Source organism: Acipenser ruthenus, chromosome 7, assembly GCF_902713425.1.
Source record: "Acipenser ruthenus chromosome 7, fAciRut3.2 maternal haplotype, whole genome shotgun sequence".
NCBI classification, from domain to species: domain Eukaryota; kingdom Metazoa; phylum Chordata; class Actinopteri; order Acipenseriformes; family Acipenseridae; genus Acipenser; species Acipenser ruthenus.
In genome coordinates this window covers 26,089,402-26,300,163 of record NC_081195.1, presented here as the reverse complement: position 1 = coordinate 26,300,163, position 210,762 = coordinate 26,089,402, and the positions used below count along the sequence as shown (strand labels likewise).

Sequence of the window (210,762 nt, the reverse complement as noted above, 5' to 3'; positions counted from 1 at the left end):
GTGTTTGGCCATTAAATGGGCTACTCACTCTTTACGATACTACCTGCTGGGACACTCATTTGATCTTGTCACAGACCACGCCCCACTCAAGTGGTTAAGCACAATGAAGGACAGCAATGCCCGGATAACTCGGTGGTATCTGGCGTTGCAGCCCTTCATGTACCATATGGTACACCGTGCGGGGAAAGACCACCAAAATGCGGATTATTTTTCCCGGGAGGGGGGAGCAATGGGAAAGGTAGATTTAGCCGAGTGTTCCTTCGGCTCCACTCTGAGCGGTGGGATATGTGACAGAAATACAATGAGTTCTGGTGATAAATCTTCCTCCCGACCTGTGAGGGCGCTAAAGAACGGGAGGAGAAGTATCTGGAAGGGCTGGCCTGACAGTTCGTTTCCGGGACCGGGAAGTGGGTCAGCCTGGAAGGAAGCGAGACTCTGTTGTAAGACCGTATTGATTTGACAGGTAAACAAGGGGCAGCTGCAAGTAATAAGGCAGCTGCAACCGTTTACCTAGATATCATGCAGGATTACATATAGGGGCCAGGGTAACGCTGTTCTTTTCCTTCGTTTGGGTTAAACAGGAGGAGAGAAGGACTGAGAGAGGAGCTCTCAGAAATATAAAAAAAGGAATAAGTGTTACGTGTTGTGTGTTATTTCTGTCTGTCTATAATTGTCTGTCTTTTTGTCGCACTAATAGACAGTTAAAGCACACCTCCGGAGCTGTCGCCACAAAAGCACTATCCGGAGCACCACTGCACAGAGCACCTGCACGACTGAGTTCACCCAGGACTGGTGACCGTGCATTTGCTTTTCTGTTCAGGACTGTATGGGATTATTCACGCTCCCCGTGCTTTACACATTGTTGTGTACTGCCGGGGATTTATTATTTGACGGTCGCCAGACCTGGAAACAGCACAATAAACACTTGTTCACCAAATTATCGTTGTCTGTCTGTCACTCCTGCATCACATCACCGCTACACCTGTTCCCCTTACCATCCACTTTGCCACAGAGACCCATCAGGAATGCCACCATTTTGAAGTCTCCTATGACCTTGATGCCATCTCAGAAAAATGCAGATATGCATCCACTTAGGCAGCTGGAACTAAACTGAACTGGTGGGCTTAAGGCCCCTGTATTTATACTACTATTTATATTACTGGAAAGTTCTAGAAAGTTCTAGAAGTTACTCCAAGTTTACTCAGCACTGAATCTATCTGGAATGTTCTGGAAAATAGGTAAATTTCAAAATATCACTGTCCTGGTCACAAAAGCAAAGTTTGTGGGGAATAAAAGCCATTTTCTATACTTTTGAGGCATAAGCAATTAGGAAATAACACTTACTACCCAGGAACAAAAAAAAAAAAAAAAAAAATTGTTACACAGTGTTATTATTATTATTATTATTATTATTATTATTATTATTATTATTGTTTCTCTTAGCATTATTAGTATTAGTATTAATATTAAAAATACACTAACATTACAGTTTGATAATAAATAGCAGGAATGCAGAGCTGTATCATTCCATTAGGAGCCAGGAGGTTGGCTCTTTCAACTTAAATAAAGATATTAAACACTGTACAGGGATGGATAGTTTATTTACTATTAGATATTTTCTATGTTAATATGCTGTTCATAAAAACAGAAATATATTATTTATAAAGGTGGAATTTTATTTAGACATTAAAATTATTATAATATAAAAGTCATTAGTCTTATCTCGTTTGCACAACAGTGAACCCAAACATTACATAACCAATTAACAAAGTTTGTATTAATCTAAGCAATACAATAAAAATAAAAAAAACATCTGTCCGCTATATACTGGAGTTTGTACTTTTCTACGTTTCTGTTTTAATCCTGGTATTCGCTTCCACACACACTGGGTTAAATCCCTGTTTGCAGGGCTGCTTCAGATGCACTTTCATGTTTTAATCCTGGTATCCGCTTCCACACACACTGGGTTAAATCCCTGTTTGCAGGGCTGCTTCAGATGCACTTTCATGTTTTAATCCTGGTATTCGCTTCCACACACACTGGGTTAAATCCCTGTTTGCAGGGCTGCTTCAGATGCACTTTCATGTTTTAATCCTGGTATTCGCTTCCACACACACTGGGTTAAATCCCTGTTTGCAGGGCTGCTTCAGATGCACTTTCATGTTTTAATCCTGGTATTCGCTTCCACACACACTGGGTTAAATCCCTGTTTGCAGGGCTGCTTCAGATGCACTTTCATGTTTTAATCCTGGTATTCGCTTCCACACACACTGGGTTAAATCCCTGTTTGCAGGGCTGCTTCAGATGCACTTTCATGTTTTAATCCTGGTATTCGCTTCCACACACACTGGGTTAAATTCCTGTTTGCAGGGCTGCTTCAGTTGCACTTTCATGTTTTAATCCTGGTATTCGCTTCCACACACACTGGGTTAAATCCCTGTTTGCAGGGCTGCTTCAGATGCACTTTCATGTTTTAATCCTGGTATCCGCTTCCACACACACTGGGTTAAATTCCTGTTTGCAGGGCTGCTTCAGATGCACTTTCATGTTTTAATCCTGGTATTCGTTTCCACACACACTGGGTTAAATTCCTGTTTGCAGGGCTGCTTCAGTTGCACTTTCATGTTCACCTGGAGAGTGAAAGTGTCCCCACCCCTTCAGGGCTGTCTCTCCTTAACCAATCAGCTACTGCCCCTCATGACTGACAGCCTGACCCTGAAGAAAGTGCTCAAGTAAATGACCTAGGAAGTGCAACAGATTTCCTCATTTCCTGGGAGTCCAAGAGAACAAAGTTCAAAAGTAGCTAGTGTTGTAACAGAGGTTTAGCGTGAGAATGCGTGTTCACAATATCACGTCTAAGATGTCTATAGTGAGTGGGAGTGCAGCAACGAGATTTATGAAAGTATTGAGTTATTTACCATCACTTTCCACTCTTCAGTGTTTTTTGACAGGATATCATTGATGTTTCATTTTGTAGGACACTTCTTATCGGTTTGTAAGCACTTGTAGGTATTTATTACATGAAGTCCACGAGTCAATGAAGTCAATACCGTCAGCTCCTCTCACAATAACAATTAAGAATTAACCACCTGTAAATAACAGTCATTATATCTTTTGACCACTAGATGGCGATACTCCTGCTTCCAGTAGCCAGAGAGAGAGTGGTTTATGGCTCCAGTTCACTAAAATCCTCCTGTAAAGTTGCTTATCTGATAATATACTTGAAGCTGAAAGTCTTTTTTCCACGTCTACAGCCATTAGTGCTGAATTTAGAAACACCAAAAGAAGCTTAAAGTCAACGACAAACAGGGACACTTATCAACCCTCAGTGACAAACGTTTATTTATTATCTTGAATGTAATCTACAGCGCACAGAGAAAACGTTTCGCTCGAACAAATGGGAAAAAGGCAACGCAAACTGTAATATAGTTGGAGGGTTACTGGTTAGTCTAGCTCTGTTTATTTCAAGCCCCCTATATCCTGTCTGTGATTGCAGTTTAATTTCACAAGGTTTGAAAAGGACTTGTGGTTCACCACATGAATTAAACCAAAAAAAAAGATGCTCGCCACTCACACAGAAAGACCAGTTTGCTACCTTGTGGTGAGGGTTGAGAATGCAGATTAAACACAAGAAAGGGGGATCATATTTTAAAAGTGTTTCCTCCAGCCTTTAACAACTTTTTTTGAAAGGAGCAAAAATCATGTTAATGTTAGAAAATTAGATACAAAACACCCTGAGGGTGATCGAGAGGGCTTGAAATCGATTACTTAGCTGTTAAAATGAACAGGTGTTTTACCTCTCAAAAAACAGGAGTTCATTAAGGACTGGAGGGAATGGTTTGGCGATCTGGCTCCACGTGCTGTCACAGTGTCTGTAACATTCAGTACTGCTGGCTCACTTTGTTTAAACAGTGTTTGCTTGGTATTTTTGGTCAGCCAAAGATAGGAAGGGTTGGTTCTGCTTTGTGTGAGACCCGCCTGTCTCCCAGCACTCTTGAAATTAAAGCAGAAAGCCAATCAGGGAGCAAGATTGCCACCTGTGATTGTCTGTTCTGACGGAGTACTGATTATATTATCTGTGATTGTCAGCTCTAATGAAGTACTGATTATATTATCTGTACAATAACATCTCAAATGTACTAAAACTAACTGTTAGACTAATAATCACATCCATCTCACCCACTTACCTTTAGTCTCACATAGATGGTGCAAAAAAACCCTTGTGTCCTGCTATTTCCTCCTGGATGCACTCGCATCACCTCAAACTCACCCTCTCTAAATCTGACCTCCTTTTCTTTCCCTCCTCCTCCCCCTCCTCTGATTTCTCTATCTCTGTTCCTCTGGAATCTACCACACTCTCTCCCTCTTCCTCCGCTAAGAACCTCGGAGTCACCCTGGACCCCTGCCTCTCTTATTCCCAGCACATCTCCACTCTGGCATGCACTTGCCGATTCTTCCTGAGCAACATCCGAAGAATCCGACCCTTCCTCACCAACTATGCTACCCAGCTCGTGGTCCAGGCCCTGGTACTCTCCCGCCTAGACTACTGCAACTCCCTCCTGGCTGGCCTCCCTGCGTCCGCCACCCGTCCGCTCCAGCTCATCCAGAACTCTGCTGCCCGCCTGGTGTTCTCTCTGCCTCACTTCGCCCACGCTACTCCACTACTCCGCTCACTCCACTGGCTCCCGATCACCGCTCGCATCCAGTTCAAGACTCTTGTACTAGCCTACAGATGCCTTGACCAGACTGCACCCAGCTACCTCCAGACCCTCATCTCTCCCTACACCCCCACTCGACCTCTCTGCTCCGCCTGCACTAGAAGACTAGCTCTACCTCCGCTACATTCCCCTGCCTCCAGAGCCCGCTCCTCCTCCACCCTTGCTCCACAGTGGTGGAATGACCTTCCTACAGATGTCAGGACTGCCCAGTCCCTGACCACATTCCGGCGCCTCCTTAAGACTCACCTCTTCAAACAGCACCTGTAGAACTCCTCTGTTTGTATCCTGGGACACTATCACCCTTCATGTAAATGTGCTTTATTTTGCTCTTATCTGCCCCCTATTTTACTGCATTTAATCCTGTACTTCAGAATACTGTAGTCTGCCAAGTGTTTAACCTGTAGTACTTTGTATTTAATCACATCCTGATGTAACTATCACTATTATCTGCTGTATTATTGAATTTTGGTTAGTCACACTTGTACTTTGCTTGAACAAAAGTTATTGTATTTCTTGCTCTTATTGTATTACTTGTATTGTAACACTTGAAATGTATTTGAATCCTGAGATAGCAGGGAAATGTATGCAAAACTAAGTTTAGAGAACCCAGCGAGGGGTGTGTATTCTGACAGGGGACAGCAGTGAAATCACCCGAGAAACGGAGCAGCATGTCTGAGACAAGAGGAGATGTTTATATAAAACAGCTGTCGTAACATTGCTACAGCACAGAACCGGCTGCACGCGTGTCACGCATTAGAGGAAGCAGCTGGGAGGCTAATGTGAGGAAATAACGTCACTTTATTTCTGTAATGCTCTTTTATCATTTATGTGCATTTGATTCAGCTGTGTGCTGATTTTCTTTTTTCAGATCACCCCAGTTTATTAAACCCGTTTTAATAGCTAGCAGTGGTATACATAATCTCATTAGCTAGAGCCGCTTTAAGTCCTGCAGTGTGTCCCACGCCTACTGGCGAAACCATATCCGACAACTAGATTTTAGGAAGCTGCAATAAAAAAGGGTAGAACGACAACTCAATAGTTGAGTTAAAAATAGTCAAATAGATCGACTAGTTTAAAAACCCATTAACAACAACAACAACAACAACAACACACGGGGCAGCAGTGTGGAGTAGTACTCTTGACCCGAGGGTCGTGGGTTCAATCTCAGGTGGGGGACACTGCTGCTGTACCCTTGAGCCAGGTACTTTACCTAGATTGCTCCAGTAAAAACCCAACTGTATAAATGGGTAATTGTATGTAAAAATAATGTGATATCTTGTAACAATTGTAAGTCGCCCTGGATAAGGGCGTCTGCTAAAAAATAAATAATAATAATAATGTCTGGTTCTCTCTATGTTAATGTACTGTTTCATAACACTTTGCTGTTTGTTTATTTTGATATTGATATTTTAAAAGTGCTTTGCTTGTTAAAACAACGTATTACTGTTTCAAAATGACGTGAATGGATTTCAAACACAACTGCACTTCTGTCCATCTGAAACCACAAACCTATGACATCACAATGACGTGACGTGCGGTTAGTCGGCGGCCCTTTTCTCGCTGTCACTGTTCCACGCGACTAGTCGGTGTTAGTCTTTCATAGTAAAAGGAAGTTGAGCAGCGGTTGCAGTAGCGGTTTTAGGCACACGCCTTGGGCAGCAAGGGGACCTCTGTTGTCGTGGCTCAGTTGCTATAAGAAAGCGTATATTCACCTCAAGTCTGCACCAGAAAAGGTCAGAGTCATACCTTTGTCTCATTGATAAACCCCCTCCCCACCCCACGTAATATAATTGATAACATTAGTGTCACAGAAAAAACACAATTTAGTTAAAAGTAATTTGAATGCAGAATTTCTATGGATAAAGTAATGCAATATAACAGCTACGTCAAATATTGAAGCAGGTTATATATTTATAATATAGTGGTTATTTCAACTTTAATGTGAACAACAATACTCAATACTACTATGGCTACTAGCAGGACCATTTTTAATAAGGTGAGCTATGAAAATCTCTGAAATATTTCATGGGGGGGGACCAAATGTTGCATAAGGCGGGGAGCTTTTTTCATGGGTGAGGGACTAAATTTCATTATGAAATTGAGTCCCGGGGGACCATTTTTCATAGGCGATCTATGAAAAATAGTCCGGGGGGTCTTCACGGGGGACCCATTTTCACGTGACACCATCAGTACTGTAAACTTGAGGGGAATACATGTATAGATGTCTCACACGCGTAGGGCTGCGTGTTTGAATCAACCTGGAAACAAATTCAAATAAACGCCGATAAATAAATGTCGTCCTCGCCTCTTGCGATGCTCGACTACATCTGCAAAGGACATTTTCTGGACCTGTATCCTAACCTCAGTCTGCTTTTGACTGTGCCTGTCCCAGTAGCGTTAGGGGAGATAAGATTTTCTTGCCTGAGCATCAAATTAATCAAAAATGATTTACTTTCTACAATGTCGCAGGAGCGTTTGACTGGACTGGGGCAGATATCGATCGTGCACCAGATTTGCCAAAAACTGGATTATTCAGCTATAATTGCCGACTTTGTCCCTGCGAAAGCACAAAAGGGTAATTTCAAGCAGTCTCTGTGAGTGTGTGTTTTTGTGATTGCTGTAGTAAAATGCAATACATTTAATAGTGTCGCTGTTGCTCTGTTTGAAAGTCATGGTATTGTAGCGCAGTCGGATATACAGCCTGATGTTATTTTAAAAGCTCATGCAAATCTTTAAACTGGTCACATTTGCCTATTAAGAAAAAAAAAACATATAAGCCTATTATCCAATCAGATCAAACATAGAGCACTGGGTAAAGTCAGTATCAAAGAGCCCAGTGTTTTAAAGAGATTAAATCTGCAAATTTACTGAAAAGAGCTTATTCACTTTACAAGAGAAGCACTTAACCTGGAACTCTCCAGGATAGCACCACAGCAGATTAACTCAAACAGCTCCTGATCAACCATCCTTATCAGAAATAAGGGTTACTATTCAAACAAGCTCTGCACTAAATGCATTGTGTGGCGTTTATATAGCAGAATCTAAAAATGACTGGATCAAAAAAGATGCAAAGGGAACCTATGCATGATTGACGACTGACATAAATAAGACTCCTGTAAAGAAGAGTTTTTCTCTCCTCTCTTTAATAGATTTATTTTATTGCAGAGTGATTTGTTTTTTACTGTTATATGTTTGAATTATACTAGATCATTCAAACTTGTAAAATATTCAAATGTTAAATGATGAAAGAATATTTGAACATAAAAGCACCCTGGCACTAATAAAATAACTACTAAAAAGCTTCGAGTAATAATCAAAATGTTTGTCACTGAATTTACAAAGGTTATTTTATTATATCTAAATTGACCATGATTGAGTGTTTTGTAGTTATGGATGAAGGCATAAAATAAAACTAGTATAACTTTAGTGACAGACTTTTTACCAGTAGTTTTATCAGTGTCTTAGTCTAACTAAGCAACCTGTCTTCTCTCCTCCACATATACATTTAATAGACGTGGGCTTTCTGTTGAGATTTATGCTGATTACAGAACACTGTCATGTCATTTTATTTATTCAACCAGCAGATTTACCCATTGAGACCGAGGCCTCATTTACAAGGGGGTCCTGGAAAACCATAAAATGACAATTGCAAAGTGCAAACAACACATTAAAAACACTTGCAATTCAGACATAACCAGCAGCTCTCTGAGATCAAAGGACAGAATAAATAAGAAACTGCATCGATGTGATAATATGGACTGAAGGAGAAGCTTTGGCAGGAGGTTCGAAGCCATTCACAAAATCGATCTTTAAAACCAGAGAAAGAAAGCTTCTCCAATTCCATCTTCACATGACGGAAATAGATCTACGTCTTCTGCAAATGATATGCAAACGATAATTTCAATGTTGAGAAAATAAACTGGGCTCTTCACAGTTCCCTATAATAACAGCTACCACTGTGACCAAAGCACTGCCCTGCAATAAGACATTTAACTTAACTTACTTTAAAGTACTATTTTTCTTTTATTAAAAGTCTCCTGACTTCCCCACTGTGGGCTATTAGCTGTAGATGTGCCCTGCCAACCTGCACAGGGAGGCAGCAGACTCACCTGTATTGCTGCCCCAATCTGCAAAATCTGCTTGCCATGCCTGGGGAAAGACTGAGGATTAAAATGACTGTATCTGCCAAAATAATCCCATCGATTTTACCCATGTTGCAGTTCCATCAGCTACACAGGTCTCAGAGGTGCAGTTTTGAAAGAAACACATGTTACATTTTAAAACATGATATGAGGTGTGGTGGAGACAATTTCACACTCTGTGTCAAATGATCAAGCAAGTGCCACACTAACTGAAAACAAGGCTTGCAAACAGAGATTTCCTTACCCAAGTGGAGTACCATATATCAAGTTTTAAAATAAATACAAAACTGGACATTGGGACATATATAACAAATGGAAACACTCAACCTGTGAGAGTTACGGGATGATTCTGTCAGCTACTTTAGGACAGCCAGATGGAAGCAGAGGGAGACCCTGCTCCTGCGTGATGTCAGTGCAGAGGGAGACCCTGCTCCTGCGTGATGTCAGTGCAGAGGGAGACCCTGCTCCTGCATGATGTCAGTGCAGAGGGAGACCCTGCTCCTGCGTTATGTCAATTCAGAGGGAGACCCTGCTTCTGCTTGATGTCAGTGCACAGGGCTGGGGGTCATGCAGTTATAGGGTACAAGAGAAATACTTACAATTTACTGTCAGCATGGACTAACCGTGACTGAACCCAATTAGTGAATTATCGAATGGCGAATATTATAAATGACCCCTTACATGAATAGATTTTTGTTTTGATATACAGTTTTTTAAACAGCATGGGTTAGGCTATGACTCATCAAGACCTGTTGGATGAAAGATGATACAGTATTGAATTGTTTTCCTCAGTTTAATACACTAGGATTAAAAATCAGTGGGATTTTCCAAGCCTTTCTATGCAGTAGACAATAATCCCAGACACACAGGAAGCTTCCAGACAGTATATTTTACCAGCAGTCTGGAATGTAGGTCACTTCCAGTGTGGAGGTATCATTGCTTTCATACCTCAATATAAATAATACACTGCAGATTATATTTCTTTATTCCTTTATGGTATCATTGTAGTAACCAAGGCTTTGAAAGTATGTATTTCTTGTCATGATCGGTGTAACCACAGTCTCCCAAGAGCCCTGTTGTCTTTTTTCTCATAGCCTCAAGATTGGTTTACAAGCTTCAGAACAGGGGGAGAATTTAATCAAGTTAAAAATTGAAGTCACTTAAAAACAATGTTAGAAAAAATCAGGTATTTGATTTATGAATGTATTCATATGCCTGTCTGGTTCTCTATTTGTGAACGTACAGTTTTGCAACACTGTGTGCACTACATTTAAAAACTGCTTGTCATTTTTCAAAACTATAATGAATTGCAACTGCTACTGACTTCCGTCCATCTGAAACCACACACTTCACAATTCTAACAGATGAATACTGTTATCAGCATTGCTGGTTCGCTGCCAGTATCCACTGTAAACACACACAGCATTACTGTGTTGCTACTGCTGCTTTCACATTGAAGCATTGAATTAGTCGTCTGTCAGTTTCTGAGGTTGCCTGTTACTTTTCCATTTTAGAAGATATTTTCATTTCCACGTAACCGCCACATCTTTTAAAGAGGAAGTAGCTTCAAATGTCATTTCACTTTTTGTTTTTTTCTGAGTGGTCCTGGGTTCTGTTGCTCCTATATCCACTTATTATCATTTTTCTCGAAACCTGTCTTTGAGCTTGTCTGAAGAATCTGGGACTAAACAGACTTTCTCCTTCCATTCATATCATGTGACAATGTGACCTTTCAACTCTGCCAGACCCACCAGCTCTGCATTTACAAGGAGAGTGGTCTGGCAGAGGTGAAAGGTCACATTGTCACATGATTTGAATGGAATTGGGAAGTCTGTTCAGTCTTTACCTGTAAGCCACACCTAGTTAAACAGCTCCCAGTTTACCTCAGCCGGCTTGTTTGCACTGCCTTCTGCACTGCTGAAATACATACATAGTAATATTAATACATTGTGTGTATAGGGTGTCTGTTATTGCTAAATGTCATCCCATTTAGTTCTGGCTACTGTAACGATGAGAGAAACACGACATATTAACTTATTATAAATCACAGAAATGAAGATTGTGCCCAGGAATAGCTTTAAAACTAAAATATTTGTATTTTTGTAAAACATAACTTTTGTGGCAAATACTTCCCTGTGATTGGTTGACTTCTGACATGTGATTTATAATAATCTGAAGGACTCCTCTGGATTAGTGGACTGCATCCCACTGACGTGTTGTGTGAGCAGCTATAGTTGACAAATAGTGAGTACTGAGGGAATGTTGCTATCTATACCATACAAATTACACTGTGACCCATAGGTTTAAAAGTAGATTCAAATTACATTCTTTTAGGGTTTTTTTGTTTTTACTGTTTCTTTATCTTTTCATGATGTTTGCAATAACTCTGAATTGTTCTTATTGTAAATGCAATATATATATATATATATATATATATATATATATATATATATATATATATATATATATATATACAGACATGCTCAAATTTGTTGGTACCCTTACAGCTCATTGAAATAATGCTTCATTCCTCCTGAAAAGTGATGAAATTAAAAGCTATTTTATCATGTATACTTGCATGCCTTTGGTATGCCATAGAATAAAGCAAAGAAGCTGTGAAAAGAGATGAATTATTGCTTATTCTACAAATATATTCTAAAATGGCCTGGACACATTTGTTGGTACCCCTTAGAAAAGATAATAAATAATTGGATTATAGTGATATTTCAAACTAATTAGTTTCTTTAATTAGTATCACACACATAGTCTCCAATCTTGTAATCAGTCATTCAGCCTATTTAAATGGAGAAAAGTAGTCACTGTGCTGTTTGGTATCATTGTGTGCACCACACTGAACATGTACCAGAGAAAGCAAAGGAGAGAGTTGTCTGAGGAGATCAGAAAGAAAATAATAGACAAGCATGGTAAAGGTAAAGGCTACAAGACCATCTCCAAGCAGCTTGATGTTCCTGTGACAGTTGCAAATATTATTAAAAAGTTTAAGGTCCATGGAACTGTAGCCAACCTCCCTGGGCGCGGCCACAAGAGGAAAACCAGAGTGAACAGAAGGATAGTGCGAATGGCAGAAAAAGAACCAAGGATAACTGCCAAAGAGATACAAGCTGAACTCTAAGGTGAAGGTACGTCAGTTTCTGATCGCACCATCCGTCGCTTTTTGAGCGAAAGTGGGCTCCATGGAAGAAGACCCAGGAGGACTCCACTTTTGAAAGAAAAACATAAAAAAGCCAGACTGGAATTTGCTAAAATGCATATTGACAAGCCACAATCCTTCTGGGAGAATGTCCTTCGGACAGATGAGTCAAAACTGGAGCTTTTTGGCAAGTCACATCAGCTCTATGTTCACAGATGAAAAAATGAAGCTTTCAAAGAAAAGAACACCATACCTACAGTGAAACATGGAGGAGGCTTGGTTATGTTTTGGGGCTGCTTTGCTGCGCCTGGCACAGGGTGCCTTGAATCTGTGCAGGGCACAATGAAATCTCAAGACTATCAAGGCATTCTGGAGTGAAACGAACTGCCCAGTGTCAGAAAGCTCTGTCTCAGTCGCAGGTCATGGGTCCTCCAACAGGATAATGACCCAAAACACACAGCTAAAAGCACCCAAGAATGGATAAGAACAAAACATTGGACTATTCTGAAGTGGCCTTCTATGAGTCCTGATCTGAATCCTATCGAACATCTATGGAAAGAGCTGAAACTTGCAGTCTGGAGAAGGCACCCATCAAACCTGAGACAGCTGGAGCAGTTTGCTCAGGAAGAGTGGGCCAAACTACCTGTTAACAGGTGCAGAAGTCTCATTGAGAGCTACAGAAAACATTTGATTGCAGTGATTGCCTCTAAAGGTTGTGCAACAAAATATTAGGTTAGCGGTCCCATCATTTTTGTCCATGCCATTTTCATTTGTTTTATTATTTACAATATTATGTTGAATAAAAAATCAAAAGCAAAGTCTGATTTCTATTAAATATGGAATAAACAATGGTGGATGACAATTACTTTTGTCAGTTTCAAGTTATTTCAGAGAAAATTGTGCATTCTTCGTTTTTTGTGGAGGGGTACCAACAAATTTGAGCACGTCTGTATATATATATATATATATATATATATATATATATATATATATATATATATATATATATATATATATATTGTTTTCATGAATTGCTTTGACTGTGAGTTCAGGAGCTGCTCTTCAGTTCTAGTTGCTTGCCATAGACATCTGTAATGTAGGCTAGATGAGCCTAAATTAGTAAGCACCAGCTCCACCTGGCACAAAGCAGTATATTGCAAGCAAAACAAAAGGACACTGAATTCAAAGAGGCAGATCAGTAGTCAGCACTGGCACCTACTTCAAGTGTAGATGTCTGATCTAGCCTAAGCTGCATATTTCTATGGCAGACGACTAGAACTGAAGACAGGAGTACAAATTTGGCACTATGGCGCTAGATTGCAGTGCCAGAGTACCTCATATAGCCCCAGCAACATTAAATTCTGGCGGCAGTAGACATGTTTAGTTTATTTTTTTAGCAAACGTCCTTAGCATGATTAATCAAGTAATGTTAAAACTTTACAATGCATTAGTAAGAATATTGTGTTCTAGTCACCTTGCTACAAAATGGATGTTGCTGCTCTATAAAGAGTACAAAGAAGAGTGACCAGAATTATCCCGGGTTTAAAAGGCATGTCGTATGCAGACAGGCTAAAAAAATTGAATCTGTTAAGTCTTGAACAAAGAAGACTACGCACTTTTTTACACAGAGAATTGTGAGGGTCGGGAACCAACTCCCCAGTAATGTTGTTGAAGCTGACACCCTGGGATCCTTCAAGAAGCTGCTTGATGAGATTCTGGGATCAATAAGCTACTAACAACCAAACGAGCAAGATGGGCTGAATGGCCTCCTCTCGTTTGTAAACGTTCTTATGTTATTATGTTCTTATAAAAAGGGTAGTTACAAAAATAAAATAAAATAAAATAAAATCAGAAGCTACTTACACAGCTGAAATGAAATAGTTAATAAGAGCTTATCTTTACATCTGTAGGCAGTAAATAACTTTGCATAAAGACTACTAATTAAACAGTCATCTGCTTAAAAAAAATAATAAATGACATAAAAATACATATCACTATATCAGCTCAGTTCACCGGACTGCTCTTTCGACTAGACCTTTCTTAGCTTTATTGCATAGAACTGTGGCATCGTTACTTTTTATGTCAACATTTTATGTTGAAACAGTTCAAAACAATCATTTCAATATATCCCGGCGTCAGTAGGCAGCTGTGTGAATATAAAAGTGACATCAATAAAAATAAATAAATAAATTAGCCAAATATAGTTCTTTCCATTGGGCGGGCAAACTTTCTGCTTAAATTTTCCTTGTGGAGCTGCTCCGAATTGTATAAGTGGGAGTGAAAGGAAGGATGACGTCATTCGTGTGGTTACCAAACGACTCGGTTTTGAGTATTCAGTGTCTCACTTACTGCGCGTGGATGTCATGCATTTCGAGTCTCTGTTTAAATGCCTTGAAATTCGGGGCTGCTCCGTGCTTCTGAACTTCACAGGGATCCTGGAAAGTCGAATTTAGGTAAGAGGGAGAACTCTGTAAACCACGCTATTTCTCGATAGTGCAAACAGGAAGGCTTCTTTAAGAGGTTATTTAAACTGGGGACTGTGTGTGTGAGTGTGCGGTGGTGGGCAGGAACAGGTGCGTGTGCTTTGAACTGTATGTGTTAAATCGTTAGTTGTTGATAAGAAAGTTGCGCATATTTATTGATACAATACAACTTTAACAGTAGGCTGCACCAAAGTCAGCGGTCTATATTCAATACAAATCTAAAGTAGGAATATACAGAGTGCACGGTTGTAATTTCTTATCAATCACGTTCAATTATGAATTGAATGATCACTTACTTCCTCAACCAACAGTAAGAGTAATATCGACAAGGTTGAGCCTTTCACAGGCGTTATCATCTTTTATTATATTGAGTCCAAAGTATTTATTGCGCATTTAAAATGTATCTTACCATAGTGCTGCGCATACCCGTTCTACTGTATTTCTGTTACTATGCAATATAAGTTACTACCCATTTCCTTTTACCTAAAACGTAAGGCCAATAAAATGTAATGTATTTTTACAGCCCTGAAGTACTAAAACGACTGATGTAGGGTCAGAAAGTCATAGGATGTGGTAAGCCTACCAAAACTTGACCCTTGTGAGGTCAGAAAGTGATGTCTTGTCATATTTTGGTACATATGCATTCAGTTGCTATAGTCATAAGGTTTGTAGGAAAACTTTTAAAGCAAATTCTCAAATTAATTATAAATAATTATTTTGCAAACCTAAACTGGAAACAGACAACCAATTTGTCTTAAAAGAAAAAAACAATTCACAATGAACAAGACAAAATGAGAAGTCACTGCAAAGTTGCACAAGTGAATGAATTTACAAGACCCAGGGTATTGCACTGTTTTTGCACACTGTTTTTTTAATGGTGAGAAAATATGATAAATTAAAAACGATGTAGAAATATATAGTGTGAAATACTGGAGCAAGGGTGCTTTTTGCTCACATTTAAACTAAAGCTTTGGAAAGAGATTTCAACAGTGTTTATAATGCATTATTAGCGACTTCATTTTAAATACAATGGGCTAGGTTTGGATGTTTTTTGATGTTAAACTACTAGCCTGATTTCACACAGTACTGTAATGTATTCCGCGCATATACCATTGACCGTATTTCGCACATGATACAATCAAGCTGGTCTCTGGTCAGTCATTTGGGGAAGCAGTTGTTTTTTTACTTATAGTAAAGATTGCCCCAAAAGTGATGGGGAGGATATCACTCTCCGGGTGAAATGGCAAAGTGCGTGCAGGACAATCTGAAAGCAAGGGTTGCAAACTGAGTTTTGTTTAACCCAGTGTAGTACCAAATACTGGGCCATATTTTCAAAGTGTTTACTCCAGTGTTTAATTAACTCCTGTTTTATCAAATAGGTAAAACACCTGGTAATTTTACAAACCAACTAAGTTGTACTGCATATTTAATGTCCTCTTTCGCACCCTCTGTGTGTTTTGTATATCATTTTGTAACATGTACGTGATTTTTCTTTTAATAATTAAAGACTGGAGGATATGCTTTGAAAATAAGGCCTCTGATGTTTCAAAATGAAAATACTTGTTTTAACGTTTCTGTCCAAACTGCACATTTGACACGTATAGTGAAGTTCAAGGAGGGGAAATGGGCGATTATTTTGTTAATACATTGCCCGTGCATTATTAAAACATTTAAAATAACATTTGAGTCCTCTGAGCTTGACAGGTCTTCTGTAGGGTTGATATCATTGGTTAGCACTGCCCAGTGTCAGGAAATGATTTAGGTTCCAATTCTTCTTTTAGGTGCTGTGAAAGCCGGAGGTTTTTGGTAGTGATTCAGCCATGCCGAGAGAGCTCAGAGAAACTGACAGGCCGTTCTGTCGAGGGCTGGGTTGTTTTGACAGTTTAGCTGCGTGTTCTGGTGAGCGATACTAAAGATGAACCCTTTCATGCTGTGGGTTACTCATTAAATGGCATTTCCTTTGTTCAGTGTCTCATGATTTCATTTGAATGTGATATTTTAAAAAAGGAAATCATGTTTACAGTTGCACAGCTCTTTTGTCATGTCTGTGCTGTGAATAAAGCTTACTTGGGGTCAAAACACTGACACGTACGCCACCCACAAGCAAGTAAGCTGTAACAAACACTATTAACAGTACAGGGATTACAAAATAGCTGTGAAATAGGGAACACAAGTGACTGTTGTGAGAGACAAATAAGACACTCAAGGATAGTGCTAAAAGAAAAGGCTTCAAATCTGTTATTCTTAATGTTGAAACGTTTTTCAAAGATTGTTTGTTTATAGTTTCTTTTAGCATGATGAGAGAAATAAATGTACTGATATTTTGAACAAGTTTTTTTTTTATCTAATCGAGTGTTTTTAAAGTTTTCAATATATGTGTTGATGCAACTGTTCAAATAATGAATGTCATTTTTCTTTTCATTGTTAACATCCTGACAACTTTTCAAAATGGCCGCTCTAGTGCACTGGGGTTTGAGATCTGTCCACTGCGGGAAAAGCGATTTAAAAAAAAAAAAAAAAAAAAAACACAAGTTCTCTGGCTTTTCTGTTCCGTACCACATCGTGGATCGTTATTGCTGTGTTACCTGTTTGACAATGTGGGCAATAATCCTTATGCTATCAGTGCACTAGAGCAGACATTTGGAAAAGAGCTTTGAAACAGACTTTAAAGTTATAAGTGTAAAAAGTTGTCAGGATGTTAACAATGAAAATAAATGACAGGTGCGTTATTTAAACCGTTATAGCAACACGTGGGGACGTGTCACGCAATATTTTTCTGAACTCCACTACTTTCTCTTTTAAAGTAATTTTCTGTCCCTCTGTTTAATTACTTGACCAGACTCCCCAGGCATCTCTCTATTGACAAACCAAATGTCTGCAGAAAAAAAAGATCAGTTTTAGCCTTAGATGACTCTCAGAAACACGTTTTGTTTCTCAATATTATTTTTCAGTCTAATAATCAAGTCTAAACAAAATATCGATAATATGATTTGCCAAATCCCTGTGTAAGACATTGTTTCATGTGCATTTGATGGATGCAGGTCAGTTTCACTACACTGGTGGCCTTGTATATTCAGATGTCGCTGACAGACTCATTCGTAAAAGGAAAGACAAACTGAATTGCAGAGCAAGCAAGTTATGCAGTTATGCTTTGCACTTTACTTTATATTGCATTTGAGTCTAAGCCTGTGTTGCTGTTATAAGGTTTGTTTTAGATAATTTTGTAGGGTTTAAGCTGAAGGCTTAGAAACACCCTCCACTTCATTATTTTTATAATTTTTTTTGTTTTTTATGATTCATAAAAACCAGTCAGTTCTTGCAAATGAAAAAGCAGAGATTTTGAAAAAGACCAAAACATTTCTTTAGTGTGAAATCTCTGCAGTGGTGTTGCAGGTCGTTTTTGCAGTCCTTTGGTATTAGTTGCACAAGTCCAGTTTGTCTGTTTGAAGTTATAGATGAATGATGAGAGAGAGAGAGGAGAAAAAGAGGAGAGACAGAGAGAGACAGAGAGAGAGAGAGGGAGAGAGAGAGAGGGGGGGGGGGCTTCATGCCAGACAGGTGTCCCTCATTAAATTAGTGCCAGGTGATGTGCATGCTGGCGCATTTTATGAATATGAGCGAAGGGGCAGAGAGCCACGGTGTCACAGTGCGAGACCCCAGGGGGTTTAACCTAGCAGGCAGGAGGGCAGCTCAGCTACTGACTATGGAACAGTATTATCCTGATGTTATCGATATTTTGTTTAGTCTTATTTATTTCACTATAAAAGTATTATTGAAGATCCTACTACAGGTGATCATCGTGTTTCTGATTATCGAAGGCTATAAAGGATCTGTGCCACTGTCACAGAGGTGTATTGATGCTCTCTGTTCCTAAAGAGGTGCTGGAGGGGGACTGCTGATTAAACTGGGTATCAGAGAACTCTTAATTCAGCTCCTCCATCCGATGTGGGAGAGAACGGTGGTACAGCCACATCGCAGACTGAAAACAAAGTGCATGACAGAGGTAGAATGTCATCTAGGAGAATGTTGCAGTCAGTGGGAAGAGGTCCTTGTCATTATAGTGATCATTTTTCCCTCCCCAGAAAATGTCACTGCTGGATTACATTTATCCACATTGCAAATAATCACTTTACGAAATCCTGTTTTTGAAGTAGATCTAATATTTTATAGTAGGGATGGGCACCAGTATCGATAATAATTTCCGTATCGCGATATTGTGGAATTAAAGACATATATTTTTTTGCTAAATGATTATTTAAAAGTTAAATCCACCTTCCAGGTAGGATCAAAATGATCCTGATACTTTGGATAAAAGTAATCCTAATCTCTTTTTTAAATTCTGAAAAACCCAAATGCAACATTTAATCACGATTAAAAGTGCGATCGGGTTACCAAAGCGAAGTCCGGATCATAGTAATACCGATCGCATGTTGACGTTTTGAAAAAAAACTATTTCACTATATAATGCAGAAGTCAGATTACCAAAGTTTTGAAAAACAGGACCGTGGTGGATACAACAGACAGACACTCATTAATGATACAATACTAGAATCTCTTACAGCTGTTTCTTTACTAGGAAATCCAGCTGTGTGCCCAAAACGATTTGACATAAGAACATTCAAAAATGGACATATGAGAGGAGCTAGTCCAGCTGATTGATCTAATTTATCAAGTAAAGGACCCCAGTGATTCAGCATCAACAACACAGCTAGGCAACCCATTCCATCCCCTCACCACTCTGTGTGTGAAATGTCTCCTTCTCTGTGTTCCAAGTCTCCAAGCTTCACTGTTGTTGGAATACCCCCATACTGTGATGAATCAGAGAGCTGTCGGTAAGTCACATAGGTACAGAGATTTATCCAGGCTCTTCCTGTTGCTTGCTGAGACACGCACTTATCACCTCGCTCTCTTACTGAGTTTGTGAACAGTACTTTTCTTCAAGATGACAACAACAGGAAGTAAGCAGTCTCCCATGATCTCTCATCAGCAAAACAGCATTCTTGTTTAAGACTTTTCACTGACTGGAGTGAAGGTCGTTTATCAGCAGCAGGTATTAGGAACCCACCTGACCATCCCTTAGAGAGCCTTGTGCCGCAGAGAGTCAGTGATACCGGCTGCACAGGGAGTGAACTTTAGCTAAATAAGAGATCGTTGTCATGCTTGTAAAAGGTATGGGATTATGGCTCTCCTTAGCTATTAGTTATTACTCTTTTCCATTATCAAGATTCTTTTGAACACAATAAGAACATGATAAAAGTTCTGACGGATTGGACCATCAATGCTCCTCCTGTTCCAAGCAGCTGATGATCTCAAAACTTTGCCAAGTTGGTCTTAAAGGATTCCAATGATTCCGCCTCAACAGCATGTCTAGGTAGCCCCTTCCATCCCCTCAGCACTCTCTGTGTGAAGAAGAGCCTCCTACCCCCTGTCCTAAGTCTCCATTTACTGCTTGTGAAAAACTGAGTAGGGTTTATGTTATAAACTCCTTTTAGGATTTTAAAGACCTCAATCTCCCGGTCACTGTTTGCTGGACTATCCAAAACTGCAGTGTCCTTTCTGTAGTGGTGGGGACCAGGACTGGACACAGTATTCTAAGTGTGGTCTCACCATTGCGTTATACAACGTCGTATAACATTATCTTTACTGTATACTGTTACCATACATCCAGGCGTTCTGCTAACTGTTTGAACTGCTTCCCCTCTCTGCTTCCAATTCTACAGCTAGGAAATCTACTGCATCCCCTGAGCAGCACCATTCAAGTAGGATCATTACTGTAGTTTGTATCATTTTTACTAACCGAAGCACACATAAGGGACTTCGTGCAAGGTTATTTTCCATAACCTTCTTACACAAAGATCCCTATTTTAGTTATCTAATCGGTGGCTGTATTTAGACTGATGCTGTCTGGATCATTGGAACAGCCCGCAGCAAACCCTGAGCTGTGTTGGCAATCCCTGTATCCATCCTTAAAAAGAGAGGCTGGTGAAATACTGCTAATGCCGACTGCATGCTGTGCCCAATTCTGGTCACCACAGCACCAAAGGGGCATTGTAGCCCTGGAGAGAGTAAAGAAGAGCAGCAAGACTAATCCCAGGATTAAAGGACTGAGCTGTGAAGATAAGATGAAAAAACTGAATCTTGTAGCCTGGAACAAAGAAGAATCAGGGGGGACATGATTGAAGTCTTTAACATCTTCAAAGGAGCTGACACACAGTATTAACCCTAACCAACATTTTCAGTGCAACACAGAACCCAGGACAAGAGGAGACTGGTGGAAATTAAGTGGTGATAGACTTGGGACACACAGAGAGTGGTGAGGGTATGGAATGGGCTACCCAGTCATGTAGTTGAGGTAGAATCGCTTGGATCTTTTAAGACCGGGCTTGACAAAGTTCTGAGATCAATCCGCTACTAGGAACCGGACGAGCATTGATGGGCTGCATGGCCTTGTCTCATTCATAACTGTTCTTATGAATGAAATAAACGAGTTTCATCACAATTAAAAAAGTGTGTCATACTGATGGACAAGCAGACATGTAGTGAACCTTCATATACCACCAGACTGATACTATCAATAACGCCGCAAATGGTTCTCTGGATTGATATGTTAAAATGTGACATACAAATGGACAGTCAGACAGACAGCTAAAGGGAAGTTTCATGACAATTGGATAAGTGTTTTCTAGATCAATGTACATTGAAGACATTGAGAAATACATATAGTCAAAATGTTTGTCATTGATTTTCGTTCTGTATTTCTAGATAGATGTAAACCTGGAAGGGGGTTAAATGATGGAATTAATATGACATCTTTGGTTCTCACTCTTTTAAACATACCTTAAAGCCTTACAAATGTTAAACACATGTTCTATCGGTAAAACATTATAAAAACATGCTGAAACATGTTCAGGGTTACGACACCATGCTACCCCACTAATTTCCTCCACCCATGTTCTGTTGTGGAGACTATAAAAAGTCCTGATCCATCCTCCCTCACCACCTGCCCACCATGGAAAGGAAAGCAGCACGCTTGACACCCTAATACTGTATTTAAAAAAAAACAAAAACAAAACACTTGGGTCCGGACCCTGTCAAGTGATTCAGCAAAAGCACAGCAAAGTGTAATAAAGCATAGGCAAGCATTGTAAAGTACAGAGAGGTATGGTAAGGTATATTCTAAAAACTATGGTAAATGCACAGTATAACCACGGAAAAAAAAAAACTTTACTGTGGGAATATTTGAATTCAGCAGTGGGGAAATTCACTTTCTACAGTTGCTGTTTGCAAAAGCATGGTGGTTACTCTTTCAGTGTTCTGTTGTAAAATACTCGGGGAAATATTCGCTTTCGTTGCACTGTGTATTATAGATGTCTTTTTTAAATTCTTGGCTGGCTGACTTGGTTGTTGTGGTTTATTTTGTGAAACATGGCTGCCTGACTCTGCAGTGTGATGTCTTCACAGCAATGCTGTGGTTTTACTTGTCGTCTCCTTGTAATCTCTGCTCTGCACACACGCTGCTCTCTCACTACACACAATACGAAGCGCCTGTATCCGGTGCTTATTGTCTTGAAATGAAACCTAGTGAAAGGTACACAGTTTTTCTACTCCTGTAAGGGAAACGGCTGGCTCTATTTTATTGATCTAAACAGTGGTGGATCTTAATACCACCACTGGTAAATCACTCACCATGATTTTCGGAGGGCCTTGTTGTTTTGTTATTTTATATAGTAATGTTAAGAAGTGGGTTAATAAACCAGCCCTAGGGGAAACATGAGCCTGATTAATACAGAGATAAAGAGTCATTGTATGTCATTATGTCCCGTCACCATTGGAACCTATTAGTAACTACACTTAAAATTTTTCTGAGAGTGTAGCACTCTCACTCAGAATGTCAACGACAAAGCATTCTAAATGTTTAAACAGGTTCTATAAAAACAGATTATCAGTTTTCCGTCTGTGTATTTAGATTTAATAACTTCTACTAAGTGTTGGGTCCCTCTAATCAAGTTGAGAGTGTACTTTCTCTTGCACTCTTTGTATGACACTTTCAAATAGATTAGAGGTAGCCACCGAACACTCAGAAACATACATTATTAAAAGTGACCCCTGCATATGTTTCAGAATTTAAAATGACATTTTAGTTGTGTGCCGGAGCCCTTAAACGAATGGTAAACAAGATTTCTAAATTGATTTACCTCCTTTATCCCCTGTGACAGGGACATAGATGATGTGGCTGTACATGCATACACTTTGTGGGATGAAACTTGTTATACACATTCTTTAGCATTGCTCACGCCAGTGACTGTAAAGCCTTGGTTTATGCTCCTTGCAGCTGACAGAAACACGCCATGCATTTTACACCATGGACTCTATGTAGTTTTCAAAATTACAGTTTTGAAAGAAACATTTTAGCAAACACATATTTCCATTTTGAAACATGATAGCTCTCGAGTGGCGCATCCAGTAAAGGTGCTCCACATGGAGTGCAAGATGCACCCTATAGCCTGGAGATCGAAAGTTCAAATCCAGGCTATTCCACTGCCAGCCGTGGATGGGAGTTACAATTGGCCGAGCGCCACCTGGGGTTGGGAGGGCTTAGGTCGGCCAGGGTGTCCTCAGCTCACCGCACACCAGCGACCCCTGCGGGCTTGCCTGCAAGTGGCCCAGAGCTGCGTGGTCTTCTGATGCTGTAGCTCTGAGGTGGCTGCATGGCGGGCCTGCGGAGTGAAAAGACGCGGATGGCTGACGACACACGCTTCGGAGGACAGCGTGTGTTCGTCTTCGCCACTCCTGAGTCAGCGTGGGGGTGGTAGCGGTGAGCCAGGCTTAAAAAATTGGGGAATTTCAAATTGGGAAGAAAATGTGGTAAAAAAAAAACCAAGCAATTGGCAATTCCAAATTAAAATAAATAAATAAACATGATATCTGGTACTACATTAAGTTTAAGAACTCTGTTTGCAGGCCATGCTTTCAGATTGTATCGCACTTCCTTGGTCACTACACCTGAATTACCCCTGCCTCTACAAAGGCTCTTTTTCAAAGTTCTAAGTTGTTATTTTTAAGTTCAGAAACTTTGAACTGTGTGTAAGATTATGACCTTTTAAACGTTTGAGAATCATGTCACCGTACTGCCAGCGTCTCGAAGCTTGTATCGACAAGGAGCAAACTCGGAAAAGATGTCTCATCTCTCTGATAAACCAGACCGCACTGCAAGTTTGCATGGTTTGAGTTTTCTCATTTAAAAAAAAAAAGGCTATATTGATCGCAGAGTGATAGCTGGCTTATCGTAATATCATCCATAACAAGTAAACAGTAATTGTGATACATTTAGAATATAAAAAGAAGCTTCGAGTATTCAACTACAAACATCGAGTTCAACGATAAATGTTTCAACTACAGTGTCTTGTAGTTTTATTAAATACCCTCTATATACTATTGAGTGGCAGTCGTGTTTAGGTACTACAAACGTGTAGTATATAATGAATTACTGCTGGAAGACTATAAGGTGGTCCTAGCTATATCCCAGTCACAGGGCACAGAGGTTAAGAACTGAATACAGAGACTTTGGTAAAGCAATTTATTTTAAAGCAACAAGGACCTGGCTTGTGTAGGGGTTGCAGATATAGTGTACTAGGTTCAGATAAGCAGCACAGTTTTATCAGTAACATCCATTACTGGCCACAGCTGTAAATCAGAGCTACCGGTGCAAAGGCATATGCTATTATGTGTAGAATAAGAATTAGCAATGACAATATACATAATCATAAGTGTGACAGACGGACGTACGAACAGACAAACGCTCGCATCTATCCCCAGATTCTCAATAATATCTGCTAAATAATGCTAATACCAAGTTTCAATTGGATAAGCAGTTCTCCAGAGAGATAGTGTGCTAGTCATACATATGAGCGCCTCCACTGTGTCCCTCTCAAAGGGGGTTTCATCACCAGCAACACTGAATTACCAGGAAGGGAGAAGCAAGCACATAGGTCGATATCTTTCAAGAATGTGTTCGTTATCCCAAGATGAAGCAGTCTTGCAGGTTCCCTGTCCATGGCAGACAGCCCTAACATCGGTGTTTCTTCTAGAAGGGCTCTTCAGAGTAATACACTGGGATTGCATTGGGGTCCATGTGCAGGTTCTTTCTTTCTTAACCTGATGAGTTGTTGTTATTTTAAAAGGGAAGCTTTAAATGTCAATGTGTTTTCATGTTGGTTTTGCAGAACTAACATTCCTTCGAAAGGAAGTCAGTATTTGGTGTTGTTCGTGTGGGTGCGTGGGTGTGTGTGTGTTTGTGTGTGTGTTTGTGGGGGGTGTCTGTGTTTGTTTGTGTGTGTGTGTTTGTTGGGGTGTTTGTGTGTGAGTGTCAGTGTGTGTGTATCAGTGTGTGTGTCTGTTTTGTGGGGGTGTTTGTGTGTGTGTATCAGTGTGTGTGTCTGTGTTTGTGGGTGTGTATGTCAGTGTGTGTTTGTGAGGGTGTTTGTGTGTGTGTGTGTTTGTGTGTGTGTCAGTGTGTGTGTGTGTTTGTGGGGGTGTCCTTGTGTGAAGTGTTTAAAGTGCAAAGCAAACATCAAACCCTTGCTTTCAGACGAGCTCTGTTAATACACTGCACCCTCAAATGAAGATGAAAACCCCTTTCCTCTGGTTGCTGACCACCATAGCAGAACAATGATGCCTTTCACATCCATCACTGCGGTACTGAGTGCAGCATCCCCTCCAGCCATGGTGAAAGCAAACTGCAGGACAGCCACCTGCAGACATGGTGTAGTTACTTAATACAGTAACTACATTTTATTGGAGATTTTGCCTTGATAAACGTTCCAGCTATGTTTAAGTGCTAAAAGGTGTTTTGTATTGAAGTTTTAAAGATGAAGTAGCATCAAGTTATAGTTTCTTCATTTACTATTCCCTTAGCCTTTCATGTTGTTTACAATGTTTAGTGGTTTGTATTGCCGTTTCTCAAATGTAGTGTTTTATTTCACTTTTCGGTATAATTTGTTCAAGGTGACAATGAGTCCAGGAGCTGCTCTTCAGTTCTAACAAAATGCAGAATTTAGAAATTCTAAAACAAGCGACAAAAGTTTAAACTAGAAGTCGTTTCCATGTCTTCAATTCATTGAATTTACATTGAATAATAATAATATAATATCTTTATTTTTATATAGTGCCTTTCATAGTGGACCACCATCACAAAGTGCTTTACAGAGGTAGGTTGTGAACTGTGCATTATATGCAGAGTCACTTACAATAGGACATTTGATTTAACATCTCATCCGCAGGATGGAGCACAAGGAGGTTAAGTGACTTTCTCAGGGTCACACACAGTGAGTCAGTCAGTGGCAGAGGTGGGATTTGAATCCGTGACCTTCTGGTTACAAGCCCTGGACTTTGACGACTGGACCACACTGCCTCCTTAATGACATTGAGAAAGACATTGAATTTGTGACATTTCTGATAACTTTGAAGATCACAGGATATCCTTACATGTGATTCAACTCCAAACTTTCCTTTATTTTGATACCAAGAACATCTTGATAAACTGGAGTAATCCTTCAAAATGTACGTGGTATTTTTTGAGGTGCATTTGGCATGGTGGCTAAAGTCTGGTGGGGACCTGGTAACATATGAGGGCTTCTTTATTTTATTAAATAATTTTACTCAGTCACAATTTTAGACATGCTGCAAACCGTCTTTTAATGCACCTTCATATTGAGGCATGCATTACTCACAAGTCTTCATTATTCACACGTTATTAGTTTCATTAGTTATTGTTTATTTGCTAAGTTATCATGTGCAATAAATATATATTTTTGTATTTTTTTTTTGCGTACAATAGCGAGCAAATAAAAATATGTGGAATCAAAAGATGCAGAATAAAGGGTTTTATTAACAACATTTTTTTTTAAATCACTATAGAAGCTCGAAATGGTGTTTGGTCAATAGAAAAACTGTTCATTTATAAACCTGTTTTTTGTTCATTATTTTCTTTCATTTGTAAGTTAATCGCGTTTGTGTGAGCGGTGAGCTCAATTTTTGCCGCTGACGAGGCGTTAAACAAAGAGGACAGTAAAAAATGAAGGAAACATAATTTGATGAGTGAACTGTAATACTGAAAACATGATATCTTTTATGAGAGTTAATCTTAAAACTGTAACACAAACGAAAACACCTTATCTGAGTAATTTGGCAGCAAACAACTTGAAAGGGTAAGGAAACTGTGAACAAACAGATCAGTCAATGTAATTGTACACACTCTTTAAATGTGTACTGTATTAAACAGCTCAAACACATTATTATTATTATTATTTGTTTATTTAGCAGATGCCTTTATCCAAGGCGACTTACAGAGACTAGGGTGTGTGAACTATGCATCAGCTGCAGAGTCATTTACAACTACGTCTCACCCGAAAGACGGCGCACAAGGAGGTTAAGTGACTTGCTCAGGGTCACACAGGGAGTCAGTGGCTGAGGTGGGATTTGAACCAGGGACCTCCTGGTTACAAGCCCTTTTCACACAACAATTCAGCAGCTTAGTTTACAAAGTCTAGACCCACAAAGTAAACAGAAGAGAGGCTGGATTTGCATCATGGATATGACTGTCATCACAAAAATAAATATGCTCTAAACCCACTGATTGCATGTGTTATTGTTACCATTAGGTAATGCCTGTAGAAAAGACCAATCAGAATGGGCCTTGATGTCTGAAAAATGTAGATGTGTCGGGTGTGGTCAGTGCTGTTAGATCACATGCAGACAGAGCAGCAGCAGGTGTGGTCAGTGCTGTTAGATCACATGCAGACAGAGCAGCAGCAGGTGTGGTCAGTGCTGTTAGATCACATGCAGACAGAGCAGCAGCAGGTGTGGTCAGTGCTGTTAGATCACATGCAGACAGAGCAGCAGCAGGTGTGGTCAGTGCTGTTAGATCACACGCAGACAGAGCAGCAGCAGGTGTGGTCAGTGCTGTTAGATCACACGCAGACAGAGCAGCAGCAGGTGTGGTCAGTGCTGTTAGATCACACGCAGACAGAGCAGCAGCAGGTGTGGTCAGTGCTGTTAGATCACACGCAGACAGAGCAGCAGCAGGTGTGGTCAGTGCTGTTAGATCACACAGACAGAGGCTACTTGGATTTATTTCTTAGCAGAAATAAATCCTAGAAGGGCATCTGCTAATAAATAAATAAGTAAATAATAATAATAGAGGCATGGGTTCAAATCTGTCTCAGGTCAGAGATGAAGTCAGATTTGTTGGGCTAAACTTTGCCCCCTTGTGGATAAACCACTGAATGGCAGGCAATAGGTGTGCAGTCAGGAATGAGGTGCACTCTTAAGGTAACATTCTTCCATGGGGTTTGATGAACTCTATGTACTGCATTGCGGTGCAGACCTTGTTTGCGGTTCAGTTTGTCTAAATCCTCCAAAGGTAGCTTCACCTACTTAGCACTGGCCACGCCATCTCTCTTCTGAGAACTAAACTGCCGTCACCTTGCTGTTACCTGTATGATGTCATTACACAGATACATTTGGATTAATATACAAATACATGAAAACATAAACATGTATTATATGCATATTTTACAATTATTATGCAGTGCGTTGACCTTATATAAATTAAACGTGCTTTATTTTTGTTTTGGCAGGATCAGCAATTGTTACATTCTGACAAGCCACGAGGGATTTACACCAAAGATGTAATCTTAGCCCCGCTTCATGGCAACTGTGACCGAGCAATGAACGGCGGCGCTGTATGGGAACTGAAGAGCCACAAGGGGGCGCAGTTTTACAAAGAGGCGGTGCTTCTCTGGGAAAGGCGGGGACGAAAGGTCAGGGAACCAATCGGACGGCGAACCTGGCTTCTCAGCATCAGAGGAATCCCCGCTGATATAGCAGTGACGTCACTTTATTGATTGGTTGCCAGGGGAACCTCAACCTGTCCCCCTGAGGAGGAGGAGTCGCTGCTGCTGCTGCTGCTGCTGCTGCTACGGCTTGCAGGATGGGTCAATCCTCATCGTCCTACTCGACAGTGGCGGCGGCAAAGAAGGCAAAAGCAAAATCCTCCGAGAAGGCTACGTCCAAGGAGGCTACGGCAGGCGGGCGGATGAAATTCCGCAGAATCACCAGCGAGGACCGGAGGGATGACCGGTTCGACCGGGATATAACTAAAAATAAGGGGCTGGCAGAGACGACCTCGGATAAAATAAATACCTCCACACCTGACGAGATCGGGATAAAGTTGAGCAAGACTGATTTGTCTGGCGATGTGGACTCGTGGCGAGAGGACAGCAGCGGGATTGCCGGGGAGAATACTGCGGGTTCCCAGAATGCGAGCGGCGGGATTAACAGCAACGGGCAACCGGGGGTCTTAAACTGCGAGGATTCATTGAAGAGCTCTGGGGGGGACTCGGATTCAGTTATTACAACTCCTAAAAACAGTAATAACACGACAACTACTGCCAATTCAACAGGAGAGACCTCTGCAGATTCAGAGAGGGACTGTAGTTCTGTGTCGGAATGCGGGGACCATGAACGCAAAGGTTTGGAGCAAAACATGGAAAATAAAGTGAACTTTTTACAACCCGGGGCTGGCGTGAAAGCACTCCGGGGAGCCGCGGACACGAATTCGGAAGAGCCGAAAGTAAACAATCAACTCCAGCGGAGTTTGAGACTGGGTGGCGATTATGGAGAGAGCTGCAGTAATATGATTTCGCCCGTGCTCGAACCTTTTAACTCTGGCCAGGATCAAAACAACAGTACGCGTCCAAACGTGTCTGAAAATGCGGCGGACGCCAGTATACAAAGCAAGGGGTGCCCAGTGAACTCCAACAATGATGCGGACGACGCTTTAAGATCCCCTGATTCTCCAAACGCAGACCCCGATTTCCAGTGTGGGGTTACAGATCAAATCTGTAAAGTCCCTGAACGTCTGAGCTTCCCCGGCACGATCCCGCGGCTCATTGTGACCCGGGAGCCGAGCCCTTGCAGGGAAGAAGGGTTCGGGGGTGGCGGGGACGTGTCGGACTCGCACCCGGACGTGGAGTCGCCTTGCTCGGACAGTGGGTGCGGGGGGTCCCCGTCCCCCTCCTTGCTTCTCCGCAAGTTTTCTAGCTCGTCGTCTGCCGGCCTGTCCTCGGCTTCGTCTTTTGAAGAGTCGGAGGACGACTTCACCGGGAGCGACATTGAACCGAACAGCCTGAGCCTGCAGAATAGACTGGGGAGCCCCGACGACACGACGGGAGTAAGTCTTCATATCTACACGCAGCTGTGTTATAGAATCTGATCGTTCATTCGGGGTCCTGCAAATTTCTACATAGTACATGTATTTATTTATACAGGGGAAAAAAAGGTATACAGTCAGTATTTAGTACACCAGCGGTCACAGCCAGAAGCCTAGTGGTTTGCAGTGGGTTCCTGGCCTGCAGGGAGATACACAGGCGAGAAGAAATCCGTGGAAGAAGGCTAATTTCACAATGATTATTTCATTACCTGTGCTGCACAATTACACTTGACCATTTCCGGTGTAACAACGTCACTGCTGTTTTTACGAAATAAGCACACATATTGTCAAATAGTCAGTCAGAAACAAAACTGCAGTTAATATGGGAAAAAAAACACGAACGCGGCACACTTATACATGAGTGGTGTTTATGCATGTGAGCAAGACTTTCAAACATACCTGGGAGAAACCTGCTAACGTTTCACTAATATAATGCAGTACGTTTTTAAGGTGAAACATTTCCTCATGAAGTAAAATCGTGATGCGATATTGGTAAATGTCAGGGTGGAGTTGGCAATAACAAAGCAGATAAACCTGTGTTTTTAAATTCCGGGAAAGTATTATACAGAACTGGAATCCTGTGATTACGGGAGACTACTGAAGGAAACCGTGTGAAAGAGAGCTGGCCTTCCTGGGAGAGAGGTCTGTTTATCACTGGGTTTGTGTGTCCAGGATGGGAGTGTTCCTGTGCTATGTGCTGCAGCATTGCGTTCTCATTCAGAACTCAAGCAGACTGGCCTGGCAACACCACTCCCTCACAGCACAGTACAGCAAGCCCAGGTATAATAAGACACATCTGACTTGCCAGGTGAGGCTGCAGTGCAGAGAGGTAACTATATTAGTAAACTCACAGTGAAACTGAGTCCTGAGGAGAGTTAGGTACGCAAGGGAGGGAGTGCTCAGGCCTGGAGATGATGGAGGCATACTGGTTTGTATGTCGTTTTAATACAGCTTTGATGAAACTTGGTCATGACATTCCTCCTAGAGTTTTTCATTTCACAGTGTGGGGATCCACTTGCATTTTGGCGTTTTGGCCTGTGTGCTGCGCATGTGGGTTCTTGTGATGTTACTTTGTCGTGTTACTGAGAGTAGTAATGCTGTATTAACAAGCTTGTAGTTGCAACAGAAATACTGCTCGACACCCTGGTTGAAACTATCATGAAAGTCCTGGAATACACTAAAGCAGTAACTTTACTTGCAGTGAATGGACCGCGTATATCCTGTCTGATTCTGTACTCGGTACACTATCTCTGCCCAGTGCGATACTGTAGAGAGGTTACTGTGATATCATGCATTGATGTGCTCTGTGTGGCTGTCTTTGCCTGGTACAGCTAAATAGACAAGTCAAATGGTTAATTGATTTCTGGCTGAACACTTAAACTGAAAAGTAAATTTTTTAACCCCTGTGATTTCTTTTTTCTTTCTTTCCATGATAGCTTTTTGGAGACGCAGCCCTTGTTTTATAGATAGTTTTAGGGATGAATTTCAAGCAATGTTTTGATAATTCGCTGATAGAATGTCTTTAAAAGGACATAAACATAATATTCTACAATTTAGCACATACTGTTTGTTGTACTGGTAAGCATTTCAATATTTAGGAACATTTGGTGTATAATAACTAGAGAATTATCAATTTTGAATATGCTATTTTTTCTGCTTTAATATTATGTTTAATCTTGAAGTACTTAATGCTGTGCTAAACATTTAGACGAGTAATGCACAGCAAATACATAAATAAAAATCAGCTACTTGGTTAACTAGCACTGGGAATATGCACTAGCTAAATTGGTGCAGTTATTAGTGTCATAATGTAGTTTGTGGGAGCCAGTGGGAGTCTCTACCCCTGAATGTAAAGTGAAGATGGCTGTGTGGTTTAGTCAGAGGAAGCTGCATCACACAGGACTTTGTTGTCCCCATCCTGCTTGCCCCTGGGGCTGACGTGCTTCACAGACTGCTGTGCAGCCAAGGAAGTACAGTTCTCCTCTTTGCTCAGTCATATGGCATCATGTTTGTAAAATAGATTATGAAATGTGTGTGTTCTGTGTGATATTCAGTGCTGAGAACATTGCTTGTCATGCTCTTCCTTTGTTCATACTAAAATTCTTCAGAAAGTTAGTACACCAGGGTTGAGGAAAAACTACAAACATGCATTACACTGCCGAGAGGGTGTGCATGGAGAGCCGGAATACTGTCTTAAAGAATGCTAGGGCAAAAAAAAGAAGTGAGACTTAAACGGTGACTAAAGTTTCCCTTGCCTGTGCTGATCACAGAGCAAGGGTGTGGACAAAGGGAGAGGATTGTATCACAGGAGCATGGACTAGGAGAGGATTGTATCACAGGAGCATGGACTAGGAGAGGATTGTATTGCAGCAGCATGACACCCCAGCTGATACCCCCAATACATCACAGCAGGGGATACGATGGGAACGGATCCCTGAGCCTTGGCTTGTGTCAGGGAGTGCAAACATGTTAATGCAGGTCCTCTCTGGCTTGCTAACTACCTGTCTGACCTGAGGCTGAAGAGCTTTGCATTCCCAACACAGCTTCACACTTTCCTCCCCCTCCCTCCCTGACGTGCCTCAGCCTTCTTCTCAGGCCCTGAGTGCCTTTGGAACCTGCACCCCTCCCCTGAAAAATTCCACTTACTGATGTGTAAAAATGAAACGCCTTCAAAGGATCTTGACTGCGATTTGCCCTGCAATAGCTTTAACAAGTACATGCTTGTATTCCTACTGTTTCACAGACCCCACTTAGCACTAATCTTAGACTAGCTAAGTGTTAGGTTGGTGTTAATTGTGGTGGAGCTACCCCATTCTTTTCTAATGAACTCTAGGTGTAGGGTAGCCCTGAACTAGAGCTACAGAATGCTCTAATAATTCAGATGGCTTCACAGACCTGATCAGCACGAATCCTGGAGTACCGAGCGCTCCCTCTTGCTCTCCTTTCTGTGAAAGACCTCTTGTGTAGTCACCTGATCAATCTGTTTTCTTGGATGCCTTTGCAGAGACTCAGTGTTGTGCTTCACCAGGAATGAACGGAATGTGGCGTGGTAAATGCTGTAGCTGTTAGAAATGTCGCGCTCGCTACACACAGGGAGCACATCGGCCTTGCAGTGTGGACTCAGCAGTGTCTGCAATAGTTGGAAAGGAAGCTTGCAGGATAAACAAACAAGAAGGTACAAGATGCTGACGATCCTGTTCAGCAATTTTTGCCGTGGGAGGGTTTTATTAGAAGATAAGCCCTTTTAAAAAAAAATAAAAGTTTCTCTAAATTGTAAATTCTAGGAAATGAAATGGGATTTGATCAAGACTTCTTTCTGTATTGTCCTGAAACAATGCCAGTTGTGAGCAGCACAGCACGCACTCCCTGTGAATCAGTCTGCAATGAGCAATGTCATTGCTGTACTGGGAGGCCTGACTCACTCATTATCCTCTGTGTGTGTGTGTGTGTGTGTGTGTGTGGATATGAGTGTCTGCATTCCTCAGGAAGCACCAGTGAATTAAATCAATCGTTTCCTAATGTCCTTCCTGCTGCTTTTTCATTTTCCTGAATTCTGGATTTGGTGGGCCAATGAAGGCTGTGTCTTGGGAATTGGGTCTTCAAACTTGGGCATTTGTTACAAGAAGGGCCATACTGTGAGTGTAGTTCTGTGTGTCTGTCATAGTTAGCTATTTTACGAGGACCACTCATCAAACTGTGAAGCAGTATAACTCTTGTGTTCTTTGATAAGTCAAACACTACAATTGTGCTTAATAAAAATGTGCAAAACTAATCTGAGAAACTCAGCCCATGCTACAGCATAAGCAAACTTTAAAAAAAAAAAAAAATACAACCATATGTCCTGCTTATAAAATTGCATTTCTATGAAAAATGTATAATATTAAACCTATTGTTTGTGCTTTGGCTTGCTCTAGTCCACGTAGTTTGAGCTTTTAACTCCCCCGTTGTGTTATTCTGGAAATGATGATGAAACTTTTGCTATATTTCAAATTTTCGACAAAGGTGTTGCAATATTCAAATGATTAAATAGTTTTATGCCGGTAAAATAGGCTAATAGATTAGATTTCTATGCAGTCTGTTGTGACAGAGCAACATAAACCATGCTTCTCCAAAAGCTTCATAATTCTCCACAATATTCCCAATGTGTTTTAGAAGTTTAGCCTAGTTACTTAAATACATAGCAAAGTGTACTCATGTACAGCAAAAACATGATGAAGCATAGGTAAGCATTGCAAAGCACAGAGAGGTACAGTAAAGCATATTAAAAACATGTCAAACTATGGGTTAACCATGGTGTGTTAATGTTTCATTATGTGGTTTACTGCAGTCACAGAGGCTCCCATGTGGAAGGGATAGTGTGTGATCAAATCTGCCATAGATGCAACCTGATTTTTATTTTGTCATAAACATTAATACCAAAAAAATCTACTTCCAGGTTAGACCCAATAAAGTGGTCAAGCAACATTGTTTTCATCAGTCCCCAGAGTTTGCATCCTTTGGTGAAGTGGGCTTAAGCAAAGTGTGGAAGCAGTAGAGTGGTCTCATTGAGCTCAAGGACTTGCAGACAGACAGACAGACAGAGTCCCGTGCCACAGATTCCAGTGTGGAGGAAAGACTGCTGAAACCCTACTCCGTGTTTCTGGATCACAGCCTGCCGGGCAGTAGAGGATTGGAATTGAACAAAAGAAACTGGACAAAACGCTTTCTGACCCCTTGCAGCTCAGTGGGAGTTGGTTCCTGAATCAGTGTTTCATTGTGTAATAGTTACTAGGACATGTTGTTTGTGGTTAATGGTTTTGATGGTGTGTGGAGGTTTCCTCATCATCAAGTTTTCATCATTATCAAGTGGGAGTAATAATAATCTATTTTAAGTCTGAGGTCTTTTGTTAAATATCTCTCCTCAGGGTATAAGAAGGATAATGTTTCCTATGTCCTAATCCTCACCCCATTGACTGGTACAGAAACTAGGGTGGGCAGCAGGACTGTAGTCACAACAAAACAGTAATTATAACCTTGGGTCTAGTAGTGAATGGATTCAGATTTCCAAAGGTCAACATTGGTAAAAAGGCTTGAATTCCTGGAATTCCAAGAAACGCTCACCAAGTTTGAACTTGATCTGCAGGTTCTTACCACCAATAAATAGAACACAAAACATCAGAATGTTTAAGAATGACAGAAGGCCATGTGGACCATCATCCTGTTCCTAGTAGCTGATCCCAAAACTTTGTAAATCGGATTGTTAAAGGATCCCAGTGATTCAGCATCAACAACATGGCTAGGTAGCCCATTCCATACCCTTACCACACTATGTAAAAAAAGTGTCTTTGACCCTGTCTCCACTTAATATAACTTTTCATCCTACAGCACCTGGGATAGGTTGGGCTAATGGGGGCTGCATCTTAGCAACCAGTGGTCTTTTTCATTTACAAGAACTTAATCAACATGATAATTAAAAGTATTTTCTGCAGCGCTCTTAAAAAAATGATTAAAATAAAAGCCAACCATGGAACTTCCGTTCTGTCAGCTGACTCACACTGACACGAGACTGACTCGCACTGACTGACACATGGATGGAACTTCACATGTTTCACTCTTACAGAATAGATTTTGAAAACTGCGACGAAGCTCATCAGGAGATTTTCCATTCATGTTTCTGTGAAGGCCGGGAAATACAAGGCAGCTTTCAGACACCTTTTTCTGATAAGTGTTTACACTGGTATCCACAACACAACAGACGCCGAAAGACAAAACTAGCCCCATGATTGTGATGGACGATACTGGTGAGTGCTTTTTGGCTTGCTAATGCGCTGTTGCTGGGATTGCATTGAGATTGTCCAGTCCATAAATAGTAAAGATTTTGATTACCATGTAGAGATGTAACAATTAATCTTTTTTTTTTTTTTTTTTTTATTCTTCTCATCATTGATTGCCATGACTTTTAGTTAGCAAATCTCTAATAAACATTTAGAAATACACCCAACCCCTCGTTATATTGCCCCTCGCTATACTGTGGATTCGGATCGCGATCCTGGAGTTGGCTCCCCATTTTTGCTGTCTAAATACGCATGCCTTAGCTGCAATACACATAGGCACTTGGAATTACTGTTTGTTTTATTTCATACTGCACATCACAAACAACAATATACAAAACAATTAAAAACAAAGCATTAATATCTTACTGTTATCATATACACACGCACTGCACAATAACACAAAGCAAATTAAATATCTACTTGCTGAAGCGGTTTTTATTTTAGCCAGCGAGGTGTTCACATGTGGCAGCCATGCACTAGCAAAAGTTACAAGGCAGTGACGTCAGCTCCCTAGCAACAAGCCTCCTGTGTTGGGAATGGATTCTTTCAATGCAGGGGGTTTGTGCATTAGAGAAAGCAGAGGAAGATGAAATTAATTGGAGACAAGTTGATGAGAAGCAATTACCCTCCGCTGTGTGAGAAGACGGCGTGCTGCTTTTTATATGAAAAATGAGAGAAAACGGCTATATCGCGGCCTTCGATACATAGCGGATTTGTATCGGACCCAGACATCAGTGATATCGAGTGGGTGGTGTACTAAGAGAAACTTAAATCCAGTGACAAACGTTTAGACAAAGCCTTTTTCAATTCTAGTTGAAACGTTTGTGATTTAATTTAAGTTTCTTTTAGTATTTCTAAATTATGCACTTGGGTTTAATAGTTATGGATGCTGATTGATAGATTTAATCAGGTGCCCTATTTGGAGACTCAAGTAAATATTATATTAATACTACATGCATGTCTTCAGTTATATTTGAAGATTTTCTGCAGTCCACACACTATTTTTGTTCTTGATTTTGAATATCGTTCAGTGCATCAGTTATTACCTGTCCAATGTTTAGGAAATTGGTTTCATTATAATGAATGATTGAATCCTGGAATCATGATTTTTTTAAAAACTTGCCACAGACATTTATACAAGGTAATCCCACCCTCTGTATACAGTAGTGCGCAATCACATACAGCACATGATCTTTGTAACAGCAGTGAATTGAACTATTAAAAGCTATATCTTGGGGACCATGTGTCTGCTTTTGCTGAAACGGTACTGACTCCTGTAATGTGGTGTTTATGTTCTAGTTCAGGGAATATTTACAGTACTGATGCACCGAATAATGTTCAGTGGTGAGTTACAGTATTAAAGGCTACAGCTAAAAACAGTTTAGGAAAATAGAAACGTGTAAAGCACAGCACTTGTGTCAATGTATTTGTAATGTGTTGCTAAAGGTCCTGACAGGGGAGATGTACAGTGCATCTTCTAGTTAATATGCTCATTGTGTGTGTGTGTGTGTGTGTGTGTGTGAACCCTCGGAGTCTGGGATTCTAATTTGAGAAGCTTTCTCTAGCAATGCAAATTAGATCAGAGGAGATAAGTACCATATTTATTTTAAAGAAATCGTGCAGCTGTCACCAGTGTGTGTTCAGTCATTAACTGGAAGCAAACTTAACCGGCTGCCAGGTTCCTAAATGCAGTGTAACAGGCAGTGCGTCACTAAGGCAGACATTTGCTGTATTTCTTTGTAAGTTTCGACTACTCTTTCAGAAATGGGAATTTTCACGGCAACTACGTATTACACGGCAATGGGTACATTTTACGGAAATAGTGAAATCCTTGAGTACCATGAAAAAAATACAGCCTTACATACAAGGTGTTGGCAGTACTTGTCTTTCACCCCTGGAGGTCTAAATTGGAAACTGATAGTGTAACTCGCATCACAAAACACACAGATTCTTGGGATATACAGTGTTGAGGGTTCTGTCTGTCTGTACATCCGTCCATCTGTATGTCACACTTATGTTTTTACACATATGTGGACAGTCAGTCACCAATTTGTGATGAAGCAGTTCACTGCCATGTCTTAGTCTGTTGTTGATCTACAGTATGTCCCAGTTATCAACCTGTTCAACAGAGGGATATCTGGATGTGTGTGTTTACTGACTTGTGTTCTCTGTAGCGTGGTTTTGCACCAGTGGCTGTGGGGTCGGTGTGCTTTCAGTGTTTATGTGAACACGCATGACAGATTTCCGAGAGGGAGGCTGGGTGATCTACACATTGCTGATATTCTTTGCCTGGCTGCACTCACTTGGTTTGTTTGCTGGTAAGACATAAACAAGGGAAACTGCACAGCACGTTGGCAGACAGGAGGGTCAGAATGTAGGGGTATACTCTCTCTCTTTACCACTTCTCTTTCTCTTTTGACTCGTTCAGATCTCCATCAGCATCCCTGAATTGGTATCCTCACGTTTTCAGTTTGTGTAAACAACAGTTAATCTTGCACATGGTGTAGTGTACTTAAGATGGGTGTAGGAACAATTGCAGCTACATGTGGGTGATAAAAAGTAATCCCTTTAAGTAATGTGCTGTAATAGTAATGAATACTGTGTGTAATATATAACCACCTACTGCTGCAAATTAGCAGCAGGAGCATGCATGTTTTGAATTGGTGGCAGGCATGTTTTAAGGAACTTTGTCGCACAGAAAGATACTGTTTTGAGGGGGGATGTAAACAAACTGGAGTATCAACAAGGTTTTCTTTTGTAGTAGATTTACACAAAGTTAAACGGAAGCAATCCTCTTTTTAAATTTGATGTTTTTACCAGCAGGTTTGTTGTCCATAAAGCTAAAACTACCATTTGGGATTATAAATAACAAATTAACTACAACGGCTTATCTAATATCTGTTTTGCTTTGAAAGCAGTAAAAACATTAGAAAGTTCAAACTGAACAGGAAGAAAAAAACTTTAAAGTTTTACAAATGCAAAAATATATATATATATTTTATTTTGTTTTAAGTATTTCTCTAAAGTAAGTCTGGCTCTAGAAGGTGAGAAACAGGATTCACTGTCATTATCACTTTTTCTTTTATGTTTTTTGTTTTACTATGTTTGGTTTCTCCTGCATAGTTAAACTGACAGACAGAAACCACAAGAGCGACGGTCCCAAGCGCGTGTAATGGAAAATTCAGAAGAAGGTGGCTCTGTTGCTAGGCAACCGGGTGACGTTGCCTTAGTCTTGAGTTTGTCTCGCTCTTTTTTTTTTTTGCTTTTTTTTCAGCGAGCTGCTGCATTAGAGTAGGGAAGCCTTTTTTGCTGTATCATTTTGGGCTTCAGAACCTTTTCTTTTGAGATCCTTCAGTTGCAAAAAAAAAAAGTCTTGGGCTATATGTACTTGAGTTGAATGGGGTTGCTAGTTGGCACCAAGTGGAGATGCTTCCGATGCTAGAGGGCGAGGATGATGAGCTAGCAAGCCTGTCTTTCACAGCTGATTCCACCTCGGTGAGCCTTTTACTTTCTATCCTGAAACTTTTCAATCAATTTGTGTGTATTTATCGAGCAATACTACCCAACACATTACAGGGAAGAAGACTCCCATTGCATAGAAGTTTGATCCATTCCTGGTTTTATTCGGAGGCTAATACACACCTAAGCTTGTTACCTATACACTGGGGCTAATCAAGCTCATAGTTAAACCTGGAGTGGGTGAAACTGCTTTGTAATGGGAGTCTTATTTCCACCCCTGCATTAGAGTGCACACTCTGTACATGATAAATGCCATCAATACCGTTTGTTAATCAACAACCATTTGATACATGACAATTTACTGTAGTGTTTAAAATGTATTCAGTGCTGAAAGGATCCTGTTTGAATTCCTGCACATACAGCAATTTATAACTGACTGTATCCTGCAAAGCAAGCCGATGCATCAGTGATGTCTGGAGTACTGCAAGTACTGTATTCCTCTGCACAGAACAGTGTTTCCTTTATTTCATGGGGAACCGGGGTTATTTTGCTACTGATGGGTTTTTTGTGTGTGTGGGTGTGTGGTTTTTTTTTTTTTTGTTTGTTTTTTACTGTAATATGGTACCAATTTTACTTGTTCCAAAATGATGCAATAAGTATATGCATTAGTAGACCAGTTGAGACATGCCACCGTATCAATAAAAACATGCTGGATTTGCTTTTAGAAACATGACATTTTGAACGTTCCCTATGCTGAGCTCTCTCATTGTTTTAGTTGAAACCCCTGGGGACATAGGCTTGCCCTTATGATACTATAAGTATTGTGACAATCGATGAGACACCAGGTCAAGCAAACACATGTTTTAGTGAGTGTCTTAATCAGTGTACTTCTGATTTACTGTTTTAAAGTTATGGAATCCTATAGGTTGATAATTCAGTATACAGTGAAGGTAAATGGTTTAGTACTAGGCTGTAAATCTACATGTAATAGAGTAATGTTTGGTTTCACAGAGGCTAGTTAGCATTAATCTTGGACTAACTTCAGTACTTAAAGTAATATTTGGTAGCTCAGGACTGGTGGTATTATGGGTCTGTGAAACCAGTCACTTAAACGTTTCAACCTCCTGACTTACTGTTTAAACTGTCAGGCGTTTTCAATGATTGTCAAGCGATTTTAGTATTTATAATGTGTGTGTGTGTGTGTCTAATATATATATATATATATATAATATACACTACATTTTTTAAATTGTTCATATAACACCATTTAAAAATGACTAAATCAAAAGGGTATCTCTTACACAGTGGTTTACAATGCACCAGGCTACTAAAACTAAATGCACTTTTTAGATGTGAAAAATCAATGCAAGAACCTCATAAAAACCTTTTAGTTAAATACCATTTAGGATATATGGAGATATATCATTTGTTTTCTGTTTGAACCTCATTTACTGGTGTGAAAGCAGTTTAACCCTGATCAGTGATACAATGATATTTGGATTACTAAATGTGCCGGCAGCATCACAGACTGTAACATGGTTATTACTAGGAGGCCTGGATTCTCGCTAATAAAGCAAATGCACCAAACTAAGTATACAGTTGCAAACAAAGGTTTGTTCCTAATGCATGAGCACAGTATCAGAACAGTCCTGTAGAAAAAAAAAAGTTCTTATTTGTGTACGAGAAAGACTGGATTAAAAAAACTGCTAGAAAACAAACTGCCTTCTTGAAATGGCCTTCACATTGGTGCAATACAAGCTTGAATGATTAGCTGTTTTGGAAGTGTGACAAAGTTGCAAAAATGTGCCCTGGAATTCCGGCCCACGCACGGGTCTGAAGCACGATGGGGAATGCTGGCAGTTCAACCCTGCGTGGCGTCAGCACTGCATCTTATCATTTAGCCAAGTTTTCAACTCCAGCAAACCAGCTTGCATGTGCTGAATTTGTTCACAGTAACGGCAAGGGGAAATCCTTCTGTACTGTACATCGAGAGAAAGGAAAAGCATTCCATTCTTTCAGTAACTGTACTTCCTTATACTGGATTCCCCGTGCCAAAGCTGTTCTCAGCAGCCACTGTGATGTGGGATTGACCCCGTGGATAACGACCAGGCCAAGCAGGCTTTCCAGTCACTTCCCTTTGAGCCAACAAAGTGATTCCAGAACAAATGAGCAGTTTTGAAAGAACCAGTTGTTTATTATAATAGTGGTAAACATGTCTTAATTTGTCAAGAAGTCAAGGCAAGCCTTCAGATTGTATTGCACTTCCTTGGTCTTCAGAGTGAAAATATAACTTGAAGCTACTTTCTCTTTAAAACATTGAAGGGGTGGATCGTTTACACAGACAAAATCCTGTATATTTGCAACATACTTCAGCGCCAGCTTTCATCATTGTGTTGGACCCCGTGCCCCTGCGGGGTTTCTAACTTTAAATCTGCGCTCTGCGAGAGTCGGCGCACCGTCCTCGTCTTTGTCTGTGTGTTCCTCAGCCCTGCGTAGCTGGTGAAGGAGGTTGGGAGGACCTCAGCTGTTGTGCAGTAGGAGCCTGGCAGCTTTTGTTGCATCTCCCCCTCCCTGCTCGGAGTGCGTTAGAGGGGCAGCAAGGAGAGAACGCTGTCATTGTGCCTCCACGCCTGCCAGCTACTTGTCTGTGCATCGCCCTGGCTGTGGAGTCTGTACTGGCAAGTGGAGAAGCACACTGCATTGCTGCTGGCTGGGAGACATACTGCACGTTTATGATACTAGAAGCGTAGCCTGCTGGTATGGTTAGTGAATACAACATTATATTCCTGTGTTTATTACTATGATTTGGGTATCGTGAAGCTTACATAAGCGCTTAAAGGATTTACAGTTGACGGTATAGCTTGCTACAAATAGAATGATGTATCTTGTGAAGCTGTACAGCTATGGCCAGATGTTTTGAATCCCCCTATTATTATTAGTTTATTTAGAAGATGCCTTTATCCAAGGCGACTTACAGAGACTAGGGTGTGTGAACTATGCATCAGCAGAGTCACTTACAATTACATCTCACCCAAAAGACAGAGCACAAGGAGGTTAAGTGACTTGCTCAGGGTCACACAATGAGTCAGTGGCTGAGGCGGGATTTGAACCGGGGACCTCCTGGTTACAAGCCCTTTTCTTTAACCACTGGACTACACAGCCTGCTATACAATAAACTAATTTTGCTTCATAAAGTCGAATGAAACCTGCTGAATAATGTTACGTTAACATATTGAATTACACACCGCTTTGTAGTTTTCCATATACTTCACTGTCATTTTAATATATGATATTTCGAAATCCAACATGAAATACTGTACTAGTATTATGGCTTCCGGTAAACTTTTGCGATGTCATTGGTTTTTAATTTTTTTTAATTTTATTTATTACATGTTGTTAAATAAAAGATCAAGATTATGTTCATATTGATCTATCTATCTATCTATCTATCTATCTAAATTATATAATTTATTTTTTTTATGTCTCAATCCTGAAATTCTAGGTGTTGCAAGACATTTGGCCATTGCTGTAGATTAGGTAGAGAAGTTATTAGGCCCCCTTTGATTTTGTGAGAATTTGAAGTTCTGTAAAGTTTATTACTATAGTCATGTATTACTTTATTTCTATGACTAAGACATGCTAAAGTTTCTACAGTACATCTAAATACATGTTTAAACAGAGTAGAAGCCCTGTTTTATCATACTTTTGACAAACAGGAAGCTTTACATTTTAATATACTTGCAATGACTTTTGGAAGTTCTAGTTCTTGTAAAAGAATAACAAGTTATTTTTTTATTATTATTTAAGATAATGACTGTTCCTTTATAAAAGTTTCCCAAAGTAAAAACAGAGCGTAGTAAAGCACAGGTCAGCAAAAATGCATGTTTACCATAATGTCTTTTGTGTAAGAAAATATGCTGGTAATACATATTAAGCAAAAATTACTGTCCTTTAAGCCCAATGGCTGCTTATTGCCTCTGTCATTCACTTCTATTGAAAAAGAAAACATGCAGTGGAATATGGAGAAGCACAGCAGTCCGGTCTCGGGTGTCCTGCCAGTGTAACGGATGAAGTCAACTCTCCAGCCTAGCTGATTCGCTGAGCTGTACAGTATCAGGTGCTGCTATAACCAGCAGTTTATTTATTCTCCTCACCGTGGATGAATATCCCTGACGACAGGGAATACACTGCAGTGGAGGTGCTGGACAGATTCAATCGACACGGGTCTCGCGTGAGACTGCTCTCGGGATGGACAGTCCTTTATTTCTTTGTCCAGATCAGACTAACATGATGAGTTCTGGGCTGATGACTAAGGCAGTATCTTCTGTGTGCAGATGTTTTGGGAATGCAGTTCATGGAAACATACTTAGTGACGCAGGGCTTAAAGCTTGCATTTGGTATATTATTGCAATGACCAGGTATCTCTGTGTTCATTTGTACCCCAGCTGTATTCAACAAGCTGGTGTGCTGATAATCTGTGAATATTTCAACAGTCAGGGATTACAGAGAGCAGAGTGTGGGGGTTAGCTAATGAGAGGACAAACTTTAACATATTGAGAATGTTTGTAACTGAAAATACACCATAAGAAGCCCTCCATGGCTGTTTTATAAGTAACTTCAACATGTATTTCATTGTAAAGGAAAGGAAGTATTGATTATGTAATAAATTGGCCCACTCTGTACACTTACTGCTGTGCAAAACACAAAGGCTGGTTTCACAGACCCAGATCAGCACCTTGAACTTCCTTATCCAAAGTACATTAGGTAGTCCAAGATTAGTGCTAATCAAGGTCTGTGAAACCAGCCCGTAGTCTAACACCTATGATTTATTGTTAAACCCAGTTAAGGTCATTTTCTAAACATTTAAAACTTGGATGCTGTTTAAACTCTAAACTATTAACACTCCTGGAGCAGGTAGAGATGCCGAGCGAAACACTCCCTCCTATAGTTTACTTAAAAGTAGTGATGAAGGTCTCAGCCAAAAAGATTTTGTGTTTATCTTATAGTGCTTCTATCTAAAAACATGCTTTCATGCCCCTTGCAGTTGCATTTGTCTAGTCTTGAAACAAACCCATGATATCGTAAACACGTATTTTCATTTTAAACATCTGGTACTACAGTAAGGAAAAGAAACTTCTCAGTTTGTTTGCCTTGCTTTCCAAAAAGCAATGCTTACAGTGCTGCACTTCCTAGGTTGCTTCAGCAGTGTCACAAAGCAAGGCCTGCAAAGAGGTATTTATTTACCTAGTACCTGGTGTCATGTTTTAAAACAAAGTGCTCGCTAGAACAGATTTCTTTCAAAACGACACCTTTTGAAAATTGTATGGAATTAATTTGTTGGCTACAATTGCTGTTTTATTGTAAGAGGAAGGCATTTGACAAACCTTGCCTGTGCTTGACTCGTACACATGCACAGATGGCCATATACATCCACCCCTGGCCTTGCCATGCTCTGGCTGTGGGAATGTATTCCTGAGAGCAGAGAGCAGGGTTGCATGGTCCTGATTTACTGGTGTGCAGCGGCCCTGTCATCTTGGGCTTTAGGTGTTGTTTTTTCTGCTTTGAAAGAATCACTTGAGCTCATCTTGCAGCCTGTGACTGAGGAGTGCTGTGTGATGTTAGCCTGTGGGTATACAGTGCTGTGCCTCACTGAGGAGTGCTGTGTGATGTTAGCCTGTGGGTATACAGTGCTGTGCCTCACTGAGGAGTGCTGTGTGATGTTAGCCTGTGGGTATACAGTGCTGTGCCTCACTGAGGAGTGCTGTGTGGTGTTAGCCTGTGGGTATACAGTGCTGTGCCTCACTGAGGAGTGCTGTGTGATGTTAGCCTGTGGGTATACAATGCTGTGCCTCACTGAGGAGTGCTGTGTGATGTTACATTGACACAGTGCTCTGAAAAATGTAGCTGTCTAAATAGCTACCAAACCTTATCAATGCTGATTAGATGCTAAAATGCATTTTTGAGTGTTTCCTGTAGATGATGTTTATAGTTTTGTGATGGTTACTGTCGCAAGGGGGGCTAATCTGTCGTTCTGTTAGTGGCGTTAAGATCTCTCAAGATTGCTGACAGGAATGCATTGTTTTTCCCATATAAGGTATGGCTCCTTGAGATGTACAGTACTGTAAATCTATATATTTAGAAAATTGCTCATTAGAGATGTAACCCTACACTAATGTCACGATTCCAAGTGTCCCAATACTCCTGATGGCCTTGATTGGCTACTAGAATGATGCATAATAAGAGGATCATTTAGTGATGGACCATTTTGTTAATATAATGAGTTAGGGGAGTACGTACTCATACAAACTATAAAGCACAATTAATTCAAAAACCAGTTGGTGAACTAGAACAAGCTACGCCATGTGATTTTGATCTTGTATCACAATACAAATGATATATTCCTCTATTACAATACATGATGTCAAGAACGTATCACTTTGCATTGATACACAATGAATTGTCACACCCCTGTTGCTTGTCCTGTGTTCTTCATCTGGACATCTCTGTGAATGTCAAACCTGGATGTAGCTCGTGGTGAAGTACTTTTTCATGATCAAATTCAAGCCCTTGACCTTTAAATATGGAACACACAGTACTGCTCTGTTGTGTAAATACCAGATCTAGAAATGCATATCAATGGGATTTTTGGATATGGTGTCCTAATTGCTCGGATTTTAGTGTTTAGCATTGTCCAACAATAATATTTACTCAGCCTGCCGCAAGTTGTTCTCTGTGTAATATACAGAGCTTTCACTACAAAAGCACTCCATGTTTGCACTGTGTAGTTGTACTATGTGAGAGACAGACATAGGTTTTTTTGAAATAGGTTTTACACCGCACGGATGGAGCTGTTGTGTGTGTCAGCAGGTATTGTGGGGCTGCTTCTCTGCTTAACCTACATCAGCCTGTAGCATTGACACAGAGTGAACACCGTGTTTATCAAGGAGTGCTGAACACAGACATCTTGCAGCAGCTCGCCATGTCTAGCAGGCAGCGCAGGCTGAAGCATGGCGTTTTTCAGACTCTGTGCAGGAAGGCTGGAGTGACCACTGCACGTTCATACATTTTACATTGTTTCAGTAAGTTTTATTGGTTCCTGTTAAACTTTATATTAAACACGTTTAAGACATTGGGAATGTTTTAAATAATCAGAAAAGCCGTCATTAGAAACTCACTTTATAAATTACTGCAGCTTGCGTGACTGAGCAGGAAAGAATGACCTGCTATATAAATGACACAGGACATAAACATGTAAATCATGGATCTGTTTAAACAGAAATAGCACAGCCGACAGATACTGTGCAGAAAAACCCTGTCTAAAACCAGATTGGCAGAACATTTTGAAAGAGAATTTGGTTGACATATTGTGTTCACAACAGTGAGATGGATGGCTTGAAATTACAAGTCCTGAAATTCCCCTGTGCAGAACCTGTTCAGCAGTTATCTGAAGTGTGGTTTTCTCATTTAAACAGGACTCTCCCAGGTCTACAGCTTGCTGCAGACCTCCAGATGAGAACCACAAACTGCGCTCTGCAGAGATTGACAAGGGCATTCTGGAATTTCTCTTTGTATAAAACATATTTAATGCACACATTTTTTTTTTCTTTATAGAAAACCTTTCTTAGGAAGACCATGAATTTGTAGGTTTCTTTTAGTATTTCTGTATTCCGCACTATGGAGTGTTTTTATTTGCTATCGGTGATGCACTGACTGGTCGAGAATGTTAGTAAAATTAAAAGACTCCTTAGTCTCCAATGCATGCGATCCAACAGACCTGTATACTGTGTGTGTGAGAGTTGTGTGCAACTACTCTGCAACAACCATGCAAAAGCACTAAGATCTAGAACTTCAGTGAGCAGTGGGTGTGTGCTAGTTATCCATGAAGGTACGAGTGGCCATTTAGTCACGTCGGCAAGCCGGGGAAAGAGACGAAAATAATTGTGATGCACAACAGACTAAAGTGTTCGAAATCACAGAGACCTTCAACACTAGACACCTGTTTCCACTCCAACACGACAGCATTGTGGGAGTCTAATCACAGCAAGTGCCCTTACTCGGACAATTCAATCAGATCTAGTAATATTGCAGCATGCAGAAGCGCTTCTGACGAGAACAAAGCAGAGCTGCGGGCCGGGCAGGATGTCTGTTTGTTTCAGACGCACTCAGAGGGCTGCTTGTTATTCCAGGCCTGGGCTGGTGTTTAATGTTCAGTAAGCCCATTGTTCCTGCCAGGGCTCTGGTGTCACAGAGAGCTGCTGACAGTGATGACTGTGTGGAGCCCACTGACTGATGGGCTGGCTTGTAGCACTAGCTACATGAATGCAGCATAAGTGATTTGCTGCCTGCTGCTCTTAATTGAGTATCAGAATACCTGGCCAGGTTAAGTTAATTCTCTTCAATTGCTAAATAAGTGATTTTGTCCTCATTTCGAAAATGGGCCTTTCAGATTTATAAGGTAAAACTTAGGTGAAGCTATATCAATTTACTGTCAGTTTTTGGTAAGGGGTTTATCTCTGCACTGGTCTCTCTTGTTTTAACTGAATGATCTTTTCCTTAATTTCCACATGGAAGTTCTAATTAGAGGCAGGTGTTGCTAATTGCCTTGGCAAAGGGCTTATTGAGCTTGATTTATCATTGTCTAAGTATCTTAATTGGGAGCTCTTTAAATATGGCTATTACTTCCTGGGAAGGATGTGTTCCTTTTCTGGGGTGATTCTTTTTCGGGTGTGGTTTTTGTGGATGGTTTTTGGAGGAAAAAGCAAGGTTTTTTGAAGAAGGTTGCTGTCTATAAAAGAGAGATCAGGAAGCAATGATCTGTTGGTTGTTAGAAACAGTGTATTTTTTCTAATCTGCCATTTTCCAGTTTGAAAGTAACCAGTTATCTACTCTCCTGCCCAATTGAAACTATCCACATCATTCAAATGGTTTATTTTTTATCCTAAAAGCAACAACGGTGACTAATCCATTTATTATCCAAATCATCACTTTTTGTCTCCTTACCTGGTTGAAACTCCAAGCTCTACAGGACCAAGGAAGAACTGGGTGAGATCCCCTGACGGGGATGAATCTTATCTTTCACTGCTGGATTATCTGTTTTGTTTTGTTCTGACTGTTTGGGATTATTATCATTTTGGTTTATTTATCGGGGTTTAACGAGCACCTCGCATAGAAGTCTCATTTTTGTTTTTTGTTGTTTTTTTGTTTTGTGTTTCAAATGTTCTGGCTCAACCTGCATTCTCAATACGGACCGATATAACAGCTTGGGACTTTTAAAGTATTGGTTGTGGTTGTTTTATGGACATTTTTTTCTATAAGGACTGCCTGATGGACTCTGTGGTAAACACTTTAATCAACATGGGCATGTTAGGCTGCACATTTACTAAAAGCTTGATCTGTCCTATATGATTAGTATTAATGTAGTTTCTGGTAAACATTTTTAACTGGTCCAAATGCTGTCTGATTAAAACCCATGTATACCAAATGTTTGATACCTCTGTCTACAAGTATAATATTCCCACATATTCAATAACATCTGCTATGTGAATTCTGGTGCTGTCTTCTGGTTTAATTGTCTTCCTATTTTCTGTGTGTTGTAAACAATCCTGCCTTACCCAGCAATTTTTCTTGGTTCTGTCGCACAATCCTACTGCTTTGGAGAGTTTATATTGTTCAGGGTAGTTTACTTGTAATTCCGTCACAAAATACTAGTTATTGGACGTTGCTTAAGGATTGGGTTTGTTACAGGCTGACAAACCACAGGGGTCCCCCCCCGCTACAGGGACTTTGTGGAAGCTCTCTTACCTACTGGACATTCGTGTGTCACACTTGACATTGTTCCTTAAATATGGAGCCCTGCTTATTCAAGTGATGAAACCTGGCATTAACATTTAGTTATTAGGAGGATCAGGTTGAGGGCATATCTGGCCTTCTGTATGTTCTTGAGAGCACTATACAATCACATTTCAAGCCTACGTGCAGAAAATAGCATAACTGTTACACCCAAAACTATTTTCTCTTTCTCAGCTCCTTAAAAAGAAACGCATTTAAATTGCTTTTACTCTGCTCCCCTCCTCCACTGTCTCCTCTCTCCTTCTCCTCGCTATCCACTTCACAAGCTGAATGTCACATAACTCAACTGCTGATCAGAACTAGCTGTATGCAAGCCTTGTCTGAGAGTTTGAACTTTTAATTCAGAGCTTACAATACTGCTGATAAATGTCATGGTTACCATTTCAGAGACATGCAGCGTGGTGGGCGATGTACAGTTTGGGAGGTGGGTTGCATAGGAAGGAAGGGAATGTGGGATCAATTTAGCCAAGGGGGGCATTCCAGAAAACTTTAGCAAAACTACTAGAGGATTTGCCTATCACTGTAAGTTATAGCAAATCATGCAAATGCTAATGAATGTATAAATAGCCAGTGGGTGGGTTTTGGGGGAGCTGTTTGTTATGAAACTCTCTCCTTGTGCCTGGTTCATTCCCCCCGTAACAAAATGTCACATTCATCCAGCAAGGTGTTCAGAAGTTAAGAATCACAAGCTGTCCTGGAAACAAGCCCAGAAACCTGTTGCAATGTGAGCAAAGAAAATGGGGTTAGAACCATTCTTCTTACACCTTTCAATGTACAGGTGCTCTTAAATAACAATCTTAAGGCTTTATTTATTCAAAATCACCATTAGCAATTTTATTTTTTATAAAAACAAGTAAACAACACTTCACGTTCATTTGTGATTTAGTAACATTATCGGGTGTGCTTTTCCTTTTTGAAAATAAGAGCTGGTATTAATTGGAGGTAAACGGCCCTTCTTGTTTTTTTAAAGCATTTTCTTTAAATTGCTACTGATTTGTTGTTGTAAAGCACATTGAAGGATTGTCGAAAAGCCGCTGTGTTAATGATGCATTGTAGTCTGTTGGTATGACACAGAGAGAGACCCCTGCTGTGGGTGTGTTTCAGGGATTTTATTAGTTTGAGACGTTAAACATTATCCAAGTTTTAAATGCTTGGGCCATTGACAAGAAATGTGCCTGTCAAATATAGATGTCAGCTGCAGTGTGCGGTTATTTATTCCAAGCCTTTCTTTTCCATTCACATACAAGTTGTACACATCCAGTCTCCCCCACATTACTGCAGTGCATCTGATGTGTTACAAAGTTAAAGTTTTAAATACTCTTTAAAGTTTGGACACATGCATTTTAAACAGAACCCTAGTGTTTGTGTCTCTCTGTTTCTGTCTAATGTGTGTGTGTGTGTGTGTGTGTGTGAGTCTCTTTCCCTTTGTGTGTGTGCTGTGGTTTGCTGTCATTACTTCAGTGCTCTCAGTAGAGCAGAACAAACCACAGGCAATGGAAAAACTGTGTCAGCGTATGGGGCGGGGAGGGGAGCGGCATGGCTCAGAGCAACACTGCCTCATCATTACAGAAGCATGTCTATATTTCTAGAACGGATGCACTAACTAGGGCGGTTTAAAAAGACATTTGCATACCTGTCTGTAGCACAACGCTATTCAAAATCCCAGTACGCCTTGTTTAGTGTATGTATGCCTGTCCTCCTGTGCAGAGAACATGCGGCACAGCTCTAAGTTCAGAAATATTTTTATGTTTAATAGTAGTTCCTGTGTACAGTTTTCCTCTCTTGTGATTTTATAATCTGGTAATATGCTGTGTGTGTGTGTGTAGGGTGTCTGCTTACAACAGAAAGCATTTTTCACAGAACCTGCAGGAGATGGCATCTTATTTAACAATGAGAGACACCCTGTATGTATTGCAGTCCTCTGTTGCTAGTTTACTGTAACATGAAAATGTATTCAAACAGGGCTCACAATGGGAAGCCTGTGTATTAGTGGTGCACTCTGCAACCTGCATGAAGATCGTACAGTGAGCATTGAGAACACTTTAGTATTCAAAAGCAAGCAGCAAAAATAAATATTGGACAATTATTGAATTGCATTAGATTCTGCCACTTCTCATCACAAAAAAAATGGAAATGGCAAATTGAAGAGCTTTATTGAATTGAATAGCAGTGTGCAGGGCATTCTGGGTAGCTAGCTATGTGAGGCTCCAAATAACAAACGGTGATTCTTCATTGTTCAGTGAATGTTTAATTGAGGTTAGCAAAACTATCAATAATAGATTATGTTAATGAATTGTTGCATCTTTACTATGTATTTATAACCCAGGACTGGGTGCAGGATGAATTAGTGCAGCACTGCTGGGGAGTATGTAACCATACTGTAGCCACACTTCATCTTTCCAGTGTCATGTTTTATTATTATTATTTTTTTTATAGTGTTATTTCAATTTGACGGGGGGGGGGGGGGTATAATAACTTCACTTTTTTATGGTTTAGCACTTGCTGGCAGTTGATTCAAACCATCCATGATCCTTCCTGGCCTGCCCCTGACCCCCTGCCCACCCTTTTTGGGAGAGCTATAAAAAGCAGGGCCAGGCTTTTCCAATTTTAAAGAGTTCCTTCCCTTGACTTCAGACAGCCAAATATAGCCCTGTCCAATCCCTGGGGAGCATGGTACCCGAGTGTGTATCCTGTGTGGAAACTGAGAGCAGAGCTCCTTTTAGAGGCCTGCGAGGAACAGCCCTTCCTGTCTGCATCACAGGGCCCAAATAAACCCCACTCCTCTGCAGATGGGGGAGGTAAGGTGGTGTAGACCTCCTTAAACTGTGAGCAAACACCCTCTGACCTCCGACTTGCCAGATGTGGCTGTGTACTATACATTGATGCGATTTGCTGTGATGTTTATATTGTCCCAGGGTATTGATTCAACTGGAGGGCTACTCGTGAAGTAATGTGCCTCATATCACATTGAGTGTGGTTCACTACCGTAACAGATTTATTATTGTTATTGTCTTTTTAATATTTCATTTTTATGAATGTAATGGTGATGTCATGTTACAATGTGTATCATAATGCAGACCATGGTACAATGGGTCATTGATGGCATACTATTGGTATTTGTACTGTATAGTACTGTGACCTCCAGTTAGTATGAATTATTCTTATGTTTTTCAGTAATTAACATTTTAATATATGTGAACAAATATTTAAAATATAGAAGCGGCCCACTGTATAGCATCTGGGGTATTGCCGCTGCTATTCCAAGTACTGATCTGCCATTCGGATTCTCAGCAGGTCTAGGCGTAACACCTTAATATCTCTGAAATACAGTATATCAAATATAAAAACAACCAAGTTAACCAAGACACACTTGAGACAAACAATTGGAGCAGAAATTAATGGAACCATTGCTATTTTTACTGTATGCCTTCCAGCGACAGAGTATCCATGGTTGTGCTCCCAGAGGGTTTCGTGAAATGAGGTTTTGAACAAAAGGTTCTTTTTTCCGTTCTGTGTTGATCCCCTCAGGGCAGTGACACTCGAGGGCCTCGTTCTGTGTTGATCCCCTCGGGGTAGTGGCACTCGAGGGCCTCGTTCTGTGTTGATCCCCTCGGGGTAGTGGCACTCGACGTCCTCGTTCTGTGTTCCTCGGGGCAGTGACGCTCGAGGGCCTCGTTCTGTGTTCCTCGGGGCAGTGACACTCTCTGTCCTCGTTCTGTGTTGATCCCCTCAGGGCAGTGACACTCGAGGTCCTCGTTCTGTGTTCTTCAGGGCATTGACACTCGAGGGCATTGCATGATTGTTCAGGATCTTTGTGTTTCAAACTTTAGGGAGCTGATTTCGAGGGTGTCGATTTTTAAATTCGGGTTCAATTCGGTTTAATTTCCTAAACGTTTAAGCTTAGGTTTAGCATGCTAAACGAATGGCCATGTTTGTGACCAACCAAAAAAGCCATCATGAGAAGCCCTCCATTAGAGCCCTGTACGTTTTTCATGATGTACTACATTTATATAAATTAAACTGCTTGTGTACAACATTGAATACATGTTGAATAAATAACCTTACACTGTACACATCCCACTGTGTAAATGCTGTGTGTGCGTGCACCTCAATAATATACTGGAAACTAGTGAGTGAGGTTTCCTCAGGGAAGCTCTGCTATCTCCTCCTGCTCTAATTAGATCATCCTCGCACAGTCAGAGGCGGTGACTGGATTAGAAGCTGCCAGCCTCCTAGACAGCCAGTCAGCAGCTCCTTTGTGTTCTCACTCGGCAGATCTAATCACAGCTTGGCAGCGACTGGGCGCACTTTGTCCTGATTGCTTTCTTGTGCTTCAGAGAGGCACATTGACGTCTGAGATTGCAGCGAATGTGTGTGCGTACACCACCTTATTATAAGCAACACTCTTAATTTGCGTGTGTGAAACACTCCAGTTTGCAGCCTAGAGATCGGAGAGGCTCGTTTTGGATTGGACAGCTGCACTAGAGGAGTCTTCAGGGCTGCAGCTGTCCAAGTGTGGCATAGTCATTGTATTGCTGCTTCCAGTTTTGCGTAAGTGGTTTCTTTTGCTGTAATGGCCTGACTGCACAGACAGTAGATTTGATCGTGTGCACTTTGTATTGGACAGCAATGATTCAAGTCATGTGGTTAACTGAACATTGTAATGAGTATGTTGCTTGTCTGCAAAAACCACTTTGCTTTGTTGTTTTTATTGAAATTGAGTTTGGAAACAGCGGAGCGGCCGAATCCTATTTTTACTAAATTAGGGGTTTCCGTTTTCATTTGCTAAATGTTTTAAACATCTTTTTAAATAGTTTAACAAGCAGGAGATCCTTCATAAGAAACCCTGCATCCCTTTTTAGAAGTCACAGCAAGATGTGAAAGACTGCATGTGTACACGTTGAACCGTACACAGAAAAGACTAAATAAATTCAAACTATGAAATGAACTGGGCTATACTGCTGTTATATAAACACTAAGCATATCTATATTGGGCCTGCATTGTTTCTGACATCAGTCGAACACTTGGCTAATGTTTTAAACATTCAAATTCTAAACTAGATGACTTTTAATACATATTGTTCCTATTTTATGTATTTATTTCTTAATTTTGAAGTTCTGAAGTTTATTAAAGGTTTTTTTTTATAGCTACAGATAACACTGAACCAAGCAAGTGTGAGTGGCTTGGTAGTGTACATAGATGAACTGTGGAGACTCCAGTTAAATTAGAATATAAAGCGTGTGTGTGTGTACTGTCGGGGAGAAACACTATTGAGACTTTATAGTGGACCAAACTATGGCAAATATGGAGTACTGCCACTGCTATTCCAAAGTTATTATGAGTAACTGTAAATCCATCAAGCCCTTGGGTAAATCTGCTGTGAACTAACTGCTGACACATCCCATCACAGCATCAACGAGTCACGGTCCAATTGCTGTTCTTGCAGCTTTAAGGGAGGAACAAGGTACTTCATATCAAACTCCAGCTCCTGATCATTGCAATAATAGAATGAAAGGTAGTTCTGAAAACACGCAGTGGATGCAGCTAGGCTAGTGTGAGTTTCAAGCCCCGGACCAGTCCGCTAAACCTGTATAAAGACCATGAACTGGGACCTGCAGCGTTTTTACCAGAAACGCAGCTTACCAGTCATTCTTCCTGGATAGATTTTGACTTGCCCTTTCAAGCCATCAGGGATGATGCAATGTTCAACAAAGATCACCTGTGTCTTGTTTAAATATGTTGTGTTTTTGGTTGATGTCTTAACCACTGTGTCACGTCCCTGTACTAGTGTGTAGCAATACTTACATGGAAAGCATTCTAAACAATACAGTACTGGTATGGTATTTATTATTTTGATCATCAAATGTGGTCTTAAATTACAGAAGTGTTGTACTTCTGCACCGGCCTTAAAAACTTGCGATCACCCTATATCCCTGACGTGGTTCTGACTTTGAGGCTCTATTGTACCAGGATAATTAATGACTTTGCACATTCAGTTTAGCAACAGCAATAAAGTTGCATGGATTTTTAGCGTGCGTGTGTCTGTGTCTGTGATCAAAATCCTTTTGCACAGAACAGCCTGTCCTTGGAGATTGCTCAACCATAAAAAAATCGAAATGCTTTCTGAGATAACATTCCTCCTACTCTGATCAGCCTCCCTGCTGCTCCCTCTTTCTGTGCAGCTACTGTTAACCCTCACCTTGCCTGCAGCAACGGGAGCTGCTACCTCAGCAGTGCTGCCATGGTCTGAGCTTGGGGACAGATCAAAGCAGGGGTGCGCAGTTCTTGAGCTCCCTAAACTACTTAACTGAACCAGGTCTTCATCAGTTTATTTATAATGATAAAACCTGGAGGACTCTGGATCTATGCACTCCTGGGTGAGAATAATAACGGGTCAGATTTACTGTTTTTCTTTTTCTATGAAACATGTGCCCAGAAAACAAACTGACTTTGTCGTTCGTGTTGTTTAATAATCAAAGGGCCGTTTTCAGGGTTTGAAAATATATATAATGGGATCTCTCTCTCTCTCTGCTTACCATATCTCGTCCTGTGCTGTAGGTAGTCTCATGATCTGATCAGAGCTAGACCATTAGAGTGCCATTCTTGGTAAAGCTGCAGTGACTGCTGTGCTTTTGAAGTATTTAGTTTTAGTCAAGTCTCACTGGTATCAGCCAGTTTGACTGGACTGAGCTGCAGTTGTGTGCATTACTTGAAGCTGTGTTTAATGAGCTGCGGCCCCAAGTTGAACAAGCAGAAAGATGACATTCCTGCTGCCGGCACCCAGAAGGAAGGTCTGTTTTGACTTGAAAGAGCCAGGAGGGATGTGTGTGTTTTGTAACGAGTGTCGGGCGGTGTGCTGGAGGCAGGGCAGTCCAGTGCTGCAGTGTTCCTGATGGGTGGTGTGTGCTTCTTGTCTCTGCAGAACAAGTCGTGGAGGAAGCTGAAAACCATGGTGCACTGGTCCCCCTTCGTCGTGTCCTTCAAGAAGAGATACCCCTGGGTGCAGCTGGCCGGACATGCAGGTAAACCAAGGACCAATCGCGGGCAGGGGCCGGCAAAACTCAGCCAATCACAGGCAGGCGCCTCATAACAGCAGCCAATTGCATCGTACTGTAGACCAAAAGGCTATCAGCTTGCATAAGAAACATACGTTTGGGAATGAGAAGATGCCGTTCAGCCCATCAAGACTTGTTCCTTCTTGGCACACCATTTGCCCCAAATACCTTCCATATTAAAGAGTTACTTTTACTCAGATTCCATGTATTAGTATTTCTTTATTTAGCAGATGCCTTTATCCAAGGAGACTTACAGAGACTAGGGTGTGTGAACTATGCATCAGCTGCAGAGTCACTTACAACAATGTCTCACCCGAAAGACGGAGCACAAGGAGGTTAAGTGACTTGCTCAGTGTCACACAGTGAGTCAGTGAGTTAGCCAGGATTTGAACCGGGGACCTCCTGGTTACAAGCCCTTTTCTTAAACCACTAGACCTCTCTCTGCTGAATTGGAAGTAGTAACTTGGGTTAACTAGAACATTTAGGATTTTAACCCCCTCTTCCCTGTCCTTTTAGTATTCATCTCTCCTTGTGTTTAAATGTACCTGTCCTGAATTTGTTGTTAGAGGGGGTAAAATTACTTGAATTCAGTCACCTCTCTGTTGTGAGAGAGGAGAGGAGAGGGGAGGGGAGTGGGACAGTGGTGTGGCTTTATTGAAAAAGCAGAATGCCATCAGACAGGGGAAAAAGGTGTGTGAACTATAACTGAAAATGTCATGTGTTTACGTGCACAAGGACTAGATCCTTTGGGAATGGTTTTGAATCCAAACTCAAGTGTGCAGAGCTCGGGGTCGTGAGGAATGGGTGTATCTGAACCAGAGTGCTCCCGAGTCCCATTGAAAGCCTGAACAGGTAGAGGTGTTGGTGTCGATTTCTCCAGCAGGCAGTGAGTGCATGGTTAATGGTTTGTACTGGGCTCTGTGCAGGGAACTTCAAGGCGGGTGAATTTGGGAAGATCCTGAAGAAGTACTGTGAGTGTGAGCATCGTTCTCTGGAGGGGCTGATGCTGGACAGCCTGCGTCCCTACGTGCCGGGGTACTACGGGCTGGTGGAGAAGGAGGGAGAGACCTACAACCAGATGGAGGACCTGCTGGCTGACTTCGACTCCCCCAATATCATGGACTGTAAGATGGGCACAAGGTGAGAGCCTGGCCATGGGCCTTGACAAGCGTCGCAACACAAAGTCATTCTCTTTAGATCTTAACCTGTTGCATCCTAGTTCATGTTGTATTTCAGTAGTATTATTTTCAACTATACTGTATTTAAATATTAAGCTTGCATTGTAACCCTTTACTGCCCTGTAACACCTGTGAGTAGCCTTGGATAAATTATTTTCTTTAGATAACCTAGCCTTGCTTAATATTATCAACCAAGTAGAGAGAGATATTTCTGGGTTTTATAGTATTGCAATGCAAGTGAGAAATCTATATATTTAAATGCGGGCTGCTTCTGCCACCTAGTGGGGGAGAACTGAAGTAGATTCAAAGCAGTTGGGCTATGAAGTCAACCCTGCTGTGGCTCGAATGTGAGCTTACTAGATTCCATCCGTAACTCTCAAACACTCAATAGAGCTACATTTAGAAACAAAAGAAAAAGCAGTAAGATGGTGGGTCTGACGGCAGTGTCTGCAGTGTCAAGGGGTCCGAGCGCCGTGCTGAGCACTGTGCCGTGTGTTACAGGACTTATCTGGAGGAGGAACTGGTGAAAGCTCGGCAGAAGCCCAAGCTGCGGCCCGACATGTATGAGAAGATGATCGCTGTGGACCCGGAGGCCCCAACGCCCCAGGAGCGCAGCCAGCAAGCCGTGCTCAAACCCCGCTACATGCAGTGGAGAGAGACCCTGAGCTCCACCGCCACACTGGGCTTCCGCATCGAGGGCATCAAGGTGAGACACGCAGGCTGGCAGAGAGACTGGCAGGGACATATACGCAGAGAGACTGGCAGGGACATATATGCGGAGAGACTGGCAGGGACGTGCGCGGAGAGACTGGCAGGGACGTGCGCGGAGAGACTGGCAGGGACGTGCGCGGAGAGAGACACAGAGAGACAGGACATTGCTGCACTCTTACTGCTCAAACTATGTTCTAAACTGTTTTTGAACTAATTATCCATACAGGCCCCACAGCAGTTCATTATTTCATTTGACCTTTTACTGGACTGGAATTGGTCACCTAAAGGGTATAGGAATAAGACACAGACACACACACACACAGTGGCCATTATACTGTACTTTACTAACAGTATGATGAGGCAACAAGCTCTGGCCAAGAGGGCAGAGAAAGCACCTTCTGAGCCCTAGGGATGTAAAATTCAATTCTGTACAAATCATCCCCAAAAGCAAATGAGATGAAAACATTATTTACTGACAATCATGAAATAAACGCACAGGTTCACTTCTAAACAAAGTGGGTCAAAATGAATTTAGGAAAATTCTGTGTTGTAAAATACAGATACGTCATTTGTAGATTACTCTGCAGTGTGGTGCTTTTATATATAGTTCAATGAATATTTAGATCAGGATATAATTTGATTATATTGCAGTTTTGCAGCCCCTCACGAAGCCTCAGCTCTCATTCAGTAACCTGCTGATATTCCCTGGGGGTCAGCTATCTGTCTACTAAGAGCTGTGCTGATCAGAGCCCAGCTGGTTTGTATGCAGGCCCAAAGGACCCCGCCTACTGAAACGGTTCCTGTTTCTTGCAGAAAGCAGACGGCACGTGCAACACGAACTTCAAGAAAACCAAACACAGAGAGCAGGTGCAGCAAGCGTTTGAGGACTTTGTGGAGGGGAACATCAGCGTCCTGGTGAGTGTGAGCGAGGAGGAGGGCAGACTGTCAGGAAACAAGCGAGACTGCCCCATAAGCCTGACCTGTTGTGCATTGCCTTTCGTTATATAGGTCTCACATGTGCAGTTTTGAAAGATGCACATGGTACGGCACCATTTAAAAAAAATGATGCAAGCCATGCTTTCAGATAGTGTTGCACTTCCTTGGTGAATTTTAGTACAAATTGTCCATACACCTTGAACGGCTTCTTTATTAACCAATCAGCTGCTTCCCCCTATTAGCTGACATGCTTTCAGCCCGTAACATGACACAGAAGACACTGCTGGGGTGTCCTAGGACTGACAGCTTTACTAACTGTACTACCAGATATTATGCTTTACAACAAAACTACTTTGTTCAAATGTGTGCTTTCAAAACTGCATATGGAAGTGCAAAACCGATAAGATTCATTGATTTATTTTGCTATCTACAAATACTGTAAGTACCACCAGATTTAAAGAATCCTATTGTACAGTTTAACTCCAGTTTCTTACTAAAAAATAAACACATCAGAATATCTCCTGTCACTGCTTGTGTGTTTCTCCCTCTATCAGATTCGTAATTTGACTGGCAATGTTTTTTTCATTTCAGAAAACATATTTAGTGACATTGAAAGAGCTCCGAACAGCATTAGAAAAATCGGACTTCTTTAAATCACACGAGGTGAGTTTTAAAATAGGAAACTTTAATGGGGGGGGGGGGGGGGGTGGCTGTCTTCTTGGCCAGAGATTTGTTAATCTCAAGTGACTGCCTGGTTAAATATAACGTAGAAACAGTGAAGTTAGAGTAACAGTAAATGTGTGTGCGTTGGCTCTGATTCACTGTGTGTGTGTGTGTGTGTGCAGGTGGTGGGCAGCTCGCTGCTCTTCGTCCATGACTGCACAGGGCTGGCCCGTGTGTGGATGATTGACTTTGGGAAGACGGTGAAGCTGCCGGACTCGGAGACGCTAGACCACCGGATCCCGTGGGTGGAGGGGAACCGAGAGGACGGCTACCTCTGGGGGCTGGACAACCTCGTCGACATCATGGGAGCCATGGTGCCAGAGTGAACCGCTCCTCCATTTAATAACTGGTTCAATTCCAAAGAACTCGCAGCCTCAGAGACAGACCGGCTCGACACAGCTGTCTCTGAGCAGCGGCGACACCAACCTTGAGACAATGTGCCTGGAATCTCAAATCATTCTGAAAGAAGAAGAAATAGGAGGTTTATTTTGTGTCTGGAGTATCGTGACCAAGCTGGTTTTTAGTTTTTTTTAAGAGAAATGAAACACTCAAGTGGCCTTAACAGATTTTTTTTTTTTAACAAAAAAGGATAAGGCAAAATATGTACTGTTCCTTTTTTAATTTAATGTAAGGATACTACACTATAACACTGGAAAGCCGCAAGGTTTTTATAATTTATTTAAAGATCGCTCTGCCTGTGTATTGCAAAGTCGCATTTTTATTTGGTAGCTGACATGCAAATTACTTCAGTGGGTATTTTATGGGTACTTTGTTTTCCTGTGTGCCAGGTTTATCCAGTTCTTTACTCTTTGCAATTTTGCATGCTTGTTTCTGAAAATCAAACTGACAATGCTGCACAAATTGAAGCTACATTTGTAACAGCGCTGGTGTGTTTTCCTTTAAGGTTAAATAATTGTGCAAATTGCAGCTTGGAAAGAGCTGCTGTGATTTATCGGGTCTGTTGTGGGTGGCAGTGTCAGTGTACAAACTACAAATCTGACGGAGAGAGGTTTATACAGACGGTACTTGGACTAAAGCGAAATTCTCATTTTTGAGTCTGATGATCTTTGGCTGTTTTCATGAGACTTTAACCCAGACTGTATTCGTAGTGTCTGGGGGCCCTGTTCCCAAAGTTTTCACTCCAGGGCTACTGGTTTGGATGAATTGCATTATGTTTGATATTCTGAAACGGTTCTATAAGGTGGCTTATTGAAGATGGAACGTTTACGCATGTCATGATCACAGGATAATCTTGTTATCCTAACACAAAGTTTTCAAATGTCAAGACCCAGATAATTTGGCTTTTAGTTTTTTCCCCTGTCCTTAATGAGCCACCGTAGTTCTATACTTGATAATACCTCACGGGTTAAAGCTTAAGAACCTTTGCTTCTAAAGTTAGTGTTTTGCTACGCAAGAAGAAACTGTAAACCCCCTTTAACAAGGCAGATCATTCTTGCTAAAACTTTGTCTAACTTTAAGTAACTTGTTTTTGTACCACCGAATATGATTGGAGGGTCCAAATTCACATATGAACTTTGCTGAAAAGTTTCCTTAATATAAAGCTGGGTTGTCGTCATACAGGGCAGTCTGTAGGAGCTCACTGTGAATGATTTGCAGGCTGGTGTATCGGTCATTGGGACGGATAATCTGCTGTGTAAATGATGCTAGGATAGACAAGGGGCCAACAATCACACTCAAAATGAATAGGAATTAAAACCTGAATAAGAGACTCATTGAAAATAGCATTGTTGTTCAACCCTAAATGCACTACATTTAAACCTGCTTTAAAAAAGTACCTCCGAACATTTACCAGCTATGTTCCATTTCATCCAAAACAAAAATGATGCAAATTTTACCTGGAAGTAAAAAGTTTTGATAAAAGGGGATTCACTGTTGTGTGAATTCTTTTGGACCAAGCTTTTTTTGTTGCTGTTTTTATTCTTTCAAAATTTTGTAAATTAGTTTTATTTATTTTATAACAACCCTTTTAATCCTTTTGCATTCGGATGAGGGCGTGGTACCAGTGTGTACATTTTTATATTTGAATAGTATGATAATGAAGACGAACCCTCTGATTTTGTAAGTAATGTAGGCTGTTTTCCACTTGGTTGAGAGTACTTCCTGTACACTTTTCACTGAAGACTTTTCATTATCATACTTTTTGAAAAAAGTCAGGCTTTTTTGCCTCCACATTATACTGAAAACCATGTTAAAATCTTAGATTACATCAATCAAACAAGACTATTTTTAATATCCCACATACAGTAAAATATTGAATACATAACTTTTTATGTATAGACAGTTTATAAAGATCAGTGAGAGTTATATCAGCCTCCTAAAATACATTGACAAAGTCATTTTAAAAATATTGAGCATTTTGAAAAGTGCTTCAAAGATGTAGTTAATGCACTGAAAGGTCCGCTGCAGTTCACCAGCTCTGCCTTGCTAGCTCATTCATCAGCCAGTGCTAATGCTCCAGTGTGGTGGGTGGGTGTGGCTGCTTTCTCTGTTCCATCCTTTGTATACATAGTTGTACAGCAAGTTGAACTGTATCATAGTGTAAAGCCTTCACGCTTCACGCTTCCCTCCTCCCTCTGCTGTGACTTTATTTTGTTATATATATATATATATATATATATTTCTTCAATGTAAATATTCATTGATTGGTATAAGTGGTGCTGCCTCTCAATAGACTTTTCAAACTGGAAGTCCAGAGGCATTGTTTGAAACTGTAAGAAACAAAGTCAAGCAGACTCGTTTTGCTTGGGTCCTGCAGTGCACACTGAAGGGAGCACTAGCTGAAACATTAGTCTGCATTTTTTTGTTTTACCCTTCTGTTTTAAGCATTTTGAAGATCCGAATGATATAAACATGTATTCACAAAATGCATGTTTCCATATCGTCATACACATTGAAGTAGATACAAGACGTTATTTTGGAGCATGTTTCAGATATGGGATACGTATTTTTCCAGTTCGTAAGCCAGCTGTTTTCTAAAACCTCCACAGCATGACTGCTCCATTCGTTTTCAGTCCAAGTTTGAAAGTGAAAAACTGTTGAGAGGGAATCACCAACAGCTTGTACTTGTACCTAATAACATTAATATTGTTGGAGTCTATCTCTAGCATGGGATTTAGCATGACTTTCAGCCATTCGATTGTTAAGATCTACTGTTAGACCATTTCCATTGAGCCCTGATCTCAAAACCGGATGTACAGAACTGTTTACAGGAGGTTTTGTGTTAATTTTGTCTTATTTTCCTGTTGTAATCTTTTACATATTTATAAATGTTATTTTTTGTTCACTGGAACAATACTGGAATATGCATGGGTTACTCTTTTTGTATTTCTATACTGTACTGCTGGGATAATTTTACATATTAACCGTTCTGTAGCTAGACTACCACAATAAACTGGAACCTCACAAAGTGGCCTGTTTTGAACTGTGCTGTCTTTTTCACTTGTTTCTAATGCCCTGACTGCCTCAGTGAGGACTGTGCTGTTCCAGTCATTCCCCTGCCCTTGCTCTGCAAAAGCAGCTTCATTCAGGTCTCAGAACGGAGAGTTCATTACAGGAACTAGCAAAACACAGCCAGTCAAGTAAGAGGCATCTACAACACACTTAACAAAAAAGAGTTTTAATTGAAGCTTTCTGGGTTGGTTTTATTCATTTGAAATACACGGAGGCCAGAATCCCGCCACCAATTAATTTTATCTTTGGTTGAAGAATACAGTAGTGTAGTCCTGTGTGACAGAGGTGAGCTCAACCTGAGCATTGCTAAAGTAATTACTGGAAACTAGCATTCCTTAGCATGAACACAAAAATGAACAAGATATCTTTGCGCACTTGTACTGTACAAATATATAAACATTGCAAAATTGAATCTGTGTATTCGGAGAAGGTTCTTGGGTATCTAAATGTTTGTGTGCCAAGTCTGTCTCGACTTATATTTTAATTACGGCATTGCTATCCTTATATGGACTTTTAAAAAGTACCAACGAACACATTTGGCATTAGTTGTACACAGTTCTATTCTAGTTTGTGCTGCTGTCTGTGTCAGGCTGCAGCACCACCTGTCCACACAGCCCCGCCCGCACGCCCCCCTCTGGCAGCACGTAGACAGTGCCGTCGCTCTCTCTCTGGGGGTGCTGGTGTGCGTTGCTGTCCTGCACCTCGGTGAAGCCCCACAGCTGGTAGAGGAGGCTCTTCCCCTGCTTAGCCAGCAGACACACCTCCCTGCTGTCTGCCTGGAGCTGCCCTGTGAGAGCCGGGTTGCACGCCCAGCAGCACACCTGCATACAGACACACAGCACTGTCAGGGGAGTTCTCAATATGAACAGCAGCAGAGACTGGCCCCCTAAACATGCATGATTAACTTGTCTAATTAGATATATTTTATCTGATCCTCAAAATCACTGCCCCTGTCGGTTAACAGAAGCCCAGCCACACGTGTTACATACTAACCACAGGACACTTAAAAAAAAAATAAAAAAATAAAAAAATTAATAAATAAATAAATTGCGGAGCAGTGTGGCGTGAGAGTCAGGCACAGCGATCGGTCAGACGTACCTGAAGCCACTGCCCAGTGCGCTCTGTGTCCTCTCTTCAGACACGGCTGGTGGTTGAAATCCTCATTGTAGCTGTGAGACTCAACTTAAGGCTTCTATTAACAGAAACAAAAACAAACCATTTATTTTTCCTTACACAAATGGATCTGGAGAGCAGGAAGCAGTTCAACACAGGCTAGATCAGCACAAGTGTACTTCTATTAGTAAGCACCAGCGCCCTCTAGTGCACAGAAAAGGAAACTCAATCCAAAGTGGCATGTCATTAGATGGCGCTGCCTCTTCTATAAAGACACTTCGGGTGATCTTTCATGTGTTAAATATATATCTTTGGCAGGCAAGTAGAACTGAAGAAAAGCTCCTGAACTCAGGTGAAAGCTCCTTAGCACAAACTTATCAAAGACTACATGAAAAAAATCATAAAGTACAAAAAAAAAAAAAAAATCAGACAGGTATAAAACTAGCAAGAATCTGTTAATGCTGCTCCTTGCTGAAGGATACGGTATGAGGAGGGAGAGGCTGGTGGCGAGGTGTGTGATGATAGCAGCCCGGTTCTCTCCCCCCATCCCCCCGGTGAGGAGCTGAGCTCAGCAGGGGAACACCTCCTCTGCCAGCAGCCCCATGTTGGAGGCTGGACGAGAAGAAAATGCGCAGCTCAGCCCTAATGAAACAGTCTGACATGGCTTTCTTACTGCACATCCTACACATGCCACATTTCCTCTAAAGAGATATGATGGAGTCTTTTATATGGAGGGCAGTAGGCAGTCCAGTTGGATACGGGTGACAAGACATGGTTTTGCACACATCAGGGTATGCATTTGTGATCTTCAGATCATGATACGTACTGTATGATGACTTCAGAGGATGGTCCCTCCCCTACACAGCCTCGCCGCACGGCCACGCTGACCAGCTGCAAGGATTGCTCATACAGTAGCTTTGTCTTAGACTTTGTATTATTGAGAAGTGTTGGCCCAGGCACAAAGTCCAGGCAAAGCCTTTTAACATCACTTCAAAAGGGACTGAGCAAATACAGACACACAAAGTCAGAAGCTCACCAGTAACCAAAAAAGGTACTAAAATAAGTGTTGACTTTATCAGGAGTATAAATATACCTACTTTGCTGCTGCACGTTGCTTTTGCTAGTTTTATGCCATGTCAGTGTTTTTGGCTTCCAAATGCTTCAGTGGTCTCTGTTGAAATCGCTGCAGGAAATCGAGGCAGGCTAGCAGTGTCATTGAAACTCTGCCAATACTTACTGAGGGTCGTCTTGAAACAGAGGGGGCATGTATTTGTTATACAGGAGCCACTGCAGGTCTGTGCTGAAACTGCAGAAAACAACAGGTTACTACATTATTAACAATTTACTCAGCATCGCTGTGCAAATGTCTCATTAAAACCCTACAATGTAAGCAAGTATCTTTCTCCTGCCTCTTACATTATTCCAATTGCTCAAATATTTTTTTTTGTTTGTTTTCATAAGTCTGTGTTAAGGGGATTTACTATGAGTTCAGCAGCTGGTCTTCAGTTTTAGTTGCTACCATATAAATATGTAATACAGGCCATGCCAGAAAACTTGACCTGATGTATCTACGGCAGGTAATTCTAACTGAAGAGCATCTCAACTCAACAAGCACAGTGAATGAGTAACTGTAAAAAGAACCTTGCAAAAAACATCATTAAAAGCTGAGGGGGCAGTAAACAGAAAAACAGAAATGTGAAGCTATTTTATGACTGAGTGAATTAATATCAGTGCTGCAGGTGTAACGTACAGTACTCTCAGACCCTGCTTCATGCATCACAGTAACCCTCCAGAATGACTCTGGAAAAGCCTCTTTATCCAGCAGGTATTAGTACAGCCGTGTGTGATGAAAGTTTAGTGATGATTGGTGCAAAATGAAGGTAGTCATTGTGTTCCCCATGGCAGACACGGGCAGCACAGAGTCCCTAGTATTTTTAGTCCCCAGTTTTTGTTTCATTTTTTTCTTGCATAGTTCTGTATCTCCCTCTGGTAAGCTATGCATTTCAGAGGAGCTGTCAACACTCTCCCCTCGACTCCGGTTTCCATCCTGTCATCCTGTTTCTGAGCAGGATTTGGGCCTCCTCGTAGTCCCCCTCCACCGGGGCCTTTCCTTCAGCGATGGCCTGGTAGAGCTGCTTCTTTCCTGGGAGAGCGGAGGAGGCTGGTGGGGGAGGGGGGAGGGGGAATCAGACACCGTCCAGCACCGTCACTCACACTCGTTATCATTTGATTTGAATTGCAATACATTTGGATCTGGTTAGTATTATTGCAGCTATCTGTCATGTGGGACACAATGATATGAAACATAAACCACAGGTGAGGGTGAAAAGGGTCCCAGGGCAGGTGCCATGTGCAAGCAGAGGAAGAGAGGAAGGAGTACGTCTTGCAGCCCCAAATTCAGCTAGCACCAGGGAGCCTCATTTGGGTTCCTCAGTATTCAACAAACCCTACATTTATATTCCTTGTTATAATTGCATTGTATGGTCTTCTCCCAACCCATAAGGAATAGTAAATCAACACATGCATAGTTCAATCAAAACTTGTACAGTATAGCCTTCAATAGGGTCAGTACTGTAGAAAGTGTGATGAGAGGACTGTTTGGACTCACGGATTTTATTAAGAGTGTTCTGTTCTGAACATACAGCCCATCCGATCATGGGGCAGTACCTTCAGACACACCCCCGGGAACTTGAAATGCGCTTATTTGATTGGATGTGGCTGACGGTACAACTACAAAAATAGTTCACAATGTCAGCGTGCCATATGACGGTAATGGCGTCCGTCGTCTTCATGCATATGGCATGTGTTTGTTATTTTGTCCTGCCGCTTATGCACTTCAAAATAGTCATGTGCTGTGTGATATGACGAAAGAAACTGCAGTGAAGACGCGAACACAGTAACGTTTAATATAATAATAATTATTATTATTATTTAGCAGACGCCTTTATCCAAGGCGACTTACAGAGACTCGGATGTGTGAACTATGCATCAGCTGCAGAGTCACTTACAACTACGTCTCACCCGAAAGACGGAGCACAAGGAGGTTAAGTAATTTGCTCAGGGTCACACAATGAGTTAGTGGCTGAGGTGGGATTTGAACCGGGGACCTCCTGGTTATAAGCCTGTTTCTTTAACCACTGTACCACACAGCCTCAGTATGTATATGAAATCTATACTATTGCAGGTCCTACTTCTGTATGGGTGTTCTGCAGTACAATATTATAGGATCACAGTTTATTAAACAACACGAATATGATAACACTTGCAGGAAGTGTACATGTAAACGTACGCCCCTTACAACTTTCCTACTTTCAATACAAACGTCTATATACTCATACCACATAGCCTATGTGTGAAGGTCAGGAAATGACGGGCTAAATCAAGAACACTTTGTTTCTGGATTACATTACTTTTTTTTTCATAGTTTACTTTTAACAATCTTAGCGTGTGTGCTCCGCCTGCTCTCTCATCCCATAAAAGGACTTTATGCAATTCAGCAGGCCAATTATGTAAAAGTCTCAGCCCTTAATATTAACAGATTGAGTCTAAGACTCATCGTCGATAATTCCAACATGTCATTCTATTTACAAATAAAATACACACACGACATAAATATAATATTAAATACTTTTGTCACAACAACAATCTAAACTGCGGTGCATCACAGTTAAAACAAACAAGAGTGGGTTCGACTTTTTATTGTATCTTTTTTAATCAGTTAAATTGCAAACTGAAAAAAACCGCAGACATGATTATAATGTGGTCATTTGAGGCAGATTTTTGGACAGTACTTTGACGAAAGAAAACACTTAAAAAAAATGCAACCGAGGCGTAAACTGAAAGTCCTCATCGGAGTCTTTTCACTGTAGCGTCCCAACAAAAATCTTACAAAACCTCCAATCGCAAACAGGTATTCCAGAAAAGAGGCGGGATTTTATCATACCACCCAATCATAGTGGGCTAAATCTGGGTGTATTTGATTGATAGGAATTGCTACCAATAATTGAAGGTAAGTGTTATTGAGGCGGGGTTTTAAGCAGATTGACAGTGGATTACCCAATTATAAAGCTGCATTTATGCATGTTTAAATGGGTGCTTTGTTGGAGTTAGTGCTGTTGTTGTAGTTTAGGCCGCAGTGTTTGTGTGGTGTTGGGTTTCCAGTGTATTAATCTGTAAGTATCTCTTTTAAAAATAAACCACCCTTTCAATTTCACGGGGGTATTAAATACGGAAGTATATTGCGTAGAAAATAAAGGTTTTGAAACAGTATTGCATTATTTTGGTTTCTTCATATATTCATTCATTCACGAGTTTCTGTGGAGGTATTGAGTGTGTTTCATTTTCTTATTTTAAATCCGGCTTCATTTTAACACGTTGTTCCGGTAAATGTGTACCAGAAATAGTAGCAACTTAAAAGAAAAAAATATATAAAACCTCTCACACACAGTCCGTGTTAATGTAGTATATGTCTTGACACGATTTTTGATTCTGCCGGCTTATTTACTTTCTTGTGCTGTAGTTTTTATCAAACGCACAACCCGCGCACGCTGTATTATGCTGGCAGAGGGCCTCTAGGTGTTTACTGTGGTTTTGTGCATGCTGTATTTCATTGTTTTGGTCGGTTGGGTGCTTGTAGATCAAAAACAGAATAAGTCATTTCATTTACTGAGATGCCCTTTCGTATTTCTAAGCTTGAGTTTTATTTAGAGGTGTGTGTGTGTGTATAAATTAGTGTGTGTTAGTCTTGGTGCTTACAAAGTAGTAAGTGTACAATGTATTTAATATTCAGAATGTTTAGTATTTTCCACATACAATTGAATGCTGGACACCTGCAGTCTTGTACAGAAATGCTTATTTTGGTAGTTTTATAGAAAGTGGTCGTTTATTTTCCTAAAGTTTGAAATGTGTAGGACACTTTTTGAATTTTAAATTAACCCCCTGGTAAATCATGTATTTCTTGGGTTACAGAAAGAGGTGCATTTGGGAGTCATGGCGATGCAAGATGTTCGGCCCAACCACACCATCTACATCAACAACCTGAACGAGAAGATCAAGAAGGATGGTGAGTCTGGGCTTCACATCAGCACTCTTTGGGTGGGTGGGTGTTATAGGGGAGCAGTGTGTCCTCACATCAGCCCCCTTTGGTGGGTGTGTGTTATAGGGGAGCAGTGTGTCCTCACATCAGCACCCATTGGGTGGGTGTTATATGGGAGCAGTGTGCCTCCACATCAGCACCCTTTGGGTGGGTGGGTGTTATAGGGGAGCAGTGTGTCCTCACATCAGCACCCTTTGGGTGGGTGTTATAGGGGAGCAGTGTGCCTCCACATCAGCACCCTTTGGGTGGGTGGGTGTTCTAGGGGAGCAGTGTGTCCTCACATCAGCACCCTTTGGGTGGGTGGGTGTTATAGGGGAGCAGTGTGTCCTCACATCAGCACCCTTTGGGTGGGTGGGTGGGTGTTCTAGGGGAGCAGTGTGTCCTCACATCAGCACCCTTTGGGTGGGTGGGTGTTATAGGGGAGCAGTGTGTCCTCACATCCAGGACACTGGGTTGGATACTGAATCTTAACTTGTTGAAATCGTTGTTTGTACCATCTAGGCAAATCTCATTCCCTGCACCCAGAACTCCCCTTGCTTTGGTATATTATTAAAATGAGTTTGAGCAGTCAGGCCCTTAGTAACTGTGCTCTGCATTTACGTGATCACACTTCGCCACAGCATAATGGGTCACACCTGTAGGTTTACTGTAAGGGGGGGACAATTTATTTAACGTCAGACTCCAGGTTCTGGATCACTTTAAATGGTGTACTCAATTGCAGGGTTCCCAGAACAAATTAAATTCCTAGAACATAGAAGTTGCCTTCAGTGTGTTAGACTAATCGGCTTAGATCAGCTGGAGCAGGAGTCTGACCACTTTATTAACACATCTTGAGTAGCTATGAAGTACCTGTACAGTGCTGCCTCTTACTGCTATCTAACTTAAACCTAACAAATGTGAAATGCTGAATTAGTGAAGAGCACTTTTTTACAGTAAAAAAATAACAATTTACGTTGACATGGCCTAACAGTGAATTGTATGGTGAATATATATGAAAGTAAATAAAGTGGGACTGGGTGCAGAGCAAGTCAATTTTTGAACTAACACTACATGGCAGGGACCCCCACCCCCCCATGCAGGACTGCGTTTGTAAAGACCAAAGGTGAGAAAGCTGCCGGGTGTTGCTTTTACAGGTGAGGTGAAGCGTGACCTGCAGGTAAATGGAATGAGAGTGAGTCGGTGGGTTGAAGGGGGTTCCTGCTTCCCATGCTTAGGGTTTAGTCTTGTGTAGAATGCATTACTCTTATCTGTGCATGTTAAATGCAAGTCTTGTCTTGCAGTGTTAGGTTAACAAATTTACCTTTTCTTCAGTCATTTCCATTACCTGTAGTGTGAAAACAAAACCTATTTCTCCTCCTTGCTTGCAGAGTTGAAGAAGTCCCTGTACGCGATCTTCTCTCAGTTCGGGCAGATCCTGGACATCCTGGTGTCTCGCTCTCTGAAGATGAGGGGCCAGGCCTTTGTTATCTTCAAGGAGGTGAACAGTGCCTCCAACGCCCTGCGCTCCATGCAGGGCTTCCCGTTCTACGACAAGCCCATGGTAGGTACTGAAGGACTGGGGTCTCCGTCATTGGGGAAATGAGACTAAACCTGCACCAGCCCCAATCAAAATGCTGTAGCTGTGAGCCATACTTGCAAACCCGTAGAACGATTGAGCCCAAGCGTTGCAGTGGGATGCTCCCCCAGGACCAGGTGTTTTTTGACTTGCTAGAAATTCACTAAAAATCTATTCTTTACAGTAGCATCTTAGAAGTGGTGTCATTTATTTATTTTATTTATGTATTCTGCTTAGATGCATGTATAAAAATGCCTTATTCTATGACCCGAGGGACCTTGCAGTACTTCCTAAATTTTTTGTTGAAAAATATTGATGTATTTACACGATCACCATCCTAGAAGCCCACTTCAGTATGGTCCTTTTTTTAAAGGGTTAGATTTTCCTCAAACGGTTCTGTAATTTTAGCTTTGAATTTGAACTCTGACAAGCAAGGAATTGAGGGCAGCTGTGAAAAGGAACTTAAAGCACAGCAAGTAAATATCCAAGAAGTGATTAGGAAAATGTTAGTAAATGGGTTTGAATAAAAATGCAATTTTATAATAAATAAAATGCATCTGTCGTGCAAGAAACGTGAGATTTTACATAGTGACTAGATTCGACTGGATTTTATTTATTTTTTTTAGCTGGATGTACTCTGTTTCAAACAACTGTAGCACAGATTGAAACGGATGAGGCAGACTTGACTCTGCTAAACACTGGAACGATTTGTTTGTGATTTCCCGGCAGCGCATCCAGTATTCCAAGATGGACTCTGACATCATCGCGAAGGTGAAGGGTACCTTCGTGGAGCGGGACAAGAAGAGGGAGAAGAGGAAGGTGAAGGGTCAGGAGGTGGTGGGAGGGAAGAAGGCTGTGCCTGGAGGTGTGGTACCTGTGGCCAGCGCTGTGCCAGCGCAAGTACCGGTGAGAGCCATTTACTTTACTGCACCATGCTTCTAATGCCTTTCCCTTCATACTGGTGCTGCCCTAAAATACTCCACAGCTGCCAAATCACCTGAAGTTTACATTGTGAGCTCTGTCTGTAGAGATGTTTGCAACCTGTAATGCGTCCCAGATTCTTGCACTCAGTGATTGCCAGACTTCAGAAAGTAAAAAAAAAAAAAAAAAAAAAAAAAACTTGACATAGCCCTAGAATACAGAAAGTAAATGTTTGGAATGAAATATTTCTCATTTCCCGAAAGACTGTGCAACATGCATTCATCAAACCAGGTCTTTGCAATCGGGAGGTGTCCTGGAAACTAATCCACAAACATTTCAATTCAGAATTTTAATGTGTTGCTGAGCAAGGAAAGGTTAGCTAAAGTCAATGAAATCGTGGGTTATCACGTTTCCAGGACAACACTCCAATTGTTTACTCCTAAAGCAGATTTTTAAATGACTGGTGTCTTGGCTATAAACTATACACTATTCCTGACGTCCTGGTGATATAACGGGCTTCTGTGTATGACATGATGTGTTCGATTATTGAAATGGTCTTTAGCCATAACTGTTCTTTTTAAAGGGCAAGTCTTTAACTGCTTGGTGGTGTTGTAGGGAATTGATTCTATTCAGAATCTTGATGGTGTTGTGCAGCATATCGATTACACAGTGTCCCCTCTGCAGAGTTGTCCTCATAAGCAGTATTGGTTGTGTGTCTGCCTGTTGCCTCTCTCATGCCTGTCGTGTTTGTTCTTGCAGGGCATGCCGCCCATGAACCAGGCTCCCCGCATGATGCCGATGCCAGGGCAGCCTCCCTACATGCCTCCCCCTGGCATGATGCCTCCTCCTGGGATGGGACCTGGGCAGATGCCCCCTCATGGCATGGCTCCTGGGCAGATGATGCCTGGACAGATGCCTCATCCACAGCAGGTGAGTAGCATGAGATGACTGTCAAACTGTCTTAAGTATTATGCAAATAACGTGTGCTGTCTTCAGCAAACGAAACCATACCTACTAGAGATGGAAATAAGACTCCTGTTGCATAGCAGTTTCACCCTTTAATTTAATATGTTATTGATTTTATATATAGTGGATATGTAACAAGCTCAGGTGCCTTTATTAAACTCTTATTAAAACCAGGAATGGATCAAACTTTACAATCGGAGTCTTAATTTCCATCCCTGATTTAAGTGTCTTTGTAAAGGGGAGTTTTAAATGGGTTTGCAAACCTGCCTTCATTCACCTGTCTGTCCCAGGTACCTGAGAATCCACCCAATCACATCCTGTTCTTAACCAACCTGCCAGAGGAGACCAACGAGCTCATGCTGTCGATGCTCTTTAACCAGTAAGTATCCTGCCCGTTCATATCGGCTCACGTTTCTTATTTCTGTAAATTCTTCTTCTAAGACATCTCTGCAGCGATGGTGGAAACTACTACCCCAGGTCCTCAGCACTATTTGTGTTTTTGTATTTGATTGTAGATACTCATGTTTTGGTTAGTGCCATGTACAGTTTCTTTGTTTTATCTTGGAATTCTAATTTAGCATTTTGATGTAATGGATGAAATACTTCCCTATCTCTGTAAACTGTGCTGTGTCATTTTGATCCTATTTAGACTTCACGGAGTGCAAAAGTAGAGATCCATAGTCTTGTTTCCATCAATTTAATGGAGATGGGGACCCATCTTTTGAAATGCATTACACCCATGTGCTCAGGTTGATGCTCAGTATGTATTTGTGCTGTTTCATGTGTTAATAAATTAAACTTTTGCTAAATGTATTGGGTAAGTCAAGCATTTAGTAGAATAAACATTTAAACCTTTTGTGTGACTAGTCATTTACCAACTGTCCCATGATTTTAGCATTTCTAGTCCTTTTTTTGTTGTGTGTTTCAACATTTGTGTACATTCACATACAATACTCAGTTATATTAGATGCTGAAACCTACTGCTGGGACAAAGATTTGAATATTCGAGCAAACCTGCTTCAAATGTGTTTGGTTGCCAAAATAACTTACTAATTTATATACCAGTATATGAATGAAGCAATGAATATGTCATTGCTAATCTGGTAGAAGTTACACACTTTTCCAGATGTGACATTTTGAAATCCCCAGTTTGTCCCAGCACCATGAAGGCTGTGACCCATCAGTACAAAGCATTTCAAGTTGGAAGTTTCATTTGAGCTTTTTACAGCCTTAAAACGAGCTGATCCTGTGTTGGTCGAGGGAAGTGTGTCTCCTATTGATCCGCGTGTCTCCTCTTCCTCCAGGTTCCCTGGGTTCAAGGAGGTGCGCCTGGTGCCCGGCCGTCACGACATCGCCTTTGTGGAGTTTGAGAATGAGGTGCAGGCAGGGGCAGCGCGAGATGCACTGCAGGGCTTCAAGATCACACAGAGCAACGCCATGAAGATCTCCTTTGCCAAGAAATAAGCAGGGCTCGCCCCGGAACACAGCCTCCTTCTACGTTCTAGTGCAGTTTTATATTGTTGTACCTTGTTGTTTTAAGGTGAGTGCAGGCAGAGAGGGTACAAGAGGTCCATTTTATTATTTTTCTATATGGATTTCTTTAACTTGAGGCCAGCATTTTTCCAGTCCACAGTTAAGATCAGGTCTTGCTTAACTGTGATAACCGAGGATTTAATACCTATTTACTGCTTTCTCCTGCTGCTTAACTTGATTGACCTACAGCACAGGAAAGAACAGGTCTATTGCTATTTGGTTCCCCTCCATGTTCTAAAACCAGGGTGTCCCCTCCTGGTCCTGGAGGGCCGGTGTCTCCTGGTTTCTGTTCCGACTGTGTCCTAAATTGCTTAATTGGACAAATTATTATCAGTTGTTCCAATTAAGTAATTTTAGGGAACAGTTGGAACAAAAACCAGGAGGGACACTGGCCTGTTGCTAATGATGTAAGACTGCTCTTAAAGCTGTGGTTGTCACTCTCCAATAAAGTCTCGAGTGGAAGTCCTGTGCTGGGCTGCTTGTGTGAGTGGGATGATGAAGTGTGCCTGGCTGATAGACTATACTCTGTACAGTTATTTTATAAAGCATTGCACCCAGAGTCTGCCAGACAGACACTGTACCTGGAGCTTTCTGTGTATCCAGCTGTTTTTACAGCTTGGCAATAAAGTTTTTAATTTTTTTTTTTTTACATCTGATTCCTGTCTAAATACCTTTTTATTTATTTTAAACTGAATTTTAGGGTCATTTTAAAAAGGGTCACACTCTATGTGGTTAACTATTATGTTGTGTGTTTTTTTTTGTTTGTTTTTTTTTCTGCCAAATTTGGCCTCATAGGCTTTTCGGACTGCATTTGTCAATCTGAAAAGTTTTAGTATTTCTGAAGGTTCAGTAGTATTTGAGTTCATCACTTTTGAGTGTTACTGATAGACACTTCAAATATTTAACCTTTCAACAACACCTGTGATTTGAGGACCCTCTGTGTGAAAAAGAACAACTGTGGAAGGTTAGCAAAGGGTTAAAGATAATTTCATGACTTAAATGTACCTTGAGTAACTGCACAAAACGCTATCATTTCCATCTCTTTGTTTGTTTTCTAATGATTGCAGTGTGTTGGTCTGTCATCTTGGTTCCAGGGCGTCAACATAGAATTGGTGTCCTCCCGTTTTATTTTATCTCAGGCAATGTTCCGGATTCTATTTGCTACAGGGGGCAAAGTTTAAGAATTGTATTCCTAAATGCTCTGTGTTACATAAAACTGTATGATGTGCCGAGGCGAGGAATGGGTTCCGCAGTTTTTTGGTTTATCTCAATGCAAATGAAATGTGTATTTTTATATTCTGCCCTGGGCAGCCCTTTCATCGCTGCATCTGAAGTCATTGGTGTATATAACTGTTGTCTTGACTTGAACAAAGTGGTCATCTGTTTTTCCCTGTCATGGTTGGCCCACCATTTTGTTGCATTGACCAGCAGAGGGTAGTATTGGATCATAACAAAAGGCAAAGTACAATTCATGTACACCCACCTCTGTATTGAATTAAGACACCATAAATTGTTGTTTTACAGTACACTGCAAAATCAATTATTTTGATCCAGTAAATTCAACATTTTGAGTTTGTGTATCAGCTTCTGGTTTATAAGCCTGTCTGTCTGCTATATGCAGACATGTCACGCTTGTATGTTCACATTTCCTGAGCAGGAGTGAGAAACCTAAGATAACCAAAAGGCCCACAAGTGCAACCCCCAAACTCCCATGAGTGGGCAAGACGCCCCTTCTAACAAGTGTTCTCTGCAATGCACGGGGTTAAAGAAATCTGTTTGCAAACCATGCTTTAGACTGTTGCACTTCCTGGTCACCCTTTCGTTGGCATTTCTCCTGTCAATAACTAATCGACTGTTTCCCCTATTGACTGAGATGCTTTCAGCCAGTAACAAGCTTTGACCCAGAAGACACTGCTGGGGTGAAATGATCCAGTAGGTGCAGGTATAACATATTTCCTGTGAGAGAGGCAGAGGAAATTAAAACTTCTTTTTACCTAAAGTACCAGATTTCATGTTTTTTTTTTTTTTTTTTTTTTAAATTAAAACATATATTTGCAATAACGTGTCTTTCAAAGGTGAAAGAAAGTAAGATAAGGTAGCTAAATCGGGGTCTGTCAAACCTTGGGATCAGCTCCCCTCCTGCCTCACCTAAAACCTTCACTAACAACTCCATCTCCCAGAATGCAAACCTCCACTAACAACTCCATCTCCCAGAATGCAAACCTCCACTAACAACTACATCTCCCAAAAGTCTTCAGTTACTAGGAAACTGCACAAGAAAAAACAACCCAACAAATATTACCCAATCTCTGGCTAGCCCTGTTGTTTTTGCAGCCAATCATAGTAAGAATAAGAAAGATTTGAGGCTACACAGGTTGAAGCGTAAACACCACAGTCCAGCTACAAATCCAACTGGAACCATCGTCAGAAGCAACTGCTAAAAAAAGGTGCCTAATGTGTCACTGTTTTATAACTTATTAATGCATTTCCTTATTTTATTTATCGGTATGGCTTCATATTTAAGTTTGAACATGTTCATTGAGTTTAAGAATTTAATGTTAAAGTAATTAATTTGCTGAGCTGATAAATTTGCAGTAAAAATGGAAGGCTCTTTTTTTAAAGCCTCTCCCATCACCATTAAAGATTGTACAGTATTTATCGAGGTTACTCATGACTTCAAGGTAATGCTGCATTTTACCCCCAGGAAATCCATGTTACTCTCTGTGTTAAAATTAGAGGGTACGTTCCTGCCAGACCCAACACCTTATCTGGAGCGCTGCTTGGGACAGTCTGTTTTTAGGAAACTATTTTGTATGGCTGGCTCTTTAAGAACTTCCTGGTCATCGGTCAAGGGTTGGACAGCTTGTAAAGTTGTGTGTGTGTATAGTCAAAAGTTTACATACCCCAATATAAATGTATAATTTCTAGAAATTTCTCAAACAAAGAATTATAGGAAAAATCTTTTGTAGCAAAAGTTTTGCTTTTGTGGATGAGTTTTGCACATTTTTTTTTGCAAAACTCCAAAAATGCTAATTCAAAAGTATTCATACCCTGACAAGGAAATTGAAAATTAATAGCTAGTTGAGGCACCTTTATCAATAATAACCTCTTTTAAACGATTAGGATATTTGTTAATGAGCTTTTGGCATGATTCTTCAACACAAAATTGTTCCAGTTCATTCAAATTCCGAGGACTTCTCTTGTGCACAGCCGCCTTCAACTCATACCAAAGATTCTAAATCAGATTTAGATCGTGGATTTTGACTAGGCCATTCCGGAACCTTGATTTTATTCTTCTTTAACCATTCTGAAGTAGATTTTGATGTGTGCTTTGGATCGTTGTTGTGTTGGAACGTCCAGTTGCGCTTTAAACCAAGTTTTGTAGCGGAGGGTTTCAGATGATTGGCCAATATCTTTTGGTATGCTTTGGCATCCATTTTACCATGTATTGGAACTACATTTCCTGTGCATTAGAGGAAAAACAGACCCATAGAAGGATATTACCACCTCCATGCTTGACAGTAGGTATGGTGTTCTTTTCTTTGTAAGCCTCACCAAATGTTCTCCAGACGTAACGACTATCGGCGTGACCAAATAGCTTGGTTTTTGTTTCACCACTCCACAAAACCTTTGACCTCAACTCACATCCATCATTCAAATGGCATTTTGCAAACTTTAAGCGATTGTCTTTGTGACGTTTTCCAAAGTGGCTTTTTCCTTGGCCTGCGACCATGCAATACTTGACCTATGGTTGTAATGGAAACCACCTCCCACTTGCAGCCAATTCACTTTGAATATCATTGGCAGTCAATCACGGATGTAACCTTCCTCACAATTCTTCTGCTTGTTCTTTGTGAAAAAACCTTCTTTCTTCCAGACCGAGGGAGCGTTGTGACAGTACCATGAGTCTTATACTTCTTGATAATAGAACCAATAGCTGAAATTGGGATACTCAAATGCTTGGAAATCTTATCGTATCCTTCTCCAGCTTTATGACAATAAATAATGTTCTGCCCATGGTCTTCAGATAGCTCTTTACTTTTTCCCATATTGACTTATTGGTAATGACAGCAATCATCCTACGCCTAACCTTTTTATACTCTCCAAGACAGTTCACCTACAATCCAGCATTTTCTAGACTTTTCTAGAATTAGGTTCATCTTCTGCAATTTCTAGCACCTTGTAGACAATACTATCATATAATCAAATGGTATGAATACTTTTGCAAAAATGCTTAAATAAATGATAGTAGATGCCTATTTCTTGTAACTTTTTTTTCTTGTAACTGTATATATTGTAATCGGGCAGGGAGGGGGTTAAAATCCTCCCTGCCAAACACACGTGCAAATGTGTGGTATTGTTAATTGTGAGTGCAGCTTTGTTATAATATATATATATGTATGTATGTGTGTGTGTGTTTTGTCTGCTGCCACAGTTGATCGATCTACCTTGCCATAGCAAATGCAATTGTTCCTTTTGAAGTCTGCTTTCAGACTGAACAGAATACTGTAATTCAATCCCTAAAACTCTCAATATAATAACCCTTTGATAATTCCATATCGTGGCATTTCGGTTTGAATTAAACGTGCTTGACATTTGCAGCAAGACAGCAAATGACTGACCTTGTGCAAACTGGGAATAACCTTTTCTTCTTGGTATTAACCCCTAATTTACTGCAGCGATTACTGATTATTCATCACATGGATTCCCCTACATATGTGGTTGTCCATCTGCACTTACCCGAACAGTTTCACACGTGCTCATGTTTCTAGTGATGAGCAGGATTTTGTCATGAAGTCTTTGGCTATGATTTTCCATTGAAAACGCTTGTAGCACTAGGAGATATATACTTTACTAACTGTTCTCACCGAGACCAGCTGAGACCATCATTCTTTAGCTACTGCTTTCTCTCACCTCTTACTAAAGCTGCTTGTATTTATTTACTCTCATGAGCTTTTCGCTAGTCGCAGTACAGTTACACTGCACTGATGAGCCCCAAACAGCGTGAAACATGCCTGCAATTGCTGTACTCTGACTTTGAAAACACTGTCAATGTAGAAGCCTTTTGGTGACTTTCACACGATTTGATTGGAACTTGTGTACTGATGGTCCAAAAGGGTCCATATCATTCTCATTCCCAGAAAGGGTTTGTGGCAGTGGAAACACAGATTCACATGCGTGTGGCAGTGGAAACACAGATTCACGTGTTTGTGTGCTTTTGTGGCAGTGGAAACACAGATTCACGTGTTTGTGTGTTTTTGTGGCAGTGGAAACACAGATTCACGTGTTTGTATATTTTATATTTACGGCTGTGGCAGGGGATGTATGGACTGACCTTCATGTTTTATTTGTCTTCAGTATTGGCACGTGAACAAGTTGATGTTTCAATATATAAAGGACAGCACAGTTATTTATTTATGCAGTATATTCACTCTACATTTCATCCATATTTTGCAAAATAGTCCAACCCGGTCTTATTGACTGAAAGCGATAATAAATAGAAAGAACAATGTATTATACTAGCAAGAAACATCTTTGTTGCAGGTATGACCAGTTCATTTGTTGGTGTATGAATACTTCTGTTAAAAGTTGCATCATCTTTGAAGATTTGCAGTTATATAATTTTTCCCAACGCAGCTTTAAACACACGCCTTATCATAATACATAGCCTATTAAGTTGGTGCATTTGTAAAGTTGTTGTTTTTTTTTTTTCCTGTTACACAGGCATTTGCAGCTGACATTTCTCATTTGTTTTTCCTGAATGCAAAGCTATTCAATCCTGAGAAAATGGTGCAATCCTTCACCTTACAAATACTGCCGTGCATATAAAACGTCACTTTGGTTTTATGGTAATGACTCTAAATCAGTGTGGGTAAGAGAAATGGAGAGAGGCTTCCCCTTTCAGGTCCGCAGGTAAGAGAAAGAGAGATATCAGCTGTTCTATTGCTGATATCAGTAATGTTTTGTTGATATCAAAAATAGAAATTTTGATAGCAACAATTCTCAGTGTTATTTTTTATATCAAAAATAGATTTGTTGATATAAAAAATTGAATATTGAATGTTACAACAGCTTGCCATAGACTATGACAAAGAACCCACCCAGCTCTGAGGAGATATTGGGTAATTGCAATGTAAAACCCTTTTCACACTGGCATGCTCTACCCGGGTCAGAACCTACCCGGGTCAGGACCCGGTGTCATGCGGGTCGGGTATGTGATTTCACACTGCTTTTGATAAAGCAGGGTTGATCTGAGTAACAGACGCAAGGACACAACGCGCGTATCAATGCCCTGGAAGCAGCTTGTTACTGACGCTTCCATCCAAGCTTCTCTGGATTGAACCGTCGGCACAAATGTTGATTAGAGCAAATGTTTCTTCACCCCTGCTGCAATCTGGCTCATGCTGTGTCTCAATCAACAAAAATATGGGTAAGCAGAAATGTTCCTTGCGGAAGTGAAACCTTCACGCAGGCCTGGCTGTTTGTTATTGCATCGGCTCATGAATGACCGTCATGCATTTTCGCTCAACCCGGGTCAAAGCGTGTCAACCCACATCCTGAGGTGGGTCGCTGGGACCTCGGTCAACCCGGGTACGACCCAGGTACGTGATTTCACACTCCGCGTGATTGTGACCCGGGTAGCCAGAACCCAGGTCCGGACCTGGGTAGGAGTGCCAGTGTGATAGGGGCTTAAGGTTCTGGTGGGGCCTATTCCGTGTAGCACAAGAAGCGTGTGTATTCTGTCGTGTCTGGAAATCTTGGATTAACTGAAAAATAATCACGGGAAAATAAACTATTTCCAGTAAAATTATGGATTAAGAAAATGGTTAATAGTTTTCTTAACTCAAATATATTCAGTCAGTACCTTATTACTGTAAATAAATTATTCTATAAAGACATAGATTTTGTAGTTTGGGACTTTATTTTTTGAGTAGGCACTGCGTTTTCTTGAGAAAGTTGCGACCTTGGTGGTGGGTGATCTGTGTGCTTTTTTGAGGGCGATATGATTGTGTGTTTATGTATCCATTCTCCTGTTGTTGGCTGGGGTTTCACACTGCTCTCTTTGATTGACAAAATCAAAGAGAGCTTTATCTGGTCGGGTTGCGTGGGTCCGTTCCCTCATATTTACATTATGAAAACAATAACGCAATGGGGACCGAGGCCAACACAATGGAACCTGGCGAACCCGAGCAAGAAAGACGATTGATAAGCGTTGAAAAAGAAATTATCGTTCCGACGGCATAGGCATATACAAAATGTATCCCTATCTCTGATACCACGACACCAAAACGAGGTAAACTGAAAGAAAACATTACTTTGTTTTTTAAAACATTTGGAAACTGCTGGCTTTTATTAAAAACAATATACTGTAGCGCCTATACTAATACAAAAACATCAGCATTTTTTTAAATATAGTAGTAGTCGGCCGCGTATAAAAACTAAAGCAGCAAAACCTGCTCAAAATAGGTTGACTGGACACACATCACAAACGGTTAAAGTAAGAAACTCCATGTCTGACGGCAGTGGTCGCCTCGAATGTACTGGTGCTCACTGGACTAGAACGCCTGCACCAATAGACTCGCCCGCAGATGGCGCTCTACACACGAGTATATTGTTCATTTGGACGGAGTTCCCAGGACACACGGTCACATAGTCTCCGGTTTATGGCGATCAATTAACAGTCTCGGCATGCACCCGTCCAGTCCCGCTATGCTAATGAACAAACTCTGCTGAACGAGGTACTGTATTGCATCCTTTAAAACAGCAGTGTCAAAGGAAGTGAATGAAAGATCGCAGAGCAGCCATCTGTCTTGCTTTTCAAGAAGTTCTAAAGCGTGTTCTAGGCTGCTGTTCATTCAATGCCTATATACTTAACATTCACGAGTATCTCGCTTATTTAGGATGTTACTGTTCAGCTATTAGTTTAGCCATGCACTTTATCAGAAATGAACCTCGTTGACAGTCCTGTTTGTTTATATAGTACTCGAAGGTAGTTGCAGCTAAACCCAGATCGTTTAGACATCTTCAACATGGTCTTATAAGGGAATTCACGCCTTCAATTTGTATGCACAGTTTAGTTTTTTGAAATAGTTTGAAATAGCAGGGTAATTTACAAGTTAAAGCAAGCAGTATTCTAAAGATAGAGATCGGGTTTATCGCAAGCCAAGGGCTGAAACTGTGAAAGTTTTTGAGCCTCTGTATAGAACCCACAGGGCTTCCATGAACACTGTAAAGAGCCATTCGTCTATACTGAACACAAGAGGATTCTGTATTGGAACAGCATTGAACCACAGGTTTGGGGTAAGCCCTTCATTCCACGACCCCTGCATTGTGCGCTCTGAAAAAATAACCGCATGACAGAGGCGCTGCACATTTGTGCCGTTTTGCCTTGCAATGATTTGTCGCTGTTTTATATTGGAATGGCGCTGTATTCTTTTGCCTGGGTGCCGTGCACCATGTGCCTGTTATTGAGATGCATTTGCTCGTAACATGTCCACTAGAAACGACTACTTTATAAAACAAATTCAATGAAAAAAAAAAAAAATCTGAAAACTTGTAATGACTTCATCATTACACACACAGACTAGTCTAGAAAGAGCATAAGGAAGAAGCGCCGCCCTCTCCTTCCTGCCTTTCCCATAACGGATTCGCCGGCGTGAAACACCCTCCCTCCCTCTTGTGAGAAAGCTAATGTCTTTAGCATAGTCTGCCAGGGCGCACACGAGAGAGAGAGAATTAGGATGAGAGCGCTGGTCCAACAGGCAGGAACGCGCAAAGGTTCTTAGTGGCTGCTTCCAATGTTAACACCGGAGGGACGAAGCGAGTACAGAAGCTTGACTGGACCCGGGGGAAGAGAACGCTGGAATTATAACTAGGACGGTATTTATGAATGACAAACTAACAACGCAAAAAGCAATCGCTGATAACCGACGTCTGAAGGGCACCCGGGGTCGGGGTCGGGGGGGGTGGACTTCAAAGACACAAAAGAACAGCCGAGGAGCGATGTGTGAAAGGGAGTTGCGGCACCTGACAGCAGTGTGTGCCGTCCTTGTGACTCTGCACGCTCAGGTGAGTGAAGCGGTCTTAATTAATAAGCGCTATTTTCAGACTGTAACCCCGCTTAACTTTCCTCTTAGGTGCTTCAGTCTGTGCGGTGCGCTAGGGCTGTAGCAACTTTTCCCTGCTGAATGTGCACAACGTTTAATATATATATATATATATATATATATATAATATATATATATATATATATATATATTTAAAGGCCCTATATTATTAGGCTGCAGGAGATAAGACAAACACCTGTTATTTTTGTTATTTTGCACATGTAACCCCTTAGCTTGACACGCCCCGGACAAGAAACGGGACCTCAAAATGACGGGTGTGTGTGTGTGCCCCGGACAAGAAACGCGACCTCAAAATGACGGGTGTGTGTGTGTGTGTGTGTGTGTGTGTGTGTGTGTGTGTGTGTGTGTCCCGGACAAGAAACTGGACCTCAAAATGACGGGTATGTGTGTGTGTGTGTCCCGGACAAGAAACGGGACCTCAGAATGACGTGTGTGTGTGTGTGTCATAATTTAATTTTGTGTTGAAATGTAAACTGTCCAGTAATTTCACAGCGCAATTTCGCTTTAAGCTTTTGTTTGGTTTATTTCCTTATGTTTTTGCGCAACAGGCTCTGTTGCGGAGTGTTTTTAAGAGATGCCTTAGAAACTGCATCCCTGCAGTTTATTGCGTGCGCGCACTTGTACAGTACAATACAAATACACAGGGTGTGTTTTAAAACGCAGACCCGACCCAGCCGCCACCCTGATATCCCGTGTAAACCGATTTCGGGAATGGTCAGATTTCAATAGGTATGGAGATCAAATCTTGTCATTTATTAATATGGTCCAGGTACCGCTGAACGACTGTTGCAAATTGAGGGGAAAAAAAAGATCAATTTCAGATTCACCTCTTTTGTTTTATATATATATATATATATATATATATATATATATATATATATATATATATATATATATATATATATATATATATATATATATTTAGCTCAAAGGACAGTCTGAAGAAGCTTATTCTTTATACATATTCAGCTCACTTCTGGTGCAAGTGGGACATTCTGCTGGACATATACCAAATTCTAAGGACATGTAAAAGGGTAAATAAAACAAACTCGGAAGGAACTACATTTTGGTCCGCCTTGTAATTTCAAGTCCTAATTCGGATCTGGTCCAAGGTACTGTACAAACACGAGGCAAATTTAATTGTTTCTCTATCGGTGTCCGAATGGAAACCGTTCCAGCGTCATTGTGAGCACGGCTATATTGAGAATTATTGTACAGTACAATTATATAGCGCACATGTGTTATATAATTAACACAGTGTTTATTGCTTCGCACAACAAATAACTATACGAACGTTATGTACTAATGACTTAGGCAACTGATTAAAAGAGCACCGACAATTTATGAGCCATACATATGACTCAACCAGTTACTTGCGTTTAATAATTAGCCAACATGGCGATTTCCCCCTTTATATCTTTGGTGGACTTTTACACTGTTAGTAACCCACGTTTAATAATGCAACATAGTGTTTTCTTTTTCATTAGCTTTAATCTAAGAATAAAGACTGTTGAAGAAACGAGACTTTCACCCCGATCTGTCCTATCTGCTCTACTTATTTCCGCATTCCCTTTTCAGGCAACAGGTCTCTGTCAGTATATGTATATACATAGAAGACTGTATACAGTACTGTACCATACGTTACAAACGTACCCAATCCACGAGTGACAAACCACTCTTACTGGCCGTTCTGAACTTGATCAGCTTGCATCTTACACAGCACCCAATTCTATAAAACACATAGGAATAATGAAACAGTACAGCTCATTTTAATGTCCCGTCGTTGCCATCTTATACAAAGTAAATGCGTTCTCAGAGTCTTGTATTTGTGTATTTATAGCATCACAAGGTCTGTCTAAAAACAGTTTTCATGTATTAAATACACTGCTTGGCCACTTTATTAGGTCCTGTATATTGGGCTACTGTTTGCTCTGATCCCTGCTTGACACTGTAAGACTCCACAAGGTGCTGGAAGGTTTCTCGAGGGATGCTGATCCATTCAGCCATTAATATTTCACACAGCTGGTGCAAAGAGGCAGGCCAAGGATCGTGATGATGGTGACGTGTCAATCAAGTTCATCCCACACATGCTCGGTTGTATTGATAGCTGGGAGGAATTGCGAATGAAGTCTCTGACATGCTCTTTGGTGGACGGATGCATTATATTCACCAGGGCACTTGGTTTGCAATAATCCTTAAATAAACTAATAGCAGCTTCATAGTGCTGCAAGGATCATCTCACATGATCTACCTAATCTGCATCTTGGGTAGACCCTAATAAAATGGTCAGGCAGGGTATAAGTGTTTTACAAAAGCGTAGTATCCAGAACAGACACCCTCTGCAGATCCCAGTTTGAGAGCCACTGGTGTTATCTATCAAAACACTACATACAATCTTTAACTCAGTTTTATTTCCCCTTCACAAATATAGTGCAGACTGAATTTGCTCTTTTCTGCACATTAGCATAACCACATCCTCACAGTCCCTTCACTGGGGATCTTTTTGTTTCGAGACTTCCTTATTTTCGCTTTGGCAATACTTTTCCTCTCCCAACACTATGGATTCGCGTCCTTCCTGTATTACAAGTAATAGCATTGTTTGTTGACCATAGGGAACTATGTGCGGTCAGGAGGTGGGGTCCTATTACCTGTAACGCAGGAAGGCAGTGAATGGGGAGTACTTTCATCAATGTATTGTGTTGTGGTGGGGTGGGTGACCTTCGCCCGAAGAGAAAATAAAGGAAACCCAAGAGGAAAGACATTTATTTTATAGACTTGATTATAGCAAACTGTGGCTTCCTTGATTAAGCATATGTATGTGTGTGTGTGTGTGTGTGTGTGTGTGTGTATATATTTCCAGGGTGTCTGAAAGTGTGTCTGTCACTCCCCTAAGCTTTGTGCTGTCTGCACATTTTACAAGCTTGCTAATTCTCATTGATGTACTGTGGCAAAGTGGCTTGCAGTGTACAGGTGCAGGAGTGATGCGGTCATTAAATGAAAAGGCAGACAACGGTAATCCCAGTGCAAGTGGTTTTTATTTATAATCCAGGTCTGGCGACCATGAATAATATTTCCCAGGCAATACCCAGCAATGCACTGTTCTAAATAACGGAATTGCAGTTCCAAACAATAAACACAGTCAATAGTACACACACAATACACAAACACGGTCACCAGTCCTGCGTGAGTGCTGTAGTGCTCGTGGTGCTAAATACAATCGCGGTGACAAGTGAAGTGCTGTCCGGGTTGGTGCTGGCCTCTGGCGACAGCTCCGGACGTGTTTAGCCGTCTACTAAATAACAAGCAACAATTAGAGACAAAACAAACACTCCTGATACGATTTCACAAAACACAGGTCCTTCCAGGTTGTTTCTTTAACCAAAACGAAGGAACAGATTACGTCGCTTCATCCCCTATTTGTACCGTCACTCATGACCCCTTGGTAAACGATTGCAGCAGCTCCTCCAATCCGCGGCTGCCACATCGTTTCCCTTCTGGGTCGATGAGTTAGTGCACCGAATCTCCGCCCCCCTTTCTAGATGACCGACTTTTTAACCCTGGGAATGAAGCGTCAGGCCAAACAGTCCAGGGTACTCTGTTCCTGTTAGCGCCCTCACAGGTCGGGAGGGAGATTTACGACCAAAGATCATTCTATTTCCGTCACATGTACATAAGAAACAGCAGGGATCCAAGCGCGGGTCCCTGCGGTACCCCGCTGAGTGCATCGTCCCAACTAGAGTTTAGGGTGCTGTGCGGTGCAAACTGATATCCACAAGGTTCTCTCCTTACAGAGGCTTTCTGCTTCCTATGTTTCAACCAGTGATGTATCCACTTGGACGTCTTTTTTTTCCCACCGATTTCAGTTTGAGGATTAGACTTTCGCCGCTTTGTCAAAGGCTTGTTGGTATATTGTCTCCCACATCCTTTCATAGCCATCCTTTTTCGACATGTTCTTTTTTGGAATCAGTGTTGGCTGTCTCCTACGACGTTGTTACTATATAGATACTCCCTAGTTTACCTCTATTGCTACCTAAAGTATCTTCTGTTATCAGCGGTTTAAAGGGCTGCTTTATTCATTCTCCTATAATTGAATTCCCTTGTAATCTTGCAGATATTTATAAAATGGAGATGATATACAGTGTCACGTTAATGATATAAAACAGGGTGCACAGCATTCAATAATTCTCTCACCTCGTATCATTCATGTTGTGTGGGTTCCAATTTCCTGTCTTGTTTCTGTTTTCATCACATCCGTGACACTGAGCTCGAAAAGGTTTATAGCAGTAATTTCTCAATTAAAGTCCATTACAGGATGTTTCTAGTTATCTAGAGATTTTTGCATCTTTGTGGCATCATCCATTCACAGCACAAGACACTCTCCTAATGTAATGCAAACATGACATATTGAAGACGGTCTCCTTATACCCACTAGACCAGGAGTCTCCAACCCTGGTCCTGGAGAGCTACTGGGTTTTCTGGTTTTCGTTTCAACCGAGCTCTGTTACTTAATTGCACCAATTATTGAATTATCAGGATTGGGGCTCTCCAGGGCCAGGGCTGGAGACCCTTGCCACTAGACCATGATTAGGGCAGTATTTTAAGAATTCAATTGATAACTGTTTCGCCATTCGTGCCTCTCAATCACAACTGAAAAACATGTCAATAGCAAAACTGATTTCATTTTCAGTTTTTTTTTTCTGTGAAACAACTAAATGGGCTTTTAAATCGTCTTACTTTTTCATTTCAAAGCAGAAGTGACTCATCTTTATTAATTTAAATACAGTTACGCATAACAATTGTAATCGTGTGTCCAGCACAAAACAACTGTACCTTTCATTATAGCTTTAATAAAGATGAGTCGCTTATTAACATGTTGCAATCTCGTATGTACGTTCTGCTTGTAAATGAAAAATTAAAGCTTGGCCAATTTAAAAGCTCATTTTAGAAGCAGAGAACTATTTTAAAATAAAATGAAACAGATGATTAATTAAGCTACTTGTTAGTTCAATTAAGGATTTAGTTAAGTAACGGAGAGCTCGGTTGGAATGAAAACCAGAAGACACAGGGCGTCCCGAGGACCGGGTTTAAACAAGTTTGGTCACATTTGGTCAAGCAGTTTTCTAGATACAGTGAACACCTGTCTAGTTAAGCCTCTCTACATTATGGCATTCTGTATAATTGAGCCTAATCTTTGGGTCCCAACCAAATTCCTATTGAAATGAATGTTGGGATCTCCTCTACAATTCCAAACCTGTCTCTTCTGGAATCCGGCATGACTTCTCTTGTCTAAAATTCAATGTAAATGTTAGGCACTGAGTCATACGATAATAAATAAGTTTATCACACACACACACACACACACACACACACCTCCCACAGGTATGGCACAGCTGCAATACGATCCTTCTTTACATAATGGCAAACGTACATTTAATACAGTCCTGGAGTTACAGGGTATACCTGGACCCTACTTCGACTGGATGCACTAAAATGACGTTTTTCAAAGTGTTCAAATAGTTTGCCATTTTTGGCAGTTTTTTAGGTAAAGTATTAGAATTACAGTTGCTCTGTATACCAGCATGCTGTATAATCCTGCACAGTTTTCTGGTCCCAAGGGGTGCTGGGATAAACAGGTTTTACTGTGTGTGAAAAACTCATTTTGTAATGCAGTCAGTGATTCAATCAATGTGATGCACTCCCAAGTAATTCAGTCCAGACTGCTCTGGACTGGGTTCATAGGGATGCATATCCCAGCCATGTTAGAGGGCTGTAGTGAGCTGCTTGCCCTAATGCCATGAAACTGGCTGAGGAACTTCTTCATCACAAGTTATTGAGAGGCTCACTGTCTGTACATCACACTTAAACTTGAACATGGATCTAGAGATGCGCTTATTTAATTGTGATTGCATTTAGCCTGACCATACTTCAACACACCTTAGTGACAGTACCAGGAGCTGGGGGTACATGAACGCATCTGTTTATCTGTCTGCATGTCAGTTTACATTTTCAGTCATGTTACTGACAGCTCTAATTTTGAATTCACAGCCGTGGCACTGCCCTGCTTCATTGTTAAGCTTGCTCAAATTGCTGTGCAATGGGAGTCCTGTTTCTATCACTGTACAGTAACTGCTGCTAATTAAAATAAGCTTCGTCACTATATCATGTGTGTGTCAGGGTCTTGTTACAATTTGTAACAGAGATTACCAAATGTGACAAGGCTTTATAGGAGATTGACTGAGCTCCAGTAATTCAAAACCTGACACTGCTCAGTGATTCCTCCGGTTATGAAGTCAGGGGCCTCCTGTGTGAAAGTGTGATTGTTTAGTAGCTGCTGTTCACCGTGGGCTAAGTGTAGTCTAACAATCCAGACCTGAAGCCAGCTCTCCTAGTCTCAAAAGCTTGTGCAGTGAAAATGGGATTAACATGACGTATGATTCTCTCACCCACGTATCCTGGCATTTGGTTTCCGATTCTTGTTTTGTTTTTGTTTTTCATTACGTCCTTGAAAGTTTTAGCTTAAGGTTCCTAGCAATACGTTCTCTACTAAAAACCATTACAAGAGGCTTCTTTTAGTTTGTCAGTGTGAGATGAAAGGTAAGAGAGAGAGACTCATTTAATTATTAGTCCCCCTTCTAACCCTCTGCGAGCTTCCCTGCTGACAATTGCTGGTGAGTTAATTGCTGCTGGTTACGAGATGCAATTAACGTGTGATTTTCTACAAGGAAGCTCGCACAGGTGAGACTAAGGATCAAATTAGTCTCTCTCTCTCTCTCTCTCTCTCTCTCTCTCTCTCTCTCTCTCTCTCTCTCTCTCTCTCTCTCTCTCTCTCTCTCTCTCTCTCTCTCTCTCTCTCTCTCTCTCTCTCTCTCTCTCTCTCTCTCTCTCTCTCTCTCTCTCTCTCTCTCTCTCTCTCTCTCTCTCTCTCCTAGCTTTAGTCACACACTAATGAGGCAAACAGCCCTTGTGGGGAAGGGAACTAAAGGGGTATTTTTGTCAGACCAAACAGACCTGGACAATCTGATTTGGTGAAACCGTTCCAGCTGCCTGATGTGGTCTGCTCGGGGTTTAATTCCACCCTGTGAAACATGGCTGTGCCCTACAGCTACAGGTATTTTAGGATTGAGACATCATTTAATATATATATATATATATATATATATATATATATATATATATATATAAACACAATTTTTATATTTTATTTAACATCATGTAATTACAGAAACTACAAAATGATATCGCAAAAGTCTAGAGAAGCCATAATAGTAGGCTACTGTATTTCATGTTAGATTTTGAAATGTCACATTTTTCAATTTGTCAGTTTTATAAGTATATGGAAAACTGCAAAGCGATATGTAATTCAATATGTTAATGTAACATTATTCAGCAGGTTTCATTTGACTTTATGAAGCAAAATGTGTTAGTTCTATATATAAGGGATGCTTTTGGTCATAGCTGTAGTGTTGATTTAATACCAATGTTTAAGTGCTCAGGAAATGAAACGGAAGCTGGCAGCCCTGGCTAGGATTGGCTCATAAGAACAGGAGCACATTCCCGATGGAGAGGAGGCCGTTCAGCCCATCAGTGCTCACCCGGTTCCCAGCAGCTGAGCGATCTCAGAACTTTGTCAAGTTCTGTCTCAAAGGATCCCAGTGATTCAGCATGAACACCAGCATTTCATAGACTTCCATTTAAACACGCATACCTGTAAATACTGCACCTCTTTATATGGTATTCAAAGCTATTTACGGTTTAAATGAGTGTTGGCATGGCTCTGGTGAATATGGCTTTGCTGTGATTGAACTCTCTCCTGTATTTGCATGAAGGGGGAAGGTCAATCACTTTCCTAGTGATAAGGGTAATCACACTTCCAAACACAATGCAATTTAGTCAAGGTGAATGCTCCAGGATTCCCCAGTGAAATTAAATGACAGTGTTTGGCTGCCATTATGCACTGCTATAATCAAAGCAGGTAATGATTATCCAGTTATATGGCAGATTCATTTTTGACGACTGAACCAGAAGCACATTTGTCCATCCCATTTTTGCTTCTTTAGTTTTCCTTTTTCTTGTATTGCATCTTCCATAACTATGTGGTAATATTTGAAATGATAAAATAAACTTGCAATAATCCATGATCAACGTTTTGTCTTGACGGCTCTCTCCCTGTCTTCACTGAAGACACTGAGAAAGACTTGTAGTTCACATTGAAGTTTCTTGTTTTCGTTTGGTTTTCATTGTAATTTAAATTTTTAATTGATATTTATTTGACATTTTTATTTTTGTGAGATAAAAATGTATGTCATGTATTGGTTATTATGAGGTATGTAATGATTCACCATGCTGGTGCTGCAGTGTGTTGCTCAGACAGTGCTCCCTGTTGGCCTGTGCTGGTGCTGCAGTGTGTTGCTCAGACAGTGCCCCCTGTTGGCTTGTGCTGGTGCTGCAGTGTGTTGCTCAGACAGTGCCCCCTGTTGGCCTGTGCTGGTGCTGCAGTGTGTTGCTCAGACAGTGCTCCCTGTTGGCTTGTGCTGGTGCTGCAGTGTGTTGCTCAGACAGTGCCCCCTGTTGGCCTGTGCTGGTGCTGCAGTGTGTTGCTCAGACAGTGCCCCCTGTTGGCCTGTGCTGGTGCTGCAGTGTGTTGCTCAGACAGTGCTCCCTGTTGGCTTGTGCTGGTGCTGCAGTGTGTTGCTCAGACAGTGCCCCCTGTTGGCTTGTGCTGGTGCTGCAGTGTGTTGGTCAGACAGCTCCCCCTGTTGGCCTGTACTGGGTGCTGCAGTGTGCTGCTCCTTTGGGACTGGCTTCTATGTCACAACCTGAAGCCTGCAGGCTGAGCATGCTAGTGCACGCCTCAGGCTGGGAGGCAGGGAGGCTAGCTGGCTCTGAGGCTGGCTCGATGCAGGGTCACCGGTGTTGTCGGTCCTCAAGAGGGTACCCCCGCACCCCCACCCCGAGGGTCTTGTTAGTCTGCCGGCAGGTGTTGTGTTCAGTTTAGGAAAACAAGAACCGGATTCTACTTCCTTTATTGGAATTAACCCCTTGCTGGCTGATTTTCTTTTTTTAAAGCAATAGAATAAACAGAAAAGGAAACTTAAAAGTGCTGTAACATGCTCTTAAATCAAGCGGTAGTTTTAGCACTGATTTTTTTTTCTCTGCTCCATCCCTTATCCTTCCTCTATTAGAAATTAGCCATCATTTCTCTTCTTTCCAGCCTCCGCAATGAAATAAAAACAGGTCACTTAGAAACAGCAAGGGAACCCCCCTCTCTTACCTTCTCTCTGTGAAATTCAGGAAGGTACTGTAGCCCATAGCTGACACCAGTCAGACTGGTATTAGACACCTGGAGGCTGTAAAAAGTGGCAAGCGTGCCACTATCCCTCTCCTTGTTCAGACAGACTGCGAGGCTGCTATACAGGCAGTCAGTGAGTGGAGTGTTATAGGAGATCCATAGAGAACACATGCATGCATTGCTTTGGGAGAATGCCTAATGTCCGTGGGTTTCGGTACAGTCCTTGTAAAAGAAGTTCTGCACAATGCCCATGGTTGCACTATGTATGGGTTACCAAGGTTTGCCATGTTTTTTATATGCTTTGCCATACCTCTCTTGGCTTTACAATGCTTACTTATGCTTTACCATGCTTTCTCTGTGGGTCGTTGCAATTCGCTTTGCTTTTACTATGGGAAACTGGGTTGGATTGAAATGCCAGGTCCCCAGCAGTAATTTCCCTGTTTTTCTTGATTATGTTAGCTCATGGTTTCACAGTTATCAGGTCAGAGGCGTGGCAGGCTGTGAATAGCTCAAGGGTTTTGGAGAAGGCGTCAGTCTGTCAGTGGAGTCGGATGGCTGTGTTAACAGGACTCCCAGGAATGATAACCAGTCCAGTCTTCTCACCTTACATTAGCATAACAACTTTCTCACAGTCGTTTGTTTTTGTTTTGCTGGAGATGTTTTTCCACTTTCCAAAGCTTGTTTTCACTTCGGGGGTGAAGCTGTTTTTCTCCAGCCAGCATGCTAGAGGCCTCTGTTTCTACCAGGGAAGCGTTTTTCCACTTACAGTAAAGCGCAGAGCTCAATTCTGTTTTTATCTTCTTCAAGAGCCTCACATCCCACTATTGTGTTGTTTTAGTGTCTGGACTTATCAATGATGCCGACACTTTCTGTTTCTTTAAAGACTTTTTTTGAGTTTTCAGGAATGTTTTTTTTTTATGAGTATTTATGAACATGTTCATAGTTCAAACAGTTATTTTAAAACTGAGAATAAACTTCTAACCTTAATTCATCAAAATGGATTTTAACAGTCCTTAACACCATAAAACAAGAACATAAGAAAATATACCAGCGAGAAACTTACATGCTCGTCCAGCTCCTAGTTGCTGGTTTGATCTCAAAACGTTAACAAGTTTGGTCTTAAAGGATCCTAATGATTCAGCATCAACAACATGAATAGGTAGCCCATTCCATCCCCTCACCACTCTGTGTGTGAAATGTCTCCTACCCTCTGTCCTACATGTATCTCCACTTCCTTACCAGCTGTGTCCTCTGGTCCTGGTTTCTGTGCTGTGCTTAAAGTATTGGTTTGAGTTAACGTTGTTGACCCTTTTTAAGATTTTAAAGATCATGTCCTAGCTACTTCTTCTTTGTTCTGGGCTCATACAGTATTTTTTTGTATCAGTTATCAGCTATCTTAGCTTATATCTCAGAAACCAGCTGAGATGGCAAAATGTGTCTCTGCACTTGAACTTCTGTGACTTTCAAATTCAGTTCACACAGCTTGTCTTACACGATAATCAAGTTTGATAACAAAAAATTATCCATTAAAAATTCATTTGGAAAATATCAGTGACAGACTCCTGGAGATCGTTTATTGAAAGAATGAATATAAAACAGTTTGAAAGTCATGCAACGAACTAGGCTGTCAGTTTTCCACTGTTCGAATGGAGTGCCGTGGTTTTGTTTTTGTTCACAAGAACACCAATATCTAGTTAAATTACAAACGAGGAGATTACATGAACCCAACCCTGCTTTTAATAGCAATGCAATGGTCCTGTACTGAGGAGCAATGGTAGCACAAGGGCAAACAGCAATGAGATGATTCAGCCAATGATAAAATAGGACCACAGTATGCTAACTATACCCTTCCTACTTGTAGACAGACAGTGGCACTACACTGGTAATGCAGTAATGGTTGTGTACTGGTGTGCGGCAGGGTGCCCTGCCCCTGTGCGTATGTTGTGTTTCATGTTGTATGCGGTGTGTTATTGTTGGTGTATGTATTGGTGCACGGATGATTTAAAATGCATATTTGTATTTAGGCACAGGGATTGCACGTGCAGAGTAAAGTGTGTATTTGTATGTGCACACAGGGATTGCACAAATTTAGTTCACATGCTGGGATTCAAGTGAATGATTAATTAGTAATTGAATCCCGGCACAGCTTTATATATATATAGATGCACAAATCACTCACTCGGGGTGGGTGTACAGTGAGGAGGTACGAGAGAGGGGAGGAGATAGAAAACTAACAGAAAACAATTGCTACTCGTGCTGGTTCAACACCAGCACGATACTTGTTTGGTTAGGTGTTTGTTTTGTTTGGTTTGTTCAGTTTTTTGTTAAACCTTTTATTTTGTTCATTTATTATTTTCAATAAACTGGCGCAACAGCGCATTTACTCACAGTACTGTTGTCATTACTTCCTGGCCTGACACCAGCCAGCCTGTTCACATGGTGGTAGCTCAAGGGTGTCAATGGTAGAACAGGGCTGTAGTGTGCTGTCTATACCTTTTCGTATTGATCTTCAGAGGCAAGGCAGACAGACAGTGACACTTCAATGGCAATGCAGACAGGCAGTGGCACTGCAATGACTATACACTGGTTTATTTTTAACTGAGGAGAAGTTAGCTGGTAGCCAGTGGGAAAATGATCCTATCTTTTACATGCAGGTGATCCATTGCAGTATAATGCTATCAGTACCAGACATGCTATTGTATCCGGACTGCTGCCCAGTGCAAGATCTCTTCCCGATCCGTTCTGAAGTTGCATTGCTGGTTTTGCTGTGGTCTGCGAATGATTTGGCTCGCTAGGGTTTCGCCAGGTCTAGCACACAAGGAGAATATTTATTTTAAACTTCTCTGTGCCAGTAATTCCTGGACAGCTAACTATTCAGGCATTAGCCCTGTGATATTTGAGCTCCTATAAATGAACATTACTGCTGAGAATCGATCTGTTGGAGGGCCTGTGTGTCTGTATGTCACATCTTTACATGGATCTAGAGAATTTAAAAGTCTTTCTCAACATAGTCAAGTCGTTTGTCATTGAATTTATTTAAGTTTCTTTTAGTATTTGAACACTATTGAGTGTTTAATTGTTGTGGATGATATATCTAAATAATCAATTGTGCACTACATAGACTACTATAACCCACTACACATGAAAGCAGCATGCATATACAATGCTTTAAATTCCCATGAAGTTTGTAATAGCGTGCTCTGAAAGCAGACCATTAAGAAAAGCAATGAGAAGGTTGGGGATATGGCTGCTCTCCCAGCTCCGGTATTGATGTCCTGTCAGGCAGAAACAAACATTTTAATTGAATCTGCTGGGCGAGACAGTAAGGAGAACGATAAGCAGACTTTAGGAATTGATTTGTGAGTGTAGAGAATGAACGGGAGTCGATAGCATTCACGAGGGCGGCTGCGGTTTCTGGAGGCTGGGACACTGGACTGTTTAACTGTTTGTGAGCTCAGGGGGGCTGCAAACACTGCCTTACGCAGGGTGTGTGTTAGAGAAATGCTTCAATTGAGTGCATGGACTGAAAACTAGCAAGAAACTAATCAGAAAAAGCAACTGAGCTCCTTTTCCATACATTGTTTTGAAATCCTTAGCATCCCAGTGTGGAATGCATGTCAGCCATGCCTACTACTCCTTTTCAGCTGCCAACTGCATGTTTTCATGAGTCAGATTCACTTTACTGAGAGCGTTTGCAGGAGAAAGAGAATATCTCCGAGATGGAGTGCAGTCTATCCCCAATCATGCTCTGTACTGCAGTGATGCTGGTGACTGAAATGAGCGATGTATTGTGGGAACAGAAAACCAGCATTGTTGCAGGAGGGAGCGTGATCTGGATACACTCCGATCCTAACAAGAAATCTCAGCACCTAGTAACTGCTGCACAGAAACTAGAAGGGAACTTAGAGCGTTGGTGACTTTCAACCAAACAGAAAATTAGTGGATATGTGATAGTGTTCTGTTAATGAGAAACAAGAACATTTTTAACACTGTCAATAGGGTCTGGCTGCCATTTATTGGACGTCACGGTGAGTCTGCTAAGGCGCTTGCACGCTGTCTGATGCTGACATGCTTGTTGAGGAGCTCAGTTGGTTGTTCAGCTGGTTTTAGGGGATGATAGTGGGTGCTTGGTTGGCAGGTGCTTTTAGGGGATGATGGTGGGTGCTTGGTTGGCAGGTGCTTTTAGGGGCTGATAGTGGGTGCTTGGCTGACAGGTGCAGAATGGCTGTCATTGAGAGACAAGCTGACTTGCTACAGGGAGGGAGATGCAGCTTCGTATTTAGATGGGTTATTGATCAGATGACCGCAGTGATATCTGAGGTAAATGACTGCACTCAATGCATCAGACCACTAGACTCATTTAATATGCCAGTATGTATACAGTGTATGCTGCTTGTCATTTAGTCAAACTCAGACTTTTAAATCTGCACACCGTGGATGTAGGTCATGCTGACAATTCTCCACTAACTACCGAGGTGGCTCGTGTCTAACCTGTTTATTGGAGCAAATCAGAAGGACCTGCAGTGATCTTGTCTTTCTGATTCGTTATTAAACATGACAGCTGGGTGCGGATTGGATAAGGCCGGTTGTAACATGTGATTAACGACGCATGCGCCCACTCGGTAAAAAGAAAATGGAAAGTTATCTTGTTAAAAGGCAAAGACACACGTTTTTCAGCACTGACAGATTCAAACCCTAATTATAATGCACCCTTTAAAACACATTGCCAACAATCGTAATGCTATCTAATTATGTTCAAAACTAAAAAACAAAGGACCTATTATTATTATTATTATTATTATTATTATTATTATTATTATTATTATTTGTTTATTTAGCAGACGCCTTTATCCAAGGCGACTTACAGAGACTAGGGTGTGTGAACTATGCATCAGCTGCAGAGTCACTTACAACTACGTCTAACCCGAAAGACAGAGCACAAGGAGGTTAAGTGACTTGCTCAGGGTCACACAATGAGTCAGTGGCTGAGGTGGGATTTTAACTGGGGACCTCCTGGTTACAAGCCCTTTTCTTTAACCACTGGACCACACAGCCACCTATGTTTGTATATTTATACAAGTAAAGGTTTACACTGTAATGATTGTAGTATGCATCTAACAGTTTACAGTATTTTTTAATATGCTTACTTGTGCTCTCTGTACTGTGATGCTTTACTATGGGGCTGTGTTATAAAGGTACTGACTCTCCTCTCCTCTCCCTCCTGTCTCCTGCCTGTCAGGTGCTGCTGGGTGCTGGCAGCTTCGAATTGCAGATCAAGCAGGTGCAGAACCGCAATGGAGTGCTGTGGAGCGGGGAGTGCTGCGGTGGAGCATCCACCAGGGGGCACTGTTCGCTGGGCGATCAGTGCAACACCTTCTTCCGGGTCTGTCTCAAGGAGTACCAGCTGAGAGTGGCCGCCACGGGGCCCTGCATCTTCGGCACAGGGGCCACGCCTGTCCTGGGTGGGAACAGCTTCTCTCTGAGACACCGGCCTCACAGTGAGCACACAGCGCGCATTCTCATCCCCTTCCAGTATGCCTGGCCGGTGAGTCTCCATGTACCTTATGCCAGACTGCTGCACTCTGCCACAGCACAGCATTTGACACCTTCACACAGGCATGCTAGACAGCTGCACAGGGTCATCTAAAACAGCCCTGTAGTGTGATGTTTAAAAGGCTTGCAGAAGCAATCAGGGAACAAAGCAGTAAATCAGACAGCCATTGAAATAGAGATGCTATCAAACACTTTTATTTAAGCAAAACGAATGCTGTTTGAACACTTATTACTGTAATACAGGTGAATGTGTACTGTGAACAGCACCTACTGGAGCTCCTTGCTAAGCCCCAGCCTCTGCCACACAACTGAGAGCAAAGACCTTGCAGGTGAACCAGCTTTCATTCATTGATTGGCAATTACACAAAATAGCAACCTGCCACCAGGGTGTTCTCCCTGTCGCATGGGGCAGGTACGGATTCTGCCCCCTTTTGGTGAGATGCGGTTAGAAGCTCTGTAACCGTTCTCATGGATGCCGGTTCATTCCCAGCCTCGCCCGGTTACACCAGCCAAACCTGAAGGGTCCCTGAGTGGGTCTCCTGGCAGAGGCACGGCTGCGTGGAGAGCAAGTCATGCAGTCAAGGGGGGCGCAGGTCTTCGCTGTGCCCTGTTTTCGATTTTAGTGCTCCCAAGAGTTTGGGGAAGTAAAATCAGCAGGGACACCCCACTACAGCGCACCCTACTGGGCAGGTAAGTTCAAGTGGACACCTTCAGGGCTGGACTTTGTCCTCCAGGAGCTGGTAGCTCACTGACACCTGCTGTGGAGCTCCTGGGTGTAAAGGAACGATTGGCTTGTGGATTAGAGGACACCCACTGACCTTCAGTTCACCCGCGCTGATGTGGGATATTGCTGCTGTGAGGGAACATAATTGGTTATTCTATATTGGGGAGAAAAAACATTAAAAAATTGGACACAACAAAGAAAAGGGCACAGTTGTGTTTATATTCAAATAAATAGATAGGATTTTCAAAAAAAGAGAAAAGCATACATTTTTTGTTATATATTTTGAGGAATTCCTTGATACTACTGACAGCCCCCCCAAGATCATGAAAGTAATTTGAGCTAAATTCAAGTTTTCACCAGAAACAAACTGAAATCTTCATCAGCCTCCCCTCAATAGCTGAAGAATATCCTCATCACAATACACAGCTCTCTAGATACAGTGTAAAAAAACTCTGTGTGACATTCAGATGTACGATAAGTATTCCCAGGATTATAAAAAAAAATTGGTATGAAGACATTGAGAAAGACTCTCAGACATTGCCGTTGCATTTACGAAGCCCCTTTTGGTATTTTCTTGAAGTAGAATCTCCTTGCTCGTAATTCGGTTAATTACCTCTGAGTGAACAGCAGAATTATATTCCCATCGATAAAGCAGAGTTCTAAAATTAACCACAGCAGAGCAAAGGTGGAAGCAGAGGGAGCGAGAGCGAGAGCACAGTTCCTGTTTCATGTCTTTTTGTGTCGGAGAATGGGCCGCAGTATTGATTTCACAGAAGGAACGTGATTTCCTTGAGAACGGGCTTGTCCTTTTCTTTCCTCCCCTCGTGTTCCTCGGCAGGCTAGCGTTGAGCTGGGGTCCTCAATGGCAGTGCCTCCATTAAGAGAAAGATGATCCTGTAATTACACCCTCCTGGGAGCGAGAGGCAGATAGGATAGCAGAGAGAGAATAAAGAGGCAGGAGGCTGGAGGGAGAGAGAGAGGGGGGAGATGGATCAAAGAGTTCAAGCTCCTTAATCTCCTGTCCAATTATCCTGTGACGTTAACCCGTAACTTTAACCAAGGCCTTCATGTGACTTCACGTCATAAAACATCATCGTTTAACATAAGAATCCCTAATACAAGTTTACCATTGTAAAAGCTTATGTACATAACTACTGTATAGTTTTATATGAGTATTTCCTATCAGTTATATGGATATACAGGCTTGTGTTACAGTCTCTAATAAAAGTGTACCATATTAAAAGAATAGCAAAGTGTAACACAGCATAGGTACACATTGTAAAGATCAGAGAGGTATGATAAAGCATGTTAAAAAACAAAACAAACCAGCAAATGCATACAGTATAACCATGGAAGAAGCAGGGAAAACTGCTAAATTACTACATGCTTTTATTATGGTGAACTATTATGAGGGTTGCAGGCTTTTTATAAGAGTGTGCAATCTGCAAAAAAATCAGCGTGGTCTTGAGTTAAAAACACACTGGCAAGCTGAAATCCTGCGAGATGCCGTAGCTAACTGGGTTTAATGGAAGCAGGTTTAAAATGCGCACGATCATTGAAATGGCTTCTCTCGGGATTATTGCCCAGCAATCTTCTTAAGAAATTATCTAAAACAGGATACCCCTTAGAAATGAATAAAGCACTCCTAGGAACCATCTCCGTTACAATGTAAGGTGCTTTGTAAAGGTGTGGACATGACTGGGATTGGACAGTTCTGAGTCTAGAGTATGATATCACTTCACGGCTTTCTCCTAGATTCTACTAAACTAATCTGATGGGATTGGACAGTTCTGAGTCTAGAGTATGATATCACTTCACGGCTTTCTCCTAGATTCTACTAAACTAATCTGATGGGATTGGACAGTTCTGAGTCTAGAGTATGATATCACTTCACAGCTTTCTCCTAGATTCTACTAAACTAATCTGATGTTGTAGCAAAACCCTTGAAAAAACATTTGATTGTAAAAGTGCCATTTTTTACCAAGGTGAGAACGCAAATTTGTGCATGGCAGTCAAAATGCGAAACTCTACTATTGAGCAGCACCAACAAGAAACCTACTTATCACGAAACAAAACACAAAAGACATTAGCTTCTTGTTGAATCTTTTTTTAGCTGCTTATTTTTTTTAACATAACGCAAAGTGATGCATGGGTACTTTACTGTGCTTCCCTATGCTTTACTGTGCTTTTACTATGCTTTATTACACTTTGCTAGGTTTTTACTTTGGGAAACTGTTATAAGGGATATTATTATTCTGGAGGTAATGACATGTGTGTGTACTGGTTACAGTGCAGTGTCAGAATCAGGTACTGGCTGCAGGGCAGTGTCAGAATCAAGTACTGGCTACAGTGCAGTGTCAGAATCAGGTACTGGTTACAGTGCAGTGTCAGAATCAGGTACTGGTTACAGTGCAGTGTCAGAATCGGGTACTGGTTACAGGGCAGTGTCAGAATCAGGTTCTGGCTACAGGGCAGGTGAATATTCCTGATGCAGATGGACAGTGGATTTGTTTAAAATCTCTTTGCATGTTAATGATATTGTGATTGAACAGGGATGATATTCAAAAGGGAACTCTTGATAACATTGTTTTTTATTATCCTACGTAGAAAGATAGTTCGATCTCCTGTAATTCCATGCCAGCACTTCTCCTTGCATCCATTAGTGTTTATATTGTGGTCAGTTTGGGGTTTCCGTTACGGTATTCTTCTATTTCCAATAACCAAACCCATCATGTTTGGAAGGTGTTACTCTTCCCTGTCTGGTGAATATTTGCTTCATCTGTGAAAGTGGCGTCTAAAGGCTGAGATTTCCCCTGATATATTGATAAAAAGTCTGAATATACCCACACTATGAACCTAGCTCTTAGAAAAGGTTACCACATTACATTTGCAGAATCGTTTTGCAGTTTTCTACCATGGTTTGTCATGTTTGTTACTGTGGGTTGCCATACTTTACTATACCTCTCTAGGCTTTACAACCCTTACTTATGCTTTACCATGCTTTCACTATGCTTTATTACACTTTGCTGTGCTGTTATTATGGGAACATTTTAGAAGGGACTGTGACAAGAGAAGGTTCAGGTACTACCACTGCATTTATGACCGTAGAACTGTGATGCAATTTTTGTAATAAAAATAGTAAAGAGATGATTTTCTTGGTAGATTGTTGCGATGAAGGAACATAAACTGGGGAGAAAAAAACAGAGGTCAAATATATGGGCACTTTAAAATTTAGAAAATTGCGTTTTTGCCACTAAACAAAAGCGGTAAGAGAATGGATGCCGCAGGTAGCACTTGGAGGAGTGTGGGAACAGGTAGACTCAGTAATCATAGAACTTCTACCAGGGACCACCTGGTCTTCACTCACAGAGCCCAGTTTGGGAAGCTCTGTGCCTGATAAAGGTACGCTCACATTACCAGAACAAGGGGCATCTTTATCCAGCCTCTCATTGAAACTTGACCTTGACTCTATTATGTGCTCGCGATGAGCTTACAATGCCCAGGCTTTTGATTCACTAGCTTCAATAGAGCACAAATACCACATACCTTACCCCACCCATGAACTGAGTGAAGAGGAGAGGGAAACTGACTTTACAGGGATACTCATCCACATCTTCATTAGATTTCATTTCTTACCTATTCTGTGTCATTCTGCATTGTTGGCATTGCTCAGATCAGATTCACCCAACTAATCCTGCAAAAATGAACAATAGAACTCAAGTGAGGTGCTTTTTACAAATGATCACTAAGGACGTGTAACTGGAATCTCATTCCCTTTTGAAACTGGAAGGGAACATCTCAGTTTCAGAGGGGACAGAAATTACATCTGCACACCCCTAGTGGTCATTTCTAGCTCCCTTCTCATTTTAGTTTGAAGCCCATATATCCTGCCACCACACTATAAGTTGACTTCCTTCCTGTGCAACAGGTTTTGGGACCCCCCTGCCCCCTGGAAACTTCCACTCGGGATCTTTGCTGCCCAAAGATTCAAATACTTGCAGCACAGGAAGTGACCGTGGCTACGGAACAGAGTGTTTATCTTGTCGACATACCTGGTGTTGAAAGTCCCTTATCCTTGGTTAGTGGGCACAAGAGGGTAGAGAATGGAATGTATTCAGTAATGGGCCTCTTTGAAGCAAAAGTTGAGACCATGAAACTATTTTGATTTCTCCAATCGATTATGCCTCATCATGCACACCGTACAGATCAGGAGGTTATGGTGAGGTTGTAGGATGCACTCGTGAGACCGTACTTAGAATACTTTGTTCAGTTCAGGTCACCACATTACCAAAAGACCATTATTATTATTTGTTTATTTAGCAGACGCCTTTATCCAAGGCGATTTACGGAGACTAGGGTGTGTGAATTATGCATCAGTTGCAGAGTCACTTACAATTACGTCTCACCCGAAAGACGGAGCACAAGGAGTCACACAATAAGTCAGTGGCTGAGGTGGGATTTGAACCGGGGACCTCCTGGTTACAAGCCCTTTTCTTTAACCACTGGACCACACAGCCTCCTATGAGACCATAGTGGCCTTGGAGTTCAGCGAAGAGCAACACGGATTATCCCAGGGTTTAAAGGAATGAGATATGAAGGTTGAGGAAAAATAATCTATTTAGAATGAAGGGTGGATTAGAATGAAGTCTATGAAGGAGTTGGCAAACCCTAACCAATACTGTAGCCGCAGCACAGAAACCAGGACCAGACCACACCGTTGGAAATGAACTGAGACAGACTTTTGAACTTGTCTGTTTGCCACATTATTATGTTGTCTATGTTTCTGGCCCACTTGTGCAATTTTGATCATTTTAAGATCCTACTCGTTTTTTCATTTTTTATGTGAGCATCAAGTTTAAACAATATCATCTTTTAATATATATCACAAGTTCATTTCTGCAGTTAAAATGTACCCTATTTCCACGTGTAAGGAAAATCCCCATCTGATAGCCCCTCATCCTTTGGCCCGGCATGCCGTTTGAGTCGGGCAAGCTCAACCTAAACTGGCCCGTGAAATTAAATAAAGGCATTGAGGGATCACAAACTCCTAGAACTATAGAACCACATAGGTTAACGAAAAAGTCATTTGGGGTTGGTACCGTATCTTCTGGTTTTTACCACTGAACTGAATTTGGCCTCTATTCTCAAACCCCACCAGGCCTAATAAGCACCCCTTGACATACAGATACACTAACAGATAGGAACCCTTATAGCATCACAATCAGATCCTCTTAATCACTTGTATTAAATTATGCGTTTCATCACAATCAGATTTTTTCCAGATAGAAGTTTATTTCCCAGGTCATCAGTGATTACAGACTGTTTCAGAGTTTTCTGAATTGACATATACTTCTCTAATCAGTGGCTCCATCTAGAAGGGGTTGTCTCTGTCTGCCACTGTTTGCTTTGCTCCATACAGCACTGTTTAAATTCCATATCAATTGCTTCTAATCCAGGAAGTACATGGTCTTATTCAGCCTGTCCTATGCATTACTGAATCAGGTTAATAAGCCTCATTAGTTAAATAGATTGCTTTTATTGTTAGCCATGGCCAGGTGCAGGTATAAGACCTCTCGGGAGATCGTTGTGGGCTGGCTGGTGTGAGAGAGTGTCTCCTTGTTGTGAAGAAGCCCATTCTAGCTGCATTATTAGTTTTGTTTGAGTAGCCACATACTCCAGAGATGTTTATTATTTTTGCTTAGTGTTATCCCCAGATTGTTTTGTTTTTGTGTAATGTTCATATACATAGTTTATTCATACTTCTATTTTTGGCTGCCAAAATAAACTATTTGTTCATTCATCAACACACTGTTTCCAGTCCACTCTTTAGCCCGATGACCTCAATAACTACCCTCTGGTTACGTTTAACCTTCTGTGTCACTGATCCCACTCATTACTCGGATGTAATCCGGCAGGGACACTTGCTGCATTTCATGTCCACACCTGGAGGAAATGAGAGAACTTCATCTGCCTCCAGATATAACGAATCCTGCCCTGCAGGCAGTCGTGATCCCGAATTAATCACGTCAGGAGTAAAAAACAACTAGCACAAATCCCCAGGTTTAGTGAAATCAAACCAGTGTGTGCATTCCTGCCTTCATAACCCCTTCACTCCCTCACCAGTCCATGTCACTTCAGTCCATAAGTCAATGCACTGTATGGAGGTGGCTCTTACTGTTATAGAACAGCCATTAGGTGATTTAGTTATGGTATTTGTACTCCTGTGCAAATCAGAGGGAATTTAATGCGCTGACAAATACAGTATTTCATCCAGAACTATAAATCACTCAAACAGTGCTAAATATAGAAAGAAAAATGTAATGACAGAAGGCTTTTCAGGTTTGAAGACACTGAGAAAGACTTTCTGTCGAAGCGTTGCCCATTTAATTTACAAAGAATCTTGTAGTTTGTCAAATGCAGTGCCCCGTGTGGAAGCAAGTCATTCTTTACTGCGTGCTGGACCGACTCCCTATTGTGAAGACAATGAGTCGAGCTGTACATAGAGAATCACAACTGAGTGTCGATTATGAGTGATAATGGGATGAGGCTCGCTAATGGTTCTGTCTTGGTGACACTGGGTTATTTAATTACAGTTCCAGATCTGTGATTGGAATCCTTCGAATGCTGCTTGTCAGCTGTGTGGGTTTGACTCGGAGGCTGCTCTTCATTGGCTTGCATTTCCTCTGCAGATTACCTTTGACACAGAGAAGGATGCTGCCCTGGAGACAGCAGTGTATAGGCAGCTCCTCTGCGCTTGATTACTAGTCAACAATCCTGGATCCATGCAGGCTGTCTGAATGCACAGCATAAAGAAGGGCTGACCCATGCTTTCAAATCCACTTCCGTTTCTCTTATGCACCTTCTTAACATTGTAGCTGTTCACCTTTTTATTGTGATCCTATTGTTTGTTTGTATTTCTTTCAAGGGGGTGCAGTGATAATGTTGCTATACTAAGAGGTAAGGAGTGCATTTAAAAGCTGTGGTTAGCACTCCTTTTAAAGGGGGTCGGTGGGTGATAATGTTCTTAGCACTTATAGAAATGGATATTCAAGCCCTGACTAGCACTCTTAGACTGTAGGAAGGGAGAGAGTGGGAAAGCCATGGGATTCACGGAGTCACTGAGCGGGTGATTAGCATGCGAGCCAGAGTGTCATTAAATCTGTGCCTGAGTGGAATACAGAAGGACTCATTGAGCAGCTGAAAGCCTGTGATGAATTATTCGTATCATTGTTATCATTGTTATTACCCTTTAAAGCAGGTGTTTAAGAGCTCTGGAACACGGGGTCGTTCTCTGTACCCAGTGCTTTAGATGCACATGGAATCACTCTTTACAGTGTATCTCTCAAACACACGTACAGAATTTCCAGGGGAATCAATAATCCACGATGTACGTGAATCCCATTAACACCCTCAGCCTCATTCCTGCTCCCATGTGGTTTGCATGGAAGCTGTAGCGACACACACCAGCTTTCAATACTTCACTGCAGTAAATGAATGGCATGCTGATGTTTGTACGACGGTTCTGTAGTTGCATTCTGCTTTTTTTACAGTATGATTAATCCAGAGATATTTAAGGCTGCCTAAATGCAATTTTGTTCATCCACTGTTATAATTCAGAGAGTTCCATTTTGTATTATTACATCACGTTTTCTTATAAGCAGTAGCAACATTATCACTGTCCCCTTTACAAAAAGTACTGCTCCATTTTCCGCAAGCAAAGAAGATCTATTGGTTGTACTGTATACTTTGAATGCAGATATTTCAAAGACTGCGCTATAGAAGCTATTTTATTACCTTGGTAAGCACTCCTTTAAGAGGGACCAGTAATGATATGAGGTAAGAAAATGGATCCAAAGGCTCTTCAAGCTAGTCAAATAAAGTGTTAAAAGCAGAGCAAAACTAGCAAATTAAAGATAATAAACCTAGCCCTAGATTAATCTGGTTTGTCTATGTGACTGAGAAACAGGATCCCATAGCTTGTAGCGCCAATGTTATTTTGTTTAGTTTCTTTCCACTAAATAGCTTTTAAGTGGTCACCGCTTCATTTCCTTGGGAAAGTAGAGAAGGCATGCTAATAGCTGAACACTTGCACTGAACTCTCTGGGAGCTTCTCGTTGCATTGCTTAGGTTTTGTTACTGTCCCGGTACCTTGTTATGATGTTTTAGACTTCTTATTTTAGTCACTCGAGTGATGTGGTTTTTATTTGTAATTTTTGTAGTGCTCTGAATAATATTGCAAAAAAGGCCATGTGCTATATTATGTTTCTTTCGATAGAGCACACTTGAAACCTAGGTTACAAATGGAAGTACACAATTGGTAAGATGTGTGGAATTGTGCTGAGTTACAGCCCCTGTGATAGTGTGTAATAGACAGACATATCTTATACACTGCACACAATATCCTAAGCAAGGTATTGGACACAAATTGGGAAATGTGATCTGTAACCGAAGATGCAGAGAACATTGCATCTTTATGAGATTATTCAATCTAATAACAAGAAACATTACCACAGGGATACTATTGACGTTTTCAAGAAATGAATCAGAATTCCTCGCCATGAGATTTGATCTCATGTTTGAGTGAAATGAAGAACAAACTATTCTGTATTGGTCGTACATGGATAATATTTAGGGTGCCAGTGGATAGATGGGACTGAGTGCTGATAAAGAGTAAGTATCTTTTTTACATGTCACTTAATATTGGAGCAGCTGAACCACTGAAATGCAATAAAACAGGGCAAAGTAAACAGAAAAAGGATTTAAATTGACATTTTTCAACCACATCGTTGGAAAGGTGAAATTCCTGTCCCCTCTTAAACAGTGATTTTGTATCGTGGTTTCATACTTGTTAACATTTGGAAACTGTTCAGCGGGACGCTCATCTCTGGGGGGGGGCGTACGCATCATACACATGGGAGGAGTCATACGCAAAAAACACTCATTATCATATACTACTTTAGCTTAAAGAAAATGTGCTGTATGTGCTGTATTCTATCTGTTTCACCTGCACTTCCTGTCACTGCCTGAAAGCATGTCAGTCAATAGGGGAAGCAGCTGGTTGGTTAATGACAGGAAAAGAGCCATTGTAGGGGTGGGGACAATTTCACCCTTCCGGTGAAATCTCCAAGGAAGTGCAACATGAACTGAAGGCAGGGCTTGCAAACAGAGATTTCTTTAACTAAGTGCAGTTCCAGAAATACTTCCTTTCAAAACTGGACGTCGTGAATGGATGTGTAAAGATGTATGGCATCATTTTTGTTTGCTGCAGTCACTTTAATGAAAGGGTTGATGGATACCTTCTGCTAATCTACCGTTCAGTAAGAGAGAGGTGCCGGTGAAGTGTGATTGGTTACACAGCTGAGGAAACGCCAAGATGTTTATTCTGCAGCGCTGGGGACATTCCTGCCTCACGGAGAGGGCTAAGAAAGACTTCCTGTCTTCCCAGGGTTGTTTTTACAGACCTCCGTCTGTCCTGGAGGGGATTTCCTTCAGTATAGCGCTGGCTGAAGCTGAGTTTAATGGCTCAGCCTATCCTTCTGTCCTGGATAGAGATATTCTAATGTTTTTAAATAAGTGTAAGTAGCTTCAAATGCCATTTTAAAAGCTTTTAAAATCTAGTGTGACCTTTCACATCGGCAAGCCCCGCCTCCTCTCTCTGTCTATTTATGAGTAAGGCTGTTCAGTCCCAGCCCCTAGAATTCTCCTGACAAGCTTAAAGCAGATTTATATAAAAACAGATAATAATATAATTATAATGCCTGGCACTTAGGATTCTGCAGACAAGCTCTGAGTAAGTAAAATGATAATAATAGATATGTAAATGGCAGATTTAGCATCCTGAAAAGTGTCTTCGGTTTGTGTGGGTGTGTTAAGTGGAGGTGTTGAGTTTGTGTGGGTGTGTTCAGTTGTTGCAGAGATACACTTGAGAGTTCCGGATGTGCCCGCAGGTTGTTTAAGAGGGTCAATCAATAGCCTGTGCTGGCACCACAATTCTAAATATACAGTAACTTGCTCCATCAAGTCCATTTTCATCATCATAATGTATGTTGTATAAATAAAGATCTGGGGGCTCTCTTCCAAAGAAACCTGGATTCGTGGGTGATATCTGATCCAGGTCTATAAAACTGCGGCTTGGCAGGATCGCGCTCTCATGGCTAACGCTCCAAGTCAATTTCCTATTAAACCTCTCCTGTCTGTTCTATGCCACATTGCCTCCAGCCTGGATACTACTTCTACATTTTACAAATAAATGAAGAAAAAGTCACGTGGAAGGGGTGCTGATCGCTTACCAAGATTCATCATCAATTGAGTTTGTGCTTCTCAAGATGTGCGCTGCCTGGCCCTGGAGATTAGCTTGATCATGTGATGTCACATGTGATCCCTGAAGCACAAAAGCCGTGGGACCAGCACAGTCTACCTGCAATGGAGAAAGATCTAATTGGAAAGAGGTGTGATAGCAGGTTCCACAGCAGCAAGGACAGCCCTGTTGGTTAGAAGGCTGGAGAGGAAGCAACTTCTCAATCACTGCTTTCCAGGTTTCATTTCTTATACAAACCGTAGTTCCTTATACTCACTGTTTGGCCCAACTGCTGTAGGTCTGATATAGATTGTGCATGTCATCTCTTCCTGTTTCATTGCCTATGCATTCCTAATGAAGTGGCCACTCTCTGTTCCCACTGTAATCTGTGGAGTGGCATCTAATCAGCACTAAGTGAGCGTAACTAACATATCTCTGTTAGGGCAGACTTAGCGTGGCAAATAACCATCGCAGCTGCTATCAGATTGAGACATCTGCGCTGGGACCTTGCCTTCCCTGGAGGTCCTGAAAGCACAGCCGAGCTCCGAAACAAACCAATCTGACCCGTCCCCTCATAGCCTCCACTAACAGTCAGGAGGGCATTTCATCACAGCATCTGTTTGTTTAGCATTCTGGAAACATGTTTTATTACTAACCCTTCCCCCCACACACACATTTTTGTTTTTAGTCTTATTCTTTTCTGTTCATTCTTTCTAATGATTCTACACCTATCTTTCAGAGTGGCACTTTACACAAAACCACTGCTAGGGGTTGCTAGCCCTAATATCCAATTTAAAGAGGCCGCAGTTACACCATTTAACCACTTTGTGGCACTGTGCTACATTCAGATCATCCCTGAGGTAAAACCACAACAAATGTATTTCAGCTGGTGCCTTCATCCGTGTGATAGTGAGAGAGGCTGCGAGTCTCTGTTGAGTCTTGGCTGGATCTTGCAAAAAAAAAAATTCATAACGATCGTTACATTGGCTGTGCTTACTATAATATTTAAAACTAGTGATATTGTAATTAGGGGTGACTGTCTGATGGCCCAGTAATAATCTGGGCTCCAAAGCAGAATGCAGGGCTGGCATGAAATCACTATAAGTATGCATATCCAACCCATGCAGAGTTCTGAAGTTTAGTAACAAACTTGCCATAGAGAACACAAGGGTGCATTAAAACCAAACCATTGAAGCCAGAATCACTGGGTTCATTTACTCTGCGTTCCAAGAGAGCCCCTATGGACATTTTAATGAACTGCATCATTGTGTCAAAAGTTCCCCATAGAAGTATAACAAAGTGTAATAAAGCACAGTGGAATCATGGTAAACCACAGGTAAGCACTGTAAATCCCAGACAGGTATGGTAAAGCATATTTAAAAAATGGGAAACTGTAGTAAATGCTAGGGAAAGCATGGGCTTCATCACTTGTTCTCCACCAGAACCTTATTCAGCTAGATGCATCATGTGTGGATCTCATCCAAGCCAAGGTTGTGCCAGCCCTTCCTGAATTTTGAATGCAAGTAGTAGGTTCATTTAATAAACTTGTTTCCAGTGTATTGGTGGGTGTCTCGTTCCTGAACTGCGAGAGAGATGGATTCTGTCGAAGCGTTTCTCATGCTGATTGACAGGTGGCAGGTATTCGATCGCTGTAGTGCATTGAGCTCTGTGTTGAGAACGGCCCTGTCAGTTGTGATGAAACGTCGGCACTAGAGGGGTGCAGCAGAATAACTCCAGCGTCTGCTTGAGTCCCAGGTGAAACGAGTCAGGTCTCATTTAGCCCCGAGTACAGCAGCTACTGTATTTGTGCAATCCACATTATACTGTATTTGTGTAATCCACATTATACCGTTTCACACTTAGCAAAATCAGCAGTCTTGGAAATGAATGGCAGGCTGGTAGGGTTGAGGTGCGCGCTCTTCTCTCTCTCTCTCTCTCTCTCTCTCTCTCTCTCTCTCTCTCTCCACCCTCTCCCATCTCTCTCTCCCTCCCTCTGCCCCTTCTCTTTTTCTCCTCTCTCTCTCTCTCTCTCTCTCTCTCTCTCTCTCTCTCTCTGTTCTCTCCTCACCCTCTCTTGTTCTCCTCTCAGACCTGTGTGGGGAGTCTGCCTCAGCACCTCCCTGTAACCAATGCTACCGTCCCTCCCATCACAAAAAATAGAAAAACAAATTAAAAGAAAAGGACCAATTGAAGCAATCACACACAGGTATACAATTAGGCAGGGTTATGGCACACCGCAGCTTTAAAAACACACAGTCGATCTGTGAACCACACAAAGGGTCCTTTCTGACTTGCATGTTCAGACACACCCAGACCTGCTCCCCTGTGAATCTGACTCTGCAGGTACCCCCCTAGCCACACTGGAAATTTCCCAGCCGCTGCTAAAGCCTGAACCTGAGTCTCGGGGCTTTTCAGCCTGGAAATAGCTGCTATGGGAATGGAGGCTTGGGTCTCAGCCAGCTCTGATGTAATCCAACCAGAGCCCTCTTACAATGTCTGTGGATAAGGGAAGCACAGCCATGCACTAATGAACTTGAATACTGCAGACCAGTATACTGGATGAGAATAGATGGGGATGTGCAGTATGGGTTACATGTTGATGCGTGCTTTTCTTATGATGGATATTAGGTTATATTTCTGCTTTTTATTTCACCTTTTTATGATGTTGCAATCATTCTCGGTGGTTCTTACTGCAATCTCTCAAATGCTCAATTGCCTGTTGCATAGGCTAGGTGAGTTTATAGTATTATTATTAGGAGTCCAAGCAACAAAGTTGCTGGATCCCTGTTGTAATTGCTAGGACTATTATTTATTTATTTATTTATCTTACTATTCCGCCAAAATTTTCAAATGTCTGTAAAATCAACACCGTTGCATGAAAAGTCACAAAACTTGGTAGGGTGGTAGAGGCCTATGGGAAGTTGTATCATAGGTCACATGGTTTGGTGTCCATGTTGGATTTTTGGTGAATTTTGGCCAATTTAAATAAATCTTCTCCGAAACCACTTGTGGTAGAGATGTGAAACTTGGGGCACATACTACCCTTAATCGCTGAAACTGTTATGCCGATTTAATCGAAACTTTGGATACATAGCCTTGGCAAGGTTCTCTATCAAGTTTGTTCAAAGCAAGCTTCCACATATAAACTGTTAGATGCATACTACAATCATTACAGTGTAAACCTTTACTTGTATAAATACACAAACATAGGAGGCTGTGTGGTCCAGTGGTTAAAGAAAAGGGCTTGTAACCAGGAGGTTCCTGGTTCAAATCCCACCTCAGCCACTGACTCATTGTGTGACCTTGAGCAAGTCACTTAACCTCCTTGTGTTCTGTCTTTCGGGTGAGACGTAGTTGTGAGTGACTCTGCAGCTGATGCATAGTTCACACACCCTAGTCTCTGTAAGTCGCTTTGGACAAAGGCATCTGCTAAATAAACAAATAATAATAATAATAATACATAAAAAACATGGCTGCCACGAGCCTATCAAATTTGAGCTATAGTCAATTTGCACATATTTCCATATATTACCTTGCTTCCTTATAGTGCAGATAGGGTCATGGTTACTATGAAACACATATAGCAACCCATATATGCTCCTGTGGTACAATTTACTAGAAAGCTTAGTAAAGGCCAATGGGCTACTATGCCACATGTGAAATACGGTCATAGGTGGCATGGTCTGGTGCTTGGACCCCGGTCATTGCTGCTTGCAGCTATATTTATTATTATTATTATTATTATTATTATTATTATTATTATTATTATTATTATTATTATTATTATTATTTAGCAGACTTTTATTGAAAGCGACTTACAGGAAATTAAACAAAATATAAAAGTATATAAATTACAGGTAATAAAAATGCAAAACAAACACATATCTACAATATATACAGAATAATTATAAAGGAAAATACAAAAATATATATAAATAGGAATTTACAAATAAAGAATGAATAAGTGGGTTTTGTGAAGACGGTGAAAAGCATTAAAAGACGAGGAAGGAGAGCAAAGAGAAGAGAAGGCATAACAAGTCGGCCAGTAGAGGATGAGCGGAGAGAGAATATAAGGAGACATGAGGGACTGGAGATAGGAAGGGGCAGTATGATGAATAGAGCTATAGGCAAGAGCAAGGATGCGAATAGAGATAGGTAGCCAGTGGACCGTGCGAAGCAGAGTGTAGCGGGGTTGGGAATTAGTGAGCACCGGCGCCATCTAGTGCACAGCTGTGTATTGCCAGCACCACAAATGTAATCCAAAGTAGTGGATCACTAGAGGGCACTAGCTCTTATGTCTGTAAAGACACATCGGGTGATCTAGCCCGTGTTTCATACGTCTATAGCAGGGAACTGGAACTGAGGAGCAGCTGCTGAATTCAAGTGAAAGCTCCTTCAGGCAGACTTATGAAAAGGCACACTCACAATGATGACCATAGTCGTATTCCTTAATCTTTATCATTGCGTTACTGTATCGTGTTTAAAACAGTAAAACCCACAGCTGTGATTTCATGCAATCCAATCCTATAAGCATCCAGCACTGTCCCATACAATTACCCCCCTGCTGAAGGTATGTTGCACTTCATACATTGTTCCATATATCTTGAGAAGTGCATAATTGTCATGACACTTAGCATTAACATTATTTATCAGAAGTAATTGAGAGAATCATATTCTGAGGCTATAGCAGTAGGAGGGTCTGTCTGTCACACCTACATTTTTGCATATATATCGCTAATCAAATTGTGATTAAACATTTTGTTGCTAATTAATGTTCTATACTGTTATCTACACACTGTTGATATAGCTCTTGGTCATCAACTTTTTCATCATTGCAGCTTAAATGCAATAAATAGAGACAGTCACTCTACAGGACTTCAACACTTTGTATCACATTGCTTTGCCACGACTGTTCCAAATGATGCGATGCCAGTATCAATTTATTTCTGAATAGATCAAGGCGCTCTATCTAACATTACTTGCAAAGACATTATTTAAAAGCTGTGATTGATTAAGAGAAACAGTCCATCAAAAAGTGGAAAGACGTTGTGCCTTTACAAACCTGACCCTGTGCTTGCAGGAGGGGAAGAGTGTGTCTTGTTTAATAATTTATTTTTCTTTCTTTTTATCCCCTAGAGATCGTACTCCCTGATCCTGGAAGCTCTGGACTATGATAACAGCACCTCCGGGCCAGGTACTGACCATAGTCTGGCATAGAGACTGTGTAGAGTATTAGAGTATAGCATGGAGACTGTGTAGAGTATAGCATGGGCACTGTGCTATATACAGACGTGCTCAAATTTGTTGGTACCCTTACAGCTCATTGAAATAATGCTTCATTCCTCCTGAAAAGTGATGAAATTAAAAGCTATTTTATCATGTATACTTGCATGCCTTTGGTATGTCATAGAATAAAGCAAAGAAGCTGTGAAAAGAGATGAATTATTGCTTATTCTACAAAGATATTCTAAAATGGCCTGGACACATTTGTTGGTACCCCTTAGAAAAGATAATAAATAATTGGATTATAGTGATATTTCAAACTAATTAGTTTCTTTAATTAGTATCACACATCTCCAATCTTGTAATCAGTCATTCAGCCTATTTAAATGGAGAAAAGTAGTCACTGTGCTGTTTGGTATCATTGTGTGCACCACACTGAACATGGACCAGAGAAAGCAAAGGAGAGAGTTGTCTGAGGAGATCAGAAAGAAATTAATAGACAAGCATGGTAAAGGTAAAGGCTACAAGACCATCTCCAAGCAGCTTGATGTTCCTGTGACAACAGTTGCAAATATTATTAAGAAGTTTAAGGTCCATGGAACTGTAGCCAACCTCCCTGGGCGCGGCCGCAAGAGGAAAATCGACCCCAGATTGAACAGAAAGATAGTGCGAATGTTAGAAAAAGAACCAAGGATAACTGCCAAAGAGATACAAGCTGAACTCCAAGGTGAAGGTAAGTCAGTTTCTGATCGCACCATCCGTCGCTTTTTGAGCAAAAGTGGGCTCCATGGAAGAAGACCCAGGAGGACTCCACTTTTGACAGAAAAACATAAAAAAGCCAGACTGGAATTTGCTAAAATGCATATTGACAAGCCACAATCCTTCTGGGAGAATGTCCTTTGGACAGATGAGTCAAAACTGGAACTTTTTGGCAAGTCACATCAGCTCAATGTTCACGGACGAAAAAATGAAGCTTTCAAAGAAAAGAACACCATACCTACAGTGAAACATGGAGGAGGCTCGGTTATGTTTTGGGGCTGCTTTGCTGCGCCTGGCACAGGGTGCCTTGAATCTGTGCAGGGCACAATGAAATCTCAAGACTATCAAGGCATTCTGGAGTGAAACGTACTGCCCAGTGTCAGAAAGCTCTGTCTCAGTCGCAGGTCATGGGTCCTCCAACAGGATAATGACCCAAAACACACAGCTAAAAGCACCCAAGAATGGATAAGAACAAAACATTGGACTATTCTGAAGTGGCCTTCTATGAGTCCTGATCTGAATCCTATCGAACATCTATGGAAAGAGCTGAAACTTGCAGTCTGGAGAAGGCACCCATCAAACCTGAGACAGCTGGAGCAGTTTGCTCAGGAAGAGTAGGCCTACCTGTTAACAGGTGCAGAAGTCTCATTGAGAGCTATAGAAAACGTTTAATTGCAGTGATTACCTCTAAAGGTTGTGCAACAAAATATTAGGTTAGCGGTCCCATCATTTTTGTCCATGCCATTTTCATTTGTTTTCTTATTTACAATATTATGTTGAATAAAAAATCAAAAGCAAAGTCTGATTTCTATTAAATATGGAATAAACAATGGTGGATGCCAATTACTTTTGTCAGTTTCAAGTTATTTCAGAGAAAATTGTGCATTCTTCGTTTTTTGTGGAGGGGTACCAACAAATTTGAGCACGTCTGTAGTACAGCATTGCTTGTTTCGTGTCAGTGTGTTAATCTAGCCACCACCTGACTTATATCTATGCCATATCTACAAGATTGAGTGATTGCTTCCTGTTGGACTGGTTCTCATGCCAGTACTGGAGACAGCTGATTGATTCTCTCTCTCCAAAGGCCCTGCTCAGCATTGTGACTCTAATCTACATGTGGTGGGAAAGAGATGCAGGTTCAGCACGTCTCTCGATTCTCAGGCATTTTAAAATCAGCTGAAAATGAACAAAAAGGAAAATAGAACAGTGGGAGCAGGGTGCAGCACAGGGGAGCATAATACAACACAGTGGAACAGGGTACAGCACAGGGGAGCAGGGTACAGCACAGGGGAGCAGGGTACAGCACAGGGGAGCAAGGTGCAGAACAGGGTACAGAACAGTGGAAAAGTGTGCAGCACATGGGAGCAGGGTGCAGAACAGGGTACAGAACAGTGGAAAAGGGTGCAGCACAGGGGAGCAGGGTGCAGCACATGGGAGCAGGGTAGAGCACAGGAGAGCAGGGCGCAGCACAGGAGAGGAGGGAGCAGCATAGGGGAGCGGGATCAAGCTAGTTGTAAACCCACAGTAAACGTGTTTGAGAGAATGCTTTTCTGTTTGTGTGGAATATGCGCCGAAGAGAGCATTTTTTCTCCCTCTGGAGTTGAAGTTTCCCTGTCGCCGCGAAGCCTGGGAAGTGCTCCAGAGGGAAGCATGTTTCCCACTCCGCTCTCTCCAAGATAATGACGTGATTGGGGAGTTATGGAAATGCAGAGGCTTCCAGACTCTAACCACACGCTTCACTTTAGCGAGAGATGTAATGCAAAACAGCTTGACGAGACAAGCCGCTGTGCTGCCTGTATAGAGGGGGGCCCTTACTGTCTGTCTGTCTGTCTGTCTTTATTTATAATTCAAATGGCTTGGAGACACTTCATATTGTTAAGCATCTGCCCCCGTAGCTACACCTATGGCTGCTAAAATATTTAAAGACTTTTCATAAGTCTTACATTTCACTTTATTTGATTTTAATGAAAAGCATACCCTGTAATACCCTGAAATTATGAAGCTGCTTGCTGTGATGGTTTATGACAAATGTAACCATTTAAGCTAGCAATCATATTTTCAGAGGTATGGAAACCCCACAGGCACTGAGACCTGAGACACAGCATGACTGCCGTATTCTCCAGGGTGTCGTACACGAAAAATGAACCCTTTCCTGCCGACATTCCCCTTAAATAAAAATATTGCACAGTAAATATTGCAGTTTGCCCATGCTTATACTATGCGTTTACCATAGTTTACCATAATTAGCCATGCTCATTATTTATTTTCCATACCTTATTATGCTATACCATACATCTCTGGGCTTTACTATGCTTACTGTGCTTTATTATACTTTGCTACGCTTTTTACTGTGGCAGAAAGCGTAGTCCTAATCAGATTGATTTCTGGGGGGAGGAGGGAGGTTGATCAGTGAACAGTGCTCCCAGCAGTCAGTGCTAAACCTGGATTAGGAGATTTCATCGGGCTTCTCTCTGACATCAGAGTTTATGAATGGAGCGAGGACAGCGGACGGATTAAACTGGCTTCTTTCCTATCTCTTTCCCACGCATGCACTCTCACTCCCTCTCTCTCATCTCTCTTTACAAATCAAGTTCCAATCACATGTCTATATTGGCAGTCCATCAAATGTTCAGAATGATGTATTATTCCCAGTAGGAAACTTGGCATTAGATTATATATATATATATATATATATATATATATATATATATATATATATATATATATATACATCCATCACACTGACAGTTTAGATGTATCTTGAACTCAAGAAGTTATTCCACACACTGTAAATCAGTCATTTTAACATATGTTACCATGATACATCTTATTTGCTTACCTAATAACTTCTAGGTCTTCAATATCACTAATTTTCATTACCTTCTCATTATATCCCTCTCTCTCTCTCTTTCTCTCTTCATTCTCTCTTTCTCTCTCTCTCTCTCTCTCTCTCTCTCTCAGCAGCTAATTCCTTGTCAGACAGCATTAGGAGTGATCCTGTCAGATTGCTGGGATGAGAATCTCAGAAAGCTCGTGCAGCATAGGGCCAATTTAGAAAAGGAATTATGGGAACCAGTGGACAGTTTCACCAAGCTTTTAAAAAGGAAATAAAACTTGTAAAAAACATATTTAAGAAGGAGAATGCCTGGATCTTAGTGGATGATTGATACCCCAGCAGACTGAGTGGAGTCTTACAGGATCCCAGTATGGTTAGGTAACCCATGCAGTACCCTCACCACTCAGAAAAAGTCCTACCCACTGTCTTACGTCTGTCTTCACTCAGTTTCCAGCTGTTTCCTCCGGTCCTGGTCTACAGTATGTGCTGTAACTAAAATTGGAGGCTATGTGGTCCAGTGGTTAAAGAAAGGGGCTTGTACTCAGGAGGTCCCCGGTTCAAATCCCACCTCAACCACTGACTCATTGTGTGACCCTGAGCAAATCACTTAACCTCCTTGTGCTCCGTCTTTCAGGTGAGACGTAGTTGTAAGTGACTCTGCAGCTGATGCATAGTTCACACACCCTAGTCTCTGTAAGTCGCCTTGGATAAAGGCGTCTGCTAAATAAAGAAATAATAATAAAATTGTTTATTGGCCTCACTTTTTCAACTTCTTTTAGGATTTTAAAAACTTCCGTCAGTTCTAGGGATGAAACACCCTGCCAAGGGTGTACAGTGGAGACAGTCGTGCCTATGTATACCGCATGCCTTCGAATTTAAGACACACTTTTTTTAACCATTTTTTGCTTCTCAAAAATGCAAGCAGCAACGTGACTTACTGCTGAGAAAAGACAAACCAAAACATTACTGCCCGGTTTCGAATCATCCATGACATACAGGCAGCCATTTTCAGAAGTTTTTACAATTTCAGTGTTTGTAACAAACAGCACCAGCTTGGACAGATCGGAAATGCTGATCAGACCCCCGTATTTTTCGACATGCCAAGCAATACCACAGTTCACAGGTGTGAGTAATCTCCATATGCATATGTTATTTTAGTTGGTATTGTGCATACCGTTCTCACTGTTGTGTCTGCAATGCGATCAATGCTGGTGTGGTTGTTGGGTTACATGTTGCCTGATGTTGTGGAGTGTTGCTGTTGCCTGGATGCGTGATGCTGTAAGTGAGTGAGGGGTGTGCGTACGACAGAGACGTCATCTTAAGTACTATCTTAGTACGCAGCACAATAAACAAGCTCCATTGTTAATCTACAACACTGTTTCGTGTCAGTTTTGTACGATGCAACAGCGTTATTGAGGTGTTATCATTGTAAATGTATATTTATTTGATGTTTTAATTTTTCCTCAAATTGAGCATGGTAAATTTGGGCTGCATCTGAATACGGTACAGTTCTCATATATCTGTTGAACCGCTTATCCACTTGTCATGAAACTTGGCATGAACATTATTTAGCATCCATTACTGAAAATATCCGATTCTGAGGTTATATGGTCTGTTCATCCATCCGTCCATCTGTGATATTTGCATATTTTCGGTTATTATATGTTACTGGCTTGTGTGTCTGTCTGTATAACTTGTCTGTGTGTCTGTCTGACATGTCTGTGTCTGTGTGTCTGTGTGACATGTCTGTCTGTCCCCAGCTCTGGAGCAGCTGATCGAGCGGGTGACTCACTCGGGGATGCTGAACCCCGGCGAGTGGCAGCCTCTGCGTCACCACGGCCGAGTCGCCAGCGTGGAATACAAGGTGCGCGTCCACTGTGGGGAGAACTACTTCGGGCCGTTCTGCAACAAGTTCTGCCGGGCTCGCGATGACTTCTTCGGGCACCATGTCTGCGACGCCGGGGGCAACAGGGTCTGCAGCGAAGGCTGGATGGGAGTGGAGTGCCGGCAAGGTGGGCGGCAGGGAGAGAGAGGCAGTGAAAACCTTGCCAGGGATCATTGCAGTGCACCTGGCTTTCTTATATGGAAGTTAGAAGTCTCCATTGAAAGTCTGCACAGTAATTTTACACCTTTTCCATATAAGGAAATTAATATAATAAATGAAAATGACAACTGAAATTGTTACTCATTAAAATTAGCTTGATAGATGTGCTCTGTATAAAAGCAGAGCAAAGTGTATTGTCTGATATAAGAGGATTAGCTTCCCTGTTCCTATCTGCTTAAGGGCTGTATGGAGATATCTGTCTTGGTGATCTTTCTTTTTGCTGTTCGCATTGCTCTTGTTGTGTATTCACAGCTGTATCAGGGTCTGCATGTTACATACTTGTGATTTTTCTTCCCTGCAGCTATTTGCAAGCAAGGCTGTCACCCGGTGCATGGGTACTGCAAGCAGCCTGGAGAGTGCAGGTAAGGAGACGCACAGCCTCACCTTCCACTCTGCTAGCCACGACCCTCATCCACACTGCATCCACTGCAGAGCCACAATCCTCATCCATGCTGCAGAGCCACGACCATCATCCACACTGCAGAGCAATGACCCTCATCCACACTGCATCCACTGCAGAGCCACGACCCTCATCCACACTGCATCCACGACCCTCATCCACACTGCATCCACTGCAGAGCCACAATCCTCATCCACACTGCATCCACTGCAGATCCACGACCCTCATCCACACTGCATCCACTGCAGAGCCACGACCCTCATCCACACTGCATCCATGACCCTCATCCACACTGCATCCACGACCCTCATCCACACTGCATCCACTGCAGAGCCACAACCCTCATCCACACTGCATCCACTGCAGATCCACGACCCTCATCCACACTGCATCCACTGCAGAGCCTCGACCCTCATCCACACTGCATCCATGACCCTCATCCACACTGCATCCACTGCAGAGCCACGACCCTCATCCACACTGCATCCACTGCAGATCCACGACCCTCATCCACACTGCATCCACTGCAGAGCCACGACCCTCATCCACACTGCATCCACTGCAGAGCCACAACCCTCATCCACACTGCATCCACTGCAGAGCCTTGACCCTCATCCACACTGCATCCATGACCCTCATCCACACTGCATCCACTGCAGAGCCACGACCCTCATCCACACTGCATCCACTGTAGAGCCACAACCCTCATCCACACTGCATCCACTGCAGAGCCACGACCCTCATCCACACTGCATCCACTGCAGAGCCTCGACCCTCATCCACACTGCATCCATGACCCTCATCCACACTGCATCCACTGCAGAGCCACGACCCTCATCCACACTGCATCCACTGCAGATCCACGACCCTCATCCACACTGCATCCACTGCAGAGCCACGACCCTCATCCACACTGCATCCACTGCAGAGCCACAACCCTCATCCACACTGCATCCACTGCAGAGCCTTGACCCTCATCCACACTGCATCCATGACCCTCATCCACACTGCATCCACTGCAGAGCCACGACCCTCATCCACACTGCATCCACTGTAGAGCCACGACCCTCATCCACACTGCATCCACTGCAGAGCCAAGACCTTAATCCACACTGGTTTAAAAGCGGTTTGAAATCAGACTCAGCAGTCAAATCCATTATAATTGGACTCTGTCTGTCACACTGATGGTGGAAGTGACTTAATGAGCGTCCAATGAGAAGGATGGGAGAGGCCGGTTTCTCAGACTGCAGTAAACAATATGTAGGCAGAATATGAAGGCTGTGAATATACTGTACTGTGAGGAAAATATTGGAGGCTGGTGAATTAATTTAAACACCGCAGTGATACAAAAGCATGATGCGTACAGGTGATCTTTGACTCTTGTCTAGTTGCAGATTGGATTGTAGATTGTAGACTGCAGATGGAACCAGCGGCAGCCCCAGTTTGATACTGGGATCGAGATGAGATTGAGTTCTACAGACTGGTTTCACGGTGCAGATGGAAATGTTTTATTACTTGGGAGGGGGGTGATGTGAGTGGGAGAGGGGAGAGAGTTCACAAATGCCACAAAAAGAAAAAAGAAAAGCCCTCCCCCCTCCCTTGAGAGCTGGGCTGCCATTTCCTCTCTGCGGGTTTGTTATAACAGGAGAGTGAAAGTTTTTCCAAATGGCAGCACTCCACAGTGAAGTGATTTCCGAATGATCTGCCTGTTGGATCACACAAAGGAAGTGGAATGGCTAGTACTCTGAAAGTGAGGGAGGAGGGAGGTAGGAAGGAGGGGGGGGGGGGGCTGACATTGAACAGGTGCCACTGAAGAGGGCAAACGATGACACAGTGTCTCTCTTTCCTTGCACCGTACATCTCACGCCACATCCTTACATGACGGAATCATGTTTCCCACCAGCCCGTTATTTTCATTTCTATGGATTTTTAATTCAAAATGTCTGGGTTTTGCAAAAGATAAATTAAGAGTTTTATTTCAATACTAAAACAAATACAATTCAGCTAGAAGTCTGTGTAACAGGCAGTGTTTTGTGATGCCCTGCCGCTACAGATTCTGTCGCCCCCTGTTGGTGAGACGAGTTAAAAGCTCTAAACCCATGAATGCAGAATTTAACTTTCTTTTAGTATTTCAATATTCGACACTATTGAGTTTTTAATAGTTAAGGATGATTTTTTAAACTTAACCTTTTATCCCTGCCCCCTTTTAAAGGAGTGCTAACCAAGCTATATATATTATACAGTATTACCTCTTATAAGGAATAGGACTCTGAACTCTTTACTTCTGTTTCTGCTGTAGAAAATCTTTGGTTCTTTTGCTTATATTTTATATAATAGAATGCAGTTTGCATCTCAAGGGTCCCAAAGCTCTTCATGGAAAACAGTCTAATGCAAATTTTTATAAATAGGTCTTAATTGTAAAATTAGAAAAAAAAGTACGATAAAAAGCTAGTTTGTAAAAATAGAACCATTAAAAAAGTTAAAATACAAAAATGTCATAAAATTGGAATTAAAAAAAAAAATGAAATCTACAGTTTAATTGTAAAATTATAACAATTAAGATACAAATCCAGCTTGTAAATATAGAACAATTAAAAACAGTTTTTAATCTAGATACTTTTATATTTTATACTTTTATATTTTATATTTAGTATATGCAAAAAAAGGCTATGAATGAAGTTGCTGCTTCCTGGATCACTATACATGACGTTGTTTAAACTCCAACGATGCAACAAGCCTTTGTGAGGACCCAGCTAGAAGCTGCAACGGTCTTTACTAGAGAACATATTGCTGTGAACCATCTCAAACACTTCAAGGTTAAAAATGAAAAGCAGAAATAGAAAAATAAGAAACCAAATATAATTTAGTACACACCTGGTTAATTCTACCTTAACTGTGTGGATCGGTATGTTTCTGAAGTGATTCAGGAGTGCCCTTGTCTCCCCCTTGGACAATACAAACCCCTCTAAGCATCCTGTCTGCCCAGGGTGTGCTCACATCCTCTCTCCAGTCCGCCTGCTTCAAAACCCCAGTGATTGATGGGAGCTTCAACTGCCCTGCCCCTGCCAGACCGGGGCCCTATAGCTATTACCCCTGCCGGTGTTGTCTTGTAGTGGAACTGGTTGCTATGGAAACGCATCCTTGGCCTGGGAGCAGGGAAGTGAGGTCACAGGTTTCCCCAGCCCCGTTTCCATGGGAGACGGCTTTGTGACGCTCAGCACTTACAGGACAGGAAGGCAGCGGCCATTTATCAACACAATAATATTATCATTATAATCATTACTGTTATCATTTGTACAGTGTTCAAGAACTCAGATCTCCAGAGGTGAAAGGCAGGAGTGATAGGCAGTGGACTGGCTCTCACGCCTCGCTCCCCAAACTGGTACCCTGTCCTGAGACCTGTACCCTGTTCTGAGATCAGTGCAGCCTGGCCCTCCCCTCCTGTAGGTTTCACTGCAGTGCCATGTTTCCTCTCCCGTGTACATGCTGACCTGCTTGTGTTCCTCCTCTCCTCTAGGTGTCACTATGGCTGGCAGGGCCCGAACTGTGAGGAGTGTGTCACGTTCCCGGGCTGTGTGCATGGCTCCTGCACCGAGCCCTGGAAATGCGTGTGCGACACCAACTGGGGAGGCCTGCTCTGCAACAAGGGTAACTACCAGCACCAACCCAACTGCAATAACACAACACCAACTACAACTAACCCTGCCTGCCTGCCTGCCTGTCTGCCTGCCTGCCTGCCTGTCTGTTTCTCTATCTGCCTGCCTGCCTGACTGTCTGTCTCTCTGCCTGTCTGCCTGTCTGCCTGCCTGCCTGCCTGCCTGCCTGCCTGCCTGCCTGCCTGTCTGTCTGTCTCTCTGTCTACCTGTCTGTCTGTTTGTCTGTCTATCTGCCTGCCTGTCTGTATGTTTGTCTCCCTGTCTATCTCCCTGCCTGTCTGTCTGTGATATGGGGGCACTGCTGACAGACAGATAATCCCACCCTCGCCCATGTCTACCCAGCCTGTTTCATTGGTCATATGTGACTCATTTTTACAAAATCAGTCACAATTCCTCAACCAGAGATATAGCCCCAAAGCATTGAACCTTGTTTTTGTCAGTGATAATGAACACATATTCATACCCTTGTGCAGCGCTGCAATCATTCTGAGTGGTCCTGGCTTTGGCTGGTTTTGAGCTGCTTTCAGCTTGTCTGGAGAATTCTAACTGCCAGGGCTGAACATCCTTCGTCACGAGGAAGGCTTTTCGGTCCGAGCATTTAGGATTTTCCAGACAAGCTCAAAGTCAGGCAGAGAAAAACAGCAAGAACTCAATACTGGAGCGACTGAACTATATAATTACTTTTAATTAAAAAGGGAAAGTAAATACATTCCTTAATCACCTATGAGATATAGACAGCAAGTTTGAACCTGCTGTGGTACATAAATAATTATTTGAATGTAACAGGCTACCAATATTAACCTTGGGCCATATTACAAAAGTATATTACAAAAGTGACGTTCTTGTCTCATCTTCAGAGACAGAATGTCCTTACAAGTCTAGGAGAGTTGATATTAGAGAAAATGCTCTCCTAACTGGTTTTCCTATCTTAATTTAATATAGGAAATTGCATATTACAGAATGTTCCTAACTTGGTAATTTCCTAAGTTCCTTTCCTAACATTTAGGATTGGTGGAACCTTTCCTATCTGTCAGTTGGAAAAAGAAAATTGTTAGTTTGCAAGATCTGAACAAACCATGCAAACCCACCCCCCCCCCAAAAAAAACCAACAAAAGAAAATGTTGCACATGTATTAGTGTTGTTTTGCTTTAGATTTTAAGTTTTGTATTGCACAAATATTTTGGAGCATTTAGGTCTTATTATATACTGAGTATTCCATAGTGAACCAGAGTGATCCCTTAGTATATTTTGTGTACCTTAACAGTAAGCTACGTGTAATGTCTAGATCCAGCCCCACCTCCCTTGAGAGAAGTGTTATGTACAGGACAGTATGGAGTTGGAGTTAGATGCGCTCACAAGTTGTCAGTGATTATGATAATTATGATGATTTGATATTTTAAGATTTAGTGAGGAATAAGATATGAAGTATCCTGTGTTGATTCTGTCATTATTGTATTACACAGCGAGACGCTCTATTGAACTATAACCAGCGGCTCATATATGTAATGTAACTCGAAAAATACAAGTTTGGACTCTTTATGTACACAATTATATTACACACCGGAGGCACGAACGCCACTGCATTTGTTCTTATTTCTAGCTTTACTTCAACCTGTGTAACTGTTGTGTGTTGGCATTCCTAAGTAAACTAAAATGGCGTTTATGACTGAAATTGAATAAGCATTGCTTATTTTTTTTTTTTTAATACTGGTATTTATTTATTGTTAACTAGATTTCATTGTAGATTTTTTCTGCGATCAAAACCTTATTCTCTTCCCGAGTAAAATACGACTCTGTATTTCGTTGCCACAACTGAATCGAGTTTAGACGCCATAACTTAAAAACATGTATATTCTGGTGACAGTTCCCTGAAGCTTGAGATGTAACCTGCTCTATTCAGACTCGATCAGTCGTTTACGAACAAGATTGGCGTTTAGATAGGATTTCCTAACTAATGTTAGGATAGGATGAGACACTTAGGAAATGTGTATGCACTGCTGGCTTAGGAGATGCTTTTGTAATACCAAGTTCGGAAAAATCCTGTCCTAGCCATGAAAGGTAAGATAGGAAAGCAAGTTAGGAAATTGTTCTGTAATACAGCCCTTGGGCTCCAATATAAACATGGGTTAGAAACTTCAGGACTTTTGAAGTCAGAATCTGGGGTTCTAAATCTGTATGTATTTGTCACAAGTACACATGTCTGTATAATTTGAGAACCGCTTAACTAATTATAATGAAACTTGTGTACAAGAAGTTATATACTGTAAGAAATACTGACCCCCACTGGCTGACTCGTTGAAAGCTATCTTGTCATATAAGGGGATCTGCTTTGCTTTATCACGATATGATAGCTCTGATTTGACCTGCTTGGACTGTGCTACAGTGTGAATGGAACTATTTTGTTGGCTACAATTACTTTGAAGTACAATTGAAACTTAATAGGGGCAGGTTACTGCTGTATAAACACAAACATTTAACACGCGGGATTCTGATAATGTTTATCAGACACGCTTCTGAAAATTTAGCATTTGGATAACGTTTGAACTTTAAAAAGCCTAAGCTACTAAGTGGTGGCAAAGTTACATTTAAAAAGCAATCTGTTACAGCTGCAAGTCACTTGAACAATATTGTACAGAAACGTATTGTTTAAAACAAAACAAATAAACAAACAAACAAACATTTTACATTTTACAGAGCCCTCTCTTTCCCTCCTCTAACTCCATTTTCTAGCAAGGTGAAAAGCACTTTGAAGTGACACGTAAGGGTTCATTTCAACGTTACGCATTAGTCGTAGTCCTTTTTTTTTTTTTTTTTTTAAATGTAACAAAAAGTAACTTCTCTACATTTTGGTACCTGTCTGGAAAAGGAACCATTACAGTTACAAGTTACTGAAAAATGTAATCGGATTACAGTAATCAGATTACATGTAATGCCTTACTCCCCAACAATGCTAACCCCCGTAGTGACTGATGTTTTCCTCTGTGTTTGTCGCCCACAGATCTGAATTACTGCGGCACTCACCAGCCCTGTCTGAACAGGGGCACCTGTGTCAACACTGAGCCCAACGAGTACCAGTGTATCTGTGAGGAGGGCTTCCGGGGGCGGACCTGCGAGATCGGTGAGCCGCGGCGGCAGCAGCAGCAGCTCACTGTATTATTGTGATGATTCACATCATAGTTTTTGGTAGTGACTGTGCAAGGTTACCATTTGAAGTGTAAAACAGGATGTTCTGGATTTGTTAGCCCATAATCTCTTAGCTTTAACTGTTGTTTTTAAAAGAAGATTAACGCAGCACGCACACACACACACACACAAAACTAAATTACTGGCAGATGATGATTCTCAGAGTCAAATTTAGAGGTTTATATATATATATATATATATATATATATATATATATATATATATATATATTTTGTTGTGGTAAGAAAATTAGTCATTACATAAAGAAAATGGAAGTACATGTAGCTAACAGAATGATTTCATAAATCTTGCCTGTCTGGCACTTTGGCTACATGTGCAGTTTTGAAAGAAACACATCTTTTAGCAAGCATATTTTTAAAGAGGAGTCGATTTTCTATTCAGAGATACCAGGGTATTTAATAAGTAAGGGGTGTGGGTGAGGAAAAAATTGACAATACAGTCTCCATCTCTAAATAATAATTTGTTGTTGCGATATTTGTGCCTGTACTGTGCAGTTTATTGTAACATGTAACTACATATATGTGACCAACAAAGTGAATGGCAGCACAACAGATAAGATTTATGAATTATTTAAAACCTCCAACTTGATAAGTTGAAGCTTAGCTACAAATTAGTTACGGATCTGTTTTTGTTGAGTTTGCTGTTGAGCTGCTGTGTGTGTGTTTGAAGGCTGTGTGTCTGTGTGTTTCAGTGGAGCATGCCTGTCTGTCCAGCCCCTGTGCTAATGGAAGCACCTGCGTTGAAGACTCTTCTGGATTCCAGTGCCTGTGTCCTGCGGGCTGGAGTGGACCCACCTGCACGGAGGGTAACCTCTCCAAACTCTTAATGGGGTGGGGGGTTGAGGGGGCAGGGGGCGTTATTATTTTTACCCAGGGCGACTTACAGTTGTATACAAAAAATACATATCAAGAATTTCAGTACAATTAAGAGCAAGATACAAAATACAATGACTTCAGTCCTAATAAAAGCAAATACAAAACACAGTATGATTTGATATCGGGGCAGTTCAAGAGCAGATAACAGTGTTGATAGTTATAAAACCAGAAACCAATGCTTCCAGTTTGTCATTGAACTTATTAAGTTTCTTTTAGTATTTCAAAATTCAGCGCTATTGAGTGATAAACCACGAACCAAGACTGGACCCAGCTATTGTCCCTTAGAAATACAAATCCTGTAGAAATATATTCAAAGATCTCTACAAAGGAAGTATTGCATGATTATAGGAGGCTGTGTGGTCCAGTGGTTAAAGAAAAGGGCTTGTAACCCGGAGGTCCCCGGTTCAAATCCCACCTCAGCCACTGACTCACTGTATGACCCTGAGCAAGTCACTTAACCTCCTTGTGCTCTGTCTTTCGGGTGAGACGTAGCTGTAAGTGACTCTGCAGCTGGTGCATAGTTCACACATCCTAGTCTCTGTAAGTCGCCTTGGATAAAGGCGTCTGCTAAACTAAACAAATAATAATGATTATTTTCAAGGGGATGCCTTTAGCAGCCTGGGTTAGGAAAGGAAATGTACGGTATTGATAGGATTAGAGATGACAGTGTAAACGTTCTGTATGCAGGAGAGATGCACAAGCATGGCTGTTCTGTATATATGCGTGTGTGGCAAAGTGGTAATGACGTGCAGGTGAGTGCAGTGCAGAAGAATCACACAGACAAACGTTGGTACAGGTGCAAGGGTGTTTATTTAAATTAATAAATGTCCAGAGCCTCAAGGCAAAACCTGTAACTAATAATAATGCTGGAAGTGATACAGCGGCGTGTATCACTTCTCGTTATAATCCTACGGGTTTGACCCGCAACCCCAAAGTCCCGTTCCGACACCCACACTAAACACAAACACAAAGACAGTGCGTGATTTAAGTGCTAAAAGGTGCAAAACAAAAGACAGTTCCAGTAGTGAAAAGGTGAGTGGTGAAGTCCGGGTTTGTCGCTGGCCTGCGGCTGCAGCTCCGGATCGTGCTCAGTAATCTTTAGTGAGACAACAACACACAAGACACACAGTGTTAGAACACAGACACAAAACACTCACGGTCGATCTCACAAACGGGCTCCTTCTTGGTCATATAATTTAACCATATGCAAAGGAACAGATCACTCAAGCCATGCCCCCTATTTATACCCTTGCCCATGACCCCGAGGTTAACGAGCGCATCCGCTCCTCCAGTCCTCGGATGCCACGCCGCTTACCGTCTGGGTCACTGAGCTCGGGTGCCATAGCTCCGCCCCCTTCCGAACTGACCGACTTCCATCTACCCTACGGAATAAATTGTCGTGCCATTTCATTAAGGGTACTCTGTTCCTCGTACACCGTGCTCTCACAGGTCGAAAGGGAGATCTAACACTAAGACTCATTCGATCTCTGTCACATATCCCACCGCTCAGAGTGGAGCCGAAGGAACACTCGGCTAAACCTACCTTTCCCATTACTCCCCCCTCCCGGGAAAAATAATCCGCATTTTGGTGGTCTTTCCCTGCACGGTGTACCATATGGTACATGAAGGGCTGCAATGCCAGATACCACCGAGTTATCCGGGCATTGCTGTCCTTCATTGTGCTTAACCACTTGAGTGGGGCGTGGTCAGTGACAAGATCAAATGAGTGTCCCAGCAGGTAATATCTTAAAGAGTGAGTAGCCCATTTAATGGCCAAACACTCTTTTTCGACGACGGAGTAGTTGCGCTCCCGAGGGAGCATTTTTTTACTTATGTACAGAACAGGGTGTTCTACTCCGCCTACCATTTGAGACAGGACTGCACCCAAGCCGACATCCGAAGCATCGGTGTGGAGGATGAATCTCTTAGTGAAGTCTGGCGTGATGAGAGCAGGGGCCTGGCAAAGTCTCTGCTTAACAGTATTAAACGCCCCCTGACATTCTTCTGACCATTTAATTGAATTTGGTGCGCTCTTTTTGGTGAGGTCAACTAAGGGATTAACCACTGTGGCATACTCTGGGATAAAGCGGCGGTAATAACCGGCTAACCCCAGTAGCGACCGCACTTGAGCCTTGGTTTTGGGGATTGCCGCGTCTACCAAGGCCTGGACCTTGGAGACAACGGGTTTCACCCTGCCATTCCCCATTACAAACCCCAAATATTGCGTTTCTTTTTTGGCAAACGCACATTTTCGCAAGTTAGCTGTCAGCCGGGCTGCCCTTAGAGACTGAAGGACGGCTGTGATCCTAGCCAAATGCTCTCGCCAGGTGGAGCTGTAAATGACCACATCATCAATATACGCTGCCGCATATTCACGATGTGGGTGTAAAACCTGGTCCATCAGTCTCTGGAAGGCAGCAGGCGCACCATGTAACCCAAACGGCATGGTTGTAAAATGAAACAGCCCCTCTGGTGTTGAAAATGCGGTTTTCTCTCTAGAACTACGAGTTAACGGGATCTGCCAATATCCCTTCGTCAGATCCAGAGTGGAGATGAACCTCGCCGTCCCCAGTCTATCTAGGAGTTCGTCGACCCGAGGCATGGGATACGCATCAAACTTGGCAATAGCGTTTACCTTGCGGAAATCAACGCAGAAGCGGTTGGTGCCGTCCTTTTTGGCCACTATCACAATTGGACTGCACCACTCGCTCCTGGAAGGCTCAATCACCCCAAGTTCGAGCATGTCCCATACCTCTTTGCGAACGCCACTCCGTCGACTTTCCGGGATCCGGTAAGGTCTCTCTCGCACTGTGACACCTGGGGGAGAGATAATGTCATATTCAGCGAGGTTAGTTCTACCGGGCGTGTTAGAAAAAACATCGCTAAATTCCTCAATTAACCTACGTAGTTCACGTTGCTGATCAGGAAGTAACTGTTCCCCCATCGAAATGTTCTTTGTGCTAGAGGGTTCTAGCTCGGGCCCTAAATCATCCTCTATATTGCCTGGGGCTATAAATAACACCTCTCTTGCCTGCCAGGGCTTTAATAAATTTATATGATAAATTTCTTTTTTGTTACGGCGATCGGGCTGTTTAATTTCGTAATTCACCTTTCCTATAGCCCGAATCACCTCATATGGCCCTTGCCATTTAGCACATAGTTTGGATTCCGCTGAGGGAAGTAGCAGCATTACTTTGTCTCCAGGTCGAAAAGTTCGGATTAATGCATTTTGATTGTAATGCTGCTGTTGTCGATGCTGAGCCGATCTGAGATTGTCTTGGGCCAAACGACCGACCAAATCTAGGCGATCTCTCAGTAGGAGCACATGCTGCACTACATTTTTGGACGAGCCTTTGTGCTCCTCCCACCCCTCTCTCAACAGATCGAGAATGCCGCGAGGCTGTCGGCCGTACAAGAGCTCGAAGGGGGAGAACCCTGTCGAACTCTGCGGCACCTCTCTCACCGCAAAAAGGAGGTAGGGAAGAAGCGATGCCCAATGTTTTTGCTCCTGATTCACAAATCGTCTCAGCATCGCCTTTAGAGTCTGATTAAAACGTTCCACCAAACCGTCCGTCTGTGGATGGTAAACCGACGTTCTGATGGGACGTATTTTTAGTAATTTATATACCTGCTGTAGCGTATTTGACAAGAAATTAGTTCCATGATCAGTCAATATCTCGTTGGGGATCCCTACTCTTGCCATAATCTGCACTAGTTCTTTGGCTATCGCAGCAGCACTAGTGGACCTCAATGGAACTGCCTCTGGGTATCGCGTTGCGTAATCTACCACCACTAATATATGCGTATACCCGGAGTCAGAAGGTAGCAAAGGGCCGACTATGTCCACTGCGATGCGTTCAAAGGGGGTGGAAATAATCGGCAGTGGGACCAAAGGGGCGGGGCGCACTCGACCCGGCGCTACTCTCTGGCAGTCTGGGCATGTGGCTACATATTTCGACACTTCCTTATAAAGACCTGGCCAAAAGAATCGAGCCAATATCCGTTCCCTTGTCTTGTCAACTCCGAGGTGCCCCGCAAAAGGAATATCATGCGCCAGCCTCATGACCTCCAGCCGACAAGACGGGGGGACCAATAATTGTGTTACAGGATGTCCTGTGCCCGCGGCCAGGTTTACCCTATATAGTAATTGCCCCTTGATAATGAAGTGTGGAAATACTAGTGCCCCAGCGCCTTCAACATCCTTACCTTCAATGGACCGGACCTGTCCCCGAATGTGCACCAGTGATGGGTCATTGTCCTGCTCCCACACTAGGTTCACATTCGAGTGCCACATGTCCGGTATATTGAGCGGGGCGGGAGTAACATCTGCCCTTGATGGCCCAGTAACCTCGCCCTCTCGGTCACACTGCGTTCCGACCCCCTTCGACTGACGTTTTTCACCGTTATAACAGGCTCCCACCAGCCCCCAGCCTTGTCTCATTAACGCTCCCTCCCATTTCCGCAGCCTTCTCTCTTTGTTTGTTTTTTTCGGCCGGAACAGGGAAGAGAACATTTCCGCTTGAAAGGGAAAAACATTACCAATCATTTCCCCTTCTACTTTTTCTGCCACATTTGCGTGTATGGCCGGGACTGCCCTTAATTTCAATAAATCTTTATAGTTGGGCCAGTCCCGACCCAGAATAATGGGATGTGGTAACCTTTCCGCTACCCCAACTACCAGGGAACGTTTCATCGGACCGACCGATAAATATGCTTTTACTGTGGGGTATGTTGCCGTGTCTCCATGGATACAGGAGATCGCCACCTGACCTTGTGGCTGCCACACCATACCGCCTAAGAGAGATGCTCTAATTAAGGTCTGACCACACCCTGTGTCCACTAATGCATGGGTTTTCACATTTCCAAAAATCACCTTAACAATACAAGGCCCCTCCCGACCATTTTTCCCTCGCTTACCCGCTTCAGATGCCAGATTACAGACGGCCACGTCACACTCCATCGCAGATGGGCATGACCTAGCCTGATGTCCCGGCTGGCGGCACCTAAAACAGGTAGGGGGAAAGGAGGGCACAGTATTAAATGGTCTGTCCCGCTGCTGGTATGGCAACGGGGCAGGGGCAGCACCTCTACCCCAGCTGGGGGCCAACCTTGGTCTCCATGAAGAGGAGGCAAGGTCGCCCATTGGGGTTGGTGCTCTTGGAGGTCGTTGAACCGGTCCTGGTGGTGGGGCTGATGGAGCAGAGAGAGGAGGTGGGGCTCGGCCGCTCCGTTGAGGTGGGGTGAGTAGCCCGGTCTGGGCGGATACCAGGGAGTCCTCGAAGTCCTCAGCGAGCTTGACTGCCTGTTCCAGGGTGTCGGGGTTGTGGCGCCGTATCCATCCTTGGGTCTCGGCGCCGACCACATGACAAAACTGCTCAATGACGATGGCCTCCCCCATCTGGGCAGTTGTTTTTAGCGCCGGGGTGAGCCAGTGTATCATGTGGTCACAGAGCTTCTGCGCGACCACCCTGGGGCGTACGTTCGGGGACCTCCTGTACTCCCTGAACCTCACTCGGTGCGTTTCCTCCGTAATGTTAAGACGGCGGAGAATAGCCAGCTTTACCAGGTCATATTGAGCGGCGTCGTCATCCCCCATCGCCTGGTAGGCTGCCTGCGCTTCCCCAATCAGGCAGGGTCCCAGCTGGCTTGCCCAGAACTGTCGGGGCCATGACGCGGTGGTAGCCAGCCGCTCAAATGCCACCAGGTATGCCTCTGGATCATCATCCGCCGTCATTTTCTGCGTCCGTGCTTTGGGCGCTCTGAAGCTGCATTCTGCTGATGCTGTGGGAGGTATTGCCAGCCCGACCCTCTCGATCAGCGCAGTGTACCTCTCCTCTCTCCGTCTTTCCTCCACCTCCCGTCTGCTGTCCAGCTGCTCCAGCAGCGCCGACAGTGTTGCGTAGTCCATCCTTACTTCTGACAACCACGTGTGGCAAAGTGGTAATGACGTGCAGGTGAGTGCAGTGCAGAAGAATCACACAGACAAACGTTGGTACAGGTGCAAGGGTGTTTATTTAAATTAATAAATGTCCAGAGCCTCAAGGCAAAACCTGTAACTAATAATAATGCTGGAAGTGATACAGCGGCGTGTATCACTTCTCGTTATAATCCTACGGGTTTGACCCGCAACCCCAAAGTCCCGTTCCGACACCCACACTAAACACAAACACAAAGACAGTGCGTGATTTAAGTGCTAAAAGGTGCAAAACAAAAGACAGTTCCAGTAGTGAAAAGGTGAGTGGTGAAGTCCGGGTTTGTCGCTGGCCTGCGGCTGCAGCTCCGGATCGTGCTCAGTAATCTTTAGTGAGACAACAACACACAAGACACACAGTGTTAGAACACAGACACAAAACACTCACGGTCGATCTCACAAACGGGCTCCTTCTTGGTCATATAATTTAACCATATGCAAAGGAACAGATCACTCAAGCCATGCCCCCTATTTATACCCTTGCCCATGACCCCGAGGTTAACGAGCGCATCCGCTCCTCCAGTCCTCGGATGCCACGCCGCTTACCGTCTGGGTCACTGAGCTCGGGTGCCATAGCTCCGCCCCCTTCCGAACTGACCGACTTCCATCTACCCTACGGAATAAATTGTCGTGCCATTTCATTAAGGGTACTCTGTTCCTCGTACACCGTGCTCTCACAGGTCGAAAGGGAGATCTAACACTAAGACTCATTCGATCTCTGTCACAGCGTGACATTACTATAAAAACCTGCCTGCTGTGTACTGTACACAGGACAATGACCACATGATTAAACTACAGCAACAAGCTCTTAGTTTAACCTGATTAGCACTAGTCTTGTACTGCCCCTTCTAAACATTTGCCACAGTAAAAAGCGTAGCAAAGTATAATAAAGCACAGTAAGCATGGTAAAGCCCAGAGATGTATGGTATAGCATAATAATAATACACATGGTAAACTAAGGGGAAAGCTTAGTATAACCACAGGAAAACAGCAATGCTACAGTGCAGACTTACAGTGGTAAACCATATACCTCCATATACCTTAATGTTTGTATTCGTTCATTTAACACAATTTATAAAATGCCAAGAATAGAATTGGAGTTCCAGTCTGTGCAGATATGTCACCACACCAGCACAGCTTGGGACTTTCAGAACCACTCTGCCTGATTCATGTGATTCACTGATTCACTTGGGGAGCCATTTTATAAGAGCAGTAACACATTCAGGGTGTTCAAATACGGTCCAATATCTGCAGGGCCAGCCTGTGTCACTGATCATGCTGATCTGTGTTGCCCCTGCAGACACAGACGAGTGCGTGCCCAGCCCCTGTGCCCACGGAGGGACTTGCCAGGACCTGCACAATGGATTTCAGTGCAGCTGCCCGCCACAGTGGACTGGCAAGACCTGCCAGCTGGGTAACTAATGAGACAGGGCCTCAATCCCCCAGCTGCTCTGAAAGGACATGATTTACATCCATACATATATCACATGATTCCTTATACCTGAATCTTGACATTAACATTATTTAACATACGTTATTGAGAGTATTAGATTCTTTAGAGCCAATAAATAATTAAATAAATAAATGATGTGAAATTTCCATTGCAGTTGGGGAAAATGCCATAATGCTTTTTGTACACGTAACAAATCCAGAATGAATATAAAAGGTGCCCATGATACGTTTTTAGATTTGCACAAAACATGTTTGTGCATTATTGATTTTCCTTGATCTACAATAGGAAATTAGAAATACAAAAATAAACTTAAATTCAATCACAAAGTTTTTTTTGGGTTTTTTTATTTGTATTTCTAAATTCAGCACTATTATATATAGTATAGAGTTTAATGGTTATGGATGATATATCTGCAGTACAGGAAATACAACAAAAAAAGGAAAGTTTTATTATGTATTATGTTTTCAAATCTTAACCTATTGTTTTGATCACAAAATTAAAATACAATAAGATAAAAGCCGGTCTTGTTGAATTGCGGGCTTGCAGAGTGTGTGACCCAGTCAGTGCTGTCCCGTACGTCCGTAACGAACCCCCTCTCCTCTGCTCCCAGACGCTGACGAGTGTGAGCTGCAGCTGTGTGTGAACGCGCTGGCCTGCAGGAATCTCATTGGAGGATATTTCTGTGTCTGCGCTCCAGGGTGGAGCGGACAGAACTGTGACATGTGTGAGTAGCAAACCTGACAAGCCAAAACACTCACGCTGCTGCTTACACAGGGGTACCCTTATACTCTGGACACTTTCATTTGGTATTCCCCTCTCCATTTGTACATGTTCAATTGATCCTCCTTTCATTCACAACAGGGAGCTAGTCCAGAACTCACAGTGCAGTGAAGCAGACAATCTGCTGCCTTCCACAGTGGCATCGTAATTAGACATGCAATTCTTTTTGATCTGCACCTGGACTGGGTGTGTATACAGGATGTAAGGAACAAGCCAACGCTGTGCAGATACTGCTTCCCCATGCCCTTATACTGCACTGTACTGGAGAAGTTCGTCATAGATATGTCAAAATGGAAGTGTGACAAAGACAGTCTGTCTGGCTGTATGCATGCCACACTTACATTTTTACACATGTCTGAAGCACGTACCCATTTAGAATGAACAGGAAATTCCTTATCACAATTTGGTGTAGACGTGTGTGTGTGTGTGTGTCTCATATCGTGAGAAGTATTTATTCAATTGTGATGGACATACGCCAGCACAAGCTGTGGAGAACGCCACGGTCTGGGGGCATATGAAGACAGCTGTCCATCTGTCTGCATGTTAGTTACAGTGAATTGAATGCTTTTTTTAATGCTGGAGGTGCCTGTATGTCATAAGGTCCCACATGCTGTAGGTGAAGGATCCCTTCTCGGGACGCGGGTGGCTGGTCACTGACGTGCTTGTCTGCTTGTTTCTTCGCAGGGAACGATCCCTGCCCTGGAGAGTGCCAGCATGGGGGGCAGTGTGAGGTATGTGTGTAACAGTAAGGGGCCGCGTGGGGTATGTGTGCTGGGGCAGTGAGGGTGCTGCTCCTCCAGGTGGTCAAACTCGTGAAATCTTACCTGTCATGCAGGTAAGCATGATACCACTGCGGATTGACAGATCTCACAGTCTGCATCCCTTAGGCAGTCTGTTCATTTTACTCGCTCTTCAGAGTATTCATTGCTGTCATTTACCAACCAGCTGCTCCCTGTAATGTCTGACACGACTTGCAGTCTCCCTGAAGACACTGCTGAGATGAAATAACCAGCCAATTAAAGGAGCAGCTCTCTGCAGAAATCGACTAACCCTAATTCTTTAAAACTTAGGTGAAAATAACTCAAGTAGACACAGATTGTGGCTGGTACCTTCATCATACTAGTGCTGCCTTCATATCTTGAAGATGCTACCAGCCCAAAGGTTTCTATAGCTAACTTGAAGAATCTCCTTACCAAGTTTCCACCAGTTCTGCATAATTTTGCTAAGTTTGACCTGAGCGTTTTTCATTTGTAAAGATATTCTTTAGCACAAGTTATGTCTGTTTTTTTATTTAGATTTATGACTATGTAATACAGTTAAGTGTTCGGTGGCTGCTCTAATCAAGTTGAGAGTATACATTCTCTTGCATTCTTTGTATGACGCGTCCAACTCTCTTCTCTCATGGGCCTGACACAGTAAAGAGGGCCTGAGAAATACACATTCGGCATGATCAGAGGTGGCCACCGACCACACAAACATGCAGGACAGGCCTATGGTGGATATAAGGAATGTGCATGTTCATAAATCACACCCTTACTCTGTTACTCCTGGTCTGGACTGGGGGTGTATGTATCTGACTGAGATGCTTGTCCTGCCCTTCCACTGTGTGACTGTTCCTGTGTGTTTTCTTGTCAGGACTCGCCGAGTGGCCACAGATGTCACTGCCTGCCGGGATACACAGGGCTGTACTGCCAGACCAGGCTGGGTGAATGTGCTAGCACCCCCTGCCTGAACGGAGGTCTCTGTACAGACCTGGAGGTTGGATTCCTGTGTCACTGTGCAATGGGTTTCACTGGCAAACACTGCGAGGTTAGTAGCATGCTCCCAGTACAGACCCCATGCATACCGTGTATAGATACAGCAGCTGTAATATATCCAGATAATCGCTAATCACATCGTCATGAACTTGGTCATTCCTAATCTATACTATTCTGTTCTAACTGAACTAGCTCCAAGTTTGAAATCCCAGTCGTGGCCGGGGGGGCAGAGGGGGCAGATTACTGACACACCTGTTGTTTCTTTGTTGATATGTTTATTTTCCAGACATATTATTTATCCGGCCACAACACTCCTTATTCTCTTCCTTCCTGTGTTACAGGTATTAGGAGCCCCATCTCCTGACCACACATAGGTTCCTATGGGCCTCTGTTGTAACACAGGAAAGAAGTGAAAATATAAGAGCATACTTTAATATAGGAGCAAAAAAAAACAAAAGCTTTTCCTCCAGATTTGTTTCCGCTTGTTTGTGTTGATCGATAAGTGCATGTGTTTATATTCACATGTAAGTGCATGGAGAAATGAGTTTATGCCATTGTAACTATAGTGCAAAAGCAAAAGTATGTTCGGTTCTTACATGTATAGAATGGATTTAGTCCAGTGGAGTCAAGTAGGCTGAAGGAGGCACTAGCTGGAACAGTTTCCTATTTCCATCACTGTGGAGGGAGGCATTGACATTGACAAAGACTCCCAGTGGAAACGTTTGTCATTGAATTTGGGAAGTTTCTTGTAGTGTTCCTATATTTAGCTTGATGTGGTGTTTTAATAGCTCAGGCACAGTACAGGCTGGGCTTTGTGGACGCTGAGTGGCTGACTTATTGTTTTCTCTTTCTGGGTTGTCAATATGGGATTGTGTTTTTATAGTCACGCACTCTTGTTGAAACCTGCAGCCCACACCTAGTTCAGCTCCCAGAGAGAGCCTTCCACCTGAGACAGTGTGTGTGTGTGTGTGTGTGTGTGTGTGTATAATATATTACTGTAGAAAATGTTGATGCCGGCACTACAGAAGTGTTCAGGAACAGCTTTTAAAATCCAGAGTGCCTCGTCCTGGGATATATGGAAATAGAAGTGTCCTCCAGTGAGAAATCCCATCGAAGGAGAAATTAAGACAGCGTTTCAATTAAGTCCAAAGCCCCAAGGAATTCTCTATACAAGCAATAGTCTTTAAACATATTTAAAACCACGGTAAACATACTAATGGCTAAATAGCATGAATAACAGTCATTATCAGTTTCAGGTGGTCATTCACACACACCTTTTAGATACAATTTTTGCAATTCAAATTCAGAAATATAAAAGTCAATTGCACATTAAATCGTAGTAGTTTTTACCTTACATTCAGTTATGGCAACGTTACATTGATATCATATTATTAATTTGGTCAGGAACTAAAGTACAACTTGAGCAATTTGTCAATTATACAGTGCCTTGCGAAAGTATTCGGCCCCCTTGAACTTTGCGACCTTTTGCCACATTTCAGGCTTCAAACATAAAGATATGAAACTGTAATTTTTTGTGAAGAATCAACAACAAGTGGGACACAGTCATGAAGTGGAACGAAATTTATTGGATATTTCAAACTTTTTTAACAAATAAAAAACTGAAAAATTGGGCGTGCAAAATTATTCAGCCCCCTTAAGTTAATACTTTGTAGCGCCACCTTTTGCTGCGATTACAGCTGTAAGTCGCTTGGGGTATGTCTCTATCAGTTTTGCACATCGAGAGACTGACATTTTTGCCCATTCCTCCTTGCAAAACAGCTCGAGCTCAGTGAGGTTGGATGGAGAGCATTTGTGAACAGCAGTTTTCAGTTCTTTCCACAGATTCTCGATTGGATTCAGGTCTGGACTTTGACTTGGCCATTCTAACACCTGGATATGTTTATTTGTGAACCATTCCATTGTAGATTTTGCTTTATGTTTTGGATCATTGTCTTGTTGGAAGACAAATCTCCGTCCCAGTCTCAGGTCTTTTGCAGACTCCATCAGGTTTTCTTCCAGAATGGTCCTGTATTTGGCTCCATCCATCTTCCCATCAATTTTAACCATCTTCCCTGTCCCTGCTGAAGAAAAGCAGGCCCAAACCATGATGCTGCCACCACCATGTTTGACAGTGGGGATGGTGTGTTCAGGGTGATAAGCTGTGTTGCTTTTACGCCAAACATAACGTTTTGCATTGTTGCCAAAAAGTTCGATTTTGGTTTCATCTGACCAGAGCACCTTCTTCCACATGTTTGGTGTGTCTCCCAGGTGGCTTGTGGCAAACTGTAAACGACACTTTTTATGGATATCTTTAAGAAATGGCTTTCTTCTTGCCACTCTTCCATAAAGGCCAGATTTGTGCAGTATACGACTGATTGTTGTCCTATGGACAGAGTCTCCCACCTCAGCTGTAGATCTCTGCAGTTCATCCAGAGTGATCATGGGCCTCTTGGCTGCATCTCTGATCAGTCTTCTCCTTGTATGAGCTGAAAGTTTAGAGGGACGGCGAGGTCTTGGTAGATTTGCAGTGGTCTGATACTCCTTCCATTTCAATATTATCGCTTGCACAGTGCTCCTTGGGATGTTTAAAGCTTGGGAAATCTTTTTGTATCCAAATCCGGCTTTAAACTTCTCCACAACAGTATCTCGGACCTGCCTGGTGTGTTCCTTGTTCTTCATGATGCTCTCTGCGCTTTAAACGGACCTCTGAGACTATCACAGTGCAGGTGCATTTATACGGAGACTTGATTACACACAGGTGGATTCTATTTATCATCATTAGTCATTTAGGTCAACATTGGATCATTCAGAGATCCTCACTGAACTTCTGGAGAGAGTTTGCTGCACTGAAAGTAAAGGGGCTGAATAATTTTGCACGCCCAATTTTTCAGTTTTTTATTTGTTAAAAAAGTTTGAAATATCCAATAAATTTCGTTCCACTTCATGATTGTGTCCCACTTGTTGTTGATTCTTCACAAAAAATTACAGTTTCATATCTTTATGTTTGAAGCCTGAAATGTGGCAAAAGGTCGCAAAGTTCAAGGGGGCCGAATACTTTCGCAAGGCACTGTATCAACTCTGTGAACAATAACTTACAATTCAAATGTGAATGAGATCTACAACAAATACACTTTCTAGACTTTTATAAAGATGAAACTAGCACACTACAAACTACTGTGTTTACGAAATTAACTGACTGTAACTCTTCATTACTTGCTGAAAGTCAACACCCATACGGCCTGATCAAAAACATACCAACGGGACAGTTCTTACACAATTTGATTTGTTTCGAAATTAGTAAATTTAAAGCTGGAGGGTATGACGATCGCAATTTAAAGTCAGCGATTCAAAAAGCTAAAGATACAGAACGGAATTATATTCTTAGAAAGAAAACAAAGATTTAAAGGTGACCAAACAATTTGCTTTTCTACTGAGTTTAATTCTCTGTCGAATGATGTTAGGGGGATCGTTTTAAAACCCTGGCCCATTTTGAAGAGCGATCTTTCCCTTAAGGAGATTATACAGGATAGTCCACCGCGTATTGCAGTCAAACGTGCCAGGAATATTAGAGATATGTTAGTTCATTCGTTTAGCCCTCAAATTGATCAAACTAAATCGTGGTTGCCAACCCCTCCTGATGGTAATTTTAAGTGCGGACATTGTACACATTGTTCCAATACAACTAACACTAAGTATTTTGTTCACCCCAGATCTGGCAGAAAAATACAAATGAAAGGTTTTATTAATTGCAATACCACTGGTGTAATTCACATGCTGACATGCCTGTGTGGACAGGTGAGCCAAACAAAAAGAGCTTTAAAATTACATATTGCTGAACATATTGCAGTTAGAAATAATAACTATAGGTTACAGATGTAACCCTGGTTCCCTGAAAGAGAAGATGTCCAAATGGTTCTAGCGCTTGTAATGCAAGTATCCAATGTGCCTCTCGTCGCAGAAGGAGGTCCACTAGATTGCCACCCCGAGTAAGGACAGTGACCCTCTTCACACCCACAAATCTTATGTGAATGTGGAGAAGATCCATGTCCAGCTTTCCTATAATGTTTCGCAATAGAATAATCTTGGTTCCCTTTCAATTCGAAGATGACCGCCAATGATACTTTTGGCATATGTCTGCTTGTCAGGTATTCGCTGAGCATTTTATATCAAAGCTGCCGATAAGCCCCTCTGCAGAGTGACGTCGTCGGTCCCGCCTCCCAAGGTAATAAATAGTCACTGTGCGGAGACGTCAGTCTCTTTTGCATTGAGCCCGCGAATGCGAGTGATGTGAGTCCTCGAGGCACAGAGGGTGTCGAACACCGAGGTACCGAGGCTATGGAGCACCCGGGGCCCGAGGGTCTCGAGGGTACTGGAGCGCAAGGCTAAAAAGACCTTGAAGCATACAGTTATTATTATTATTATTATTTATTTATTAGCAGATGCCCTTATCCAGGGCGACTTACAATTGTTACAAGATATCACATTATTTTTACATACAATTACCCATTTATACAGTTGGGTTTTTACTGGAGCAATCTAGGTAAAGTACCTTGCTCAAGGGTACAGCAGCAGTGTCCCCCACCGGGGATTGAACCCACTGAGTCCAGAGCCCTAACCACTACTCCACACTGCTGCTCCTCGAGGATGCCGGAGCACTGAGGTACCGAGGCTCTAGAGCAGTGTGGCACCGAAGGCGCTGCTGCACAGGGCTCGAAAGGCCTCGAGGCGTCGAAACGGTGAGGCGTGTAGCTCTCGAGGCACTGAGGATGCCGAAGCACCGAGGCATGAAGCCACCGATGTCGGTAAGCACTTGAACACCGAGGACCCGAGGGTACCAGGGGCGTCAAGGCCTAGACACGGGGGCGCCGAACCACCAAGTACCAAGGGCAAAGCACCAAGGTACTGGGCTGTGTGTCTGTGTCTGGGCTGCTTGCAGTCACACAACCAGGAACAGCGAGTAGCTTGCAACGGTGTGGAGCGTAGCCTGCAGGCAGTTGCAGTGCAGTCACACAACCAGTGCAGCTCGAAGCTTGCAGTGGAGTGGAGCACCCAAGATGGCATCCAGACCGCGTGGAGCGCAACCGGTGCAGTGCGTAACTTGCAGCGTGGTAGTACAGTCACGGACCTGGAGAAGAGCAGACAGAAAAAGAAAACACACCTGTTTTTTGTTTTTTTTTTTACACAAGAACACACTGCCAAGGCCCAATGAAGGAAGCGCACGGTTGTCATTTATTTTTTGTACTGTAACAGTAAAATCAATAGTAATCGGCCGCGCACACCGAGTGGGCGTACTGAGGTTGCCCAGAGTCCTCGAGTCAACAGCGACTGCAGAGCGAGGCTGGACTCGCTGGAGGGTCGTGTTCTCCCTTCTCGTTGTTTTTTTTTTTTTTTTTTTTTTTTTTACAGCTGCAAAAAGCAGAGGAAAACTATAGTAAGGAACAGAGGTTAGAAAGCAGCCTAGAATCGCTAGGCGATGTAGGCTGTTGAAGAATATTTTTTTTAACGCTTCAGTTGCAGAGTTTCTGATTCCGGGGAAATGGCAAGCCTACTTCCAGCAATTAATTGCAAAGGGAACTCCAGAAAAAACTTGCAGAAGGAGCTGTAGAGTCAATCACAACTGGAAAAGGTTAGAGTAATACTCACCCACCTTATCTACCTGTCTGTGAAAGGCAAAAGAGACTGATGTCACTGCGCAATGACTATTTATTACCTCGATGAGGCAGGACCGACGACGTCACTCCGCGGAGGGGCCTATCGGCAGCTTTGATATAAAATGCTCAGCGAATACCTGACAAGCAGGCATATGCCAAAAGTATCATTGGCGGTCATCTTCGAATTGAAAGGGAACCAAGATTATTCTATTGCGAAACATTATAGGAAAGCTGGACATGGATCTTCTCCACATTCACATAAGATTTGTGGGTGTGAAGAGGGTCACTGTCCTTACTCGGGGTGGCAATCTAGTGGACCTCCTTCTGCGACGAGAGGCACATTGGATACTTGCATTACAAGTGCTAGAACCATTTGGACTTAATGAGGAGTTGAATCTGTGTGCCCTAATTTAAATCGCAATGACTGTATTTTATGTTATGTGATATTTGATGGATCGTGCTAACTGAAAGACATTGGAAAGTAACAATTCTACTGTGTGTCATCTGGGTAATGTGCTGAATGAATGCGGTTCATTATTAAGAAATGCGTACTGGGCATTTGAACAAGAAATAGTAGAACTGCTACGATTTAATGTGCAATTGACTTTGATATTACTGAATTTGAATTGTAAAAATGGTATCTAAAGGTGTGACAATGTATAGAATAATTGTACATTTTTTAAATGAATGACTTGATTGCAGTAATAGATTCATTGATTGCTTTCTATTGAGAGACGCACTGGACATTTTCCAAATGATAGAGTCATTTTGGATGGAATGATGATGCAATTTGATGTCCTTGAACTCTAATTGTAAGAATAACCGAATTCTATGATAGTTGTAAAATGTTTTGTGATGATAATTGATTGCTATCCCCCACAAATGTTAGTGCCGATTTGTAATATGTGTGAGTGAATGACCACCTGAAACTTATAATGACTGTTATTCATGCTATGTAGAGGGAGGCGGCTCCTTCCTTGTTCAAAATCTCTATTGTGCTCGGAGGAAGACCTACGGGTTGAAACGTGTAAGCCATTAGTATGTTTACCCGGAATTTTAAATATGTTTAAAGACTATTGCTTTTATTGAGAATTCCTTGGAGCTTTAGACTTAATTGAAACAGGAGTTGCTGTCTTCATTTCTCCTTCGGTGAGATTTCTCACTAAACATTCATTAAGTTTTGACTTCTGCAAAAAAAAACTTAATCTGTACACTGAAGCAATACAAGCAATTTAATTGAAGGCTAGAGGGTTTATGTAACTGTGCCAGACCACACCAATATTCACATTAATACATTACACACATTTTCACAGAGCGTGTCTAGACTCTGTATAACCTCCTCTAATTATTCCCCACATTGTAAATATCCTTTATAATTTTGTACTATGGTAAATTTTGCAGTTTCCACATGCTTTAATCCTTGGTTATGCCATGCATTTACCATGGTTTGCCATGTTTTTAACATACTTTACCATACCCCTCTGGGCGTTTCCATGCTTTCACTGTGCTTTGTTACACTTTGCTGGGCTTTTACTACGGGACACTTTTATGAAGGATACTGTCATAGTGGATACCTACGTTTCAACTCCTCCAATGCAGGGTGACAAGGTATAGAGGTAGAAAGGTTAAACAGAGCTCTGAATTGTCTTGTGAATGAACGCACAGAAGACTGCAGCTTTGACAGGCCCCCAGACTGCCAGTGCTGTCTCAGTCCCAGAGCCCCTGCTCTATAAAATAAAGTGAAACAGCGACAGGTTGCTAGGCGACCCTGTTTTATAAAAGCAATCCACATCGCAGAGGTTAAGTAGCCTCGTCTCTCTGGTAATGTACTGTGGCTTGAACACAGCGCTGAGCTCCCCACAAAGGGGAAGCCATTATACAGTCTGCAGACTCCCAGAGCACTTCACTTCAGCAGTGCATGTCCCTGCATCAGCTTTAATATGCAGTGTCTGATGCTGTGGTCCCTGTAGCTAACTTACACCTTACAATGCCAGCAATATTTATTAAGTGTATTTTAGTATTTCTAAATGAGCACGTGTGGCAAAGTGGTTAACTGTGTGCAGGTGAAGATAATGCAGCAGTGATTAATAAACAGACAGACAATTATAATCCAGGTGCAAAGTTGTTTAATGGTTTTTAAATCCAATGGCCTGATGGCAAAACAACAGTAAATAATAACAATGGTAATGAAGCAATACAGCGGCGTGTTTTGCTCATTTGTAATCTGCGGGTTTGCCCCCGAAATAATAACAGTCCAGTTTTTAGTTCACCCGCACGTAACACATACACAGACATCTGTCCACAGTGTGTGCTCTAGTGCTCGTGGTGAATACAGTTCTTTAGTGACAACAAAAGTGCAGTGTTGTTGATCCGGGTTTAGTGCTGGCCTTTGGCGACAGCTCCGGATCGTGTTAGCCGTCCAAATAATTACAAACAGTGTTATTAACGACAAACAAAAACAAACAAAACACTCATGTTTCACAACACAGGTTCTCCTTCTGGTTATTTAATATAACCATTCACACAGGAACAGATCACATCACTACATCCCCTTTTTATAAGGTCACCCATGACCTCTTGGTCAACGAGCACATCCGCTCCTCCAATCTGTGGATGCCATGTCGTTTCCCATCCTGGTCACTGAGTTTGTGTACCGTAGCTCTGCCCCCTTTCTAGAAGGCTGACTTCCACCTAACCCTGGTAATAAACTGTCGTGCCATTTAGTACAAGGTACTCTGTTCCCTTTACACAGTGCCCTCGGGAGGGAGATCTAACACCAAGAATCATTTGACCTCTGTCACAGTACTATTGAGTGTTTAATAGCTATGGATGTGTTGTAGATCAGACTCACTCCAGATGCTACATCTTAATAGGGTTTTCCTGGAGAGCAAACAAATCGAAAATAATCAATCCTGCTGTTTGCCCTGTAGGTGGTGCTGGACCTGTGCAGTTCCAACCCTTGCCAGCAGGAGTCGCTGTGCCAGAGCACCGAGGGTGGCTTTCTGTGTGCCTGTCCCGAGGGCTACGAAGGCAAGGACTGCATGAGCCTGAAGGACCCCTGCCATGGAGCGCACTGCCAAGGTAGGCCAAGGGGATGCCTGTTTAGAACAGGGCACCACACAGTCACGTTCACATTCATTTTAGGCAGTTGTAGGTGACATTTTCAAACAGGTTTATTAAGGGATTTTTAGGGCAACATGGTGAAAATAGTTATGGGTTAAACCCATCCCTACCAACAATCACAGGTATGGTCATTCCCCATTTAGGTAACTGAGTGCTAATTGGGAAATGGCCGCTCTAAGTCTCTAGGGGGCGCTATCCCATTCTGACACCAAACAGTGTTTTTATACATGTGGCCATTCCCCTATTAGCACTCAATTACTACACCTGTGATTGTTGGCAGACGGATTAAACCCCATCCCTGCCAACCTTACATTTCCACACACACACACTGTTTACACATGAACAGCTTCTGCCCTGCAATAGCCCCCTACAACTAGCTTTTTAAAAAAAGGTGCCTTAAAAACAGCTGCTGAAAGTTGCCTGGGATCTCCTGGCCTTGAGACTTCAGTGACAGTTTTAACCAGAGGTGCAATCTGCCAGCAACCTTCGAATGGACTATCAGAGAGATAATAATGGACAGTGATCAATGCACTGAGAAAACAAGAAGCAAACGGAGTGTGTAGACTGCACGAAATACAACTGAAAATGCCTGTGCTTATTATTATACATAGAAAAAGCGAGAAGCAACAACGCCTTCAAATGCCTTCAGCTACAACGGGAACATGCATGCACAAGTAATATAATATAATATAATATAATATAATATAATATAATATAATATAATAAAGGTGGGGCTCAGAATAGAGCACCGAGGGCTTCATCGATCAATGAATGATTAATTGAGACTCACAAAAGCCATGACAATCAATAATGGATAAATTGATTGATTGTTTTAACATCTATGGTATACAGATTTACAAAGAAAACATAGGAACCCCAAACCGTTTCATGAGTCTCACACTTTAATTCAGTTTGAGTTGCTCCTGGGTTTGGAGTCTGGAACCTCAAACAGGGAAGCAGGTCGAAAATCACGAGGACTGAGAAAACAAGAAGTGAGCGTTCTTACCAACAAGACTGCCTCCGTGCTGTCCTGTGGTTATCCACAGTGTACTGAAACTAGACTAGACTGAATTCTTTGTGTTACCTTAACCCTTTGAATGTAAGCCTTGCATATTCTTTCTCTCTAACTATTTGATTAAGCAGCTAAAAGATCTTCCTAACCTCAGTGTGCCTAACTTAAGATGCCTACAGGACAAGATAGCTTTCTGATTCACTGGAACTAATTGCAACAGCCAGGCTTAGATAGGACTGGACTCCCAGCATGCTGCATACCATTAGGATACCTCCAGCCAGGATTAAGGATTCCACAGACAGCATTGCATTGACTCTGTCACTCCCGTGCTCCCGTAGGACCTCCCCATGCTACAGCGCCCCTACTGGCCAGAATCTCACTCCTCCTGGTCTGAGAGGGAATTGGCTTAGGGATCGGAGGACCTGCGGTTCACCTGATCTGTTGTGGGGGAACTGAGGACAGTCTAAATTGAAAAACGGGGGTAAAAAATTTGGCAATGTAAAAAAAAAAAAAAAGTAAGTGATTTATTGCAGTATTAATTCTGCTCCTCAGAGCTAAAACAGGTCCATACAGGGTTGTCACTAAAAAGTTCATACATCATGTCAAATACCTCACTCTAGTAATAATCCCTCAACGATTACATTTCAGTGTGTATTAAAACATTTGGGTGGATTTCACATATCTGACATATCTGCCTTCAATTACACAAAGAAAACCAAGCTGTGTAACCCGTCGCCAGAGGGGAATATCTACTAAGTAGCTTTTAACAGCATTAAATATATGTTCCCTGTGGACAGACCCTTATAAAAGATTACCATAGTATTTTTGGATGCTAATTTTGCAGTTTGCTCATGCTTTCCCCACTGTTATAATATGCATTTCTTATAGTTTACCCTGGTTTGCCTTGTGTATTAATATGCTTTATCATACCTCTCTGTGCTTTACAATGCGTCCCTATGCTTTACCATACCTCTCTGTGCTTTACAATGCTTCCCTATGCTTTACCAGACCTCTCTGTGCTTTACAATGCTTCCCTATGCTTTACCAGACCTTTCTGTGCTTTACAATGCTTCCCTATGCTTTACCAGACCTCTCTGTGCTTTACAATGCTTCCCTATGCTTTACCATACCTCTCTGTGCTTTACAATGCTTCCCTATGCTTTACCAGACCTCTCTGTGCTTTACAATGCTTCCCTATGCTTTACCAGACCTTTCTGTGCTTTACAATGCTTCCCTATGCTTTACCAGACCTCTCTGTGCTTTACAATGCTTCCCTATGCTTTACCATACCTCTCTGTGCTTTACAATGCTTCCCTATGCTTTACCAGACCTCTCTGTGCTTTACAATGCTTCCCTATGCTTTACCAGACCTCTCTGTGCTTTACAATGCTTCCCTATGCTTTACCAGACCTCTCTGTGCTTTACAATGCTTCCCTATGCTTTACCAGACCTCTCTGTGCTTTACAATGCTTCCCTATGCTTTACCATACCTCTCTGTGCTTTACAATGCTTCCCTATGCTTTATCATACCTCTCTGTGCTTTACAATACTTACCTATGATTTCCCATGCTTTCACTGTGCTTTATTACACTTTGCTGTGCTTTTACTGTGGGAACGTTTTTAAAGTTTACTAGTAAGATGTATAAGGGGCTGTCACTTTATATAACCAAAGTAGACTTTAAAGTCATGTGCTCTTATACAGTAGGCAGCAATTGCATCCTTAGACTGAAGAGCAGCTCTCAATTTTAAAATCAGTATTTGAGGAATTCCAGTAGGAAGCACTCAGTGATTGCATACATCTGAGAAAGGTATGGAGAAGAGGAGAACGTGAGATCTGAAGGGACTTACATTGCTCGATTTTTCAAAAGGACTTGCTAGAAATACAGACCTTGAAATAAAAACAACAGGTATTTCATTTCAGCCACTTCAAGTAAGTAAGGTTGTTTATTTAGAAACTTGAAAGGTACACTTTGGAGTATTTTGACCGAAGCCTCTGTGCTTGTACTCTTGTCTCTGTCTCCAGGCTCCAGGGGCACCCTGTATCTGATCATCATCCTGCTGTCAGTGCTAGCAGTCCTGGTCATCTCTCTCTGCGTCTTTCTGATCGTCCGTCATCGCCGGAGAAAGGACTGTCAGCGCAGCCCGCCCGACGAGAGCATCAACAACCAGCGCGAGTACATCAACCTGATCAGGAACCTGCCCAAACCCGAGGAGATCGAGCTAGCCCTGCCACCACCCACCTCCGCACCCCTCCCCGAGAAGAAGCTCCTGATGCAGTGCCCCGAGGTGCCCAAAGTGGATATCTCCAACCTGGAGCGTGAGAAACTCAACCACTTCCACTGCCCGGACTGGGAGGAGCTGGAGGTGTGAGCACCTTTGCCAGGCAGGCAGGCAGGCAGGCAGGCAGGCAGGCAGGCAGGCAGGCAGACAGGGTAGCTGGGACCGCAGACACCAGTCATGCTGCTGGCACACACCCATTCAGAAAGAGTTTCTGACAGAGGAATCTGCCATTGACAGACCCAGGATGTACGTTTCACAACTGATGGGAGATGTAGCTGGTTCCTAATTAGTAATTGCAGGTAGATAGCAAGGGTTATGCATAGTTAGGGCTTTAACTGTTTTGTATTTTTTTTGTGATCAAGCTATGCTGCTTCTGCACGTGGACCTGTGGTTGGATGGTGCTTTACTGGTCAAGAAACTGACGTCCGTGCAGGATTGAAACAGGCAGGCATGCTTTACTGCTAGCTTGACCCCGCGTGTTTGAAAGCCGACCCTCTGCTTTGTGAAGTAGGTGTGAAGCCATTAAGCACTGCTAGAGGCCCTGCTTGTTGAATTTCAGAGCGTTTTTTTTATATTTACTTTTAAAACCTGTATTTTGAAAAATTCAACCGAGAAATATTACCTACCAGTGGGGCACATATATTGGTAAGGTTCGTTTTTAAAGATTTGCTTATCAGGATAATATGTTTTGTAGTGTTCTCTCATAAAAGGCAAACAGAGCCTGTGTCTCTATTTTCACCCGACCCTACAGAAGTGCACTTTGATGGGCATCTTGTAGAGGTGTCCAGGGGAGCGCATTTGCTTATTAAACATATACGTAAAACTAATTGTGAGGCTAAAACCAGTTATTGTGAACAATATTTACTGCACTGCTGTCATTTTTTCAGTGAGGGAAGAGGTGTGCAGGTATAAGAACACAGGGGGATGAGCTTGGATTAAGGGAGCGCTAGTCCTGTAAAGAAACATTCAGAAGGGGCAGAGTGGGTAAAGTGACAGTGTGATTTTGGGAGTACAGCTTTGCTCCTCAGTGGATCTGTCCAGCAGAAATATCTTGTGGCCTCTATTGACTTCCATGATCTTGGCTATGGAATGGCGCAGCCTGTTCTAATAAACCCAGTCCACACAGAGCTGTATACATTACCTATAGAAAGTCTACACCCCCTTGAACTTTTTTTACATTTTGTTGTGTCAGTGCCTCAGAGTTTCATGCATTTAATGAGGATTTTTTTCCACATATCTACACACCATTCTCCACACTGTTAAGGGGAAAAACGTTTTTATTGAGAAAAAAATTAGATATTAAAAGTACAAAACTGAAAGATCATAATTGGATAAGTCTCCCCCGCCCTGAGTTAATACTTGGTGGAAGCACCTTTGGCAGCAATTACAGCTGTGAGTCTGTTGGGATAGGTCTCTACCAACTTTGCACACCTCGATTTGGCAATATTTGACCATTCTTCTTTACAAAACTGTTCAAGCTCTGTCATTTTCTTGGGGAGCGCTGATGGACAGCAATCTTCAAGTCATGCCACAAATTTTCGATTTAGGTCGGGGCTCTGACTGGGCCACTCAAGGACATTTACCTTTTTGTTCCTTAGCCACTCCAGTGTAGATTTGGCTGTGTGCTTTGGGTCATTGTCATGCTGAAAGGTAAACTTCAGTCCCAGTTTCAGCTTTCTTGCAGAGGGCAGCAGGTTTTCCTCAAGGAAGTTTCTGTACTTTGCTCCATTCATTTTCCCTTCTATCCTGATAAGTGCCCCAGTCCCTGCCGATGAGAAATATCCCCATAACATGATGCTGCCACCACCATGCTTCACAGTAGGGATGGTGTTCTGTGGGTGATGCGCTGTGTTGGGTTTGTGCCAAACATAACGCTTTGCATTTAGGCCAAAAAGTTCCATTTTAGTTTCGTCAGACCAAAAACCTTTTTGCCACATGGCTACAGAATCTTCTGAGTGTTTTTTTGCATACTTCAAACGGGATTCAAGGTGGGCTTTCTTGAGTAATGGCTTCCTTCTTGCCACCCTACCATAAAGGCCAGATTTGTGGAGTGCTTGAGATATTGTTGTCACATGAACACTTTGACCAGTCTTGGCCATAAAAAGCATGTAGCTCTTGCAAAGTTGCCATTAGCCTCCTGGTAGCCTCTCTGATCAGTCTCCTCCTTGCTCGGTCATCCAGTTTGGAGGGACGGCCTGATCTAGGCAGGGTCTTGGTGGTGCCATACACCTTCCGCCTCTTAATAATCGTCTTGAACGTGCTCCAAGGGATATTCAAGGCCTTTGATATTTTTTTATACCCATCCCCTAATCTGTGCCCTTCAACAACTTTGTCCCGGAGTTCTTTTGAAAGCGCCTTGGTGCTCATGGTTGGGTCTTTGCTTTGAAATGCACTACCCAGCAGAGGGAACCTACAGGAACTGCTGAATTTATCCTGAAATCATGTGAATCACTACAATTTAACACCGGTGGAGGCCACTTAACTTGGTGTGTGATTTTGAGGGCGATTGGTTACACCTGAGCTAATTTAGGATTGCTAATACAAGGGGGGTGGACACTTATCAAAACAAGCTATTTCAGTTTTTATTTTTAATTTATTTTCTACAAATTTCTAGAATATTTTTTTCACTTGGAAGTTGTGGGGTAGGATGTGTAGATAAATGAAAAAAAAACAAACGATTTTAATTCATTTTAATTCCAGGCTATAAGGCAACAAAAGGTGAACATTTTGAAAGGGGTGTAGACTTTCTATAGGCACTGTACATATGTTTGCATTCAGTATGAACCTTGTAATACAACCGTGAGGGGAAGATAAATGAACGAGACAATAACGTGACTCTCCGTGAGCTAAACAGGGTTATCCATTACATACTAATATGAGCCAAGGGGCTACAGGGCAGGGAGCAATCACAACCCATTTCTTCAAACACATCAAACCACTATACTGTGGAGCCTGCTCAGCAGGGTTTGTGAAGATCATCTACTGCAGATTCCTGACGGCAAAAAGTAATTCTTGTCAATATTACAGATCTTTGTCTTCTAGAATGTGTATCACTGTGTTTTCAAATCTAGATGCACTTCACAGGTCTGAAATGTGCAGTTTTGAAAGAAACACATTTTATAGTTCTCAGTTTCTATGCCTTATCTGTTACACTTCCTGGGTCATTTCACCTCAGTGGTGTCTTTTACGTCATGTTGCTGGCTGCAGGTCAGTCAATTTAGAAAGCAGCTGGTTGGTTAATGACAGGAAAGAAGCCATTGAAGGGGTTGGGTCAATTCTCCACTTGTAAGAGGGAGTCAGGGAGCATGGTGCTTGTCCACTATAGGGAGTCAGGAAGTTTAAGTATGGTAAGTGCATAGCACAGCAATGGGAAAAGCATGGACAAACAAAATGGGTAGAAAATCCTAAATAGTAGAGAGAACGTTAACCCAAGACACTACTTCAATTTTAGCACAGTGACCAGGACAAGAGAGTGTGACTGGAAGCTGAGCAAAGTTTAGAAAACAAGGTAGGAAGTCCTTTTACACAGAGAGATATAATTACATGGAATAGCCTAGCAAGTATCAGGAATAAAACTGGGAACATTAAAAAAACAATTCATTCTGCCCTATTAGATGAGATGCCCCCAGTGGGGTGAACGGTGTGTAGGAAGAGATGAGCTGTGGTCGGCTGAACGGCTGCTGATCCCAAACTACTGCAGGGAATCTGTTTTCATTCTACAGTCGTGTCAAGTGACTTCCAATGTCTGTTGCTTTTTAGCATGCCCCTGTATGTTTGCAAGTATTCTGGGTCTTTCTGGGTTCAGTTGATCCAATATTGAGTCATTATTGTTCTCTAAAGCTGCCTTTACCTGGCTTTAAGCTGCTTGGAGCTTGTCTGGAGAATCCAAAGTGCCAGGACTCAAATCATGTAATCTCTCAACACCTGTAGGTCCAGTTGAAAAGTGACATTGTCATATGATTTGAATGGTGGAAGGCTGTTCAGTCCTGGGACTTGGGCTCCTCCAAAAGATCAGGTAATCAGTGTGGGATCAATATAGTTCAGTACCTCTCTGAATGATTGCACATGTGAAACAGCAATTCAAATGACATGTGAAGTTACCTGCTCCAAATGGCACAGATATATTGCAGAATTGTGCAGCTTACTGAAGTGTATCCCTTGTTAACGGATGCTCAAGCTAACCTTAATAGTTCTCTTGGTTGCTAACTAGGTGACTATCTTCCTGCTTCAGTTTGAAACTGTGTGTTATATAAAAACTATAACCAAGCGACCCAGCCCTCCTCTATCAACAAGTTTGTGCTTGAACACATTCCTGCTCAAGATGTGTGATTTTTCTACTTCTGTGTAAATACTACTGTTATTGTAAATGATGTACATATTTATGTTTGGTCTTTTTATTGAACATTTTTTGTACAATGCTAATGTCATCAGTGTGAATTGTAATAAAACGTTTTCAAATGATTTGAAGTTTACAGCACAGTTACTAGTGTAAGAGCCTCCCTTTCTCTGTCTCTTAGCACCACCAGCACAGAGCAGAGGGAGGCTGTTCAGAGAGTATAATAGCCTCCCTTTCTCTTTCTCTGCTTCACCTGCACAGAGGGAGGCTGTTCAGAGAGTATAAGAGCCTCTCTTTCTCTGCACCACCTGCACAGAGGGAGATAGAGATTATAAGACTTTAAGAAGTTAGGTATGTGGATTAAAGTAAATCAAACTAAAGCAAATAACCAGTCCCAAAGGACATGCACTGCAGCATTGCAACCGAAAGAAACCAAATATCCCGTCATTAATCTAAGTGTTTGTGCCCGTGCTCAGGATATCAGAGCAGACTCCATTAGGAAGCAATTCAATTAACATTTCAGCTGGAGTTAAACTTCTATGGAAATTATACAATCCTACGGCGCAATGATTAATGCAACAAAATGAAAGTGGTTTTAGTGAGCAAAATAATTCCAGTAGTCTCACCGGTCGTTCACGTCCATTAACTGTAAGATCTGGAACATTTCTTGCTGTCTTGAAAGAAGCTTGTCACAGCAGCCATGTATTTTCATTTTCAAACATATTTGGTGCTAGACTGGGTGAAAGAGTTTTCTCTGATAGCTTGCCTTATTTCATCACTTACGCCTTCTTGGTCACTTTGTCTCAGCAGTATCATTAGGGTCATTTTATTGGCTGGGGTGCATGCCATTTAATAGGGAAAGCAGCTGGTTGGTTAATGACAGCTAAGAAGGCGTTGAAAGGGTGGGGACAATATCCTCCCCCACATGACCAAGGAAGTGTAGCACTACCGGACAGCAGGGCTTGTAAACAGAGATTTCTGTAACCTGAGTGCGACCAGACGTGCTCGTTATACAAAACTGTACACCTGAGACCTTTATAGCGAATTTAAGTCAGGTGAAGAATCATGGAAATATGTTTGTAATAACAACTTTAACATCATTAGTGTTTTTCATATCCAAATAATTATTATTTTACTCCCAATTTTTTTCCCAATTTAAAATGCCCAATTACGTCCCCTCACTGCAGCAACTCCCCACAACAGAACACCTGGCTTGAGAGTGCCTGGTCAGTCGGATTCCACTGTAGTGCAGACTCTGACAATCCCCAGTGAAGACCGGCAGCTTCACACAGCCCTGAACAATGAGGACTATTCTTTAATGAACTCCTATTTTTTTATTCTAGTTTTGTAAAAACGAATAGGTGTTTTTAGCTCTTTCAAAAAATAGGAGTGAAATAAAGACTTTGTAAGACTAAGGGCCATATTTTCAAAGTGTTTACACCAGGCTTTAATTACCTCCTGTTTTTCAAACAGAAAGAATTAGGTGAATGTTACCAAATGAGAAACACACAACAATTCAAATATTTAAAGAAAAAGAAAAAAAACATTAAAAAAAAGGGAGTTCATTAAAGCCTGGAGTCACCGCTGTGAAATAAGGCCCTATGAGACCAAATCCCTTAATTGCCTCCTTAAAATTATATTAATTTTCTCATTAATTTTGTTACTTGACCTTAGTGGAAAAGTAAGAGACTTTTTACTTCATTTCCCCTTACTATTCATGCCCATTTTAAGTTACCTCTTAATCCCACTTTATTATCGTGGTTTGATATGCTGTAACGTATAGGAATACCATCCACATGCCTCACCTACATCCCACACTGTAACGTATAGGAATACCATCCACATGCCTCACCTACATCCCACACTGTAACGTATAGGAATACCATCCACATGCCTCACCTGTGTCCCACACTGTAACGTATAGGAATACCTTTATTTAAATTTAGTAGTCGCCAATTATTTTTTTTCTCCCAATTTAGAATATCCACGCTGTCCTCCTAAGCATGTGCCGTGAGCCGACCACTTGTTTTCACACTGGAGACTCACCATGCAGCCACCTCAGAGCTGCAGCGTTGGAGCTAAGCCTGCAGGCGCCTGGCCAGACTACAGGGGTCACTGGTGTGCGGTGAGCCGAGGACACCCTGGCCGACCTAAACCCCCCCAGGGCGGCGCTCGGCCAATTGTGCGCCGCCTCCTGGGAACTCCTGTCCATGGTCGACAATCGAATAACCTGGACTCAAACCGACGACGTCCAGACTATAGGGTGCGCCACTTGGGAGCCCCACTAACAGATTATTTTTTAAAAGTAATTCCCCACCCGGGTGCAGGCTGGGGTGGGTGTGTGAGGCTCTTTCTCAGGTAAACAGACTCATTGCCAGGGGGCAGGGAGGAACATGGAGTGCGCAGCTGGCACTGCGCCAAAAACGCAGGGGCTTTTTAATCCAGCAGTGAATCCACTGCACTGCACTGGCTCATAATTCAAGAGCTTTACAACCCTGGATACAACATTATATAAAGAGGATGGACTGGGACAACGAGACGGCACGGGACCTACAAACAAAACCACGTAGCCGCACTTACAGCAATGTACTTCCAGCAAGGTGATGTGATTGGGATGTAACTGGGATAAATACATGTTATTAATGTATGGACTTCCATCGTCACAATCACAGGATTGTGTGCTAAGTGTCCTTATAAAAGTGTCCCATAGTAAAAGTGTAATAAAGTATAGTGAAAGCATGGTAAAGCATAGGGAAGCATTTGAAAGCACAGAGGTGTGATAAAGTATATTTAAAAAAAAACATGGCAGACATGGAAAACTATAGTAAACACATTGAAAAGGTGGGGAGAATTTCACTCTCAGGTGAAATGATCCAGGAAGGGCAAGACAGTCTAAAAGCATGGTTTGGAAGCAAAGATTTCTTTAACTTCGTGTAGGACCAGATCTGATGTTTTAAAATGAATGTTTGATATATAAGTTCTTTCAAAACTGCATATTTAAACGGTGCTGTCATTGGCAGAATGGAACCATAGTATGTTAACTATACCCTTCTGAAATGTTCTTCATGGCAATGCAATTGTCCTGTAGAGTGGCAATACTAGCAGCTACAGTGGGGTGAGGCTGCCATCGCATTGTACTTTTTTTTTAAAACTGTGTATTCATGTTCTAAAATCTAATGTATATGCAATGGATTGCAACCACAACACCTGAAACCACGTGCTTCACAATCACTTTGTTATTCTATCAGGTGCTACCCAACAGTGCCTTCTACAAACTTTTCCTCTTTGCTGGGTGACTTGGTTTCTTCTATTTCTACTGTAGAATAATCCCATTAGGTATGCAGTGCCTAAGCCCCACCCAGCCCCCAGCTCCCTGGCAGCTGCTAGCTCAGTGAGGAGAGGCCTGGCCCCTGCTCCCCTGCTTCCCTGCCTTCCGGAGCGGGGTGGGTGTGGATGGGCGGCGGGGGAAGTTTGCTCATCGTTTGAAGGGCTGGCAGGATCTCCAGGCTGGCGCAAGTTACAGCTGAGGAGAGAGCCACTTCCTGTATGAGGGACACTGACAGTAGCAGGGTGGACAGCTGACCTCATGCATCCGTCATCACTGCCAGAAGCTGTACAGTACGGGCCAAGGCTGCTTCACATCTTTAATATTGGGCACATTTTCAGGATTTCACTACACTATTTCACCTCAGCAGTGTGTTCTGGGTCCTGTTACTGTTTGAAAGCAGTCATAAGGAGCTGGTTGGTTAATGACAGAAAAGGCAGAGTCAGTGTCACCAACCAGGTGACATGATCCAGGAAGTGCAAGTCTAAAAGCATGGCTAGCAAACAGCTTTCTTTAACCCTAGAGCAGTACCAGATAAAAATGCAAGTACATGCTGACTAACATGATTCTTTCAGACTGCACCTCTGAGACCCTGTATATCTAATGGAAGTGTGCAACAGGTAATATCTTGCTGTCTGTGATCACTGTCAACCTTTTCAGTGTTGTGGAAACTCCTGGGGCAAAAAGACTAAATCAAAACAAACGAGGTTAAACAAAACTTCACGAACAAGCATTTCATTTACTGTGTGTCTGCACTCAAAACTAAATGAGGCATGTGTCAGTGCTCAGCCAGACTGCTCCTGTCTTCTGGCTTATAGCTGCTTGAAGCCTATTCATATACTTATAACTGCCAACTATTGGTCAGCAAAGAAACAAGACCCGTTTTGTATTGTATTTTTAATACATTTAAAGATACTTGTCTATATTTCCCAATTAGTTGTTGCTTTAGTCAGTATTTTCCCATGTGTTATTTCCATCCTGCTTTCTTTATATTTTGTAACAGCAGTTTCCTTTCCTCTTTATCTTTACCACATGTAATTAAGTCAGATTCTATTCTTTCATATTCGTTACAGGTTTCACACGTCAGGTATTTACCCCCAATCAATAGGACTTCAAGGGCTCCCTTTATCTGCTCAGTGTAACTTCCTCTGCTAATATTCCTACCAGTATGTATTATTGATCAATGGATTAATCTTACATACATGTTTTCCTTTCCTTACCCTACGTTTTAGCCTCACTTTTTCATAAAGGGGGTCTTGATTTCCATTTGCATTTCCACTTGATAATCTGACATCTATTCCACCCCCCTTCACTCTGTAATGAGCCTTTACCAAATGCTTGCTGTAGTTAATTTGTAGGTAATTTATAGTTGTTTGTAGGTAATTTGCGGCACCACTGCGGTTGTACTCTGTGGAGTATTCCTCGGCTGTGGCGAGGGTGGAGAGCTGTGTAGACGTGCCTCTATCTGGACTAACTTGTGTTAACCTGACTCTGTGACGTGTGTGGTATAGAATGGAACTGTGGAACTAGGTTATGTATGGGCTGAAGCATTTGACTTCTAAAATAAATGTGCTCTGTGCTCTAACCCATATACTAAATCCTGTCTAGATTTAGCTAAACAGGTTTTCAATGGAGGATGCCATGGAGTCAGAGACCATAACGACATCATTATCCCTTTTCCTAAAAATCCATTCCAGTGTTGAAAAGATAGCCTTCATTTCATGTATTTTATAGAGCTCAGTCAATTGCTTAAGGATTGACAGCTGGGAGGTGACCCATCAGCATCACTCCTAACTGGCATTCTGCACATGCAAATGATGATAAAGACCTCTCAGACAGTACAGCTCCAGTTATTGTCTTGATGTTTGCTACACTGCTGCATTCTTTCATTTTCTTAATTAAGATCCATTACCGGCATTGTCCAGTAAAAATGAACCCTGCTTCTGCCACAGTGTTTTAACTTATAGCCACATTAAAGACACCACATGTAAAGGTTAGGGTTGATCTGAATGCAATGTTTAAAATCAGGGTAAAACACAGATCCCTTCACTACGGTTGTGTGGCTGTAGAGAGCCCAGATACTTTCTCAAACAATGATTAGGATCCTTTCGGTAAATTGATTTGCTTTTTTTTAGTGCACGTTCTAAAACATATGTGATAATTTCATATTAATGGTTTATAATCACAATGTATTATGATCATTTATATTTAAAAAAATATATATCCTAAATATCCTAATAATGCAATAATTTAGCAATTAAATATTATTTTTATTTTTATTTACCGGTATATCAACCAGACATTTGTGCAAATCAGACTTACAAAAAAGAGAAAACAGCACCCCATAATAATTTTTTTCTTCCGTATAAATAACTTACATTTGAGTTTTCTGACATCTAGTGGAGAAAAATAGTACTACAAGAAAGTGCTGTAGTAAATACGCGGGTCTCCAAGACCCCTCCCTGACAATTCTAGCACTGCTAGCAGGCTGGGACCCGTGGGTTTTAGGAAATGGAAATGTTTTACAGGTTCCCCTTAGAAAGTCCATAGCAAAGCATGGTAAAGCATATAACAATAATTTAAAAACCAAGGCAAATCATAGTATATCCATACACATGTGAAAACTGCACAATTATTGAGCAGATTTACGGTGGTACACTTTTCCAAGGCTTCACCCAGCTGGTACAGCACAGGACAGGTGCACAGCAACTCGAGTCATTGACTGTGGAATGGGACAATATCTTCTGCATTACTGGTCTCCTCACCCAGTAATACAGAATGAGCAACACCAGCACTCACATTGCACCAGCGCTGGTCAATGCTGGCATTTCCAAAGGGCTGAGCTGTGAAAGCTTGACACTTATATAGCCCCCAGCTGCTGTAATACAGGAGCATTCTGATTTGACTTGACAACCCTTATGGGATTCCCAAGGTGAATTGGGACCTATGAAAATCCCATTGTTCACAAACCATGGGGTTCCTATAGGATTCTTATAGGGTTATCATTGGATTTGAATGGGGTTTCCTATAGGATTCTTATTGGGTTCTTAGGGGATCTTTCTTACAGGATTCTTGTGGGAATTTAATGGGGTTCCTTATAACAAGATATATATGGCAGCAGTGTGGAGTAGTGGTTAGGGCTCTGGACTCTTGACCAGAGGGTCGTGGGTTCAATCCCAGGTGGGGGACACTGCTGCTGTACCTTTGAGCAAGGTACAAATAAAAACCCAACTGTATAAATGGGTAATTGTATGTAAAAATAATGTGTAAAAAATAATGTAATTGTATGTGAAAATAACGTGCTATCTTGTAACAGTTGTAAGTTGCTCTGGATAAGGGTGTCTGCTAAGAAATAAATAATAATTATAACAAGGAATACTTTTCACATTACAGCCCATTCATATTCCAGAACCTGGACATTTCCTTTGTCAGTGATTGTTTCTGTTAATTATACCTGCAATAATCCATCTACGCACTTAAAAACAACACAACATTTATACAGTCAGAAAATCTATACTCATTCAAAGTTTGTATATCATTCAGTTTAATTTTACACAAATGTAAAATGGACACAGTTTAGATAATAGATTTTCCGGTTGTCAGAAATTACTAGAGCTCCTAGCACATTGGTAAATACTGGGTTGGACCCTACCCGGGTCAGGACCTGGTGTCGTGCGGGTCGGGTACGTGATTTCACACTGCTTTTGATAAAGCAGAGTTGACCTGGGTGACAGACGCAAGGACACAACGCGCGTATCAATGCCCATCCAAGCTTCTCTTAAGTTAATTAGAGCAAATGTTTCTTCACCCCTGCTGCAATCGGGCTCATGCTGTGTCTCAATCAACAAAAATCTGGCGAAACAGAATAAACAGAAATGTTCCTTGCGGAAGTGAAACCTTCACACAGGCCTGGCTGTTGATTATTTCGCATTTTGTCTCGCTCAACCCGGGTCAAACTGGAAAGGACCTTAATTTTTTAATCAGGTGTCAAATGTGGTGCTGTGGTGGGTTTTCGGAACAGTTTAGCACCACTTTTCAGAACGATTTGCAAGTAAAACCTGGAGAATAATTCTAACCAGTCTCGCTTTTACATAATGAGATGAAAATTAAATAAACATGGTCTTTTTGAGTGTTTAAAGTGGGTGAACACAGCCTATGCTAAACACATCACAGTATGTTCCTTAAAGTAAGTTAGCTTTCATTTCTCTTCATACAGGATCGTCTTCAGTTTCATACAATAATAGATACATAAATAAATCAGATGTTTCAACAATTCTATTTAAATGAATAGGCCTGCAATGTATTGATTACCTCATTAACATTTTTTTTTTATTTCCAATGACAGGTTCATTATTTAAACGGTTGTAGCAACACGTGGGGACGTGTCACGTTATATTTTTCAGAACCCTGCTACTCTTTAAATCGAGCAACACAGACCTTTTTATTCCATTTAATATCCTCCATAAACCCGTGTTTTTTGCTGTTACCAAGATAAAGTCAGAGCTAGGATTATACTATTGTGCCATGGATACAACGCCCACCAGCAGTGATATTTTGATATGACATCGATATTGTTAAATATTGATAATTTCCATACCTCGATATCTAATACTGCTACAATATAAAGCAGTATAATCAAGTTTATTTTATATTAAGATACAATAAAGCCCCATACATACCAATCATTGTCAGTCTCATAGGCAAACAGCACACACTAAAGTATTATTTAACCATTGTAGTCCATTGATTGGTCTTTAGGTACCAAACGCTATTTGCATGCTGCATTAAGTTTGGCACTATTATTGGTGTGTCTGGTGTCCTGCAGAATTTTGTATTATTTTGAGAGATGCGCACGCGTCAGCATTTCATTGAATTTTGTGTATGTGATTACTTATGCGAGTATTAATGTATTCATCAACATGGTTTAAATGTGAACTTTCGGTATTATAAACGGGATAGACATCATATAAACTGTTCAGACATCAAAACACATCTCAAAATAATACAAAATTCAGCTTGACATCGTACTTAATATTTTTCATTTCATTGCCCATCACTACTTTATAGCCAATGAGGTATCTGAAATAGTCCACCTTTACTTGAAGCATTACTGTTTACATTTCCACTGATAACATAACTTGCAAACAAACAGAGGGACAAAAGGATTGGAAAAACAGAGACAGCCTTGGGCTTAAAGGCACTGTCTTTCTAACGGTGGAGTCCTGATTACACGTCACTTTGGCAGGCCTGCGCACGATCTGCAGAACCCATTTGTCCTGGGCTGTTGTGCAGGACAGTCGTGCCTGTTTTCTAGCTCCCAGGGGATGCAGTCACTTCTGATGGAGGTGTGATAGGAGCCTGTTGGTTTGTGTCTGCAGGTTGGAGGTTACTCTGCTGGATGGGCAGTGGGGCATTCGAGTCGGGCAGAGAGGTACCCTCTGCAGCCTGTGGTAATTCTCCAGCCTTTTTCTCATACTCAGCCAGTCTACGTTGCACGATGGTCGGCATTAGCTTCACGTAAGCTCCCATCAGACGATGATTGGAACGAATGAGCTTCCCAGCACAGCTATCCAGGCAGCTCTCCTGGGATGGGAAAGAAACAGAGAGAGAAATGACTAAAAGGGTGTGGGGGAAAAAAAGCATGCCATGTTTTAATCCTAATGGTGGGAATTTAAGAATCGGTGGGTGGTGGACTTTATTCACTGAAGAGTTTTAGTGGGCACTGAATGGCAAGGAGAGTAATTTCATGACAAGCAACCCCAAGTCAAACACCTTCCTGGGATTCAGTCATTTTGGAGATGTTTTCAGTCTGGCCGCTTGTAAGTTTCCAACCAATTACTTTTCCTAAACACCATGACAAGCAGACTCAACCCTCTTTTAAATGAATGTCTTATTTGAAGGAAGCCTGACCTCATCCATGGTGAGCGTCCTATAACTCAGGTTACTCGCACAGCGGCTGAAGCAGATATCGGTCATCTTGTTGTAGACCAGGAGAAAATCACGCAACTGGAAAAACACGGAGATGGTAACTACATGCAGAAAACAACAGTATTGCAAATCTAACAGTTATTCATGTGCATGTTTACTGTTCAAAAACAATCTCAAAATATTGCATCTGGACGTTGGGAGGCCCCTTCTTGGAAATGCATGACTGCATCAACTTGCCCTTACATCCATCAGCACTCCAGTAAAAAGACTGATGGATTTAACAGCACTGGATTGGTGTTAACGCCAGTGTGAAGGTCAGGGCTAGTGCTTCATCCACCCATTCTAGAACTGCAGAAAGTTTGGACAATTCCAGAATAGATCTACCACTTTAAGAATTCTTATTTGGCTCTGAAGAGATCACATTTGTTGCAGAAGCATCACGATAATTTATGGAACTACTGGTCAACATTATTTGCCTAACAAACATGATCATTTCTTTCGTCTGGATATGTGTCCAGACTCCACACTGGACATCGTTGTTTTTGGAAAAGCAACGTTCAAAGCTTAATATTGTAATGTGGAAATACACTGGCGTTATAAGTAATCATTATGTCGAATATTTTTAACAAATATGTATATACAGTAGAACTTCAGATTTAAAACACAAAACGTACGTATAATGCGTGCGCCCGTGTACAGCCTGGGACCGAAAACTAGTTATTACACTTCAATTACAAAAAATACAAACTTACATTTCGCATCTGTTGTTGATCTTGCTCCATTATGTAAAGAAATGTGTATTTAACAATTCGGAGACTACTTAATTCTGTAAGTGAGATTACACGGATATTCGAGTCGAACAAAAACACTGTCTGGATACCTTATCAAATTATTGCATCACTATGTTATCTACCTCGTTTGAATGTAGTACACTTACTGCAGCTAACAAAATGTTTCTATAATTTAGGATTCATCTTTAGCAAATGATCAATGATGAGACAGCACTGTAATTAAGATCACACTGCCTCGTTGTGTGCACCAGAAACTAGCACTATATAATCCTGAAGTACAAGTCCATTGTGAACTTAACGGTTCATTAAAAGTTATCTTTTAACTGATTATATACACACTTGAAATAAATACACACGCGTCACTAACATACACGACTTTCACCCGGGCATCGCCATCTTACTCTACGTCTCCATCTCCGCCCCCAACGTCCACTGACAGATACCGTACCATTGCGCAAATAGGCGCATTCTTTCAGTAAGTATTAGGCTGCCGTAAACACCTGCAAATCTGCGCAATCTGTAGCAAGGTTTGCCTACGTGAGATAAGAACGTGTTTTTAGTAGAAGATAGTTAAGAACGTGATTATAAATAATGTTACCCTTTTTTTCCACTTTGTACCTATTTATTATTGTAGTGATATTCAGAGTTCAACTGATCAAACGACATAGCAGCTAGGTTACCAGACTTAATGTCCCGGAGTATCAAAGCTTTTCCGACCGTCTGGGAGCTTTTGTGGCGGTGTTTTAACTTTCAGTCTATTTTTTCGTGTTCCGAATAATAATAATAATAATAATAATAATAATAATAATAATAGGACTATTACTAAAGTAACAACGACTAGAATATAATCGTTATCCGTGTCTGCACTCAAGCGGTTCCAGTTTATAAAGTCTCGTGCTGTGCAGAGACCGTTATTTTCTCAAGCGCGAACCTTAGTTTTTATCCTGCTTTACATTGAATGGGTATATATATATATATATATATATATATATATATATATATATATATATATATATATATATACACAGTACTGTGCAGAAGTTTTAGGCAGGTGTGAAAAAAATGCTGTAAAGTAAGAATGCTTTCAAAAATAGACATGTTAATAGATTATATTTATCAATTAACTAAATGCAAAGTGAGTGAACAGAAGAAAAATCTAAATCAAATCCATATTTGGTGTGACCAGCCTTCAAAACAGCATCAATTCTTCTAGGTACACTTGCACAAAGTCAGGGATTTTGTAGGCATATAGTCAGGTGTATGATTAAACAATTATACTAAACAGGTGCTAATCAATTCAATATGTAGGTTGAAACACAATCATTAACTGAAACAGAAACAGCTGTGTAGGAGGAATAAAACTGGGTGAGAAACAACCAACCTCAGCTAACAAGGTGAGGTTGCTGAAGACAGTTTACTGTCAAAAGTCATACACCATGGCAAGACTGAGCACAGCAACAAGACACAAGGTAGTTGCAAGGTCTCTCCCAGGCAGAAATTTCAAGGCAGACAGGGGTTTCCAGATGTGCTGTCCAAGCTCTTTTGAAGAAGCACAAAGAAACGGGCAACGTTGAGGACCGTAGACGCAGTGGTCGGCCAAGGAAACTTACTGCAGCAGATTAAAGACACATCATGCTTACTTCACTTCGCAATCGGAAGATGTCCAGCAGTGCCATCAGCTCAGAATTGGCAGAAAACAGTGGGACCCTGGTACACCCATCTACTGTCCGGAGAAGTCTGGTCAGAAGTGGCCTTCATGGAAGACTTGCGGCCAAAAAGCCATACCTCCGACGTGGAAACAAGGCCAAGCGACTCAACTATGCACGAAAACACTGGAACTGGGGTGCAGAAAAATGGCAGCAGGTGCTCTGGACTGATGAGTCAAAATTTGAAATATTTGGCTGTAGCAGAAGGCAGTTTGTTCGCCGAAGGGCTGGAGAGTGGTACACGAATGAGTGTCTGAAGGCAACAGTGAAGCATGCTGGAGGTTCCTTGCAAGTTTGGGGCTGCATTTCTGCAAATGGAGTTAGGGATTTGGTCAGAATTAATGGTCTCCTCAATGCTGAGAAGTACAGGCAGATACTTATCCATCATGCAATACCATCAGGGAGGCATCTGATAGGCCCCAAATTTATTCTGCAGCATGACAACGACCCCAAACATACAGCGAAAGTCATTAAGAACTATCTTCAGCGTAAAGAAGAACAAGGAGTCCTGGAAGTGATGGTATGGCCCCCACAGAGCCCTGATCTCAACATCATCGAGTCTGTCTGGGATTACATGAAGAGAGAGAAGCAACTGAGGCTGCCTAAATCCACAGAAGAACTGTGGTTAGTTCTCCAAGATGTTTGGGCCAACCTACCTGCCGAGTTCCTTCAAAAACTGTGTGCAAGTGTACCTAGAAGAATTGATGCTGCTTTGAAGGCAAAGGGTGGTCACACCAAATATTGATCTGATGTAGATTTTTCTTCTGTTAACTCACTTTGCATTTTGTTAATTGATAAATATAAACTATTAACAGGTCTATTTTTGAAAGCATTCTTACTTTACAGCATTTTTTCACACCTGCCTAAAACTTTTGCACAGTACTGTGTGTGTGTGTGTATATATATATATATATATATATATATATATATATATATATATATATATATATAGTGGAAAACAGTCATTTTCCATGACAAATTGTACCTACGCCACTCACGAAATACGTAGGCTAATGACGCTGATACATATGACGATAATAATAGCATGTCTCTACTCAAAGATGTGATATCAAAAAGTACTTAGCAATACAAAAATGACTTTATTTACTTATTTATTAAGCGATACTCGCACATATCCTTCTATCTTTGTACCAATTATCATGGTATCCAATGCCCATACTATCCAATGATATTAGTATAACAACAATATACTGTCCCATTAAATCCCATGGGAACCACAGAGTACCGCGTGACCACTATATTGTCCTTAACTCGTCACCACGCCCCTTTAACCACACGGACTGCTGGGATATCGGAGGACTGTACAGTGGCGGTGTGATGGCTGCTGTGCTGTAGGTTGGAAGCGAGTGTTAATTATACAGTTCCTTAACAACAACTACAATTGAGTCAGGTAACAGCGATACATTTACAACCATTGCATACTGTTATTTAAACACAGGAAGAGAGCGAAGAGGGTAAAGTCTTTTGTGAAGGGAGTTTTTTTTTTTTTTTTTTTTTAATCCGTCTTCAATTAACTGCAATTGCTAACCACGGCATCATGGAGTATTTTTGCTGTTTGGGAGACGGGAATTCAGTTAAATCTTGAATAGCCATTGCCATTATTTTGACAATTGTTACACTGTTCATTCCTAATTGCATTTCATACACTATGGTTACCTCACTATATATATATATATATATATATATATATATATATATATATATATATATATATATAATATATATTATGTATATATAATTTACATTTGGATATTAGAATGGAAGAAAGGTGTGTGAGTTTTGTTATGGATGACGGAGCACTCAAACACATCAGACTGCTGCACGGTGTAACCATATACCTGCGGTGAAATGGTTAAAATACTGGTTATACCGTATGTACATATTGTTTGAATCTTAATTGGTTTATTCGTTATTAAGCGTGTGTAGGCTATTCGTCAGTTTACTCGTCCCGATAGCGGTAAGATATATGTGCTGTGTTGGGAGACGCAATTATATGTGGTGATTGGATTCTGGTTGTCTTGGGTTTGACATTTCTGATTCAATCGTGTGTGTTTAGACTACAGTGGGCAAGGATTAGGACCAAGAAACTCTCAACACCCATGATGCTCATCACTGTTCGTGTGTGCTATAGACTGTTACCACATTACCTGCTTTGTCATATAATATATCTTGGAGTGCATGAACGCCTTTTGCTGCAGCTGCTGCATATGACTGTCTGGCTGCCAGACACATACTGCAAGCATCTAAAATTACATTTTGGCAATGTAAAAATAAACAACAGCTCATGCTGGTGCAATCTAAACCGTGGACTGGTGTAGTGCACAGATATAGGCCTAATGCCAAGAGGCTGTGTGGTCCAGTGGTTAAAGAAAAGGGCTTGTAACTGGTTCAAATCCCACCTCAGCCACTGACTCACTGTGTGACCCTGAGCAAGTCACTTAACCTCCTTGTGCTCTGTCTTTCGGGTGAGTCGTTGTAAGTGACTCTGCAGCTGATGCATAGTTCACACACCCTAGTCTCTGTAAGTCGCCTTGGATAAAGGCATCTGCTAAATAAACAAATAATAATAATAATAATAATGTAAAATTAAAGGTGTCTTGTCACATTTTTACATGTGACTTGGGAACACTTTGATACTAAGACCTAATTTAAATAAACCTTAAAGTTGTAAATATCTCTCTTACAATTTTCAATAAGCTATTCATTGCCATCTATTGTTCTGTAGCCTGCAGTTTGTACATATTGGTGATATAGGGACTGTCATCACTTTTTTTCATCTGATGATGATTCTAATTTTTAATTTACAGGTGAGGAGTGGATGTACCTGCATGCTTGCTGTTTTATTTTCTGCTTTACTTAATTACTAGTACTTCTGTTGCCGTCTAACACCTTTCTTTCAGATCTGAGAGACAACTTTTTACACTTATAACTTTAAAGTCTGTTTCAAAGCTCTTTTCCAAATGTCCGCTCTAGCGCACTGGGGATTTGAGATCTGGTCTCTAAATCAGATATTGCTGGGTTACCTGTTTGACAAGGTGGGTATTAACAGTTGTAGCAACATGTGGGGACTGTAACGCTATATTGTTCAGAGCCCTGCTACTTACTCTAATCCCTTAGTTTAAATCCTAGCTCTTATCCCTGACTCCTCATGTGCTCCTCTCTGCCTCCAGGATTAGGGTGCCAAAGGCAGTGCAGGGTGCCAGCATGTGGCACGAAGCCCGGAAGCATGAGCGAAAGCTGCGTGGGATGATGGTGGATTATAAGAGACGGGCTGAGCGCCGCAGGGAGTTCTATGAGAAAATTGTGAGTAGTGCCTCTATTCTCTGAGAGAACAACGAAGAGGTTTACCGCATGTTAATTTGACTAGATTTTGTACATCTGTACAGTGCTCCTTCTTTATTTCTCTTTCTGAAGTACACACCCAAAAACAGACACACATTAAAAACAGGGAATAAGTGAAGGGTCCTTATACAGTAAATTGAAAGTCACGTCACCATTGGAACCTGCTAGCAGCAACTACACTTATAATTTCACTGAGTGTAGATCTTGAACTCTGTCGGTGACAAAGCATTCTAAATGTTTAAAGCACAGCTGGTTCTATATAAACAGATTTAATGTGAATTAACAAAATTTCACAGAAGACAGCACATGCCCAGGTAAGCACGGTGGCTGTTTGGTGTGATTTGTACAGTAAAACTGCCACTGCTCCTCTGTTTCCCTGCAGAAAAAGGACCCCGCGCAGTTCCTGCAGGTCCATGGGCGGGCCTATAAAATCCACCTGGACTCTGCAGTGGCCCTGGCTGCTGAGAGCCCGGTCAACATGTGAGTGCATCCCCTGCTCTTTATTAACATGCAGCAGCTCTGACACAGTGAAACTGCCCGATTAACTCTCTCACTGCCTTCCTGCTTTGGAGCACTCACATTCTAAGAGTCATTAAAAAAAGCCCTGTCTTCTCCCTTTCAATATTGCACACTGTCACTAAATTTGCACCTATAAGTATATTCTAATTAGTGTTGCTACATATGCAACTATAATTTATGTACGAATTGCTGTTTTTTTTAAATTTTTTTATCAAATGTCAGATTTTCCTCACAAATGGATTTGAAATGTTGTTTCTGCTTATTACCTTAAATATTGTGGTGAACCGCGGTTCCCGCAGGCAGGAGCTTCTCGCAGTCGGAGGTGGGACGCGAACCCGGGACCTCGCGCTCTGAAGCGTAGCGCCGATAACGCTGTACAAAAGAGCCGGCTCCCTTGCAGGAGCAGATATCGGGCTTATGTCTTCATTTGATTTGCGTCACCTACCAGCCCTGACACTATTACAGAAATATCTGAAATAAGGAAAGAATAACATTTTATGCATATTAATGATTTTTTTTCAAATGTACTGTTTACTCATTAGGCAATTGTTTGTACAATGTATTTAATATTCTTTAGTATTAACTACTTCAGTGTATGAATAAACATTTTTATAAACAAAAAACTGAATTGTTTAGCATTTGGAAATTATTATTTTTATTATTATTGTTGTCGCTATCCCAGTTAAACAAAAACAAATCACATTGCGATATATGCTCTCCAAACAAAATACAAATTAGACTTCATTAATGTGCAATGTTTTACCTAGCAACGAGCATTTGATTGGACAGAAAATGAAAAAAAAAAATGATCAACACGTTTCTGGCAGGCAGTATAGAATGCTCAGTGGGTGGGAGACTTTAGTCGCCGCGGGCAGTGAGTTAAACTGATCAGGGGACCAACAAAACAGGGCCTTGCTGCTGAATAGACATATGCCTCATGTCCACCGCCCTGGCAAGAAAAACACGTTTCAGTGCTGTTTCCAAATGTGGTCAACCTTGGAATTCTTGTTCTGTGTCAAAAGGTCACTGGGGGGTTGTGGGATAGAGTGCTGTGTTTGAAAGAACGTTGGTAGATATTTTAATTTTCGCTCTATATACTTTATTTTGGCCTGGTGTTCAACTGAATCGATGATCATCAAGGTCTTTGGCTATTTTCTCGAACATGCGTGCGGGTATGATATAGCAAACCAGGCCAGGAAAAGCAGCCGCGATGTGGCCAGCAGTGGAAAAATCCTGAAGGTCCCAGAGGAAATATTTTTTTCTTAATATATCAAAGTTTTGACAATTTTTTAGCAAATAAGCCATAAACAACATTTTTCTATCTTAAAAAAAATAAATAAATAAATAATGCCAGCATCAGGCATTACATATACATTAGTGCTGGGAAAACCATTTGAATATTCAACAAACATAATTTATAAATGACTTTATCAAAAAGATCGCATGCAAATGAATATAAAGAATATTCAAATATGAAAAAACCCATGTTTGTTCCGGTACAAGAAGAAATTGGACATGGCGTCTTTCTCTGGTTGCTAGACAATTTCTGTAACTGAGCGTGCCACTGCGCAAAACAAGAATTTATGCAAACTCACTAATACCCCGTTTACACTAGCACACCCGTACCGTGAGGGCTCCAAGCTTTTAAATGATATTAATTCCATTTATCTAGGATCCTTCATTATGAGATGGACTGATTTTTAACAGCAAATCTATTTGAATGTATATTGTACAGGCACAGTATGACATTTTTTTAGTTGTAAACATACCAGTTTTTTAGATAAAAAACATCCCCATAAGGATGTTAATATTTTAGGTGTCAAGTGTTTATTAAACATTTTGAATTGCCTAGATGTTTAACCGTTATCAAATATATGCAAGCCAGATATAGGTGTGTTAGCCTTAGTCTTTGTGTAGTAGTAAGTGTCTTCTTTTCCATATCCAATTAACTGCTATCGACACGCAGTCTTACAAACCAACACAAGCTGCTTATGATAGCGATGGAGCTCTTCTAGTGATGGCTTTTCTGATTGGTTACCAGCATTCCCCATGTGTTAAAGTTTAAACGTGCAAATGTTTTTCATCCTAACGTTTAAATGTTTAGGAACCTAACCCCTAGAGTGAAGAAACCTCTGGTCAGTAATGTTTTGACCGTGAACACGGCAGGCCAGTGCTGGTGTATGTAATGTGATCTGTGTGTCCGTTGTGTTCCTCCAGGATGCCTTGGCAAGGGGATGCAAACAACATGATAGACCGCTTTGATGTCCGAGCGCACCTGGATTACATCCCCAAATACACTCCACCTCTCATAAGTACTGTGTAAGTGCTGGTCCTGCCTTTAATTCCACACTTCCATCTGCACCGTGAAACCTGTTTAACTTAATCTCCTCTTGTTCCCAGTATCAAACTGGGGCTGCAGTCTGCTTCCAGTCTGTAATATTACACAAGTCAAATATCGCATGTATGAATCGCTTTCTTGTAAAATTGCTGTGTTTACCAACCTGCAGTCCTGACTGGAGCTCACAGAGTCCAAATTGAAATCGCCTTGACAAATAACGTCCCTAGTTTTAACATTAGTAGTTTGAAAATACACACCGTGCAGTTACCCCAAATTTCTCTTTAAAAAGACATTGATAAAGACTTCTAGTCAGTGTTTGCCATGGATTCAGTTTCTCTGAGTAAATCTTCTAAGTGTAGTGTTTGTGTTGCAGGAGCTCGGAGCAGGAGTCGGACGAGAGGAAGTGTAACTATGAGAGATACAGAGGGCTGGTGCAGAACGACTTTGCTAGCAGTGAGTAGATGTGTGTGAAGGGGAAGTAGAGCAGGGTTCAGGTGGTGAAATAAGTGAGGCAGGAGAACTGTGGCTTATTTCAGTAACGCTTTCAAACATTTCAAGTTAATCAAACTGCATAGCCTTTAAACTATTCAGGCTAGATTTCAGTCAGTTTGGTGCAGTTCGCTCCACAGATTTGAAAACGTGTTTATTTTGCTGGATCCCCAGTTCCATGCAAATCCTCAGTTGTTTGGCTGGACAAGCAGTCAATTAAAACATCAAAGGATGGTGTTGTGGTTTAAGCTTGAAAGAAATATGTTGGTTCAGCAGATACATTTCGTTTTTTAGATGCATCTAGAGATTTGCTCACCATCATTTTGTTAAGTGGCTAAAACTGAACCAAAGTAAAACGGAACCAGAGCAAAATAACAGACTATTATGAGAAGGCAGAAAATGTTCTTTTTAAAAGCCTCGGTTATTAGTATGGTGTTTCTCCTTGGAGATTTCAATGTAATCGGTCCTGCCTGCCTTTGTTCCCTGCAGTCTCTGAGGAGCAGTGTCTGTACCAGATCTACATGGATGAGCTCTACGGGGGGCTGCAGAAACCCAACGAGGAGGAGAAGAAGAAGTGAGTAGCTCTCGTGAGGGCGCGCTGCTGGGCTGCAGTAGTTCTTTTTACATAAGAAAAGTCCGGGAACAAGACAAGACCATTCAGCCCATCAAAACTCATCCATTTTTAACACTTACTAAGCTCTTGTGACCACTTTCTTAGTGGTCGCGTATGTTCAGTTTTAAAAAACATATGTTTGAGCAAAAAAAAAAGAAACATTAAAAAATGACTGTTTCACTTCCTGGGTCATTTCACCTCTATTCTGACCAAGGAAGTGCAAGACTATTGGCATGTAAGATTACACTAACATGTACAACACCAGTGTGTATATGGAATATATTCTGAGTAATACTGAATATTAAATAAATAACCTCATACCATTCTGTGTAAACACCAAGTCCTGCATTTCACATGAACAATTCTGATGTTTAGACTGAATTCTAAATGATTCATATTTGGCTAGCGTTTAAACCCCAAACACCCTTTTTTCATTATATGGCTCTAATTTTGTATTTGCTGCAACTGGGATAAAGTTTGTTACCGACCTACTTGTTTGCAACAGAGAGGACATCATGCACTATAAATAAGGGAATGCGTTTGTAAACTGCCCGTGTCTCTGTGTGTGAGCAGGCTGGCTGAGAAGAAGGTGTCAATTGGGTATACCTATGAGGACAGCACTGTGACTGAGGCAGACAGCCCGTCTGATAAGGGGGAGGACGAGGACTCGGACAACAGCGAGACAGACGAGGACGAAGAAATCCCAGACATCGGTACGTCTGGAAGACAGTTGGCAGAAAAACAATGCATCAACTTGGGAACGCTTTTAGGCGTGGAGATCATTTAGAGCGATCTCCGTTAGGTATTGGAGGTGCTGAAATCTGATCCTGTTCTGCCGGTTGATTTCAGGGTTTAATAGGTACTTTAGGAACCGATCAGAGGTTTAATTTTATAATGATTATGGTTGGATCAAAGAATGGGTGGGAAGTGCTGGTATTGACCCTGCTTTAGATTAGTTGATCGGAACCTGTTTTTGTTTTGTGAAAAAATAGTATAAATATACATATTTATCACCTAAAAATAAATCCAGCAAACGCTTGCCTTATTGATGCACTCCCTGTTACACTGCATCTAGGAACCTGGCAGCCGGTTTAGTGCATAGAGCTGCACGATGTTTTATTAAAGTGTCTTCAACGATAAAGACACCAGCTGCATCAAAGAGCGGAAATTTTTTTGCTAAAGATCGCTCTGCCCAGAACAAGAACGGGACATTTCACATGTCTGTTACTTTAACATTTATTTCTGTTTGATTTTATTTTGTTTGATAATTTACTGATGGTGAAAATAGAATGTCTTTTTTAAAAGGTGGACATAAAAAATTGCGTAATATTCTACAATTTAACATTTACTGTTTTTCAGATAAGCATTTAAATATTTAGGAACATTTCAAGAGAAAATTATCCAAAATGCGACAACGCTATTGTATTTTGTTTAATCGAGAAATATCTTGAAATACTTATTTTTAGACTGTGAAATACGCATTTTTTACAATGAAAAAATACAGCCCTACTTTTTGGTGTCTATTTAATGATTTTTAAACTGCCTTAATTGCTAACCTGATTTTCTGAGCACCTCACTGTATTGTTATTTCATTTAGTAATGGTAATTAGTGTGGTCAATAAACCAGCCCAGGACACCAGCTGGAGTTAATGAACGACAGCACAGATCCGCCACACCTTTTACATCTTTTAAATAGACCCTGTTATCTGCTATAGGACAAGATCAGAGGCTTTAGTTTTCTCTTCATTGAGTCATTCTATTATATTAGGCTTGTGGTTTTCTCCATGTCGCCCCCCCTTCTGCCTGTGTACTTGGTGCAGATGTGGATGTGTTGTCTCATGACAGTGATTAGCTCTGTGTCATTCCCCCTTTCTGTCTCTGTGCTTGGTGCAGATGTGGAGGTGGATGTGGATGAGTTGGCTGAGGAGCAGGTGCTGGAAGTGAACAAGCTGGCCACCTCCTACGGCATGGCAGAGGGAGACTTTGTCAGGTGAGAGCTGTGAACTGTAGACTGCTTCACCTTCTGGGCACTCTACAGTCCTAAAGGAGGGGTTATTAAGAGCTTAGTGGAGGCACTAGCAACTGAGTTAGTGTGGAGTAAACCAGATCGCTGCCGCAATAGAAAATACACATTGGATTTAAAATATGCAAGCTTTTATCCATTGGGACAGTGTGTTCATTTTAGTAGCCACTGTAGTGTATGGTCAATCAGCATTTAACTTCCTCTAATTTAGCCTATAGATTTACTAACACATAATATATAATTTGATCTAGCTACTGCTTGTAGCTGCTGCTCCAGCAAACTTATGAAACCGTCCAATTAATCTTGGCAAAGAAAATATTATAGCTGCTGCTAATTTTGACTTCTATTTGAATTATCGATTGCAGCGCCAGTCTCATTACTGCTTCCTTGTTTTTCAGAATGCTTCGGAAAGACAAACAGGAGGTTGAAGCAATAAAACACGCTAAAGCCCTGGAGGAGGAGAAAGCCATGTACTCAGTGAGACTTGCAGCGCTGACTCTGGGACACTGAGCTAGGAGAGGCTGTACTGCAACAGCACTGACACAGGGGCACTGAGCTAGGAGAGGCTGTACTGCAACAGCACTGACACAGGGGCACTGAGCTAGGAGAGGCTGTACTGCAACAGCACTGACACAGGGGCACTGAGCTAGGAGAGGCTGTACTGCAACAGCACTGACACAGGGGCACTGAGCTAGGAGAGGCTGTACTGCAACAGCACTGACACAGGGGCACTGAGCTAGGAGAGGCTGTACTGCAACAGCACTGACACAGGGTCACTGAGCTAGGAGAGGCTGTACTGCAACAGCACTGACACAGGGGCACTGAGCTAGGAGAGGCTGTACTGCAGCAGCACTGACACGGGTACTGAGCTAGGAGAGGCTGTACTGCAACAGCACTGACACAGGGGCACTGAGCTAGGAGAGGCTGTACTGCAACAGCACTGACACAGGGGCACTGAGCTAGGAGAGGCTGTACTGCAACAGCACTGACACAGGGGCACTGAGCTAGGAGAGGCTGTACTGCAACAGCACTGACACAGGGGCACTGAGCTAGGAGAGGCTGTACTGCAACAGCACTGACACAGGGGCACTGAGCTAGGAGAGGCTGTACTGCAACAGCACTGACACAGGGGCACTGAGCTAGGAGAGGCTGTACTGCAACAGCACTGACACAGGGGCACTGAGCTAGGAGAGGCTGTACTGCAACAGCACTGACACAGGGGCACTGAGCTAGGAGAGGCTGTACTGCAACAGCACTGACACAGGGGCACTGAGCTAGGAGAGGCTGTACTGCAACAGCACTGACACAGGGGCACTGAGCTAGGAGAGGCTGTACTGCAACAGCACTGACACAGGGTCACTGAGCTAGGAGAGGCTGTACTGCAACAGCACTGACACAGGGGCACTGAGCTAGGAGAGGCTGTACTGCAGCAGCACTGACACGGGTACTGAGCTAGGAGAGGCTGTACTGCAACAGCACTGACACAGGGGCACTGAGCTAGGAGAGGCTGTACTGCAGCAGCACTGACACAGGGGCACTGAGCTAGGAGAGGCTGTACTGCAACAGCACTGACACAGGGGCACTGAGCTAGGAGAGGCTGTACTGCAGCAGCACTGACACGGGTACTGAGCTAGGAGAGGCTGTACTGCAACCACTGACACCGGTACTGAGCTAGGAGAGGCTGTACTGCAACCACTGACACAGGCACTGAGCTAGGAGAGGCTGTACTGTAACAGAGGAATTCTCTGGTGTATTCATGGCTGAATGACGCTGTTCTAAAGCCTGTGTTTTTTTTATCTCTTGCAGGGTCGGCGGTCCCGTAGACAGAGACGGGAGTTCAGAGAGAAGAGGCTGAAAGGCAGGCAGATCAGCCCCCCCAGGTACCCCCCTCACTCATCTCCTGATCACTCGTTTTATCACCAAACTCCTCAATAATGCGATCCAAGTCGTTATTTTATTACTATAACATCTCAAAAAAGCTCTGCAAATGTCCGTGTTCTCTGTGCGCTGATTCACAGGCAGCCAGCTTGTTTACTTACGACCGCCCCGTTATCTGATACCAGGGCTATGTATGACTATTCATGAGATACGCCTTTTTTTTTTTTTTTTTTTTTTTCCCCCCCCCCCGACTTGTCTCGGCTCCTGTCGTTCCCACTCGGCCATTGAATGGTTTTCTCGACTTTTTCCGGAGAAAAAAACGACTAAAACCCGTTTTTTGCGTTCCTATAATGATGTCGGACAAGGTCCGACAATGGACCTGATAGGAATAATTGCAATGGACCGCAAAGGGTTAATTTTTAGTTAATTTAGGAAATTAACAGTGAATAATTTCCTCACTCAAGCCACGGTCTCATTTTAAGTTGAGTTGCTGGGGTAAGAGACAGCACGCTAGTGCCAAACAGAGAAGACAGACACTTAGATACATTTAGCAAATATCCAAAATATTTCAGTGAACACATTTTGTAAGAGAATGTGCTTTTGAAATGTCGTTGTGAACCTACTATCCAAAGGAAGCTGATTCCTATTAAAAGGACCCGATGTATAAAAAGATCTGGAGACCTTTTTAGTGCTGGATCTCAGGACAGAAAGCAGCAGTCTCAGCACATCGCTAGTGTTAGCGTGCTCCTGCCTTTATTAATGATTCTCAACTTCTCAGATCAGTGAATGGGACCACGTGTGGAAAGAAATTCCAATAATTTTTCCTCACTGATTTTGCAGCCATCAATGAATATGTTTATCATAGATTAATCTTTTTAAAACAAGCAAAGCTGCAGCCACTCGCAGTCCTTTAAGTTTTACAATTGTTTTACAAGCAGCAAGCCAGGCTGGGTACTGTACTGTCCACACCCATGTTACTGGAAATAAGAGATTGAATCCTGCTGCCTGTCAGAGGATAGCAGCTGTGGTGTGTTGCAGATGTGCTTGTTTCTAGGAGGTTTCATCACCACCTTGCTGCTTGTTTGTTTGCTGAGGTAGGGTTTCATTTCAGTCTGTTTGTAAACCAAACTGATCATGCAAATTCAGCATTGGTCGGTTTGCATCAGCGACAAGGATGTTTTAACCAACAGCACTCTTTGTAACCTTTTAAAGAATTTAAAGCCATGCTGTAGTAGTACAATGCTAGTGATTCTATGAACTGCTGTGTAAATGTGCATGCTTACATCTAGATGTCTAGGAGCATACATAGTAAATCATGCTTAATGAAGAAGTGTGTGTCATAGTAATACATGTTAACTGAAACTTTTCCTTTTTACTTTTTTTTTTCCAGCTATGCCAGAAGAGACAGCCCGACCTACGATCCCTATAAAAGGTGAGCAGCATCGTCATTGCAAGGAGCTTGAGTTAAACCCCTAACCATGGCTCTGTTTCAGAGTCAGAGCAGGGTTCTCAACACTGCAGCCTGCAATCATACTGCAGGCCACCAGGTGGCACTCCTTTTCTAATTCTAGAAGTCTGAAACATTTACACACATTATTGCACGCCATTCACAAAGTGCTTGGTAACTCTGAAAAGGTATATGTGAGTTATAGTAGGTGCTGTTAGGATTCTTACTCTGAAAGGTAGTGCTGCCTGTCTCGTTCTCGTAAAGTAAAATGTAAGTCAGGTGGATACTCGGTGCTTCATCAGTGCACATCACTTGCTCATAAGACAAGATGACCTGTGGTGCTGCTGAGAGCTGGCAGTCCGCTGTACTGCTGAGCCTTCCATTCCATTGTTAACCACTGCAAAGTGAACCCTTGTCATGTTACAATGAAGAAACCGAGTCTGCTTAAACAAACGTGTTTCTGTAAAAGGGGAGTGATTTATTATGGAATTTTGGGCACCCAAACAAAAAAGACTAACAGAAAAATGTGGATATAATTCAACTTGGGCAAGTTCATTCAATCAATTTATACTAGTATTTAAAACAAACAAATACGGGGGGCTCCCAAGTGGCGCATCCGGTAAAGGCGCTCCACGTGGAGTGCCTGGCCTGGACGTCGCGGGTTCGAGTCCAGGCTATTCCACTGCCGACCATTATTTTCAATAATGGTATTTTGCATTGGGTATAATTGGCCGAGCGCCACCAGGGGAGGGGCTAAGGTTGGCCAGGGTGTCCTTGGCTCACTGCGCACCAGCGACCCCTTTAGTCTGGCCAGGCGCCCGCGGGCTTGCCTGTAAGCTGCCCAGAGCTGCGTTGTCCTCCGACCCTGTAGCTCTGAGGTGGCTGCATGGTGAGTCTGCAGTTTGAAAAGAAGCGGTCGGCTGACGGCACACGCTTCGGAGGACAGCGATTGTTCGTCTTTGCTGCTCGAGTCAGCGCAGGGGTGGTAGCAGTGAGCTGAGCCTAAAAGTAATCGGATATTCTAAATTAGGAGGAAATACAAAAAATAATTGGTGACTACTAAATTTTAAAAAAAGGGGTCCAGATGATTAATAGAATAGTGGTGCTGCAGCTCCTGACTCGGTGCCCTGTGTTTCCACCGCAGGTCTCCGTCTGAGTCGAGCTCGGGGTCCCGCTCCAGGTCTCGCACCAACAGCCCGAGCCAGGAGGAGAAGATCACCTTCATCACCAGCTTCGGGGGCAGCGATGAAGAGGGAGCCCCTGGGAGAGCAGCCTCCACCGCAGCCTCCAAGAACAGTCCTGCCTCTGCCTCTGCCTCTACGGCAGCCTCCGCCTCAGCCACAGGTCATAGCAGCTCCTCCCGGTCGGTAACCTTCACATTTGAATGATTTAAAAACACACACTAGGCAGCTCAGCATTCACTGTTTCCTAATTTGAACTAGAAAGATCTATGCAACATTTCTTGCCTATAGTCATTGTCTACTCTAGAGCAATTCAGATCCATGCTAGTATGTGGGAATCGGCACAGAGACCGAGATGTTTTATACAGTTTGCACTCAGTCAGTATCTGAAAAGTGACCTGGTTTCATTGCCTTTTACTGTGGAAGGAGATCAAGTAAATCAGATACTTCTTTCCTGGCAGACACTCTCATTATAGTGCCTGAACCCACAGAAAGAAGCAATCTTGTCCCAGTGCATGGATCAGTCTGGTTCTGTGAAAAACTAATGCTTTTTATATAACGAACTACTAAAAGAAACTAAATAAATTCACTGACAAATGCTGAATATTTTGTCATTTTATTTATTAAGTCTCTTTTAGTATTTCTAAATTCAGCACTATTGTGTTAAAATTGAGTTTTCATTCATCTATCTTAGAACAGTGACTACTTGAACAGTCTGGTGCAGTTGAGCATTAGATTCATAAACACTGAGAATCTGAGTGACTGATGGCCCATGGTGTGTGCAGCTTCGCCTGTGTTTCCTGACGGGTGCTGTGTGTGTTGCCCTGTAGGCGGCGCTCTACCTCCTCTTCCTCGTCCTCTTCCTCCTCTTCCTCGTCCTCGTCTTCCTCCTCGTCCCGCTCGAGGTCAGGCTCCAGGTCGCGGAGAGGTCAGCGCAGGACTGGCCGGTGCAGTCGCTCGCGGTCTCGCACACGCCGCAGGTCTGACTCGGACAGCAGGGGGCGCCGGCGCTCTCGATCGCACAGCCGGGGGAGGCGCTACTCCGGGGGGACACGCACGCAATCACGCTCACGGACACGCTCCCGCTCCACAGACAGGGTGCGATACTCCTCCTCCCGCAGACGCACCAGGTGGGTTCACAGACTGCAATGAGTGCAATATGATTGTGTACAGCACAAACGTGTGAAAGGAATAGACTGAATAAATACTGGATGTTCAATAAAAAATAGTTACTGCTGTATAAACTCAAAGGCCAGCCTCTAACTAACTGACATGCACATTTCTGTGACCACTAAACGTTTACCTTTTGGAGAATGTTTAAACTAAACTACTAACCCCCTCATGTTGATGTTGCTGGTGCTGTGGAGAGATAAGGGAGTGGATTTGCAGTTGCCTGGTTAGGCTCTGTTGCTGGTGCTGTTGGGAGCTCATTGCCTGTCTGTCTCTCTCTCTACCCGGTGTGCTGTCTCCTCAGGTCCGGGAGTCGATCTCGCTCGGTGGATCGGTATCGCAGGGGCGGGCTCAGTAGTGGCGGGGGGGCCAGGCATCACAGCAGCAGTCGAAGTGAGAGCCAGTCAGCCAGCCGCTCCCCCTCCCCCTCCCCCCCCAGCAGGAACAAGAGCAGACAGCCTGCTGCATCGCCTGGAATCGGGGACAAACTGAGAAAGTGAGTCCGTCGCTCTCCCCTTAAAACTTCTGTCTTGTCTGTGTCGCTTTCCCCAGCCACACCCTCCCACACGGCAAAACACTGAGAAAGTGAGTGTGCCGGTCTCTCTCCAGCCTCTTCACACTCCCCTGTTCAGTTGATCTAAACAATAGCGGGGTCTAAGTACCACCGGCATTTAAATCGTTCAAAGAAGGGAGTTTTGTAAAAACTGTGACAGTGTCTCTTCTGATTATTTATGTCTTGAAGTCAAATGTCAGGTTTCTTCCTGTTTAGTATTTAAACTGTGACGGTATTTAGATTTGCTGCTGTTTGTCCATTGAATAGACATCCCCCCTATTAAACCACCTTGAACAAACTGAGCAAGGGAGTCTGTCTTCTAGGACAGTCTGACAAAGGGAGTCTATGTCTTCCCTAGCCACCCTCCTTCAGAGACCAAATAAGGTTAACTTGTTACCAGAATGTTAGATTTCAGATGACAGAACATGTGATTAATGTACTGCAGCTTCACTAGCTGCTTTGAATAATATTTGCTGATCCTCTAGTGACTCCAGCTGACAAAACTGCTCACTGCTTCACGCCTCCGCTCACACTGTGCTGTAGTGTGTGGATGTGTGGTTTGCACCACGCGTGGATGGGTTCCAAACCTGATTTTTTTTATTTCATATTTCAATCTCCAGCTTGAAGCTGCGTGATGTCACAAAAGCGGCTCTGCCAAGCTTGCTCCCCACAGCAATCCGTAAAACAAAAATAAATGACTCGATTAAATCCACCATCGTAGACCATGGATAATTATCTTAGACACACAGCTTTGGTCACCTGTGTTTCTACCGTCGTTCGTTGATTATTTTTACGTCGCTCACTTAAACCATCAGGTATCCTCTCTTTCTGTGGCGTGACTTTTTCAGGGAGCATGTAGTGGCATCTCTGGTATTTCACTGTTTTAATAGTGGAAACGCACTACACACGCACTGTTGGGAAAGTGTGTATGAAATGTGAAGGACATTGTACAATGGGTGCAAGCACCGAGAGAGAGACCTGACCTGGACACTCCTGCCTGCTGTCCAGTTATTTGATGAGTTTAGGGAGGACAGCACTTTCAGAGTGAACTGTCAGGACAGTGGTGATATACTGTGCATATCCTAACCCGTCTCTCTTTCTGTTTTTAGGGCTGAAACTCCTGCTGGTAAAGAGTCTGGAGCTGCCAAAGTCAGTAAGAATTTCACCTCGTCTTTCTGGTTTTAAGACGCATCACTTCTGGGGGGGAAAAAAAGAAAAGTGAAAGTGGCAGCTGTACAAATAGGCGAAGTGTATCTTCTTCACAAGCGTAGCTGAAGGTGTACTTATGAAGTCTTTAGGAGCATTAAACATGCAGTAAAAAGCATATCCTCTTAAATCCTTAGATGAGGGTGGGGGAGAATGGAGAACCACACAGAAACTCGTACAGTATTAAGACATCTCGGTGGTACTAGAAAATAGGTTTTCTCATTTCACGCTCAGTTATGTGTGAGAATAAGGCCACCATAACTAACTGTATACTGGTTACTGAATACTTCTAAATATGTAATTGTTCCATTTCTGCTAACTTTGCTCTTTTTAAAAAAAAAAAAAAAATTTCAAAAGTTGTGCAAGGTGTGTGTTTGTGTGTACAGCCCAGCTCCACAGAATGAATGAATGAATGACTGAATGAGTGAATGTGTATGTGTGAATAACATGTACACACCCCTTTAACCCAAAAAGAAAAGGCTTTCTCAAAGTGACTGCTGCCATTGAAGATGCAGGTTTGTTACACTGTAACCTGGCCTGTGCTGGGTGAGAACTGAACAAGTGCCATTACTGTTGAGTCTGTGGACAAAGCAGGGCGCTCTGTGTCCCATTAAACCGTTTACTAAACACATCTTTATGGATACTATCTAGCCGTGCTTTAGGTGGGATTTAGTGGAGTGTAGATAAATCATAAATATTTTATTTTTAATATGATTTTATAAATGTATTTTAAAGGTTATCGGTAACCATTATAAAAATAAATAAACATATGTTAAAGGAATGATTTTAATAGGAAACAGAATGTAGTTGCATTACTTCAGGGGGACCAATCGGGTGTGTTCAGTAGGAGAGATTTGTTTTAAGGAGTGCCACCCATGGCTGTTATTGGCACTAGCAACTTTATCACTGCTCCCCTTTAATTGTGTTGGTTCTTTGCTTTTTTTTTTTTTAATTCTTTAACTTGATATTAATGATATTAAAGAAAACAGGACGCACACAACAGTTCAGGGACGTTACTGTTTCTGGTGTCGACTCACTTTAACTGTGCAGCAGCGGTCTTGCTGCAATCGGACCATGTCCGCTCCAGTGAGTGATTAGGTACCACGATGCACCTGTGTAGCTCTGTTTGTCTGTAGTGTTGTGTTGTGTGCCCTGCATAGCTATTGAACACTCCATAGTGCTAGTTAGCAATCCTAAAAGAACACTCATAAACACAATGACAATGATCTCAGAAATTTGTCAAGTTGGGTCTTGAAGGATCCAAGTGATTCTGCCTCAACAAGAAGACTGTGTAGCCCGTTCCAAACCCTCACCACCCTCGGAAGTGTCTCCTTCCCTCTGTCCTAAGTCTGTCTTCACTTAATTTCTAACTGTGTCCTCTGGTTCTGGTTTCTGTGCTGCGCTTAATGTATTGTTTTGGGTTAACTTCTTTTTAAGATTGTAAAGACTTCAGTCATGTGTTTTAATAGTTTTGGCTGGCAACTCTGTATAGCTTAAACTACAGTTAAAAAAACAAAATAAAAATGCAAGCAAAGAACCAAAGGCTTTTCATCACCATTAAAACCAGGGAACCAGTAATAAGGTTGCTGATGCTAAGAAGTAGTAAGAAAAGCAGGGACTGTAAGTAGTTTTTCACACAGTAAATTAGATAGTGTTTGAATTATTCACGAGGTGAAAACTGCTTAAAAATGTCACCTAGAGCAAGCTGCTTCATGAGTGGCCAGAAAAAAAAGTTTCCCAAAACTTTCCTGGTGTTACATGGGTTTTACACACGAGGCAAAGAGAGCACTCGGCAAGTCTGTACTATAGACCAGCGTGTGTTTTATAAACAGGTATAAGAATGGAATGAGGACTCCAGCATTCGTTGCTTTTGCACGGATGGAAATGAGACACCCATTGCATAGTAATTGGATCCTTTCCTGGAGACATGCATGAGCTTGTTACCTGTACACTGTGGCTAATCCGCTTGTTTGCTGTTGGAGGAGTGCCCGGGGCAGTGGGCTCCCTGTAGCAGGGCTCTAGTGGTTGGCTCCCGTTTTCACCAGTTTGTGTTTCCCTTCCAGTCGAAGCTGACCCCCCAGGAGAGGCTGAAGCTCCGCATGAACAGGGCGCTTAACAGACAGCGTAAGAACTCTTTCCAAAACACTTACAGTACTGCATGGGCGATTCGTGGGATATCAATCGTTTGTTTAGTCTTGGTAGCTAGCTTTAAGCAAGTTGAGGTTCTCAGGCTTTGTGTGTCTGACACAACAAAGAGAGTGTAAGAAATTCACTCAACTTGATTAGAGGCCGCTACCAAACAGCTAGAAACATGCAAACGATCTGTGCCACTGCTACTGAGCTGCAGATCTGTACAAACAAATTACTGAGCTGGAGCTCTCCATGGAAATCAGTTGAGGGCCATTGCTGTTGATTGGGCTAATTTGACACAAGAAACAGCTGCTTGTATTTGTGGTAATTGCTGTTCTCTAGAGAGTCTAAGAAAAGCAGTGATCATCACAAACCCAAGCAGCTGTTTCTTCATGCCTTTCACTCTGAATGGTAAGTCAGCCTGATGGACACCAATGCCCCTCGCCTGATTGTCAGCACCTGATTTCTGTGGAGAGCTCAGTCTGACTAATCTGTCCTGGCAGCGCCACTTAGAGGTTTGGTTGCTCCCTCTTCCTGTAGACTAGTCACTTTAATTCAGCTCCCACTATATTGTGAGAACAGTGACTTGGCTTGACAGGGAAACTGAAAAATACAGAAAGTGAGAGAGAAAAAGAACAATTAGTGGGAGTTAAAACGTGATATAATCGGCATGTGATCAGTAATTAAAAATGTAATTGTTGTCCAGCCCTGTAAAACCAGTTTGGTTAATTCATCCATAATTGAACTATTAATTTGCCTATTTAGACCTTTTTAAGTGTTCTCTGCTCCAAAAAGTTGCAGAGTTCAAGTTACTTATAAAATGTTATAGCCAACATGAAATCTGCAATTGTTTTAATTGCTGAAAACCAGTAAAAAATAAACAAATAAATAAATAAATAAGCAAATTATTAATTCATTTAAGGGTCTAGTTTAAGTAATTGAGAGCTCAGTTGGAATGAAAACCAGCAGACAAAGGGGGTCCCCAGGACCAGGGTGGAGAAGCCCTGATTCAAACAACGAAAGCAAAAGCATCGAGAATTCTGTAGCTCTACCTGAATGCATAGTTGAATGTTTGAGGTTATGGATGGGCAATCACAGCTGACGACTGGCTGACTTTTTTTTCTATTTCTTTAGTTAAAGCCGATAAGAAGGCTGCTCAGGAGAAGATGCAACAGCAAGAGCACGAGAGACAGGTGAGTAGAGGGCGGTTCAAGACAAGGCCAGCGTCTACTACGTACAGCACACGCACATTGCTCTTAATGGGACCATTAAGAGATCCTTCACACTTTACCAATAAGTGTATTACCAAGATTCACTGAAGACATTGAAAAGACTTTGAAACGTTTGTGATTGAACTCCTGAAGTTTCTTTTAGTGTCGGTTTACCTCTAGTGACCGGTATGCCCTTGTTCAATCTGTGCTGATTCCAGATTGTGCAGCTTTAATGTTTTCTTTCCCTTTGTTTCAGGAGCGCGAGGATGAGCTGAGGGCCATGGCTCGCAAAATCAGGATGAAGTAAAGACTCCCAAATTCTATTTCTATACACCAGATCTCTCTACACACAGACGTGTGCACACACACACACACACACACACACACACACACTGCTGGCCAGACAGGGGTTTGGGTTCAGTGTTGCCCCACTCGCATGTCCTTCAACATGCTATTTATTAACAGTCGATACTGGAATTAAATACAGTACTGCTGTAAAGTTATACACAGATTGCATTTCAAGAATACATTCTTCATAGAACACTAAAATGTGGCTGCTAGAGTTGTTGCCACTGTTGCCCACAGAGGGGCACTTTTCCCCAACATTTGTAGGTCCCTGTGCTGAGTGGGATTTCCGTTTGCTTCAGTTACAGCATTCTTCCTGTGCTTGGCTAGGTGTTCACTCCAAGGGCCTGTTGGTATTCTTAAAGCTGGAACAGCATTGCTCTGGCTGTCATATTAAAGGCACACCAGCTTTATTTGCTTATTCAAGGTGAGCATGCTGTCTGTTAGACATGTTAATAAAGCGTTACCTTTTAAAACAGCGCAGACCCTAGTAAATTAAACTTTAATAACTGACTGTTCCTCTTGGGAGTTGCAATGGACGCGCCCATCTTTGCATGGCTACAAGGAGGTTTTCCACATGCTGCAGTCGTTGGGATCTCCTTTTGAAATAAAAATAAAAAAACAGATTTTGAATATCTACTAACATTGAGGAGCTACGCGGTTTTGCCCCATTTTAAGTTATTTTATGGAAGTAGTCCAGACTAAGCAAAATATCACAAAGTACATGGCCAAATCGTATGTAAAACCATTTAGCCTTGAAATGTATGAATAAATACGTCAGAAACGCAGGTGTTTTTATTAAATTATTCAATAATTTAGCATTATGAAAAGAAATCACATTTATATACAAATGTTGTAGAGTTCAATATAACCACAAATGGCAAATAAAAAGTATATAGAAAAACAAACTATAAATGGTGACAAAGCAGTAAACCTAACTATATTGGCCTACTGCTCTAAATGAAAATCATATCTATATACAAGTTATATAATTCAATATAACCACGAATAGCAAATCAATAAAGTCTGTTTAAAAAAAAATGATACTATATGGTGATCATAAAGATAATGGGGTGATGCAAGAATGTGGCAACCATTGCAAACAAGTGCTAGTAGACACATTAGGCACTGAAATTAAAGCGGTCCAGCACCTCAGGGTTCATGTGTGCTGAATAAACTCGATGGGATAAAGTCTGTGTTATGTTAAAAACACAGATGTATTTTAAGTAAAGTTTGCACTATATATTAGTGGCCTCCAAAGCGCAAAAATATGAGGATCACTGTATCGGAACTGCAGAATCCCTCCTAGAGTGTACTTCTGGCATTGCTGCAGGACAAAGAGAAAGTAAATACTGCAGACAGTCAAGCAAGTCCTGTAACGTGATCTGTCTAAAAGCAACCCTGTGTGCATTCGTTTATTCAAACATCATGATGCCTTTAAATAGGAGAGGTTGTCCTCAAGACATGAACACTTATAACCTCTCAATAAAACCTAAATACATGTTTCTCGCAGGGTTTTCATAGTTTCATAATTACCCTCTGTATTGTAACCACACTGAAAGGCTTTTAAAAGCGCTGATAATTTACGTGTTGTGTATCCATTCAGGTTTTTGACTGCTGATTTTATAGGGAAGCTATCTGCAACAGTACCATGTGATTATAAATCACCAATTGCTGGTTGTGTTAAAGTTTTAAAAGTTTGTTTGCTCACCTAAGGAATTCATTTTAGTGTGTAAAGTTGTTTTTAACAATACCCTTAATTCCAAGGGGATATTTAACACATGCAAAGACAAGTTTTGCTAGGAATAAAACTAGCTTTACTGTGCAAGGCTAGAAAAGCATTGCTCAGTACAACAGTGTTTTTATTGCTAGTTTTAAGCTATTCCTGTTGGGTAATTTGCCATTGCCTTTGCAGCACTTGCTAAACAGTGCCCACAGTGCTAACAAGAAGACTTGTATAATACAATAGATCAGTTATACACATTAAGGGAAACTGTCCTATTTAAATGTTAATGCAACTATACAAGACTGAAGAATGTGGGCGTTGACAGTTTTTAGATCCTCGTTCAAGTCTTAAACTACATAGTGAGTAACACGATATTCATTTTCAAACCTTTTTCTCCTAGGTTTTTTTGCATTGAATTTGGGTATACTCATTTGGTTTTTATACAAATTCTAAGAATAGAAGAAATGAGGAATCAGGTTGGGTTTTTTCCTTTTAAAGATGTTGTAATTGGAATTTTTATCCACAAGGTGGCGCTAATGCGCTGCCAGGTTACCCGCTCTCTGCGGTCCGTGTGCAATTGTAGTGGTTGTTACTGTTGCATCCAGAATTAGTGCTGGGATCTACATATTGAACATATGTAATTTGCATATTCTTTTAAAATTCAAACAAATATTCTTTTGTGTGTGTTTATCTGAAATATGTGTCAGTAACCCCAAAACAAGAGAGAAGCACTTCTGTACAGCAGAATGTGTTTATTTCGGACGTCATGTGTGCATTGCTTTCCTTTGCATGATATCTATAGTCATTTATAAATTCTGTTATGTGAACACATGTAGCATTTGTTTAAATATGTGAATAATTCTCCTAGCACTATCCAGGTTGCTACTCTAAATTTTATTAAAATACAACTACCGATTCTAGGATTAGTCTGTTAGAAGCGGAGGTTAACAATTGCACCTTAGCCAGTGGTTTTCGGCCGTGTGTGTGGAGTTCTGTGGTGCATTGGGCAGCAAGCAAGCATGCTGTTTGAGCACAGGCAGATATTTAAAGACAAGTGTGTGATCAGGCATTGCGTTCTAGGGGACACCAAGAAGGACAGTGTTAATCTGTGAGGGGTACTGGATGTTGTAGGAATCTGTTTCTGCTGGTGTTTGAAGGGGTTTTGCAATGGCGTTGGCAGTTCATTCCTAGCTCTGAAGATTCTGTTGTGAAATCCGAAGTCAACCGAGTTGCCAGCTAAAAAGTCTCGGTGTTTATTTTGAAGGGGTCGTTTAAACATTTTTGTTCAGTATTTACTATATGACACACGGTAAATACAAAATGGCCTTGCAGCATCTACAGATTATTCCCCCCTTGTTTTAAAAAAAACATGTTGATAAAACCTACACTTCCACTGTTCAGAAAAATCGCCAATTTTTTTCAATGACTTCAAAAGCAATTTTCCAGTTGTTAGTTACCAAACACTTTGACTAATTGTACAGTAAATCAATCAAGTATTGCCCTCCCACTCTGACTCAGAAGGCGATTTTTTTCTCATTTATAAAATACTTAATAAAACTTTGCAGAGAAATGTGATGTGGCCATATTGCAGACACTAGTCTTCTTGAGCTCGGTGCTGACCTGCTAGTTCTGCTGGCTAGACGGCTGGCACTGTGTGCGTTTGTGACGTGAACTTGTTTGTTCTCAGGGAGCGGGAGAGGCGAGAGAAGGAGAGGGACGAGTGGGAAAGACAGTACAGCAGACAGAGCCGCTCTCCTTCTCGGTCACCCAAGCACAGTAAGTACAACAGCACTCCTTCATACACAGCATCCATCCCTCTGACTGACACGGCCACAGAAACCAGGCTGTGTCTCCCGGGCAATAACAGGATGACTGACCTCCATAGAAGCAGTCTTTGTTGTATAATCTAAAATGAAACACTTTGCTCATACCTTTTTATACCTTATTTAGTTTTGTCATTGGTACTTTCTAAAGATATGAGCTACAAAGAGAAGTCAAAGGAACTGGATTCACTTAGCATAGCAAAAAGAAGCCTTGATGAGGTAAGGCTTGTTGATTTGAAGTCTTTCCAGTCTTAAAAGGAGGTGACAGTTAACCCTAACTAATCCTCATGGAAACCAGGACCAGAGGACACGGTTTTAGAAAGTGGAGATTTAGGACAGACGCTTCTTCACACAGAGTGGCGGGGGTATGGAATGGGTTACCTAGCCATGTTACTAGGAACCAGCCAAGCACTAATTGGCTGAATGGCCTCCTCTTGTTCATAAACTTTATGTTCTTAAAATGGTAGGACATGGAACAAATTAAACACTCGGTCATAAATTGTTAATTGAAGCAAGTCAAGTAGACAGCCCTCTACACTGACCTTGTTCAGATAACAAACAGTATAGAAAGCAATACTTTAACCCTCAATAAAGCATGGAATCTGCAAACGGGGGCAGGGATTGGCTGTGGCCAGGTTTTTAAAAATGGAAAGCCTACAGTGTGTTTATTATTATTATTATTATTATTATTATTATTATTATTATTATTATTATTATTTATTTCTTAGCAGACGCCCTTATCCAGGGTGACTTACAATCGTAAGCAAATACATTTCAAGTGTTACAATACAAGTAATACAATAAGAGCAAGAAATACAATAACTTTTGTTCAAGCAAAGTACAAGTGACAAAACACAATTCAATAATACAGCAGATAATAGTGATAGTTACATCAGGATATGATTAAATAGTGATAGTTACATCAGGATATGATTAAATACAAAATACTACAGGTTAAACACTTGGCAGATTACAGTATTCTGAAGTACAGGATTAAATGCAGTAAAATAGGGGACAGATAAGAGCAAAATAAAGCACATTTAAATGAAGGGTGATAGTGTTCCAGGATACAAACAGAGGAGTTCTACAGGTGCTGTTTGAAGAGGTGAGTCTTAAGGAGGCGCCGGAATGTGGTCAGGGACTGGGCAGTCCTGACATCTGTAGGAAGGTCATTCCACCACTGCGGAGCAAGGGTGGAGAAGGAGCGGGCTCTGGAGGCAGGGGAGCGTAGCGGAGGTAGAGCCAGTCTTCTAGTGCAGGCGGAGCGGAGAGGTCGAGTGGGGGTGTAGGGAGAGATGAGGGTCTGGAGGTAGCTGGGTGCAGTCTGGTCAAGGCATCTGTAGGCTAGTACAAGAGTCTTGAACTGGATGCGAGCGGTGATCGGGAGCCAGTGGAGTGAGCAGAGTAGTAGAGTAGCGTGGGCGAAGCGAGGCAGAGAGAACACCAGGCAGGCAGCAGAGTTCTGGATGAGCTGGAGCGGACGGGTGGCGGACGCAGGGAGGCCAGCCAGGAGGGAGTTGCAGTAGTCTAGGTGGGAGAGTACCAGGGCCTGGACCAGGAGCTGGGTAGCGTAGTTGGTGAGGAAGGGTCGGATTCTTCGGATGTTGCTCAGGAAGAATCGGCAAGTGCGTGCCAGAGTGGAGATGTGCTGGGAATAAGAGAGGCAGGGGTCCAGGGTGACTCCGTGGTTCTTAGCGGAGGAAGAGGGAGAGAGTGTGGTAGATTCCAGAGGAACAGAGATAGAGAGCTCAGAGGAGGGGGAGGAGGAGGGAAAGAAAAGGAGGTCAGATTTAGAGAGGTTGAGTTTGAGGTGATATGAGTGCATCCAGGAGGAAATAGCAGACAGACCGGTAGAGATACAGGAGGAGATGGTGGAGTCAGAGGTGGGGAAGGAGAGGAAAATCTGAGCATCATCAGCATAGAAATGGTATGAGAAACCATAGGATGCGATGAGGGGGCCCAGGGAGCGGGTGTAGAGAGAGAACAGGAGAGGACCCAAGACTGACCCTTGGGGGACTCCAGTTAAGAGAGGGTGAGGTGTGGAGGTTGCTCCACGCCAGGTTACCTGGTAAGTGCGGTTGGAGAGGTAGGAGGAGAACCAGGCCAGAGCAGTGCCAGGGATCCCCAGGTCAGCAAGAGATGATAGTAGAATAGAGTGATCAACAGTGTCAAAGGCAGCAGAGAGGTCGAGGAGAATTAGGACAGAGGAGAGAGAGGCAGCTCGGGCACACTTAAGTGAGTTGGTGACAGACAGGAGGGCGGTTTCAGTGGAGTGAGTAGAGCGGAAGCCAGATTGGAAAGGGTCAAGCAGAGAGTGGTTGGACAGGAAAGCAGAGAGCTGGCGGTGTACAGTTTAGTGTAGAATTGAACAGTGAATGAAGAAGCATGAACTTCTGTGCCAGCCGCTCTCTTTGAATTAAATATATCTCAATGCCATGAATGATGTCGGAACGCTCAAGGACTGACTATCACACAAGATACATTTTCTCATTAATTGATGTCAGGACTTGGATCAGGACAGGACAGGTTTCAGTGTAGCTAAAAGCAAACTAGACCCCAGTCAGATGGGTACGGGACTGGGTGAGATAGAGCAGATAGCAAACAAGACTAGGGGTGTTCAGAGTTTAAACATTGGCTGAGTGTTAAATGTTTTGAGTTCTTCCTAAATGTTTAGTCAGAAATATTAATGTTAAATAAAGCTTTTAACCTTAGCGTTTGCATAGTAGTAAGTGTACAATGTAAGCCAATGTATTCCATATTTAATATCTCTTCACAGTCAATACAAAAAAAAGTGTAGGGCTGCTAATAATGGCTTTCTTGATTTGGTTACAAATGTGTTTTTAATGTTAATAGGAAACCAACCCCTGAAACAAGACCCAATGAGATGTGCTGTGGGGAGCGGAGGAGCAGATAGCTTTGCCCTCCTGGATCGGAGGGTCTTGCATTCTGCTCTCCAGGGATGGAAATTAGACTCCTATTGCATAGCAGTTCAACCCATTCCAGGTTTTGCTGTGAGCCTGGTTAGCCCCAGTGTAGAGGTAACAAGCTCAGGTGCGTCTTACTAAACTCATAGTGAAACCAGGAATGGATCACACTGCTATGCAATGGGAGTCTTATTTCCATCCCTGGCACTCATTTCGGAGACTGAACCTCCCAGTCTGAAACCACGCCACTGATCAGTGGCACGGATTCCATGAATCATGTCGCTCTTGTTTGGGATCTGGGTGTGACGGTAACCAGCACTGAGCCCTCAAGCTGCTAGCCCGCTTGTCAGCCCTCAGTTCTTTAGTTTTATCTTTCCAAGATTGCTAGTGCTATTAATGTTTTTATAGGACGCTTTTGTTATTCTGTTATTGCCTAAACCTGTTGGTAGGACAAATAACACTATTTTAAAAGTAGCATACTTCAAATAAATGCCTCCAGTGCTCATTTTTATGGCAAGCTGTGATACACAGTTTCTCGCTTTAAAAATACTGGTTGGGCAGCAGCATTTTGGAGAATGGTCTGCTCTCCACTGATATCCCTGTGTTAAATGGTGGGATTAGTCTGGCTGCTCCTAGAACACAGTGCTTAGTTTCAGTCTCCACGCTACAAACAGGACGTTACGGCTTTGCAGAGTTCAGAGAAAAGCAACTAGAGTAATCCCATGGCTAAAAAAAAAATGATGATAGGGTGAGGAGGGAACTACTTAGTCTAGAAAGTACTGTGAGATTTTTTACAATCCTGAAAGAGGTCAATGGTGTCAGCCACTATTTTCAAGCAGAGACCTGGACCACAGGACACCATTGGAAGTTGAGTAGAGGTAGATTCAGACTAAAAGGTAGGATGGTTCAGTATCAATTGTCTGTTGCCTCTTGTTTTAGACTACTGCTGCAAATGGACAGGGGAGAGTTGCAGGCAGGAGGTAGGGTCTGCTTCATGCAGCTTACCAAACCAAGCACACAAAGGGGGAAACGGGGAGGTCAGGAAAGGTCTAGTGTGAGGGCTGATCTGACCAGATGTGTGAGAAGAGGAGATTAGGGAGGAAAGAAAGGCTATCCGGTGCGATCTGAATAGAAAAGAGAAAGCTAGTAAGTGTGGAGGCAGGGGAATGGTGAAGCTGTAGAGTGCTAATGAGCTGCTACTGCAGACAGCAGGTACACAAGCCAGCCCAGCGGGAAATAAACCGGTCGAGCAAGCCAGTCCACTTTTGAAGGATGTCAACAGCTTGCCATTTACCTTCAGATGGACAAATCTTTCAGCAGCGAGACACTCAATCAGGAACTGTAGAACCCAGTGAGTCTTTGCAGCCTGTGGTGTAATGTGAGAGAGATACTGTAAGCACTGGTTTTAACTCGGGTTGATTCCTTGGTGCATTTAAAGAGCTTGGGTCGAAAAATATTTGTTACCTTTGTTTAGAACCCCTTTGTATGTCGCTTTCTGTTTGCATCACATTCAGTTTTTTTTTTTTTTTGTTTTGTTTTTTTGTTTTGTTTAACGCACCCCGGAGGTCTCAGTCGAGTTCTCACAAATATTCACTCTAAATTCAGCTGGTACACCAAAGAGTAACTCTGCTCCCAGTGGATGCAAGAATAGATTAGTAAGAAATACCACTTACAACAAATGTGCTATTTCTTACATCCACTGGGAGGCAGGGTGTTGAAGGGGTTTCAGTGGTGTAGCAGCATTACTGGGAGACTGGGAGGCACAGTGTTGAAGGGGCTTCACTGGTGTACAGCTATAGTGGGAGGCACAGTGTTGAACAGGCTTCACTTGAGGCCACATGGGTGCTTTTAAACTTCTGGGTTTTAAAAAAATCCACAGGATGTGTTGAAAAATGGAGACTAGGATACATCAGAGTCCTTTAACTTCACAAAGTTTTGAGATCACCCAGCTACTAGGAACTGGACCAGCACTGATGGGCTGAATGCCTCTCCTCCGATTTTGTTTAAGTAATTCTGAAAGGATCCTGGGTTTTTAGGTAAACCATCATTTGAAAAAACGTGTGTCCTTCAGTGTGTACAGCATTGTATAACCATGGCAACAGCTACAAAGCCACCCCCACCGCCTTTGATGATCTTTCTCTGTCATCTGTGTGTGTTTTTTAGGCTCATCCAAAATATCGTAATAAATCACTCTCATTTTAGAGGAAAGGTATTTACCAGTTCTTTATTGAAACCTCATGAAGCTCAATGATTGTTGTTGCAGAGGCCACTTCACGTTGGTGTTGAATGGGCAGTATTAACAGTAAGCAAGTTGGATAGCAGTAATATGTTGCGATGCTCCAGTAAGGGCCCACAGTTGTGGGCTCATGACTAACTTACTTATAGTGAGAAAGACTCCTAGTGATCTAGCCCTGTTTCACTATTAAACAGGAGCCCTTAGATCATAACGTGTGAGAAATCCAGCTCTGTGTTGCAAGCCCACATGCTGCTATGATTTATCATCCATAAGTATCAGTAGTGATCAATTAAGAAAAATTGAAAGAAATTAAATTAAATAAATACATTTAATGAAACTTTTTTCCCCCCCAATTTGGAATGCCTAATTATTCAACCCTCCGAAACGAGTGCCGTCAGCCGTCCGCTTTGTATCGCACTGCGAGCCCATCGTGAAGCCATTAGAGAACTCCAGCGTCGGAGGACCACTCAGTTCTGAAGCGCAGCGAGCCAAGGATTCCCCAACCAACCTAAACACTCCCCAATTGTGTGCCATCTGCTTTGAAGTAAGACTGAGGGCACGCTTTTAAAATAATGGCTGTGTGTTCCTCTCATTCAAGCGCATTATTCCTGTGCTGTTGAATTCATTATGAATGTTTGCCCAGTTTTTAATCATCTCCAGGACTAGAAAGTTTGTTGCAAAACAACAAAACATTTCTTATTCCAATGTTGCTCCACTGCAGTTCTGCTATTATTTTAGTGTTACTAAATGTATGTCAGGGTTACTGACATACATGGTCATTTTATTTGCATTTCAGTTTGACTGCAAGAACATGTGCCTGCTTAAAATTGTTACCAAAAGGATTTAGCCTGTAGCCCTGATCAGTCCTTAACTTCCCTGACAAAAAAAAAAGTCCAGCCACTTTAAACTCTGAAAGTAACGTCAGCACAAGTGAACTGCAGGCCACATGGGGTGCAAGTACATCAGACACTAGCGCCAGAGCTAATCTCTCACTAAACTCACTCACGTTCTTCTTACTGTTGCAGCAGAGTTCGAAAGAGGAGCTTTAACAGTGGTAGTCGGACAGTGTGTCAATGGGTATTAATATGTCTAGACTCTAGTCGCCTTTAGGAAAGCGGGGTTTAGGTCTCAAAGCCCTACCATCCCCCCCAGACACTCGCCTGAGTTAAAGACAAGCTCCCTTTATATAAATAGAGCATAGATTAAAATGAGGCTGCTGAGAGTCAAAGATGGGGAATTTCGCGACAAGTTCAGGCAGAGAAAGAGGGCAGTTTATCTTCACTTACTACAGATCCCAGCCAGAATCTAGATGTGTGTTCTCATGAAAGGACTGGCAGCAGTAAGAGTCTGTATGCCACTTCTTAAATGTGAGCGTTATCTGAAGAGCTTCATATCCAGCTGTGAAGGTCGTCTTCAATTTAAAAAGCTCAGAATAAGAGCCAAGATAATGTATTTTAAAGCCGTGTCTGTCTTTTAATCCTAAATCCCTTTTTGATTATGTAATTGTTATAAAAGCTTGTGTCAGGTCTACATTACCCAGCCTTTGGGGACAATGTCTCATCCCGCAGCATCAGCAGCGGGCATCTGTCTTCATTCCCAAATTCAAATGAGGGTGGAATGGGATTATCCAGTCTCTTAATACTGGAGAATGGCTCCGTCAGAGTGGAGTACCGTGTTAATTGAGACCCTCCCTCCCAGCTTGTTAGAGCAGCTTCTCATCCCTTGCCTTTCAGAGTGCTGTATTCATGAGGTCAGCTCTCAGGCACACTCACAATGGGGTCGGCAGTCCAGGGGGGCTCTCGCTGCCCCTAGCAGGAACCTGATCACACACAGACACACAACATTGTGCAGATTTGCATCTGGCCCCGAGGGCTGCAGACCTGGCCTTGATGGGGCTTCTGTTACTAGACTGACTTCTAGAACACTTCTCGTCCAGCTCCAGTTGTAGCTCACATCACGCCCACTAAGCCAGACAAATATATTTCACAAACTCGTCGGTTTGGAGATGGGTGCGCGGGTGCGCGGGTGCGCTGGTGGGTTAGTTAAAATGAACAATATAGATCATATGTATGTCAGTTCAATTTTCTTTTTAATAGACCAGGATCTATAGTGGAATTTTGCTAATTTAAGGTCATTTTTCCTTCCATTTTTTAATGCAGAAATCCCATCTTATAGACCCTTTTAGTGATGGATCCTTATAAATCACAGACTGAATTGTGTGGCTGATTGAATGACTGACCCCATAGCTTTAAACACCTTATCATTGGGTAATAGAGAAATGTAAAGTACAGAGGTTTTCACTTTAATTCATTATGGAGTGAAAGATATATATCCTCACGATTGTGGAGCTGCCATATAAAAATGTGAGAAACGTCATCCGTGTGTCCATCTGTCTGGTTATTACATAGCCTATATTGTTTTTATACAGTTCTGCGGTTATGCACCAATACAGAGCTGTGAACACGGTTTATATTTTCTGCACTCTTGAGGATACTGTATTTCATTCACTACAGGGTGCTCCGTCAGCCCTGTTGAGATTCACTCATATGTGTTTGTGGGTTGCTTTGAGCTCCCTATGAGATATTTGAATACAAACAAGCCCAGTATAAAGCTAATTTGATACGACCCAAATGCAAAGTTTGAAATAGGGGAGTGTACCGTACACGACGTTGTAGGAGCCTGTTAAAAACCTGTTCATTGCAAGATGATATTTCCTAACCTTTACTTTATTTCAATTTACGCATTTTTTTCAGTACTGATCAATAATGAGAAAGCATCGTTGAATTGAATTAGATAACTTCTCTGAGCATTTTGTCTGCTTTTTTCTTTACTGGGATTTTTTTTGGGGGGGGTCAAGCTATGCGATTTATAATAAAGAAGATTAAATAGTATTCCTTTCTGAATGTACATTACATCTTCTCATCTGCAATCGCCAATACAGTGTGGGGAAAAAACAGCTAGTTTATTTATGATCCTTTTTTTTTTTTTTTTTTAATACCATGTGAGCGGAGAGGAGCTTGCTTTTTTTGTCTGGAGTGCAGTGGAAGAAAGAGTGGAGGATATTATGAGCGGTGAGCGGAATTTTTTACTGCTCAAATTCTCTGGTCAGAGCACACCTTCATTACCTCAACATGCAGGTCAGAGCACGGCCCTCTGTGCATGCATGCATACAGGCTGACGTCTAGAGCCTTTGTGCTGGGCAATTCCTGAGCAATCCTCCGTATAATCAGGCAAATTGACTCATCTGCTTATACGTGGGTAAATGCCAGGGCCTGTGAAAAGGTTGAGCAAAGTTGTTCCTGGTAACAGCATGACTAAACACACAGTCATGAAATGAATGTGTTTGTAGAAACCCAAGTCAATTGAGTACTTTAAAAATAATTGTAGCTAAAAAGAAAAAAGTTCACATCCAGTCATTTAATATAGGTCTCAAATGTGCAGTTTTGAAAGAAACACATCTTTTAACAAACGTGTTTTCATTTCAAAAGATTATATCTGGTACTGCGGTAGGTTAAAGAAATCCCTGGGTCATTTTTACCTGGCAAGTGGAAACTGTCTCCACCCCTTCATTGGCTTCTTTACTGTCTATAACCAATCAGCTGATTCCCCTCTTGAGTATGCCTCAGAGTAATATGCTTTGACCCAGGAGTCACTGCTGGGTTGAAATTACCCTGGGAGTGCAAACGGATCACCCAGGAATAAGGCACAGAGACTGAGAGCTTCCTGTAACCTACAGTAACACCAGAGATCAGGTTTTAAAATGAAAATACGTGTGTGCATTTTCAATTTCCACACGCCTCGGCATTCGCAACATTGTAAAGCATGCGTGTGGGTGTTCCAAAGTGTGTTAATTTTTATAGTTCAGATTACATTTCACAGTTTGTTCTAATTTTCCAATTTTTGTCTCTGCGCCTGTTTTAATAGTTTCATTAAGTTGATGTTTAAGAGTAGTGAAATTGTGACTTAAAGTACATGAAACTGCTCAGACACAGGTATACCGCACCCTGATTCTGTTTACCAGCTAGTATGGAGAACCTCACCCTAATGTGCACTGTGAAGCATGTGTCACTCTGCATTCACTACAACCCTGCGGTTCTTCTTTAAATGTGTTTTAAACACACTTCTTTAAATGTGTATTTAAATGTTTTCGTTCTCTCTCTCTCTCTCTCTCTCTCTCTCTCTCTCTCTCTCTCTCTCTCTCTCTCTCTCTCTCTCTCTCTCTCTCTCTCTCTCTCTCTCTCTCTCTCTCTCTCTCTCTCTCTCTTACACATGGTTTAACGCACGTCATTTAAACCATTTTCATGTTTCAGCTCTAAAGCGGTTTGTTTAAAAGCTTGTCATGGCAGAGGCTGCCTGGATCGGACCCCTCCAGCTGTCGGCATGATCAGGTCAAGGCCATGCTGTGGGTCAGTTAAGAAGCACCTTCATGCAGGCTATAGAAACAAGAGTGTGCTGACCATAGCAAACTAGAGGCCCGGTCCACCCTCCAGCACTGAACCGTGACACCAAAATAAATAACTTCATTAAATGCATCCCCAAAAGACCAAAAAGTAAATACTTAGTTATGTGTGCTGTAAACCAAAAAAAATGCTGGTCCTAAATAACTTCATTAAACACACAAACATCCAGCAATGTCGGCTGAACGCAGCACTGTGACGGCTTTGCTGGCTGCCCCTGTACCACTGTCCTGACACGCTGCTTTCTGTTTTGCACTGTCAAACTACTGTGTGTGTGTGTGTGTGTGTGTGTGTGTGTGTGTGGTTTTTTTTAACCCTTGAATTGTAATCAGCTTTTCATGTCTTGATGTTTTGCAGGTCGTGAGCACGGTTCGTCTAGAAGGTATGTACGTGTGTGTCCTCTAGCAGTTGTCAAAGATATGCATGCCAGCTGTAGTATTTATAGAGCAGGATTTGTAAGGTGTACACATGTAGTTTCTTAATGTTGTATAGTATAAAAAAGTAACAACACTCTAATGGAGGGAAATTCTCAACCTGCTAGTTTTTAAATACTTTAAAACGGAGGGAGGGAGGGGAGTTTACTGTCCTGAAGCTGTCATTTTTCTTAGTGAAATATAACTGCCTCTTGCTGCTGTGTACAATGGGATCATTCCAGCTCAAGTGAACGAGATTCTGTCTGTTTCCTCCATTTTGTGTTTGGTGCACAAAGCACATGTGATGGAGAAAAGGGTTCCAGTATCTGTGTGAGAGCGCGCGTGTCTGTGTGCGAGTGCGCGCGCGCGTGCGTGCGTGTGTGTGTGTGTGTGTGTGTGTGCGTGTGTCTGACTTGCGTTCTTGTCTTTGCAGGCGTTCCCGATCCCGTTCTAGAAGCCCACACTACCGATACTGAACTGCCACATAGCTCTGTTTAATTCAGGACTATCGCCATCGTCTCTTTTCAAGAGATTAAGTAACAACCACTTTGAATGACACCATCTGATCAATTCTGCTATTATTATGTAAAACCGTGCTGTTCTGCGCTTTGCACTTGCTTTTTCTGTTTTGCTGCCATTGAGCAGTGCGTACCGCTAAGAAATACGAACTGCTCACCCGTCACCTCCCCATCGAGGGCTCGCCACACAGAGCTTACCAGGATTCCAACAGCAGGCAAAGAAGCAGCCCCAGGAAAAGCTTGAACGTTCACTGGTCTGCAGCTGCACAGACTTGTTGCAGCCAACCAAAGGAGAAGCTTGTGGTCGCTGTGGTTTGGTAAGAAGTGTGAAAGCAAAAGGTTTGTTGTACAGTCCTCGCTGTGACCACCTTCTAACCCTCTGTTCACACCTGAACATCAAATACTCGGTCGAGCTACCACGAAACATCTTCATTTTATAACCCGTTTCCTGATCCTGTAGAGCAGTTTTAAAGTCACTTGGACTAAACCGCGATGGTTGAGTCACACACACACACACACACACACACACACACACACAGATAGAGAGGGAGAGCTAGTTGCCACATAACTGTCAAGTTCCACTGTAGCTGCTTCTATTGCTGTGCTGTTCAGCGTTTGCATTTGCTTCAATGATTCTTGACCCCGCTGCAGCTGCCTGGCTGCTGTTGCTTATTAAAGGTTTAGGAGGCTCGTTCAGCATGCTGTCGGGGCTGGACTAACTTTTTAGCCCAGATGCTAGTAAGTGTTACTGAATTAGGGGGTGCACAGTGACCCCTATATGCCATAGAGGGAGTTGTGGCAGTCATGCTGTTTCAGTGCTTTGTATAACTCTAGAAATACCTTTTCACAGTTTAGTCCCCAAGTGGCTTCTTAAGCACAGTGTACTACTGGCAGCATGATATACAATCTCCACATGAGCCTTGTGATCCACTGCACAGTATGAGGTGGATCAATGTGCTAACGTCACAATACATATGGGCTACTCTGTATGACCTGTAATGAGATGCATCACAATGGGTAAAGGGCTCTGATTTTCTTCTCCTCTTCAGAGGTGTAATTCATTACTTTTGAGTCGAATGGGAATCTTAATTGACCTGCAGACTTCTACAGGTGTATGAGAAATAGAATCACTTAACACTGCATATCTCGCTGCAAGAAAAGATATCTGCACTTCAAGCAGTCTCGTGTATGTCCATATATAGAGAATATTGTATTGGGTGCGATGCAAGCTGATATCCACTTCTCGACCGGTCAGAGCATCTCCCACGAGTGGATGAAAATCAGCTTGTGTCTTGCACAGCACCCTATGTTATATTTGTATTATGTCATCCATAACTGTTAAATGTTAAATAGTGCTGAATTTATTAAGCTGCTTTTGCTATTTCTATATTTTTAGAATATTCAGTATAGCTAGTTTTGTGACATCATTTCCGTTGGATATAGATTCCAGGTGGCTGTATGACATCATTATCAGGGTCTGGTTTGTATCCTACATGTATGACATCATTATCAGGGTCTGGTTTGTATCCTACATGTATGACATCATTATCAGAGTCTGGTTTATATCATACATGTATGACATCAGTATCAGGGTCTGGTTTGTAACCTATATGCTTAAACCCCTGTTAGTATTTATTCTTCGGTATAAGACTTTGAAACCAGTAGATCAGCTACTAGCTTGTTTCTGCACTCTGGAAGCACTAAATGGGCAATTTTTACATTTTAAATGATGTTGCAGAATCCTACTGTGCAATTAGGAGTTCCACTCGCTTTGAAAGAAATGAGTAACACCATCAAGGGGAGGAGAAAATCAGAACTCTGCCCACCCGTTACTGTTTTATATCGCTCCTCAAATTATCGTATCCGCAGATAATTGGAGTATTTTATTTACAAGAGAGTACTGTGAAGTGAGGTACATTGTGAAACCTCTATGAACTAACAAGGACTGGGTGGGGGGGGGGGTGTTGTGTGCAGAGGGATGAATTCCAATGAACCCTTCAGTATACAGGGTGGTTATTAAGTGGGTGTGTCACCAGCACGCAGAGAGAGCAGGTTTTCTCTGTGGCAGAGGAGCCACGCGGCTGTGCTGTGACTGAGTTCTGTATCCCGATACCGTCTGATGGGCAAGACTGTAAATCTACCTTTAGTGGAGTAAAGACATTTTCAATCTTCTGTGTAAATGGCTGTTTTAAACTATCAAATACAGTACATGTTCAATAAAAAGTACACTATTCACTCGTATTCATGCTTTTGTGCTTATTTGTTTTATATTGGTTTTCACTTTTAAAGTCTTAAGTGGCAGACCCTTATACAGCAGTGCTACATTTGGAAATACTAAAAGAAACAAAATAGTCAATGACAAGCATTAAGTCTTTTGCGATGTCATTGAATTAGTTCTGCAGCATGCCTGTTATCGTTTATTTATGTTTTTTTTCTAATGGTGTTGTCTTAAAATATAAAAGGTACAGTTGGGGATTAAGTTGTCTCATTGGCTCATGGTGAATGTGTCTCTCACTTGTTAGGTTTCCTCATGGTAGAAGCAGCACACTGAGATACAGAGTTCATGTTTGATACACAGCTGTATTCTAGGGTTCTCTCGGTAAAATTCTATTATGGGTAAAAAGGACAAAGGTCTAGAAGTTTTTACCTTTTAATGGGACGACCACAGGGTATATTTTCAGAACTGGTCTATTGCCACATTCAGTTTTTCCCATGGGTATCAAATCATAAATTGCAATAATATTTATTTGAATCTGGATCTAGTCAGCAGGTGCTTTAAAAAAAAAAAAAAATCTAAACATGTCTAATTATTATCAGAATTCCAAAATAATCTCTAAGTAAGAGTTACTCACATTTTATTACTTTCAATTTAGCTGATATATTATGTCCAGCTATATTTTAATATTTTAATTGTAAGCTATAAACTGATACAGGAATAAAGATTAAGGAATATCTATTTGTATTTACAATGGATTAAGACAGTTAGCCTGCATTGTATTGCATTGGCATTGTGAGGATCTGATCACTGACCAGCCTGAGCTGGGGACTGAAAGACGCACTGTAGTCAGTTTGCTGGATATACACAGAGGGACACGTGTAATTAACTGCTTTAAAAAGTTTACCAAATGAAGGTATAAGCAGAATAATGTATGAAATGCCAGAAATAAAATTGTGATCATAAAAAAATATTGTCTGTATAATGTTGACTGATAGTTGCTTGGTGATGTTTTTCCAGTATATTGCTGCTGGTCACTGGAGGGTTAATGGTGTGTCCAAGCTGCAGCGCTGTGTATCTGGGGCGCTCTGGGTGTTAACCAGAGCAGCATTGCCCTGGGCTAGCTTACTCCACACCCTCCCTGTGTCGGCTAACCCCACTAGACTGGTTTATACCTGATTCCATGCCAAGCTGAGAGAATGGGCCGTTTACTGCACTGTGGTGACCCCCCCCCCCCCCCCTCCTCCTCCTCCTCCTCCTCCTCCTCCTCCTCCTCCATGTTCCTTTTCCTGTCGTTCTTAACACTGCAATACTGCTTTTAAATCTGTCCATTGACTTAATTCTGCAATTTGAAATATAATAGCTGGTTTCATACACCTCAGTTAGCACGAATCCTAAAGTAACATTAGGTAGTCCTAATTGGGGTCTGTCATACCATTGTCTGTTAATCTTGTGACACGGAATTACAGCTCTCTTACAAACCAAAGTCAAATAGACAGCTTTTAGGCAATATGTTTTATTGCTGGGTATATTTACATTTATTACTGACGATGGAAATGTATCAGAATTAAAAGTTAAAACGGAGTATTAAAAAATGGTGATACAGTGTGTCTGACGTTTGCCCGTCGTAAGAAGTTGAAGGCTGTGTTGAAATCAGTCCTGTTCATTTCCATGAAGATCAAGCTGTCCTTTGACCCGTACCTGCGTGGAGGGACAGGAACCAGGCTGTTTAATACAGATCATGGTGATGATGCAGGCTCCTTGTTTCTGGTGCTGATGGCTGCAGTGTTGTTAAGCATGCCTGGGAGGGGAGCTTGTATGAATTTGTGAATCCGCTGCCAAACCTATTATTGCTAATATCTCATAAACCATGAGTGTCCCAAGCCTCCGATCTCAAAACCGTCCCAGATAGTGACTTTGTGTGCGAGGATGTAAAACTCAGTACACTTTGAGTCATTGTTTTTATGTTTAGTGCACAGCTATATTCTTGGATTTTCTTCGTTCCATTACCAGTGTTGACCAGTAAAAAAAATTAACCCTTTCCCTTCCACATTGTTTTAACCCCTGCCCATATCAATTATAAAGGCCATGCGGTTTGGGATGGGATGGGATGGGATGGGATGGGATGGGATGGGATTGGGGGGGGGGGTGTGTGTCTTTGTAGTTGGTACACAGCTGTATTCTATTATTCTCCCAATAAAATTCCATTACAGGTGGTGTGACCAGGGGAAATGAACTTTTGCACAGCCACATCATCATCCATTTTACAAACCATTCGATCGGATGCTTTGATTTTGTTCACAAAAGCTCCCATTTCTATTTTTTTCCAGCTGTGGCGAGGATGCGTAGGAATATGGCTGACATGCTAGTTAATGGAGGGAGGAGTGGGGGCAGGCAGGGCAGGATACAAGAGCAGAAACAAAACTAGTATAGAATTAGTAATGAACTGTTAAATCACAATTTGATAAATGATTTTCTCTCCTTCCTGTGTTGCAGGCAATAAAACCCCACATATTCTAGAGTGTGTGTTGTGGCAGTAGTGAAAAATAATATCAACAGAAAAAATAATAAACAAAGGGCATAATGGAGAGAATCTTTTGGTTCACAGCTAAGCAGTACCCCCCTGGTTTCACGGCTGATGATCAGTCTGATTGGTCACTTGGTTTCTAGGTAACTTCAGTCTGAACGTTCCACAAGGCTGTTTTCCCAGAGCTATTCTGTGCAGGTCCGCTGGTGCACTTCTGCTTACTTTTTAAGTAGGTTTTAGCATTACGATACGTGATAAATATTAAAAGTTGACATTGTTTAAATATATTAAAAAAAATAATAATTATGCAAAGCAGCAAAATGTATCAGTTGACAAGTCCACTCCTGCAGCTGTACCCTGTGGTAGTTCCGCTTCCATAGGAAATACTTTTGCCATCACTCAGGCACAGTTCCCTTATCCTTGATGCATGGGATTAAAGAGTTTATCTTTGCGTTTTGCCCAGACTGGATTGCAGATGGGCCCGGCTGTAGCCCTGGTTTGGTACTGGGGTCGAGAGGAGATTGAGTTCTACAGACTGCTTTCATGGTGCTGATGGGAACAGGTTGCTGGGCTGGGCCTGCTGAGAGAGTCAATGACAGGGAGAGGGAACGCTATAAATACCTGACAATCTCTCTCGTTCTCCTATTCTCTCAGCGAGGGTGTGGCTAGCCTCTTTGAATCTGATAAACCACTTGGTTTAAGTCTAAACCGTGTGGTGTGTTATTTTAACATTATAGTGGCCCCCTTCTCTCCCAGATCTTCATAATATTAATAATTTGCTAAGGTCAGGGTTGTACTTCTGCTTCTATTCATGTTAGACGCATCACGCAATGTGTTTTATATTCCTGGATTTTAATAGAAATTGGTAGTAAAAAGTGAAAAAGCAAACAGAAAAGTAATATTTAATTTTAGCCATTACTTAACTAGGTATCGTATCAGTGAAACGGGTTTAATTTATTTTAAAGGCAGGAGCACTTGAACAGTTAAACACATGTGTTAGCAGATATGAAGACGCACATTGCTACCAAGTACCAGTTAGCATCTCCAAATAATGTATATTCAATATTCTCATCATATGACATATTTAGCAATATTTTAGAGTGGCTGATCATTTTTGGGCGGAGGGAAACATTTAAAAATGGTATAATTACACAGTACACTAACTCATTAAAACATCGTGCTTCCTTCTGCAAGTTGATCAAAGTTTTAATGTATTTTTTCTCTCTCTAATGAAACTGATTTAGTTTGCAGTATTAATACAGATAATTTGGCAGTGGTTTTGTGAAAGTTCCATAGCACCCTGTACATAAAGTAATTCTGGGGCTTACTCTTATTCAAAATTACTTTATATATATATATATATATATATATATATATATATATATATATATATATATATATATATATATATATATATATATATAAAATGAGAGAGAACAGATTTCAACCCGATATTTGTCCCAAAAAGTACTGATTTATGCCAAGAAATCTTAGATTTGCTTTGGGGCGATACATCATGTAGTCAGTGAATGTGTTCTGTCGTTTTCCATATTTTAATGTGAGCTACACAATAGCCTCATCTCATTTGTATTACATTTCATAACGCTGAACAACAACTGAAGGCTTAAGCCATTGACAGCCTCCTGTTGTTCTGTGACACTAAAACAAGTTCATCCTTAGAGACTGGAACGGAGAGAAATGTCCAACTTTCACAGAATGGAATCATGTAAAGCTGTATGGAGAAGCTCTACCAGACATATAACGGACTTATTTGGCTTACTACAGTGACTTGAAAAAATTGAGACAAAATTGCATAAGCAGGCCTACATCGGAATCTCACAGAAGAACGACGATTGTGGCAGTTGACAAGGTCATTATTATGTAAATATATTTGGTCAGTCCTTTGTAGACAAAATCTCCATCTTTTTATAGGTCCTTTTACCATATTCTAAACAGCAGATTCGTTGAACATTAACAAATCTAAAACTCTTTTTAAAATGTGCCTTAAAGTAATGTGCAATGATAGGAGCTGTAATCTATGTACTACCATCGCTAAGTGGCTCTGGTACTCGGTATATTGTAATGAATAAATCATTCCCACACTGCTTAAGTTAATGCACACTTAATAAATGCTTAGCACCTATAGTACTCCATGCTTCTTTTTACTCACTGATCCAATTTAGCAGCTTGTGAGAGCTCACTGAAGTCCTTTGCTTTTGGAGTCTTTAAAAGCAGATCTGATTAAAATGAACCCCAGGGGGCCTGTTCATTGAAACACGATCGCGAGTGTGCTGACTAATAGCCAGCATTGTCCAGCATTGTCTAGCCCTGTTTAACTGACCGCTGTGTCCATTAGCCCAGTGCAGTGGAGCTTGAAAAAGCCCTTTCTCCTCGGCCCTTTGTTGGGAGTGTGGCTGGTTAGTGTCCTGTCCACTGAAAGGGTCGCTGACCTCTGATGCCAATGACAGCGAAGGTCAAGCGGTCAGGGCTGGTTCTCAGGCCCCCGGACAAGGGATTACACCCCCCCCCCCCCCCCCAATTACATCTCTAATCCAGTATTAACTGTAATTACCCCTCTAAGAAAAACTTCACACTTAGCCTGTCATCTTTAATTACACCCTACAACACCAATCCACCCACCACTTACTCAAATTCACCTTTCAGGAAATATTACTGACAGTGTTTTCAGAAGACCTCTGGAGTGCTCTGTGAAAGTGTGTGTGCAGCATCAGGAGCAGTGCTCTGTGACAGTGTGTGTGCAGCATCAGGACTCTGCAGTGCTCTGTGACAGTGTGTGTGCAGCATCAGGACTCTGCAGTGCTCTGTGACAGTGTGTGTGCAGCATCAGGACTCTGCAGTGCTCTGTGACAGTGTGTGTGCAGCATCAGGACTCTGGAGTGCTCTGTGACAGTGTGTGTGCAGCATCAGGACTCTGCAGTGCTCTGTGACAGTGTGTGTGCAGCATCAGGACTCTGCAGTGCTCTGTGACAGTGTGTGTGCAGCATCAGGACTCTGCAGTGCTCTGTGACAGTGTGTGTGCAGCATCAGGACTCTGCAGTGCTCTGTGACAGTGTGTGTGCAGCATCAGGACTCTGCAGTGCTCTGTGACAGTGTGTGTGCAGCATCAGGACTCTGCAGTGCTCTGTGACAGTGTGTGTGCAGCATCAGGACTCTGCAGTGCTCTGTGACAGTGTGTGTGCAGCATCAGGACTCGCACACTACCTTTCTGTTTTGTCTCTCCTCCCTTTTTTTTTTATTAAAGCTATACCACTGTCCTCTCCCACAATAGAAGGGCTGAAAAAAAATGTAATTTACAAACAAGAGGAGGCCATTCACCCCATCAACGCTTGTTCCAGTTCCAAGAAGCTGAATGATCTCAGAACTTTGTCAAGTTGGGTCTTAAAGGATCCCAGTGAGTCAGCATTAACAGCATGGCTAGGTAACACATTATACATTCTAATCAACAGCCCTAAAAATAAATATCATTTTGGGGTGTTGCACTTGTGAGATGATGTGATCATTAAAATCATTCACATTATTTTTAATGAGGAGACCATTAGCTATTCAGGGATACAAGATATTTAGTCATTTAGTTATCCGAGTGGGAGAGAAGGGGCAATAATTTTGCCTGTCAGTGTCTACGCATTATAAAGTATTGAATAAAAAGGAAACTTAACGTGGCCCAATACATGTAATGACCAAAGGGGACATTCCTCTATGAGATTTTTTTTATTTCGAAGGACTAAACCAGATCAGCAGCTATTTTGAATAAAATATCCAGTATTAAAAAACAAATATATATGCTAAATGTACAGTTCTATCTTTCCAATGGATTTATTCTGAACATTTTGAGGCAGCTGTCAATGGCTGCAGCTGTAATTGAGTAAAACTGTAGCATGCAATTCTGTTTCGCTTAATATGTGTATATAGAAAAACACATTAACATGCATACATTGCGTTCAGCACCGTTTCTAAATATAAACATCCAATACAGTAAATCAAATATTATCATCTATTACCTGAAAAGTAAAAATAACTCTTGTGTACTGGTACGTTTGTGAACGAATTCTGTGGTAGTTCTAAAGAATCCAGTAAGCCTACAACTCTGCAGTTATTCTCCGTGGGGATTTTAAAAACTTGGCCAGCACTCCTTTAAAGGGGGGGGGGCAGTGGTAATGTTAGATCTTTAAACCCTGGTTAGCATTTTCTTTTTTAACAATTGTTTTTTTGGCAGCTCACATCTCCCCACCTGCTTTTGGAACCGGCTCTTCGGTGTTGCGACTGGAAGCCAGCTGGGTGAGACCCAGGCGCTGAGTTAGCTCAGTTACACCTTCAGGCTTTGTTGCTTTGAGCTTCCCTCTTCCATATGGAAAACGCCAGATCTACATGGTTCAAGCCTGAACAGCAATGTCGCTGCATAAATATTTGCTTGCTGCTGAATGCCTCCTTAGCTCAAGGCTATAATCATGTATGCAGAGATAGGTTAAGTCCCATTTGGGAATTAAGAGTGTTCAATAGCATGTTTAAAACAATTGCTTCGCCATTTTGCACATACAGTGCCTTGCGAAAGTATTCGGCCCCCTTGAACTTTGCGACCTTTTGCCACATTTCAGGCTTCAAACATAAAGATATGAAACTGTAATTTTTTGTGAAGAATCAACAACAAGTGGGACACAATCATGAAGTGGAACGAAATTTATTGGATATTTCAAACTTTTTTAACAAATAAAAAACTGAAAAATTGGGCGTGCAAAATTATTCAGCCCCCTTAAGTTAATACTTTGTATCGCCACCTTTTGCTGCGATTACAGCTGTAAGTCGCTTGGGGTATGTCTCTATCAGTTTTGCACATCGAGAGACTGAAATTTTTGCCCATTCCTCCTTGCAAAACAGCTCGAGCTCAGTGAGGTTGGATGGAGAGCATTTGTGAACAGCAGTTTCCGTTCTTTCCACAGATTCTCGATTGGATTCAGGTCTGGACTTTGACTTGGCCATTCTAACACCTGGATATGTTTATTTGTGAACCATTCCATTGTAGATTTTGCTTTATGTTTTGGATCATTGTCTTGTTGGAAGACAAATCTCCGTCCCAGTCTCAGGTCTTTTGCAGACTCCATCAGGTTTTCTTCCAGAATGGTCCTGTATTTGGCTC

At 42.0% G+C, this 210,762-nt stretch overlaps 5 protein-coding genes and 1 pseudogene across 10 annotated transcripts; 4 read left to right on the top strand and 2 right to left on the bottom strand.

The window, feature by feature from the left end:
* Positions 1-14,307: 14,307 nt before the first annotated feature.
* LOC117416187 (inositol-trisphosphate 3-kinase C-like) lies at positions 14,308-62,920 on the top strand. The gene is made up of 8 exons (XM_034027263.3): positions 14,308-14,464; positions 28,132-29,726; positions 55,810-55,909; positions 56,869-57,082; positions 57,622-57,826; positions 58,645-58,746; positions 59,359-59,430; positions 59,613-62,920. Exons 2-8 carry the CDS (start codon positions 28,485-28,487, stop codon positions 59,814-59,816), a joined length of 2,139 nt encoding a protein of 712 aa, XP_033883154.3. The 5' UTR covers positions 14,308-14,464; positions 28,132-28,484; the 3' UTR covers positions 59,817-62,920.
* Positions 62,921-63,464: 544 nt separating this feature from the next.
* Positions 63,465-66,723, bottom strand: LOC117414531 (actin maturation protease-like; annotated as a pseudogene).
* A 1,429-nt stretch (positions 66,724-68,152) lies between these two features.
* On the top strand, positions 68,153-74,793 carry LOC117415188 (U1 small nuclear ribonucleoprotein A-like). Its single transcript, XM_034025214.2, has 7 exons — positions 68,153-68,246; positions 69,043-69,136; positions 70,537-70,709; positions 71,454-71,630; positions 72,405-72,575; positions 72,902-72,990; positions 73,916-74,793. Exons 2-7 carry the CDS (start codon positions 69,064-69,066, stop codon positions 74,073-74,075), a joined length of 843 nt encoding a protein of 280 aa, XP_033881105.1. The 5' UTR covers positions 68,153-68,246; positions 69,043-69,063; the 3' UTR covers positions 74,076-74,793.
* Positions 74,794-82,819: 8,026 nt separating this feature from the next.
* Positions 82,820-154,680, top strand: LOC117414907 (protein jagged-1-like). Its single transcript, XM_034024758.3, has 14 exons — positions 82,820-83,213; positions 97,801-98,106; positions 114,272-114,329; positions 119,714-119,965; positions 120,359-120,419; positions 123,975-124,105; positions 127,112-127,231; positions 128,009-128,122; positions 135,464-135,577; positions 136,227-136,340; positions 137,081-137,127; positions 138,032-138,205; positions 146,735-146,885; positions 149,963-154,680. Exons 1-14 carry the CDS (start codon positions 83,031-83,033, stop codon positions 150,307-150,309), a joined length of 2,172 nt encoding a protein of 723 aa, XP_033880649.2. The 5' UTR covers positions 82,820-83,030; the 3' UTR covers positions 150,310-154,680.
* Positions 154,681-162,591: 7,911 nt separating this feature from the next.
* On the bottom strand, positions 162,592-165,019 carry LOC131737471 (mitochondrial import inner membrane translocase subunit Tim10 B-like). The gene is made up of 3 exons (XM_059026713.1): positions 164,561-165,019; positions 163,791-163,886; positions 162,592-163,463 (listed from the first exon to the last, which is right to left on the bottom strand). Exons 1-3 carry the CDS (start codon positions 164,588-164,590, stop codon positions 163,191-163,193), a joined length of 399 nt encoding a protein of 132 aa, XP_058882696.1. The 5' UTR covers positions 164,591-165,019; the 3' UTR covers positions 162,592-163,190.
* Positions 165,020-167,584: 2,565 nt separating this feature from the next.
* LOC117415584 (CLK4-associating serine/arginine rich protein-like) lies at positions 167,585-203,109 on the top strand. Of its 6 annotated transcripts, none has more exons than XM_034026120.3 (21): positions 167,586-167,716; positions 169,497-169,629; positions 170,051-170,148; positions 172,405-172,506; positions 172,899-172,978; positions 173,504-173,588; positions 174,201-174,340; positions 175,521-175,617; positions 176,049-176,127; positions 177,457-177,530; positions 178,919-178,960; positions 180,120-180,338; positions 180,987-181,286; positions 181,631-181,822; positions 182,989-183,028; positions 185,149-185,209; positions 186,350-186,408; positions 186,683-186,729; positions 190,185-190,273; positions 200,295-200,319; positions 200,784-203,109. In XM_034026120.3, the coding sequence occupies exons 2-21, from the start codon at positions 169,531-169,533 to the stop codon at positions 200,824-200,826; spliced, it is 1,971 nt and encodes a 656-aa protein (XP_033882011.3). In that variant the 5' UTR covers positions 167,586-167,716; positions 169,497-169,530; the 3' UTR covers positions 200,827-203,109. The 6 variants fall into 6 exon arrangements, 3 of the variants coding, with proteins under 3 accessions (XP_033882012.3, XP_033882011.3, XP_058882693.1); XM_059026710.1 differs by lacking the exon at positions 167,586-167,716 and adding an exon at positions 167,724-167,780; XM_034026121.3 differs by lacking the exon at positions 190,185-190,273 and having other exon boundaries at positions 167,585-167,716.
* Positions 203,110-210,762: the final 7,653 nt, after the last annotated feature.

Bases quoted from the DNA above. Each gene is read 5' to 3' on its own strand.
- LOC117414907 (XM_034024758.3), top strand. From the start codon at position 83,031: ATGAATGACAAACTAACAACGCAAAAAGCAATCGCTGATAACCGACGT. The intron at 119,966-120,358 runs GTGGGCGGCAGG...TCTTCCCTGCAG, and splicing joins GGGAGTGGAGTGCCGGCAAG to CTATTTGCAAGCAAGGCTGT. The intron at 146,886-149,962 runs GTAGGCCAAGGG...CTCTGTCTCCAG, and splicing joins CCATGGAGCGCACTGCCAAG to GCTCCAGGGGCACCCTGTAT.
- LOC131737471 (XM_059026713.1), bottom strand. From the start codon at position 164,590: ATGGAGCAAGATCAACAACAGATGCGAAAT. The intron at 163,887-164,560 runs GTAAGTTTGTAT...GTGTTTTTCCAG, and splicing joins ATCAACAACAGATGCGAAAT to TTGCGTGATTTTCTCCTGGT. The intron at 163,464-163,790 runs GTCAGGCTTCCT...TTCCCATCCCAG, and splicing joins GGACGCTCACCATGGATGAG to GAGAGCTGCCTGGATAGCTG.
- LOC117415584 (XM_034026120.3), top strand. From the start codon at position 169,531: ATGTGGCACGAAGCCCGGAAGCATGAGCGAAAGCTGCGTGGGATGATG. The intron at 185,210-186,349 runs GTAAGAACTCTT...CTATTTCTTTAG, and splicing joins CAGGGCGCTTAACAGACAGC to TTAAAGCCGATAAGAAGGCT. The intron at 200,320-200,783 runs GTATGTACGTGT...TTGTCTTTGCAG, and splicing joins GAGCACGGTTCGTCTAGAAG to GCGTTCCCGATCCCGTTCTA.
- LOC117415188 (XM_034025214.2), top strand. From the start codon at position 69,064: ATGGCGATGCAAGATGTTCGGCCCAACCACACCATCTACATCAACAAC. The intron at 70,710-71,453 runs GTAGGTACTGAA...ATTTCCCGGCAG, and splicing joins CGTTCTACGACAAGCCCATG to CGCATCCAGTATTCCAAGAT. The intron at 71,631-72,404 runs GTGAGAGCCATT...TTGTTCTTGCAG, and splicing joins CTGTGCCAGCGCAAGTACCG to GGCATGCCGCCCATGAACCA.
- LOC117416187 (XM_034027263.3), top strand. From the start codon at position 28,485: ATGGGTCAATCCTCATCGTCCTACTCGACAGTGGCGGCGGCAAAGAAG. The intron at 29,727-55,809 runs GTAAGTCTTCAT...TTGTCTCTGCAG, and splicing joins GCCCCGACGACACGACGGGA to AACAAGTCGTGGAGGAAGCT. The intron at 57,827-58,644 runs GTGAGACACGCA...TGTTTCTTGCAG, and splicing joins TCCGCATCGAGGGCATCAAG to AAAGCAGACGGCACGTGCAA.